The sequence below is a fragment of the Ovis canadensis genome, chromosome 5, assembly GCF_042477335.2.
Source record: "Ovis canadensis isolate MfBH-ARS-UI-01 breed Bighorn chromosome 5, ARS-UI_OviCan_v2, whole genome shotgun sequence".
NCBI lineage: Eukaryota > Metazoa > Chordata > Mammalia > Artiodactyla > Bovidae > Ovis > Ovis canadensis.
The window spans coordinates 109,217,981-109,506,338 of NC_091249.1; the positions used below are offsets into that span (position 1 = coordinate 109,217,981).

A 288,358-nucleotide genomic window follows, 5' to 3' on the forward strand; every position below is an offset into this window, starting at 1 on the left:
ATGGGCAGTGACGAGTAAAATTTCATAGTCTGTCTTTTGGCTTTGCCTGGCAACATTTGTTTCCCTCTTTATCCTTCAAGGCAAATCATTCCCAAGATTGATTTTAATGAATTCTGATATCATTCACTTCTCTTCATGATAACTTTTTATACTAAAAATTCCAGGAGAAGTAAAAATATGTTTCAGAGAATATAGGTGGTTACAAAAACATCTGAAGAAAACAAAGCTGCTTTTTCTATTGAGGTCCTACACTGCTCACAACAATATTAAATAGTCTTTTCACAGGAGACATGTCATAGAATTCCGCTGCAGTACACCAGATATAAAAGAATTGGTTTTACACCAGATATAAAAGAATTGATTTCAGTGGCTGTAACCCATATTAGTTGAAGGATTATTGAGGACTTCTTTACTTTTATTTAAAATATTTTTCCAGGGTAGGCACAAGAGATTGTTTTCCAGTTTCCAGATTCCATAATCATCTTGTACCATATGATTAACTGAATGCAGTCCTTTAAAGACTATATAAAATGTTTTCAATGTGATCAGTTTCTTCAGCTAGTTGGTAGAAGGGGTGGGTTTAATAAAAGGAAACAGAAGGAATGAGGCTAGAATAGTAATTCCTATTATAAGGACTGTCACTTAGTAAATGCCCACAGGAATATGTATATCCCACAAGGCTGCCCCAGAGTGCAAAGACAGTATAAAGAAAATCAATGGAAAGAATCACACTTCACGTGAAGACACAGGTGCACTTTCCATGCGCTGTAACATGAAATCATCATGTCCTTGCCATCTAGTTTATAATTTAAGAGAAACTGGATGGCTTGGAGATTAAAAACGATTATACACTGATTGGACATGAAGTATAAATGAATGCATAATATTTTCAGTGTGATAACTGAATTGGAAACATTCCCATTGGAAGAAGAAGAACAACAACAACAACAAAAAGTACAGCATTCTCAAAGAAGACTGATAATCTAAAAGCAGAAAAATTAGAAATGATTAATGCTGGGATTTTAATCAACAATGGACTTTTTATGGGATTAAATCTAATTCCAGTAGTACTTTAGATGTGTAAGGTGGAAGAAGGAACACTGAGTTTGGTATTAGTATGATCTGGGATTTGATTTTTGTTATCTCTGTAACTTTGAGAAAGTCACTCATCTTCTTGGGACTTGGAATCCTCATCTAAAAAAATTAGGGGTTTGTGCCAGATGCTCTCTTTTAGATCCAACATCTGTGACTCTATGGTTGCATTGCAAATGAGCACAAATATTAACATACATTTTCTAAACTTCTGGAAAGTCATAGATTTATTTCCTAAAAGCTAGATTGTTTTCATAAAGATCACTTTTGTTTCCATAGTCAACTTTGTATCCCTTCATCAATAAAAAGGGACACATATTCATAGGGTGAAATCAAAGGAACCATTAATGCTAACTAGAAGGAAGGGTAAGCCTTTATTAAAACCTGTCTTCAACCTCCAGAGATTTTTCTAAAAAGGTGAACTATGAGAATCTGTTTGCTGCTGTTTCTCAGCTGCTAAGTGTGTCTGAGGCTTTGCCACCCAGTGAGTGTAGGCTGCCAGGCTCCTCTGCCCATGGGATTTCCCAGGCAAAAATACTGGAGTGGGTGGCCACTCCCTTCTTCAGAGGATCTTCCTGACCCAGGGATCCATGGATTCTTCACCACTGAGCCACCTGAGAAGCCCGAACATGTGCTTCAGTTCAGTTCAGTTCAGTTCAGTTCAGTCGCTCAGTCGTGTCCGACTCTGTGACCCCATGAATCGCAGCACACCAGGCCTCCCTGTCCATCACCAACTCCTGGAGTTCACTCAGACTCACATCTATCGAGTCAGTGATGCCATCCAGCCATCTCATCCTCGGTCGTCCCCTTCTCCTCCTGCCCCCAATCCCTCCCAGCATCAGGGTCTTTTCCAATGAGTCAACTCTTCACATGAGGTGGCCAAAGTACTGGAGCTTCAGCTTTAGCATCATTCCTTCTGAAGAAATCCCAGGGCTGATCTCCTTCAGAATGGACTGGTTGGATCTCCTTGCAGTCCAAGGGACTCTCAAGAGTCTTCTCCAACACCACACTTCAAAAGCATCAATTCTTCGGTGCTCAGCCTTCTTCACAGTCCAACTCTCACATCCATACATGCCTACTGGAAAAACCATAGCCTTGACAAGACAGACCTTAGTCGGCAAAGTAATGTCTCTGCTTTTGAATATGCTATCTAGGTTGGTCATAACTTTCCTTCCAAGGAGTAAGCGTCTTTTAATTTCATAGCTGCAGTCACCATCTGCAGTGATTTTGGAGCCCCCCAAAATAAAGTCTGACACTGTTTCCACTGTTTCTCCATCTATTTCCCATGACGTGATGGGACCGGATGCCATGATCTTCGTTTTCTGAATGTTGAGCTTTAAGCCAACGTTTTCACTCTCCACTGCTTAGAGAACCCCAAAACAGCTTTGCAAAGACTATTAAAAAAAAATCATGATCCCTAATGGGTTCTATTTTAAGAAATAATATAAAACAAGGGAATTCTAGAAAGGTGGATATACAACATTCCAGTTGGATAGTATAGTTTCTTCTTTTTTCATTAGGTCCAGTCTGAAGTCTTTGCATATTCCCTTTAAAGACTTCTCACCTTCCTCAAAGCACTATTGTGAAAGTCTAGAAAAACAGCTCGGTTTCTCACCATTCTCTCTCTCTGATGTAGAAAGCACCTGATGAAGATGAAAAAGCCTGAGAAGCCCCTGTGCTGTGTGCCCATGTTAGTACAGATTCTACGGTTCACACATTAGAGCTCACCACCTCTAGTCATACGCCAAAAGCACAATTAGTAAAACAGGGCAGATGACTACAGTTAAAAGACAAAATGATGTTTTTAGAAATCCTGTCAAGAATACCACTTAGAAGTATGAGAAATGGCATCCAACTGATATATTCAGTGTTCAAAACTTATCAGCGAGTGGTAAAAGGGGAAGGCCAAGTGCCACAGCATGTACTAAGCTCCCAGATAGGATGGTTAATAATACAGATGAGCAATCTCTTGTTGTTAACTAGCTCATTACAGGTAAAACTGATAAGGAGGCAAGCCATCAATTAAAATAAACAGAATAAATGCAACAAAGAATCATCTTCAGTTAAAACAGGAAGTATCTCCACTCTCCTGCTGGCGGCGTCACTTCATGCAGTGCCTGGCCCTGGAGGAGGAAGATGGGGTAAGTGAAACAGGAGAGCCGGTCTGTAGATGAGGCTGTAGTGCAACTGGCGGGAATACAGGTCCTGAACGGTGTTAGCACAACGTATGCCAACTCCAAAGAGTCAGTTCAGTTCAGTTGCTCAGTCGTGTCCAACTCTTTGTGACCCCATGGACTGCAGCACGCCAGGCCTCCCTGTCCATCACCAACTCCCAAAGTTTACTCAAATTCATGTCCATTGTGTTGGGTGATGCCACCCAGCCATCTCACCCTCTGTCATCCCCTTCTCCTCCTGCCCTCAATCTTTCCCAGCATCAGGGTCTTTTCCAATGAGTCAGTTCTTTGCATCAGGTGGCCAAAGTATTTGAGTTTCAGCATCAGGATCAGTCCTTCCAAGGAATATTCAGGACTAATTTCCCTTAGGATGGACTGGCTGGATCTCCTTGCAGTAAGTGAGCCTGAGCCAATTCAGGACTATTCAAAACAAAAACAGTGGGGAAAGATTGACAGCACCTCCTTCCAGATTCCAATGGAGATGTGTGGGGGAACTGGAAGGTCCGAAATGCCAGGTTGGCCAAAGAGGGTCAGAGCCCTGTGTAGTGTTGCTGGGGGTATGGGGGACGGGGGAAAAGGGCAAGGCCAGGAAGAAACTGCCTTTGCAGAGGTAATGACTAATGACTGTTCAATGTCAGCTTTGTTTAGCCTCAACTAGGAAGGGGCCAGTAGGAAGAATGAATGGCTGGTTAGCATCAACTTTGTTTACTTGTAGCTGTGAAGGGATAAGTGAAAGGAATGAAACGGCTGCTCAGTGTTAATTTGTTTACTCTCAGCTGGGAAGAGACCAATGAAATGTTTGCATCAAGGAAGGTATTTATGAGAGGGGTCAGTTGGGAGAGGCAGCTTCAGTTTACCAGACAAAAGCAGCTTAAAAACACAGGCCACATGAAAGAACCTTATCTCAGGTTATTTGTTCATTGATATTCTTCTACATTCAGGATATTAAGTATTAATCTGTTAAACTACATGAATAACAAGAAAATTAATTCTCCAATTTATAAAGGAATGTATATTCTCTAATTTTTATAGAAAATTATGAAAAATGCTTTCCTGAAGTAATTTCCCTCCCCACTGGACAGAACCACTCTAGTGAACTGCCCTTTATCTTTGCCAGAGCAGCCAGAGTCAACTCTTAACCAAAAAGCACAGTGAAAGGAAACCCCTCATTTACCTGCACCTTGTTTCAATATATTTGAGGATCCTGAATGAGCTGACGCCATGCTGGTTGTTTTGTGCAACCAAGTACTCAGCCCTATCCTGGTATTTGGTCTCTAAAGAGAAGTACAATTGATTCTTTAAGAAGTACTTTAGAGGACAAAGATATCATTGAGGGGAAGACTTTGTTAGTCCACGGGTTAACAGTTCCAGGATAAATTCAGAGTTTTTTAAAAGGTGGAAGAATCTGGATGTTCAGATTTACAAGACTGGAGATGATGATGCCAAACCTTGGGTCATGAGATACGTGTTCTATGGAAACTGAACTGACTACTGGCTCCCTGTACTTCCAGGATAATACGTACTTTGAAAGAAGAGTTAAAATTTTTCATTTAGCTTGTTAGAGTGGACTTTGCCAGTGGCCTTTATGACAATATTTTATCTTCCAGAAAATTTAATCTGATTATTGGTTCCTCTCCCTCTCCCTGCACTTTCGCACAGGACCACCACCCCTGTTGACTCTGCTTCCTGCTGTCCAGGACAAAACTTTGGGTGGTGGGGAAAAACCTACATAAGCTATGGCTATGAAATGATCAGCTGGATCTTAAAAGTTACCTGAATTCCATTTGAGTCTCTGAGCCACTCTATATAAATGAAGAGATGTGGTCTTCTGTAATGGGCATGCTGGGGGGTGAGACACACCAGTTTACCTTCTTCAGCTACCTTCTTTTTTTTCTTAATGTAATGCCACACTTCTTTGTATGAATTGCATGAAATGCTTAAAACTTTGCAATAGTAAGCAATTTAAAATGAAAATCTAGACTATGAAAAGAATTAGTTATTAGATTAAAACAAACCAAGGGAAATGGTTTTGGCTATGAACCAATGACAAACCTGAGATCAGTTGATGGCAACATGAGGTTCAAGCAAGCCAGTAACTTCACAGCTCCATTTATTTCAGATGCAGCTTCGGTAAAGACTGAATCATTAGTATACTCCCAGTTCACTTCAGGCCACACTTATGGACATGCTTACATTAAGATAAAAGCCCATCCATTTCGCACTGTGAACTGTAATTTCCATTTCACTTCCTATGCAGTCACCGCCGGAGCAATGCACTTAGCGTGCGATCTGCTGACACAGAGGAAACATTATTTCTTTCCAAATTTGTTTAAAGAAGGAGGGATAGAAAGGGGAGCTATTTTTCCACAAATTGAAAACTGGAGAACGACCAAGTTAGAGGGAAATATATCTCAAGGTGCTGCAGCAGACTTGAGCTCAAGGAAAAAGAACTATTTCTTTGGTATTACCCTGCTTCCCTTCCACCTCCTCCAATCAGAGATATTCCACTCAGGGCTTCAGTCTACTGACATGGATTTTCTTGGGCCTGTGAGAAGATGCAAAGGCTTGTTACGGAAAAATAAACAACAACAACAAAAAACCAACCACTTTCTAAAAATGGAGGAACTTTGTGAAAGATAGGACTCAAAGCCGGGTCTGGCTGTAGGACTGTCTTTTCTCATATTTCCATGGCACCAGAAGACAAATCACAGTCTGTGGAGCTTACTCATTTGGAGAATTGAAAAGCTCTAAACCACCTGCTTCTCCTACCGTTTGCCTAGCTGTTAGCATGAATTTTATCTTTTCTCTCAGTTCCAACCTTATCCAGTCAATGTGACTTTGGGGAAGTTAGTTTACACTGAAAGTTTTCTTATCTCTAAAATAGGAATAAGACAATCAAGACTCTAAAACTCTAGGATAGGATTCTAGCTCAACTAGTCTTAGTTGGAATACTTAGGCTGACAACAGGATTAACACTTTAGATTTTGGTTTTCCTTCAGTCCACTGTCTAACTTTGACAAAGTTCCTTTAGTTCCACCCACTTCTTTAAAATCAAATAATTGCACCGCTTAAAAATCTAGACTCATTCATTTTCCTAATACATCGTTAGACTTATTTTTCTTTAAATAAATATACAATGGCTAAACAAGGTGCCTACTGTATAGCGCTATATTCAGTATCCTGTGATAAACCAGAATGGGAAAGAATATGAAAAAGGAAAAAAAAAAACAAAACCAAACTGAGTCATTTTGCCATACAGCAATGAACACAACACTGCAAATCAACTATACTTCAATAAATTTAAAAAAATTTTCAAAATCATCTTTACCACACCACCTTTCTCCACGTACAGTGTAACAAGCTTTCTACTGTCGTCTGAATTTTCTGCATGATTTCCTTAGCAAGCTCTTTCAGTCTACCTATTTAACCTAATCCCCCTTGCCCAAGATAGCTCACCAAAACACTCTGGCATTTCACTTCTTTTGTCCTTAGAAATTCCTCAGCACTAGAATCATGGTATCAGGCTCTTTAGTATAGTCTACTGTGAGACCTTCAGTCAACAAATATTTCATTAAAAAAACCTGTGTACCCCTTCCCCAGATGTCACTTTATACCACACCAAACACTTGGAAAACTGGATGTTTTCTTTTTCCTAATGTAGGACTCTTAGGTAGACACCTCTTCTACCAACAGCACAGTTATAGTTATCAGGGTTTTTTTTTTTTTTTTTTTTGATTCATTTAAGCGGTTATACTTTTTTCTAAAAGGAAGCACACAATACTTGACAAATATCCTAATCAACATATTTATGAGGTATGCTCCTATTTATGAGATTAAAGCGACAATGACTTGATTCCAAGTTATACAGTTACTTAATGTCATCATCATTTACAATATTAAGAGAAAAACTTAAGATCGCTAAATACATCAATATTAGTCTTTTGAGTATTGTTTCCCACTCCTGGTTATTATGCAACTGTGCAGCTCGTGGCTGTTCTGAACCTTACCAATGCCCAGCCTTATACAGTTGAGATAGATGGTTCCAGTACTTCATAAAGCACGTCAAGGTCAAACTAAGATGGCCCCATGCTCTCTCGGGAGTGGTTCTGAGGAGGGATGACGAACAAAGGTGGTGAACCTTAGCCCACCCAGAGCACTCAATTTGCAACATGAAACAAACCTACAGCGCAGGGGAATGCTCCCCAAGACCCTGAACTCGACCCTCTATTCTGCGGAAGCAGCTGATTAAACCTGTGAGGCAGCAGCTTTACCTGCGGAGTTTTTAGATTAGGCAACTCTGTGTTTTGTCAGAAAATTTACTGAGCACTTAACTAAGAGAATGATTATCTTGAGCTACACTAACCTTACAGTTAGTACCTTTTAAAAGATCTTTATGGTTCTGGAGAAAGCTCAGCCAGCCATCTGTGTCCAAAGAGCAGACCAATGGCCATCAACACCACAAACTTAGCCTGGGTTACAAAACTTGTTATTTATAGGAAAAGCCCATTTCGAGGGAACACCAAGTAGACAACTTACGGCTGCAAGCAAAGCATCTGTGCGCCTTGATAAAATCAGCTGAAACACCATGAAAAAAGATTCGTTTGGGCTCTCCCTTTTGGTAACTTTAAGTCATTCTAGTAATACATACTCTACTCAGCTCTCTATATCCTTAGAGGCAGAAACTCTGAGAGGGAGTCCACATGTTTGCACTTTTATGAGGGACTTGAACATGAGAGGATTTTGATACCCACAGGTGGTCGTGGAACCAATCCCCAGAGGATGCTAAGGGATGCTTGTAATGTATCATGTCCTGTGCTAAGCTCCTATAAGGTGTTGCTTCGTTTTGTCTTCAGAACAACCCTGACACGGGCACCATTACATGTCTTCATTTACAGATCAAAAAAGTGAGGTTAGAGAGGGTATGGGAGGTACCTGAGTGAAGTGGCAGAAGCAGGATTTATGTCTCAAACTCCCAGGTTCAACAAGTGTTCTGAATCACAATACTTTCACTACATTTGTAGCAGTAGACTTAAAATTTTTCTTATTTGTTCACTGAGTTGAGTGAGTGAAGTCACTCAGTCGTGTCCGACTCTTTGCCACCCCGTGGACTGTGGCCTACCAGGCTTCTCTGTCCAGTGCATTTTCCAGGCAAGGGTACTGGAGTGGGTTGCCATTTCCTTCTCCAGGGGATCTTCCCGACACAAGGATTGAACCCAGGTCTCCCATCTTGCAGGCAGATGCTTTTACCGTCTGAGCCACCAGGGAAGATTGTTCACTACGGATGCTTTAAAATCTGAGGGTTACATCTTGTCTGATAAGGCAAAGTCTTTAAATTCTAAATGAGGGTCACTTAAAAACATCTTTTAAGAATCATTATTGTGATTGGACCCAGAATTAAATTTGTCTATTTGACTAATGGGAAATCTTAGGCTATTAAACATAAGAACTATGTTTATTTGCCTTCTAAGTTCCTCAAATTGTAGACTGTTAGGTAACAGGCACTCAAAAGTAGACTGATCAACTGAATAAGGCTGAGTAGGGTGAAGCCATATAGTTTCATTCCCAATTTGTTTTTGAAACTTTTTAATGTAAGAAAATGTATTCCAAAATAGTCTGTGGTTCTGTTACATTGTCTTCAACTTTGTTATTAAAATGCTTTAAAGTAGATAAGATTATAAAAAATGAATACCTGCATTTAAAGACACCTAAAATTCAGAGCTATGTAAATACTTTCAAAATTAGTATAATTATCAAGGGACTTGGATTTGACATTTTCTTGCATCTATATTATTATTAAAGTGAATTTATCAGAGAGGTTTACTGGGAATGGGCAGTAGAACTAGTTTTGCAAAGGTTAAAGGGAATCTGCTATCTTTATCAAGCTTGGGAAATAATCTGCTGTTACATCTCCTGGCCAGTGGTATCAAGTATCAGGTAATTCAAGGGCATCCTGGCTGGCGACTGCAGGGTGACACTGCCATCTAGTGGCTATCTCCACTGCAGGGGACACCTCTCTTCCTGGCCATGCTGGTGCTGAAGGGACTGGATTATCATCAGTTACGTGTATCTAAGAACCCATTTTCACATCTTACTGCATAATAAAGTCTTTGAGGGAGAAACCACGCCTTATGTATCCTTTTTTCCTGGGGGAAATGACCCCCAAGGCAGCGAAATATCCACCTGTAACTTTAGTCAGCCCTCCTACACCTGCAGATTCAGCCAACCTCAGACCAAACAGGACTGTAGTATATATTTACTTAAAAAAAAAAAAAGAAATCTGTGTATAAGTGGACCCTCGCAGCTCAAACCCATGTTGTTCAAGGGTCAACCACGTTTGTTAACTTTGATCTGAAGCATGTTCTCGACTCACCCAGCTGAGGGTATGAGGAACTTTTCACTTCCCATCCTTTCCACCCCTCCCCACCCTTACCTCTGCTTCCCGTCCCTTCCACTTCTCCCCACCCTTAGGTCTACCTCTGCTCAGAGGGCATAAAATCTGGAAACAGCAAAAAATCATGGCGGGACTGTCTCAAGTTTCTGGCCCCATTACCATGTTACCAATTTAAGGAATGGAAATAGACAGACATTGCTGGCTTATCCTTAATACTAGAGACTAAAAAAAAATAGATGGCAGTGAATTCTTCCAGTGGCTACATGAAACACAACCAAGTCATTAGCAAATTTTCTGAAAGATAAATATTATTATAATTATCATTCCAATGCCCAGGTACACTTTAAAGTGCTGGGCATTGTTCCAAGTGCTTTCTGTGCATTCTCATACAGTCCTCAAAACAATACTACAAAGTGGTTATAAACCCAATTTTAACAGTATGAAAACTGAGGCGGAGGAGGAAAAAAAAAGAGGGAGAGAGAAATGAGACCTGCTTAAAAGTTCCCACTGGTCAATGGAAAAGCTGGGATATGAAACCAAGCAATGTACTGGGAGAGAACAAAGAAACAACAAGCGCAGTGATATTCAGATTTCAAAAACTACTCAAATATTCCTAACAAAAATAACTTGGAAAACTGTGTTGCTTTAGCAGAGAATTACTCTCATCTATTTTTTAGAAAACATGTATTGAATGAGTCAAGTTTATCAATGAAAGAAAGTTTATTTACCTATTTATATATCTGCCTTGGTCCAAAAAATACTAAAGGTGGCTCAAAAAGGGATCATAGTGCAATACAGTCAAGGTCTTAAATATATTACTCTCCCCAAAAACTAGCTGCTTCCAAACTTGACTTAATATTTTGCATGTTTTCCCGCCGTTGCTTGGTGAATATATTTGCTTCTCCCTTCTGTAATCTTCGTCTCACAGCTGATTTTTGTTGTTTCGTCAGCTGACGTTTCACCTTCTGTTTCACCAATTCCTGGAAAGATGTTATGAATTAGTATCACTGAAAACTGATCATTTTGATAAGGAGTAAACGGTCAATAAAAGAAAAGATTTACATTGCTAATATTTTAAAATTTTCTGTTAAAAGCTTGAGTTTAAAAAGTTCCAAACACTGACAGTGTACTATATTAACCGGCAATAAAACAAAACACTGAACTGCTACTAAGTAGGAGGAATTAAATTCCCAACTGAAATACAGATCACAGCAAAAAGCAGGGTATACAGTCACAATTTTTTGAGTAACAAATCATCATAGTGCCACCTAGTGTCACTAGGAAAACTGGGAAAAACCAAACAATTGGCCAAACAAATCCTCAAAACCCAAACCCAACAAGATGGAAAATAAAACCAACACCACCAACAAAAAAAAAACAAAAAAAACCCAAGACAAAAAAATCTGCTTATTCCTTTGCTTTCTAAGTAAAAGTAGGTATGGTTCTGTAGCAGAAAATTATGTCTGAAAGCACTTAGTACTGGTCAAATACACGCAAGAGCGCTTTCATAACTTTAGGTATAGAAACGACTCGATGGCAGGAATTACTCATGGAAAAGTCCTCATACAGTTTCTGGGAGAAACATATGTTTTCACATGATGAACGATCATAAATTCAAATTATTTCTTTATCACTTAAGACACAGGCTGCCAATGCCAAATGACATGCAAGATGAATATTTTGTTCATAGCAACCTTTTTTCCCCCTCTGGAGTATTCAACCTGTTATTTAATCATATTACATCATCCAACCTCTCCTAAAAAAAGAAGTTGAACGGTGAAAGGATTGAAGCAAGGGGCTCTTACTATGCCTCACCCTGTTAAGCACAAAGAGGCATTTATTAAAAATCTGTCATTAAAAAGTAAAGACTAATGGATGCGAGAGGTAAAAAGGAACTAGGAAAACTAGTCTTCCTAAGGCAGTGTTTCTTGGACCGTATGTGTATCAGTGTAAAAATCTGGATGAGGTGAGTTAAATGCAGACTTTGGATTATTTCACATAGTTAGGCAGACGGGCTTTAACAAGTGATCCTTCTTTATTTCAGTCTGATGATTCTCAATGGGAACAAAAGTAAAAGAAGAGAAAGAGAAACAAGAATCAGAACGCAAGTTCCTACAGAGGCTGATACCCTATGAGATGCAGTCTCAGGAAAGTCACAGTTTCAGAACTACCTGGTTGGTGCTGCAGAAATTTCATGACTGAAAGCATTAGGACTGGCTGAAAGTTTAACATGGGAGTGCCTTTTCTCTATCTCAGGAAACAAGGCAACTGTCACAGTTCCTCACCCCAGGAGACCAGAAACCTGAATCAGATCAGCATCATAAGCCTGGCGTCCTAACATCACCAAGACAACAGAGCAACACCTTCAGACTTCTGAAGTCAGTTATTTCCAAATCACAACTCTAATACTTAAAATTCTCAATCAGGTGTGAGAACAGGATAAAAAGACATATCTAGTAATAAAAAGTCCTCTCCCCGCCCACCCAAATAACTACTCAAGTCCATACTGTCCCATAAGAAAGTAAGCTTGGTATGAAAAAAGAGATAAAACTAGGAAAGAAAGCACTCAACAGATTGGAGACTGGGAAAGTTGGAGAATGTGTACCACATTTAAACAAGAGTTCAGACAGAGGCCTCCAGGATAGCTCTAAGAAAAGAAAAAAATCAATTCATTTTCTAAATATTCTGCTTGAACTTCCCCTTGGTTCTTTACTTCGGCCGAGACCATAAGATAATCATATCAAGCAGCTAAAGAAAATAAGGAGATAATGAATTACTATGCATGCATGCCCTAATTTAGAACAATTTACAAGTCCTACAAATTTAACTTTTATGTTAAAAACAAGTGGGGAAAAAAAGTCCACATTAGTATATTTAAAAAAGAATGATGAAATGGGAAATAAAATACAGTTGACCCTTGAACAGTGAGGCTGTGTTAGGGGCATCGACCCACTTTAAAGTAAAAAATTTGAGTATAACACAAGAGTCAGCCGCCTGCATGAGAGGCGCCTCTGCAACTGCAGAGTCAACCAACTGCAGACCATGTGGTTCTGCGCATGCTCAGTCCTGTCCAACTCTTTGTGACCCTATGGACTGTAGCCCACCAGGCTCCTCTGTCCATGGGGATTCTCCAGGCAAGAATACCAGAGTGGGTTGCCATTTATGTCTCCTGCATCGACAGACAGGTTCTTTACCACTAGCACCACCTGGGAAACCCACAAGAGTGACCCAGTAAACATCCTGGAAATGTTGAATGAATAGTTACCGGAGGAATCGTTGAACAGCTTAAAACACTGCCCACAGAAGTAACACTCAGGGTTCTTGTTCTATGTCGATTAGTATCTTCCATATTTTCTTCATCTCTAAAAATAAAATAAAAATTTACATAGTTAATTCTTAATAGTTAATTACGCTTAATTAATTTATAGAATTTTACTATCAATATTCTGAAATAAAGCCATTTCATTAAACTACCCATATCTGAAAGTTAAATTTTTGATCTTTTGCTATCTAAGCTGAGGCTGATTCATGAATATGTGAAATTTGTCCAAAAAAAAAATCTTACAAGAAAAATAGTGTTAGTTGCTCAGTCGTGCCTGACTCTTTGGGACCCCATGGACTGCAGTCCACCAGGCTCCTCTGTCCGTGAGATTTTCCAGGCAAGGATACTGGAGTGGGTTGCCATTTCCTTCTCCAGGGGATCTTCCCAACCCAGGGATCGAACCCAGGTCTCCTGCACTGCAGGCAGATTCCTTAACTGAGCTATGTAATGGTAATTTTAATTGTGCATTAACAAAATAAATACAGAAGTTTCAAAGTACCAGAGAAAATTCATTTTAAATATGTATATTAAGAGAACACTTACTATATTTTTATTAGACTATACATTAATCAAACATGTTAGATGAATAGTTATTAAAAAATACAAACAATTCATACATTTAAAACCTTATCAATTTATTATCTGAAAGTAATCGTTTGAATTTTAAGGCAGAACTGCTTAAAACTGAATACATGTGGTAGCATCAAGTCAACGGTAGATAGAGTTATTTGAATTTTAACAATAAAAGTGATATTTGCTTTTATTCTGTGCATGAAAGTAAAAGTTGCTCAGCTGTGTCTGACTCTTTGCGACCCCATGGACTATACAGTCCATGGAATTCTCCAGGCCAGAATACTGGAGTGAGTAGCCTTTCCCTTCTCTGGGGGATCTTCCCAACCCAGGGATCAAACCCAGGTCTCCCACATTGCAGGCAGATTCTTTACCAGCTGAGCCACCAAGGAAGCCCAAGAACACTGGAATGGGTAGCCTATCCCTTCTCCAGTGGATCTTCCCGATCCAAAAATTGAACTGGGCTCTCCTGCATTGCAGGCGAATTCTTTACCAGCTGAGCTACCAGGGAAGCCCCAAAGGAATGTTGTGCCCGAACAGGGACTTGAACCCTGCACCCTCAGATTAAAAGGATGCTCTTCTGACTGAGCTATCTGCACATACTGATGCAGAATACAGCTGTCATGCCATTTGAAAAAAGCACTCATTTATCAGAATCAAAGTATAGGTCTCCAGATTAAAGTGAAAAAAACAATCAACAAAAATCTATACCTGAAAGGCCTGAATTCTTTGTTCAATGATGACAAGGCAATCAGATGAGGGCACTCATCTTCAGCCTCCTCAGGGCCCATGAGGATTCCTGTCTCACCATCTTGCCTGGCGTCACGTTCACATCTGCTGTTCTCCCTGGGAAATTCAGTTACAGAACTGCTTTCAACAACCTGCCCTCCTATTTCTTCTAAGGCTTGACTGAATTCAGTCATTTCGAATCTGTGTGCATCAGCATTGTCCTCTGACAAACTCTCTTCCTTTATTTGCTCAAGGTTTTCAAGTGACCCGCAACAGCAATGAACTGATCCACCTACAGAGTTTCGTCCACTTTCACTTTCCGATCTACAATCCTCGGCTCTTTCTGACATCTCCTCATCAGAAAACGGGGACTCAGACCTCTCCTCTGTTTCAGTATTTTTATCATCTGGACCTGCTGGGTGAAGTAGTTCGTCGTCTGCCTGCATCTGCTTTGTGTAGCCGCTGGCAGAAACCTCTACGTCAAGAGAATCCTCCCTCCTAGAAAAAAAGAACGTTATGCATTTAGGAGAGAGAAAAAAATCCACCTGATGTGGACAAGTGTATTTAGTATTCTGATGAACCATGACTCTTAAATGAGTTTAACAGTTTATAGCTTTTAAAGGTTTTTCTCTGCCTAAAAGGTAATACTTAAATCACTTAAGTACACAAATATAAAAAACATATGTTAGTTGTCATTTAAGAATAAAAGGACTGCGAAGAGCAATAGATATTAGAAAAGTTACAGAAATTTCGCTGCATTAACTTTCAGAAGGGGCTAACAATTTTAAGTTAGGTCAATCATCCCAAATTAGAAAATAGCATCTTAATTGAGAATACAGAATGAGAAAATTTGGCTGTGAGAATTATGTTCCATGAATCAATTAAAGATACTTTCTATAGAGAATAAAGGAAAAACACAAATTCTGATAAACACTTGACTTTATTCCTTAAAAATACGTTCTTCACAGAGCATCTGCTATTGAATAAGAGTTTTTGAATTTATAAGAAACTAAGTATGTTCCTCCTCCAAATTCAGTAAGGTTAATGGACCACAGGGAGGCATAATTTTTAACTTTCCTTTGTATATTACCAGCAGTGATACTGAACAACGATTATAATGTACCAAAGGTCACTATTCAAAAAATTTTTAGATGAAAGCATTAACTTCTAAGTAAATAAATCAGGTATTTTAACAGAATTCTATCATCTTATGCAATACAGTGTACAAACCTTATATCACTAAAGGTTGGGAAAAGCTCACTTTCATAGCTGAAACGTTTCATGAAGAAATCTCTAATGCACTTCACATCTCTGTCAAAATACCTGCAAAAGCAAGAATCATTTTTATATACAGACTTTGTTGCTCATCTTTTTCCTTATTAGCCAATGACAACATCCATGCTATTTGTTATGACGCTCTTATCCTTACATGAAAGAGAAAAGGATGTTACTCAAAAGAAAAATAAATCAGTTTCCAGTATCTGAAGAACTAAAACTAAAAGCAGAGGAACTAACAAGGACTATAAGCTGTCAAGGGCCTACAGCTCCTATGGTTGGAATAAACCCAAGGTTTCCCCATACTGTGACACACACACATATGAAACAAGGAAAAGAAGATACGGGCCTGCAGTTTGGGGGCCAATTTCTACTTTTCAGTCTGTCTAGTTATAGTTCCCATCAATTATGTTCACTAGAACCTCTAGTCAACCGGGAAAGTTGAAGACAAAAACAGACTAGTGACTCAGAAGAAAAAGTTTGGGGACTAATCAATGTTACGGTTATATTATCTTTATTACCCATTAGCTAATATGCAGTAAACATCTGTAAGAGATTAATACTGCTATGGCTTATAAATAGTAATCTGAAGACATGCTACTCTGGGAGGAGAAGGACCTCTGAGTATCAGGGTGCTTTTTAGGTAACCATAAAATAGCAGGTACAGATTAAGCTCTCTAGAAGGTGTCCAGTAGGGAGAATTGAGAGACAGGATGACATGGAATTGAAAGAACAGGCGAGAAAAGCACTCAACCTTAATTTGATTATGCTCAATTGCATCATGGAATACAAACACATAAAGGAAAATGTTGTGTCATATTTCACAATTGGGCTTGTTTAGATGGTCAAGTAACAGGGGAAATAAGATTACCACAGTATATAAATTGATTCTGCCCTGTGTCAGGATGAGGTTTTACGTGAATTTCTTTCTCTTAACAAAATAAAAGCTAAAAACGATAGGAGGTGGTATCATTATCTGACTGGTAACTGAGGTTCAGTATAAAACCACAACTTTCATTAAGGCCATAAAAAATTATTAAATTATGCTGGGTGAAATCCTCTTGGAGGCAACTGTGCAACACAGAGAAAAGCAGAAAAAGGCAGAAAAGGATGGTGTCCAGGGTCCCCCCTTCTGTGTCCCTACTTCTGAGCAGGCTTTTGTTTTAAAAATTGGGGTTCTACCCCAAAGTTTGTTTGGATAGATAGTTCCATTGCTAAGAAAGCTTGACTTTTGCAAGTCTGTCCACTTACAAGAGTAATTCAAATTCTTTTGATGATTTATAAAAGTAAAGTTTCCTCAGACTTCTAATAAACACTATTATTATTATTATTTTTTAAACAATATTATTTTAATGAATAAATAAATTTTAAAAACTGGATCAATGTGCATTTTTTTCACCTTTAAAATACTGAGGAGTAAGAAAAGTTCTTAGGTGGAAAGATCCTAGCACTCTGATATCCTTATCAGCCACTTCAAAACAGTTATTAACCCAAATGGCAGTATGACAAGGCTGAAAACTGAAGAATAAATTAAAAAATGACTTCAGCACACATAAACACAGCCATGTCCAGAGTATACCATTCAGCATTGGGATGAGAAGTTGAAACCATCTGTGGAAAATCGATCATGGTAATGTGGTCATCTTTATCCAAAATGAGATTGAATTCATTGAAATCTCCATGAATCAGTCCATGATTTGCAAGTTTAACAATTAGTTCCATAGCTTCATCATATACTGATGCAGGATCTTCAACATGGTGTATTTGACATCTGAAAGTATGGAAATGGTTAATTGGTCCTCATTCATAATTTTAATTAAAACAAGCACGGGTGTATTTACATATCATTTCCACTTCAAGCCTCTCTAGCCTCTCTTCATTCCTATCTGCATATAGACATGATATGATACCTCTTATTTAAAAAAAAAAGCTACAACTCACTCAAATCTGCATTTTCTTTCCACTACTACACACATTCTTTGTTCTGCATTCTTTATAACCAAACTCTTCTAGTTGTGCTTTCTCCAATTTTTCTCCTTCCATTCTAATGAACCCATTTCAAACAGGCTTTCATTCATCCTGCTCCAATAAAACACCTCTTGTCAAAACTACCAATGACTTCCAAATGACTTGCCATATCCAATGGTCAGTTCTTGATTATCATAATCTGGTCTATTAGCTAATCCCTTCCCAGTCCTTGAAGCAGATCCTTTCACTTGACCCTTGGCCCACTATCTCTTAAGGCGGTCCTCTTCCTGCACTGATCATTCCTTCTTAGTCTTTTTAGCTGGTTTTTCAGCTTTTCCCTGACTTATAAATTTTGGAGCTCCTCAAAATCTAATCCTAAAACCTATTGTCTTCACCATTCTTGATCTCATTCACAGACTTCAATCTAGACTTTCCCTGAGATTCTAGGCATCTCTAACTTACCATGTCCCCAAGTGAACCTCTGATTCTGCCCCACTCTCTAACTCCCAACTGTCTTCCTGCAGCCTTCCCCATTTCTAAAAGTGGCAACTTTATCCCTCTAAGTAATTCATTATTCAGGCCCCAGATCTTTACTTGCTACTTCCTTCTTATCAATATCCAATCTCAAACAAATCATGTAGGCCCTGACTGTAAAATTCATCCAGAATCTGGCAACGTTCCCTCACCTTCACATCTACCACTCTGATCTAGACTACCATCATCTCTTTCGAGAATTATAATAATCCTAACTTTTCTTCCTAATCCTGTCCTAGTCTTTCTTTAGTTTATTTTCAATACAGCAGCCAGAGTGATCCCATTACAGCATTAGTCAGATCATGTCTCTTCTCAGCTCAAAAATCCTCCGATGGCAGGGAGTTCCCCGGCAGTCAGTGGTTAGCACTGTCACTGCCACCAAAATAATCCTCCGATTGTTTTCTGTCTCAAACAAAACAGTCCCTGTAACATTGTCTCAATGGCAGTCATGTGAGGAAACAGAAGTGTATCACATCAACCTTAAAGTTACTCAGTGTTGGGCTTCCCTGGTAGCCCTGGAAGATGGTAAAGAATCCACCTGCAATGCAGGAGACCCGGGTTCGATCCCTGTGTCAGGCAGATCCCCTGGAGAAGGGATATGGCAACCCGCTGCAGAATTCTTGCCTGGAGAATTCCATGGACAGAGGAGCCGGGCAGGCTACAGTCCATATGGCTGCGAAGAGTCCCACACAACTGAGCAACTAACACTTCCACTTTCTTTCATATTTAAATATATCCTCTCTACCAAAATAGTTGGCTGCCTCTCTGATCTCATCACTCACAGTTTTCTCCCTGCCTTACTCAGCTCCAGCTCCAGCGGCTCCTCACTGTTCGCTGAACATGAAGGTGTGCTCCCATTTCAGGACTTTTGCTCTTTTCTCTGCCTAGAATGTTCTTAGATATCTGCATCGTTTCTTCTCTCGCTTCTTTCAGGATTCTGCTGAAAAGTCCCTTTACCAATGAGAACTGTTCTGATCTTCCCAGCCTTCCACATCTATCTCAGTATTTCTTGCCCCACTTACCCTACTCTATTTTTATCCACAGCATTTACCACTATCTGATGTATCACATAATTCCTTGTTCAGCTATTTACTGCAAGTTTCCTTCCATCAGAATGTAAGCTCTGTGAGGACAGGGACTTTGTTTATTGCGGTGCCTTGAACAGTGCTTGGCACACACTAGATTGTTAATAAAAATCCACATTGTCAGAATGAAACTGAATTTTCAATTTGCCTTTATGTTAATTTCTACTACTTTATGTTAATTTCTAACCTCCCCAAAGTCATACTCCATTCAATGAAAAAAACTCATTTAAAAAAACCTGAACCTTACAACTATTTATTGGAATTCACGGTTTTAAGAATAATAAATACTTACAAAGGATAGCCATTTATGAGTTCCATGACCACTGCATGGCGATTATAATCAATTGGCTTTGGAACCGGAAATTTCCTTTCATACAATGCCTAAAATATAGCAAAACAGGTAAAAAGTAATGAAGAGGTCATTAATTTTTAGGAAACAATAAAGTTAAATGTACCTGTCCAAAACCAGGGAAAATAAAATTACAACCTTCACAAAATTACAGTTAACACATGACTACGTATGGCTTATTCACAGCACAGGAGGATGAGCTGTACATAAAAATAAAATTGGAAATCAGTTTTGTAATTCACTTTTTTACCAAACATTTACCAAATATACACTGTGCTAGGGTTACAAAAATGAGTGTGAAAATGTCTCTGCCCTCAAGAAGTTTAGTCTCTTAGGACATGTATATCCTCTTCTATTTTGTAAGTTTCTGTCATTTACTGGAGTGTGCTTAAAAAATTCAAATGGAAATAAATTGTGATTTAGGAAATACTGTCTTCTGGTATATCAGAAAATGAAATATTTCAGTATACCGGACATTTTAGTTTATAGAGCACTGATTCTTTTCTTCAGACCACAGTATCAATCTATTGTGTGACAAAGAGTCACTGTAGTCACAAACACCGGTCAGTTTAGTTCAGTCGCTCAGTCGTGTCCGACTCTTTGTGACCCCATGAATTGCAGCACGCCAGGACTCCCTGTCTATCACCAACTCCTGGAGTTCACTGACTCATGCCCATCAAGTCAGTGATGCCATCCAGCCATCGCATCCTCTGTCGTCCCCTTTTCCTCCTGCCCCCAATCCCTCCCAGCATCAGTCTTTTCCAATGAGTCAACTCTTCGCATGAGGTGGCCAAAGTACTGGAGTTTCAGCTTTAGCATCATTCCTTCCAAAGAAATCCCAGGATTGATCTCCTTCAGAATGGACTGATTGGATTTCCTTGCAGTCCAAGGGACTCTCAAGGGTCTTCTCCAACACCACAGTTCAAAAGCATCAATTCTTTGGCGCTCAGCTTTCTTCACAGTCCAACTCTCCACATCCATACATGACCACTGGAAAAACCATAGCCTTGACTAGACGGACCTTTGTTGGCACCGGTAGTCTGAGTCAAATGTTACTACCCACCATCCATAAATTCATTTTTTTGCTATGCTTAACTTTTCTTATCCTACTGCTTTCAAAATCGTGTTGTTATTACTTCCTTCAAAATATCTTGGTTTTCTGCATTCTGCCGCTTGGAATGCTGCCATTTCTAACAGGGCTTTGTCATTGTTACCCCAAACCACATCAGCAATGGTTCTAGCTCTGCACACCAAACCTTTCTTCAGTGTACCAGTACCAACTACGATGCTTGTGTCAATGCTCCATTTTAAAAAAACCTACAATGCTGTAAACGTTGATTTTATCTGAATAATTTTCCCTAGTTTTCAAAACTCTTTAACCCACTTACCCAGTCCTAGCTCTCTTCAATACTCTGCCCAATAAACACTCTAGAGTGCGATCCTAACAGCCACCTCAGTGACTGTTGCCGTTCACACGAGGCTCACGCCCACATTCATGTCTTGGTCATTCTGGCTTCTTTGTCTTCTACTCTACAGAAGTTTCTCTAAACTCAACATGATTTGACATTTAAACTGTTTTTTACTTGATTTTTTAATTGAAGGGTAATTGCTTTACAGAATTTTGTTTTCTGTCAAACATCAAGAATCAGCCAGAGGTTCACCACTGTCCCCCCCTCCCTCTCATCTCCCCCGCCATCCCACCCTTATGGATTGTTACAGAGCCCCTGTTTGAGTTCCTTGAGACGTACAGCAAACTCCCACCTGGCTATCTACTTTACATATGGTAATATAAGTTTCCAAGTTACTCTCTCCATGCATCTCACCCTCTCCTTCCTCCCCTTTCCCTAGTGTGTTCTGTCTGTTTCTCCATTGCTGCCTTGCAAATAAATTCATCAGCACCATCTTTCTAGAGTCCATATACATGCATTAGTATATGACATCTGTATTTCTCTTTCTGACTTACTTCACTGTATAATAGGCTCCAGGTGTGTGTTCATGTTACCTTCCTAATTTTAAGATAGACTGTTATTCCTTTGGTATTCATTGTTCACTTCCACCTCCCACTCCTACTCTGCAAAACATTCAACAGAGTTGGCACATAGCTGACACTCAGTATATGCTTAACAAGGTTACTTTTATGAGGCTGTCTACTCTTTCCTACCTTCCTTACACAGGAACTGAACTACTTCCCACTCTCCAATGACTGTCTGCTTGGTTGTAGATTTTTTATTTTTAAATCCAAATGGTTTTGGATCTGAGCCTTGGTGGCTCAAGAGTATATAACAACTTTAACTAATGTCATAGTGGTTTAGCCCTGTGCCATAACCCTTAAGTTAAAGCTCAATCTTATTTTTACTTAGGAAAAGACATAATGAACTTATGAAACGTATTTATGTACAACCAGACTCTATTCCTGTGTCTTCCTATAAACACACCAAGAGAACATTTAATATAGTTTGGGGGAAATGTGTAACAATTCCTGCCAAACTGCTTACTCACATTACTGATGAGTAATGGTTTGTGGTCACAGGACACAAACCATTGGTATAAGACAAAAAACACGGTATATATGATAGTAGTAGCACTTATTTATACTGCCTTGAGGATTCTTCCCTCATGATTACTAAAAATTTAAGTACATGTGCCAGGAGCCTGTGTGAGGAATCCCGCCTATGACAAAGGTCACAAGGAAGGAAGCCCGACAAAACACAAAGGCGTGATCTAGCTTCAGGGGTTCCCCCTGGGTTTTCCTGAACATCTACCCCCCAAAAACCAGAATCGGCCTGATTTCATTGTTCTGTGCTTTCCACTCTTCTGACATTCTCTGGAAAAAAGTTAGCTCAGGGCTTCAGTCTCCTGCGTATGAAAGGAATGTTTCAGCTCAAACCCCTTTGATGGCTTCTACCTTGCCTGACAGGTTCCCCTGGACATTTTGCAGCTTGTGAATTGCTTACAGCCCCCCAACCATGAGAGGCACAAAGCTGAAAGCATCTTAAAGATACAGAGCCTTTTCTAAAGAGCTAAAAATTATATTGGTGACGGGTTTTCACTGTTGACTCAATGACTGCTGCCAGGCCTCCATATTCTTTATCTTTTAGGCACCTGGGAGGATATCAATCAATGTAATCGGGATGCAGAAATAGGAATATAGTAGTTTTGATGTTAGCAACACTAGACTTTTGAGTTAATTACTCTTCTCTTTATAAATCACTGTACTCCTTTTACTTGTTATAAATTGTTGTATCCTTGCTATGTAAGAATGTAACTTTATTTAGTGCTTTCTGAGAGTGGCACCAGACTTTGGGAAGAACAACACAAATAAGTCTTCTGGTTGACAAACCCTTATCAGAAAAGGGCCGTAAAATGTTAATTGGCCTTCTGGCCAGAAGATGATGTAAATCACCTAAGACTTACATATACAACTAGGTATGCAGAGAGAAAGCCTGGTCTCGATAAGAGTCAGGGCTGCTGATGCTGCATAATTTTATATTATCCATTGATCTCTATGTACAAAAAAAAGGTATAAAAGGCTGTTCTGGACAATAGAGGATGGGCCAGTCACTGGACTGGTTTCCTCCGTGTGGTCTATTCTCCTTCTCTCCTTTTCTGGCTGAATTCTCATCTGGAGCAAGGAGGCTTGCCATGTCTACTTACTTGCCCAGGCTTCTAAGGTCCATGAGAGAGGGAGCCCAAGGCGGGGCACTCTCTGCTATTCAAACGGACGCCGGTGGCCTAACGCAGATGGTGCAAACTTCTTGTCTGAAGTTTTATTGGCTTTCCTCATAAACCAAGTTATTTAGCCTCTTTTTTCCACTAAATTTTCCTACTACACTATTTCTTCCTAATCTCTCTTTATATTTCTAATTAAATAAATAAGTTTTTCCTTGCCATGCCATCCCCACTTTGAACTACCCTGGATCCACTGGGGCTGGACCCCGGTATACATGAAACTCCCAAGAAACAACAGGTCATATAACTCTTAATAATTCACAATTTTAAAAAGTTATAACAAATAAATCCTACTGGAGAGAATAATAAAAATGCAGTTACTTTTTAATTTACTAGTGAAGACAATTAACTTGGTTATTTTTAAAGATATTTAATAAATCTATATGAACTTATTTTGAAAGGTAAAAGGTTAAAAACTAAGATTTTTACCATTTCTAATATACATACAAATTCATAAATTAACATTTCTTCCACTGTGGGGAAAAAAATAATAGTCAACTATCTGAGACACTAAGGTTTCTAAAGAAGGTAACTCTGGTGTTTTTAATCAGAGACAGACATACATATATACACTGAACAGATATACATTCACACACACACATTTACATCATTAATTATTTTAGCCTACTCTACCTTGTTAACATTGCTGCATAAAAGTTGCCTTTATGCATTTGTAACAGCTAAAAACACCTTTGCACAGAAGGAAAACACCAGAAAAACAAATAACAGAAATAGTCAAGAGAGTTAAAAGTGACTGTATGGACTGCGACAGGCAGTAGGGAGATATGGAGGCAACGGACTGATGCATGTCACTACAACCTTTTAACTATACATACTGTTTGGTTAATAGTTTAAAGTTAATTAAAAGTACCTTCATATAAGCAAATTCTTTCATGGCAGAGAGACGAGATAAATAAAGCCAAGACATGTTATGCCTGTGTTTATGGTAATCACGCTTGTTTTTCAGATTTCGAAAGGAGGTTCTTCCCAGTCTGTGAAGCTTTAATGCAAACTGCTGCCCTTCTTCATTTGCAACAATGTAAATATCTAAAATAAAAAAATTTAAAGGATCATTATTATATTTTTATTCCAGTAAGTTTAATCAATCCTAATTTTCTAACTCTGATTTTAGTTGTACCAAATTTTATCTTTCTCAATAACTCGAAATACTCATTTGGCAAACTTTATTTTAGTTACAATTCAAAGTTATGACATGTATTAATATCTACTACAAAGAAAACTGGGGTGCAAAGGTGTCAAAAGTTATTGCTTCCAAAGGTGTTTAATGCTCAATTTAGTGGGAATACATCTAATTGTTCTTTAGTGTCCTACATGTATGAGAAGGGATTAATAACATCTTCCTTTACAACATGGGACTTCCCCAGTGGTCCAGTGGTTAAGACTCTACACTTAGACTGCCTAGGAGCTAGTCCTACATGCTGTGAAGCGAGGCCAAAGGAAAAAAAAAAAAAATTAAAAAACAAAACAAAAAAACCCTTCCTTTTTAGCAATGTGAAGTTCAATTCTTAAACTGTTTCAATGAATAAATACTGTCAGAATATAATCCTAAGTAACCAAATGGAGCAGATTTTCCCATAAATATTCTATTTTATTACTGACATTTAGAACATGTCTTAATTACTCATGAGACAAATAGCCGTTCTCATGTTGGTGAGATTACAAATTGACACAAATTGGAGGAAATTTGGTAATACCAAAATTCTTAATGTACCTAACTTTAGCTCTAATAATTGCTAAGAATGTAATACTCGACAACTATGAGGACGACATCTATGCTGATATGAAATATCATAGATGCACCAAAAGGAAAAAAAATCAAGGTGTAGAATTGTTAAGGACTGCTTGCTTTCACCTACGATTATAAAAGATACATACATCCTTAGAACATTATATACTTGTATTCACATAGAATATTTCTAGGACATATAGGCTATTAAATAAACAGTAATAGCTCTGGGAGGTAATAACAGGAGATGGAGACACGGGTTAGGAGTTAAGATTCACTTTTCATTGTACTCTCTTCTGTACCTCATCATTTTGCAAGTAATGAAGTTCTTGAAAAAAAAAAAAAAGCCATTTTTTTGATTGAAAAAATTGGACATAAAAAACATTAAGAGGAAGTGTATCTCAAAAAAAGTGTTTCATTACAGCATTTTATACATATCTTCTCATATTTAGGAATCTAATATTAACTTGACTGTGTGTGGGCTCAGTCACCTCTGACTCTTTGTAACCCCATGGACTGCAGCCCACCAGGCTCCTTTTCCACGGAATTTTCCAGGCAAGAATACTGGAGTGGGTTGCTATTTCCTATTAGAGGGGATCTTCCCGGCCCAGGAATTGAACCTGAGTCTCTCGCATTGGCAGGCAGTTTTCTTTACTGCTGAGCCACCAGGGAAGTTCGCACCACCTGGGAAGCCTTATTAAATAAATAGTTTGGATAATAATATGCTAGACATCCAAATCATATGAAGTAACCAAAACAACTTCCTTTGAAATGGCTTTTCTAATAGTTCTTTTGCTTCTAATTTTTTTGCTCTCTCAGTTTATGTAACTATTATGCAACTATATTATGTACTAATTATGTTACTATTCAGGATAAACTATGTAGGACAAAAAGCAGCGTATAAGAGAGCATGTCATAACGAAAATCATCCCGTTCTTTATTTTTATCACACATTAAAAAGATCAGTACATAGTATTTAATGCTGTTTCAGAATTTTTTCTGTGTTCTACACATACTTAACTTTGCCTTGTTCATCATATCGCTGTTATGAAAAAATGTGGTTTTTAGAACTTCCTTGTGGTATTTTTAAAAATTATCACAAATGTCCAGTTTTTCAGATATTAAAGTAAGAACGAATAAAGTTTTTGCCAAAGATTTCAGTTAGTATAGAAAAACTAATTCTTGGTGTAACTGAACTTTCAGTGATAGACTTAGGAGAAAACAAGTTACTGAACTAAGGGTAATTTCAAAATCCATATTGCTTCCAAACAACTTTTCAATTTACTTTTAGTTAGAAAAATAGAAAATAAAAAGATGAATCCTTTTCAAAGGGAAATACAAACTAAAGCAAATAATGCACTCAATAGTACTATTAGCACTTACCAGATTCTTTGCCAACACCCATCTGGTTTCCAACAGACTCAACCACCTGTCTAGAAGACAATGTTTTCAAAGCTAGGTAATCGTAGCCTGCGTTTGTCAACCGATAGCCCTGGACAGCTAGACAAAATCAAATGAGAAAGATCATATTTTAGTTATATTGTACCATCAAGTTACATCACGTCAAGAGAAGAATTTAAACCTGGGAAGTCTTAGCTGGAAAAAGACTGGCTACCTAGTCTTATGAGTTTTGGCATTTCTTGTAATTTTTATTTCTTCTCTAGAGCAGTGTTACTCAAATGGTAATCTACAGACTGACACCAGTCTATCAATGCTTGTTACTAGTCTGTGACAAGTTATACAAACTGAAATTAAGTGGTTAAGTTAAAAAATTTTTCTATCAGTTTGTCTCAGTTGCATCTAACTTTTTGCGACCCCATGGACTATACAGTCCATGGAATTCTCCAGGCCAGAATAATGGAGTGGGTAGCCTTTCCCTTTTCCAAGGTATCTTCCCAACCCAGGGATCAAACCCAGGTCTCCCACATTGCAGGCAGATTCTGTACCAGCTGAGCCACCGGGGAGCCCTATACAAACTGAAATTAAATGTTTAAGTTAAAATATTTTTGTATCAATATTACAAAATTATTTTGTCTTTATGTCTAACAAGAAGGAATATGTGCCTGTATTTTGATCTTTCTAGTATTTATACTATTTTATAAAGGTATGGACCCTTTATAAAGGTAGAAAAGAGAACTCATCCCTCAGGTGTGAGAGGTAATGCTCTAGAGTCCTTTGGCAGACTGTACTTTCCCAAGACAGTAGCAATAGGATCTCTATCCTACTTGCTCTTCTGCACCTGGAACTTCCTAATCCCTTATCAGGAAGTGGAAGGTATTTCTCTAACTTCTTTGATCTGGGTGGGCCTGGTGATTGCTCTGAGCAGCAGAACATGGCAAAAGTGTGCTGTGTCAGTTCTAGCTAGGTCTAGTGCTTTCTTAGCCTGACAACTTCTATCTGCCTTTTGGAATACCTGCTCTGGGGGAAGCCAATTACATGGAAAATCACAAATGGTGCCTCAAATACTTACTTTTGGTTCGTTCCCAAGCTATGAGTTTATGTTTTACTAGTTCTCTTAAGACTTTATTACAACCACCATGTTTAAGGCTGGCTATAGAAGCAACCAAACTGCAGGGAACAATTTCATGGTTCTTCATGCCCATTTCAACCTGAAACAGAAATCAAAATGTAATCATAATCAACATAGAGTTGCTGTCTATCAGAACCTTGTTAAAAACTTAACTTTTTCAAACTTGACTATGCAGTTCCAGAACCAATTGTGAGACACAATTATTACCTTCCCTAGTCATATTTTATATCGATGAAAGCAGGAAATTCATTAAGATGTTTAGTCAAGGGAAATTCATGAAAAGGGTTGCTTTAAGGACATTAATTTAGCAGGAATATGCAAAGCAGTTTAGGGAAGGCAAAAACTGGAGGTGGTATACTGGAGAACAAAGACAATAGTCTAAGTCAGAGAAGACAGAAGACAGAATAGGGAGGAGGTGATGGTAATGGAGGGAAAGAATTAAAGAAATTAGTATTGGGAGAGACTGGCACTTGATAGGGAATGGTAGTGAATGAAGAGTGAAAGTTGAAGAAGAGGAAGGCCTAGTTTCAAGACATTAATAATCATTATTTTAATGAAGTTTGGGAAAGGAGAGGAGGTAGACAAAGCTACTTAATTCTATTTGAGCACACTGAGCTTGAGGTGTTGGAAGGTCCTTCATAGAAGATACTTCAAATGAAGATGTTTTAAGGAAAACTGGAAAGGGTGATCTGCACTCGGGAATGAAGTAATAGCTACAGGAAAAAATGGTTAATGATTTGATGAAGAGAGACAGTCATGAAAGGGCATGATCAATAATCAAGAATATAATGGGAGAAAAAGGAGGGATTAGGGACAGAACTTGGGTGGGAATTCACACCAAAAGGTTAAGGGCAGCCTGTCAAAGTATGATTATTGACATAGGAGGTACCAGAGAAATAAAAGGAAGAAGGTCAAGGAAAGGTGGTCACTTATATCAAGACTGGTAAGACTCAAGTGAGACTGACATATTTTAACAAGTAGGCCACTCCTTGGTGAGCTTCAGAAAGAACTTAAGAATTGCAAAAATCAAGTTTTGGAAGAGAAATCTGGCATTCATTCTGATGTCCCAACCAAAACTCACACTTTAAACTTAATTCACCTTTCATGCTTTGTTCTGTTTCTCTAACATTCTCTTGACTCCCCTATTTCTGACAGAAAGGGATGAGTTAATGTGCTGAGCAAGTAGAGAATGAAGGTATCTTTGACAGTAGGTATTTAGAGGAAGTCTACTTGAATTTCAGAATCTATAGAAGGGCAAAAAATTGTCTTCCAAATTTTACAATGAATTTGCATTTCAGTTTAGTCCTTAAGCAATGCCTGCTGCTGCTGCTACTGCTGCTAAGTCACTTCAGTCGTGTCTGACTCTGTGCGACCCAAAAGATGGCAGCCCACCAGGCTCCACTGGAGTGGGTTGCCATTTCCTTCTCCAAAAGCAATGCCTATTTAAGCAAAAGATAACAGCTCCTAAATAAATGTGTTTTATTCTGCAAATGGCTAATCTATGTGTTGATCTTTGTACTATAAGACTATAAAATCAGTTTTTGGTCACTTTCCTGCTTAAAACTTTCAGGGGCTTCCCTATACTTAGAATTTATTCCAAATTGTTTACCAAGCCTGTATGGCTCTTCATCTATAGCATATTATCTGGCTCCCACCTTCTCCAACTCTTCAGCTTCTTACTAGGCTCCAGCCACCCTGGCCTTTCTATTCTTCAAAAATTGTTCTTGCTTCCAGTCTTCGCTCTTAACCACTGCAGTATCCTCTCCCTTCAATTCTTTGCAAGGACTTTACTCTGACGGCTCCTTTCTATTCAGCTATTATGCCTGCCCCTATTCTTTCTCTTACTTAGGAAATACCTATTCAGTACCTACCAAGTGCCAGAAACTTTTTAAAACAAGATTCTTCCAGTCAGGCAGTCTTGACTGACTGATCAGTTTAAAAACAGTATTCAGCCCCCTTGCCCCCATCACACTGTTTCTATTTTATTATCCTCTTATCATCTTCACAGCACTTTTTACCTGATATCCCTCTTATTTATTCATTTACTGGATGACTTGTCTCCTTCCTATCTGTCCGTACCCTCTGCAATTCCCTAAAACGTTACAAAAAATCCGTTAAGTATGTGTTGATTGAATGAAACTGAAGGAATGCTATGTGACTGAGTTTGTGAGTAGGAAATGCAGTTCAGCTCAGTCAATCAGTCCTGTCTGACTCTTTGCGACCCCATGAATCGCAGCACGCCAGGCCTCCCTGTCCATCACCAACTCCCGGAGTTTACTCAAACTCATGTCCATTGAGTCGGTGATGCCATCCAACCATCTCAATCTCTGTCCTCCCCTTCTCCTCCTGCCTTCAATCTTTCCCAGCATCAGAGTCTTTTCAAATGAGTCAGTTCTTCACATCCGGTGACCAAAGCACCGGAGCATCAGCATCAGTCCTTCCAATGAACACCCAGGACTGATCTCCTTTAGGATGGACTGGTTGGATCTCCTTGCAGTCCAAGGGACTCTCAGTAGTGTTCTCCAACACCAGAGTTCAAAAGCATCAATCTTTCCGCGTTCAGCTTTATAGTCCAACTTTCACACCCATATGTGACTACTGGAAAAATCACAGCCTTGACTAGACGGACCTTTATTGGCAAAGTAATGTCTCTGCTTTTTAATATGCTGTCTCGGTTGGTCATAACTTTTCTTCAGCTACCAATTAATCCTCTTCAAGAGTCTTAAACCCTTCTCTGTCGGAAAAAGAAGCCAGGGGGTCAGAGAAGCGTTCCAGGCCACAGAGACCGGAATGTGATTCTGGAGAAGGGGAGCAGAAAGGAAGGACAAGGAGGGGCCCTTTGCTTCAAGTGGGGTAAAATAAAAGCTTGTGGACAAAGGCTTTTGAAAAACCCGACTCTCTGATCTTCTTTTCCTCAGTCCCAACGTCGGCTGCGTTCTTGGAGGCCTAGGTCCCTGCTCAGCTCCCAGCAAACTTGGAGCAAGAGGAAGGGCATGCGCGGCGGAAAAGGACAGAGGGGGCGGGGAAACGGGGTACTTCTTACCGCTGTCAGGACCCTGAAGTCATCCCGGCTCATGTAACGCAACTTGGCCACATTCACCTTCCCCATGTTGGACCGGAATTCAGGCAAACCGGGGAGACCAGGAGCGCAGTTAACTCAGCTCCTCACGCTTCTCACGGCGGCCGGGCGGCTCGCGCACGCGCAGTTTATCCTACAGGTCCTTGTCACTAAATAGATGTTCCGTTCTCACTGACTCGGGGCAGTGAAACATCTTCTGAGTCTGATGAAGCACATAGTATGGAACAAAGAAAAGTACTTTTTGTAAAGCGATTTTGTTATGTCGCTGAATTGGCTGACTCTTTCAGTGTTCTCGAGATCATAAGACTTTTTTTTTTTCTTTATATCTGTCAGGACCGCTGTCGAAAGGCCCCCGACCTGCCTCTTAAGAGCAGAGTGGTAATTTAATGAGAAGACTAAGTTTTATCTCCAAACAGCAACTCCTTCTTTAGATGAAGTGAGTTACATCAAGAAAGGGACAAAAAGAACTTGAGCTGGACTCAGGAAAACCAAGGCTGTTCGGTAAGAGTAATCGCAGTGTCTACCTGAGCATGCTCAGGACGGGCCGCCAAGGTGGACGAGGACTCGGGCGGCACTCGGCGTACTTGGTCGAAGTTGCTCCCCGAGACTCCCCAGTGCGCCTGCGCTGCCTGGGGGTGGCGTCGAGTGACGTGGGAGGACGCGGTTGCAGTCGGCGTCCCTCCTGCGCTTTTCCAGAGAAAGGGCGCACATGGACGGTTCCCAGTGGAGCTATCGAGGTTCCGAGGGCCTAATTTAAAGGCTTTCGGAGAACTGCGGACACAAGCCCAGGAACTTTTCCCTAGGAAAACAAAAATCTAACCTGAGCCGGACCGTTAACAGCTTGCACCCCGACAAAAAGAGTGCCTACTCAGTACTTTGGCCACCTCATGCGAAGATTTGACTCATTGGAAAAGACTCTGATGCTGGGAGGGATTGAGGGCAGGAGGAGAAGGGGATGACAGAGGATGAGATGGCTGGATGGCATCGCCGACTTGATGGACGTGAGTTTGAGTGAGTTCCGGGAGTTGTACAGGGTGGCCTGGCGTGCTGCAATTCATGGGGTCGCAAAGAGTCGGTTACGACTGAGCGACTGAACTGACTGACTGAACTGACTCTGTTTTTTATAAGGATGACAAAACTTGTACGATAATGTTTGCGTTTTTGTTTCATCTCAAGAACTATAGTTTAAGCCTTTCAGTTCAGTTCAGTTGCTCAGTCGTGCGCATGGACTGCAGCACCCCAGGCTTCCCTGTCCATCACCAACTCCCAGAGCCTATTCAGACTCATGTTCATGGAGTTGGTGATGCCATCCAACCATCTCATCCTCTGTCGTCCCCTTCTACTCTCACCTTCAATCTTGCCCAGTATTAGCATCTTTTCCAGTGAGTCAGTTCTTCCCATCAGGTGGCCAAAGTATTGGGAGTTTCAGCTCCACCATCAGTCTCTCCAATGAATATTCAGGACTGATCTCCTTCAGAATGGACTGGTTTGATCTCCTTGCAGTCCAAGGGACTCTCAAAAGTCTTTTCCAGCACCACAGTTCAAAAGCATCAATTCTTCGGTGCTCAGCTTTCTTCACAGTCCAACTCTCACATCCATACGTGTCTACTGGAAAAACCGTAGCTTTGCCTGGACGGACCTTTGTTGGCAAAGTAATGTCTCTGCTTTTGAATATGCTGTCTAGGTTGGGCATAGCTTTTCTTCCAAGTAGAAAGTGCCTTTTAATTTCATGGCTGCAGTCACCATTTGCAGTGATTTTTGGAGCTCAAGAACATGAAGTCTGTCACTGTTTCCTTTGTTTCCCCATGTATTTGCCAGGAAGTAATGGAACCGGATGCCATGATCTTAGTTTTTTTAATGTTGAGCGTTAAGCCAACTTTTTCACTCTCCTCTTTCATTTTCATCAAGAGGCTCTTCAGTTCCTCTTCACTTTCTGCCATAAGGGTGGTGTCATCAGTGTATCTGAGATTATTGATTGATATTTCTCCCAACAATCTTGATTCTAGTTTGTGCTTCATCCAGCCCAGCATTTCACATGATGTACTCTGCATATGTTAAGTAAGCAGGGTGACAATATACAGCCTTGATGTACTCCTTTCCTAATTTGGAACCAGTCTGCTCCATATCTGGTTCTAACTTGCTTCTTGACTTGCATATAGATTTCTTAGGAGGCAGGTAAGGTGGTCTGGTATTCCCATCTCTTGAAGAATTTTCCACAGTTTGTCGTGATCTACACAATCAAAGGCTTTGGTGTAATCAATAAAGGAGAAGTAGATATTTTAAACCTTTAAAAGGCAGTTATTTTTGGTTCACCCCTCATGGGAGGTGAGGGCACTGCATGTATTTGAGGAGGATTGTGGACCATTCCTGGCTTGGCCACATTTCAAACCACTGCTGTTCAGCCTCTCCCTGGGTCCAGGCTCAAAACTTTCAGTGTAAACTGTGGAACTCAGTATTTACAGGTGTCTTCGCCTGCATCCCCACCCCCGCCCCCTCCAGCTTTCATTGACCCAAGTGTTGATTTTCCTCTTTTCCAAGGCGATCTGAGTTTGTTGCTGTGTTGAAACACAGAACTAGCCCTTTCGTAGAACATGCACTGGAATTCTAAGGCACATAGTCAAATCATCCCTATCTTTACAGCCAGAATAGTTAATATCCTGAAATCAGAAAATAAAGAGAGCAGAACAATCCTCTATCCTTTTGACACACCCTTTGCCTTCTTTTTCGTTGCTGAGGGCAAGCTTTTCTCTAGTTGCAGCCAGGGCTTCTTATCATAGTGACTTCTCTTGCTGGGGCCTTCCAGATCTAAGGTGCGAGGCCTTCAGTAATCGCATTGCTTGGGCCCAGTAGTTGCAGCTCTGGGGCTCTAGAGCACAGCCTCAGTAGTTGTGCCACACAGGCTTAGTTGCTCCTTAGCATGTGAGATCGTCCCAGATCAGGGATAGAAACTGTGGTGTCCCCTGCGTTGCAAGGTGGACTCAACCACTGAACCATCAGAGAAGACCTGAATGCAGTAAATCTTTGATTAACTAAGCTCAACTAATGGAAACCTTTATTGAAATGGAATTTTTCTTTCTGTAATTCACCTAAGACATAACATGCAAAGTTTTTAAAGAAACCAAATTACTAATTTATGAAATAAGAATGGGATGGGAAACGTGAGTCGTTTGAGTGTCTACTCCTAATCCAACACTTTAGCAGAGATTGTTAATTTGTTGTGGCACAAACTTTAGTTTACTTCTTAACTCTGCTCCAGACAGTAGCCATTAATTGATTGGATTTGGCTAGAATTGCTGATTCTGGAGTATTCCCTGGGGTTAATCAGGGACTACTTTCCAAATATCTTAAACTTTCAATATTAATATATGTTTTTATAAAATTATTTTACTCAAACTCTAGAAAAGTAAAAGTGATTCAAGTACTGTTCAGTATTCTGCTCTATTCTACTATACCTTGCTTAAAGTGAAAGTGAAGTCGCTTAGTCATGCCCGACTCTTAGCGACCCCATGGACTGCAGCCTACCAGGCTCCTCCGTCCCTGGGATTCTCCAGGTGAGAGTACTGGAGTGGGGTGCCATTTAATAACTAAAATTTAAAAAATGCACAAGTCTTCTTCATTCAACTCATTTCAGTTCAGTTCAGTCCAGTCGCTCAGTTGTGTCCGACTCTTTGTGACCCCATGAATCACAGCACGCCAGGCCTCCCTGTCCATCACCAACTCCTGGAGTTCACTCAGACTCACGTCCAATGAGTCAGTGATGCCATCCAGCCATCTCATCCTCTGTCGTCCCCTTCTCCTCCAGCCCTCAATCCCTCCCAGCATCAGAGTCTTTTCCAGTGAGTCAACTTTTCGCATGAGGTGGCCAAAGTACTGGAGTTTCAGCTTCAGCATCATTCCCTCCAAAGAGATCCCAGGGTTGATCTTCAGAATGGACTGGTTGGATCTCCTTGCAGTCCAAGGGACTCTCAAGAGTCTTCTCCAACACCACAGTTCAAAAGCATCAATTCTTTGGCGCTTAGTTTTCTTCACAGTCCAACTCTCACATCCATACATGACCACTGGAAAAACCATAGCCTTGACTAGATAGACGTTTGTTGACAAAGTAATGTCTCTGCTTTTCAGTATGCTATCTAGGTTAGTCATAGCTTTTCTTCCAAGGAGTAAGCGTCTTTTAATTTCATGGCTGCAGTCGCCATCTGCAGTGATTTTGGAGCCCCCAAAGATAAAGTCTGACACTGTTTCAACTGTTTCCCCATCTATTTCCCATGAAGTGATGGGACCAGATGCCATGATCTTCGTTTTTTGAATGTTGAGCTTTAAGCCAACTTTTTCACTCTCCTCTTTCACTTTCATCAAGAGGCCTTTTAGTTCCTCTTCACTTTCTGCCAAAAGGATGGTGTCATCTGCATATCTGGGGCTATTGATATTTCTCCCAACAATCTTGATTCCAGCTTGTGCTTCTTCCAGTCCAGCATTTCTCATGATGTACTCTGCATATAAGTTAAATAAGCAGGGTGACAATATATAGCCTTGATGTACACCTTTTCCTATTTGGGACCAGTCTGTTGTTCCATGTCCAGTTCTAACTGTTGCTTCCTGACCACACGCTTCGTCAAACGTATGTGTCAGAATTTTTCTCAATCTTGGGGAAACTCAGTCCCAATCGTTAAGCCTTGTGGTGGAAGGATATGAGAACAAAGTTAGAGAATAGTATAATAGAGGTATGCAAAGGATTTATCACATCGCTATTTCTTCCTCCCAGACTCTATCTCCTACCCTTTTCCCCACCACACACAGAGCTTGTCCTCACAAGCTGTAGAGGATCTTGACTGTCTAGAAATTAAAGTTCAGACTTAGATTGAAGTTCAAACTTCTTAGGCTGCCATTTAAGATCTTCAGTAATCTGTGTCATTAATTCTGAGTAGCATGTTCTCTTACCTAATTGAACTACTTTTTTTTTTTACATTGCACAGCTCCCTTGGTTTTCTGACTCACTGCTTTTTCCCTCTGTTTCTAATTCTCACCTTTCTTCCCTTTTTGTTTTTTTCTTTGCAATCATTGTGTATGTAGACCCTACCTGCCATTCTTAAAATGTGGTGCATTCCATAAAGCTTTTGTTTTATATCCTTATGTTGGTTCCCTAGTGCTTGTTAACAAATTACCGCAAACTTGGTGAGTTACAACAATCAAAATTCATTCATTCTGGACCATGCTCCATCTGTAGTCTCTAAAGGAGAATCTGTTTCTTGTTTCTTTCAGTTTCTGCCGGGGTTTGGTGGCTATTTCTTTCCTTGTGGTTTCGTCACAAGGACTTGTGTTTATGTCACTCCAGTCTCTCTGCCTCTGAATCACATTGACTTTCCCACTTCTGTGTGTCTCTCTCTGTCTGTATCTTATAAAAATACATGCTATTGCATTTAGAGCCCTCTCAGATTCTTAACCACATCTGCAAAGTCTTGTTTTGTTTTTTTTCTTTTTTTGCCATAGATGGTAAATTCATAGGTTCCTTTATATTGTGAAAGGGTTGGACTTGGTGTTTCTAAACCTTTGGTTAATGTAAGCCCTAATAATTGGCCCCATAATCTCCATTCTCCTCTGGTTGAGAATCACTCTCTTCTCTGTATGCTTGGGAACCAAGAATATTTGATTAAGATTTATTTTATGGAAATAATATATATTTTTTCATATTGATGACTTTGATAGCACCATTCTCCTTTGGAACTGCTGGAGAGGTGGTCAGTCAGACCAGGTTCAGTCAGAGGAGAGAAACCGTATTCATTATTTAAAAAGAAAATTTAATATTAAGAATAATGAATTTGGCATAAAACTAAATGGAAAGCTATAAGGGAAAAAAAGAACAGTAAGACACCACAACTACCAGGAAGATAAGATAAGGATTGGTTTAGCAGGTGTGGCAGAAACTGCAAACTAGATTCACATGTTGCTATGAAAGGGTGTTGCTGCTGGACTGAAGAAGTATTGGGACAATGCTAACAAGAATGATGTACCTAAAAAGCCTGAAGGAAGTAAATGGGATGCACAAAGTTTATTTTTTATCCTTCTAGGATTGCTTTTCAGCAGAATCCAACGTGGAGACAGCTGGAAAAACAGAAATGTGGTTTACAGGGTCTCAGCTCTACCATCAGAAAGTGTAATGTAGAAGGTGGGTTTGGAGCTAAAAGACAATAGCTTAATAACTGACACAGTCTCTGAGATGTTTTTGAGGTTTAATATGCCATTTGTCTGCCTCTTAGACCTGCACAGGGTAATACCTGAGTAAGAATCTTATGGTTTGTTTTTGTTTTTTTTTTCTTATGTACTTTGATTCAGAGAGTAAATAACTTGTTTCATATTCTTGATCTTCTACTTCATTGCCTTACTTGAATTAATGAGTGTCCTTGCTTTAGTCCTGCTCTTTTGTTCTTGTTGTATTTTTTTTTTGTCTATAAGAGTTAAAAACAACCCCATTATTCTAATAGAGATTTTTATTAAGTAAGGGCTTTTGGTTTACCTAAAATAGTGTAATTATCTTGATTCCAAATTAGAACACTTAATGTATTATTCCAAGTCACTCTTTCAAATGGTGGACTTTTAAATTTTTCCACACATTAAATTTTACATAGTTATATTACTTTTTCTTTGAATAATGAATCTGAGTTTTAAAAATATTCTTCAGACTATGGGTTATTTAACTGGCCCTCTGTTAGAACAGCTTTATTTTTAGTCTAAGCTACTGCTGAACTTCCAAACTTGGTTAAACATTCTTATCATTCCTTTTTTAATACGGCTTAATATGCTAGTCTTTAACATGAAAACATTATTTGCTCACAAGGAGTTCTCATGAAAGTAGACTTTATATAAATTGTGATATTAAACTTTCAGTAGGAAACGGTCAAGTAGAGAATATTAACAATGAGGTGTTCAAAAGAGCAATGGTGGTTTAATTACCTGAAAAGTACTTAAAAATGTCTGTTGACATAAAGTAACATGAAAATGTAATTATTTCGTCACTTGGGTTTGAAACTTTATTATAAAGAATAATCTATGAAAAAGCTTTATTTTTACATTTTGTCTCTAAGTTGTTACATATCTAAAATTTTTATTTTGCTTAAAATTTGATGATCCAAAAATGTACATTCTCTAAGATCCCAGTTGTGAAAATGGGTTCAAGTTAAGCTAATGAAAGGCAGTAACTGTGCCAGACCTCCAAATACTGCAAATTCTTTTCCATAGGTAGATTTATAAATACCTCAATATGCTTTCTCAAAGTCTAGCCTTAACAGGGCAGTTTATACACTGGATTCTTTCATCCTAGCTTTGGGAAAACCACTCTTCTTGAGACATGTTCAAATCATTCTACTGTTATTATTAAAAGTGTCCCTTTTCAAACAGGTTTCCCAAGGATAAGATTGTTTAGTTATCTTGGAATTCACAACTGTCTATAGTCAGAGGACATCTAGAAACTTCGGAGTTAGCTTTTTAAAAAGTGACTAGGGTTACCATAGTCACTAATACTCTGATAGTCCAAACTCATTTATTAACATATGAGGGATTTCCTGTCAAGGAAGTCAGAAGTTGGCTTTAATTGATCTGTGGTTGCCGCCTGATTATTAGTTCATGTTGAACTTATTTGTTTTTCTGAACACATCTTAACATATGTTAATCCTGTATGGAATAAAGCTGACACAGTATAGTTTAGCCAAAAATAACCTGTTAGCTGGTAGTTTTTAAGACTTTCGCTATTTCTATAAATATTAGAGGTGGTACCTTGTAGTACTTAATACATGGTCTCTTTATAGTCACTGGAGGAATTGATTATTTAGTTTGTGAATGAACAGTACCCTTTTCTTGAGTTTTTCCTCATGGCTCCCACTCTAGGCATTTTCCTACCTGTTTAAGTAAGGGTAGGTAGATTGAAAAATGAGGTGAAGTGAAAACTATGCTATTTTTATTGTTTTAATTTTATTGGCTCTGGTAAAATGGTTCAGAGTTTGAAAACATTGCACTGAAGGTCCTGGCTCATCTGAGGATCTTTTTTGTTGTTTTCAGTAGTAGAGCTCAACATTATTTTCTTAAATATCAAGGTAGATTATAATTTATGCAGGTTTAAGATATTTTAGAACTAAATTTTTAAAGAAAACTTTTTAGTTCTAAAAGTATATTCTGAATGTAACATTTCATGTTAAATTTTTTCAGTAATTTCATTTTAATATTATTTGAATTTTGAACTTATTTATAAGTGATCATTAGCAGAATCTGCTAATTATCCCAAATGTCTTTCCTGTCTAGCAATAGAATCTTCTCACTTCTAGCTGGGCACATGGCCCCCGAGCCAGAGATTACATGTCCAAGCCTTGTTAGAGCTAGATGTGACTACATGTCTAAGTTTTTCCTATGCCATGTGAGTGCAAATTATAAACATGCTCTCTGAGTCTTGCCTTTAAAATATTGGGTTCACAGATCCCTGTTTCATTCAGTTCTTCTGAAGGCTGTACTTTGACCATCACAATAGTGAGCCAACTTCAACTATGCAGGTGTGGGCAGTACTCTGAGGGGATGTCTGAAAAAAAGAGGTGGAAGGGTCCTGGTCCTAGGTGACATCATGGAGCAAGCTCTCCTGCCATGAAGTAGAAGTTTATTCTTCCATAAGGTAGAAGCTTATTGCTCTCTTAACAAGAGAGAGCAGTAAAACTCAACCTTATTTGAGTTGCTGCGTTTTGAGGTCTTTTGTTAAAGAAGATTAATTTATACCCTAGCTAATACGGATAGGATTTTAAGTGAAAACTTTTCCTTATGACTTTAGCTTTCAGAGGAGGCTCTAGGGATCAAGACTTATAAATGCTACATACAAAAGGCTGGGGAATATTGAGGATTGAAAGATGAAGGCCTGTATTGAATATTTCTTGGGAGAGAAATGTCAATGTTTAATGATATTTCCTCTCTCACCTTTTCCACAGAGAGGAGAGTGGTACTGGCCTGCACCTCAGGTCAAGAGATGGGGCCTTGAAGAGACCCATTTAGAGAACTTCACATTTGGCACTGAAGATTTAGAGTATACAGTGACTGTCTCACTTGGTGACTGTCTCACTTCTAAGAGTCTTAAGTCAAAAGATTGGTGGGAGAGGTCTTCATGAAAAACAGAAGGAGAGGGTTGTATTGAAGCCATTCTGTGCTTCCAATGTTTAGTTGGGGAGTACTCAAAGGGTTTACAGAATGTTGCCCATTTATAGCTGTTTCATGCCAGGTGGGTCTCTTTGTCGTCACCACTTGCTGAACATGAACTTGGAGATAATGTCATATTCTGTAATGTCATGTTCCTGGGCTCTGCATCAGGTTTTACTGAAGACAGTGATACTTATGAATCAGTCAAAGTCTAGTCAGGAAGCAGGAACAATGAAACCAATTATTTTTAAAGGAGAGTTTTATGTAAATAATTATTAACCAAGTATTAGAGAACAGATAACCTCTCTAAGTCAGGGGGTACAAAAGGGAAGAGGTTGGTATCTTAAAGTCTTAGACAAGGGAGCTTGAGCTGGGAGTCAGACCTCTGAGGTGGGGTCCCTGTGGAACTTTAGGAATGTGGAGACTGGACCAACAACTCAGGTGAGGGGCATTGGCCATCTGGTACTGACCTATCTGAGGGATACAAGGAAGGTGGTTTTGAGAGTGAAACTGCCACCCACTACTGCTTTAAGATCAACTGTTTCTGCTGAGAGTCAAGTGTCATTGCTTGAAGATGCTGACAGAAATAGGGCACACACAGGAAGAGGCCAATTCACTTCCTCTCCTCCTTTCCTCTAGTTTTCTTCAGGTGATCCTATGGACAATAGGGGGCCAAGTGTTGCTTTTAGATAGGATCTTGGTTTGAGTGATTACAAGGCAACATCAGTTCAGCTCAGTTCAGTTCAGTCTCTCAGTCATGTCTGACTTTTTGTGACCCATGAACCATAGCACACCAGGCCTCCCTGTCCATCATCAACTCCCGGAGTTCACCCAAACTCATGTCCACTGAGTCGGTGATGCCATCCAGCCATCTTATCCTCTGTCGTCCCCTTATTTTTCTGCCTTCAATCTTTCCCAGCATCGTGGTCTTATCAAATGAGTCAACTCTTCGCATCAGGTGGCCAAAGTATTGGAGTTTCAGCTTCAACATCAGTCCTTCCAATGAGTACCCAGGACTGATCTCCTTTAGGATGGACTGGTTGGATCTCTTTGGAGTACAAGGGAATCTCAAGAGTCTTTTCCAACACCACAGTTGAAAAGCATCAATTTTTTGGCGCTCAGCTTTCTTTATAGTCCAACTCTTATACCTACCATGAATTCTGTATTTTGTTTTTAGGATTCACACATTTTGGTCATTCATTGGAGGAGAGTGCAGTTACTTCCCAGATGCAGCCCTGTCTATTCTGCTGTCATAATCTGCTTTAGTTTTCTCAGGAACAAGTCAGTCAATAGATAACTTTGTCCCCTGACTTCAGAGAATACCTGAGAAATTCCCAGTTTTTTTTTTTTTTTTTTTTTTCCGAATCTATCTAGGCTTGGGGTAAAGTGAGGATACCACTCACATCTTCTCCAGAATGGGTCAGAATGACAACTTTATTAGTGGAAATCTTCTTTGCAAATACTTCCATAATCCTCATCAACAGAATTCTTTATAAAGGTGAGTTGTCTATCCACGTCTCAGCTACCTATTTTGAAATCTCGTGGTAATAGTGAAGAAGCCGTTGTTGAACGTACATGTGAAGAGTTTGAATAAGATTGTTTCATCAAACTCTAGGTGGAACAAAGCAATATCTCTAGATTACTATGTAATCTTATGCATAATTTAATATATAACTAAATGAACTAATTTGATATTGTTAATAGATATATGGGGATACCACTTACATAAAAGTTTATATATTTATTTTGGAAAAAATCTTTTAAATTGGATTTGCCACTGAAAAAATAGGAGATCACTTATCCTGACATATATGATGGCATATAAATGTGTCATGAATCACAATTTAATTAGGCAAGGAGCCATACATCAGTATTTCATTCTCCACTTGATATTTAAATATACCAAATAATACATTGGTGTCTCTACCACCATTTTCATAGCTCTGATGAGGAATGTATAACACAAATATCTAGTTAACATTTCAACAGTTCTTACCCATTGAATTGCTTCCTACTGGTGAATTTCTAGTAGTTATTATGTATAACATAACTATATCTAGTAGTTATGCTAGCCAGCATTTAAAATTTAATTTTGATGAGGTATTTTTTATTTTTGGATATTATATTTCTGATATTAATTTGTTAGCTTTTAAAATGACCTTTGCATAATGGCATTTATAATTTAATTTGTACTTAGACATTAGCATACTCATTTGAATCTGTCGCTTTTGACTTTGATTCAATCTTTAAGAATTTTAACAATAATTTAAAAATATATTACAGTGTGTAATATTACAGCTATTTTACTGACTTAAATAACTGTGTGTGCATCTATATTTCTAGAACTTTTGGTTGAGTCTTTTTAAGAATAGTTTCCATTTCCCCACAGAACTTCCCCATCTGTTCACTTATTGTGTGTGTCTCTCTCTTTTTTTAAGTATTTGAGTATATTTATAGAGTATTTTCTGCTACTCTCAATATCTGGATATTTTCTGTTGATTCTTTTCTCTCTTGATATGGGCCGGATTTTCTTGTTTTTCAAATATAGTGTCTTTTTATTTGATAGTGGACATTGTCAATGGTAGGGTGTAAGGATTCTGTATTATGTTTTTGTATTACATTATTATCATTTGGGTGTCAAATTTGTTTTTCCTGACACATTAAATTTGCTGGTTGAATCGCTATAAGATTACAAATAATAAATACTGGAGAGGGTGTGGAGAAAAGGAACCCTCCTACACTGTTGGTGGGAATGTAAACTGGATAGCTGCTATGCAGAACAGTATGCAAGTGAAAGTGAAGTCTCTCAGTCATATCCGACTCTTTGCGACCCCATGGATTGCAGCCTACCAGGCTACTCTGTCCTTCAGATTTTCCAGGCAAGAGTACTGGAGTGGGTTGCCGTTTCCTTCTCCAGGAGATCTTCTTGACCCAGGGATCGAACCCAGGTCTCCTGTATTGTGGGCAGACACTTTACCCTCTGAGCCACCAGGGAAGGCACCAGGCAAGGAGAACAGTATAGAGGCGCCTTAAAAAAAAAACTAAAAATAGAGCTGCCATATGATCCTACAAAGCCATTCCTGGATATATATTTGAAGAAAACCATAATTTGAAAAGACACATACACCCCCAATGTTCATTTAAGCACTGTTTACAATATTTAAGACATGGAAGCAACCTAAATGTTTACTGACAGATGAATGGATAAAGAAGATATGTGGTACATATATACAATGTAGTATTACTGAGTCATTAAAAAGAACAAAATAATGCCATCTGCAGTAACATGGATAGGCCTAGAGATAGTCCTACTGAGTGAAGTCAGACAGAGTATGACATCAGTTATATGTGGAATCTAAAAATATGGCTACAAATTAACATATACATAACAGAAATAGATGTAGAAAATATGATTACAGATATAGAAAATATGATTATAGATGTAGTAAATATGATTACCAAGGGTAAGGGGGGAGAGGAAAATTAGGAGTTTGGGGTTAACATATACATACAACTATATGGAACAACAGACTGGTTCCAAATAAGAAAAGGAGTACGTCAAGGCTGTATATTGACACCCTGCTTATTTAACTTATATGCAGAATACATCATGAGAAATGCTGGACTGGAAGAAGCACAAGCTAGAATCAAGATTGCCAGAAGAAATGTCAGTAACCTCAGATATGCAGATGACACCACCCTTATGGCAGAAAGTGAAGAGGAACTAAAAAGCCTCTTGATGAAAGTGAAAGTGGAGAGTGAAAAAGTTGGCTTAAAGCTCAACATTCAGAAAACGAAGATCATGGCATCTGGTCCCATCACTTCATGGGAAATAGATGGGGAAACAGTGGAAACAGTGTCAAACTTAATTTTTTTTGGCTCCAAAATCACTGCAGATGATGACTGCAGCCATGAAATTAAAAGATGCTTACTCCTTGGAAGGAAAGTTATGACCAACCTAGAGAGCATATTCAAAAGTAGAGACATTACTTTGTCAACAAAGGTCTGTCTAGTCAAGGCTATGGTTTTTCCAGTGGTCATGTATGGATGTGAGAGTTGGACTATGAAGAAAGCTGAGTGCAGAAGAATTGATGCTTTTGAAGTGTGGTGTTGGAGAAGACTCTTGAGAGTCCCTTGGACTGCAAGGAGATCCAACCAGTCCATCCTAAAGGAAATCAGTCCTGAATATTCATTGGAAGGACTGATGCTGAAGCTGAAACTCCAATCCTTTGGCCACCTGATGTGAAGAACTGACTCACTGGAAAAGACCCTGATGCTGGGAGGGATTGGGGGCAGGAGGAGAAGGGGACAACAGAGGATGAGATGGCTGGATGGCATCACTGACTTGATGGACGTGAGTCTGAGTGAGCTCCTGGAGTTGGTGATTGACAGGAGACCTGGTGTGCTGCGATTCATGGGGTCACAAAGAGTCGGACATGACTGAGCGACTGAACTGAACAAACTGAGCAACTATATGAAAAATAGGTAAATAACAAGGATCAACTGTATAGCACAGGGAACTCTACTCAGTGCTCTGTAATGTCCTATATGGGAAAAAAATCTAAAAAAAGAGTGGATATATATGTATGCATAAAAGATTCACTTTGCTGTATACCAATAACACGACATTATAAATCAACTGTATCCCAATAAAAGTAATAATAATAAAAGATGCAGTATACTTTTACAATGGAGTATTACTTGGCCACGAAAAATAACAAAATAATGCCATTTGTGCAATATGAATAGACTTAGAGACTGAATGAAATAAGTCAGACAGAGAAAGACAGATATCATATGATATCACTTATAGGTGGAATCTAAAAAAGAAGGCTGCAGATGAACTTATCTACAAAACAGAAATAGACCCATACACATAGCAAACAAGCTTAAGGTTACCAAAGCCAAAGGAAGGGGGAGCGGAAACTTAGAAGTTTGGAATTAACATATGTAAATACACCTATGTATAAAATATAAAAATGTATATATATAGATGAACAACAAGGATCTACTGTATAACACAGGTAACTATACTCAATATTTTGTAATAACCTATAAGGCAAAGGAATCTGAAAAAAATAGATACATATGTATGCATAACCAAATCACTTTATACCTGAATCTAACACAGCATTATAAATTAACTATACTTCCATTAAAAAAAGAAAAAAATGTTTTTCCCATTAAACAAATTGTTGGAAGATCCTTTTGATCTGTCAGAATTAGAATAATGGTTCGTTAGTGTAGGTCCAATTTAGATATGTCTTAAGCCCTACGTTTGTCTCTTCTTTGGGGTTTTGGTTCTTACTGTTAAGGCAGATCCTGTTGGGAATTGCAACCGAGTACCTGAGAAACTATACAAGATCTTTCCATTCCCTTTGCCCTAAACATTTTCTAACTTTGTGTTACTTCTCCCTTTTTCTTTTTCCGTTCAACTCTTGGTAGCTGCTGTCAGCTAGTTCTCAGGGAGTTTTAGCTTGAAATGCACAGTTCTGGCTGTGGCCAAAGCCCTGAAGAAAACTACGGTGCATGCTTCTGTTACCTCCTCACCACAGCTCCCCTCTCTGTGACTCCTGCTCCATAAATTCCAGTTGCTGCAATAAACACCCCAATCTCCAGTCTTTGCCGTGTCAGCTCAGTGAGAATGATACTTTCTACTTGAGCTCCTCCTCACTGTGACATGGTGCAGAAAGAGCCCCAGAGGCTCACCTGACTTAATTCCTTTTGTACTACAGGCTGTCCAGTTTATAAAAGAAGTAGTCATATATTTTGCCCAGTTTTATAATTGATATGTATAATACTTGTTACTGTACAGTGACCCAAAGCAGAAGTCTGTGCTCCTCTAAATCCTTTCAATAGTTATCTTTTTATCTTTTTTCACTCAAAATCTGAATTCTTAATGAGTACATAAAATCTTACAAATCTTTTTTTTTTTATTACTCTGCTCTTACAAAAGCTAGAAAAGGAGGAAAAACTTCTCAGATCATTCTGTGAAATCAGTATTATTCTGATACCAAAACCAGATGAAGACATTACAAGAAAGACAACTACTGACCAATATCTCTGTGAATGTAGAGCCTCAGATTTCACAACAAAATAATAAAAAACAGAATCAAGCAAATTTTTGAAAAGGATTATATACTATGATCAAGTGGGGTTTATCCTAAAAATGCAAAGTTGATTCAACATACAAAACCCAATCAATAAAATGTTGTTGTTCAGTCACTCAGTTGTGTCAGAATCTTTGCGACTCCATGGACTGCAGCACATCATGCTTCCCTGTTCTTTACCATCTCCTGCAGCTTGCTCAAACTCCTGTCCATTGAGTCAGTGATGCCATCCAACCATGTTATCCTCTGTTGTCCCCTTCTCCTGCCTTCAATCTTCCCCAGCATCAGGGTCTTTTCTAATGAGTCAGCTCTTTGCGTCAGGTGGCCAAATTGTTGGCACTTCAGCTTTAGCATCAGTCCTTTCAATGAATATTCAGGACTGATTTCCTTTAGGATGGACTGGTTGGATCTCCTTGCAGTCCAAGGGACTATCAAGAGTCTTTTTCAACACCACAGTTCAAAAGCATCAGTTCTTTTTTTTTTTTTTTGCAATTGAGAAGATGACTGTTTACTTCGATTACATGCTAGTTACAGATTGAGGACTGTTTTGTTTTTAGTTTTTTGAATGTTGAGGTTTTTTTTCTTTTTTTTTAATTTTTATTTTTACTTTATTTTACTTTACAATACTGTATTGGTTTTGCCATACATTGACATGAATCCACCATGGGTGTACATGCGATCCCAAACATGAACCCCCCTCCCACCTCCCTCCCCACAACATCCCTCTGGGTCATCCCCATGCACCAGCCCCAAGCATACTGTATCCTGCATCAGACATAGACTGGTGATTCGATTCTTACATGATAGTATACATGTTTCAATGCCATTCTCCCAAATCATCCCACCCTCTCCCTCTCCCTCTGAGTCCAAAAGTCCGCTATACACATCTGTGTCTTTTTTTGCTGTCTTGCATACAGGGTCATCATTGCCATTTTTCTAAATTCCATATATATGTGTTAGTATACTGTATTGGTGTTTTCTTTCTGGCTTTCAAAAGCATCAGTTCTTCAGGGCTCAGCCTTCTTTGTGGTCCAATTCTCACATCCATCCATGATTGCTGGAGAAACAATAGCTTTGACTAGACGGACTTTTGTCTTCAAAGTAATGTCTCTGCTTTTTAACATGCTCTCTAGGTTTGTCATAGCTTTTCTTCCAAGGAGCAAGCATCTTTTAATTTCTTGGCTGTAGTCACTATCTGCAGTGATTTTGGAGCCCAAGAAAATAGTCTGCCACTGTTTCCATTGTTTTCCCATCTATTTGCCATGAAGTGATGGGACCAAATGGCATGATCTTAGTTTTTTGAATATTGAATTTTAAGCCAGTTTTCCACTCTCCTCTTTCACCTTCATCAAGAACCTGTTTAGTCCTCTTCACTTTCTGCCATAAGGGTAGTGTCATCTGCATATCTGAGGTTATTGATATTTCTCGCGGCAGTCTTGATTCCAGCTTGTGCTTCATCCAGCCTGGCATTTCTCATGATGTACTCTGCATATAAGTTAAATAAGCAGAGTGACGATATACATTCTTGACGCACTCCTTTCCCAATTTGGAACCAGTCTGTTGTTCCCTGTCTGGTTCTAACTGTTGCTTCTTGACCTGCATACAGGTTTCTTAGGAGGCAGGTAAGGTGGTCTGGTATTCCCATCTCTCATTGAACCAATAAAATAGATTGAAACAATAGAGTGGGCTTTGCTGGGTGGCTCAGATGATTAAGAATCTACCCACAATGCAGAAGACCCAAGTTTGATCCCTGGGTTGGGAGGATCTCCTGGAGAAGGGCCTGGCAACTCACTCTAGTATTCTTGCCTTGAGAATTCCATGGACAGAGGAGCCTGCACAATAGAATAAAATCCCATGGTCATCTCAAAACAAACAAAAAAAAATTGAAAAAAATACATATTTATTTATGATAAAAGCATTCAGTGTATTAGGAATACAAGGAAGTTCCTAAACCTGATAAAGAGCATCTATAAAAAATTCAATGTTAATGCTTCACTTAATGGTTAAAGACTGATAGCTTTACCCCCAGAATGTGCCCTCTATTCACATCTATTCAACATTTTACTGAAGGATCAAGCTAGTGCAATTAGACAAGCAAAAGAAATATAAGGCATCCTCAAGTCCTATTTTTGGTGCAGTAAATTTTCAATTCTTAAAGAAATTATACTTAAAATGTGTAACAACTGGCTGGCTGTTACATTGTACAATGACACCTCATTTAGCCTGTATCATAGGATAACTTAGGACTTTTAAAATAACTGAAGCTTAAATTTCAAAGCTTTTACTTTACTTATTTACAATGAAAGTGTTTGCACAATGCTTGACTTCCTTGACTTAAATGGTATTCAAATCTCAAATATTAAACTGTGATGCACTGACACGTTGTTGAATATGTTATTATTCATTAAAACTGAATGCCCGTAGGACTTCCCTGGTGAGTAGTGGCAAGGATTCTGGGTTTTTACTGCAGTGGCTGTGGTTCTCTTCCTGGTCTGGGAAGATCCAGCAAGCTGTGTGCTGTGGCCTCACAAAAAAAGGGAAAAAAAACCAAAACAAAACCAAAGTGAACACCTTTACATTGTATAGAAGAACCCCCAAAAAGACAAGATCTGGTCTATTCTTTCTAGGTTGTCTACTTGCTTTTACTTCTCACTGGCTATTATATCCATGTATCATTTATCATGATATGGATTACTTGACTGCTGGTGTCTGCAATGTGTTAATAACTCTGCTTGTCCTATACTATAGAGTTCATGGGTCTCACAAGAGGCCTTCCAGCTGTTTTTCTTTTTTTTTTTCTTTAAACCAACTTATATAGGGGGCTATACATTGTCAGAGTTGTGACCTAAGTGGAGACATTATTGTATTTTATATTTAAACTATTTTTTAAAAAATGTGACCAAACATTTTAAGACAAGTCTTGCTTGTGATCTAAAAATAAATTTCTTATATTTTTGGCAAGTCTCTTTTGCAGAAGGTTTTAGTTGAAGTATGTGCTGTGCTGTGCTATGCTTAATCGCTTAGTTGTGTCCAACTCTTTGTGACCTTGTGGCTGTAGCCCACCAGGCTCCTCTGCAGTAGGGATTCTCCAGGCAAGGATATTAGAGTGGGTTGCCATGCCCTCCTCCAGGGGATCTTCCCAACCCAGGGATCGAACCCACGTCTCCCACATTGCAGGTGGATTCTTTACTGTCTGAGCCACCAAGGAAGCTCAAGAATACTGGATTGGGTAGCCTATCCCTTCTCCAGGGGATTTTCCTTACCCAGGAATTGAACTGGCATCTCCTGCTTTGTAGGTGGATTCTTTAACAGCTAAGCTATGAAGGAAGCACTTGTTGAGGTGTAGTACCTTTTATTAAGCTCTGTACTTAGCTCTTCCATGGCAAGGCACTTACTCTCTTGTGCAGATGATAGCTACACCTATCCCGCAAGTTTTTGAAGGAATTAAATGAAATGTGTATGTAAAATGCTTAACGCAGTGCCAGGGGCATTACAGGTGTACAATGTTTTTTATCTGAGAGAGGAAAAGGAACTGAAAGAAGGTTAGTATGGATGGAGAAAGGCAGAATGCTGTACCACTGGAGGAGAAAAATTAGGCAAGGGCCAGGTTAGGATGTGTTAGGATTTTGGAATTTATTTTAGGGTAAGGTGGAATCACGGAAAGATTTTAAGCAAGGTGTGACGTAAACAGATTTGTGTTTTGAAAAGGACATAGAGGCCACTGTTTGGAGACTGGAAACTGGAGAAGCCAGGGTAGGTGTTCTTTCCTTTGCACAGTATGTCTGTAAGCTGAGTATCTTTGATTTAAATCTGTGGTTTTAAATCCTTCCCATAAGTATATAGCAGGCATCTTGGCTTCTTTTATTTTGACATATTCATGGTACACTTGCATGTCACGAAGCTCCTATGTTGTTGGTATTTTATGAACAAACTTGTCTGTATAGGGCCACCCACATTTGGCAGAGAATAGGCAGAATGCCAAGGAGCCTGCCAGCCTTTCAGCTGACTACAGGATAATGTATGCTACTTTTGACTTTCCTTTGGTCTCCTGGATTCTCATGTAATGCCTGCCATTTACATGGAAGCTAAGTTTCCTTTCCAGGTTTTATTACTTTGGCAACTCTGTGGCATAGGTGCTACTATTTCCCTATTCCTCACCAATCTTGGATTTTTTTTTTCCTCTTTTGATTGCCAAACTCTTTATAAGATCACTCCAGGTAGCTATCAAATTGTTAGAGCTGGCAAGAACGTTAGGACTTATCAACATTTCTGATACAGATACTTGGCAACTATGTGGCATCATCTCACTGCTGCCTTACTCTGCATGCAGGTCCTAACTATTTTATCTATGTCTGACTGCATCCACCATAAGTGCCTTTGTTTTTTTATTATCTTTTGGTGTGCAGCCCTTGGCTCACTTCTTATAGCCATGAGAGACTTGCCCTATCATATCTAGATCTGGAATGTCTGTTCTGGTCCCTCCCAGTAATTCCTTACTTTATTTAACTTATCTGATTATATTGTTGCCCATTTCCCAGATTGATCGTATCTGGTTCATCCTGAATATCTTTCTTCAGGGGTTAATTACATAGGAAGAAAGTGAAATATTAATTGATGAAGCAATGTGTTGTCTCAGATTTTCTTTTAAATATCCATGCAAAACTACTAAGCAGGAGTGGTAGAACTAAAAATGAAAATGACAAGATCAAAATGTGAAAGTCTGTTGATATTTGTTAAAGCTGGGTGACGATTATATTATTCTATTTAATTTTGTGTATGTATGGATTTTCCATAATAAAAAATCAAAAAGGAAGACACATGGAGAATTCAAACATATTAACTGCCAGCCAAATAGAGGTCCTGGACAGGTGGGGCAGAGGAGTGAGGAATAGCTGAGTGATGGCCACAAAGGAAGTACCCTGTGTTTTCTCAGCAAATTGGACAGGCCAATCGTGTTGTCTTCTAATACAGGGACCTCTTCTGAAGGATTCTTTATAGGGATCACTATTCACTGTTCTATCTGACTTTGCTCTTCTGGGCAGAGCTGACTGACCCAGGGAAGGGTCTTAGACAAAGTCATTATCTCTATAGCAGAGTGTCTCAGTCTGTGCATTGTTGATGGTTTCAGTTCAGTTCAGTCGCTCAGTCGTGTCCCACTCTTTGCGACCCCATGGACTGCAGCACGCCAGGCTTCCCTGTCCATCACTAACTCCCAGAGCCTGCTCAAACTCACGTCCATCGAGTCAGTGATGCCATCCTGCTCTCTCATCCTCTGTCATCCCCTTCTCCTGCCTTCAATTTTTCCCAGCATCAGGGTCTTTTCTAATGAGTCAGCTCTTCGTATCCAGTGGCCGAAGTATTAGAGCTTCAGCTTCAACATCAGTCCTTCCAATGAATATTAGTAGTTTAGACTGGATGGTTTTTTTATATAGAGTTCTGTCCTGTACATTGAAGATGTTTAGCAGCATTCCTGACTACCCACTAACACCAGTAGTGCCTCCTTCCCTCTTTCTCAGTTGTAATAATAAAAAAAATGTTTCAAGACATTGCCACGTGTCCCTGGGGGGCAAAATTACCCCTAGTTGTGAACCACTGAAATATATGAATAATGTGAGTTTTTAGTTAGGCTCTATCCTTGTGGGTGCTGGCTGACTTGGTTTGGGTTTTTAGGTGTTAATAATTTTTCCATGCTGTATTAAAAGGCTGATTGTAAGTAGTATAAATAAATAATAATTTAAAATAGAAAATTTCAGACTCTCCCAACATGTTTGTCTCCCTGTAATAATATAAACTTGTTTTAATCCCGAGCCCCCTTGGTTTTTCATTTTATCATATGCAGTCTTGATTTTTTTGCATAAAATGTTCTTAGGGTCATTATTTCCCCAATCTCTGCGTGCGATATTTTGTTTTACAAAATCATTTGTACGTTATTTTTCATCATTTACAGAATACTATTTTTCTTCTTTTATGATTTTTAGATATAATCATGTAATGCTAATTCTTACTCTTAAAAATATGAATCTACAGTGTCTTTGGAAATGTAGCCTTTACTTGGATGGGAGAGTCTGAAAATTTATTTGATAAATTTTGTGGTTCTGGGCACAGTGTAAATGAAACATTTTCAGGTGCTACAGTATATAAATATATGAATGTTTTTCCTGGCTCAGTTTTGTGCCATAACTAGCCAACAACTCTTGTATTAACTTCTTCAACTGAATGGAAATGTACTAGTACATACTTTTGATTTAATAAAATCCTCAAAATAGGTTTTTGTGCTAATATATTTATAACATGCAGGTGTTTGACACAAGGACATAAATTACATGCATATAAAATTGGTTCAGGGAAATACTGAAATGTGCTGGGAGGATATTAAAATATATATTTGAACATTTATTTTGTAATTTAGGTTGAACATTTTCCAGAACAGTTAGGGAGTTCATAGCTCTATTATATGGTTCATTTTTTTTTTCTGTTAAACATTTCTAATCTTGTATGTTTTTTAGCATTTCTCTGTTTTCTTAAGTGATTTTATTTCATTAGTCTGGTTGTATAATTTCTTCTTTTTTGAGCATACACAAAGATATGAGAGCTAAAAAATTAGTGTAATTATTTCCAAGAATCTTATTTCTCAACTCTTTTTATTATGCTTTCCTGTAGAAATTTGCATAGTTTATAGTTATCTTCTCAAGAAACACAAATCTGCTGGTCTACTTAGAAAGGCAGTCATATTTGTATGTTGTGCTAAAAAATATTGGTCACCTATTTGAGAATTTAGAGAAACAAGGCATTTAATAAAATGAATTATTTTAAAAAGATATTTAAGTTAAGTGAAGGATCATCTCTGAAATTGAAATGTGCTAATTTAATTTGCCTCTTAAATCATATTTATTAAAAATATGTTTATGAATGCTCACTAAATGACAGTGTTCTTTTTCATCAGCAGAATTTTTTGAGTAAGAAGGAGTAAGAAAAATTTGATAGTGATTAACAAGAGACAGAAAATTGATTAGAATTGAGAATCAGTAATTGACAACTTAAGAAAATTATTGATTTTGCATCCATTTTTAGAATGATATTCACATAGCCAAGTTTCCACTCTTTCAAAAGTGAAAGTGAAAGTGAAGTCGCTCAGTCGTGTCTGACTCTTCATGGACTGTAGCCTACCAGGCTCCTCCCTCCATGGGATTCTCCAGGCAAGAGTACTGGAGTGGGTTGCCATTTCCTTCTCCAGGGGATCTTCCCGACCCAGGGATAGAACCCTGGTCTCCTGCGTTCCAGACAGACACTTTAACCTTTGAGCCACCAGGGAAGTCCACTCTCTTTCAAATCCTCCCCTAAATATTCTCTTTCCAATGGGACCTACTCTGACCAACCTATTTGAAATTGTAATCTTATCCCCATCAACTATGTACTAGCAATTTTCCCATAGTCTGTGCTGTCTCTTTTTTAATATTTGTAATTTGCTTACAGTTTATAAAGCACTTCTCTTTGGCTGTGCCAGGTCTAAGTTGTGACACACTGGATCTTTGATCTTCTTTGCAGCATGCAGGATTTTTAGTTACAGCATGTGAACTCTTAGTTGCAACATGTGGAATTTAGTTCCTGACCAGGGATCAAACCCAGGTCCCTTGAATTGAGGGTGTGGAGTCTTAGCCACTGGACCACCAGGGAAGTCCCTGCAGGCAGGCTACAGTCCATAGGGTCTCAAAGAGTCAGGTGGGACTGAAGCGACACATACACACTAATGCAGGGGGGTTAGAACAGTTAGAGGTCCCGTTCAGCCATTGGTCAGCACCGTGGTGGGCTCTGCCCCCAGCAAGCAACTGTCAAAACAGCGGCTGTTAGTGGTCCTGCTCCGGAGAAGGCAATGGCACCCTACCCCAGTACTCTTGCCTGGAAAATCCCATGGACGGAGGAGCCTGGTAGGCTGCTGTCCATGGGGTCGCTAGGAGTCGGGCACGACTGAGCGACTTCACTTTCACTTTTCACTTTCATGCATTGGAGAAGGCAATGGCAACCCACTCCAGTGTTCTTGCCTGGAGAATCCCGGGGACAGGGGAGCCTGGTGGGCTGCCGTCTATGGGGTCGCACAGAGTCGGACACGACTGAAGTGACTTAGTAGTAGTAGCAGTAGTAGTGGTCCTGCTCAGCCATTGGTCAGCTCCGCTCCGGGTGGGTTCCTCCCACAAGCGACAACCGTTAGAGGTCCCATTCAGCCAACAGTCAGTGGAGTGGCGGTCGTCAGGCGGAGAGTGAGGAAAGGGGTGGATCCCAGCCTTCTCCCCAGGGGCTTCCAACTCACGCAGCCTCAGGCCAGCCGGTGAGCTGGGGGAGCCCAGGGAGCAGGATGGGGGCTGTGTCCTGCAGGGCTCCTGAGCCCTCACCGATGACGCCTGCTGGCTGAGCCCGGGCCTTGAAGCGAGGGGGTTGAACTTCTCCCCCATCCCGTCTCCACGACCTAATGGTCGTGGCAGTCTGCATGGGATGCAGTCTGAGGGAACTGGCTCCCGCAGTTTGGGTGGCCTGAGGAACCTGAAGGCCAGCTGGGCTCTGGGTGCCTGGTTCCCTCAGAGATGACAGTTGGGAAGAGTCTGGGGCCCTGGCCCCAAGAAACTGGGAACTAGAGACCTGCCTCCTCCTCAGGCAGGATCTGGACCTCAAAGGGTGAAAGCTGTGTGGTGGAGCCTTGCTCTTGTCATAACAGAGAATCACATTTGTTTGGTGGAGATTTATAGAAACTTGGTTAGGAAACCATGACCTGACCTTAAGAACAAAGGCTCTGACACCAGGAAGTTGGCAATAATCAACCCCGCTACTCCCTCAACTTTCCTAGAAAAGGGTTTTGCTGAAAGTTTTCAGAGAATTTTGGGGGTTTTAAGGCATGAGCCACCCATCTCCTGGCATGGCCCTCAGTAAACCTTGCTCTGTTCTGAATGTCTTGGCATTGTTTAGCTTCACTATGTGTCAGACACAGGGACTTCCATTTCCGTAACAGTATGATATGAATGAACAAAAAACACCTAAAACTTTGTTTGGTGTGGATTTTATAGTTTCATTTTTTTAAAAATTATTATTTCTTTAAGGGGGGGGAAGCAGAGGATAATAACCATCACTTTTGATCAAATGATATTCTATGCACCTCACATGTGTTTTCTCCTAGCCCTCTTGCCCTCTTTAATGAGGTGGGTAGACAGTGTTACTCCCACTTTATCAAAGAGGAAACCTGAGATTCAGAGAGGTTAGGTAATTCTAAATGGCTGATCTAGAAATTAAACTCATCAGCTTGATTTCAAAGTCTGTGTGTTTAAAACTGTCTCTAACTTAAAAGCAACTTTTCTATTAACAGAATTAATCAAAAGTCTCATTACATTACCATACTGAATAAAATATTTAGCTAAGTTTATAGTATAATTGGAGGAGATGGGAACCCACTCCAGTAGTCTTGCCCGGAGAATTCCATGGACAGAGGAGCCGGGTGGGTTACCGCCCTTGGAGTCGCAAAAGAGTTGGACACAAGTGAGCAACTAACTCTTGTATAATTATTGGCTAGCACACAATATGCTTACTTATTCCACTTATGTATTTAAGTAGTTGTGTACTGCTGTGTGCTAAGTGCTGGGTATGTCACAGTGAATAAAATGGGCATGGATCCTGCTATTTATTTGTTTATGGCTGCGCTGGGTCTTTGTTGCTGACCCAGCTTTTCTCCAGTTGCAGAGATGTGGGGCTACTCTTTAGTTGCAGTGTGTATGCTTCTAATTGCAGTGGCCTCTCGTGTTGCAGAGCATAGGCTCTAGGGCTTGGGGGCTTCAGTAGTTGCAGCTTCCAGGCTTTGGGGCACAGGCTTGGTAGTTGTGGCACATGGGCTTAGTTGTTCCGCAGCATGTGGGATCTTCTCGGATCAGGGATGGAACCCGTGTTTTCCTGCATTGGCAAGTGGACTCTACCACTGAACCACCAGGAAAGCCTGGCTCCTGCTCTTGAAGAACTTGTGGTCTTCTGAGTGAGCTAGAGGTATCGCCAGAGATTCAGAACAACAGTCCACCCACCAGCCCCGAGCCTGGCTGCCATCATTGCCTCTTTATCACTGGGAGTAGAAAATACTCTAATTGCATTCAGATTTTATTCTATCTTACCAGCATACATTTATATGTATTATAAACTATACAGCTTATTTAACTTATATGCAGAGTACATCATGGGAAACGCTGGGCTGGAGGAAGCACAAGCTGGAATCAAGATTGCCGGGAGAAATATCAATAACCTCAGATATGCAGATGACACCACCCTTATGGCAGAAAGTGAAAAGGAACTAAAAAGCCTCTTGATGAAAGTGAAAGAGGAGAGTGAAAAAGTTGGCCTAAAACTCAACATTCAGAAAACGAAGATCATGGCCTCCGGTCCCATCACTTCATGGGAAATAGATGGAGAAACAGTGGAAACAGTGTCAGACTTTATTTTTCTGGGCTCCAAAATCACTGCAGATGGTGACTGCAGCCATGAAATTAAAAGACGCTTACTCCTTGAAAGGAAAGTTATGACCAACCTAGATAGCATGTTAAAAAGCAGAGACATTACTTTGCTGAGAAAGGTCCATCTAGTCAAGGGTATGGTTTTTCCAGTAATCATGGGTGGGTATGAGAGTTGGACTATAAAGAAAGCTGAGTGCCAAAGAATTGATGCTTTTGAACTGTGGTGTTGGAGAAGACTCTTGAGAGTCCCTTGAACTGCAAGGAGATCCAACCAGTCCATCCTAAAGGAAATCAGTCCTGAGTGTTCATTGGTAAGACTGATGAAGCTGAAACTCCAATACTTTGTCCACCTCATGCAAAGAGCTGACTCATTTGAAAAGACCCTGATTCTGGGAAAGATTGAGGGAAGGAGGAGAAGGGAACAACAGAGGATGAGATGGCTGGATGGCATCACCGATTCAATGGACATGGTGACTGCAGCCATGAAATTAAAAGACGCTTACTCCTTGGAAGAAAAGTTATGACCAACCTAGATAGCATATTCAAAAGCAGAGACATTACTTTGCCGACTAAGGTCTGTCTAGTCAAGGCTATGGTTTTTCCTGTGGTCATGTATGGATGTGAGAGTTGGACTGTGAAAAAGGCTGAGTGCCAAAGAATTGATGCTTTTGAACTGTGGTGTTGGAGAAGACTCTTGAGAGTCCCTTGAACTGCAAGGAGATCCAACCAGTCCATTCTGAAGGAGATCAGCCCTGGGATTTCTTTGGAAGGAATGATGCTAAAGCTGAAGCTCCAGTACTTTGGCTACCTCATGCGAAAAATTGACTCACTGGAAAAGACTCTGATGCTGGGAGGGATTGTGGGCAGGAGGAGAAGGGGATGACCCAGGATGAGATGGCTGGATGGCATCATGGACTTGATGGACGTGAATCTGAGTGAACTCCGGGAGATGGTGATGGACAGGGAGGCCTGGCATGCTGCGATTCATGAGGTCGCAAAGAGTTGGACACGACTGAGTGACTGAACTGAACTGAACTGGGTTTGGGTGGACTCTGGGAGTTGGTGATGGACAGGGAGGCCTGGTGTGCTGCAATTCATGGGGTTGCAAAGAGTCGGATATAACTGAGAGACTGAACTGAACTGAACCAGCATACATGGGTAAATTTTTGTTTTATCAAGAGATATCATCATGGTCATATGTTTTCATGACCCTGAAACTTCTTACTTTCTTGAGTCTTCCCCCCACTCTACATCTGTAAAGAAAAATCCAAGCAGCAGCAGTGGTAGTTTGTTTTTAATGTTTCTTTTATTCTGTTATGATGAGAGAGAAGTTGGTTATATTGTCATAGTTTGTTTCTGAAAATATTTCAATTCTGAAATACCAAAATATTTCAATTCTGAAATACCAGATTAAGCATAAAATAAGCATAGTGATCATTTTTAGGTCATTCTCATATTGGTCTGTTCAAACTGTGATAAATTAATTTCTTAATAATTCATTTTGAATATGTTTAATTATCATTTAATTTACCTTCATTGAACTTTTTAAGGTCAGTATTTTCATTCTTACTGGATTGTGACCAAGTCATATATGCAGATGAATTCTGAATAATAAGGAATGCTAATCATGAAATGCAGGATTTAATAAAGATTTCTTGATTTTTCATCCAACTGTAGTATCCTAAGTTGCAGTGTACAGAATGATATCCTTCATTTTAGTATGACTTGATTCTTTTAAATTTCATAAATATCCCATCTGTTTATTTTTCTTATGCATGAAAGAGAAGCAGCAGAAGGAAAAACTAAGGCACTCATTATTTGCTCTTAATCGATAACCTTGGCTATTTTTCTCTCTGTGTTTACATTATAATTCTCTCAATATTCAGTTGAGATTATCATTTTTAAAAGGACTTTTAAGTAATCTCATGAATAGAATGTAGATTTTAAAGTAGAGCATTTTGACAATTTGGGCTTTGACATCATCCAAGTATAAATTCTGGTTGGATGTTCTAATAGGGTGTTTATATCTAATAGGGTGTTTATATCTAATAGGGTGTTTATATCTAATAGGGTGTTTATATCTTTACTCTTTTAGTATAGTTTAAGATTGGAAACACTTCTAGATTAATGTTCCTTAAGAAACACATGACATAATAGGGGAAAACCCATATACAGGGCCATGAAATGTATCAAGGTTCCATGTATCAAGATTCTCCAACCTGGGAAAGTCAAGAGTTAAGAAAAAAATACAGTTAAAAACATTTCAATGGTTTTGAGAAGTTTTATTAATGTGAATACTTGGATCCTCAGTTCCTAAATTTCTTGTGTAGGGCTCAGAGAGAAATAAAAAGTGGAGATTTAAAATAGCCGGGTTTTGTGCTGAATCTGGCCTGCAGATGTATTTTGTTTGGCCTGCATGGTGTTTTTTAAAAGTGTGAATTAATGGCAAGTACTTTACAGTTCAGAAAATTTGCACAAAAATGCAAGTTTCCAACCTCTGGAAAATTGGAATATCTGACTATGGTGAACCTGCTCCCCACAAACAACCACTGGCTGAGTTGAGTGACGGGATCCTCTGGACCATGCTCCAGGGTGCCATCGTTCCCGCCACTCCCTCCTCCCTGCACGCTGACTTGTCGCCGTGTGCATGCGCTTGCTGCTTTTTCTTATATTGGGTCTGGAGCCATAAGTTTGCATCCCTTACCACAACTGCTCTTCCTAGAGAGACTCCCCCGGGAACCCGTTTGGCAATCCTTAGTGTTAGGCCCTCTCTTCCCAGTGCCTGTGTAACTCCTGGTCCATACGTCCCTTTAATATTTACCGTTTTTTTTTATTGTTAAGTGTTCATTTGATACCTTTTCTTGCTGGACATGAACTTTCTAAAATAAGGGTTTTGTGTTGTATTCTCAAGGGATTCAGACACTTAAATAGTACTGAATTTTTGCTTGTTTTTTGACAAATGAAGTAAATTTTAAATATTCCTTGGAAAATATAAAGTCTAGGATATAAGTGAGTTTTTAGGAATCTTTAGTTTCTTATGAGGTTCTAATGTATGTCAGTAAATTTTTTTTGCTTCTTTTGAATACTTTTATTTGTTTTTAATTGGTGGAAAATTGCTTTACAATTTTGTGTTGGGTTCTGTCATACAACAATATGAATAAGTCAGTCTATATATATATATACCTGTCCTCTTCCTCTCCTTTCCCTCCCCTCACCCCACCCCACTAGGGCATTACAGAATGCCAGACTGGGCTCCCCGTGTTCTTTAGCAACTTTCCACTAACCATCTGTTTTACACATGATAGTGTATTTATGTCAATGCTGCTTTGTCAGTTTGTCTTACCTCCAACTTTCCCTGGAGAAGGAAATGGCAACCCACTCCAGTGTTCTTGCCTGGAGAATCCCAGGGACGGCGGAGCCTGGTGGGCTGCTGTCTATAGGGTCGCACCGAGTAGGACAGGACTGAGCGACTTAGCAACAGCAGCAGCACCTTTCCCCGCTGTGTCCACAACTTCATTCTCTACTGTTTATCAGTACCATTTTTTTTTTTAAGTTTACTACATTTTGTTTTTGGCTGTGCTGGGTCTTTGTTGCTGTGCACAGGCTTTCTCTAGTTGCAGGAAGTGGGAGCTACTCTCTACTTGCAGAGCATGGGCTCTAGGGCACACAGGCTTAGTTGCCCGGTGGCATGTGGAATCCTCCTGGACCAGGGATTGAACCCGTGTCTCCTGCATTGGCAGGTGGATTTTTAACCACTGGACCAACCACCAGGGAGGTCCCTATCAGTACCATTTTTCTAGATTCCATATATATGTGTTAATATATGATACTTGTTTTTCTGACTTACTTCACTCTGTATAACAGGCTCTAGGTCCATCCAACTTAACTACAACTGACTCAAATTCATTCTTATTTTAGAGCTGAAAAATATTCCATTGTAGAAATGTAACACAACTTCTTTATCCATTTATCTGTCAGTGGACACCTAGGTTGCCTCCATGTCCTGCTATTGTAAATATTGCTGCAGTGAGCATTGGGTTACATGTTTCTTGTAGAATTGTGGTTTTCTTATGGTATATGCTCAGTAGTGGGATTGCTGGGTCATGTGGTAGATTTATTCCTAGTTTTTAAAGGAATCGCCATACTGTTTTCCATAATGGCTGTATCAGTTTACAGTTCCACTAGCAATGTGAGAGGGTTCCCTTGTTCCCACATCCTCTCCAGCATTTATTGTTTGTAGATTTTTTTGATGATGGCCATTCTGGCTGGTGTGAGGTGATACCTCATTGTAGTTTTGATTTGCCTTTCTCTAATCATGAGCGATGTTGAGTATCTTTCTATGTGTTTATTGGCCAATTGTATGTCTTTTTGGAGAAATGTCTGTTTAGGTCTTCTGCCCATTTCTTTTTTTTTTGGATTGGGTTGTTTGTTTTTCTGATATTGAGTTGTAGGAGCTTCTTATATATTTTGGAGATTAACTTTTTGTCAGTTACTTCATTTGCAGTTATTTTCTCCCATTCTGAGAGTTGTCTTTTCATCTTGTTTATACTTTCCTTGGCTGTGCAAAAACTTATAAGTTTTATTAGGTTTCATTTATTTTTTGTTTCTATCAATCTAGGAGGTGGGTCAGAGAGTATCTTGCTGTGGTTTATGTCAAAGTGTACACTGCTTATGTTTTCCTCTAAGAGCTTTATAGTTTCAGGCCTTAAATTTAACTCTTTAATCCATTTTGAGTTTATTTTTGTGTATGGTGTTGCTGCTAAGTCGCTTCAGTCATGTCCAACTCTGTGCAACCCCATAGATGGCAGTCCACCAGGCTCCCCCATCCCTGGGATTCTCCAGGCAAGAAGACTGGAGTGGGTTGCCAATGCCTTCTCCAATGCATGAAAGTGAAAAGTGAAAGGGAAGTCACTCAATCATGTCCAACTCTTCACGACCCCATGGACTGCAGCCTACCAGGCCCCTCCATCCATGGGATTTTCCAGGCAAGAGTACTGGAGTGGGGTGCCATCACCTTCTCTGGTATATGGTGTTAGAAAGTGTTATAATTTCTTTTTCTTTTTCTTTTTTTTAAACACATAACTCCCTAGTTTTCCCAGCACCACTTATTGAAGTGGCTGTCTTTTCTCCATTGTATATTTTTGCCTCCTTTGTCAAAGATAAGGTGACTGTAGGTGTGTGAGTTTATCTCTGGGCTTTTTATCTTTTTCCATTGGTCCATAATTCTATTTTTGTGCCAGTACCATGCTGTCTTAATGGCTGTAGCTTTGTAGTATAATTTGAAGTCATGGAGGTTGATTCCTCAAACTCCATTATTCTTTCTCAAGAGTGCTTTGGCTATACGAGGTCTTTTGTATTTCCATACAAATTGTAAAAATTTTAAATTTTAGTTCTGTGAAAAATGCCATTGGTAATTTGATAGAGATTAAATGGAATCTGTAGATTGCTTTGGGCAGTATAGTGATTTTGACAATATTGATTCTTCCAATCCAAGAACATGGTATTTCTCTCCATCTGCTTGTGTCATCTTTGATTTCTCTCATCAGTATCTTATAGTTTTCTGCATGCACGTCTTTTGTCTATTTAGATAGGTTTGTTCCTAGGTATTTCATTTTTTTTGTTGTGATGGTGAATGGGATTGTTTCCTTCATTTCTCTTTCTGATTTTTCATTTTTAATGTATAGGAATACAAGGGATTTCTGTGTATCAATTTTATATCCTGTGGCTACCAAATTCATTGATTAGCTCTAGTAGGTTTTTTTTTTTGGATGGTGTTTTACGCTTTTCTATGTATAGTATCATGTCATTCTGCAAACAGTTTTACTTCTTCTTTTCCAATCTGGATTCCTTTTATTTCTTTTTCTTCTCTGTTCATCATGGCTAGGACTTCCAAAACTATATTGAATAATAGTGGGGAGAGTGGACACCCTTGTCTTGTTTCCAATCTTAGAGGAAGTGCTTTCAGTTTTTGCTGTTGAGGATAATGATTGCTCTGAGTTTGTTGTATACAGCATTTATTATGTGGAGTTAGGTTTTTTCTATGCTGATTTTCTGGAAAGGTTTTTTTTTTATCAAACAAATGTTTAATTTTGTCAAAATCTTTGTAACTATTGAGATGGTTATCTTTTTTTATCTTTAAATTCATTAATATGGTGTATCACATTGATTGATTTGCATTTATTGAAGAATCCTTACATCCTTGGGGTAAAGCCCTCTTGATCATGCTGCTATGATTCATGTTGTTGGATTCTGTTTGCTAGAATTTTGTTAAGGATTTTTGTATCTGTGTTCATAAGTGATATTGGCCTGTAACTTTCTTTTTGTGTGTGTGATATTTTTGTCTGGTTTTGGTATCAGGGTAATGGGTTTGGTATCAGGATAAGCCTCATAGAATGGGTTTGGAAGTTTTCCTCCCTCTGCAATTTTTTGGAACAGTTTGAGCAAGATAAGTGTTCTCTGAAATTTTGATAGAATTTGCCTGTGAAACCATCTGGCCCTGTGCTTTTGTTTGTTGGGAAGTTTTTTGATTACAGTTTTACTTTCAGTGCTTGTAATTGGTCTGTTTATATTTTATACTTCTTCCTGGTTCAGTCTTGGAAGGCTGTGCTTTTTAAAGAATTTGTCTATTTCTTCCAGGTTGCCCATTTTATTGGAATACAGTTGCTTGTAGTAGAGTAAAACTCTTTAAGAGGGGGTTCTCTGATGATTGCTGTAGAACAAGGCCAGGTCTAAGGAGAAGCAAGAAAGGATCCTAGGTGAAAATATAAGGAACCAGTCCCTTTCAGGGTCAGATAAGTGCCTCCTTTTATTACAGAGGAACTTCTCTTCTCTTGACTCAAAGTATTCCTAGCACTGCTTCTGAATTTTAGATATATGTAATTTACATTATACATATCTATATAATCTATAATTCCATAGATTTTATGTATGTATATGTATATATCATATTCTAGCTTAAAAATAAAATATTGATCCTAACTGCAGAAGTTACAGAATGAGTATAGATTGGTTTTAAAAAAAAATATGACCACAGGAAACCATACTATTGTTAAAAAGTTATACTTGTGGCTGCTTTAAATATGTTTTCGTTGTCATCAGTTTTAAGTAACTTGGTTTTGATGTGCTTCTGTATAATTTCTTCAAGTTTCTTCTGCTTGGGGTTTGTTGAATTTCTTAGGTCTATGAGTTTCTAGTTTTCATCAAATTTGGAAACATTTCAGCCCTTATTTCTTAAAGTATTTTTCTATCTTCCTTTCTCTTCTTTTTTAGCAACTCTAATTACACACATATTGGCTATTTGAAGTTGCCTCATAGCTTACTCATACCCTATGCACTTTTTTTCCAGGCTTTTTTTCTCTTTGTGTTTCATCTTGAATAGTTTCTATTGTATGTCTCCACATTTTTACTTTGCTATTTCCCTCTGCACTTTCCAATCTGGTATTAGTCCTATTCAGTGTATTTTTTCTCGAGATATTTGTAGTTTTCACATCCAGACATTTGATTTGGGATTGGTATTATGTCTTTTACATTTAAACATAATATGCTCAATTTTCCTCTAGTTTCTTTATGAACAGAATATAGTGATAGTAACTGTTGAAATGTGCTTGCCTCTTAAATCTACCATTTGTGTCATTTTGGGGTTGGTTTTGATGATTAATTTTTCCCTGCTTTATGGCTTGTACTTTTCTGCTTATTTTTCTGCCTGGTAATTTTTTATCAACTGCCAGACATTATGATTTTAGTTTGTTGGATGCTTTGTATTTCTGTACCTAAAATAGTTTTGAGCTTTATTCTGGGATTCAAAGAGATGAGATACCTTCATCTTTTCTGGGTGACATGAGCATTTAAGGTGGTAAATGGAAGTGAAAGAAGCATCAGGGAAAACATCAATGGGAAGAGAATCTTAGAAACCAAGAGGATAGTTTTAAGAAATAGAGAAATTAAACATGTCCCATGCTGCTGATGGCTCAAGTGGGATAAGGACAGATAACAAGCTACTGAGTAAGGCTTGATGTAGTGAGTTTATTTGATATAGAGAATATTCTGTGGTCTTGTGAGCAGAAGTCAGATTATAAAGGGCTGAGAAGGAAGTGAGGGAACAGAGAGGCACAGCAAGTTCCTGCTGCTGCTGCTACTTTTCTTCTTCCTCTTTCTCTTCTTGCTTCTGCTCCTTCTGATTCTCTCTCAGATTCTCTTTTTCCATATAGTTTCTCCATATGATGGAATATACTCTTTTAAAAACATACTTTTTAAAGTTCACATATTATCCAGAGGAGGTTGGTTGGTAATTACCAACCTTTATCTAATTGGGTATAATTTTAGGGGCTGGAAGAGTAGATATCTTCAGCTTTAGCTTTCAAACTACAGAGGAAAATCCTAAATAAATTTCTCATTGTTACTGATTTGGCATTACAGTGTACACAATTTCTAGTTCTGGTCCAAAATAGAAGTCTTAGTTCCTTTCTAAATAACACACTGTTATAGCTATATTAGCATCAGCCTTCAATGTTAGCAGTAAAATGGAGCTTCTTGACTGCCAGAGAAGACCAAAGGATTCCTTTATATTAATAGCTTTTCTCATTACAAAACAAAGCAAAGTTAAAAAAAATAGATATGATAGAAGTAACGCAAATGGAATTTCAAAAATTTTAGGGGAATTCATCAGATGGTGCTTCCTTTTACAGAAATGGTAAAAATTTGATCATGGTCTCCAGCATAGTATAAGCACATAATGGGTCCTTTATTGAGAACTTTTTTAATGATACATACTTTGTGAAATTAAATCTAAGGATATGGATTCACTGGAGGTAGAAATAGTCCTGAAAGCATCATTAACAAGTTTGGCATCTATCTCTCTTCTATTACTTGCTAGCTGTGTGACCTTAAGTAAGTTGCTTAAGTTCTCTAATCTTCAGTTTCCTTACTTGTGAAGTGAAAGTGTTAGTTGCTCAGTCATGTCTGACTCTTTGCGACTGCTTGGACTGTAGCCTTTCAGGCTCCTCTCTCCATGGAATTCGCCAGGCAAAAATATTGGAGTGGGTAGCCATTCTCTTCTCCTGGGTCTCAAACCCTGGTCTCCTCCATATCAGGCAGATTCTCTACCATCCGAGCTACCAGGGAAGCCCATCTTTACTTGTAAACTATGGTAAACTTTGACCTCCTAACCTCATAGACTGTTCACAATAAACAAATGAGAGCTAATGATAAACAAAGTATGATATATCATAAAGTATTAGATGTATTCATGGTATTTTGAACATTAAATGTCACTTGTCATCATAGGAGCTCATTGAACTGTTAATTATTTTATTAACTTCTTTTATCTTGATAGTATTTAGTCATTGATTTTCTCCTCTAAAAATATAGGACAGGGTTATTTTAATTATTTTAAGATAACAGTTCTACTTGAAGGAACTGAAGGCACTGCAGGGTTGTTCTTGTATGTAGATATTATCGAGCAAATTATGGGGACAAATTTGAGGCTGTGGACACTTTCTTCAGATCCTTGTGATCAGCCACTTAAAAACAGAGTGATAAATCCTTTACTGTATATGCTCTTTTTTTTTTCTTTTTATTAAAATATTTATTTATTTATTTGACTGTTCTGGGTGTTAGTTGCAGCATGCTAGACCTTTAGTTGTGGCATTTGAACTCTTAGTTGCAGCATGTAGGGTTTAGTTCCTTCAACAAGGATGAAATCTGGGCCCCCTGCCTTGGGGGTTTAGTCTTAGCCACTGGATCACCAGGAAAGTTCCTGAATACACTGTTGAGAATGAATAAGGCTAATGTTATGGGAAAAGAAATATTGGTCATCATTTCTTTGTTGCCTTGTAGACATTTGGGCAAGAAAGGAGAAATAAGGAGGAAAGGAGTGGTGATATTAGAGTGCTTGCAAATACTTTGTTCTTGTGCTACATTTTATAACAGAAGATATTTTTTAAATTTTACTTTATTTTACTTTACAATACTGTATTGGTTTTGCCATACATCAACATGAATCTGCCATGGGTATACATGTGTTCCCAATCCTGAACCCCCCTCCCATTTCCCTCTGCACACCATCTCTCTGGGTCATCCCAGTGCACCAGCCCCAAGCATCCTGTATCCTGCATCAAACCTAGACTGGAGATTCATTTCATATATGATATTATACATGGTTCAATGCCATTCTTCCAAATCATCCCACCCTCTCCCTCTCCCACAGAGTCCAAAAGACTGTTCAATACATCTGTGTCTCTTTTGCTGTCTCGCATACAGGGTTATCGTTACCATCTTTCTAATTTCCATATATATGTGTTAGTATACTGTATTGGTATTTTTCTTTCTGGGTTACTTCACTTTGTATAATCTGCGCCAGTTTCATCCACCTCATTAGAATGGACTCAAATGTATTTTTTTTAATGGCTGGGTAATGCTCCATTGTGTATATGTACCACAGGTTTCTTATCCATTCATCTGCTGATGGACATCTAGGTTGCTTCCATCTCCTGGCTATTATAAACAGTGCTGCGATGAACATTGGGGTACACGTGTCTCTTTCAATTCTGGTTTCTTCGGTGTGTATGCCCAGCAGTGGGATTGCTGGGTCATAAGGCAGTTCTATTTCCAGTTTTTTAAGGAATCTCCACACTGTTCTCCATAGTGACTGTACTAGTTTGCATTCCCACCAATAGTGTAAGAGGGTTCCCTTTTCTCCACACCCTCTCCAGCATTTATTGCTTGTAGAGTTTCGGATTGCAGCCATTGTGACTGGCATGAAATGGTACCTCATTGTGGTTTTGATTTACATTTCTCTGATAATGAGTGATGTTGAGCATTTTCTCATGTGTCTGTTAGCCATCTGTATGTCTTCTTTGGAGAAATGTCTATTTAGTTCTTTGGCCCATTTTTTGATTGGGTCATTTATTTTTTCTGGAATTGAGCTGCAGGAGTTGCTTGTATATTTTTGAGATTAGGTGTTTGTCAGTTGCTTCATTTGCTATTATTTTCTCCCAGTCCGAAGGCTGTCTTTTCACCTTGCTTATAGTTTCCTTTGTTGTGCAGAAGCTTTTAATTTTAATTAGATCCCATTTGTTTATTTTTTCTTTTATTTCCAATATTCTGGGAGGTGGGTCATAGAAGATCCTGCTGTGATTTACGTCGGAGAGTGTTTTGCCTATGTTCTCGTCTAGGAGTTTTATAGTTTCTGGTCTTACATTTCGATCTTTAATCCATTTTGAGTTTATTTTTGTGTATGGTGTTATAAAGTGTTCTAGTTTCATTCTTTTACAAGTGGTTGACCAGTTTTCCCAGCACCACTTGTTAAAGAGATTGTCTTTACTCCATTGTATATTCTTGCTTCCTTTGACAAAGACAAGGTGTCCATAGGTGTGTGGATTTATCTCTGGGCTTTCTGTTTTGTTTTATATTAACCTATATTTCTGTCTTTGTGCCAGTACCGTAATGTCTTGATGACTGTGGCTTTGTAGTAGAGCCTGAAGTCAGGCAGGTTGATTCCTCCAGTTCCATTCTTCTTTCTCAAGATTGCTTTGGCTATTCGAGGTCTTTTGTATTTTCATACAAATCTTGAAATTATTTGTTCTAGCTCTGTGAAAAACACCGCTGGTAGCTTGATAGGGATTGCATTGAATCTGTAGATTGCTTTGGGTAGTATACTCATTTTCACTATATTGATTCTTCTGATCCATGAACATGGTATATTTCTCCATCTATTAGTGTCCTCTTTGATTTCTTTCACCAGTGTTTTATAGTTTTCTATATATAGGTCTTTAGTTTCTTTAGGTAGATATATTCCCAAGTATTTTATTCTTTTCGTTGCAATGGTGAATGGAATTGTTTCCTTAATTTCTTTTTCTACTTTCTCATTAATAGTGTATAGGAATGCAAGGGATTTCTGTGTGTTGATTTTATATCCTGCAACTTTACTATATTCATTGATTAGCTCTAGTAATTTTCTGGTGGAGTCTTTAGGGTTTTCTATGTAGAGGGTCATGTCATCTGCAAACAGTGATAGTTTTACTTCTTCTTTTCCAATTTGGATTCCTTTTATTTCTTTTTCTGCTCTGATTGCTGTGGCCAAAACTTCCAGAACTATGTTGAATAGTAGCGGTGAAAGTGGGCACCCTTGTCTTGTTCCTGACTTTAGGGGAAATGCTTTCAAATTTTCCACCTGGATTCATATATAGCTTTTATTATGTTGAGGTATGTTCCTTCTATTCCTGCTTTCTGGAGAGTTTTTTTTTTTATCATAAATGGATGTTGAATTTTGTCAAAGGCCTTCTCTGCATCTATTGGGATAATCATATGGCTTTTATTTTTCAATTTGTTAATGTGGTGAATTACATTGATTGTTGAAGAATCCTTGCATTCCTGGGATAAAGCCCACTTGGTCTTGGTGTATGATCTTTTTAATGTGTTGTTGGATTCTGATTGCTAGAATTTTGTTAAGGATTTTTGCATCTATGTTCATCAGTGATATTGGCATGTAGTTTTCTTTTTTTGTGACATCTTTGTCAGGTTTTGGTATTAGGGTGATGGTGGCCTCATAGAATGAGTTGGGAAGTCATTCCCAACTTCCTCTGCAATTTTCTGGAAGAGTTTAAGTAGGATAGGTGTTAGCTCTTCTCTAAAATTTTGGTAGAATTCAGCTGTGAAGCCATCATAACAGAGGATATTTACTTTGCTAATTTTCTCTTTTATGATTTGTGCTTTCCAAAGCCCATTCATTTCTAGTGTTTTGCAAGTTGCAAAGAGTATTTATCCTACTCAAATTACAAATAATAAATTCATGTGTTATAAGAAATTGAGAACTTAATGTTACAGGAAAACTGCGGGGTCATAGAATTTTATAAGGATTTGTTTACACTAGAAAATAACATTGGGATCCCATTTATAGAGTAGACCTTATGTGTACTGATTTATAGTGAGTGAAAAAAAGATAGATGCTGTTATAGATAATATAAATAGTCTATTTTTTATTTAGAGTTTTTCTGGGGAAAATATCTATGATGTTTACCAAGAAATCTGTTATTCTGTTGATCTGGCAGCAAAGTGACTGCATTTGATTTTTTATATGATAAGGACAAAAATATCAGGAAAGATTTTACAAGTCGGTATCGTGGTACCGTGAAAGACAGGAATAGCAGAATTTCACAAGTCAGATGAGATGGACATCTAATGTCAATATTTGTGTACTGATGATGTGAGTTGTGAAACTTGCCTCCAATTGCCAGATGCTTTACAGCTCTGCAAATTACATTACTGAAAACTAATGAACACAAAATTTCTACTTAAAAAAAAAAGTCCTACTCAACTTGTACACTTTTTGATAAAAATAACTTTAGATAGTTTTGGCAACTGCTGATTAAATATTTGAATCTGGTTTTGTGCACACAGAGCACATTTTATTCATTACATTAACCACATGGTAAATAAAGGTATACCACAGTCATTTACTTTGCTTAGTATAACTAAAAAGTTAAGTATTGAGTGTGTAATAAATAAGTAGAAATGAAAAAGTAATGAGGAATACTATGTATAAAAACATAACATTCTTGTATCTGACCATTACATTTTTCTTGTAATTAAAACTGAGTAATCCTAATTTTATTTCTTGTATAATTATTTTAAATCTCTTGGTTTCAAATAGAATTTTGATTCATTCCTTCATTTTCTTAAACTTTATTTAATATTCCTTTAATTTCTAAGTTAACACTTGTGCTTAATTGTCCTTGTTGATAAGGACATTTTTAGGTATTGAGAGAAATTTTAACTGTCTATCAGTGACTTCAGATGTCTTTCCTTCTGACATAAAACTCTTCTAGGTATTACAAATGTGAAGGTAAACAGCTAAAGTCACAATTTTAGTTTTTACACAGAAATAATGTATTACCTGAACTTTAATCAAGTGGCACTTATCTCAGAGCTGTTTTCCTGTTATAAAAATGTTTTTTACATATTTTTGGTGGTTACATATTAGAAAGAATGAGAAGTGTACCTTTGATAGACATTTGGGCATGGATAGGTATTTTAGTCTTCCATTAAAACTGAAAAATTATAATTTTAAATGACATTTTCAATGATAATTAAATTTCATATTTTTTGCCTTAAATAAATGTATGTATAATTTTCATTTAAAAAAATGAAGACGTGAGTTATTTGAAGGGAACGTTGGTAGCTGTAGTTACTGAATACAAATAAAATGATGTAAAATTTAATAATATAAACATAAAATAAATCTAAAATTATACTGATGATAACAATGTATTCAAGACCTCTAAACAAATTTGTGTGTGATAATTTATTCTGTCTAATAACTATAGTTGATGAACTTACCTTTAAGCTCAATGCGTAACTTAGATATTTCAGGAAATTGATGTTTACAGAAAAATTAAACTTAGACACATTTCCTCATCTATTTCCATTGGTACCATTATTGGAATATAACACAATATATGATAAATGCCTCTTCTGCAGTAATTATGAAGAGCTGTGATTCAGAGGATTTTTTTGTTTCAAAGATGTATCATACTTTTAAGAAAAGGAGAAGTAAAAAGCTCCACATTTGCTTTACCTTTCAGAATGAGAACTGGAAAATTTAGCCTGGTATGACATCAATAGTCAGAATATATTATGCTTTAAAGTTTCCCGTGGAATGAAAATGGAAATGATTTAGTATGAAAACCTTGAATCTGGAATTGAATTCTTAAGGCAAGAAGAAGTTTGTTTGAAGGACTTGAAGGGAACATCTTAGTTAAAAATCACAACCATAGTAAGAAGGTATGTGTAGTCATTGTTATATTTCAATAAAATGTATATATATTTCAAAACCATTTGACAACTTATGTCCAAAATAGGGGTGAATTTATGGTTAAAATTATGAAGTTTAAACTTTAAGGATCCTCACTTGAGGGAGCTTTTTAAAAGACTAACATGCTGAAATAAAAGACCAAATTAGATTTCCTCTCTTTGTAGGAAATGATGTTCCAAGTGATTGATATTTTAAGAGTGGTTAGAGGGTTTACAGCAAAAAAAAAAAAAAAAGGAAAAGAAAAAGAGTATCATGGCAATAGATATTAAAAATATATTGTCTTCATTGTTTTGAAATTTTTGTTTTATTTTTCACCTTTTTAAAATCTATAATTTGTTGTGATTTACAATTTTAAAAAATTTTGCATTTTTTACTCTTTTAAATAGGGGCCTCATATTGTAAAATTTTATGCCTCTTTAAACCCTCACATCAAAGAAAACTCTTTACTATTGATAGATTTAAGAGTAATGCAAAAAATAAATTAAAACATACCCATTTGAACAACAACAACAAAAAAAGAGTAATGCAATTTCCAAAGTCAAATTCTTATAAAGGATGAGTTATATTTATATTTTTAAATAGTTTATGTGGATTTTAGTCATCCAGTGTAGTACCAGATGGGCCATTTTCAAATCAATCTTTTTGACAGTGCCATGAAACACTTACCTTTTTTTAAGAAAAGTAAACAGAAGAGTTATGTCACATGGCAGCTTCAGATTTTATACTATTTTTCCTATATAGATATGTCATATGTGTTTCCAAAAATTAAGATTTTTGTTTTAATAATTAAAGGTGATATTTTCTGCTTTGATTCCAAGTTAAGTTCCTTCACATTCTTTTGTTCCTTATTTTACTTTTACAATTTGAATTTTTAGAAATTTTCAGGAATGGAAAAACTTACCTTTAGGAATGTAAAAGGTTTCCACAGAATACAGAGGAGCTTAGAGTCATCTTGAAAAGACAGAGTTCTTCAAGTTCCAAGTGTAAGAATCCTTTCTCTGTTTTGAAACTTATATTAAGAATATTCATAGACAGTCTATCAATTTCAAATATTTCTTCTTCTATATTGAGAGAACTTCTGTTTCATTTCACTAGGGTCTCTTTTCACTTATTTAAAATATTTAGTGTCATTCTAAAGAAGAATATTATGGTGCTGTATGATTTTTAGACTAGCTTACCAGGATGGGGAAATCTGTGCAGTATCTTTAGGATCTATGCACACATGTCCTCACTAGAGTTTTGGACACTTCTTGGAGACTTTTCACGGTAGTTGGGGCCCACAGCCAGAGTTGTTGTTGTTTAGTCACTGCTGCTGCTGCTGCTAAGTCACTTCAGTTGTGTCCGACTCTGTGCGGCCCCATAAATGGCAGCCCTAAATGAGTTTAAATCCTGGCTCTGCCACTGGTGAATTTAAGTAAATCATTAACCTGTCTGTGTTTCTCTTCTTTGTCTTTAAACTACTCATAATAATCATCCCCTTAAGATTGGTCAACATATATAAAGAAGTGCTTTTATAGCCTTTACTATGTGGCACACAGTAGCTACACAATAAATGTGACCTCTTATTAAAATGTTTCAGAAATAATAAATAATTTGGTTCTCAGTAGGGGATAGTGGATCATAGAAAAAGAAAGAGAATTCCAGATAAGCATCTACTTCTGCTTCATTGACTACTTCTATCCCAAAGCCTTTGACTGTGTGGAACACAACAAAATGTGGAAAATTCTGTTCAACTCAATTGCTCATTCCTATCTGACTCTTTGCAACCCCATGGACTGCAGCACTGTAGGCATCCATGTCTATTACCAACTTCCGGAGTTTACTCAAACTCATCTCCATTGAGTCAGTGATGCCATCCAACCATCTCATCCTCTGTCTTCCCCTTCTCCTCCCTCCCTCAATCTTTCCCAGCATCGTGTCTTTTCAAATGAGTCAGTTCTTCGCATCAGGTGGCTAAAGTATTGGAGTATCTGCTTCAGCATCAGCCCTTCTAATGAATATTCAGGACTGATCTCCTTTAGGATGAACTGGTTGGATCTGCTTGCTGTCCAAGGGACTCTCAAGAGTTTTCCAGCACCACATTTCAAAGCATCAGTTCTTCGGCACTCAGCTTTCTTTATAGTCCAACTCTCACATCCATGCATGACTACTGGAAAAACCATAGCTTTGACTAGACAGACCTTTGTCCACAAAGTAATGTCTTTGTTTTTTAATATGCTATCTCTGTTGGTCATAACTATTATTCCAAGAAGCAAACGTCTTTTAATTTCATGGCTGAAGCCACCATCTGCAGAGATTTTGGAGCCCCCCAAAATAAAGTCTGTCACTGTTTCCATTGTTTCCCTATCTATTTGCCATGAAGTGATGGGACCAGATGCCATGATGTTAGTTTTCTGTATGTTGAGTTTTAAGCCAACTTTTTCGCTTTTCTCTTTCACTTTCATCAAGAGGCTCTTTGGTTCTTCACTTTCTGCCATTAGGGTGGTGTCATCTGCATCTCTGAGGTTATTGGTATTTCTCCCAGCATCCTGATTCCAGCTGTGCTTCATCCAGTGCAGCATTTCTCATGATGAACTCTGCATATGAGTTAAATAAGCAGGGTGACAGTATACAGCCTTGATGTACCTCTTTCCCAATTTGGAACCAGTCTGTTGTTCCACGTCCAGTTCTAGCTGTTTCCTCTTGACCTGCATACAGATTTCTCAGGAGGCAGGTCAGGTGGTCTGGTATTCCCATCTCTTTCAGAATTTTCCACAGTTTGTTGTGAGCCACACAGTAAAAGGCCTTGGCATAGTCAATAAAGCAGAAATAGATGTTTTTCTGGAACTCGCTCACTTTTTCAATGATCCAGTGGATGTTGGTAGTTTGATCTCTGGTTCTTCTGCTTTTCCTAGATCCAGCTTGAACATCTGGAAGCTCATGGTTCATGTACTTTTGAAGCCTGGCTTGTGGAATTTTGAGCATCACTTTGCTAGCGTATGAGATGAGTGCAACTGTGAAGCAGTTTAAGCATTCTTTGACATTGCCTTTCTTTGGGATTAGAATAAGAACTGACCCTTTCCAGCCCTATGGTCACTGCTGAGTTTTCCAAATTTGCTGGCATATTGAGTGCAGCACTTTCACAGCATCATCTTTTAGGATTTGAAATAGCTCAACTAGAATTCCATCACCTCTACTAGCTTTGTTTGTAGTGATGCTTCCTAAGGCCCACTTGACTTCACATTCCAGGATGTCTGGCTCTAGGTGAGTGATCACACCATCATGATTATGTGGGTTGTGAAGATCTTTTTTTGTATAGTTCTTCTGTGTATTGTTGCCACCTCTTCTTAATATCTTCTGCTTCCGTTGTGTCCATATCATTTCTGTCCTTTATTGTGCCATCTTTGTGTGAAATGTTCCTTTGGTATCTCTAATTTTTTTGAAGAGATCTCTAGTCTTTCCCATTCTGTTGTTTTCCTCTATTTCTCTGTATTGATCACTGAGGAAGGCCTTCTTGTCTCTCCTTGCTATGCTTTGGAACTTTGCATTCAAATGGGTATATCTTTCTTTTCTCCTTTGCCTTTCACTTCTCTTCTTTTCACAGCTCTTTGTAAGGCCTCCTTTACACCCTTTTTGCCTTTTTTTTCTTGGGGATGGTCTTGATCCCTGCCTCCTGTACAGTGTCATGAACCTCCGTCCATAGTTCTTCAGGCACTGTGTCTATTAGATCTAATCCCTTGAATCTATTTGTCACTTCCACTGTTTAAGGGATTTGATTTAAGTCATACCTGAGTGGTCTAGTGGTTTTCCCTACTTTCTTCAATGTAAGTCTGATTTTGGCAATAAGGAGTTCATGATCCGAGGCACAGTCAGCTCTAAGTCTTGTTTTTTCTGACTGTATAGAGCTTCTCCATCTTTGGCTGCAAAGGATATAATCAACCTGATTTCAGTATTGACCATCTGATGATGTCCATGTTCATGCAGAATCTTTTCTGTGTTGTTGGAAGAGGGTGTTTGCTATGACCAGTGTGTTCTCTTGGCAAATTCTATTTACCATTGTCCTACTTCATTCTGTACTCCAAGGCTAAATTTGCCTCTTACTCCGGGTATCTCTTGACTTACTGCTTTTGATTACAGTCCCCATAATGAAAAGGACATATTTTGGGGGTGTTAGTTCTAGAAGGTCTTGTAGGTCTTCACAGAACTGTTCAGCTTCAGCTTTTTCAGCATTACTGGTCGGGGCATTGACTTGGATTACTGCGATACTGAATGGTTTCCCTTGGAAACGAGCAGAGATCATTCTGTCGGTTTTGAGATTGCATCCAAGTACTGCATTTTAGACTCTATGTTGACTATGAGGGCAACTCCATTTCTTCTAAGGGATTCTTGCCCACAGTAGTAGATATAATTGTCGTCTGAGTTAAATTCACCCATTCCAGTCCATTTTAGTTTGCTGATTCCTAGAATGTCAATGTTCACTCTTGCCATCTTCTGTTTGACCACTTCCAATTTGCCTTGATTCATGGACCTAACATTCCAGGTTCTTATGCAATATTGCTCTTTACAGCATTTGACGTTACTTCCATCACCAGTCACATCCACAGCTGGGTGTTGTTTTTGCTTTGGCTCTGTCTCTTCATTCTTTCTAGAGTTATTTCTCCACTGATCTCCAGTAGCATATTGGGCACCTACCGATCTGGGGAGTTCATCTTTCAATGTCCTATCTTTTTACCTTTTCATACCGCAGATGGTGACTGCACCCATGAGATTAAAAGACGCTTACTCCCTGGAAGGAAAGTTATGACCAATATAGACAGCATATTAAAAAGAGACATCACTTTGCTAACAAAAGTCCATCTAGTCAAGGCTTTGGTTTTTCTAGTAGTCATGTATGGATGTGAGAATTGGACTTTAAAGAAAGCTGAGTGCTGAAGAATTGATGCTTTTGAACTGTGGTGTTGGAGAAGACTCTTGAGAGACTTCAAGACTGCAAGGAGATCCAAGCATTCCATCATAAAGGAGATCAGTCCTGAGTGTTCATTGGTGGGACTGATGTTGAAGCTGAAACTCCCAATACTTTGGCCACCTGATGCAAAGAGCTGACTCATTTGAAAAGACCTTGATGCTGGGAAAGATTTAAGGCAGGAGGAGAAACAGACCACAGATAATGAGATGGTTGGATGGCATCATTGACTCAATGGACATGAGTTTGGGTAGACTCCGGGATTTGGTGATGGACAGGGAGGCCTGGCGTGCTGCAGTCCGTGGGGTTGCAATGAGTTGGACACGACTGAGTGACTGAACTGAACTGAACTGTTCTTGGAGTTCTCAAGGTAAGAATACTGAAGTGGTTTGTCATTCCCTTCTCCAGTGGGTCACGTTTTGTCAGAACTCTCCACCAGGACCCATCCATCTTGAGTGACCCTACATGGCATGACTCATAGTTTCGTTGAGTTAGGCAAGGCCGTGGTCCATGTGATCAGATTGGTTAGTTTTCTTGTATTGTGGTTTTCAGTTTTTCAGCCCTCTGATGGAAAAGGATAAGAGGTCTCTAGAAGTTTCCTGATGGGAGAGACTGACTGAGGGGGAAACTGGGTCTTGTTCTGATGGGCAGGGCCATGCTCAGTAAATCTTTAATCCAATTTTCTGTCAGTGAGGGGGCTGTGTTCCCTCTCTGTTGTTTGACATGAGGCCAGACTTCCCTGGTGGCTCGGATGGTAAAGCGTCTGGCTACAATGCAGGAGACCCGGGTTCAATCCCTGGATTGGGAAGATCTCCCGGAGATGGAAATGGCAACCCACTCCAGTATTCTTGCCTGGAAGATCCCATGGACGGAGGAGTCTGATGGGCTATAGTCCAAAGAGGGGCAAAGAGTCAGACATGACTGAGAGACTTCACTTTCACCTTCATGGTGGAGGTAATGAAGATAATGACAACTTCCTTCAAAAGATCCCATGCACACACTGCTACACTCAGTGCCCCCAGCCCTACAGCAGGCACCGGCGACCCACACCTCCACCAGAGACTCCTGGACACTCACGGGGACGTCTCGGTCAGTCTCTTGTGGGGTCACTACTCTTTTTTCCTGGGTCCTGATGTGCACAAGTTTCAGTTTTTGTCCTCCAAGAGTCTGTTTCCCAGTCCTGTGTAAGTTCTGGCAGCTCTATGATGGGGTTAATGGCGACCTCCTCCAAGAGGGCTTATACCACAGCCAGGTCTGCTGCACCCAGAGCCCCTGCCCCTGCAGCAGGCCACTGCTGACCATGCCTCCTCAGGAGACACTCACACACAGTTCTGTCTCAGTCTCTGTGGGGTCTCTGGGTCCTGGTGTTCACAAGGTATGTTTGAGCCCTCTGAGCTTCTCTGGTGGGCATGGGGTTTGATTTTAAATGTGATTTCACCCCTCCTATGGTCTTGTTGGGGCTTCTCCTTTGCCCTTGGACGTGGGATATCTCCTCAAAGTTGCTCCAGCGCTGTACAGCCATTGTTCCAAGACCTACCATCTTTTCCAGTGGAAAATTCTTCAAGAGATGGGAATACCAGATCAACTTACCTGCCTCCTGAGAAAGAAGCAACAGAACTGGAAATGGAATAACAGACTAATTCAAAATTGGGAAAGGAGTGTATCAAGGCTATGTATTGTCACCCTGCTTATTTAACTTATATGCAGAGTACATCATGTGAAATTCCAGGCTGGATGAAGCACAAGCTGGAATCAAGATTTATGGGAGAAATATCAATAACCTCAGATATGCAGATGATAACCACCCTTGCGGCAGAAAATGAAGAGGAACTATGGAGGAACTCTTGATGAAAGTGAAAGAGGAGAGTGAAAAAGCTGGCTTAAAACTCAACATTCAGAAAACTAAAATCATGGCATCTGGCCCCATCAGTTCATGGCAAGGAGATGGGGAAACAATGGAAACAGTGAAAGACTTTATTTTTGGGGGCTCCAAAATCCCTGCAGATGATGACTGCAGCCATGAGATTAAAGATGCTTACTTCTTGGAAGAAAAACTATGACAAACCTAGATAATGTATTAAGAAGCAGAGACTTTAGTTTGCTGACAAAGGTCTGTATAGTCACAGCTATGTTTTTTCCAGTAGTCATGGGTACACATATGAGATTTGGATCATAAAGAAGGCTGAGCACTAGATAATTGATGCTTTTGAACTGTGGTGTTGAAGAAGACTCTTGAGAGTCTCTTGGACTTCAAGGAGATCCTACCAGTTAATCCTAAAGGAAATCAACCCTGAATGATCATTGGAAGGACTGATACTCAAGCTGAAACTCCAATACTTTGGCCACATGATGTGAAGAGCCAGCTCATTGGAAAAGACCCTGATGCTGGGAAATATTGAAGGCAGGAGGAGAAGGGGATGACAGATTACGAGATGGTTGGAGGGCATCACTGACTCAATGGTTGCAAGTTTGAGCAAGTTCTTCGAGATGGTGAAAGACAGGGAAGACTGGCGTGGTGCAATCCATGGGGTAGCAAAGAATTGGACACAACTGAGTGACTGAATAACACTAAGGGGATAGACGGCTTCCCTAGTGGCTTAGTGGTAACGAATCCACCTGCATTGCAGGAGTCACAGGTGATGCAGGTTTGATCCTGGTTTGGGACAATGCCATGGAGGAGGACATCGCAACTCACTCCATTTTTCTTGCCTGGAGAATCCCACAGACAGAAGAGCCTGGCAGGCTGCAGTACATAGGGTAGCACAGTGTTGGACACAACTGAAACAACTTACCTCTCACGCCCAGGCACACTCATATGGAGGGGATAGTACCAGACTTCCTTTCTTTCCAGGATGCTTTGGGTATTTTTGGAACACTAGTATCCACTGGATATTGTTTAACCTGTCATGCAGTCATTCACACATTGAGGAACTGATCATATTTAAGGGGACCTTTAAAGGGCATGATTAATTTTGAAAATGATTCATTGAAGATAGTTAGTGTAACATCTTCTGAGCTTGTGTGAAAAGAAATCATGGATAGGATTTGAATAGACAACTGGGTTGTGACTGGAATCACTGACTAATTTTAAACATCAATACTCCTCAATATTTTTTTGTAGAAATTTCAGATATACAGTCTTATTCTTCTTCAATTCTTTGTCTATTCTAATTGCATTTCTGCTTAGTTATATCAGATATTTTCTTAAGTGTGAGAGTTATTTTTATATCCTGTATGTGAAGACAAATTATTTGGCAGTAGACAAAGATGAGGTGACTGAGTTGTGGGAAAGAAGGGATTTAGGGCTAACCAGGTGGGTTTTGAGGAAAGGATGGGGTAGGTTGAAGATTGAGTAGTGATGGAGTTGGACTCAACTGGTTTGATAAGAAAATAGGACTTGTGAAACGCTTGCTAACTGCAAGTTTAGAATAGTAAGCAACTTCTGCAAATGTCAGGAGAAAGTGGAAGGGATGTTCTAAGACTTATTCAAGAAAGGTTTCATTTCTTCTGTGATGGTACCACCACATCTGATAACTGACTGGTAAAGAGATGATGAAAGCAGACCAGGATTATCATAAGTCTTAGCCAATTTGGATTCCATGATCCCAAGTAATTAGTGTCCTAAGATTCCTTATGCCCTAGTCAAAGAATCTTTGCATTCCAAACAAGTAACTGAAAATTTTACAGTATGGTTGAATTTCAAGATGCAAAAAGGAGACTGTGTTTTTCAGATCCTGTTCTAAAGACTAACTTAATCCTTTGCTGTAGTTTAATCCATTGGATTATAGAAAAAGAAGAGAATTCCAGAAAACATCTACTTCTGCTGTATTGATTATGCCAAAACCTTTAACTGTGTAGATCACAACAAACTGTGGAAAATTCTGAAAGAGATGGGAATACCAGACCACCTTACCTGCCTCCTGAGAAATCTGTATTCTGGTGAAGAAGAAACAGTTAGAAACAAGACATGAACAACAGACTGTTTGCAAACTGGGAAAGGAATGTAATGTATCAGGCTGTATATTGTCAACCTGCTTATTTAACTTATATGCAGAGTACATCCTGCTAAATGCTGGTTGGATGAAGCACAAGCTGGGATCAAGATTGCTGGGAGAAATACCAATAATCTCAGATACGCAGATGACACAACCGTTATAGAGAAAGTGAAGAGCCACTTGATGAAAGTGAAAGAGAAGAGTGAAGAAGTTGGCTTAAAATTTAACATTCGCAAAATGAATATCATGACATCTGGTCCCATCACTTCATGGCAAATAGATGGGGAAACAATGGAAACAGTGACAGACTTTATTTTTTTTTTTTGGCTCCAAAATCACTGCAGATGGTGACTTCAGCCATGAAATTAAAAGATGCTTGTTCCTTGGAAGAAAAGCTATGTCCAACCTAGACAGCATATTTAAAAGCAGAGGCATTACTTTGCCAACAAAGGTCCATCTAGTCAAAGCTATGGTTTTTCCAGTAGCATGGATGTGGCAGTTGGACTATAAAGAAAGCTGAGTGCCAAAGAATTGATGCTTTTGAACTGTGGTGTTGGAGAAGACTCTTGAGAATCCCTTGGACAGCAAGGAGATCCAACCAGTCCATGCTAAAGGAAATCAGTCCTGAATATTCATTGGAATGACTGATGCTGAAGCTGAAACTCCAATACTTTGGCCACCAGTGCGAAGAACTGACTCACTGGAAAAGACCGTGATGCTGGGAAAGACTGAAGGTGGGAGGAGAAGGGGATGACGGAGGATGAGATGGTTGGATGGCATCACTGACTTGATGGACATGAGTTTGAGTAAGCTCTGGGAGTTGGTGATGGACAGGGAGGCCTGGCGTGCTGCAGTACATGGGGTCGCAAAGAGTCGGACTTGACTGAGCGACTGAACTGAATCATTTGCTTGTGAAAAATCCAGACAGAGGAAAACCAGAAACTTCTGTTGGCAGTTCCCTCTATAATTCATTAAAACCTTTCATCCGGCTGTTTTGTGACATATTCGTAGGTCTGTAAATATTAAAGACATTTATAATATGTAAATATACCATGGAACTCTGGAGTAAGACAGAAAGAAGAGCATGCCTGTGTGCTAGATTTCTTCAGTTGTATCTGACTCTGTGTGACCCTATGGACTGTAGCCCGCCAGGCTCCTCTGTCCATGGGATCCTCCAGGCAAGAATACTGGAGTGAGTTGCCATGCCCTCCTCCAGGGGCTCTTCCCAACCCAGGGATCGAATCCTAGTCTCTTGTGTCTCCTGCATTGGCAAGTGGGTTCTTTACCAGCATCACCACGTGGGAAGCCCAGAAGGAAAAGGGACACATATCTAATTATGAAAATTGTGTGAGATAGTTGCCAGGTATTTGTTGAGGAAGAAAAATGCCACGTTACAGTAAGAAGCCTTGTACATTGTATAGTGTGTTTAGACCCCATTGTAAAATGTTCTGTGCATTTTTTGCAAGAGGCTTTTATTAATAAGATGTAGACTATGTCTATAATGCTGTATTTTGCTTTCATCCCTTTGTGTTAGGCTTGGTTTTGTGCAGTCACTGCAGTCGTATCTGAGTCTTTGCGACCCTATGGACCATAGCCCGCCATGCTCCTCTCTTCATAGGATTCTCCAGGCATGAATACTGGGGTGGGTTGCCATTTCCTTCTCCAGGGGATCTTCCCAACCTGGAGACTGAACCCATGTCTCTTAAGTCTCCTACACTGGCAGGCTGTTATCTCTCATTTTAGGAAACAAACTGAAGCAACCTGATCTTCACTGTTGCCAACACTGGAGAGACGAAAGTTAAAAGAAATAGTTATACAACTAAAGAAGGAAATGCAAAGAGCCAACAGTTTTTTAAGCTGCCTTTTCTTCCCTCCTCTCCTTCCCTCTCTCCCTCTTTCTTCTTTTCTTATTTCCCTCCTTTCCTTTCTCTTTCCTTTTTCCCTTCCCTGCTTCATTTTTAAAGCCTGGAATTGTTTAGGTTTGTATGAAACCCTAACAGGAAGATAAGGGAAAGTCTGTTCTTTTTTATTTTTAATTTAAATTTATTTATTTTAATTGGAGGCTAATTACTTTACAATATTATATTGGTTTTGCCACACATCAACATGAATCCACCACGGGTGTACAAGTGTTCCCCATCCTGGACGCCCCTCCCACCTCCCTCCCCGTACCACCCCTCTGGGTCATCCCAGTGCACCAGCCCCGAGCATCCTGTATCCTGCATCGAACCTGGACTGGTGATTCGTTTCATATATGATGTTATACATGTGTCAATGCCATTCTCCCACATCATCCCACCCTCTCCCTCTCCCACAGAGTCCAAAAGACTGTTCTATATATCTGCGTCTCTTTTGCTGTCTCGCATACAGGGTTATCATTGCCATCTTTCTAAATTCCATATATATGCATTAGTATACTGTATTGGTGTTTTTCTTTCTGGGTTACTTCACTCTGTATAATCGGCTCCAGTTTCATCCATGTCATGAGAGCGGATTCAAATGCATTCTTTTTAATGGCTGAGTAATACTCCATTGTGTATATGTACCATAGCTTTCTTATCCATTCATCTGCTGATGGACATCTAGGTTGCTTCCATGTCCTGGCTATTATAAACAGTGCTGCGATGAACACTGGGGTACACGTTCTGGTGGAAACATGGATGAGACATAACCATTTAGGGAGAATAATTTGGGAATTATTGAGAATTATTATTATTGAGAATTATTTGAGAATAACCGATTAATTATGTTAAAGGAAGAGACCCAGATGTTTAAACAACTTTGCTCTGGCTTCTGATTTTGACTCTTGGGGGAATTTGTGATTAGGCTGAAAATGCTCCTGGTAATAGGGAAATTCTTGACATGGATTGTCAAAATGGCCATTGAAATTTTACATTCTCTTCTATTTTTTCACTTGCTTTTAAACTTCCTAAATATTAAGGTTGAATATGGTAGAAAAATTATGTGGCTCAGTTTTGTAGTCACTTTATAATTTAATATAAGATCATATGTATGATACATACACATGGTTCTGTTGCTTTAGTAGCTGGTTAAAAGTCTACCAGACTTTATTAGATTTAGTCTGCACATTTTAAGAAAACTAAAAATTCTCTGTTTTCTAAGACAGACCTTTATTTCATGATTACAGTGCAAATACATTGGTCAAAATTTTATAAAGTAATGTACCAAATATTAGAATTTACCAAACTCTTGAGAAATTCTAAGTTTGTTAAAAAAGTTTTTTAGCACTCCCTACACCAAAGCTATTTTCTATTTCTTTTCTGTGCCCCACAGAAGAACATAAACCTGAAATTAGCAGGACAGTATGTATATAGCAACGTTACATTATTATGAAATAGTTGCCTGGTCTAGAAAGCTCTTTTAATCCTCTAGAGGGCAATGCTTCACTTTTATATCACTAATCCAGAGAAAAATTTTAGAACAGCTTTATTTCTTAAGAGACTAGAAATGGTTCATTTTACTCATTCTCTCTTTTAAAGTATATTGTATAGCTGAGACATTTAACAAGACATACTTTTAACCAGAAAATATCCAAGATAATCAGAACTAATCCGACTAATATCGGAGTTGGATTTTTAGGGAAGATTTCTTTGGCTTTCCTTTTTTATTTTCTAAGAAAGCATAGATAGAGCTTGACCTATACTCTAAATTTAGGTATAATTGAATTCTCTTTTTCAAAAGATAAACTTTCTTTCTTTCAAAAAACATTTTGACTTAAGGCTCCAGATTTGTCGCTTGATTTGCTAGAAAACAAACAAAAAGAAAAATCCAAAATTAAAACTAAAATCTCAGACTCTCCTCTTTGTTTTACTTTTCTATTTCTGTTTTTCATGCTATTTAAAATTTTAGAATATCCCTCTTGTGTTATATCTTTCATTTTTTGTGTGTATGTCCACAAAACAAATGGATTTGTTAAGAAACAGAGTCCTTCGCTATCCCTTTCAACCCACTTTTACTCTATCCTCCTTAAAAAGAAAACCAAAAATATTAGAGTGGTAGACTGAACTCTAAGATGGTCCTTAAGATTTCTGGTCCCTGTGTACATACATACATTCAGCTAGTTATTCGATCAAATCATAGTGAAGGGATTTTGCAGCTGTAATTAAGATAGATTCCAAACAGTTAATCTTAAAACAGGGAGGAGTCATCTGAGTTAGTCTGACTTAGTCATGAGTCCTTTAAATATATGAAGGGATAAAGACTTCAACAAGTGAATTTTTTGAGGTGAGTATGATTCAGCATGTAAAAAACACGTTTAGTTCAAATCTGCTATGAAGCTAGCCTAGTATGGTGGCTGTGGGAGTTGAAGGGAATAGCCTGGCCAATAAAAAGAAGAATCATTAAGATGAGTTATTTAGAATGCAATATAGAGACATTTTTTAAACTTTGGAAAAAATTGGGAAAACCTTGTTTAGAATAGGAAGATGTGTTGAATCTACTGCTTTTTGAGGCAATGGAAGGGCTCAAAGTGTTCTGTAGGTGAAAAGTGTTGGAGGTCTGCAGAAATGGATCTAAGCCAAGTCTAAATCCAGGGTCTCCTGAGATATGCCTGTTGTTTCTTCCAGTCTCACAGTGAATATTCAGGAATGTGTTGTGTTATTTAACACCAGCCTCTAGGTGGGTTCCATCCCTGGGTTGGGAAGATCCCCTGGAGGAGGGAAAGGCTACCCACTCCAGTATCCTGGCCTGGAGAATTCCAAGGACTGCATAGTCAGTCCCACTCAGTCGGGACACGACTGAGTGACTTTCACTTTCACTGTCTAGCCTCAATGGGTAAGTAAGCACAGAAAGAAGAATCATGGGAGGCAGTGGCAAGGATAGCAAGGTTGAACCACTCACATTTGCAACTCCACTGTTTGTTTTTATGGGGGCTTGGGGATGGGAACCCTATTCCCTTAATAGGAAGCATATTAGGTGATTTCTTTGTGTAAATATTTATGTAAGCTTACGTATTCTTTGCTTGTTAAGATTTAATATTTTTTTCTTTTGGCATATTTTTAAGGAGCGTCTTATAATTCCATGCGACAAGCACGACAATTTTGATGATTGCTAGAGTAGGATTCACTCATTCAACAAATGCTCATTGAGCATCAAAATTATAACTTCAAAGAAAACACACTTTCTAGTAGGTGATATAATAATGTGTGAGTTGTCAATGGAAATCAAAAGAACAAAAGAGAAAACTTAGCCCCATTGGCTAACTTCAGTGAGGAGTGCTCTTAGATGTCTCAGATCTTTGTAAAATCAGGAAAATATCGGATTGTGGAAGGTTACCTAAACTAAGGCAATACAAATTATGAAATCCTGGCCAAAGAATCATTGAGATTTGTTAAGTAGGAAGTCATTGATGTCTTCAAGGCAATACTTTCTTTAGTAGTGACACTGAGGCTGTGGGTGGGGGTTGTAGTAAGTATATGTTGAGATGGAGAGGTGTTGTAATTAGGAAAAGAGATTCAATTTTACTCATCACAAAATTCATCACAATCTTTCCTAAGTTGCCTAATATACTCAGTTGTTATCTATAGCTTACCAAACATTTTGACTTGTTCTTGTTTCAGGAAAGTTATAGTTCATGTTTAAATGATATTTAATGATCAAATTGTGATTGAAGCAAAATCTGCAGTTGTACTTTTCAGTGGTTACCTCAAAATTCAAGCTTGAATAAGCAGAGAGAACACAGAAATCTTTATAGTCTCAATCCATGTCTAATTTTTTGGCTCCAACTCTTATTCAAATATCCTTCCAGGACCTTGGGGCTAAACATTTAATCCATGTTTATTCCCTTGAATAAGTGGCAGTATAAATTTTATGGTAGAATCAGTTCAGATGGAAAGTACCAGAGCCAGGTATGGGATTACTACCCTGAGAGTGATGAACTGGAGCCAAGGTCTGCAGGGAGGAGAGACCCCTGTGTTAAGACTTGTCCACCGTGAGGAAGGCTTTCTCCCACTGAGAACGATGCTGGAGACCCTGGTTGTATGGCACTTTTTCTTTAATGAGAACAGATTAACTCTTTCTGCAGATGATTTTTAAAAATTATTATCTGATTTTTTTGTATTTCAACCTGTCTTCAATGGAATTATTTTCCTTCTTTTAATTTTCACTTTTATATTTTAATTATTCATTCCAAAATTTTTGTGGAGTATCCCAGGCACTATTCTACATGCTTGATGAAGAACTATGACTATCTCCACCAGAGTAGAGCTTATATTCTAGCAGAGAAGACAAATAATGATAAAATATGTGATAAAATTATACAAATAAACAAGTTATATTAATTAATATGTACTTAATTAATTTTAAGGTATTGTATATAGTTAATAAACAAAGCAATGCAGGCTGTTGAAGGTAATAACAACTATCATCTTCTTTGGTCACAAAGAGGAGTACTTTATATTTTCCAGATAAACTTGTTGGTGAACAAAATGTACAGTATATAGTTTTAACAGCCAATTTTGTATCTGTGAGCTAATGAAACCTTGTGGTGCTCTTTCACGTTTATATTTACTCCCTATAAGCAGAGGTTGATTTTCAAATTTAGTAACTTTCTTCCAAAAAATGTGACTTGCATCTATCGAAAGTGTGAAAGTGAAAGTGTTAGTCACTCAGTCAGGTCCAACTCTTTGCGACTCCATGGACTGTAGCCAATGAGGCTCCTCTGTCCATGGAATTCTTCAGGCAAGAATACAGGAGTGGGTAGCCATTCCTTACTCCAGTGGATGGGATCGAACCAGCGTTTCCTGCATTGTAAGCAGATTTTATTTTACCATCTGAGCCACCAGGAAAGCCCTCTTTAATGTTTGTATTTACTCCCTACAAGCAATTGATTTTCAATCTTAGTGTAACTTTTAAAATCACCAAGTCATTTCCCCAATATTCTGGTTAAGCTGAACCTCAGTTCCATGAGATCTTTGAACACTGAGGGGTCTGATAGAAGGCTCAGGGTGCTTCTGAACATTCACCAAGTGTAATTCTCCCTTCACCTGACAAGAGATGGGGCGGATAAAGTGCATTTGTTTCTTCTGGAGTCATGGTTCATCAGAGCCTTTACTATGTTGCTGCAAGAGAAAATTGTTCCCTGTCCAGATAGGGAAGGAAAAAGAAACAAGGAGAGCTTTATGCAAGTCTGGCATTTTTCTTGTTCTCTCTGGAGTCTATGTATGCATTCTATTTTAAAATATTTCTATTAGAGAAAACAATAACCCTGATTCTCTGTTTTGACTGGGAAAACAAATGTATAATTTTCAATCCCTTAGTTAAGTTGAAATCCATGGGGACAGATATATTTCAGAATTCACATTTTTTTTGCCCTTTAGAAAGGTAATACAGTCCGATACCACTTATTTGTTTTGCAGTGTTCTTCACTTATAAATTTTAACCCCAATTATTGGACTTTAAGATTAGTATTAGTGGTTTATTACTTTATTTACTTAGGGCTTATAATTCTTAAGAGGCATCTTTTAGTATACCTAATTAGCATTCTACTATTAAGTGGAGAGATTTTATACCTTCTAAACAAATACTGGAAGACAGCTCAGAATTATTAGCACTAGTGAAATGTTAATATACGTATATATTCACACACATATATGCCTTCAATATGTAACTGAAACCTTCTGTTGCCCGCAATGTTAACATTCACTCTCTATGAGCAATTGATTTTCAAATTGAGTAACTTGCTTTCAGATAACATAGACTATACACATATATATTTATGTAGGTGTGTGTAAAAATATATATGTGTGTATGTATGAGTTTTCAAATATATATATCAGTTTATAAAACATCCTAAAAGGCTTAACTATTTTATGTATAGGGCTTCTCATGTGGTGCTAGTGGTAAAGAACCCACCTGCAAATGCAGGGGATGTAAGAGACTCGGGTTTGATCCCTGGGTTGGGAAGATCCCCTGGAGAAGGAAATGGCAACCCATTCCAGTATTGTTACTGGTGAATCCCATGGACAGAGGAGCCTGGTGGACTACAGTGCCTGGGGTTGCAAGAGTCGAACATGACTGAAGCGACTTACCACCTTTTTTTTTTTTTTGACTTACCACCTTTCGGGTATAACATTGAGTGGGTGAAGAAAACAATGATGAATAGTTGTTTACTTAGTTTATCAAAGAAGGCATATTGTTATGGTGAGCAATCAGATATGAGTATTTTCCCCCCAGATTCAGTTACATGAAGTAAAAAGTCAAAGTACTATACTTTTTACTCTTTAAAGAGTTTGTGCAGTTAAGAGTAAAAAATCACATCTGCCTAAGTAAGTCAGAAAGTGCCAAATGTCATATGATATTTCTTATATGTGAAACCTAAAATATGACATAGATGAACTTAGTTATGAAACAGAAAGAGACTCACAAACAGAAAACAAATTTACCATTAGCAACGGAGAAAGGGAGTGAAAGAGGTGTAAGAGTTTGGGATTAGCAGATACAAACTACTATATACAAAAAATAGGAAAACAGCAAGGTCCAGATTATGACACAGGGATATTCAGTATACTGTAATAAACCTTAATGGAAAAGAATTAAAAAAATCATGTGTACAAGAAACTTTTGGGAGCTGTAGTAGTCTTTTAGATTAGAAGACAAGAAGGAAATGTTCTAATTTGCCTAGACTTTGGGTCCTTCACTTGGCCTTCCGTTTAGGTAATTTTATTGATTTATTTTAGAATTCATATGAATTTTATTTTTTAATTAATTTTTTAAAATTTACAATATTGTATTGGTTTTGCCATACATTGTCATGAGTCTGCCATGAGTGTACATGTTTAATTACAGAGTATTTGTGTTTGCTAATGAACTTTTTAGCCTTTAAACTGAGATTTGTCTCTCATCTTCAGAGAAGTTCCCAGATATTTCCTTATCTTAAAAGTTGGTTGTCTAAGAAACATTTGCAGAAAATATATATCCTCCACCATGTCTTCTACTGTCTTTAAAGTGTCTCAACCAAATAATATGGCCTATCAATTTGTTTCATCTTAACTCAGGGACTGAAGAGGAACGCTGCTCTGGAGGACGTAAGCATGTACCAAATATTTTCTTCTTTGCCAAGTGTGCAGTTCATTGTTCGGTCACCTGTGCCTGTCAGTTTAGCACATTTAAGGCAGTTCTCAGCACCCCCATTCTTCTCTAAATCTTACATGGAGGCTTCAAACATTGTCTGACTCATTATTTCCCAACGAAGGTTAAGCCCTTGACTGCCAGACCGGAACCCTTCGCTAATTAGAGCCCTTGCTTTGGCACTGAACGTGTCATGTCTGCGAGCCTTCCCGCTGCGACCAGGGGCGCGTTACTTGCTCGCATTGTGTCCGGTGCCCACAGATCTCTGGGGAGGACTGCCTGCTATTTTCTACTTGACAGATTTTTAGTTCGCTAAAATTCTAGCTCCTCTTTAACAGGCTCCAAGTTGAAACTGGATGAGGTATTCCTCAGTTCACTAAGAAGAGTTTGCTTAACACTACTCTGTTTATCCTCTTCAGTTTGGGTGAAGTTGAGTCCACACTAGAATAATGAAAGTAATACTTTCAAATGTGGGAAAAAATAGTAAAATTTCCCACTATTTAAAATATAAATGTGTCAGGGTATCTATTGCATAGTATTTAACTTCATGTTAGGTTAAAAAAAGCTTGGTTCTTTTTGATTTCATTAAAAAGGATAACTCAAGATTGGTGTAAACTCTTAAAATAGTATCATAAAACTGCATTACTTCCTTTGATCATATCTTTGCTTCCAGAAATATGTAACTTATCATTCCTTTTTCAGTTGATAGGGTTTTACAGAAAGATTGAATTGACTGGCAGGTTTCATGTCTTTGAATTGTCAAAGAATGCTTTTGGGAATAAGTCAGGATTCTCCATTAATATTCATAGGCGTCTCCCATGTCTTCTGTTTGATCACTGCCTCTTTCTTCCATTTCCAGTTTTCTTTAGAGCAGACAGCTGGCGTGATTGATGCAAGTGTCTTGATGTTTGATTCATTTTGGGTTAACTTCTTGAAGAAAATTCTCTGCATGGATATAGACCATACTCCTGTATTTGGCTAGTTGATTCATGGGTTAATTTTAGACAGAAGACTAGCTCTATAAGCTTTAAAAAGAAAATACATTATAGAAGTTAAAAAATTATAGTTCACTTATTCTTGGAGAAATATACTATGTAAAGTTACTTATATTTCATGACGGTAATGAATGTATTGGGTTTTCATTATCCATATTCTATAAACAGATTGACATTTTAATTTTCAAATTTGTGATATTTTTGGTTTTAGTAGCTGATCCCCTTATGTAGAAATTAAGTGAAGGCAAAAAAGCACATAAAGTTTCAAAATAAAAAAAGAAGTAAATTAAATGTCAGAATTATTGAAGGCCAGAGGAAAGAAATTTTCTTTCTCAGTAAGAATCTGTAGGAAATAGTTGATGGAAAAAAGTAACATACTTATTGTTTAACTCAACAACTTTTAAATTTCTTTGTATGTGTTGATATTTCTTATAAGACTCCTGTAATAAAGACTCAGTGACTTTTTTTAGTATAAAATCAATTATAATCTATAAGGTGGGTAGAAGCTTTTTTAAAAAAATTGTCTCTTTGAAAAGGGCTCGTTCTATACTTCTCTTTGTTTATTTCACTAGTATTGAGACTCTTACAAAAAATGTATATTTGGCATATATACACATATATATTTTTTTCTGGTTTGGGTTGGATAAAGTGAGAGGGACTGTTTAAAAAGTTTCTTTTTTTATCCTGATTTTAAAGAGAAAAATATTTATTATAGAAATTTTATAAGAAAAAAGGAGGGAAGAAACCCTACCAATATCTGAGGCAAGCAATAGATATTGGTTAATTTTCAAACTTATACAATTATTTTTCTTCTTTTATGAAGAGTTAACTCATATTTTTTAGCTCATTTAACTATTAGGGTTTTAATTTTTTTAAAAAATCTATTTATATGAGCTAAGCCTGTATACATTTATTTACTTTATATGGTCAAATTATTCATTTTTAAATTTTCTTCATTGATTTTATGGTGACAAAGTTCATTCTGTGATTTATATTCACTGTTACTTTTTTGGCTGTTAATAATTAGTTTATAAATTTTTCATTGCTTTTCATTTATTTTAAATTACACAAATAATATGTGAATATAGTCTTAGTAAAGATTCAGACAGTACCTATGTAAATTCTCTTTTTTTCTGGTTTCCTGTGACAGTCAGTCTGCTACTGGATTTTAACCATGGGCACCAGTTTTGTGTTACATTTTCCTTTGCATTAGTTTATGTATTAGGCGTTTGAGTTTTTTTTTTTTTTCTCTTCCTTTTTTTCTGTTGCTCTGGACTAGGGGACAAAACCAAGGACATATTGGACAGCCAGCATCTCATATTCTAGAGAAGCTGGAGTGAGACAGACCCTCCAGGGCTCAAACCAGATGGGTAATTCCCAACCACATACCAGCCCTTTCTAACTATAGACTCCTCTGGTTTATGTAAGAGAACTCTGTGGATAGAGGAAGGCAGGGAGAGAGAGAAGGTTATATTTGGCTCCCAAGTGAATTGTTTATAGAGAATGGGGATTCTGCAAAAAATAGTTGGCTTGCAGCTGACTGGCTGATTTGCTGAGCTATTTGAACAGGAAAACTGGGGAGACACAATAAGCAGACGGGGCTGCAGTAGTCAGCCTGTATTCCTGTGGTTTACAGGAATGGTGGCCATGTATGAGCATCCTGTTGGGCAACTGGGCACAAAGCCATATGAATGGGATTAAATGTCATATCAGAAGGCATTCTACTGGGTGAGGGGACCCACCTGATATACTAATTCTGTACCCTGCGGGCGGCGAGTGGGGCCAGAGAGGAGGGGAAGCTGGAATAAAGACCCCTAGGTCTTCCAAGGTCTGGATTTACCAGGTTTAGTGAATTACCCTCCTCATGCCACTGATATTTTTGAAGCTTTATTTCAAAACTTTAAATCTACTAAAATGAATACCTATAATATAGACATTTTAATATGATTTAAAATATACTATGATGTATTAAAAATATCCTGATAATCAATTCTTCAAGTCATTTAAAATTTAGAACATTTTAAACTCGACTTACCCATTTGTTCTTGCAGATGACTTTAGATTCTGAAACAAAATTCCTCAGGATTCATTTGCATCTTGGCCCCTTCTGTATTGGTTGCTCTTCCTAGACGGTCAGAAACTTGACTCCGGATCTCATGACTGTGTCTTTGTTCAGGTTTACTTGCTTGTTCAACCCCCCAGTATGTAACCAGTGTCTCTGTTTCTTGTGTGGATGCCTCACTCACCTCACCCATGTTCTGATGCCCCAGGCCAGGTCCTAGTGTCCATCACTAAGGGGACTTGGCCAGCATCCCCTGAACACCCATGCGAGTGCTCTTCTCACGGTGTTTAGGCAGCACCTCCCAACACCTCCCTACCCTCTTGCATGGAAGCATTTCCTCTGTCTGTGCAGGCTAGACTCCTGCACCTGAATGTTACTCCTTTCGTCCTCCTCACTGGCTTAGGTACTCTGATCTCCACACTGGGTTGCCACTCTTGCATAGATGCCCACATCACTCCACTCAGGCTCTGACCCTCTGCGGGATATCCTCCCACAGGATATCCTGTGGGATATCCTGGACTCTGACACCCCATCCAGGGTGCCGCTCCATGTGTCCACCCACTTACCCAACTACAGCTCTGATGCCCAAGTTCAGTGGATGTGCTCATCCCTTCTTCACTCTTTGGGCTCTGACTTCACACTGAGCAGCTACCACAATCCATGGACTCTTCCTTTCCCTGCTGTGGCTTGGATAACCTGTACTTCCTGCAGGTACCCCAACTTCCTGCCCCAAGTCAGTCCCTCACCTGAATGCTTTCCTGACCTCACTCAGGAGCTGACTCTCAGACTGGGAGCCCTTTTACCTGGATACCTTCCTCACCCTGCTTGAGTTTTATACTTTGATGCCTGTCTTGTTCTGCCCCGCATGATAATGGTCTGAATTATCCAGAAAAGAAAGGAACAAGAGGAGAAGGGAAGGGAAGGGAAGGAAAGGAATGTATTTGAATTGTTAAAAATCTTCCTTTCCTCCAAATGTATTTATTAAATGCAATTAAGAGGCAAATAAGATAAGATTCCTGCCTTCCACGGGTTTGCATTCTGTAAGTGAGGGCAAGCGTGTAAAGAGCTTTTCACTAGGATGCTATAACGTCAGGTTGGAAGGACACCTATTCCAACCTAGCAAGAGTTAGCAGAGACCTTTGGGATGTGGTGATAAAGGAGTTCAATTTATAAGGAACAGAAGAATATAAACAGGTGAAAAGGAGGCCGGGGTAGGTTGATGAACTCACACTAACATTGATATCAGATTCTTTAGTGATTGAAATAAGCATCGTATTACAAGTGTCAGGATTACTAGGAAAACACTTAGATTTAATTTATGTAAAAGCCTTTCTTGATGAAAAAATCTCATTACATGAGGAGTTGGGACCTTCTGTGCTTTCCTACTAAACAAGGAAATTGGTTTAAAAATGAATTCATGTTGCTTTGAGGGCCTGGAATCTGCCTGAATATGAATTACTACAACCACAAAAAAGAATTTGAAATGAAGCCCTAAATATTTTATAATGGGAATGCTTAATTTATACTTGGAGTAAGCATAACAAACCTCTGAATAAAAGAGAAAAGGAAGTTATTCTTTATATATAGAATGCTTTTCTGTTTCTTTTTAATTTTAGAAAAATTAGTGAGGAATATTACTGAAGAGAGTTTTCTCCCACTTTGGTGCCTTTGAGATTGCCTCTGTGACACACCCTGTAGGGCCAAGAGGTTTGACCCAGGAAAGATACCGTTCAGTAGGCTTGAGAATCATGATTGGGTAAGAGCTTTTTGTCTGATGGGAATGGAACTAGAGATTCTATCCTGGGTGAATTTGGGGGAGACGCATGTTTAGCTCTCTTAACTTTCCTTTTCTATGTATATGAATAAGGGTATGTATATTTTTTCCTGAAAGGAAACTTATGCTTAAAATAGTTTATTAGAACAAACACTTAGTGAATTATAAAATATTTTTGTAGCCCAAGAAAACATAAATACTTCCAATAATGATTTTGCAAGGCTGAGCATAACTGGTTTATAGAATTTGCTCTGAATTTTTGTTTATTTTTAGAGTACATTGAAATTTGATGTCCATTGTGGAATGAAACAGGAAATTTTGGTGCTGGAAAGGCCCAGGTGGTACTCTTGGCTACTGAAAGTGACTGAGGCCCAATTCTGCTATTCACAAGCTATATGGTCTTGGGCTAGTTTCTTAACATCTCTCAGTTTCAGTTTCCTCATGTGCATGAATGTGAATAATAGCATATTATGTTGTTTGTAAATTACTAGAATGAATGAGCTGTAGAGTTAATCTAATTTCTCTACACAAATTTCATGTCCAAATAACTTTATTTTTAAAGAAACTACTCTTAGTGTACCCAGTTCTTTACAATGAGTAATTTTTTGAATTAAGATAATTTTAATATCTTTATGCAAAAGATAAAAAATAAAACCTCCTTCATTAAACATTAAAAAAAAAAAAACCAGCAGAAAACAAAACTGTACTGAATCCTCAGTACTAAGGATTCATAGGAGGAGGGTTAATATTTTTATCTCTAATGCAAATGTTGATTACATAATTAGAAAAAACTCTTGGTTGTTAAAAGATTTGCCTGAGAGTGTTGCTTAAATTACATAATACTATCGTTTAATTGCTCCTACAAAAAGTGTCAGTGCTCCCTCTTTGTGTGCTGAGATTACTTATGCAATATGACATTACATCTAAAAGATTACTGTAGTGAGAAATATACCTATTAAATCAACAGTTAAAACACTTTCCAAAAATATCTGGTCTAATCTTCATATTAAGGGTCTAGACCACAATATTTTTAGAAAACTAATTTACAGTTGTAAGAATTTAGGGTTCATTCCTGTTATTTCTTTGGGAAGCAATTTCCTTTTTACAAATGGAGCTGCTTGTCTAGCTATTGAAAAATCTTTTGTTTAGGCAAGTTTCTTTTGAAATATTTCAGGTTGCAAAGTACCATTTCAGTTTTCATGGCTACTTTTATGGTAAGTGTTTCTGCTAAAATGCTTTATCAAGTGGAAATACTATCACACTTTAACATTAAGTAAAAATAGACATATTTTTAAACAAAATAAAACCTCTGTAGATTTAGTTTTATTTTTAAAAATCAATTGCTTAACTTTTAAAATAGATCTTTATACTAAGACAGCATATACTAAAATGCTTTTTTTCTCTTTGACATTATTTCTTTGGTCTCAAAATACCTGACCAAATTATGTACTACTCATAAACCTCACAAAACAGGTAAACTAATTCAATGTTTTAAGAAAGCCTGTCCTCCAAAATCATATAAAAAAATAGTAAACCTCCCAGAATACATGACTTAAAAGATTGTCTCACTTTAAGATTTAGAAAAATTACCTTCCCTTTATGTATCTCCATAACTCTAAAATACTATTTTTGGGATCACTAGTAACTTTATATTTGTGGAGAGAGGAATTTAATGCATGAAATTATGGGACAGACACATAGATTAATATTTACCAATGTTAGCTCATTGTTTAGAGAAGACATTCAATAAATATCTGTTGAATGGATGGGTTTTAATGACAAAATGTATTAATTATTGAGATTATATTTAAAGTGTGTTTTGTGAAAATATGAGTAATGTAATGACATCATCTTGATGACCAAAAGACAGATAAGCTCATCTAAGACAATAATGGCTGCCCTCTGCTGGGAAGTTGTTTTCTAAAGGCTAAACTGTGTTATACTAATTTGGGTTTTATGTGTTAGTGGGTGTAGTTGTGGGTGTTTATAGACTTTCCTAAGTTAAAAAAAAGACTTCTTAATTATGTTTTTCTTCCTGGAATATAAACATTTGGTGGATAGCTTTTAAAATTATTGTGAAATAGGGAAGTTTGGTTGATAACTTTCTGTGGAAAAGAAGTTTTTTTATGCTAATTTTTTGGAAAGTTCTCAAAAATAGTATTTTTTAAGCTTCTTTAGGAAAAACAAGAGGATTATAAGTAAGGAAGTTATTCTGGGCCAAAGGCCTATGCAATTCCCAGTAGATGAACTATTATTTGCTTGTTAGATATATGTGGCTATTTTCTATGGTTTTAAAAATAATGACCGTCATTTTTCAGGATGTCATTTATTTTGCCTGAAATATTTTTTCCTTACATTTTTAAACTTTTAGTACTTGGGATGGTGCTGAGGTACTGATTTTGAATCATGTTGTTTTATCTTCTGTACGTTGAGATGGTGAGTAGGGGTGATTTTGGGTGACCTTTCTATTAACTGTGTCAGTTTCATGCCAAATGTTGGCTTCCTGGATGCTGATCCTGTCTTGGCCTCAGGGCCTCAATTTCTGCTTTAATGATTCACCTGACAACTGAGCATTCTTAATTTATCCTTACTTGAGTTAACCTGGCTATGCTAGTTCATCAGTAAGGGCCCAAATCTCCTGCTTGATATCTAGAAACAGGCTTCTTTATCTTGTTATTTGGCTAAAATGAATTCTCAGTTTTCCCATGTACAATTTTTTTTTTTTTTTTACATAGGCTCTTTATTTTTCCCTTTTCACATGATAATCCTCAAAGGAATTGACTGATTTTAGGAAATTTCATATATAACTAGCAAACTATTTTCCAAATGCTATTCTGTAAATGTTCCAGAGAAGAAGGTTTCTGGGTCATAAATATGTGAAAAACACTCTACTGTTTTCCTTCTCTCTTAAAGATACATGGCACTCATTAGCTCTGCAGTGAAGAGATCTGTTGAAATTTTTACTGTAGTATTTATAAGAGACCAAGCTTTGGCTTTTGTTGACAATCTTGTTGACATTCTGTGCCCCTAGAAATCTTGTTCCTTAGGGGTAAGTCTGAAGTTCCTGCAGTGTCCATGTTGGAAATTTGTATTCAACTGAACTTATATTCTTGGCAAATATTTTCCTGTCCATTGTTGGAGAGAATTGTATGGAGGAGGGTGAAATATATTGGGAGAATGAATCACATACTTGGGACGGGGTTAAATAAGGGAGGTAAATGGCTTATGTTTTTCAGTTTGATTGGTGAGTAGTCACTGTGTTTTTCCTCCAAATAAAATCTTGGGCAAGCTCTCATGGATAATGTCAGTGGCAGTGGCAGAGACATTTCAGGAAGCAGCTATGTTATCTGAGAATCTCCTTGCTGAGCAGGCCTGTGCTTGGTGAACAGGGTGTGCATGAACATGAGCTGGAGAGTATGAAATTGTGCACAGGGTTGGTTAGCCAGATTTCGGAAAGCTGGAAGGATACTTTCATTCTGTCATTTAGTACATTTATTCTACCCTTTTGCCTTCATCTTTGACCTGTTCGTGATAGTGGGGTGGTGGTAGATGTGGATCCTTTGAATAACCCAAAAAGTTTCCTGGTAAATCTAGACTCTTGAGATAATTTAAAAAAATGTTTCAATTGTTCTACAATTACATGGTATAGTTTTTTCAAGTTATTTGATTTTAGAAATTTTTTGTGTGTGTGCTTAATACCTTTTAATATCCCATAGAACCAGTGTATTATGAAGCACACTTTGAGAATTGTGATATTCAGAATATTCAAGATATACTTGGGGCTCATTTTGTGGCTTAACTAAAATATAGGAGATATGTATTACAGTGAGCATTATTTCATTTTAAAAATAATTTTTATTGGAGTTTAGTTGATTTACAATGTGTTAAAGTGTACAGCAAAGTGAATCAGTTATACATATGCATATATATCCATGCTTTTTTAGTTTCTTTTCCCTTATAGGTAATTATGTTGAGTAGAGTTCCTTGTGATACCCAGTAAGTCTTTATTAGTTATCTATTTTATATATAGTAATGTGTATATGTCATCCCAGTCTTCCAATTTATCCCCTTGCCCCCCACCTTAAGTTTGTTTTCTACTTCTGTGATTGTACTTCTATTTTAGAAATAAGTTCATTTATACCATTTTTTTTAGGTTCTACATGTACATGATACCATATATTTGTCTTTTTCTGTGAAGACATACTTATATCACTCAGTATGACAATTTCTATGTCCATCCATGTTGCTGAAAATGGCTTATTTTGTTCTATTTATGGCTAATACATTTTTGCTTACTAATAGTATCTAGGTAGAAATTCACGAGATGGATTAGTAATATATTGACTTTGTAGTCACTGAATTAGTTGCCTATTGTTTCCCTAACAAATTGCCACAGATTTGGTGAGCTGAAAACAGCACAAAGTTACTGTCGTATAGTTTTAGAGGTCAGAAGTCCTCAAATGAAGAAATCAGCAGGGCTGCATTCCTTCTGAAAGTTTGGGGGAAGAATTCATTTTCTTTCCCTCTGCAGTGTCTGAAGGTCCCCTCCTTCCCTGGCTTGTGTCACCTTCCTTTATCTCTCCAGCCTCTGCGTCTCTCTAATCCCTCTTCCCCTCTCCAGTTCTGCCCCTCCTCTCTTCCTCTTATAAGGACCCTTGTGATTATAGAAACCAGTCCAGGTAATGCAGAATAATTTCACCATTTCATGTTCCTTAATGACATCTGCATAGTACCTTTTGACATGTAACATTCGTAGGTTTCTGGTATTAAGACATGGACACTTTTGGAGAGCCATTATTCTACCACAGACATTTATAACTCTATGAAATATAAAAGTTCTAGTCTCCCATTTGAAGTATCTAAATGGTAAGTCATTCATCATTGACATCAATGATGTCTTTCTTACAGATTTTCTTAAGGGGCATCAATGACTAAAAATTATACATGGAAATATTATCATGGAATATGTTTACTGGGTGCTCTTTGTTTTAACTAGGTATACTTATTTAATTTTGTTGGTACCATGACGTCCTTCCCTTAAATATGGCAGTAGAAATCTGTGAAATATAAGAACATTCTCTCTCCCCTCTTTAGCCTAAGTAATAAGTGTTCTTGTTTACAAGTAAATGTAAGGAGATTGTTACAAACCCTAGCAGGAGGAATATATTAGATAAAAGTAGTTTTCTTAGGCACATGATTGTTGTTGTTAATCTTATAGATATCAAATAATATAATTCATTACACTTAGCACTGATGTCTTTATTTTTTTCTTACAATTGTTTTTATTATTTTATAGTTTCTCATTTTCTTGATGTCAATATACTGTATGTATTGTTATGCCTTGCCTCAAATCTTTTTTGGAATTAAGCCATGTATACATAAATAAGAAAACATTTCCTCTTAGTACTTTGGAGTAGTCTTTTCTGAGGAAGCATGTAGAAACTTCATCCTTATATGTTTCCTAATTTGGTTAGAATGCCATCATAATACTTTGACTTGGAGTTCCTCTTCGAGAAGATTCAGACATCCATTGGCATTTACCCTGATTTCTCTTACCCTCTTGCTCTCAAGAATAATGGAAATATGAAAAAACTTATTTTGTTATTAGGTTCTATTTTATGTTTTAAATGAAGAGAAGGAATTCTGCAGGATCACTGAAGTCAAATGTCTGTTATTTGACTCAAAATATTCAGATTCACACACACAAAAAAAGATGCAAATGAACTTATTTACAAAACAGAAACAGACTCACAGACATAGAAAACAAACTTGTGGTTACCAGAGGGGAACAGGGAGAGGGAAATTAGGGGTTTGGGATTAATAAATACATACTACTATATATAAAACAGATAAACAGCAAGGACTCGACACAATGCTGAGGGCCTCACCAGCATCCTATAGAATGGAATCTTAAACTCTAAGGCTAATATCTGAATGACAGACAGTCGGCTTCTTAAATATCAGTCATTGTTGTTTAGAAAGACCAATAACTAAGCTTAAAGTTTGTGGGAACTTCTATCCTGCCACTTTTCTTCCTGAGAAGGAAAATGAAACACCTGATCACAGTTGTTCTCAATTTCTATCTTTAAACTATGCAGCTTGGGACGATCTGATGGATACCCCATTAGACAATCCTGACCCAGAAATATTTTTCTGGATGGAAGTGTAAAAGCAGGTTACGCCATGGTGATGGCTGAACAGGTTTTAGAAACAAAATCTCTCCCCCAGGGAGTGAGTGTTCAGTTAGTGGAGCTTTGGCTCTGACCCAAACTCTAAAGTATAGCACAGGGACCTGTATTCAATATTTTATGATCTATAGTGGAAAATAATCTAAAAAGGAAAAAACACATTTATAACTGAATCCCTTTTCTGTACACCTGAATCATTGTAAATCAACTCTACTGCAATAAAAATAAATTAATTAAAAATCCAAATTCACTGCACCTGAGTTAGAGCACTCAAATTAAGAAATGCCAGTATCTTCTAAAAAAAGAGTTCACCAAATATGACAAAAAAAGGTAGAAAGGGAAAGATGATAACCAGCAATTCCTTTTCAATTTATTTTTGATAGCTTAAAAATAAATACTGTCTCAGTTTGTTCCACCCTCTCCTTCCCCTGCTGAGTCCACAAGTCTGTTCTCTGTGTCTGTGTCTCTATTCCTACCCTGCAAATAGGTTCATAGGTACCATTTTTCTAAATTCCATATATATGCGTTAATATATGATGTTTGTGTTTCTTTTGCTGACTTATTTCCAACTGAGAGAATAGCACTGAAACATATATATTACCATACATAAATAGATGACCAGTGGGAATTTGCTGTATGATGCAGGGAGCTCAACCCAGTGCTCTGTGAAAACCTGGAAGGGTGTGATGTGTGGGAGGTGGGCGGGGGGCTCAAGGGGGGTTGGCATATGTATACCTATGGCTGATTCACGTTGGTGTATGGCAGAGACCCACCAACACTGTAAAACAATTTTCCTCCAATTAAAAATTAATGAGTTAAAAAATAAATACTGTAATATTCATGCAAAATTTCTCTCTCTTCTTTAAAATATTTCTCTGGTGCCAAAGAGTCCAAAACTACCTTGAGGAAGGAAGCATATTATTTCCCTTGCCTTCCTCCCAGTTTTCTGTTTAAATTCTTTTGCTGCCAAGTTTGAGTGGAAAATCATTCCATTGCCAGTTGGCAACTTACGTGACTCTTGGCCAAGAAAGGTATTTAAGCAACTTTGAAATCTGCTTAGATTTTCAGAGCTGTGTGTGTGGTGTAACACCAGTGCTCCTGAAAAACAGTGGGAGGCATGCCATCTCCCTGACATGCTCTCAAATATGACATAAGTTCCATGTCATGGATACCAGCATAACAGAAGATCCCAAAGGAGAGTCTCCGCTCCAGCTTGTGAGCTTCCTGCCGTAAATCTGAGGGGTACTATTACTATTATTATTAATACACATTAAGTGAGCACTGACTGTGATGCTAGGAACTGTGCTAAGCCTTTAAGTGCCTTTTTCATTGAATCCTTACAACAAACAGCTCTCTGAGGGAGTTGTGTTATTATCCCCATTTTATGGGTGGAGAAGCTGTAACTTAAGGAGGTAAGTCATTTGCCCAAGATCATGTGGTTTTTCAGAGTGGTGATGAAAATATTTGTGTGTTTGACTTTAAATCCCACAGGGTTAACTTTTATTCTGTGTACTCTATATAAAGGTTTGTATAATATATAAGGAGAACAGACTGTATTGTTGCTCAGACTTAGCTCGTATTTTAAAAATAGTATATTTTTCAGATATAAAAAGTAAAATGTAGGGTAGTTCCCTGGTGGCCTAGTGCTTAGGATTATGGGCCTTCACTGATGTGTCCCACCTTCAATCCCTTGTCAGGGAACTGAGATCCTGCAAAACTCTGTGGCATGGCCAAAAAGGGAAAAGGAAAAGGTAACATGTAAGGATTATCTCTTTAATTAAAAAAAAAAAAAAAAAAAACTCTGTCATTTAATATTGTTTTCCCATCTGCTATAAAGTAGAGATTGCCTTTACATTCTGAAAAGAAATATAACTTTAATATTACCTTGAGATTTATGTGGCATCATTGGTGCATAGCATTAGGGGAAAAAAATAATGACTTTAAATCATTTTGATGGGAAGCAGCATAACCAGCAGATGTAATGATGCTAAGAGGGAGGAAATGGATCTTACACTCTGGTTCAACTTTTACTCATGTTATGACTTTGGAGAGCTTCTCAGCATCTTAATCGTTCTGATATCTTTTCCTTGACAAGAAGATACACCTAAGCATAACATTATGAGTGAGTGTGGGAGATGTGAACTGTCTTTCTGAAGTAGACTGGCCAGCAGCTAAATTTCTAGGCTCATAATATCAAGTAACCCACACTTATCCGTGGATGGGGAAAAGATATTCCTTCTCAGAGAGGAAGGAGGAAAGCCTGATCCTGCCCATACTGTCCACAAGTCCTCAACCGATGCCCCCTTCTCGCCTGACCTGGCCCTCATTCTGACTTGAGACCCTGCTTCGGGTTTGGTATACATTTTGGCTCTTTTTCCAGCTCATTCAGCCCACTTGGCTGTATGCTTCCGCTGTGTTTGCTGCGCTTCTCACCCTTGCCTGTCACTTGGATTTGGGGAATCGCCTTTGACCCCTTACCAGTGCACATCTTGGCATTCCAGCTCTTGTTGCTGTGAGCCACTCTTGGCCAAGGCTAAGTGTTTGTCTTAGTCAAGTGCTAGGTGGCCAAAAGGTCACCATAGTGAAAAATTTTAATCATATTATTCAAGATGAAAAAATCTCTATATTTAATTGTAGAATTATACTCATTTGCACAATTATTTTTAAAGAATTTTAGCCTGATTATTTCCTTATTTATTCCTATTTCCTTTCTTCACTTTCTTCCTTCTAGAAGCTTCAGGAAAGTTTGGATTAGAAGAGTATTGTAATACTTCTACATATCATAGTGGTTAGAGCAGTGTTTATATTAAATTTTTTAAAGGGCTAACTATGGGAATATGTGAAAGATATATCAATTATGGATATTCCAAAATTTCTTTCATTATTTAGGTTTAATCAAAGCTATAAATATTTAAAAGAAAACAATCTCAGTTTGCTAAGATTTTTATTTTATTTTATTCTTATATTTCATACCTATAAATTTTTATAATGATCAAAGAATTCACAGGGTATATTTGTTTAATAATTGCTTAACTGTTTTAAGAACATGGAAGCTGTATATGCAAGCATTAGTTAGGGGCAGAATGGATACATGTATACGTATGAGTGAGTCCCTTCACTCTTCAGCTGAAACTATCACAACGTTGTTAGTCGGCTATGCCTGAATACAAAATAAAAAGTTTTTAAAAAAGAAAACAAAATATTGTAAACAAACAAACAAACACGGTTGAGGGTAAAAGTAGAAAATACTCCTAAACCTGCCAACTCTTTTTATATTGTTTCAAAGTGTATTTTTATAAATTTGACATATATGTTTTTTATCTTTCCTTTAAAAATGATCATGTTAATGACTAGAACATTTCATTAAGTTGGTCTAACTTCAGTTATTTAACTATTCTTTGATTGTAGAATATCTTTTATTTATTAAGTCATTTATATAAAATTATTAGTTGTTTATTAAGTGCCATGGTTATCAGGCAGCGACTCTGACAATAAGGTAAACATAGTTTCTTGCCTGTTTAGAGTTTATAAGTAATTTAATAAACAGTGGAAAGTATTATGACGGGGAAAGTTCAGTGTTTTGTGGCTTCCACAGAAGAGGGGCAGAATCTAAGTGGTGTGGCCGTGGACGGAGCAGAGAGGGTAATAAAATATCACAGAGCAAGTGTTCTTTTAAACTGAGACCCCAAATGTGAATAGAACTTAGCTGAAACAGGTGGATAGGGAAGTGCTCGGTGCAGAGGCAAGAGCCATTTGATGCCTCCAAACTAAGAGAGAACCTGGCATGTTCAGATACGAAGAAAAGCACTACAGGACTGAAGCATGAAGGATAAGAGAGAGATTTGAGCATTGAGAAAGATCAGTAAAGAGAAATAGATAGGATCCATGAAATACTGTCTCCAAACTAAACAAACAAACACACAAAAAAACAACAAAAAAAGAGAATCCCCTGGAATCTGTAGCAGGCCAAGGGAGAAACTAAGCTATACTGAAGCAGGAAATCAGAAAGGTCTGGAGTGAGTGTCCCCTGCAGAAAACGAACCTGTATTGTAACAAACCAAAGAACCCAAAGGAAGGCAAGATAAAAATGAAGATATAATGAAGGTTTGTAACTGCCCGATCCCCTTTTAAAGAAACCCGGAGATATTCAGAAACTCTAGGAAAAAAACCCCAAAAGCTGAAAAATTAAGTCATACTTAATTTGAAGCACTTGATATAATAAAAGAAAATCTATTTTACTGTGATTCTAGAAATGCCTTCCTTTGAGAGTCCCAGAAGTAGTTATATTGGGTCCATTGAATAGCTACCAAGTTTACTAAATGGTGGAAGAGCTAAGAATAACAATATAGTTATCAATATTTGTAACACAGGAGGGAAGAAACTTTGTGTAAGTGAGCCCAAGCCTTACCTTTTATAGCAGAGTCAGTAAATGGCACCTCACCTTCTAAGTAAAGAAAAAGAGAGATGCAGGTATTATTTAGAATAGTGGGATTAACTACCAGAAGAACTCATGCAGAAACAGTTAACAAAGTTTGACTATGAACTTAAGAATGGAAGAGGGGCAGAATCTGAGATTCTCAGATTTCATTCTAAGCACAGAATTTGATTTTTCATTTTATTATTTTCAAGTATTACTTTGTCATAAAGAAATTTTTTTTTTTTCAGATACAATAGTCTTTCTTACTCTCTATTTCTGGAAGCTTTCTCTCTCACTTGTCTACGTTGAGAACTTCAGAGTCATCTCAGAGTTACTCCCCTGAGTCAGCTTCAAATCAATTGTCAAATTCCATTATGTTGCTTCTGGGCTAAATACTGTTTTGACCTCGGATAACACATCTTAAAAACAAGACCTGAAAGAATCAAGTTGCCTTCAAGAAACTTAACTACACTTAGAACAAAGCTTAAGCAGATTTCTAGGCATTCAGAAATACCAAGCACCCAACAAGGCAAAATTCCACAAACTTCCAGATGAGAAGTAAAATCAATGAACTGAAACCAATCCATAATTGATATAGATGCTATAACTAGTAGGACATTAAAATTATTATTGTAACTGCATTTTATATGTTCAAAAAGTTATGTAGATGGAAAGTCAAAGACCCAAATTCTAGAGATTAAAACAGTTATGTGTGAGATAAAGTGGATGGTATATTAACTAGGGCTTTCCAGAGAAACAGAATCAATAGGCTCTGTGCATGTGTGTATGTGTGTGTGTGTAAAATTTATTTTAAGGCACTAGCTCACGTGATTGAGGGGGCTGGCAAGTCTGAAGTCATTATAGCAGGGCATCAGGCTACAAATTTCAGCAGGAGTTGATGTTCAAGGCAGTTTGAAGAGAATTTCTTCTTCTCCCTTGATGAGCCTCAGTTTTTTTTTTTTCTTTTAAAGTTTTCAATTGATTGAATGGTATCCACCTACATTATGGAGGATAATCTGCTTTACTCAGAGTCTAATGATCCAGTAATCATGTATGGATGTGAGAGTTGGACCACAAAGAAGGCTGAGCACTGCAGGTGGAGGGAAAGAGGAGAAGAGGGTGGCAGAGGATGAGATGGTTGGATGGCATCACCAACTCAATGGATGTGAGCTTGAGCGAACTCCAGAAGTTAGTGAAGGACAGGGAAGCCTGGTGTGCTGCAGTTCATGGGGTCACAAAGAGTGGACATGACTTAGTGACTGAACAAAAAAACAACAGTGATTCAAATGTCAATCACATCTAAAAAATACTTTCACAACAATATCCAGACTGGTGTTTCACTAACCAACTGGGTACTGGAGCCTAGCAAAACTGATACATAAAAGTAACCATCACAGATGGGATTAATGACAGATTAGATGTTTCAGAAGAAAAATATTAGTGAGCTTGACATGGCAGTTGAAATGATTAAAACAAAAACACAGAAATAAGAGAATAAACAACACTAGTGAGCTGTGGGACAAGTTCAATCAGACTAAATACCGATATTTACCAGTTCAGTGGATCCTTTTCAATTCTTACTGGTCTTTTAGCAGTGTATGACTATGTTGACTCTTTCTACCTTTCCAAAATACATTTTCTCGGCATCACATTTGATGGCTTTCCTTCTGTTTGGTTGCTTATTCTTTATCTCTTTTTTCCTTCGTTCTGCCTTTTCCTTTCTTTAATGTTCTTAGGTTTCTCTTTCTTCTAACTCTGTATATTCTTTGTGTGTCACCTTATCCATTTCAGTGCCTTCATTACTATCTCCGTGCTTACTCCAAAATTATCTTCAATCCAGAACTCTCCTAAGTATTAGACCCAGATACTGATTACCTACTAGATCTTTCCCTCTGATGTTCCACAGGTATTATAAACCTATATCATCATAACTGAGTCCAGCCTTTCCTTAACTCCCAACCTGCTCCTCTCCTGCATTTCCTATCTTACCAAATGTGTCAGCTCCTCTGGTCAAGCCAGAAATCTAAGCATCGTAATGTCCTCCTTGGACTCCTTCATTTTCCATCAGACACAGTTCAGTTCAGTTCAGTCACTCAGTCGTGTCCGACTCTTTGTGACCTCATGAATCGCAGCACACCAGGCCTCCCTGTCCATCACCAACTCCCGGAGTTCACTCAGACTCATGTCCATCAAGTCAGTGATGCCATCCAGCCATCTCATCCTCTATCGTCCCCTTCTACTCCTGCCCCCAACTCCTCCCTGCATCAGGGTCTTTTCCAATGAGTCAACTCTTCGCATGAGGTGGCCAAAGTACTGGAGTTTCAGCTTTAGCATCATTCCTTCCAAAGAAATCCCAGGGTTGATCTCCTTCAGAATGGACTGGTTGGATCTCCTTGCAGTCCAAGGGACTCTCAAGACTCTTCTCCAACACCACAGTTCAAAAGCATCAATTCTACGGCGCTCAGCTTTCTTCACAGTCCAACTCTCATATCCATACATGACCACTGGAAAAACCATAGCCTTGACTAGATGGACCTTTGTTGGCAAAGTAATGTCTCTGCTTTTCAATATGCTATCTAGGTTGGTCATAACTTTTCTTCCAAGGAGTAAGTGTGTTTTAATTTCATGGCTGCAGTCACCATCTGCAGTGATTTTGGAGCCCCCCCAAAATAAACTCTGACATTAATCACAAATCACCTGCTAATTCTACCTCTTAAATATTTTCTAGAATATGCATATTCTTTTATCTCCATTTCTACTGATTTGGGCTAGAGAGTTGTTGTCTCTCTCCCAGTTTATATTGAAAATATTCTAATTGGTTTTCTGTCTGGTTACCCAGTTCCAATCAGTTTGCTATATAGTGAAATGAAAATCTGACTAGGTCATTCTTAAAACCCTTTAGGAGGGCTCCTACTTCTCTTGGGCCAAAGTCCAAACTCCTTGACATTCATTCCAAACATGTGTCACTGTCTGTCATTCATCTTTTACCACCCCTTTCTCAGGCTATGCTTTAAGTTATAACCATACAGAACTGAGGATATAGCTACTGAATTAAATTTAAATGTGTGGTTGGCTTTTGGGTTTACCTCAAACAGTTTTGCAGGTTTGGGTTTACCTGAAACAGTTTTGAGCATTCCTCTGATTTGCTTCATCAGATTCTCCAAAGAGGCTGATTTGGTGTGATTGGGTCATTTCATGCTCCTTTTTCTTTATATATCTAAATATTTTCTGCATCCTTTCAATTCATGGAGAATAAGGGAGTGGCTACAATGGGTTAGGGCCACAGCAAATTGATGAGGCTCTAATGGGGAACAAACTCCTCCCAAGGCAAATTAAGGCCTTTATGATCTTGCATGATGATTGCAGTAGTTTCCTAACTGATATTTCTGTTTCCCGTCTTCTCCGGTCTATCCTACAATCTGTTGGCAAAGACATTTTGAAAAGAACAGGTCTAATCTTGTTATTTCTTATTTAAAACTTACTAATGGCTCACCTAGATGCTGAGGAGGCAGTGCAAACATTTTCCCTGTGGTTGAGTCACTCCGTGGTCTGGTCTCTGCCTGCTTCTCCATTTGGAGCTCTCATTACGCTCTTATTTCTTGCTTCCATCACCCCAGGTGCTTGCACTTCCCCCAAAAGGCTGGGTTGTTTTTGTGCTTTGTTCATCCCACTTATTCGACCCTTCCTTTCCGTTATCACCTTTTTCTCTATGATTTTTCTAACTTCCATTATAGAGCTGGAAGGCCTTGGGTTCCTGACATATAGAAACTGTTTAATCATGATTTTTGAAAGATTGACTGATGCAACAAATGAAAAGATTAGCATATAGATTCCATTCCCTCCTAGAAAGCAAAACCAAAACCCAAATCGTTTCCTTGACAGTGTTTGTTTTTTGCCCTCACCTTAATTTTCTTATTTTCCATACAGTGACAACCTCTCAAAAGAGTAATTTGCCCTGTTTATTTCTTCTGCTTCTGTTAGGTCCATACCATTTCTGTCCTTTACTGTGCCCATCTTTGCATGAAAAGTGCCTTTGGTACCTCTAATTTTCTTGACGAGATCTCTGGTCTTTCTCATATTATTGTTTTCCTCTATTTCTTTGCATTGATCACTGAGGAAGGCTTTCTTATCTCTCCTTGCTGTTCTTTGGAGCTCTGCATTCAAATGGGTATATCTTTCCTTTTCTCCTTTGCCTTTCACTTTTCTTCTTTTCTCAGCTATTTATAAGGCCTCCTCAGACAACCATTTTGCCTTTTTGCATTTCTTTTTCTTGTGGATGGTTTGATCCCTGTCTACTGTACAATGTCATGAACCTCCATCTGTAGATCATCAGGCACGCTGTCTATCAGATCTAATCCCTTGAATCTATTTGTTACTTCCACTGTATAGTTGAAAGGGATTTGATTTTGGTCATACTTTAATAGTCTAGTGGTTTTCCCTACTTTCTTCAATTCAAGTATGGATTTGGCAATAAGGAGTTCATGATCTGAGCCGCAGTCAGCTCCTGGTCTTGTTTTTGCTGACTGTATAGAGCTTCTCCATCTTTGGCTGCAAAGAATATAATCAATCTGATTTCAGTATTGACTATCTGCTGATATCCATGTGTAGAGTCTTCTCATGTGTTGTTGGAAGAGGGTGTTTGCTATGACCACTGCGTTCTCTTGCCAAATGCAAGAGAACCTAACAAACGAAAGAGAAACTAACCATACCTAGAAATAGTATGGACTGAACAGAAACAGAAGATATTAAGAAGAGGTGACAAGAATACACAGAGGAACTAAACAAAAGAGGTCTTCATGACCCAGATAATCACAATGGTATGATCACTCACCTAGAGCCAGACATCCTGGAATGTGAAGTCTAGGGGGCCTTAGGAAGCATCACTACCAACAAAGCTAGTGGAGTTGATGGAACTCCAGCGGACCTATTGCAAATCCTAAAAGATGGTGCTGTAAAAGTGCTGCACTCAATATGCCAGCATATTTGGAAAACTCAGCAGTAGCCACAGGAGTGGAAAAGGTCTGTTTTCATCCCAATCCCAAAGAAAGGCAATGCCAAAGAATGCTCAGCCTATATGCAATTGCACTCATTTCACACGCTATCAAAGTAATGGTCAAAATTCTCCAAGCCAGGCTTCAACAGTATATGAATCATGATCTTCCATATGTTCAAGCTGGATTTAGAAAAGTCAGAGGAGCCAGATCAAATTGCCAACATCCACTGGATCATCAAAAAAGCAAGAGAGTTCCAGAAAAACATCTACTTCTGCGTTATTGACTAGGCCAAAGCCTTTGACTGGGTGGATCACAATAAACTGTGGAAAATTCTTAAAGAGATGTGGATACCAGAACACCTGACCTACCTCCTGAGGAATTGGTATGCAGGTCAAGGATATCTTTTTTGGGTGTTAGTTCTAAAAGGTCTTGTAGGTCTTCATAGAACCATTCAACTTCACCTTATTCAGCATTACTGGTTGGGGCATAGACTCAGATTACCATGATATTGAATGGTTTGCCTTGGAGATGAACAGAGGTCATTCTGTTGTTTTTGAGATTGCATCCAAGTACTGCATTTCGGACTCTTTTGTTGACCATGGTGGCTACTCCATTTCTTCTAAGGGATTCCTGCCCGCAGTAGTAGATATAATGGTCATCTGAGTTAAATTCACCCATTCCAGTCCATTTTAGTTTGCTGATTCCTAGAATGTCGACGTTCACTCTTGCCATCTCCTGTTGGACCACTTCCAATTTGCCTTGATTCATGGACCTGACATTCCAGGTTCCTATGCAATATTGCTCTTTACAGCATCAGACCTTACTTCTATCACTAGTCACATCCACAGCTGGGTATTGTTTTTGCTTTTGCTCCATCCCTTCATTCTTTCTGGAGTTATTTCTCCAGTGATCTCCGGTAGCATATTGGGCACCTACTGACCTGGGGAGCTCCTCTTTCAGTATCCTATCATTTTGCCTTTTCATACTGTTCATGGGGTTCTCAAGGCAAGAATGCTGAAGTGGTTTGGCATTCCTTTCTCCAGTGGACCACATTCTGTCAGACCTCTCCACCATGACTCATCATCCATCTTGGGTGGCCCCACATGGCATGGCTTGTTTTCATTGAGTTAGACAAGGCTGTGGTCCATGTGATCAGATTGGCTATTCTGTGATTATGGTTTCAGTGTGTCTGCCCTCTGATGCCCTTTCGCAACACCTACCATCTTACTTGGGTTTCTCTTACCTTGAACGTGGGGTAACTCTTCATGGCTGCTCCAGCAAAGTGCAGCCGCTGCTCCTTACCTTGGACAAGGTCACCCCTCCTGACCTTGAGTGTGGAGTAACTCCTCTCAACCCACCTGTGCCCGCGCAGCCTTCTCTCCTTGGACGTGGGGTTGCTCCTCTCAGCTGCCGCTGCCCCTGACCTCGGACGTGGGGTTGTTCTTCTTGCCCATGGCCCCTGACCTCAGACACGGTGTAGCTCCTCTCATTTCATGGCAAATAGATGGGGAAACAGGGACAGACTTTATTTGAGAGGCTCTAAAATCACTGCAGATGGTGACTGCAGCCATGAAATTAAAAGATACTTGGTCCTTGGAAGAAAGGGTAAGGCAGAGACATTACTTTGCCAACAAAGGTCCGTCTAGTCAAGGCAATGGTTTTTGCATAGTCATGTATGAATGTGAGAGTTAGAGTCTAAAGAAAGCTGAGCGCCGAAGAATTGATTCTTTTGAATTGTGGTGTCGTAGAAGCCTCTTGAGAGTCCCTTGAACTGCAAGGAGATACAATCAGTCCATCCTAAAGGAAATCACTCCCAAATATTCACTGGAAGGACTGATGCTGAAGCTGAAACTCCATTACTTTGGCCACCTAATGAGAAGAACTGACTCATTTGAAAAGACCCTGATGCTGGGAAAGATTGAAGGCTGGAGAAGGGGATGACAGAAGATGAGATGGTTGGGTAGCATCACTGACTAATAGGACTTGAGTTGGAGTAAACTCCGGGAGTTGGCATGAACAAGGAGGCCTGGCGTGCTGCAGTCCATGGCATCTCAGAGAGTCAGATGCAACTGAGCGACTGAACAGAACTGAACTGATTTCCTCTTCATTCCTCATCCTTTTACAATCTAGCTTTTATTCTCATAATCTTACTGATATTATTTACTCTGCATATTCACACGCCCTTCTTACAATATTTAGTGATTTTGTACTCTTAGTCTCTTTTTGCATATCCTACCACCATCTGAAAACCCCATCTAAAAATAATTATTCTAGTATTCTTTGCATATTTATTCCCCACCTATGAAATTTCTACCAGTTAAATCTCAAGCTCTTGAGGTTATCACCCCTCTCCTACTTACTAAAATACTGTTTCTTCTTTTGTAATATTTCCTTCCAATCTACTACATGTGTGCAGTTACCACAGTAGTTCTTAATTCTGTCATTTCACAGTAGTCCTCTATCATATCATTTCATTGGTGTATGTTTGAAAACTTCTAGTTTTCTAATAGAAATATATTAATAATATGACCACATGCATGATTTCATATTGTCTAATAGCAACAGTAAAAGCATAAAAAGTAAAATTGATTTTATTTTTATGTTATATCATATCAGTATATCCAAATTATTGGTATGTCAATACTAATGAGATACTTTATATTTTTTCTAGTCTTTGAAATCCAGTTTGTATTTTATGCTCAGAGCATATCTCAAGTCAGACTAGCACATGTCCAGTGCTTGATGACTATATATAACTTTTACAACATTCATTAATATGTTTAGTAAGTAACTTAGAAATATAAGTACATGTTTTATAATTCAGTATTCTAGTAACAGAAATCAGCATAAAAAAGTTGTATGACTTGATATGTTTGATGCTCTCCTAAATTTTCTCTCTCAGTGACTAAAATAAGCCTACAAGTTAACTATAAATTACAATTTATCGTGATATAATTCTTTCAGTAAAATTATGTTACTCGAAGCAGGCCATTTATGAAATACATGGAGAAGAAAAGAAATAGAGCTATGTTATAGGAAGGAAAATTATCAGCTATCCTGTGTTACCTGAATAAAAACTCTCATAGATAAACCTTTAAAAATTTAGTATTGTTCATCACTTATGCTCTTTAGGCCATACACATTTGTAAGATCTTAATTTCACACAGCTTGTAGTCTCCAAATTGATACGCAGAAAATTCCTTAACTCCTTCCTTTACTACAAATGGAAATGTATCTTTAAATTTTAGCATCTTCTCACTTACTTTTCATGCATGTATTCTTTAAAAAACAATATGTAGTTCCATGACACATTTTCTGAACAAATGTCCTGTTAGGTCATTCATCTAATGTGGTTGTTGAATATAATCTTTTGACAATTCATTCCTCACTGAACTGAAACAGCTCTTTTATAAAGCTATCTTCTTAGGTCTCAATTTGTTTGATCTTTTTCATCCCTGTGTCAGAGTGTTCTGCTCAAAACAGAATGCAAGAAAACAACTTGCTTGCTTTTGAAAAGTGGAGTTCTAATCAGTTCTGGACAGACTGAGATAATGACCCCATTTTAGACAGAGTACTCCTAATTGCTAACAGCTTCATGTCGTTTTTCATACTTCACTTATTATTCAGTTCAGTTCAGTTGCTCAGTCGTGTCTGACTGTTTGCGACTGCATGAATTGCAGCATGCCAGGCCTCCCTGTCCATCACCAGATCCCGAAGTTTACCCAGACTCATGTCCATCGAGTTGGTGATGCCATCCAGCCATCTGTCCCCTTCTCCTGCCCCCAATCCCTCCCAGCATCAGAGTCTTTTCCAATGAGTCAACTCTTTGCATGAGATGGCCAAAATACTGGAGTTTCAGCTTTAGCATCATTCCTTTCAAAGAACACCCAGGACTGATCTCCTTTAGAACGGACTGGTTGGATCTCCTTGCAGTCCAAGGGACTCGAAAGAGTCTTCTCCAGCATCACAGTTCAAAAGCATCTATTCTTTGGAGCTCAGCTTTCTTCACAGTCCAACTCTCACATCCATACATGACTACTGGAAAAACCATAGCCTTGACTAGACGGACCTTTGTTGGCAAAGTAATGTCTCTGCTTTTGAATATGTTATCTAGGTTGGCCATAACTTTCCTTCAAAGGAGTGTCTTTTAATTTCATGGCTGCAGTCACCATCTGCAGTGATTTTGGAGTCCCCCCAAAATAAAGTCTGACACTATTTCCCCATCTATTTCCCATGAAGTGATGGAACTGGATGCCATGATCTTAGTTTTCTGAATGTTGAGCTTTAGCCAACTTTTTCACTCTCCTCTTTCACTTTCATGAAGACGCTTTTTAGTTCCTCTTCACTTTCTGCCATAAGGGTGGTGTCATCTTCATATCTGAAGTTATTGGTATTTTTCCCAGCAATCTTGATTCCAGCTTGTGCTTCTTCCAGCCCAGTGTTTCTCATGATGTACTCTGCATAAGTTAAATAAGCAGGGTGACAATATGAAACCTTAACATATTCCTTTTCCTATTTGAAACCAGTCTCTTGTTCCTTTCCAGTTCTAACTGTTGCTTCCTGACCTGCATATGGGTTTCTCAAAAGGCCAGTCTGGTGGTCTGGTATTCCCATCTCTTTCAGAATTTTCCATGGTTTATTGTGATCCACACAGTCAAAGGCTTTGGCATAGTCAATAAAGCAAAATTGATGTTTTTCTGGAACTCTCTTTCCTTTTCCATGATCCAGCGGATGTTGGCAATTTGATCTCTGGTTCCTCTGCCTTTTCTAAAACCAGCTTGAACATCTGGAAGTTCATGGTTCATGTATTGCTAAAGCCTGGCGTGGAGAATTTTAAGCATTACTTTACTACCATGTGAAATGAGTGCAATTGTGTGGTAGTTTGAGCATTCTTTGGCATTGCCTTTCTTTGGGACTGGAATGAAAACTGACCTTTTCCAGTCCTGTGGCCACTGCTGAGATTTCCAAAATTGCTGGCATATTGAGTGCAGCACTTTCACAGCATCATCTTTCAGGATTTGAAACAGCTCAACTGGAATTCCATCACCTCCACTAGCTTTGTTTGTAGTGATGCTTTCTAAGGCCCATTTGACTTCACATTCCAGGATATCTGGCTCTAGGTGAGTGATCACACCATTGTGATTATCTGGGTTGTGAAGATCTTTTTTGTACAGTTCTTCTGTGTATTCTTGGGTGGCCCCACATGGCGTGGCTTAGTTTCATTGAGTTAGACCAGGCTGTGAAGAGATACCCCACATCCAAGGTAAGAGACGTCCAAGTAAGATGGCAAGTTGCTAGAGGGTATCAGAGGGCAGACACAATGAAACCATAGTCACAGAAAACTAGTCAATCTAATGACTTATTATTATAATAGCTAAAATTTTGCTTTGATACTGACCAAGATTCTTCATATATCTCTTTTCCTTTATTATTATTGATTTTCAGATGAAAGTTTTTATAGCATTGTTATAATTTTTCTTCACTAAGAGGGCATTTGCATATTTTAAAATTATTTATTCTAAAATATTTACAGTTTCTGCCACCTTATATAATTTCTGGCTTTAACTAAGACTACATTGAAATGGTAAATTCAAGAGAGAGTTGAGAATTTTTTTTCTCCACACTGTCTCATTTCCTCCAATTTCTGCATTCTTTAAAGATGCTGGCTATTTCTTCATCAATGGAAATAAAATAGATATATCAAATCAATGGAATATCTGGCATTAACTATGTGTGCAAAGTGGATTACAATAATATTAACTTAGTTTTCTACTTTATTTACACTTTAAGTTTAACTGGAGAATCCCATACAAAGATTTTTAGGAATGTAAATCCCGATATTATGAAATGCTTGGGACTTCCTTATATTTTACACAACCAGTCTTAATGGAGAAAATTGTTTAGATCCAGGGATGGAAGCTGTGTCTCTTTTGTCTCCTGCATTGGTAGGCTGATTCTTTACCACTAGCGCCACCTAGGAAGCCCTACATTTGTAAAACATGTTAATTCTTGTTATTTAGTTTTTAATAAGAAGCAATCACTTAATTTAAGTCATCTCAAATAAATTAATTTTTTGAACATAGATTCATCATCAGTATTTTGTTGCTGTCTTTGGAACGATGCAGAAAGGAGCTTGAAAGCTGAGTTTGTCTAAAGCGAAACAAAAGCTTACATGATCATCTTGAAATTTATTATCTTTCTAGTTGAATTGCTTGGAAATGTTAATTTGTGATTAATAGCTGAACCTCTGAAGTTCATGTTATGCCTACAATGGAATCTCTCCACCTATTTTACAAAAAAGAATTCTTACTTGATAGACAAACCCAACTTTTGAAATTCCTGTTGTCTTATTTGAAGTAATAAAGTATTGAATTATATCAGAACCTATAAAGTAAACTACATAGAAACTGTCAGGTACTTCTTTATTTAGCATAATTAGAATTTGTCATGCTTTATGTTTCATAAAAGTTTCTACTACGTAACAAAAGTGAGTTATGAGCCTTCAGATAAAAAACCTAAAAATCTACATTTAAAGTGTGACATTTTCTAAGCTAACCATTGTTGTTGTTCAGTCACCCAGTCGTGTCTGACTCTTTGCCACCCCATGGACGGCAGCATGCCAGGCCTCCTTGTTCCTCACCATCTCCTGACATTTGCCCAAGTTCATGTTTATAGCATTGGTGATGTTGTTCAACCATCTCATCCTCCGACGTCCTCTTTTCCTTCTGCCCTCAAGCCCAGCACCGGGGACTTCCCAATGTGCTAACCATACACACAAACACACATATATCTCAGAGTCTAATATTTCATTATAATTTATGTTTTGAATCTTAATACAAATTCCTAATGGACAATGTCAGAAAATTAATCTTAGAATTATGGTTTTCTGAAAGTAGGAATTAAAAATAATATGTCAGAGACTGATAAACACTGTGTCGGGTAAATAAATATCAATAGTATTCAATGATACACTCTTATCTGATGCTTAATTCTGTTAAACCTTAATTCTGTATCACAATCTTGCTGAGATTGTAATACAAGGCTTTTATTTTTGAAATAAGCTTTTATTGTAAATAAGCTTTTATTGAAAAAAGAATAGGGAAATTTAAAGATACTTCATGCTACTGTATTTGATAAAATCTAAAATGCCTTTGATTTTAAGTCTCACTACTCATTTATGTACTTCCAAGTCAGAAAAAGCATTGCCAGATAAACCATGACATACCCTAGGCTGAAAGACTAATCTCAGTTTTGAGTTGTTAAAATGTGAAAACATTGTCATTGTAGAATTGATGAGATAGTGTTTTTACCTAATCTCCTAATCTGAACTTTGAGACTTGCCCTTTTTCTTAAAATAGTTCAACTTTTGATTAAAGCTTTACTTAACAGAAATGAATGCATGGTGAAATAAGAGATCACTTTAATTTTTTTTTAAACCTAAATTTTGATTTGCTTGGTGATTTTAAAGTAAGAGAAAGTTTAAATGCCCTTATCTGCCTGCCAATGCAGGTTAGAAGAGACATGGGTTTGATCCCTGGGTCAGGAAGGTCCTCTGGAGGAGGTCACAGCAGCCCACTCCAGTATTCTTGCTTGGAGAGTCCCATGGACAGAGGAGCCTGGCAGGCTGCAGTCCATGTGATCACACAGAGTTGAACACTACTGAAGTGACTCAGCATGCACGCATGCAAATGAAGTAGGTGGCAAATGACTGTTGATCATTGTGAGTGAGAAACGTACACTAAAGTTAGGGACAAAGTTGGGACAGATTTAAGAGCATTTAAAAAAAGTAATTTATTTATTTTTAACTGAAGGAAAATTGCTTTACAATATTGTGTTGGCTTCTTCCATAGGTAACGTTTTAAGTGTTAGAACTTAGAGGAAGAAGAGAAAAAGGTGCTCTAGATGGTGGGAAGATAACTAAGACAAAGTGGTATCTTGATTGACTTATTAGGACTCAATGGGAGTAACAGGTGTTAAGCAGGTATTAGCAGCCATATTCTTTGCACAGGCAAATTAAAAGTCACTGATCTAAAATCAAGACGCCTCTGAACTGGTTTGTGTATGAAAAAAGTGAAAGAGACACATATTTTGAATAGCTGAATCGAATGGCATGCTACTTAATTGGGCTATGAGTTTTTGTATCTTTTAAATCTTTTAGCTGAAGTATTTTTAAGATTGGTAGGAAAAGTGACTGATCAGTTGATTTACTGTTGTCTAAATACATATGTTGATATTACTAGGTAGGTTTTAGAAGAAAAGTCTCATTTTATCTAAAGCATAATACCAACTTATCAAATATGATATCCTTTTTTCTCAGTTATCTATTGAAAACTAGATTCTATTCTACCTAGATGAAGAAGCATTTCTCTCCACAGGCACACATGGAACTCTCACCAAAAACTGACGCTGCAGAACATTCATTAGGATGTAATAGCTTTCAGAACTGTGAGAAATAAATTTCTGCAGTTTAAACCACTCAGTCAATGGTATTTTGTTACGGCAGCCTGAGCAGACTAATGCAGTAGATAAGTTTGGACAATTTTCTTGTGATCTCTAAACCTCAGTTTCTCATCTCCAAAATGGGTAGAGTATCTATTTCCTGTAGTTTTGTGAGGATTAAATGAGATGTGTGTATAACGTTTAGCAGAGTTCTAGATCCATAGCATGCACTGAGTTACTGATATCTATTAATGCTTTCCCTGGTGGCTCAGTTGGTAAAGAATCCGCGTGCAATGCAGGAGACCTGGGTTTGATTCCTGGGTTGGGAAGATCCCCTGGAGGAGGGCTGGGCAACCTGCTCTAATATTCTTGCCTGGAGAATCCCCATGAACAGAAGAACCTGGCCAGCTGCAGTCCATGGGGTCACAAGGAGTTGGACACGACTGAGTGACTAAGCATAGCACAGCACATGTGGCAATTTAGTAGATGGAAATTTAGAGTATTGTATTCATCTAGGTCATACAGTTTGTTTAGTAATAGAGTTTGGTTAAATAAGTAAAGCCCCGACTCCCATTGTTACTTCCCTGGATGTTTTCACACAATTATACTCCTTTTGTGTGATCTGTGGATGGTATTTTTGAAATGTGTCATTTTGGAGATGAAGTATGTTGTTACAAAAGATAAAGTTTTAAGAGTCACACAAACCTGACTTTCAATCTGATCTTTGATATCTAAGAGTTATACAATCTCAGGAAAATTACTTAGAATTTCATTTTTTCCATTTATAAATAATCTCAGTTTTCTCATCTGTGAAAGAGAAAAGAATCTATCCTTTGTTGGACACACAAATATACATATAAATACAGATGTAGACATAAATATTGATATAAAGAGGACTAATAGAGTGAATGTCTAATACATAAGCTATTCAATACATGATGTTTAATTGTGATAGTTTTAAGGTGATGTTTTTATTGAATAGCACTTTTTATTTTTTAAACATAACAATATTAAGAAAATTTTAGTTGAATAAAAATTCAAATAATTATGTTTATATCAAAGAGCCATGCTAGGTTTACTGCTTTAAAAAAATTTCCAAAATACACAATTATTAACAAAATATAAGCCTTTTCACATATATGAATATTCTAGAGAGTTTCTTGAAACTAGTCAAACAATTACTCCAAACGTAGATTTAGGATATTTGGTTAGGTAGGCTTACATTAAGTGCTGGTATACTATTATTTTATCACTGAAGAACCACATGTATCTTTTGGAAACATTGGAATAACATTCAGTGAGTAGTTTGTTGATATATATCAAGCACATCTCTTTTCAAGCATTTTATTCATAATGTAATTTCAGAACAGGATTTTATTCCAGAGAACTTTTGTTTTAGGGTGGGTTGCCTGAAAATAGAATCTGAGATGGAGAGTTGCATGTAAAACATTTACTGAGGAGTCCCTTGGAAGTGAGAAAGACAGGCTTGAGCAGGAGGAGAAGCTTATTTGCAATGTGGTTGCATCTGATAGGATCCAACAGGGACTCGGACTGGAGTGTCCTTGGACTGGATTGGCCCTTTAGATTTGCTGCAAACTACTATGAGGGGCTTGGCCTTTATACCTTCATGTCATGGCCCTCACTGAAGGCCTTCCTTCTTGTGGGAGAGGGTTTGAACGTGAGTGGTACAGTTCCCTGCGTCCAAGGGCTGTGTCAGCAGAAGACAGTATCAGCTGGTTTAGGGGATGGCTGGACCTGACACTGAATTGGATGTGCATGGATACATCATATTCACTATAGTTTGTCTCTGTTGCATATTTCTTAGGTGAGACAATAATTTTATGTCATGTCATCAAACTTTGTACCCAAAATAACAACCACTGCTTCACAAACACACAAAAATGTGAATTTAAGGGATGGGAAGATGGTAATGGGAACAACAAATAATCATAGTCATGAGATATATTTCACACAGTATATTTTATAATTAAAAAGGAAGGCTGTACCCAAAGATGTAAAAAGCAGTAGTAGGCCAATTTGTTTCCATATGTAATGTTTTTCTACAAGACATAGGCCTTAAGTATGCACACCTAGGTCCAATGGATTGTATTGATACATTCGTCACCCTTTGATCTGTCTCATGATCATATAATAGTATGGCTATAATATGTATGTGTATATATATGTATATAATATGTATATAGTATGACATATAATATGTATTATATGTGTATAATATAGTATGTCATATAGTAACAATAGTCATGGCTATTTGTTTTTCACATATTGTGTCTGAGTATTTGCACACACTTATTTTTAGAATCATGGAGCCATGAAAACCCCAGCATTTGAATGAGCTTTCAGATTATCTTCCAAATGTTATCACAATACTTTCACTAATATAGTGTTATATGATACACTCTGCTTTTTAATATGTGTTTTGGATTTTCCTGGTGACTAAGATGGTAAAGAATCTGCCTGCAATGTGGGAGATCCTGGATCGATCCCTGGGTCAGGAAGATCCCCTGGAGAAGGAAATGGCAACCCACTCCAGTATTCTTGCCTGGAGAAGTCTGTATCAGGAGCCTGGCAGGCTATAGTCTGTGGGGTTGCAGAGAGTCAGACACGACTGAGCGGAATCTCTGTCTTCTCTTTTAGACAGCTTATTAAAAAGCAGAGACATTACTTTGCTGACAAAGGTCCATATAGTCAAAGCTGTGGTTTTTCTAGTAGTCATGTATGGATGTGAGAGTTGGACCATAAAGAAGGTTGAGTGCTGAAGAACTGTTGCTTTTGAACTGTAGTGTGGAGAAAACTCCTGAGAGTCTCTTGGAGATCAAAAGAGATCAAACCAGTCAATCCTAAAACAAATCAACCTTGAGTATTCATTGGAAGGACTGATACTGAAGCTGAAGCTCCAATACTTTGGCCACCTGATGCAAAGAGCCGATTCATTGCAAAAGACCCTGATGCTAGAAAAGATTGAAGGAAAGAGGAGAAGGGGCGACAGAGGATGAGATTGTTGGATGGCATTACCGACTCAATGCACCTCAGTTTGAGCAAACTCGGAGATGGCGGAAGGATGGGGAAGCCTGGCGTGCTGCTGTCCATGGAGTGGCAAAGAGTTGGATACGACTGACTGATCATCACCGATCACCAATCTACCTTGCTCATTTGACAGTGAGGCTGATTCTGTTTTCTTATATTTTCTAGCTTCAGTTATTTATGAAATCATCCTGGGCTCTATGAACAACTGATTCTGTGACCTCAATATATTTCTGATGCAAAGCTATTAGAAATTTGGCTTTTTATTTTTATGTATTTCAATTCAATTTTTATTAGAAAACATTAGGTCAGATTTTATTTTTGTCATTATTTTTAAAAATTTTAGGGTCAGGTTTTTGTAAATTCATCCTTTAAATTACAGTTTTGTAAGTTTTGATAACAAGTGTAAGTAACCACCATAATCAAGAAATTGAACAGTTCTATCACATCAAAATTATCTCTCTTGGCCCTCCTTTTTTTTTTTTTTTTAAAGCTAATCCCTCCCCTTATGATGAGACCCTGGTAATCACTGATCTATTTTTTTTACCTATAATTTTGTGTTTTTCCAGATTTCATATGAATAGAATCAAATGGGACCTTTTGAGCTGAGTTTTACTTCTTTCGCTTAGCATAATGTATTTGATATTCATTTGATACTCATCTATACCTTTATGTCACTAGCTTTGCTTCTTTCTCAGTCCTCAGTAGCATTCAATTATGCAGGTATACCACTTTGTTCATAAATTTATCAGGTAATAAATATTTGAATTGTTTCCATGTTGTAGTATTTTGAATAAATTTACTATAAATATTCATGTATAGGTTTTGTGTGCACTTATGTAGAAATCTGGGTTTTTAAATTAAAATAGTTTCCTCATTTCAAATATAATAATATATGCTGTTTATTCAGTCCTGAAATATTCATTGAAAGGACTGATAATGAAGCTGAAGCTCCAATAATTTGGCTACCTGATGCAAAGAACTGACTCACTGGAAAAGACCCTGATGCTGGGAAAGATTGAAGGCAGGAGGAGAAGAGGATGACAGAGGATGAGATGGTTGGATGATATTACCGACTCGATGCACATGAGTTTAAGCAAGCTCCGGAGTTGGTGATGGACAGGAAAGCCTGGCATGCTACAGTCCATGGGGTTGCAAAGAGCTGGACATGACTGAGCGACTGAACGGAACTGAATATATACTGTTTATAAAAATAAAGTGAAAAATATAAAAATTGCTTGCAAATTACTCGTAATCCAAGCTAACATGCTTTGGCATCCAAGGCTCACATATGTAATATAATCAGAGAAGATTATAAAATAGTGTCTCTATCAGCTAGATCTCTTTTATTGCAAGTAACAGAAAAGTTAACTCTAATAAAGAATGTTTAATGTCTCATGTAACCAAACAGTCCAGAAGGAGGACAGGTTCCACATGAACCTCAATCCAGTTTGCTCATCTGTTTAAAAAAAAATAAAAAGAGGAATAGTAACTGTATTAGTTTCCTGTGGCTGCTATCATATATTCCCACAAATTTGGTGCTTTTGAACAACAAGAATTTATTCTCTCACGTTTCTGGAAACCAGAAGTCTGAAATCAGCAAATCAAGGCTCTAGAGGCTCTTGAAAGAATCCCTTCCTTGCCTCATCTAGCTTCCAGTGGCTGCTGGCACTTTTTTGGCTTGTGGCCAATCTTCTGCCTCTGCCTTCACATTGCCTTTTCTTATTTGTGTCTCATATCTCCCTCTGCCTCTATCTTATAAGGACGCTTGTGACGGCATGCGGGCCCATTCAGATGATTCAGGATCATCTCCCTATCTGATCAGTTCAGTTGCTCAGCCGTGTCCGACTCTTTGTGACCCCATGAACTGCAGCACGCCAGGCCTCCATGTCCATCACCAACTCCCGGAGTCCACCCAAACTCACGTCCATCGAGTCGGTGATGCCATCCAGCCATATCATCCTCTGTCATCCCCTTCTCCTCCTGCCCCCAATCCCTCCCAGCATCAGAGTCTTTTCCAATGAGTCAAATCTTCACATGAGGTGGCCAAAATATTGGAGTTTCAGCTTTAGCATCAGTCCTTCCAAAGAACACCCAGGACTGATCTCCTTTAGGATGGACTGGTTGGATCTCCTTGCAGTCCAAGGGACTCTCAAGAGTCTTCTCCAACACCACAGTTCAAAAGCATCAACTCTTCAGCACTCAGCCTTCTTCACAGTCCAACTCTCACATCCATACGTGACCACTGGAAAAACCATAGCCTTGACTAGACGGACCTTTGTTGGCAAAGTAATGTCTCTGCTTTTGAATATGCTATCTAGGTTGGTCGTAACTTTCCTTGCAAGGAGTAAGCGTCTTTTAATTTCATGGCTGCAGTCACCATCTGCAATTTAATCACATCTGCAAATCACATCCCTTTTACCTTAAAACATTTACAGGTGCCATGGCCTGACATCTTTGAGTGCCGTTATTCAGTCCACTACAGTAATTTACTTGTTATCATGAAGATTAATTAATGAATACATATAAATATTTATTGTTGTTCAGTCTCCCAGTTGTGTCCAACTCTTTGCGACCCCATGGAGTGCAGGCCTCCCTGTCCCTCACCATCTCCGGAAGTTTGCCCAAGTTCATGTCCATTGCATTGGTGATGCTATCCATCCATCTCATCCTCTGACACCCTCTTCTCCTCCTGCCCTCAATCTTTCCAAGTATCAGGGACTTCTCCAGTGAGTTGAGCTTCAGCTTCAGCATCAGTCCTTGCAACTAATATTCAGGATTGATTTCCCTTAAGATTGACTGGTTTGATCTCCTTGCTGCCCAAGGGACTTTCAGGAGTCTTCTCCAGCACCACAGTTCAAAAGCATCAATTCTTTGGCATTCCACCTTCTTTACGATTCAGCTCTCACAACCATTATGTGACCACTGGGAAGGCAATAGCCTTGACACTACGGACCTTTGTCGGCAGAGTGATGTCTCTGCTTTTCAACACAGTGTCTAGTTTGTCATAGCTTTCCTGCCAAGAGGAATCATCTTCTGATTTCAGGGCTACAGTCACCATCTGCAGTGATTTTAGAGCCAAAGAAGAGGAAGTCTGTCACTACTTCCACCTTTTCCCCCCTCTATTTGCCATGATGTAATGGGGCTGGATGCTATGATCTTAGTTTTTTTTAATATTTAGTTTTAAGTCGGCTCTTTCACTCACTTCTTTTACCCTCATCAAGAGCTTCTTTAGTTCCCCTTGACTTCCTGCCATTAGAGTGGTATCATCTGCATATCTGAGGTTGTTGATGTTTCTTCCGCCTACCTTGATTCCAGCTTGTAACTCATTCAGCCCAGGATTTTTCATAATGTACTCAGCGTATAGGTTAAACAAACAGGCTGACAGCAAACAGACCTGTTGTACTCCTTTCTCAATCTTGAAACAATCAGTTGTTCCATACAGGGAATTGTTGCTTCTTTACCCACATACAGGTTTCTCAGGAGACAGGTAAGATGGTCTGGTATTCCCATCTCTCTAAGAGATTCCCACAGTTTTTTTTTATGATCCACACAGTCAAAGGTTTTAGCGTAGTTGATGAAACAGAGGTAGATGTTTCTCTAGAATTCCCTTGCTTTCTCTATGATCCAGCAAATGTTGGCAATTTGATCTGTTTCCTCTTTTCTAAACCCAGCTTGGACAGCTGCAAGTTCTTGGCTCACATAATGCTGAAGCTTAGCATGCAAGACTTTAAGCATGACATTACTACCGTGGAAGATGAGTGCAACTGTCCGGTTGCACATTCTACCCTTCTTGGAAACTGGGAAGAAGATTGACCTTTTCCACTCCTGTGGCCACTGCTGGGTTTTCCAGATTTGCTGACATATTGAATGCAGCACCTCGATGGCATCGTCCGTTAGCTTTGAATAGCTCTATTGGAATTCCATCACATCCTCTAGCTTTAACAGCAGTGCTTCCTTCTGATCTGGACAGCTCATACTTCGTTGGCATATCTTTTTGTCCTTATATACAGTTCATGATGTTCTTGTGGCAAGTATACTGGTGTGGTTTGCCATTCCCTCCTCAGTGGATCACCTTTTGTCAGAACTCTGATCTGTCCTTGGGTGGCCCTACATGGCATGGCTCAGCTTCATTGAGTTATGCAAGCCCCTTCACCATGACAAAGCAGTGATCTGTGAAGGGGTATAAGTATTTAGAAATGTGCTATTAAATATTGTGTGTAGTTGCTGTTGCTATTATTCTTTTTTAGCCGCAAAACTGTTGCATGGCTTACTATGGTGGTATAGACAGATTCTTACTCCTCTGGGCAACAGGACCCTCCATAGGTCCAGCTGGGATAGGTACAACTGCTGGTGCTGTTTAGTTACTAAGTCTTTGCGACCACATGGACTGTAACCCAACAGATTCCCCATCCATGGGATTTCCCAGGCAATCACACTGGAGTGGGTTGCCATTTCCTTCTCCAGGGATCTTCCCGACATAGGGACTGAATCTGTATCTTCTGCTTGTTATGCAGATTCTTTACCACTGAGCCACCTGGGAAGCCCATAGGTAAAATAGGATTGAGCAGCTGCAAGGCAGGAGACCCCGGTTCGATTCCTGGGTTGGGAAGACTCCCTGGAGAAGGGAAAGGCTACCCACTCCAGTATTCTGGCCTGGAGAATTCCATGGACTGTAGAGACCATGGGGTTGCAAAGAGTTGGACACGACTGAGCAACTTTCACTTTCACTTGACTTTCAAATTTCACCTCACGTAACAAATTATAGGTAAGTCTGTTGCCAACTCTTCTCCTTAATTTGTAGATACTTATTTCCAAAGAACTTGTCACCTCATACTTTGCTGTTCAATGTTTAACCATTTAACATTTATGAACATTGGTGCTGAGTATTATGGGGAAGGCTTGACATTCACCTGTGTTATATTTAAGTTGCTTTTGTATTTATTCATTTGATTTGAGATATATTTATTTCATAATACCATACTATTAATTTGTGTAACCCCTAAATTTTAGGTAGATTAATTGATTTCATGGGATAAAGTATTTATTTAGTTTTCTGGGATTATACATCTTTTAGTCATGTCTACAATGGCTTGCCATTTCCTTCTTCAGGGGATCTTCCCAAGCCCGGAATCAAACCCAGGTCTCCTGCATAATAGGTGGATTTTTTACTGTCTGAGCTACCAGGGAAGCCCAACAGTATTTGAGTAGTTGCTGTTTAGTTGCTAAGTAGTGTCTGACTCTTTGCCACCTCATGAATTGAGGTGGAAGACCAGGCTTCCCTGTCCTTCACCATATCCCTGAGTTTGCTCAAACTCATGTCCATTGAGTCAGTGATGCGCCCAACCATCTCATCCTCTATTGCCCCCTTTTCTTACCCTCAATCTTGCTCAACATCAGGGTCTTTTCCAATGAGTTGACTCTTTGCATCAGGTGGCCACAGTATTGGAGCCTCAGCTTCAGTATCAGTCCTTCCAATGAATATTCAGGGTTGATTTCCTTTAGGACTGACTAGTTTGATCTCCTTGCAGTCCAAGGGACTCTTAAGAGTCTTCTCCAACACCACAGTTTGAAAACATCAGTTCTTCGGCTCTCAGCCTTCTTTATGGTCCAACTTTCACGTTCATACATGACAACTGGAAAAAACGATAGCTTTGACTTTATGACCTTTGTTGGCAAAGTGATGTCTCTGCTTTTTAAAAACTGTCTAGGTTTCTTAAAGCTTTTCTTCCAAAGAACCAGTGTCTTTTAATTTTGTGGCTGCAGTCAACATCCACATTGATTTTGGAGTGCAAGAAAATCTGACACTGTTTCTACTTTTTCCCCATCTATTTGCCATGAAGTGATAGGACTGGATGCCGTGATCTTTATTTTTTGAATGTTGAGTTTTAAGCTAGTTTTTTTTTCACTCTCCTCCTTCACCTTTATCAAGAGGCTTTTTAGTTCCTCCTCACTTTCTGCCATTAGGGTGTTATCATCTGCATATCTGAGATGCATGGCCAGGAGAATATCAAGACGTTGTTGATATTCTCCTGGTCATCTTGATTCCAGTTTGTGAGTTATCCAGCCCAGAATTTCATTTGATGTACTCTGCACATAAGTTAAATAAGCAGGTGACAGCTTACAGACTTGATGTACTCCATTCCCAATTTTGAACAAGTCCATTTTTCCATGTCCAGTTCCAATTGTTGCTTTTTGTCCTGCATACAAGTTTTCTCAGGGGGTGTGAAATGTGGTCTGGCATTCCAGTCTCTTTAAGAATATTCCGCAGTTGGTTGTGATCCATCCAGTCATAGGCTTTAGCGTAGTCAAAGGAGCAGAAGTAGATTTTTTTTTTTGTAATTCCCTTGCTTTTTCTATGATCCAGTGTATGTTGGCAATTGCTCTCTGGTTCTTCTGCCTTTTCTAAATCCAGCTTGTACATCTGGAAGTTCTCAGTTCATGTACTGCTAAAGCCTAGCTTGAAGGATTTTGAGGATAATCTTGCGAGCATGTGAAATGAGTACCATTGTACGGTAATTTGAACGTTCTCTGGCATTGCTGTTCTTTGGGATTAGAATGAATATTGACCTCTTCCAGTCCTGTGGCCACTGCTGAGTTTTCCAAATTTACTGGCATAATGAGTGCAGTGCTTTAACAGCATGTCTTTTAGGATTTGAAATAGCTCAGCTGGAATTCCATCATCTTCACCTACTTTGTTGGTAATAATGCTGCCTAAGGCCCACTTGACTTCACACTCCAGGATGTCTGGCTCTAGGTGAGTGACCACACCTTTGTGGTTATTTGGGTCATTAAGAATTTTTATACAGTTCTGTTTATTCTTGCCACCTGTTAATCTCTTCTGCTTCTGTGAGGTCCTTGCTGTTTTTGTCCTTTATCGTGCCTGTATTTTCATGAATAGTTCCCTTGGTATCTACAAATTTTTAAAGATACCTCTAGTCTTTCCCATTCTATTATTTTCCTCTATTTCTTTGCATTGTTCACTTAATAAGGCTTTCCTATTTCTCCTTGCTATTCTCTGGAACTGTGTGTTCAGTTGGGTATATTTTCCATATCTCCTTTGCATTTTGCTTCTTTCTTTTCTCAGCTATTTGTAAGACCTTCTCAGACAACCACTTTACCTTCTTGAATTTCTTAAGGATGGTTTTGGTCACCACCTCCTGGACAATGTTATCAACCTCTGTCCATAGTTCTCCAGGCACTCTGTCTCCCAGATCTAGTCCCTTGAATCTATTCGTCACCTGCACTGTATAAGGGATTTGATTTAGGTCATATCTGAATGGCCTAGTGGATTTGGGAAGTAATTTTGAGTTTTTATGATGCAATGCTAAGCTTTCTCCACTTGGTGGCTACAGTGAATAAAGTTCTGATCAATTTAATTTTGAATATTTTATTTAAAATTAAGATTTAATTACCAGAACTTCATTATACTTCCTTACTATTTATTCTTATTAATGTTTTTCTGAACATATTATTGCCCTTGCTATTGGTCCTTATATCACGTTCTTGGAACCACCTTTTAGGGATCTTTTTTGAATCTTTGCTTTTTAAATATTATGACAACCTTCCCCATTCCTCTACCCATGTAGTCTGAGAGTTGAATCACATTTAATTGCTGAACGTAGCTAATTTATAGTTTTGCTTTTGAAGAATTTATGAATTTTCAATTTAATTTTTTGAGCAAAAATATTCTACCTAATATTTTAACTTGGAAAGTGTATGGGACCATTATTTGAGTGCCCTGAAGTTGTAATATTATCATCTCTTTTGGTTTATTCCTTTTAATAAGTGCAAATTTACTTGGGAGCAAAAACTAATTTTATAGAATAAACTCTGAAGGAAAAGCCTTAACGTTAATCTGTGTGTGTATGTTAATTCACTTCAGTCATATCTGACTCTTTGCAATCCTATCTCATGGACAGTTAATTCTTTCTCAATCTAGTTTTTACGCATTTTCCCGTACATCATCACTATGCATGTCATCGTCAGTATGTGACACAATTTTCTGCTCTGTGGCATATTTTTCCATAGTCACATGTTATTGTTGTTTAGTCACAAAGTTGCTGTTTAGTCACTAAGTTGTGTCTGACACTTTTGCGACCCTATGGACTGTGACCTGCCAGGCTCCTCAGTCTACGGGATTTCCCAGGGGAGAATACTGGAGTAGTTTGCTGTTTGCTTCTCCAGGTGATCTTCCCAACCCAGGGATAGAAGCCGAGTCTCCTGCATTGGCAGGCAGATTCTTTACCACTGAGCTACAGGGAAGGTCCATAGTCACATACTGCTCTAAGTTAAAAAAAAAAAAGTTTGATTTTTAAGTTGCTAAGTTTATAACAGCTTTCTTTTCCTGGAAATACATATTAAGACTGTTTTAAAGATAATAGGATTGATTGTTCTTAATAACTATTTATTTTCATATGAAATTCAACTAGGTTTTAGCAATGAAAACAATTGAAACAAAGACTCTGTCTCCCGTGAACTCAAAATAAGAGAAATAAATATATATTTTTATACAATTAAGATTTCTTTAAAAAATTACTCTTCACTCAATTTTTTTCCATTAACAATCTAATGACAAAAATTTTGTAAAAATTTATTATTATTGGAAGACTCAAGCTCAGAAGTACCAGCTGCAATTTAAAATTCACTAATTCTAATCTGAAGTACATATAGTTCACTTTTTATCTTGTATGTTTCATAACTAAAGTCTCTTACTTAACTTTAAAGGGGATGGCATAGTTCAAAAGTGAAAATTTTATCTTAGTGAATTTGATTCAGTTGTTACGCTGGAATATGTAGAATTAAACTTTTCAAGTGAAGTAAGTTTATATAAACAATTGGAGTGAACAATGATAAAGTGATTATGGTCATGCATGTTTTCTTGTATCTTCTGTGGCAGTTTTCCTAGTTTGTAAAACTAGAATTGAAATTCATGAGTTGTAGTGAGATGAGCATATTTAACTTAACTAGATGATACCAAATTTCCTTCTAAAGTAGTTTTTACAATTTATACTACCTTCAGACTGGATGCTCCTGATGCTTTCCATCCTGGCCAGCATTTGGTATTGAGAGATACTTAAATTTTGTTGTTGTTGCCCATCTGATGAGTTATTTTCTTTTATGTTCCTCTGACTACCAGTGAATATGAGCATGTTTTCTTATGTTTATTGGACAAAAGAAAAAATGTTTCATATTTCTTTTGTGAATTCTCTGTTTACTTTATTTGCTTTGAGAATAGGATTGTTTATTATGTTGATTTGTAAGAGTGCTTTAAGTATGCTACATGCTAATTATGTAAAGGTTGTATGCATTTTAAATGGTTTTTCTCTCAGCAGGTGGGCTTATTTTTTTTTAATTTTTTATAACTTCTGTTGGTATGCACAAATAAACTTATAATTTTAATAAATTTTAAAATATCAAGAATTTCCTTTTCATTGTTTGTGCTTATTTAGCATCTTTTGTAAGAAACCATTCTATAAGGGTAAAAAGTTGACCTTTATAGACTTTTCCCCCCATATATTAAGTCTGTTTCACCCAGATTCATTTTTTGAATAGCAAATCCTTCTGTCATTGATTTTTTTTAAAAATTGAAACATAGTTGATCCACAATATTGTGTTAGTCTTTGATGTGCAGCAAAATGATTGTTTTACATATATAATGTATATATTTCATATAGATAATTATATAAAAAGAATATATATATAAATTATTTTTCATTGTACATTGTAAGATATTGAATAAAGTACCCTGCATTATACAGTAGGACCTTGTTATCTGTTTTACATATAGTAGCTTGTATCTGCTAATGCCAAATTTCTAATTCATCCCTCCTCCACTTTTCCCGTTGGTAATCCTAAGTTTGTTTTCTGCCTTAGTAGGTCTGTTTGTTTTATGAATAAGTTCGTTTGTACTGTACTTTAGATTCCACATGTAAGTGACATCATATGTTATTTGTCTTTTATTGTCTGAGTTACTTCACTTAGCATAATAATCTCTAGGTCTGTCCATGTTGCTGCAAATGGCATTATTTCATTCTTTTATATGACTGAGTAGTATTCCATTATGTATATATTAACTACATAAGAGCTTATTCCTGGGCTTTTTATTCTACTTCATTTGTTTATTATTCTATCCATGACCAATGTAACACTTTATGTCTGTGTGACCAAATATTCTGATTTTTGGAGGTCAACTTCCTCTCTTGTTCTTAAAAATAGATGTATTTTTGGCCATTTCAAATCTTCTACATAAATTAAAATTTTTTTCTGAAGCATTATTGCATTTTTATTGAAGTTGTATTTAACATATTTATTTACAGAGCAACTGGCCTCTTTATGATACTGCTTCAACCACAAACATAGTATATTCCTCTATTTTACTTACATTTTCCAATAATATTTCATAATTTTCTCCATGGAGTTCTCATAAACTTTTTATTTGGTCTCTTGTTAGGTACCTTATAGTTTTTGTTGCTATAGTGAATCAGATATTTTTTCCCTATTATTACTGTTATTTTTATTTTTGACTAGAATATAAGTTTCAAGAAGGCAGATATTTTTGCCTCTCTTGCTCATTCTTATATCCCAGTACCTAGAACAGAACCTAATACATAGTGTTTTCAAAATGTGTGGACATGCTAATATTGCATTTTCTAATGCACTATTTCTGCTTCACAGCGTGTCTGATGACTTTTGCACCAACCTGGATGAACTCAAATTGTATTTATGACACTATCCACTGAGTCTCTTGAGTTTTATATGGAAAAATGAAAAATTCTGAAGACATCCAGCTTATTTTGTTATTTATTTACTATTATTTATTAAAATTTAGGTATTTTATTATTAGAATTACTCATAGTTATGAAATATACATATAGATTTATATGTATAATTCAAAAATATATAAAATTCACTTTCATAATGAGATACTGTAGTAGATGTTTAAAAATTCTTCTTTAGTGCTATGAAAATTACCTTAAAGTATATAATATTTGGTTAAAAGAAAATTAAATTTCTGACTTTAAAGTTCTAATCTCATTGTATCAAAATGATGAAATAAAATGAGCATTGGAGAGGAATAATGTGCTTTGGTGCATTAACTTTGCCTTCTCTATATAATATTTTAAAATTTGTTTTTAAATGGAGGGCAATTGCATTACAATGCTGTGTTGGTTTCTGCAGTGCAGCAGTGTGAATCAGCCCTAAGCGTGCATATGGCTCCTCCCTCTGACTCTTCCTCCCCCTCTTCCAGGGTGTCACAGAGCGCTGAGCTGGGCTCCTTGTGTTGTACGGTGGTTTCCCACTAGCTATCTATTTTACATACGGTGATGTATGTGTTTAGTGCTATTTCCTCTATTTGCTTTACCCTCTCCTTCCCCTGCTGTGTCTGCAAGTCTGTTCTCTGTGTCTGCATCTCTGTTCCTGTCAGATAGCTTCATCAGTACCATTTCCCTAGATTCCATATACATGCATTAATGTTCAGTATTTCTTTTTCTCTTTCTGACTTAGATCACTTTTTTAACAGCTGCTGGGTTCATCTACCGCACTATGACTCACTATTCCTTTTTATGGAGGGGGTGATGGTTTAGTCGCTAAGTCGTGTCCGACTCTTGCGACCCCATAGACTGTAGCCTGCCAGGCGCCTCTGTCCATGGGATTCTCCAGGGAAGAGTACTGGAGTGAGTTGCCATTTCCTGCTCCAGGGGATCTTCCTGACCAAGGAATTTAACCCGGGTCACCTGCATTGCAGGCAGATTTTTTACCAACTCAGCTACAAGCAAAGCCCAGTTTTTATGGCTGAGTGTTATTCCACTGTATATATGCACCACAACTTTATCCATTCATCTGTTGATGGACATCTAGGTTCCTTCCAGGCCCTGATTATTGTAAATAGTGCTATAGTAAACTTTGGGATACATGAGTCTCTTTGAATTATGTTTTTCTCAGGTTATATCCCTCTAGTGGTATTGCTGGTCATATGGTAATTTTATTCCTAGTTTTTAAAGGCATCTCCATGCTGTTCTCCATGGAGGCTGTATCAATCTACATTCCCACCAACAGTGCAAGAGGGTTCCCTTTTCTCCACGTTCTTTCTAGTGATTACTGTTTGCAGATTTTTTGATGATGGCCATTCTGACTGGTGTGAGGTGATACCTCATTTTAGTTTTGATTGCCATTTCTTTAATAATGGGTGATATTGTATATTTTTTCATGCGTATATTGGTCTTCTATGGCAAAATGTCTCCTTAGGTTTTCTAAACATTTTTGTTGATTTTATAGTAAATCTAATTTACAATTTCTGTTCTTTGTTTGAAAACTTTTACCGGGTTGTTTTCATCCTACTTTCCAGCTATTCATGCAAACAAAGTTTTAAAAGTAGCTGTTTCTATCTTTTTTTTCTTTTAATCTTATTTATTCATTTTGATTTTTGTTACCTCTAATATCTGGATCTGTGCACCTCACTTTTTATCATACTACCTCCAGTTGGATTTGATCACTGGGAGTTCAGTCCCTGATTTTTTCTCTTCTAGACCTATTTACACAGAACATGATGTGATGATGCTCTAGCAGTCGTGGAGCAGAGGCTCTTGCTGATCCTCAGAGAAAGCAGTTTCACCACTTTTGCAATTTCTTGTGACCTTTGCTTTCATATATTTAAAGAATATATTTGTACCTTTATTTATTGTTATTGTCTAATCCCCTTATGGAAGATGAGGATTTAACTCATACAGAATTCTCTCCAGTTTAATTCTACCCTAAATTTTGGTATATTCAATATTTAGAAATATATTACTATGATTAATAATTATTATTCAGAGCTCAGTCAGATAGAAATTTATTACATTCCCCTTCTTATACAGATTTCAATTTATCCTGGAAGCAACAGTAACCTCATTTTGGGGGGAATATTTCTAGATATCTATCACTAGCTCACGAAGTCACATTTAGAATCAAACCCCTTACCTGCCAGAAACGCTCAGAGGACTCAAACAAACCTTGGGCACACTGGGACCCAGGGATCCACAGAGACTGAGCCAGAGCTGTGTTTGAGTGTCTCCTGCAAAGGTACGGGTCTGCAGTGGACTGCTGCAGGGGCAGCAGCTCTGGTGCAGCAGACCTGGGTATGGCATAAGCTCTCTTGGAGGAGGTCACCATTAACCCAGCTGCCAGAACTTACACAGGACTGGGAAATAGATTCTTGAAGGAAACAAACAGCATTTTGTGTGGACCAGGTACCAAGAGAAAGGAGCAGTGACCCCGCAAGACACTGACCCAGTGAGTGTCCAGGAGTCTTCAGCAGAGGCGTGGGTCAATGGTGGCCTGCTGCTGGGTCGGGGGCACTGAGTGCAGCAGTGAGCATGGGACCTTTTGAAGGAGGTCGCCATTATCTTGGAATGAAAACTGACCTTTTCCAGTCCTGTGGCCACTGCTGAGTTTTCCAAATTTGCTGATATATGAGTGCAGCACTTTCACAGCATCATCTTTTAGGATTTGAAATAGCTCAAATGGAATTCCATCACCTTCACTAGCTTTGTTCATAGTGATGCTTCCTAAGGCTCACTTGACTTTGCATTCCAGCATGACTGGCTCTAGGTGAGTGATCACACCATCGTGGTTATTTGGGTCATGAAGATCTTTTCTGTATACTTCCTCTGTGTATTCTTGCCACCTCTTAATATTTTCTGCTTCTGTTATGTCCACACCAATTCTTTCCTTTAATCTGCTCATCTTTGCATGAAATGTTCCCTTGGTCTCTGTAATTTTCTTGAAGAGATCTTTCCCATTCTATTGTTTTCCTCCATTTCTTTGCATTGATCACTGAGGAAGGCTTTCTTATCTCTCCTTGCTATTCTTTGGAGCTCTGCATTCAAATGGGTATATCTTTCCTTTTCTCTTTTGCCTTTCACTTCTTTTCTTTTCACAGCTATTTGTAAGGCCTCCTTGGACAATCTTTTTGCCTTTTTTTTTTCTTGGTGATAGTCTTGATCCCTGCCTCTTATAAAAAGTCATGAACCTCTGTCTATAGTTCTTCAGGCACTCTGTCTATCAGATCTAATCCCTTGAATATATTTGTCATTTCAACTGTATAATTATATGGAATTTGATTTAGGTCCTACTTGAATGGTCTGGTGGTTTTCCCTACTTTTTTCCATTTAAGTCTGAATTTGGCAATAAGGAGTTCATGATCTGAGCCACAGTCAGCTCTTGGTCTTGTTTTTGCTGACTGTGTAGAGCTTCTCCATCTCTGGCTGCAAAGAATATAACCAACCTGATTTTGGTGTTGACCATCTGGTGATGTCCATGTGTAGAGTCTTGTGCTGCTGGGAGAGGGTGTTTGCTATGATCAGTGCATTCTCAAGGCAAAATTCTGTTCGCCTTTGCCCTGCTTTGTTTTGTACTCCAAGGCCAAATTCGCCTGTTATTCCACGCATCTCTTGACTTCCTGGTTTTGCATTCCCCTATAATGAAAAAGGCATCTCTTTTTGGTATTAGTTCTAGGTCTTGTAGGTCTTCATAGAATGATTCAACTTCAGCTTCTTCAGCATTACTGGTTGGGGCATAGACTTGGAGTACTGTGATATTGAATGGTTTGCCTTGGAAACAAATAGAGATCGTTCTGTCATTTTTGAGATTGCATCCAAGTACTGCATTTCAGACTCTTTTGTTGACCATGATGGCTACTCTATTTCTTTCCCAAAGAAAGCAATGCCATAGAATGTTCAAGCTACCGCACAAGTGCACTCATTTCACATGCTAACAAAGTAATGCTCAAAATTCTCCATGTCAGGCTTCAACAGTACAGGAACTGTGAGCTTCCAGATGTTCAAGCTGGATTTAGAAAAGGCAGAGGCACAGAGATCAAATTGCCAATGTCCACTGGGTCATCAAAAAAGCAAGAGATTTCTGGAAAAACATCTACTTCTGCTTTATTGACTAGGCCAAAGCCTTTGACTATGTGGATCACAAAAAACTGTGGAAAATTCTTCAAGAGATGAGAATATTGGACCTCCTGATCTGCCTCCTGAGAAATCTGTATGCTGGTCAAGAAGCAACAGTTAGAATTGGACATGGAGCAACAGACTGGTTCCGAGTCGGGAAAGGTGTACCTCAAGGCTGTATATAGTCACCCTGCTTATTTAACTTACATGCAGAGTACATCATGAAAAATGCCAGGCTGGATGAAGCACACTCTGAAATCAAGATTGCTGGGAGAAATATCAATAACCTCAGATATGCAGATGACACCACCTTTATGGCAGAAAGTAAAGAAAACCTAAAGAGCCTCTTGATGAAAGTGAAAGAGGAGAGTGTAAAAGTTGGCTTAAAACTCAGCATTCAGAAAACTAAGATCATGGCATCCAGTCCCAAAACTTCATGGCAAATAGATGAGGAAGCAATTGAAACAGTGAGAGACTTTATTTTTGGGGGCTCCAAAATCACTTCAGATGGTACTTCAGCCATGAATTTAAAAGACACTTGCTCCTTGGAAGAAAAGTTATGACCAACCTAGACAGCATATTAAAAATCAGACACATTACTTTGCCAACAAAGTAATGTCTTTGCCAACAAAGGTCTGTCTCGTCAAGGCTATGGTTTTTCCTGTAGTCATGTATGGTTGTGATAGTTGGACTATAAAAAGATGAGTGGTGAAGAATTGATGCTTTTGAACTGTGGTGTTGGAGAAAACTCTTGAGAGTCCCTTGGACAGCAAGAAGATCCAACCAGTCAATCCTAAAGGAAACCAGTCCTGAATATTCATTGGACGGACTGATGCTGAATCTGAAACTCCAATATTTTTTCCAGCTGACTCAAAGAACTGAATCATTTGAAAAGACCCTGATGCTGGGAAAGATTGATGGTGGGAGGAGAAGGGGATGACAGAGGATGAGATGGTTGGATGGTATCACTGACTCAATGAACAAGTGTTTGAGTAAGCTCCGGGAGTTGGTGATGGACAGGGAACCCTGGCATGCTGCAGTCCATGGGGTCGCAAAGAGTCGGACATGACTGAGCGACTGAATTGATCACCATCTCTCTTGTGAACTCTCCCAAAACACTCTAGAATTCTCCTCAGTAGGTCAAAGCACCTGGAAATTTATCCAGACCATGCTTTCTCCTTTGCCTCCTGGCAATGTCTATTTCTTGCTTTGTTTTGATTGTCCTCCTTCCTTGCTACACCGTTGTCTTTTAGGAAATTCCTGTCATCATTTTCCTAGAAATCCCCTTTGTCTCTCTTGGGTTTTCAACCTCTTTTCTCCAGAATCTTACGGCTTCCTTTTTTCATGGTGGATTTCCCAGATTCAGTGGGATCTCAGTAAAAGAAAGAGTGTCTGTCCCACTCTGGAGGAACTGAACAAGATTTCTCAGAAAAAATGAACATTGACTTGGGTTTTAAGAAAGTGTAGGGATTTTCCAGAAAGGACTTTTCCATTTAGATAAAATAGTATATGTAATAACTCAAATATATATGTAAAGAATTTGAAAGTGAATCAGTGAGAAATTCAATAGATTTATTAGGTTCAAGGGCTTGGGAGGTAGAAATTGATTCTGTAGGGTTTGACTAAATTTTGAAGAGTAATATATAACATGCTAAAGATTTTGAGACTTCTTCTTAGAGATCATAGTGATCTGAAATAAGTTTTTAAGAGAAAGGACATATAATAAATACTTTCTAATGCATGTAATTCTGGGAGCACTAAGGAGAGTGGACCAGAGTAGAAGCAGGTGAGGCTATGGATAGCTAATAACCTTTCCCAGTTGAAGCCGTCTCATAACCCTATATAACTACAACACAGTATTAATGATATGAAGAGATTATTATCATCAATATCATGTTGTGTTTATGTAGGGTAATGAGACTAGTCAGGAAGATTATTAGCATCACCAGGAGTATATTGTCAAAGTATTCCCCATTTTTCCTCTTTTGGAGATTCCGATATATCTTCTCATAGGTGAAATTCAAGTATAAGGAATTTTATTCTTGTGATTTAGTTTTTCACTCTTCTTTTAGTAAGGTGTGTTATCTCCTTTCCGATAACAATTTTGGATGTGTGTTGTTTTATAATGACCCTCAGATGATTACATTCGCTTTGTACATTTGTTTTTCTCTTACAATAGATGTAGCAACACTAGTTCCAGAGAAGGGACACGCTCTTCAACTTCAAAGTATCTGTTTTACAGGCCATATTTATCACTCTGTAATGTAAATTATGATAGATTACCTGTATGAAATGGATTTGACCTGATTAAAGCCATCCAAAATATGTTTGAAGAAAAAAGTAAACTTGATTTTTTTCATTTAATTAAACCTAAAATCTCCAGTTAGATTTTAAATGTCTTTCAGTTGCTTGCTAATGTATTCTTGCAGTTAGATTGTACATACTTCCATCGTCATGTTCTGAGGATTGCTAAGCTTTGATATGTCACTGACATAAGCAAGTGTTATACTTATTTTAGTTGTAGAAAACAGCACCCTAGATTTCAACTGAATTTTCCAAGTGGGTAAAAGAGTTTGGAATAAAACTTTAAATTTTACCATCTGTTTTATCGTCTGAAAAACACCTTTGTAAGAAAGTAGCATTTTCCCCCAAACTCCTAAAATCTCTCTTCCTTGGGTGGCATACAAATAGAGAAGTGAATGAAAGCAATCTTTTTCACTAGTTATGTTTTTATAGGGTGGTGTCTTGTTTGTGAAGTAGTTTTCAGGATTAATTATTTAACCATGTCACCTTTTCTGGAAGCAAAGATGTAAAAATTTCCACAATACGAAAAAGTGAACTTGGTGACAGCATGAATTAAGACTTGATTTGAAGGGAGAGGGAAGTGAGCCAAGGGTGTTCTCATACAGAGTTTTGGGAAGCTGTTTTGATTCTGCTTATATCGCAAAATAAATCAGACCTAAATACCTTGATTCCTCAAGGTTAGTGTCTTTTATAAACTGTGTTAGGAACTCGTCCTTGATTGGTTTTACAGTTTTTAAGTTTAAATAGAACTATTCCTTTCAAAAAGAATACATTTACTGATCATTGGCAAATGCAACTATATTATTCCACCAAATTCATTCATTCGTTTAACAAATAGTGACTGAGCAGTTACTCTGTAGTAGGCAAGCCACTGTTTCGTTAGAGTAACATTAAAAGTACCTGTTGCTCTGGTGACTTAGAAGGATCAAACTACTGCTTTCAAGGATGTCTGCGAGACTCTACTTCTTTGAGGTTAAGAACATGATGGAATTGCTGAATACATAAAAATTATTTTTCAGTGTTAGTTTCTGGGTTGAATGAAGTGGAAATTTGGAGCATGTAACATCATATGTGTGTGTGTGTGTGTGTGTGTGTGTGTGTGTGTGTATTTTAGAGGGCTTCCTAGGTGGCCTAGTGGTAAAGAACCCACCTGCCAATGCAGGAGACATGAGAGACCTGGGTTTGATCCCTGGGTTGGGAAGCTCCCTTGGATGAAGGCATGGCAACCCACTCCAGTATTCTTGCTTGGAGAATCCCATGGACAGAGGAGCTTGGTGGGCTACAGTCCATGGGTAGCAAAGAGTTGGACATGACTGAAGCAACTTAGCACACACTCACACATGTATGTTAGAATTAAAATGTACATATTACATGAATATATCACTTAATATTTGGTTATCTGGTAAAAGCCTATAATTCTTTTTTAATATAAATTTATTTATTTTAATTGGAGGTTAATTACTTTACAATATTGTATTGGTTTTGCCATACATCAACATGAATTTGCCACAGGTATACACGTGTTTCCCATCCTGAACCCCCCTCCCTCCTCCCTCCCCGTACCATCCCTCTGGGTGGTCTCAGTGCACCAGCCCCAAGCATCCAGTATCATGCATAGTAAAAGTTTCCAGGTTATTTCTAGTTTAATTGTGCCTGGTAATAAATACATATGGTATTATTCTAGTCTTATTGTGTGTCCTCTTCCCCTTCCCTTTCAGCAAGAGAACACTGAAGACAGTGTTTCAATAAGGAAAAGTCTTTTCTTCTCTGAGTGTTGTTCCTTATAATGCTTTATCAAGAATATTTACTTTGCAGGTCTTCCTTTGCTAGAAATCTGTCACAATAATACAAATGATAATAATAACAATTGTTCTTTATTACCTACTTAATATGCACTGGACACCATGTAAAATCTTTGTGTATGTCATCCCAGGCAAATAGGCAAATAAATCAAAGCCCCAGGTGGCTCCGTTCTTTTCAGGTACACTCACCTGAGGACTTTTATTTTCTGTTGGCAATCTAGTTGTTGATTATTGTTTAATATAACATTTCAAGTCCTCCTTAGATTTTTTTCCCTCTTTTTCTATGTGAAGTAGGAGATTAAAGACAAACAAAAGATTCTAATATTGTTCTTTATTCCCTTAGATGACAGCTGCTTGTGAGCTCAGAGAGGATGTTCATGGGTATAAGTCAATTTAGTGTTTTCCTCTTCAGCGCCGTGACAGTGGGCCGGAGCGATGGTCCCCGTCCTCAGTAGGCAGAGCAGTGACCACACTGCTGCTGTGCCTCCCCTTTCCTGCCCTTGCTCTTTTGAGAGGTCTGGTTCCTTCAGGGCCCTGTTATTAGATTCGGTGCTGCATCCAGACTCGGAGGTCCTTTGCTTATTTCAGGTTTGAAAAGAGATGTTTGAATGGGGCTGCCTCTCTTCTTTCTATGAAAAGAAACAGGGCTAAAAGTTTTACAGAATCTGCTGTTTGAATGAATTTCATGATAAATGCATGTAACCAAGACCAGTATTGACATTGCCTTCTAGTTTTGGGACCTAATAAAATTTTAATCCTTCTCAGAAAATATGAAATTGCCATGTCAATAAATCTTGTCAAATGCCTAAGCAAGAAGTCAATATTTATTAAATAGACCCAAGAATAGAGCTTAGCCTTCTGTTATGTTCACTTTAAGACCTAATATGCTTACGTTACTCAGCCAGTATAAATGTTATTCATTAAATGTTCTTAAATAGGCATAATAGATTATATAGGAACATTAATATTATTAAATATAGCTGAGAGTTTTTCAGTTCATCCTAGAATTATACCCTCTTCAAAAAACTTTCTATCAGTATTAAAATTGTACCAAAATTCAGCATTCTCCAATAGTGCTCCTTCAACCTGGTGAATTGTAATCTTCTCTCTATTCACAGTTATTCTTTGTGTGTTTGTATGTGTGTGTGATGAGATATTTAAACTGAAGGGAATTAAAATGAAAGTTTTAATTACGTATCAAGATGCAATAGATGTGAAATTAGAAGCATGATGAAATAGTGTGCAATACTGGAAAGAAATGTGTCATGACCCTTGAAGTATACTTCACTCAAGTTTACCTGTGAGGGAGCAGAAGAGAAATAATTAGTGAAGAGATTTTTAGTTTAGCGATAGCTGCTGCCTTGTTCTGAGTCCCTTTCCCTGGAAAGCGGGTGGAATTCTAACTCCTTTGCTTCTTAAGAAGAGTATCTTGGCACAGGGCTAGATGAAGAGTTAAAGATGTCTGACCTAGAGCTGGTATTCTGGGCTTTGAGTCTGCCTGAAAGACAAGATTGGTTTGATGAACTGCAATGGGAGTTGATCCTGGAGAGTGCTGCTATGTTGGGATCAGCCCGTACTATGAGAATTTGTCCCATCAAGTTATACCGGAATGCTTCTCATGGATCTGGGGGCTTCCCAGGTGACACAGTGGTAAAGAGCCTACCTACCAGCGCAAGAGATGCAGGCGATGTGGGTTTGATCCCTGGGCTGGGAAGATTCTCTGGAGTGGGAAATGACAACCTGCTCTAGTCTCTTGCCTAAAAAATTCCATGGACAGAAGATCTTGGCAGATTACAGTCCATGGGGTCGCAAAAAGCTGGACATGACTGAACAGCATGCATGCTGTCTCATGGATCTGACTTGGGTCACTCAGGGGAGCAGACATGCAGTTTGTCTGGGGTCTTATCCAGGACCTCCTGGAGTGGTAGAGGGACCATTTCAGTAGGAAAGAACTAAAAGGTGACTGCCTAGAAGCTGAGGAAACAGTGGCAAGTAACCACATAGCATAGAGGTGCATCTGCCTGGTTGCAGGTTACATAGGAGAGAAGGGTCCTGCAAGATATCTTGGGCAAATTTTATGAAAGCATCACATGACACACAAAGGTTAATGTCCACCAGTCTCAGGGAGTGCAAAGTCAGCCTAAGATGGTGTTAGTTTCTTCACCCATCTGCTGACCAGAGGAGGGCTGCAAAAGGCGTTGCCCAGTTGGAAAAGCAGATTGTGAAAAAGGAGGAAAGCACCATCCCATTCTCTTCTTCTGGCTCTGAATCTGAACAGAGCAGAGGAAGGGGCGATCTTAGGTACCACTGATTATCATTGTTGCTGTTCAGTCACTAAGTCATGTCCGACTCTTTGCAACCCCATGAACTGCAGCAGGCCAGGCTTCTGTGTCCTGCACTATCTCCTGGACTTTTCTCAAATTCGTGTCCATTGAGTCGGTGATGCCATCCAACCATCTCATCCTCTGCCACCCCCTTTTCTTCTTGCCTTCAATCTTTCCCAGCATCAGGGTTTTTTCCAGGGGCTTGACTCTTTGCATCAGGTGGCCAAAGTATTGGAGCTTCAGCTTCAGCATCAGTCCTTCCAATGAATATTCATGGTTGATTTCCTTTAAGATTGGCTGGTTTGATCTCCTTACAGCCCAAGAGACTCTGAAGAGTCTTCTCTAGCCTGAGAATTTGAAAGCATCAATTCCTTGGTGCTCAGCCTTCTTTATGGTCTCACATCCATACATGACTACTGGAAAAATGATAGCTTTAACTATATGGACCTTTGTTGGCAAAGTGATATCTCTGCTTTTTAATACACTGTCCAAGTTTGTCATATCTTTCATTCCAAGGAGCAAGTGTCTTATAATTTTGTGACTGCAGTCACCATCCACAGTGATTTTGGACACCAAGAAAATAAAATCTGTCACTACTTCCACTTTTCCCAGTTCTCTTTGCCATGAAGTGATGGAGCTGGATGCCATGATCTTAGTTTTTTGAATGTTGAGTTTTAAGTCAGCTTTTTCACTCTCCTTTCATCGTCATCAAGAGACTCTTTAGTTCCTTTTCACTTTCTGCCACTAGGGTGGTATTATCTGCATATCTGAGGTTTTGATATTTCTCCTGGCAATATTTTTTTTTTAGTTTCTTTTTAATCAAATGAAAGATTTTTTTAAATTTACAGTGCTTTGCAATGTAAAGCACTGTAGTTTCACACACATGATTTCATGTAATCCCATAATAACCCTTTCCTCCTCCTACCCATACATTGCCCTTCCCCCTTTCCCCTCCCCCAAAATCAAATAGTTGAAAAGGAAAAGGAGGAATCAGGACACTGCACATCATAAAGGGTTCTGAAGAGCTGCCTCTTCTCTTCATAAACCGTGTTCACAGTCTCATCTCTTACGGATCCCTGTTTAACTTGGCCCCAGCTCTGGCCAGACAGCAGGACTCTTAAAGGGGTCATTAAAATGGCATATCTGCATCGTGAAAGGATTGACTTATAAACCATTGTCTAATATCTGTCTTTCCAGCCAGACTTGAACTCCAGTGGATCCGAGCTTGCCTTCAGGGAGCAAGTGAATAGTTGAGCATGGTGCCCGGCTCACTATAGCCTCTTCATGAAGAACAAAGAGCACAGTGGTTGGTATTTGTGTCTTCATATTTCCCCAGAGTGTTTTTCCACTACTGCCACTGAACCATTTGTTAATTACTAAGCAGTAACCTTGCATCTGAAGCTGTCTCCTGGCAATCTTGATTCCAGCTTGTGATTCATCCAGCCTGGCATTTCACATGATGTACTCTGCATATAAGTTAAATAAGCAGGATGACAATGGCACCCCACTCCAGTACTCTTGCCTGGAAAATGCCATGGACGGAGGAGCCTGATAGGCTGCAGTCCATGGGGTCGCTAAGAGTCAGACACAACTGAGCAACTTCATTTCACTTTTCACTTTCACGCATTGGAGAAGGAAATGGCAAGCCACTCCAGTGTTCTTGCCTGGAGAATCCCAGGGATGGGGGAGCCTGGTGGGCTGCCGTCTATGGGGTCGCACAGAGTCGGACACGACTGAAGTGACTTAGTGGTAGCAGCAGCAAGCAGGGTGACAATATACACCTTGACGTACTCCTTTCCCAATTTTGAACCAATCTGTTGTTCCATGTCCAGTTCTAAATATTGTTTCTTGTCCTGCATTCAGGTTTCTCGAGAGACAGGTAATATGGTCTGGTACTCCCATCTCTTTAAGAATTTTCCAATTTGTTGTGATCCACACAGTCAAAAGCTCCAGCATAGTTGCAGCAGAAGTAGATTTTTTTTTTTTGGAATTATCTTCCTTTTTCTTTTATCCAGTGGATGTGGGCAGTTGGATCTCTGATTCCTCTGCTTTTTCTAAATCCAGTTTGTATATCTGTAAGTTCTTGGTTCATATACTAATGAAGCCTAGCTTGAAGAATTTTGAGCATTACCTTTCCAGCATGTGAAATGAGTACATTTGTGCTCATTTAAATGAGTTTGAACATTCTTTGGCATTGCCCTTTGGGATTGAAATGAAAACTGACCTTTTCTAGTACAGTGGTCACTGCTGAGTTTTCCAAATCTGCTGGCATATTGAGTGCAGTACTTTAACAGCACAATTATTTAGGATTTTGAAATAGTTCAGCTGGAATTCCATTACCTCCACTTACTTTTTTGGTAGTGATTCTTCCTAGGGCCCACTTGACTTCACACTCCAGAATGTCTGGCTGTAGGTGAATGACCACACTATTGTGGTTATCTGGGTCATTAAGAGCTTTTTTGTATAGTTCTTCTGTGCATTCTTGCACCTCTTATTAATCTCTTCTGCCTTTATTAGGTCTTTGCCTTTTTTTGTCCTTTATTGCTGTCATCTTTGCATGAAATTTTCCCTTGAAGAGATGTCTAGTCTTTCTCATTTTGTCTTTCCCTCTATTTCTTTGCATTGTTCACTTAAGAAGGCTTTCTCATTTCTCCTCCATGTTCTGTGAAACTCTGCGTTCAGTTGGGTATACCTTTTCCTTTCTCCTTTGCCTTTATTTCTCTTGTTTTCTCAGCTATTTGTAATACCTCCTCAGGCAACCACTTTGCCTTTATGCATTTCTTTTCCTTGGGGATGGTTTTGGTCACCACCTCCTGGACAAAGTTACAAACCTCTTTCCATAGTTCTTCAGGCACTCTATCTATCAGATCTAATCCCTTGAATCTATTTGTCACCTCCACTGTAAGGGATTTGATTTAGGTCATACCTGAATGGTCTACTGGTTTTCCCTACTTTATTCAGTTTACACCTGAATTTTTCATTAAAGACCTCATGATCTGACAATTGATGAATACCTTGGAACTGACCTTCTGTTTTCTGAACTGAGACTCATTGAGATTGTTTGCAACTGTAGAACTGTTCATTACTTAAAGGAGAGCTGAAAACTCAAGGAGTCTGCTATAGTTACATCCAAGAACAGGCAACATTACCTACCTTGAGTATATCTTAAAAGGGAAGAAGAAGGAATAGATAAAGTAAGCATGGCAAAAGATAACTACTGAATTTTAGTGATATGGGGGTTCACTGTACTTCTTTCCCTACTTTTATGTGTATTCAAAATGTTTAAAAATATTTTAAAAAATAAAATGCTGATAGGAAACAAAATGATAGATTGCACTTTTATTTTTACCTATATGTTCAATATAGTTCCCTGGTAGCCCAGACAGTAAATCGTCTGCCTACAATGCGGGAGACCTGGGTTCGATCCCTGGATCAGGAAGATCCTCTGGAGAAGGAAATGGCAACCCACTCCAGTACTCTTGCCTGGAAAATCCAGTGGATGGAGGAGCATGGTGGGCTACAGCAAAGAGTCAGGCATGACTGAGCGACTTCACTTCCACTTTTCACTTTTTCGTATGTTCAATATGTACATATGATAAAATTTATATGTATTTTTATATATCATAAATCCAATTTAAATTAAACTTGCAGTAGAATCAAATAATTAACTTTCTACTAGCAAAATGCTGGTAGAAATGTGAAGAAATGAGGAGTAAGAGCTGTATATTTATTAGAATCATCAAGCTTTCCTTTATCAGAATTTTAGTTGGGTACTTTGTTTTCTTTACAGTCTATGAGTCATTATCAAAGTGTGTAATTAATTCACACTTATTAAGAGTCTATTTTATGAAAAACACTTAACTACTCTTTCCACAAAACAAAATTTGAATATGACATGGATTTTAAAAAACATGTGATTAAGTGTTTTGGTAACACTGAAGAAGGAAAGGCTAATTCAGATTGGATTATCCTTCTTTGTCAAGGAAAGGGAACATTTGAGTTTGGCCATGAAAGATGGATAGCTTCTCCAAGGTCTCAAATGGGCCAGAGTGTATGGTGTTACAGCCAGACACTTTAGACAAATATATAGACACTTTATTCAAAATTGCCAAGATAGAAATAGTCAAAGGAAGATGTGTTGGGTAAATGATATATCTGGCCTGATTGGAGTTCAGAGATTTAGATTTAGAGGCTATTGCTAGAAACTAAGTTGGAATAAATTTCCAAGGGATTTGTATGCCTTGATATGAAGTTTAGGCTTTTATTTTGAGGATGGGCTTCTCAGGTGGCTCAGTGGTAAAGAATCTGTCTGCCAGTGCAGGAGACAGGAGGCATAGGTTAGGTTCTTTGGTCTGTGAAGATCCCCTGAAGTAGGAAATGGCAACCCACTCCAATATTCTTGCTTGAAAAATCCCATGGTATAGGATCCTGGTGGGCTACAGTCCAGGGGGTCGCAGAGAGTCGGACATGACTTAAAGACTGAATACACACACACTCACATTTGAGGAGACTGAGGGACATAGATGTTGATTTGAACATAAAAATGATATTATATCTTAGTTCATTGTGGCAGCTAAAATGGAATACCATAGACTGGGTGGTTTATAAACAATAGAAATGTATTTCTCACAGTTCTAAAAGCTGGAAGTCCAAGATCAGGAAGGCAGTAGATTTGATGTCTGGTGAGAGCCCACTTCCTAGTTCACAGATGGCCATCTTTTTGCCGTGTCCTCACATGATGGAAAAGGAAAAGAGTTTTCTAGGCCTCTTTTCTAAGGGCACCAATCCCATTTGTGAGGTGGATCTCCCCCAAACCCTACCTCCAGATACCATCACCTTATGAAATAGTTTTTAATGTGAATTTAGGAGGGACATAATCTGTAGCAGATGCATTCAATACAAAGCATTCTCAAACTTTAATCAAGCCTCAGTGGTAAAGTGTACTAGAAAGGAGAGAGATTTTTACGAGGATAGTTGAGGGGTTCTTTTATATCTCAACCGAGAAATACCAAATGTGGTTGCTTTAAGAATAAATGGAGAAGATAGAAGAGACATAAAAACCACACTACCATTGTCATTTTGGGGGTAGTTAATGATTGGATATTATTTGGAGAGAACCAGCTCATTTAAAAATAACTCCACTTTTTAGGCGGAGTAATTTCTACTCAGATTGATGGTTGAAAATATATACAAAAACACTCCAGTAGCACCATAAAGCACCAGTTCTAACAAGATGGAAAAATTGAAAATTTCTGTTGAACCACATAGACAATTTTTATCTTTCATTATTTTTGAAATTACTGTGATCTAGAAAGAGGAAAAAAATGCACATTAAATTATTTCAGTAAGAAGCATAGCTAAGATGGTAGTTGTGAGTTTGTACTCCTTCCTGATTGAAAATAAAAGTTGCAGTAAGTAGAAATTGCTGTGTGAAGTTTAGGTATACACTGGCAGATACAGCAGTGCTGTGTGGGCTGTGCTCAGTCACTTCAGTCTGACCCTTTGTGATGTTAGTGACTATAGCCCTCCAGGCTCCTCAGTCCATGGGATTCTCCAGGCAAGAATATTGGAGTGAGCTGCCATGCCCTCCTCCAGGGGCTCTTGCAGACCCAGGGACTGAACCCATTGTCTCCTGCAACTCTTGCATTGCAGGCAAATTCTTTACCACTGAGTCACCAGGGAAGCTCTGATATAATGGTATTATATTATAAAATAAATAATAAAATGGGAAGTATAATACTTAGGAGTAAATTGTAAGAATGGGTAGAACTACACATTTAAGTGTTGGCAATTTTATTACGTTATCTTGATGATATTATTAAGGATTAATAAGCTACTTCAGGATAAAACTTATTTCTGTAAGAAAAAAACCCCATACTAACATAGATTTGGATAATGACACTTTTCTTTAATAGTTTCCTTTTAATTGGAGGTAAACTTGTTAAAGATTGATTAGCTCTGGAAATGCTTGATATTGATGTTTTCTTCTGGGATATATACATCATGTATTTTGTGAGATGTATATGAATAGTAATTGATGACCCAGAAAGATTTGTTTTAATTTATATCTTTCATTCATATATAAATTAAAAAAATTCTATAGAACTTCTTCTTATTTTTCTTTTCTCCCATGAGCTCATTTTGCACTAATCCCAGGGCTATGATAATGATTTTCATTTTTCCCCAACATTCGCAATGCAATCAAATTCCAAAGTCATTCCAAATGAGATTCAGTGAACCTGGCATCAGTGGGAACATAGTTTTAATATATTTTGGTTACTATGAGTGAACTGGTATAAAAGGATAATATGGAATATTGATTGGCAGGATAAGAGATCTTTTTTTTTTTTTCCAGTCGGTTTATGTTCCAAATGTGATGGGTTTATTTTACTCTGATGTGAAACCAAAGATTCTACTACCGTACAGAGACCAATATATTACAAGGTCATGAAACAGTGGTGTGGGACATGCAGGATGCGACGGATAAGAGATCAAAATCAGAGGGGTCATTTGTAATGTCCAGATAAGAAACGGAGAGGACCGCATTTTCTCCTAGGGTGGGGCATGTTTAGTTGTGATCCTGGATGTGGAAATGTGTGACCTAATACTGTCTCTCTTTTGAAAGTGCATCTTCCCTTTGCCAGAAAATCTGTTACCTGTATCTGTGTAAACAAGCACACAAATACAAAGCCACAAAAAATAAGCACAGGGTAGAGTTCTATATTGTTCATAAGGTTTTAGATTAGACCCCTTCTAACCTCTGTAAGTTTAAATAGGAACTCCTTATTATATGCAGAAATTCTATTTGCATGGTTTAAAACAATGAAAAGATACCTTGATAGCATTTTGATTCATTTTAAACTAATTTTATTAAAAAATGCCATTAGCATCCACATCTGTATAAATTATTGCAGAAAATGACTAGTGTAAATTTTTCAGTATTTTCCTAGTATGTATGATGTGCATAAGGGCTATTTTAAAAATAGAAATTAATCTTAATCTTCTAACATTATTCTGATTTTACCTTAAATTTTGTTTATCCAAATTGCATCTCCTCTGTGGAGTGCTTTCTTTACAGCAGACTCTCATCAACCTCTTCTTCCCGTGCTCTGCCTGCTTTGCTCAGGTGATTTAGACACATGTCTGTTTGCCAGCTGAATAGCATAGCTGCACTGGGAGTGTTTTATTATTCTCCTTGTGTTTGTAGCTTGAAAGTTACTTGCATGTCTAAAGATCATGCAGGGTTTTTATTTTCAGACTGCATGTGTCCCTAGGGCTGTTTCCACCTTTGTGTTTCCTCTTGCCATTGGTTTTGACTATAGGTCAGCGAAGCAAATAAACAAGCAAAAATACACAATAGCGTGTGAAACCCTCCACTTCCTCCCCCAACTCTGTGGAAACCTTTTGATACTGAAACCATAGAAGAATAATTCAAATTCCCTGTGTACATAGTATTCCTTACCACAATTTTAAAATGACCAATTATAAAAGAAATGATACTTATGATTTTAAATGATACTAATAATTTTATGTTAGAATAGTTACAAATGTTAAAATACATTTTTGAAAAACTATTCCAGTTTGCAATCTGAGCAATAGTTAAAAAAAAACTTCTGTTTCTGCATTGAAGGCTTTTCTTTTCATTTTAAAGATAAGCTTTTGCAAAAGGTGGGATAATTTCATTTTTAAAAAAGCTTCTCATATTAGAATTTTAATTTTTAGTATTAAAACTAACTTCTAAAGCAGCCATAAGATAACTGTAAAAAATACTAACTCATTTCTTTTAAGAGAGTAGATTCATTCACTGTTTTATAAAATAAAATGTAATATGCTTTGTCCTAATTCCCATATTTTCAACAATTTAAAAACTGGAAAATTTTAGATCATTTCATTAAGTGGATAGTTATTTCTTCTTCTCAGATGAAGATTGGCACATGAGCATGGACTAGGCCACCAGTATGAATATGAGAAAATCTTTTGTCATCAGTGACTATGAGAATAATATGGAGTTACACATTTTTAGTTGTATGTGTCTGAACTCATTTACTTTCTGTTGACAAATATACAGAGGATTGTATTTGAGGTCACAGTTCAGTTCAGTTCAGTTCAGTCGCTCAGTCTTGTCTGACTCTTTATGACCCCATGAATCGCAGCACGCCAGGCCTCCCTGTCCATCACCATCTCCCGGAGTTCACTCATCACTCCATCGAGTCCGTGATGCCATCCAGCCATCTCATCCTCGATTGTCCCCTTCTCCTCCTGCTCCCAATCCCTCGCAGCATCAGAGTCTTTTCCAATGAGTCAACTCTTTGCATGAGGTGGCCAAAGTACTGGAGCTTCAGCTTTAACATCATTCCTTCCAAAGAAATCCCAGGGCTGATCTCCTTCAGAATGGACTGGTTGGATCTCCTTGCAGTCCAAGGGACTCTCAAGAGTCTTCTCCAGCACCACAGTTGAAAAGCATCAATTCTTTGTTGCTCAGCCTTCTTCACAGTCCAACTCTCACATCCATACATGACCACAGGAAAAACCATAGCCTTGACTAGATGGACCTTAGTCGGCAAAGTAATGTCTCTGCTTTTCAATATGCTATCTAGGTTGGTCATAACTTTTCTTCCAAGGAGTAAGCATCTTTTAATTTCATGGCTGCAGTCACCATCTGCAGTGATTTTGGAGCCCCCCAAAATAAAGTCTGACACTGTTTTTACTGTTTCCCCATCTATTTCCCATGAAGAGATGGGACCGGATGCCATGATCTTCGTTTTCTGAATGTTGAGCTTTAAGCCAACTTTTTCACCCTCCTCTTTTACTTTCCTCAAGAGGCCTTTTAGCTCCTCTTCACTTTCTGCCATAAGGGTGGTGTCATCTGCATATCTGAGGTGATTGATATTTCTCCTGGCAATCTTGATTCCAGCTTGTGTTTCTTCCAGTCCAGCGTTTCTCACATGTCCATTTATAATGAACAAGGGTCAAATGCAAGTATTTGTTGTTCAGTCGCTCAGTCATGTCTGACTCTGCAACTCCATGAATGCAAGTATTATTGTCATTATTAAAGACAGTTAGAAGTTTTGCATAATAATGAATATCAGTAAACCTGCTAGTCACATTTTTTGTGACCTATCTTTTTTTCAGTGTATTTTCTAAATGATCTTTTGGTTTTATGTAGCATGTAATTCCAGAGAAGGCAATGGCACCCCACTCCAGTACTCTTGCCTGGAAAATTCCATGGATGGAGGAGCCTGGTAGGCTGCAGTCCATGAGGTAGCTAAGAGTCGGACAAGACTGAACGACTTCACTTTCACTTTTCACTTTCATGCATTGGAGAAGGCAATGGCAACCCACTCCAGTGTTCTTGCCTGGAGAATCCCAGGGACGGGGGATCCTGGTGGGTTGCTGTCTATGGGATCGCACAGAGTTGGACATGACTGAAACGACTTAGCAGCACCAGCATGTAATTCTGCTACCTATTTAAAAATAGTTTCTCAACTTCATCTTCCTCTCCTAGGCTTCCTAGAATCTCATCTCTATAAATAATTGGGAGTAATCTATTTAAAACTTAGGTTAGCTCCTGTCATACTGTTATTTGAAACACTAGCAGTTTCTCATCACATTTAAAATAAAAATTCAAACTCCTTGCCATTTTAGTTTGTAGGTGGAATAATCCAGTAAAGGAACTGATATTGTAGGAGAGTGAGGGAATAGTTTTTTCACTAAATGCATTCACTCAACAAATAATTGAGTGAGTATTATATGTCAGGCACTGTTTTAGGTACTTGAGTGAACAAAAGACACAAGAATGCCTGCCTGTATGGAGCTTACTTTCTAGTAATGCAAGGCAGACAATCAATTTTCTTATAAAGAGGTAGTTAAAAGGTGGTAAATGCTATGGGGGAAAAGGGTAAAAAAGGGTAGGGTAAGGGAATAAGGAGAAATGGCAACCCACTCCAGTACTCTTGCCTGGAAAATCCCATGGACGGAAGAGCCTGGTAGGCTACAGTCTGTGGGGTTGCAAAGAGTTGGACACGGCTGAGCGACTTCACCTTTCATCTTTCAAGGGAATAAGGAGTGCAAAAAGTGGATATGTGCGGCAGTTTTACACAGGTTACTCAGGACCTCTTTAAGAAGCTATCATTTGAGCAAATACTTGAAAGAGATGATATCAGTCCTACTGTCATTTGGGGGAAGAGCATTCCAGGCACAGGATATAAAGTGCAAACAATGGAAGGTGGAGGCAAAGCTGCCACACTTGAGGATGGCTTAGAAGACTAACATGGAGGGATGTGGATAGTTGTGAGCAAAGGTGTGACTTGGCTTAGGTTTTAAGTGATCTCTTTGCTGTAGACAGAGGAGGGTAATGGTAGAAGCAGAGAGAGAGGATAGCTTGAAATAAAGAGGTAGCGGTGGAAGTGGTGAGAAATGATTATTTTTGGATTTGTTTTAAAGGTAGAGAAGACAGTGCTGCTGCTAAGTTGCTTCAGTCGTGTCTGACTCTATGTGAACCCATAGACGGCAGCCCACCAGGCTCCTCCATCCCTGGGATTCTCTAGGCAAGAACACTGGAGTGGGGTGCCATTTCCTTCTCCAATGCATGAAAGTGAAAAGTGAAAGTGAAGCTGCTCAGCTGTGTCCGACTCTTAGCGACCCCATGGACTGCAGCCCACCAGGCTTCTCCATCCAGGATTTTCCAGGCAAGAGTAGTGGAGTGGGGTGCCATTGCCTTCTCCGAGAGAAGAGAGTATTTCCTGACAAACTGTGTATTGGGAGTGAGAGACAGAGAGATATCAAGGATGCCAAGATTTTTGCACTGATGAATGGAGTTTCAGATTTGAGAGGGATGGTAAGATATTTGTTTTTGTTCTTGTCAAGTAAGGGATGTCCACTAGACACATGAGGATGTTAAATAGTTAGATATATTGATCTGGAGTTCAAAAAGAATAATAAGTCTGAGGTATAAGTATTGGGGTCACAAGACTAGCTGGGAAAATCAAGAAACTGAGTGTGGTTAAAGAAGAAATAGATCCAAAGACTCCATCATGGGATATTCCAAATTCAAGAGGAATAAAATACATGAATGTGAAGGAAGGTGACAGGATCCAGCTTATACCTGTATATTTATAAATTGCTTATTTAACACTCCTGCTAAAGTAAGAAAACGGCTCCTTGTCTGTTTAGAGTATTCTTGGCACAGAATAGTTGCTCAATAAATATTTGTTAAACAAATAAAAGCCAAATAAGTGAGACTGTCATGGATTTATGAAAATAGTTTGGGTAATATTTTTGATGCAAAATTGAAAGCTGAGTCCATAAGGCATCTATTTTGAGTTCATAGTGGGAAGTACAGACTTCCCTTACTGACACCAGCCTGGCGGCTTACAGATTAAGTTCTGATCTTGGTATTTGACTTAGTCCTTTTTTTTTTTTTTTTTTTTTACTAGATACTGGGTTGATTTTTTTTCCTTATAGTTATTTTGAAAGCAAAAATAAAACTCTCAGCCATTTATCACTCCAAAATATGACCTACATACACGTTCTCTTCAAACTGGTTTAATGTAGAATCCAAGCTATAACCCTATAAATTGGCCTACTCAGTCATTCTCTCTTATTTCTCTGGACTGCTGTCATCATGGGTTAGCTGTCTGACCCAAAAAAGGGAAATTAAATACTGGTCCCTGGTTGATGGGATCATGTATAAGTTTAGTTTTTGAACTGGCGATTCCAATCAGTTTCTTTATGAAGGGCCATGGAAATAATTTCTGCAGAGCTGAAAGACTCAAAATGGCCCTCACAATCATAAAGAAGGAGGTTGCAAGAAGTAAACGATCTCAAGTGTTTGACTAGACTTCAGGCAGCAGTGAATGCTTAGGTTTGGTGCTAACATCACAACTCTTGTCAGTTCCCCAGTGGACTAGAGAATAGGCATCAGGATTCCATACGTCAAAGTTCTTTACCTTCTGCTAAAGTCACTTCCTCACTAGTTCTTGTAAGTTGAGAACCAGTTTTCTTCTTCATAAAGGCTTATTAAGTTGTTATGCCAACCTGTGCATGCAGAATTGCAATGCCAAGGTGATGTGCGTGTGTGTGGATATCAATGTTTGTATGACGTGCAGAACACAAAACATAGGAAATGAGACTTACATCAGAATTCCTTGTGAAAGTAAATTTTATCCCGAAGCATTGATTGTAACATGAAATTGCCTTTTCCTCATCTTTTCTTTTGTGGCAAAATCTTAGACTGTTAATTTTCAGAACTCTGTGAATTTAAATATATTCATGTTCTTTGTTTAAAAAATAATGAAGGTATACATTGACTTATGTGATCTGAGGTTGAGGGTCACATATTAGTACTCATAACAAACCTCAGGCATCACTTATCTTGTTTATTGTTGTATTCCCACCACGTGTCTGGCAAATGGTAGGTGGTCACTAAATATTTGTTATTTAATTGAAAGATATAGCAAAGCTGGAAAACTTCCATATGTCATGACTATTTTGTTCACAGTGAAACAGGAATTCTAAAAGGCAAGGGAAGTCTTGGTTTTTTTCTAGGCTAGGGTATAAAGCAACAAGAAAATTCAATAAATACTTGAGGATTTAATTAACCCATGCTCTTTATATGTGTTATTGCCTAATGATACTTCCTCTTTAGCTGAAATGCTTCCAGCTTGAATTCTCAAACCATCTAGGATCCACAATAAAACCTGTAGTTCTGTTACATCTTCTAGTCACCTGCCCTCTTGTGAGCTTAGCTTGCCCAGAAGAGCAGTGCCCATTGAGTAACACATGGATGGACCAGGTAAAGCTTGTGGACTTCAGCAGCTATAAGTGATTCTATTTCTTCCATCACTGTTGAGCCTGAGGGCTATGTTTATTTCAGTCATGTCAGCAAGAGCCCAAAGCTCGTCTTCGTGGTATGTACTTTAGATATTTCTGCCAAAAGTTGACAGATGAAAATGTGGTTTGTGTCATCACTTTTCTTTTTAAATGATGACAAAAAGCAACCAAATAACAAACAAGTGAACAACTCTTGCCCTCTGGAGGTATGGGGAAGTTAATTTATTTTCTTTTTATTTCTTCCGATTAGGCATTCATGAGAGTGTAAACATTCTTTTTCATTCCTTTAAGTCAAGCTGAAGCTATCAGGCACACTTGTTGCGATTAGCAATGAATTTTAAGCTTTTAAAGCATATGTTAAGTATATATAGCGTTGCAACACATTTTAAAAGCAAATTTAGGCTAGCTGTTGCTTTTATCTCTATATGGTTATGGAGAAATTATGTTTGGGGGCCATTTTAGAAATTTATTTCAAAATGCATATGATTATTTCCATGTCCATGTAATTTTAAACTATTTCATCAAAGTTTAGAATTGCAATATTCAAATGTAATTATACAGGTACTCTCATCTCCACCTACATCTTTGAACAATACAAAATATATTCATTATACTGTTTTCGGTATTATAAAAATCTTATGCTCCTAAACTTTGAGTTTCTATTTATGACTTGACAGTAACTAGTAGAGAAAATGGAAAGTAGTTTTATGTGCAAGTATAAAATAACACAGCAGGCAAGTATAAAATCTTGCTGCTAAAATCGTTTGTTTCTTTGCTCCTGTAAACCAGAGGTTAGCTTTAGCCCTTAAGCCAAAATCTCTTAAAATCTGTTTAAAGCCTTTTCACAAACCTAGAGTCTATTTACTAGTTAAGAAGCAGATTGTATGTTTATAGCCTTTAGGGTCATGGGAAGTGATTCAAACTACTTTTGGAAATGACTCAGTGAGCAAGAAAATGCCTATAACAATTTTAGCATTAGATTTCCAACAGGTTTTAGTTTACAGAATAGAATCACAGATATGATTAAAGAACTTTGAACTTTTTCAGATCCATAACACACAGTGTAGCTTTCAGAGCCAGTTATCACGTTGTCATATATCTTAAGATCAAGGGAGAAAGTACGAAGCCGTTTGACAATTTTTACAGTTTGAGACAGCCATGGAGTTGTCCATTAGTAAAACATTTTTTGAGTACCTATGCGGTGTTAAGCATTCTTCTAGAGGCTTGGGATCCATCAGTGAATAAAATAGACAAAAGTCCCTTCTTTATAAAGCATAAATCTTACTTACTTTTGGCTTCCCTTGTGGCTCAGCTAATAAAGAATCCGTCTGCAATGAGGGAGACTGGGTTCAATCCCTGGGTTGGGAAGATCCCCTGGAGAAGGGAAAAGCTACCCACTCTAGTATTTTGGCTTGGAGAATCCCATGGACCATATAGTCCATGGGGTCTCAAAGAGTCGGACACGACTGAGCGATGTTCACTTTCCTTTTACTTACCTTTATGTTTATAAAATAAGTAAATGATATAATACGGAAGCCGATAAGTACTTAGGAAAAAAAGAGAAAGTAGAGCCAGGGTAAAGGGAAGTGGGAATGTTAGGTTAGAAAGGCTGGTGGATAAAGAGGAAATTTGGATTTGAAGTAGTATAATCAGGACAGGGCTTATGAAGAAGGTGCTATTTGATTAGAGGCTTGAATGGAGTAAGAGATAGCTGTACAGATAGTAGGGACAGACCATTCTAACCACTGGGACAGTTCATACAAAGGGAAGGAAGTGGGAGTTTTCCTGGCGTGTTCAAGGAATAACCAGGAGGCAAATGAAGCTGAAATAGAGTCAGAGAGATAATTGCTAAAATGATGTTCGAAGGAGGAACAGATCAATAGGCCACCACAGGGACTTTGGCTTTTACTGTGAATGAGGTGGGAAGCAGGGTTTTGAGCAAAGGAGTGACATGAATGATGTGTCCCTGGGGCTGCTACTTTGAGAGTAGACAGCAGGGAGAGAGACTGGCAGCAGGGAAGAGCAGGGAAGAGCTGTTGGGGGCTTGGTTCAGGGCAGTAACTGACAGAGCGGGAAGTAGCTGGATTTTGGAGGTATTTTGAAAGTAGCATCTACTGAATTTCCTGGTAAATGTGATAAAGGGGCATGAGATAAAGAGAGGGGTGAGTCTAAGGGGGTTTTTTTTTTTTTTTGCCTGAGCATCCAGAAAGTTGGAGATGTCATTAAATAAGATAGTGAACTGGTCAAGAGCAGCAGCCATGGGCAACAAACACAAAAATAAGTCACCAAACATGTTTCTAACACGGGATCTACTTCATATTCCTATCACTTCTTAGTATGTCATTACTTACATTATTTTACCACTTTAATAAGAGCCATCTGGGCAGATCTCACCATGGCCTAATTCATGTTACCAATAATATGATGTCACTGAAAGTGATGTTGGGAAGAGATGTGTATAAAACGCTCTGGAGAGACAGCTCTGAGTGTCCAAGTTATGTATATCAGAACCCATCCTTACAGTATTAACATTTCTGGGACCTCCTGAGACTTAGGACCCATTAGTTTGTTACATATGTGTTAAATCTTTTGCCTGTATATGAGCTAGACTTTAGATGATAATTTATCTGTTACAGTTTGTATAGCTGGGACTACTTTATTTATGGTAAATGCTGTCTTGATAGGAAATAAACTGTAAATAGACTAAATGAAGTGTAAATAAATTAACTGTAGAATAATCCAGGTGCCAGTGTCATTTTTTCATTTTCTTGGTTGGATATTTGGAATAAATTTATATATTAATATAAGTTGAATACCTACTGACTGATGATGACTACTAATAACTTTGTTTCTACTACTAAGACATTTTGGTCTAAACCAGTGGCATTTGAAATCTGTGAATTCTCCTAAATTTTAATGCCTTAAAATACTAATTTTCAAATTCATCTTAGAATTCAATTAACAGTGCCTTGTGGCTTTATAATATGAAGTCTGACTTTATGAAAGATGCTCATATGTTTAATTAATATAGAGTATCTTTTATTATATGTGGAGGTAGTGATGTTTGTCACCAACTGTACTGAACTCCGGGAGATGGTGATGGACAGGGAGGCCTGACGTGCTGTGATTCATGGGGTCGCAAAGAGTCAGACATGACTGAGCGACTGAACTGAACTGTACTGTGTTAAATTCTGTCTTGAATATTAGCATTTAGTCCACGTATTGTTGGAATACACCCTGGTCCTGTAATCCTTTAAAGACAAATTGGATGATATAAATGTGGTATAAATCTGAGTAGCCCTGAGGGTATTGAATATGTTTTACAATGAACTCAAGCTGAGATATACATTTCCAAATTGCCATTTTCATGGAACTTGATTCCACAAGGTTGCTAATTACATGAGATACTATAGGTTATTAGGGACTTCCCTGATGGTTTGGTGGTAAAGAATCTGCCCGCCAATGCAAGAGATGTGAGTTTGATCCCTGGATTGGGCAGATCCCCTGAAGAAGGAAATGGAAACCCACTCCTGTATTTTTGCCTGTAAAATCTCATGGACAGAGGAATCTGGCAGGCTGTATTTCGTGGTGTTGCAAAAGAATTGGATGTGACTTAGCGACTAAACAACTGTAGTTTATTAGATTTGTTGTATTATGAAAATTACTGAAGAAAATAGAGTTTATTTTTCCATGTTTCACGAAACATATCACATACTATCATTAGACCTTAAAACCTTATTCTTGTATAATTTAAAACTGTACTTGTATAAAAATTTTTAAGTAGAGGCAAAGTTGACATACAGTTAGTTGTCCAGATATTAAGTGTATATTTTAGTAAGTCTTGACAAGAACCCAAGTAGCTATCACTCAAAAACACACTGACACTACAATAGACTTTCTATAATGGTGGCAATGTTCTATATCTGTGTTGGCTAATATTATAGTCACTACCCACATGTGATTTTTGAGCATTTGAAATGTGGCTAGTCTGATTAAGTAACTGAAGTCTTGATTTTACTTAATTTTAAAAAATTTAAATTTAATTCAAATGGGCACATGTGTTAGTGACTACAATATGGGACAGTGCAGCCCTCGGTAGTCCTCAACTGGGATTCTAAGAGAGAATTAAACCTTAATGCTGATGGCGTATTAACTTAGCTCCTGTCCATCTATCATTATCAGGATAATTAGGAAAATGTCACTCAAATTATGCTTTGCAGTGTTTCATTCTCTTACAGCACTCACTTGAAAAAGGACTGCCCTAGGATATTTCCTCATTTCTGTTTTTGGTCAGTATTGCCCTATGCCCTAATGTCAAACACAGTCCTTTTGTTATCTCCATAGATTGTTCTTGCCTGTTCTTTGACTTCATGTAGATGGAAATATGTAGTGCATTTTCTTTTGTGACTGTCTTTTGTCACTCAACACAATGTATGTGTCAATATATATTCCTTTATATGACTGTGTATCATGCAATACGTCCATTGTATCAGCTTATCAGAGTTTATTTACCTGTTCTCCAAGTGTGTCCATTTCGTTTAAGTCCTCAAATTGATTGGCATAAATTTTTCATAACACCTATTTGTTATCTTTTTAATGTCTTTAGTGTTTATAGTGTTGCCGGTTTTTTTCATTTTTTACGTGTTTAGTCTTTTTTTTAATGAAATAAAGCTGAATATTTTTAATTATAAAAAGTACAATTCACTTGATTGGTCTTGCTATTATCATTTTTATTACAGAAACAACTTTGGTGTTTTCCATTTTTCGTATTTTACTTATTTCTGCTTTTATTTTTTATTATTCTCATTTATTTTTAAATGAAAATCCATTAAAACTAAGCCTAGTTTTCCTCCTGCCTTTTCATTTTTGTGTAAATTTTTAGCATTTTAGAAATTGATTCTGCAGACACTCATTGAGCATCTGTCTATTCCATGGAAGGTACTGGGATAAGCAACAGTGAACAAGACAGACATATTTCTAGCCTTTTTACATTCACGATTCTGTTGAGCAGGTAGATATTGGGAAATAAATGGCAAGAGTGATAAGTATTGTAACAGAGAATTTCAAGGAAATCTGGAAGTTTATAATAGGGGCCTTACACAGAGTAGAGGCTTGGGAAAAGCATCTTGATCTCAGACAAGCTAGCTAGGAGTTAGCTAGAGAAAGGAGGAGGAGAGAGCAGAAGACTCCAGACAAGAGTAACAGCTGTGCAAGATACTAAAGTGAAAAGGACCATGTTGAGCAACTAAGGAAAGCCAGTGTAGATGGAATGTGGAAATGGAAAGGAGTACAGACTAGGGTGGAGCTTTAGGAGGCAGGGCCAAATCATGTAGTGTTGTAGGCCATGTGGATGATTTTAGCTTTATCTTCACCAAGGATGGTTGAAGACCTCTAAGCTGAGGAAATGCGCCCAGTTTGCATGTCACAGATGTCACTCTGGTTACCGTGGATGTGTGTTGTGTGTGTGCTGTGTGCTCAGTCGCTCGGTTGTGTCTGACTCTTTCCAACCTCGTGGACTGGGGCCTGCCAGACTCCTCTGTCTACGGAATTTTCCAGGCAAGAATACTGGAGTGGATTGCCATTTCTTTCTTCAGGGGATCTTCCCGACCCAGGAATCAAAACTGCATCTCTTGTGTCTCCTGCATTGGCAGGCAGATTCTTTACCACTGTGCCACCTGGGAAGCCCATGAAGTGTATAGACAGAAGGCAAATATTGATTAATAAGGACTAAATGGGAAGCAATTGCAGGTGAGACATGATGTGATAAGGATTATAGTAGATTCAAAATTTCATTCTGGGATTCCAGCTTTGCCCCAGTAGCTAGTTCCTGTTAAAACTCAAAATGATGTAATACCATGCCTATTATAAAATATTTGCTTTGAGTCAACACCCCTTTTGAGCAGGATGTACTTGGCAGTCTATTTCTTTCATCTTTTAAGTGTTGAGTATAATGTAAGAAAATATGACTTTTATTCTATATTGTGACAAGTTAGACTGAGGTGACTGTAGAACATAGATCAACTATAAAACTCAACTTTACAAGTTTGACTTTTATGTGAAGAATACTTCTGAAGTATTCATAAAAACTATTCAGAAGTATAATACTTCTGTGTATGAAGAAATACAAAGAAGAAGAACAAATGCTATTCTGTGATGACAGTCTCTACTGTATAATTTTTCTGATAGATTAACTTTTATATGAAGTTTTCATATTTAAAGTTGAAAAGGAAGGTTTTTCAGTGTTTTAAGTTGTAAATAAAAATAACTTTTTCAAATAAGTTTTGAATGTGAATTTAAGCATTAATTTTTAAACTATCAAAACTTAATCACTATACTGGCATAAAATTCAATTATTCATATATATATCTTATCTGTCTCATTCTCTATGTACCTACTCATCTACTTGTTTACCATCTATCATAAAAAGTTGCCAAAAAGTTTGTCATTAATGATTATTTAATAATTATACTGGGAAGAAATAAAGTTTCAGCAGTATATTTACATTTTAAAGTTGTTTAAATCTGATGGTGATTGTAGCCATGAAATTAAAAGACGCTTACTCCTTGGAAGGAAAGTTATGACCAACCTAGATAACATATTAAAGAGCAGAGACATTACTTTGCCAACAAAGGTCCTTCTAGTCAAGGCTATGGTTTTTCCTGTGGTCATGTATGGATGTGAGAGTTGGACTGTGAAGAAAGCTGAGCACCGAGGAATTGATGCTTTTGAAGTGTGGTGTTGGAGAAGACTCTTGAGAGTCCCTTGGACTGCAAGGAGATCCAACCCGTCCATTCTAAAGGAGATCAACCCTGGGTGTTCTTTGGAAGGACTGATGCTAAAGCTGAAACTCCAATACTTTGGCCACCTCATGCAAAGAGTTGACTCACTGGAAAAGACTGATGCTGGGAGGGATTTGGGACAGGAGGAAAAGGGGACAACAGAGGATGAGATGGCTGGATGGTGTCACCGACTTGATGGACGTGAGTTTGAGTGAACTCTGGGACTTAGTGATGGACAGGGAGGCCTGGCGTGCTGCGATTCATGGGGTTGCAAAGAGTCGGACACAACTGAGCGACTGAACTGAGCTGAAATGAAATCTGATTATTTGTGACTTTAACAATTTTTACTGATTCTTTTAATTAGAAAACTTATAAGTATCATTTGAATGACTGTTTTTCCTTTTTGAATATGAATTGGGAATATCTAGCTCAGTTTTATTTAGAAAACGTGGAAGTTAAGTCAATTAATTTCTAGTGGGATTTATCATCAGAAATAAATTAAAGCATAGAATGAATGGTCAATTTAGATTGTCCTCTGTACTGAGGTAATTTTGATCAGACTTCCAGATTTCATTTATATGGTCAACTTCTAAAAAATTTAGAAGCAGTTAATGAGACTAATTATATTTTTCAGTCCATGGCTTATTCGTCTCATTAATTCTTAAAGAGCGTCCTATCCTTCTTTCTTTCTCTTTTTATCTCTCATACTGAAAAATTTTCACTTTTCTGTCTTTGGAAACCATTTTAATATTTTAAATCTGTATGTTTTAATTTAGATATGTCCCCCCAAAGCACATTGTTTTGTATACATATATCCTTAATTTGTGCTTCCCCAATAGCTCAGCTAATAAAGAATCTGCCTGCAATGCAGAAGACCCCAGTTCAATTCCTGGATTGGAAAGATCCCTTGGAGAAAGGATATACCCACTCCAGGACTGCGAGGAGAACCAACCAGTCTATCCTAAAGGAACTCAGTTCTGAATATTCATTGGAAGGACTGATGCTCAAGCTGAAACTCCAATATTTTGGTTACCTGATGCAAAGAACTGACTGACTAGAAAAGACCCTAATGCTGGGAAAGATTGAAGGCAGGAGGAGAAGGGGATGACAGAGAATGAAATGGTTGGGTGGCATCACTGACTCAACGGACATGAGTTTGAGTAAGTTCAGGAAGTTGGTGATGGATAGGAAAGCCTGGTGTGTGCAGTCCATGGGTCGCAAAGAGTCGGATATGACCGAGCAACTGAACTGAACCCACACCAGTATTCTTGGGTTTCCCTGGTGGCTCAGATGGTAAAGAATCTGCCTGCAATGTGGGAGACCTGGTTTCAACCTGTGAGTTGGGAAGATCCCCTGGAGAAGGTCATGGAAATCCACTCTAGTGTTCTTGCCTGGAGAATCCCCATGGACAGGGGAGCTTGGCATGCTACTGTCCATGGGTTTGCAAAGAGTTGAACACGACTCAGTGACTAAGCCCAGCACAGTTCATTCTTACTTTGATAAGTAATATTATGTTCCATATATTTTCTATTTTATTTCTTTTACAACTGAACCCTCTTTTTTTGATATTATTCGTGCTGTTACTTGTACATCTAATGTAGCTTCTAACTGCTGAACGCTATAGCATGGTGTGTGCTAAGAAATTTGGAAGGATTTCTTAAAAAGCAAGAATAATAACATTACCTCAGTTCAACATTCTATTCAATGAAGAACTTTTTGGAAAACATTAAGTAACTTGAAGTGGAAAGATATTTGCAAAATCCAATAACAACATGCAAGCAACTCTTGCAAATCAACTAGAAAAATTCACCCCAGGGAAAAGATCAAAATAGATAAACATGACATTTAGAGAGGAGCAAACTTATAATACTAATATGCATGTAACAAGGTGGTAAAAATAAAGAGTATTATAAAAAATGTAAATTAAAGCAACAGTGAGCTATGGCTTTAAATCCTTAGGTAGGCAAACATTAGAAAGATGGGCAATAGCAGCTGAGATATGAAGGCATAAAATCTCTATCACACTCCTGGTGGTAGTGGAGAACAATGTAGCGTGGCTTATTCAGAGGAAGTACAAATGTACCCTATGAATGCATTACGTTACTTCTTGGTACAAATCTCAGGAGAAACGAGAAGAAATGTATGGAGGTTTTCTTTGTAGAAATGTTGATGGAGGCAAGAGTTGGAAGCAGTCTGAATGTCTGTCACCTGCCCAGGGATGGATGAACCTGTATGCCCATCACTGGACCGGTGGGCATGTGGAGCATATAGGTGTTTAAATGACAGCCATCATAAAGGAGTGCTGTGATTCCTAAAATCGTTTGTATTTTTTTTTTAATTTTAAATTTTAAGTCATTAGAAATGCTCGTGAGCCACTTAAGAAAATGAAAGTGCTAAATGTAGAATTAAAAAAAAGTGAACTAAAAAAACCAAATTCATAGCCATACCCTGTATGTAATTTAGGAAACATAGGAGTATAGTGTTTTGAGTTAACTATAGCTCTGGGAAGTAGATTCTGTCCACTCTGATGATGGGGCAGGACTGGGGCTCTCATTCTAGGCTTTTATTGTCTTAAGTCATAGCATTGAATCTTTTTGATATGGTACAACCCATCTCCGTTTTTTCCTTTTTATTTTCCTGTGCCTCTTCTTTCCCTGGTCCTCTATTTTTGACTTTTTATTTCTGACAGAATGACTTTTTGTTGTCAATAAATCATTAAGGCATTCACAACCCACCTCCTGCCCCCCAAATTCATAGATAGAACAGATTAGCCATTACCAGAGGTGGTAGGTGGGGGATTGGACAAAATACGTGAAGGGGATCAAAAAGTATAAACTTCCAGTTATAAAATACTTAAGTCATGGGGCTGTAACATACAGGATCGTGCCTATAGTTGATAATACTGAATGTTGCTGCTGCTGCTGCTGCTAAGTCGCTTCAGTCGGGTCTGACTCTGTGTGGCCCCATAGACGGCCACCTACCAGGCTCCCCCGTCCCTGAGAGTCTCCAGGCAAGAACACTGGAGTGGGTTGCCATTTCCTTCTCCAGTGCATGAAAGTGAAAAGTGAAAGTGAAGTCGCTCAGTCATGTCCGACTCTTAGCGACCTCATGGACTACAGCCTACCAGGCTTCTCCGTCCATGGGATTTTCCAGGCAAGAGTACTGGAGTGGGGTGCCATTGCCTTCTCTGTTGAACGTTGCTAAACCTTAAAGAAAAGAACTGTGAGGGATGTCACCTAGACTTATTGTGAGGATCATTTTGCAATATGTACAAATATTAAATCATTATGCTGTACATCTAAAACTAATATAACTAATGCTATGTCAATTATATGTCCATTAAAAAAAGAAAATGCAATTTTATCAAATTTTTAGTCTGAAGACTAGAGGATACAGGCATGGTTAAGGACTCCAGGAATCTGCCCCTTATTTTCATATAATTTCTAAATTAAGAAAAATATATGTAGAACCCTTAATAAAGTCTACTAGTGTTAAAATAATTACAACTAAAAATACACTCTCCTGTTATATATCTTTTTTCTATCAAAACATCTCTCCCTGTGGCAACCACTTTCAACTCTTTTATCTCTTTTAAATATTCCCCTCTATATTTTAAAATTATGTACTTACACTGCTCTCTCTTAATGCATTAATTTCATATATTTATTTAAACTTGACAGTGCTATTTCAGCTTTTATATTTCAAGGATTTGTGCTATACTGCAATCCCTTTTTCCAGTATGTAATATGATTATTTATTGCAATTTCTGGTTATATTAATATTTAGTTTACATTCTTATGATTTACACGGTGTTCTCTGCTGAGTCCATTAGTGTACTATGATAATGAAATTGGATTCATTTGGCTAATTATAGAGAACTTGTCTACACTGTGCCTTAAAAAGTAGTTCAGTTTTACTCAGATAGTAAGAAGTCTGTGCGTGTGCTTAGTCACTCAGTCATGTCCGACTCTTTGCGACCCCATGAACTGTAGCCCACCAGGCTCCTCTGTCCACAGTGATTCTCCAGGGAATAGTACTGGAGTGGATTGCCATGTCCTCCTCCAGGGGATCTTCCCAACCCAGGGACTGAACCCAGGTCTCACACACTGCAGGCAGATTCTCTACTGAATGAGCCACCAGGGAAGCCCGATAAGACATCTAGTGATAGAATATTAAGTGCTGGCGTGTAGGTTCCAGTGTGCCGTTAGAGACATAAGTTTCATTCTGGCCTTCCAGTTCTTCCTACATGGCTTCTGCATCATGCAGGTCACCTCTGAGTTGCAAGATGGATGCTCTATTTCTAGGGTCTCATCTATATTCAGACAGAAAGAAAAGGAAGGAAATAGGGCAGAAGCCCTGTGCTTGCTACATCCTCTTTCTTATGTTTTTCAAAAGTTCCACTTAATTGACTTACAAAATGTAAGTTCCACAAAAGTGACTTACATTTATATCGGATTGGCCAGAGCATCATCAAATGGTCTCCCTTTCTGTTGGACATGGACCTTCAGCAATTGGCCCTTTCATTTTCTCTTCTCTCCTTTTGTTCATCTCTCGCTCTCTCTTTTGTTTTTGTTCTAATTTCCAAGGAATCTTCTGAATTTTATTTTGTGAACATGTTAATTTTTCTAACTTTTCTTTCATTTTTAATTTATAAGAACTTGTTCAGTGCTTTCTTTTTGTTTTAAAATAGCGATCCATAACTTATTATATTGATAGTTTTTTTCTCTCGTCTCTCTGAAGATATTAAAGATGATTTATTTGAATCTTGCTGCTGCACTTTGTATTGTTTGCATTTCCTTAGGATTCCCCTGTTTTAATGGCTTCTTTGGGTTTTCTGAAATATCCTTAACTATGAGGTACTGGGGCTTTCCAGGTGGTGCAGTGGTAAAGAATTCATCTGCCAGTGCAGGAGACCTAGGAGATGCAAGTTCAATCCCTGGAGTCAGGAAAATCCCCTGGAAAAGGAAATGGCAACCCACCTCAGTGTTCTTGCCCAGAAAATTCCACGGATAGGGGAGCCTGGTGGGCTACAGTCCGCAGGTCACAAAAGAGTTGGACATGACTGACCATGACACTTTTTTCTATTGGAGGGCTCTAAGATGTCAGTAATTTAGATGTCTGTAGGTCTAGTTAGATTCTCCAGAGGAGGATTCTTCAGTATCCTGCTCGGTAGTATGAGCCTGTTTGCTGACTTTCAGGGAGCTGGTAAGACAAGATGGCTGTAGGTTACCGTGTTCACTAAGCATACTTTCATTTACTATCTGGTTTTCAGTCTTGCACTTCACATATGAACACTATAAATCTCCAGGAGGTAGAAATTATACATAGGATTCCCCAAACATCGGTCTAAAAGACTATAGATCCTTTTTCAGTCTCAGCAATCTTCCAGGACTAGGATTCTTCAGAAAATACTTACTGTAAATTCTACTGTAGGGCATCATCATATCCTACATACCTACTTCCTTAGTTCCTCTTCACCACATCTATGTGAATTAAATACCACTGCGTTCCCAATTTAACAAATGAAATTAGCCTAAGATCACAAAGCCTCTAAGAGGCAGCACTAGCATTTGAACTGCTAGCTCGAGTCCAGCCTTAGCCTCAAGTGTTTGTAAGAACAAGGACATTTGGTGACCTCTCCCATTTGCAAAAACAGGATTGCTGGGTAGATTCAGTGAGATAAGAGATATGAAGTATGTAGCTCTCAAAAAAGGTTGGCTCCATCCACCTTCATCTTTATTCTTGCCATTTAATGTGGTATTTAATTATTATTTTTAAAAAGTGTATCTCCTTTCCTTAAATAGATATCCTCGATTGAGAAGATTTTATGTTCCTTTTCAATTCTTTACATTGAATAAAACCAAATCCAGTGCTTCTTAGTTGAATATAGAATTTTTTAAATAGTTTTTTTTGTTTGTTTGCTTTTTGGTTTTTTAATTTTAAAATCTTTAATTCTTACATGCGTTCCCAAACATGAACCCCCCTCCCACCTCCCTCCCCATAACATCTCTCTGGGTCATCCCCATGCACCAACCACAAGCATGCTGTATCCTGCGTCAGACATAGATTGGCAATTCAATTCTTACGTGATAGTATATATGTTAGAATGCCATTCTCCCAAATCATCCCACCCTCTCCCTCTCCCTCTGAGTCCAAAAGTCCGTTATACACATCTGTGTCTTTTTTGCTTTCTTGCATACAGGGTCGTCATTGCCATCTTTCTAAATTCCATATATATGTGTTAGTATTGTTTTACTTTCTGGCTTACTTCACTCTGTACAATCAGCTCCAGTTTCATCCATCTCATCAGAACTGATTCAAATGAATTCTTTTTAACGGCTGAGTAATACTCCATTGTGTATATGTACCACAGCTTTCTTATCCATTCATCTGCTGATGGACATCTAGGTTGCTTCCATCTCCTGGCTATTATAAACAGTGCTGCGATGAACATTGGGGTACACGTGTCTCTTTCAATTCTGGTTTCCTCGGTGTGCATGCCCAGCAGGGGGATTGCTGGGTCATAAGGTAGTTCTATTTGCAATTTTTTAAGGAATCTCCACACTGTTCTCCATATTGGCTGTACTAGTTTGCATTCCCACCAACAGTGTAAGAGGGTTCCCTTTTCTCCACACCCTCTCCAGCATTTATTGCTTGCAGATTTTTGGATCGCAGCCATTCTGACTGGTGTGAAGTGGTACCTCATTGTGGTTTTGATTTGCATTTCTCTAATAATGAGTGATGTTGAGCATCTTTTCATGTGTTTGTTAGCCATCCGTATGTCTTCTTTGGAGAAATGTCTATTTAGTTCTTTGGCCCATTTTTTGATGGGGTCGTTTATTTTTCTGGAATTGAGTTGCATAAGTTTCTTGTATATTTTTGAGATTAGTTGTTTGTCAGTTGCTTCATTTGCTATTATTTTCTCCCATTCCGAAGGCTGTCTTTTCACCTTGCTTATAGTTTCCTTTGTTGTGCAGAAGCTTTTAATTTTAATTAGATCCCATTTGTTTATTTTTGCTTTTATTTCCAGAATTCTGGGAGGTGGATCATAGAGGATCCTGCTGTGATTTATGTCAGAGAGTGTTTTGCCTATGTTCTCCTCTAGGAGTTTTATAGTTTCTGGTCTTATATTTAGATCTTTAATCCATTTTGAGTTTATTTTTGTGTGCAGTGTTAGAAAGTGATCTAGTTTCATTCTTTTACAAGTGGTTGACCAGTTTTCCCAGCACCACTTGTTAAAGAGATTGTCTTTACTCCATTGTATATTCTTGCCTCCTTTGTCAAAGATAAGGTGTCCATATGTGTGTGGATTTTTCTCTGGGCTTTCTATTTTGTTCCATTGATCTATATGTCTGTGCCAGTACCATACTGTTTTGATGACTGTGGCTTTGTAGTAGAGCCTGAAGTCAGGCAAGTTGATTCCTCCAGTTCCATTCTTATTTGTCAAGATTGCTTTGGCTATTCGAGGTTTTTTGTATTTCCATACAAATCTTGAAATTATTTGTTCTAGTTCTGTGAAAAATGTGGCTGGTAGCTTGATAGGGATTGCATTGAATTTGTAAATTGCTTTGGATAGTATACTCATTTTCACTATATTGATTCTTCTGATCCATGAACATGGTATATTTCTCCATCTATTAGTGTCCTCTTTGATTTCTTTCATCAGTGTTTTATAGTTTTCTATATATAGGTCTTTAGTTTCTTTAGGTAGATATATTCCTAAGTATTTTATTCTTTTCGTTGCAATGGTGAATGGAATTGTTTCCTTAATTTCTTTTTCTACTTTCTCATTATTAGTGTAGAGGAATGCAAGGGATTTCTGTGTGTTGATTTTATATCCTGCAACTTTACTATATTCATTGATTAGCTCTAGTAATTTTCTGGTGGAGTCTTTAGGGTTTTCCATGTAGAGGATCATGTCATCTGCAAACAGTGAGAGTTTTGCTTCTTCTTTTCCAATTTGGATTCCTTTTATTTCTTTTTCTGCTCTGATTGCTGTGGCCAAAACTTCCAGAACTATGTTGAATAGTAGCGGTGAAAGTGGGCACCCTTGTCTTGTTCCTGACTTTAGGGGAAATGCTTTCAATTTTTCACCATTGAGGATAATGTTTGCTGTGGGTTTGTCATATATAGCTTTTATTATGTTGAGGTATGTTCCTTCTATTCCTGCTTTCTGGAGAGTTTTTATCATAAACGGATGTTGAATTTTGTCAAAGGCCTTCTCTGCATCTATTGAGATAATCATATGGTTTTTATTTTTCAATTTGTTAATGTGGTGAATTACATTGATTGATTTGCGGATAGTGAAGAATCCTTGCATCCCTGGGATAAAGCCCACTTGGTCATGGTGTATGATCTTTTTAATATGTTGTTGGATTCTGATTGCTAGAATTTTGTTGAGGATTTTTGCATCTATGTTCATCAGTGATATTGGCCTGTAGTTTTCTTTTTTTGTGACATCTTTGTCAGGTTTTGGTATTAGGGTGATGGTGGCCTCATAGAATGAGTTTGGAAGTTTACCTTCCTCTGCAATTTTCTGGAAGAGTTTGAGGAGGATAGGTGTTAGCTCTTCTCGAAATTTTTGGTAGAATTCAGCTGTGAAGCCATCTGGACCTGGGCTTTTGTTTGCTGGAAGATTTCTGATTACAGTTTCAATTTCCTTGCTTGTGATGGGTCTGTTAAGATTTTCTGTTTCTTCCTGGTTCAGTTTTGGAAAATTGTACTTTTCTAAGAATTTGTCCATTTCTTCCACATTGTCCATTTTATTGGCATACAACTGCTGATAGTAGTCTCTTATGATCCTTTGTATTTCTGTGTTGTCTGTTGTGATCTCTCCATTTTCATTTCTAATTTTATTGATTTGATTTTTCTCTCTTTGCTTCTTGATGAGTCTGGCTAATGGTTTGTTAATTTTATTTATCCTTTCAAAGAACCAGCTTTTGGCTTTGTTGATTTTTGCTATGGTCTCTTTTGTTTCTTTTGCATTTATTTCTGCCCTAATTTTTAAGATTTCTTTCCTTCTACTAACTCTGGGGCTCTCCAATTCTTCCTTTTCTAGTTGCTTTAGTTGTAGAGTTAGGTTATTTATTTGACTTTTTTCTTGTTTCTTGAGGTATGCCTGTATTGCTATGAACTTTCCTCTTAGCACTGCTTTCATAGTGTCCCACAGGTTTTGGGTTGTTGTGTTTTCATTTTCATTCATTTCAATGCATATTTTGATTTCTTTTTTGATTTCTTCTGTGATTTGTTGGTTATTCAGAAGTGTGTTGTTCAACCTCCATATGTTGGAATTTTTAATAGTTTTTCTCCTATAATTGAGATCTAATCTTAATGCATTATGGTCAGAAAAGATGCTTGGAATGATTTTGATTTTTTTGAATTTATCAAGTTTAGATTTATGGCCCAGGATGTGATCTATCCTGGAGAAGGTTCCATGAGCATTTGAAAAAAAGGTGAAATTCATTGTTTTGGGGTGAAATATCCTATAGATATCAATTAGGTCTAACTGATCTAATGTATCATTTAAAGTTTGTGTTTCTTTGTTAATTTTCTGTTTAGTTGATCTGTCCATAGGTGTGAGTGGGGTATTAAAGTCTCCCACTATTATTGTGTTATTGTTGATTTCCCCTTTCATACTTGTTAGCATTTGTCTTACATATTGTGGTGCTCCTATATTGGATGCATATATATTTATAATTGTTATATTTTCTTCTTGGATTGATCCTTTGATCATTATGTAGTGGCCTTCTTTGTCTCTTTTCACAGCCTTTGTTTTAAAGTCTATTTTATCGGATATGGGTATTGCCACTCCTGCTTTCTTTTGGTCTTTATTTGCGTGGTATATCTTTTTCCAGCCCTTCACTTTCAGTCTCTATGTGTCCCTTGTTTTGAGGTGGGTCTCTTGTAAGCAGCATATAGAAGGGTCTTGTTTTTGTATCCATTTGGCCAGTCTTTGCCTTTTGGTTAGGGCGTTCAACCCATTTACATTTAAGGTAATTATTGATAAGTATGATCCCGTTACCATTTACTTTATTGTTTGGGTTCAGGTTTATACACCCTTTTCGTGTTTCCTGTCTAGAGAATATCCTTTAGAATTTGTTGGAGAGCTGGTTTGGTGGTGCTGACTTCTCTCAGCTTTTGCTTGTCTGTAAAGCTTTTGATTTCTCCTTTGTATTTGAATGAGATCCTTGCTGGGTACAGTAATCTGGGCTGTAGGTTATTGTCTTTCATCACTTTAAGTATGTCTTGCCATTCCCTCCTGGCCTGAAGAGTTTCTATTGAAAGATCAGCTGTTATCCTTATGGGAATCCCCTTGTGTGTTATTTGTTGTTTTTCCCTTGCTGCTTTTAATATTTGTTCTTTGTGTTTGATCTTTGTTAATTTGATTAATATATGTCTTGGGGTGTTTCGCCTTGGGTTTATCCTATTTGGAACTCTCTGTGTTTCTTGGACTTGGGTGATTATTTCCTTCCCCATTTTAGGGAAGTTTTCAACTATTATCTCCTCAAGGATTTTCTCATGATCTTTCTTTCTGTCTTCTTCTTCTGGGACTCCTATAATTCAAATGTTGGAGCGTTTCATATTGTCCTGAAGGTCTCTGAGATTGTCCTCATTTCTTTTAATTTGGTTTTCTTGGTTCCTCTCTGATTCATTTATTTCTACCATTCTATCTTCTATTTCACTAATTCTATCTTCTGCCTCCGTTATTCTACTATTTGTTGCCTCCAGAGTGTTTCTGATCTCATTTATTGCGTTATTCATTATATTTTGACTCTTTTTTTATTTCTTCTAGGTCCTTGTTAAACCTTTCTTGCATCTTCTCAATCTTTGTCGCTTGGCTATTTATCTGTGATTCCATTTTGATATCAAGATTTTGGATCATTTTCACTATCAATATTTGGAATTCCTTCTCAGGTAGATCCCCTACTTCTTCCTCTTTTGTTTGGTTTGGTGGGCAACTCTCCTGTTCCTTTACCTGCTGAGTATTCCTCTGTCTCTTCATCTTGGTTGTATTGCTGCATTTGGGGTGGCCTTTTTATATTCTGGTAATTTGTGGAGTTCTCTTTATTATGGAGCTTCCTCACTTTGGGTGGGGTTCTATCAGTGGCTTGTCAAGGTTTCCTGGTTAGGGAGGCTTGTGTTGGAGTTCTGGTGGGTGGAGCTGGGTTTCTTCTCTCTGGAGTGCAGTGGAGTGACCAGTAATGGGTTATGAGACATCAAAGGTTTTGGGATAATTTTGAGCTGCCTGTATATTGAAGCTCAGGGGAGTGTTCCTGTGTTGCTGGAGAATTTGTGGGGTATGTCTTGTTTTGGAACTTGTTGGCCCTTGGGTGGAGCTTGGTTTTGGTGTAGGTATGAAGGCATTTGATGAGCTCCTATTGCTTAATGTTCCTTGAATTCAAGAGTTCTCTAATGCTTTCAGGCTTTGGATTTAAACCTCCTGCTTCTGGTTTTCAGTTTTATTTTTACAGTAGCCTCTAGACTTCTCCATCTATACAGCACCGATGATAAAACATCTAGGTTAAAGATGAAAAGTTTCTCCACATTGAGGGACACTCAGAGAGGTTCACTGAGTTACAAGGAGAAGAGAAGATGGAGGGGGTAGTTAGAAGTAACTGGAATGAGATGCAGTGAGATCAAAAGAGGAGAGAGAAAGCTAGCCAGTAGTCACTTCCTTATGTGGGCTCTATAGTCTGGACTTCTCAGAGGTATTTACGGAGTTATACAGGGGAGAGGAGAGGGAGGAAGTAGACAGAGGTGGCCAGGAGGATAGGAGAGAGGAATGAGAAGGAGAGAGACAAATCCTGCCAGTAACCAGTTCCTTAGGTGTTCTCCACCGTCTGGAACACAAGAGATTCACAGAGTTGGATAGAGAAGAGATGGGGGAGAAAAGAGACAGAGGCCACCTGGTGGAGAAAAAGGAGAGTCCAAAGGAGGAGAGAGTGGTCAAGCCAGTAATCTCGCTCTCAGGTAAACTTGGGTAGTGAAGTTTGGGTTTTTAAATGTACAAAATTGACAACAAAAACCTAAGAGCAAAGATTAAAAATCTAGAGTAGAGGTTGGATTTTCAAAAATACAATATTAAGGAAAAGAAGCAGAAGGAAAAAGGAAGAAAGAAAAAAACAAAACAAGAATTATTAAAAAAAGAAGAAAAACCACCAACAACCATCCAAAGACTATATATGGTGTTTGCCTTAAAAAAAAAAGTCTTTTTTTAAAAAATAGTAATAGTAGGTTATAGAAATAAAAATTAGAGGAGAAATAGAAGACTTAACAATTTAAAAAAGTTAGAAAAAAATAAGGAATGGTTTTAAAAATAGTAAAAATATTTCTGGCCCTTCTCTGATGTTGTGGGCATTGTGGGGTCACTTCCAAGGCAGTTCCCTCTGTTTAACTTCTTCTGTTTTTTAGGCTCACTAGTTCAGTCGCGCTGTGGGGAGGGGGGATGCTGCAAACAAATAGCGCTGTCGTGTGTACACAGTGTCTCAGCCCCGCTTGACCTGTCCTTTCTCGCGGCGCACAAACCGCTCCGGCTCTACGATGCTCAGCCGGGAACCGTCTGGGGCCGGCCCTAGGCTGCGTGCACTTCCCCGGTCCAAGCCGCTCAGGTTCGGCCCTCAGGCAGCCCTCAGAGGCTCAGATTCGGCTGGGACTGCGCTTTGTGCCCTTCCCAGGTCCGAGTAGCGCAGGAGTTTGGCGAGCGCGATCGCCGCGGCTTGTCGCCTTTTCTGCCGCTGCTGCTCAGCTTTCTGAGTGGACCGCTGGCGCCCCCCGTGAGGCAGATTGTGACTGTCCAGCACCCCCAGAAGTCTTAGCAAAGGAGCCTGCTTGCAGTTAGGTAAGTAAAGTCTCTCCGGGTCTGCAATTGCCCCTTTCCAGTCCTTACGGCTCTGGCTGCCTGTCCCCGGCTGGGGATGGTCTGCAGTCGGCTTTTTCCGTTCCGTCGTTTGTTCTGTGCTCGGTCCTGGCGGTGTCTTATGTTCGAGCTTTTCGCGTGGTAGCTATCCCACAGTCTGGTTTGCTAGCCCAAGTTAGATCATTCTGGTTGCGCGTGGGGCATTCCTGCCCGATTCTTAGAAAGCTCTGCAGCCCGCGCCTCCTGCGCGTCCCTGCCCTGCCCCCACTTCCCAGTGGCGGATGCAGGCGTCTGTGCTGCTTTTCCGCTGGGGGAGTTACTGTTGGGCTTGTAATCTCTTGGTTTTAATTATTTATTTATTTTTCCTTCCTGTTATGTTGCCCTCTGTGTTTCCAAGGCTCGCCACAGACTCGGCAGGGAGAGTGTTTCCTGGTGTTTGGAAACCTCTCTTCTTAAAATTCCCTTCCCGGGACGGGCTTCCCTTCCCAGGACGGAGCTCCCTCCCCACCTCCTTTGTCTCCTTTTTCATCTTTTATATTTTTTCCTACCTGTTTTTGAAGACAATGGTCTGCTTTTCTGGTTGCCTGATGTCCTCTGCCAGCCTACAGAAGTTGTTTTGTGGAGTTTGCTCAGCGTTGAAATGTTCTTTTGAGGAATTTGTGAGGGAGAAAGTGGTCTTCCCGTCCTATTCCTCTGCCATCTTTCCTAAAATCCCTGAATATAGAATTTAAAGCTCATTAAACACTTGTTATAATAAGTGGATATTTGAAGACTGTTGAATTTGAAGATGTTGATATTAATATAGGTTACTATTTGAGTATTATGAATATGTTTGAAAACATCAACTTAGCAATTTGTTTTTACATGACCTGTATTTATTGTTTATGATTTGAGAGAGTAAAACACTGATTAGAGTATCATTATACAAATTTTGAGATAAATTATACTTTGCAAATTTTCTTCTAATTCTAAAATATTAATTTAAAATAGTATCTACTGTACTTTAGAATAAAAGAATAATAAGGCACACTTGACTTTCCTCCCAGCTTTTGACTGTAAGGTTATCATTGACTCATAAAATGAAAGGACTATGCTTTATTATTATAAACAGATTTATAGGTCCAGATTACATGTTGAGTCTCTAACTTAATTTTACTCAAGTTCAGTCTTTCAGTACAGCATTCTTGGCCCTTCAAAATAGGGTTCAGTGTGCCTTTTAAATTATGTTTTCACACTCTTTACTCAGTGCTGTAACCTCTCGCTCATTATTCTCCAAACATGTCCTCTCCTTTCTTTCTAGCTCTACTCATGTTGATTCTTTTCTCTGAAATCATGTGTGTTTGCCCAGAACTTTCTTAATTTTTTTCTTCTCAATGAAGACTTCTTTAATTCTTTCACCTGTTTTGTGAATCATAATAATTCAAGTTGAATTCATATAACATTTTTGTCAGTGTACCAATATTATTCTTTTATATATTAGAACAGTATTATTCTGTGATATATATTCTATTTCTTTCTTCCATCTCCCACTCTCCACCTAGTATCTTCTTGCTCCCAGACTCTTGAAGCAGGAGATGAGAATAATAAATGAATCATATTCCTCTTTGTGTAATAATAACAATTATTATAATAATAACAGCAACAATAATAATTATATCTGAATGTTTAAGTGTTTACTAGAGGTAGATACTGTTATATGTGCTGCAGTATAACATTTGTTTAACCTATACAGGTTACAGTGACGTTGCTGCTGTCTTTCAGTTGCTAAGTTGTGTCTGACTCTGCAACCCCGTGGACTGCAACATGCCAGGCTCCTCTGTCCTTCACTATCTCTCAGACTTTGCTCAAATTCTGTCCATTGAGTCAGTGGTGCATTCTAACCACCTCCTACTCTGCCTTCCCATTCAACTTTTGCCTCCACAGTGATTTTGGAGCCCAACAAAACAAAGTCTGTCACTGCTTCCACTTTCCCCGCTTCTCTTTGCCTTAAAGAGATGGTACCAGATGCCATGATATTACGATTTTAATGTTGAGTTTCAAGACAGCTTTTTCACTTTGCTCTTTCACCCTCATCAAAAGGCTCTTTAGTTCCTCTTCGATATCTGCCATTAGAGTGGTATCATCCGCATATCTGAGGTTGTTGATCTTTCTCCCAGAAGTCTTAATTTCAGCTTGTGATTCATCCAGCCCAGCATTTTGCATGATGTGCTTTGCATAGAAGTTAAATAAGCACGGTGACAATATACAACTTGGTCATTCTTTTCAAATTTGGAACCAGTCAGTTGTTCCACGTCTGGTTCTGATTGTTGCTTCTTGATCTCCATACAGGTTTCTCAGGAAACCGTGAGAAGTAAGGTGGTCTGATATTCCCATCTCTTTAAGAATTTTCAACAGTTTGTTGTGGAAACTGTTGTGGTAGTCAGTGAAACAGAAAGAGATGTTCTTCTGGAATTCTCTTGCTTTCTCTATGATCCAATGAATGTTTGCAATTTGATCTCTGGTTCCTCTTCCTTTTCTAAACCCAGATTGTACATCTGGAAGTTCTCAGTTCACATACTGCTGAAGTGTAGCTTGAAGGATTTTTGAGCATTACCTTGCTGGCTTGTGAAATGAGTACAACTGTGAGGTAGTTTGAACATTCCTTGGCATTGCCCTTCTTTGGGATTGGAATGAAAACTAACCCTTCCAGTCCTGTGGCCCCTGCTGAGTTGTCCAAATTTGTTGGCATATTGAGTGCAGCATTTAACAGCATCATCTTTTAGGATTTTAAATAGCTCAGGTCATTTTCCAGTGTCATATCTTTTTGCCCTTTCACACTTGGATTACTGTGATGTTGAATGGTTTACTTTGGAAATGAACCGAGTTCATTCTGTCATTTTTGAGATTTCACCCAAGTAATGTGTTTCAGACTCTTTTGTTCAATATGAGGGCTACTTCATTTCTTCTAAGGAAATCTTGCCTGTAGTAGTAGATATAATGGTCATCTGAATTAAATTCACCCATTCTCATCCATTTTACTTTACTGATTTCTGAGGTGTTGATGCTTACTCTTGCCATCTCCTGCTTGACCATGTCCAATTTACCTTGATTCATGGTTCCAGATTGGGAAAGGAGTACGTCCAGGTTGTATATTGTTACCCTGATTGTTTAACTTATACGCAGAGTACATCATGAGAAATGCTGGGCTGGATGAAGCACAAGCTGGAATCAAGATTGCTGGGAGAATATCAATAACCTCAGATATGCAGATAACACCAATCTTATGGCAGAAAGCAATGAAAAACTAAAGAGCCTCTTGATGAAAGTGAAAGAGGAGAGTGAAAAAGTTGGCTTAAAGCTCAACATTCAGAAAACTAAGATCATGGCATCTGATCCCATCACTTCATGGCAAGAAGATGGGGAAACAATGGAAACAGTGACAGACTATTATTTTAGGCTCCAAAATCACTGCAGATGGTGACTGCAGCCATGAATTTAAAAGATGCTTGTTCCTTGGAAGAAAAGTTATGACCAACCTAGACAGTATATTAAAAAGCAGAGACATTACTTTGATGACAAATGTCCGTCTAGTTAAAACTATGGTTTTTCCGGTAGTCATGTATATATGTGAGAGTTGGACTATAAAGAAAGCTGAGCACCAAAGAATTGATGCTTTGGAAATGTGATGTTGAAGACTCTTGAGTGTCCCTTGGACAGCAAGGAAATCCAACCAGTCAATCCTCAAGGAAATCAGTCCTGAATATTCACTGGAAGGATTGATGCTGAAGCTGAAGCTCCAATACTTTAGCCACCTGATGTGAAGAACTGACTCATTTGAAAAGACCCTGATGCTGAGAAAGAATGAAGGTGAGAGGAGAAGGGGACAACAGAGGATGCGATGGTTGGATGGCAATCACTGACTCAATGCACATGAGTTTGAGCAGGGTTCGGGAGTTGGTGATGGACAGGGAAGCCTGGCATGCTGCAGTCCATGGGGTGGCAAAGAGTCTGACAAGCCTAAGCAACTGAACTGAACTGAACTGATGGACCAACATGCCAGGTTCCTATGCAATATTGTTCTTTAAAAGCACAATAAAAACACTGGACTTTACTTTCACCAGCAGATACATCCCAACTGAGCATCATTTCTGCTTTGGTCCGGCCACTTTATTCTTTCTGGAGCTGTTATTCATTGCCCTCTACTCTTCCACAGTAGCATACCGGACCTGGAAGGCTCATCTTCTGGTGTCATCTCTTTTGCCTTTCCATACTGTTCATGGGATTCTAATGGAAAGAATACTAGAGTGGTTTGCCATTTCATCCTCTACAATGACGTAAGTAATACTTTTAAACATTTTATAGATGAAGAAACTCACACTAGAGATATTTCTTGCCCCAAGATTTTATGGTGTTAAGCCCGGGATTCCAGAGCATATATTCTAAATCACTACATAGTAATATACTGTGCTGATGATAGTAAAAGCTCAATATTGTTTTAAACTGAATTTACATTTTCAAAGAAATATACTTTTATATATCAAAGTTTGATACATCATGGCTAGTCTATTTCACATATGCTTTCTTAAAAAAGATGCATTTACAGGATGTTCACAGTGTCTTACTTTTTACAAAATATGAGTTATGAGAATGAACATAAAACACTCTATGTAATATAGAAGACTGGACAATATGATTTTAAAAATAAAAGATGTAAATCAGTCGACAATCATACCACTTGAAGAAATGACTTTTCAAGTCTAAGTTAATAGCTTCCCATTATGAAGCACTATTCTGTATGGAAATTATTGGTAATGCATATTCTTACTGATTATTACTTCCTACTTTTGGGCTTATCTTTTGCCAAATAATATGAGGTTATCCTCTTGTCCGGGAAAATAGATTTCATCCCAAGGATCGACTGTGTTTGTTCAATTAGTAGTATCTGTCTGGAGCACTGAGTTGAGAAATGTTGTATATTTTTGTCCAGGTCTTCAAGAAAGAGTGCTATGATCAGTTAGGAATATCTACATAAACATACGCTGGGGAGGACAGCAGAATGTCTGCCGCGCTTGCCACTACTGCTGCAGTCTGTTACCTTTTCATGTTCTATAGATATATGTTGGGGTATAAATGAATTTTGGTATCAAGTAAAATATAACTGAATGAGGAAATGCCTGGAATACAAAGAGTGCTTTGTTCCTACCTAGATATTTTGGAATAGGTCGCTCTTTATATTACCTTATAATATATGTAATGTGCAGATTTTTAGCATTATCTCTGTTAATGTTTCTGTCATCATGATATTATGACCTACATATTCCTATTCTACATTGTATAACTTGGCACCATTTTCTTACACTTTTATTAGGTACTACTATTGAAGAACTTTCAACCACTCTGAGTGATGCCAAGGATACTTTTTGCTATAACAGTAATAATGCTTCTGGACTCTTGCCTGGTAAAATGGAAAGCATATAAAACATGTGGTAAGTTTATTATTTTATTATCCAGTCTTTCCCTCAGTTCTTATTGTTTTATCTACAGAATAGGGTAGTCAATAAAGGTGTTAGATGAGAATGATGACATTCTGTTTGTCCATAATCTTATGTGCTATTTCCTGGCTTCCCTCAGGTAATACTTCTGCATCTTCATGGTCTTTTCTACCTTAAATCTAATAGTAATTACTTCTAAGTCACTTCACACTTACAAGACTTTGCTTTTTGTTAAGGATGCTGTCCGTGTTTTGAGTCTTTTATCTATGGTTTTATTGATGTTGGACAATTCAACTTGAGTATACAGACAAATAATCACCTTTATTTTGGAAGTATCATATTGTGTATGCTTATTATACACTAAATTATCTTTTATTTTCAAATTATACAGCTAATTTTGGTTTTGTTGGAGATATTACAAACCTAAAATTTGCCGTAGATCTCTCATTATGTGTTTCTCTGCATGAAGATTTCATCCACATCAACTCATGTCTTTACCTATCAACCCATTGACAGAGATCTCCATATGAATCTCTAGCAAGTGATAAACTGCTTTAGAAAGGTTTGAGGCTTTACTGTCTAAATCACTTTAAGAACGAAGCTGTAACACTGCTGTCCGTGATATATTTTTGCTTTTCACCTAGGGTAATAAAAATTCAAATAAGTGTTCTGTAGCATGAGGACGTTCCTCATCCTACATTCCGCTTCATTTATATATGCATAAATATAATTATGTATGTGAAGTTAGCTTTATAATAAAAAGTTATTTTGTATCAGGATTTTTAGTTGCAGGCACCTGGGCTCACCTAAGCTAGTTTAAGCATGAAAGGATTTATTCAGGTTATTAGTGACCTCACAGGATCACTGGAAGCACTGAAGTAACAGACTCAACTTAACTGCTAAAGGAACCTGCTGGAATATTCAGCCAATCAAATGCCAGGTCCTTTAACAGATATGTTATAAGGAGAAGAAAGGGATGAAGGAGGAACCTATAGATTCAAAGAGATTAAAAAAAATAAAAAATAAAAGACACAATTTTAAAAGGGGCTGAGATTAAACTATGTGTGTAGGGATGCTTGGATAAAAAAACAAATACATATATTCTGATCAGGGTGTGAAACATTAAATACCAATGAACTGAAATTTTAAATATCAATGACTATAGAGGTTATTAATATTCAAGAGCAAGAAATCTTGACTCAGGTAAGTGAGTGAAGTTGCTCAATCGTGCCTGACTCTTTGCGACTCCATGAATAGTAGCCTGCACCAAGCTCCAACATCCATGGGATTTTCAAGGCCAGAAGTACTGGAGTGGGTTGCCATTTCCTTCTCCAGGGAATCTTCCGAACCCAAGGATCGAACCCAGGTCTCTCACATTGTAGACAGACGCTTACCGTCTGAGCCACCAGGGAAGCCCTTGGTAAAGTGACCTGAACCCATGTTTGTTTCTTTGTACCTTTTAGGTGTGGCTAGATGACTCACATCGGAGAAGGCGATGGCACCCCCACTCCAGTACTCTTGCCTGGAAAATCCCATGGACGGAGGAGTCTGGTAGACTGCGGGCCATGGGGTCGCGAAGAGTCGGACATGACTGAGCGACTTCACTTTCACTTTTCACTTTCCTGCATTGGAGAAGGAAATGGCAACCCACTCCAGTGTTCCTGCCTGGAGAATCCCAGGGATGGGGGAGCCTGGGCTGCCGTCTATGGGGTTGCACAGAGTCGGACACGACTGAAGCGACTTAGCAGCAGATAGCTCACATAATAATTGATTTACATTTAAAATAAACATTATAGTAAAACTGTTTTTTCTGACTGTCTCAGTTTCTTTCCTTCCTCCTCTGGTAACCACTGTACATCCTTCAGGGGACTAGCCCTCTTTTGCTCCCGTTCTCATGAGTTTGCAGTGTCTATTGATTAAGGATTAGCCTAGCAATAGGCACATGACCCCTAGTAGGTGTTTTCTGGAATTTTATGTATTGACTTTCAAAAGGAGGTTATCGCTCTCTTTCTGCACTGCAGCCATTTTATGGGTTGATACATGCCTAGGGAGAAGAATTTGCTAACACTCTAACATTTATTTCGAAATGTGCTGGCCAGATTTTTGTGAAATGCCCATTAGTTAGGATTTGTAATATATTTTTCTTATGATTAGCTTTGGGTTATGTGTTTTGGGGAATAAGAGCACAGAAGTAAAGTGCTATTTTCATTAAATCATAATTGGGTACATATTATCTACATAGCATGCTAATAATGTGTCTGCTGTCAATGTGGACCTTGATATCGGGCTGAGGTATTATTTCTTGAATTCCTCCATTGTAAAGTGACTCTCTCTTCCTCTCTCCATATTGTATTCCTTGGTAAGAAGTTACTATGTACAGTCTGTAATTGAGAGGGGAATTATGCTTCACCTCTTGGAGGTTGGAGTATCTACATAAATTATTTGGAATTCTGCATGTGTGTTATGTTTATTTTTCCCCCACTTATTTTTTTATTCAATCATTTACTTAGTTATGGAAACATGAATATTTATCTTGTGCTTTGATTATAATGCAATACTACTTTATTGTTCCAGTTGTTTCAGCTTTATTTTATTCCCACAGTTTTGGTCATTGGGACCTCAAGTTGACTCCTGTGTCCCTCTGACATTGCTGTGTGTGTATGTGTATGAGAATATTTCCATACTTTTCTGGTACTACTGCAAGAAACTTTGGGCTCATCTTGTGTAGTCTTGCTCGTGTGCTGGAACTAGCCATGACCTCCCAGCAGCCCTGGTTCTTTTTATTGGAGAATGGTATTAGAAACCAATATCTGTGGCCAGATGTACCATTACAACTCGGGTATCATTGATTCTAAGCCATGTCAGCTTAGAGCAAAGATACATGAGCAAAGGTACATGTGTATATACTAACTTGTGTTTGTACACATATCTATAAGAGATTTCTTTGTATTATCACTATATTTATATTAAACTAAATATCCGTTCATGATGATGTCTTAGACTGTAATCCATTACCACATGGCTGTTCTAGATCCCTCCTCTTGCTTATCTGTTACCTACCACTCTAACAATGAGATACCTGGTTTCAGCTTTTCACAATCCATATACTTAATTGTTCTAATCAAGTACACATGCATAGCAGTCTTAGTATTATTATCCTGTATCCTCTTGGGATATCACTCATCAACTGGAGCACAAATGCTTGTATACAATTTCTTTTGCTCCTAAGTTTTTAGACTCTACTGTTTTTCAAAGCTGTTTAGGTTAGCACTATCCCCTCGGCTTACTTCAGTGAAGCTGTTTCACATATTTGTAATATAAGTCAGTTCTTCTGTCAAGATTGACTCTGCATGAATAGTTCAAATGGGTTTGACAAGTGTTTGATGTCTTGTATTCATCATTGCAGTATCGTATAGAATAGTTTCACCTATTTAAACTCCTTCACCCACTTGTATCCCTAGAAGCCACTGATACTCTTATCATTTCTGTAGTTTTGTCTTTTTCATGTTGTCATATAAATAGAGTCATAAGGTATGTGATCTTTTCATACCAACTTCTTTCAGTCAGCCATATACATTTCCAGTTCACCCATGATTTTTCACTGCTTACTAGTTCATCTGTCTTTATCGCTAAATTACATTTAATTGTATACATGTACCAGGACTTTTTATATACATTCACTTATTGAAAAACATCTTGGTTGCTTAAAGTTTTGGGTGATTATGAATTAAACTGATATAAATATTTTTGCTTGAATGTGTTTTCAACTCAGTTGGAGAAAAACCTAGGGGTGTAATTGCTGGATTGTATAGTAATACTAGGTTTAGCTTTTAAAAACTTAGACATATAATTTCCAACATAACAATTTTATATTTGTAAAATGAGCACCACAATAAGTCCAGTTAACGTCTATCACCATATGTAGTTACAAATTTTTTTCTTATGATGAAAACTTTTAAGATTTACTCTCTTAGCAACTTTCAAATATACAAAAATACAGTGCTATTAACCATAGTCACCATGCTGTACATTACATCCCTATGATTTACTTATTTTATAGTTGAAAGTTTGTGCTTTTAAAGTCCTTCACCCATTTTACCCACCCCTTTATTGTACCTCTTCCGGCAACCGCAAGTCTGTTTTCTGTATCCATGAGCTCTTTTTTGGTTTGTTTTAGATTTCACATGTAAATGAGATCACAGTATTTTTCTTTCTCTGTTCAACTTATTTCCTTTAGCATAATGTTTTCAAGGTCCATCCATGTTGCCCCAAATGGTGCAATTTCCTTCTTTTTCATGGCAGAATAATAATAATTATATATATAAATATATATAGTTTTTTATCTATTCATCCATCAATGCACATTAGATTGCTTCCTTATCTTGACTATTGTAAATGCCGAGCAAAGTGATTCTGTTGTACATATATATATATATATATTTTTTTTTTTCCATTTCATCATAGGCTATTGAATTTGCTTCCCTGTGCTACAAAGTAGGCCCTTGTTTTTTACCCATTCTATACACAGGAGTTTGCATCTGCTAACCCCACACTCCTACTCCTTCCCTCCCTTACCCCCTAAACCATGACATTTTAAATGACAGCCTATAGAGGAGCATGATTTGAATTACTGACTTTCAAGTCCATGGTAGAGTAAAATGGCATTTTATATAAATGTTCCCAACTATTTTATAACAAGGCATTCTAGGATAATTTCTACCTTCTTAGACAATTCTCTTAGAATTAATTTATTGGAATTTTAAATAAAATTTTATTTTTTCTAAGTGATTTTTATAGGTTAGCGTAACATTCTTACTCATAAGCTTCAAAAACATTGAAGAAAATATGGAGCATAACATGTTGACATGAAAAAAGAAAAGGATGTTTCTAGTTTCCATTGTGTCATGTGGGTGACCTTTTGGATCTGAGCTCGAACAAATTGGCAATGACAGCTTTGAATTTTCACTGGTCTCTCCTGAAAAACATTATTGCAAATTGTATCTTAGCAGAAGTGTTTTTTTAAAATAATGAATTATTCATGAAAAACTGCTTTATCTCATAGTACACCTGCTGGGAAGGTTTTGCATTGCCTATTAAAGTCTATGCAAAGCTGTGCAATTAAACCTTCAAAACCAGATTCATTTTGCTTTGCTAATGCCACAAAACGCATCAAAGGAAGGGTAATGACAAACAAGTATTTGTATTCATAGAACATTTAAAAAATAATTAGTACTTGGAAAGGTCATAGAAAAGATTAAAGAATGACCTGCTGTGGTATTTAACCAGAGGTTGAGGTGGTGAGGGACACACCTCTTTCTCTCTCTCTTTTTAATTTTTTGAGTAATGCTCTTGTCCATTGCATTTGTACTCTTAATATTGTTTAGAATAGTTTATACGCACAACTTTTACAGTGATTGCACTGATAATAGCCTATAGCCTCAATCATAGAAGACAGGCTCTCACACTGTCTGTTTATGAGATGTCTGTTCTAATGGATATCTCATCAGTGGATCAAAAAGGTGGAAGTGGGATTTCATGGCCAGGAATTTAAAAACTGAACAATTTTAAGGACTCCAGTACCCTCAAAAGACCTTAGTTTAAAGATCAAAGCAGTTAAATACAGGTGAAATTCTACTATAAAATATGTTCCTACAAAAATTCTCGTTCATAAATATATTTCAGTTTTCTTGTGGGTAATATGTCGATTCAAAACCTTACATGTTTCTTTCATCTATTGGGCATGTGTAGCAAATCATTTCTCTGGTGTCTGTCCATATAATAGTTATATTTTAATTCATGGGCTTCTGTTTTATTTACATTATAGATCTTCATTCATCAATTCTTTATTCATTTTCAATCATTCCTTCATTTATTCAATAGTAATTATGAATAATGAAGTGGATCTCTACCTTTAAGAAGTTCAGGGCTGGTAGAAAAGATACACATGTGAATTTAGAGTTACATTGCAGTTGGATAAGTGCTATGATAGATTTATGCCCCGAGTGCTTTGGAATCTTAAATGTGAGACACCTAACAAAGCCAGGTTTCAGAGGATTGTCAGTAAAGACTCTCCAGGGAAAGCTTCATTGGAGGATGTCTTGAAAAAATAAGTTAGGTACATGATAAGGAGAAGGGGGATATGACAAGGAGAAAGGGGGTATTCTAATATGCATAAAGGCAGGAAGCAACAGGTCATGTTCAGGACTGCTAGCAGCATGTGAGTGGGGTTATGGTGGGAAATATGATCACAGGTGCTGTGAAAGTGCTGCACTCAACATGCCAGCAAATTTGGAAAACTCAGCAGTGGCCACAGGACTGGAAAAGGTCAGTTTTCATTCCAGTTCCAAAGAAAGGCAATGCCAAAGAATGCTCAAACTACCGCACAATTGCACTCATCTCACATCTAGTAAAGTCATGCTCAAAATTCTCCAAGCCAGGCTTCAGCAATACGTGAACCGTGAACTCCCTGATGTTCAAGCTGGTTTTAGAAAAGGCAGAGGAACCAGAGATCAAATTGCCAACATCCGCTGGATCATGGAAAAAGCAAGAGAGTTCCAGAAAAACATCTATTTCTGCTTTATTGACTATGCCAAAGCCTTTGACTGTGTGGATCACAATCAACTGTGGAAAATTCTGAAAGGGATGGGAATACCAGACCACCTAACCTGCCTCTTGAGAAATCTGTATGTAGGCCAGGAAGCAACAGTTAGAACTGGACATGGAAAAACAGACTGGTTCCAAATAGGGAGAGGAGTACGTCAAGGCTGTATATTGTCACCCTGCTTATTTAACTTATATGCAGAGTACATCATGAGAAACGCTGGACTGGAAGAAACACAAGCTGGAATCAAGATTGCCAGGAGAAATATCAGTAACCTCAGATATGCAGACGACACCACCCTTATGGCAGAAAGTGAAGAGGAGCTAAAAAGCCTCTTGATGAAAGTGAAAGAGGACAGCAAAAAAGTTGGCTTAAAGCTCAACATTCAGAAACCGAAGATCATTGCATCCGGTCCCATCACTTCATGGGAAATAGTTGGGGAAACAGTAGAAACAGTGTCACACTTTGTTTTTTTTGGGCTCCAAAATCACTGCAGATGGTGACTGCAGCCATGAAATTAAAGGACACTTACTCCTTGGAAGAAAAGTTATGACCAACCTAGATAGCATATTCAAAAGCAGAGACATTACTTTGCCAACTAATGTCCGTCTAGTCGAGGCTATGGTTTTTCCAGTGATCATGTATGGATGTGAGAGTTGGACTCTGAAGAAGGCTGAGTGCCGAAGAATTGATGCTTTTGAAGTGTGGTGTTGGAGAAGACTCTTGAAGAGTCCCTTGAGAGTCCCTGCAAGGAGATCCAACCAGTCCATTCTGAAGGAGATCAACCCTGGGATTTCTTTGGAAGGAATGATGCTAAAGCTGAAACTCCAGTACTTTGGCCACCTCATGCGAAGAGTTGACTCATTGGAAAAGACTCTGATGCTGGGAGGGATTGGGGGCAGGAGGAGAAGGGGGCGACAGAGGATGAGATGGCTGGATGGCATCACTGACTCGATGGACATGAGTCTGAGTGAACTCTGGGAGTTGGTGACGGACAGGGAGGCCTGGCATGCTTCTATTCATGGGGTCGCAAAGAGTCGGACACGACTGACTGTCTGAACTGAACTGATGATCACAGGTCAGATTATATAGACCCAGGTACATGGGAACTCTTGTCTTTGATGCACTGGTCAGCCATTGGAGGACTCTAAGCTGGCAGATTATGGTCAGAATTGTAATCTTAAAAGGTCATTCTAGAGTCAGTCAGAGGTTAGATTGGAGGAGAGATTTAAAGTAGGAAATTATTATAGTAATCAAAATTGGATACCATAATTCCCCAAATCAGACCAACAGCAGGAAGGAAAATGAGGAGGGGACAGATTTGAAACTTATTTGGAAGCAGAACTAACAGGACATAATGACAAATTGGATTTATGAGATAAAGGATCTTAGAATGACTTACAACTGTTTAGCAAGGTAGACAGTAATTTCTTTCAAGATGAGATGTACAGAAGGAGGAATAGACAATAGCTTTTTTTGGTCAAGCAGTTGGCTTGTACCATAAAATAACAGTTAAATTATCAACAAATTACAAGAGTGGAAAGAATGTTGCATTTTGAAAAGACCTGGAAATTTTTCCTAGCTCTTGAAAATCCTGAATCCATGAACTTGTACCCCATTTAAATGCTCTGGACCTGAATTTACCTTCAACAGCAAAAAAAAAAAAAAAAAAAAAGAAAGAAAGAAAAGGGGCAGGGAGAGATTAAAGTTATGTGGTATCTAAAAATATTTCAGTACTAGAATTTTGTTTATGGAAAATTTTCATATCAATAGTCTCAATTAAATTTACATCTAGGAAGACGCTAGACATGAAAATTTTAGGAACCAAGAGGAAAAGGCAAGGGAGTATGTGCCTCTCTGTAAGTTAGTCTTTTCTGTTAGTGGTTTTAAGCAATTTTTTAAACTTACCAATACACTATAGAGAAAAATGATGATTTCATTTTTATCTTTCAAGAATGCAGTGTTATAATGGTGATTAATTTTACCCAAATTTTAATTAACAATAAATTAAGGCATCTAGAAATAAGAACTAGACAAATTTTTAAATATAATACTGAAAGAAAAATTAAAATTTCTCATTATATACCTTTAATAAACTTTTAGAGAAATCAGGTCCAAATATCAATATAAGAAGCATGATGTCCTAATATTTAAATAAAGTATATTTTACTATTCTTTGGGCTTCCCTGGTGGTTCAGATGGTAAAGAATCTGCCTGTAAATCCGGAGACCCGGGTTCGATCCCTGGGAGGAAGATGTGCTGGAGAAGGGAATGTCAACCCCCTCCAGTATTCTTGCCTGGAGAATTCCATGGACAGAGGAGCCTGGCGGGCTGCTGTCCATGGGGTCGCAAAGAGTCAGACAGGACTGAGTGACTTATATATTTTATCACTTCCCATTAATGAATACTTAGATTTACCACCCCCCTCCCCCACCCCGCCCCCAGGGAAACTTTTCTGACCATCCCATCCCTTCCATTCTTTTTTGACATCAATGTGCCCTACATTCTGGTTTAACACACGATCAGTTGCTTTAGGCTTTCTGGGCTATTGCTCTTACGAGATTATGGGCTTTCCTGATGACTCAGGTCCTAAAAGCGTCCGCCTACAATGAGGGAGACCCAGTTTTGATCCCTGGGTCAGGAAGATCCTCTGGAGCAGGAAATGGTAATCCACTCCAGTACTCTTGCCTGGAAAATCCCATGGACCGAGGAGCCTGGTAGGCTACAGTCCATGGGGTCGCCAAGAGTGGGACAAGACTGAGCAACTTCATTTTCACTTGAACCAGCAACTTTGTCTTCTTTCATCTCTGTTTACCTAACTGTGGCTCAGATAATGAACTCCTTATTGCCAAATACAGACTTAAATTGAAGAAACTGGGGAAAACCACTAGACCATTCAGGTATTGCCTAAATCAAATCCCTTGTGATTATACAGTGGAAGTGAGAAATAGATTTAAGGGCCTAGATCTGATGGACAGAGTGCCTGATGAACTATGGTCGGAGGTTTGTGACATTGTACAGGAGACATGGATCAACACAATCCCCATGGAAAAGAAATGCAAATTAGCAAAATGGCTGTCTGAGGAGGCCTTACATATAGCTGAAAAGAAGAGAAGTGAAAAGCAAAGGAGAAAAGGAAAGATATAAGCATATGAATGCAGAGTTCCAAAGAATACCAAGGAGAGATAAGAAAGCCTTTCTCAGTGATCAGTGCAAGAAATAGAGGAAAACAACAGAATGGTAAAGACTAGAGATCTTTTCAAGAAAATCAGAGATACCAGAAGAACATTTCATGCAAAGATGGGCTTGATAAAGCACAGAAATGGTATGGACCTAACAGAAGCAGAAGATATTAAGAAGAGGTGGTAAGAATACACAGAAGAACTGTACAAAAAAGACCTTCACAACCCAGATAATCACGATGGTGTGATCACTCACCTAGCGCCAGACATCCTGGAATGTGAAGTCAAGAGGGCCATAGGAATCATCACTAAGAACAAAGCTAATGGAAGTGATGGAATTCCACTTGAGCTATTTCAAATCCTGAAAGATGATGCTGTGAAAGTGCTGCATTCAATATGCCAGCAAATTTGGAAAACTCAGCAGTGGCCACAGGACTAGAAAAGGTCAGTTTTCATTCCAATTCCAAAGAAAGGCAATGCCAAAGAATGCTCAAACTACTGCACAATTGCACTCATCTCACATGGTAGTAAAGTAATGCTCAAAATTCTCCAAGCCAGCCTTCAGCAATACATGAACTGTGAACTTCCAGATGTTCAAGCTGGTTTTAGAAAAGGCAGAGAAACCAGAGATCAAATTGCCAACATCTGCTAGATCATTGAAAAAGCAAGAGAGTTCCAGAAAAACATCTATTTCTGTTTATTGACAATGCCAAAGCCTTTGACTGTGTGAATCACAATCAACTGTGGAAAATTCTGAAAGGGATGGGAATACCAGACCACCTGACCTGCCTCTTGAGAAACCTATATGCAGGTCAGGAAGCAACAGTTAGAACTGGACATGGAAAAACAGACCGGTTCCAAATAGGAAAAGGAGTACAGCAAGACTGTATATTGTCACCCTGCTTATTTAACTTATATGCAGAGTACATCATGAGAGATACTGGGCTGGAAGAAGCACATGGAATCAAGATTGCCGGGAGAAATATCAATAACCTCAGATATGCAGATGACACCACCCTTATGGCAGAAAGTGAAGAGGAATTAAAAAGCCTCTTGATGAAAGTGAAAGAGGAGAGTGAAAAAGTTGGCTTAAAGCTCAACACTCAGAAAAGAAAGATCATGGCATCTGGTCCCATCACTTCATGAGAAATAGATAGGGAAACAGTGGAAACAGTGTCACACTATATATTTTTGGGGGGCTTCAAAATCACTGCAGATGGTGACTGCAGCCATGAAATTAAAAGACATTTACTCCTTGGAAGGAAAGTTATGACCAACCTAGATAGCATATTCAAAGGTAGAGACATTACTTTGCCGACTAAGGTCCATCTAGTCAAGGCTATAGTTTTTCCAGTGGTCATGTATGGATGTGAGGGTTGGACTGTGAAGAAAGCTGAGCACCAAAGAATTGATACTTTTGAAGTGTGGTGTTGGAGAAGACTCTTGAGAGTCCCTTGGACTGCAAGGAGATCCAACCACTCCATTCTAAAGGCGATCAGTCCTGGGTGTTCATTGGGAGGACTGTTGCTAAAGCTGAAACTCCAGTACTTTGGCCACCTCATGTGAAGAGTTGACCCATTGGAAAAGACTCTGATGCTGGGAGTGATTGCAGGCAGGAGGAGAAAGGGACGACCCAAGATGAGGTGGCTTGATAGCATCACTGACTCGATGGATGTGAGTCTGAGTGAACTCCGGGAAATGGTGATGGACAAGGAGGACTGGTGTGCTTTGATTCATGGGGTAGCAGGAGTTGGACACGATTGAGCGACTGAACTGAACTGAAAGCCTAATATCTTATTGGCATCGAGCAAGTGCTCACTAAGTACTGGCTGAATGAGTGAATAGATAACCTTATGATTGGATTTTCCTAAGAAGATTCTGTGCATATGTTCTTATATCAACTCCTTTGGCAAAGATTCTTCAACAATCCTCGGAAGGCAACTTAGAATGATGGTGAAACAGTGTGACCAACAGTTCAGTTCAGTTGCTCCATCGTGTCTGACTCTGAGTGACCCCATGGTATTTTTTGTACAGTTTTTCTGTGTATTCTTGCCACCTCTTCTTAATATCTTCTGCTTCTGTTAAGGTCCAGACCATTTCTGTCCTTTATGAAGCCCATCTTTGCATGAAATGTTCCCTTAGTATCTCTAATTTTCTTGAAGAGATCTCTGGTCTTTCTAGTCTTTCCCATTCTTTTGCTTTCTTCTATTTCTTTGCATTGATCACTGAGAAAGGCTTTCTTATCTCTCCTTGCTATTCTTTGGAACTCTGCATTCATATGCTTATATCTTTCCTTTTTCACTTCTCTTCTTTTCAGCTGTTTGTAAGGCCTCCTCAGACAGCCATTTTGCTATTTTGCATTTCTTTTCCATGGGGATGGTCTTGACCCCTGTCTCCTGTACAATGTCACGAACCTCAGTCCATAGTTCATCAGGCACCCTATCTATCAGATTAAGGCCCTTAAATCTATTTCTCACTTCCACTGTATAATCATAAGGGATTTGATTTAGGTCATACCTGAATGGTTTAGTGGTTTTCCCTACTTTCAATTTAAGTCTGAATTTGGTAATAAGGAGTTCATGATCTGAGCCACAGTCAGCTCCTGGTCTTATTTTTCCTGACTGTATAGAGCTTCTCCATCTTTGGCTACAAAGAATATAATCAATCTGATTTTGGTTTTGACTATCTGGTCATGTCCATGGTTAGAGTCTTCTCTTGTGTTGTTGGAAGAGGGGGTTTGCTATGACCAGTGTGTTCTCCTAGCAAAACTCTCTTAGCCTTTGCCCTGCTTCATTCCATATTCCAAGACCAAATTTGCCTGTTACTCAAGGTGTTTCTTGACTTCCTACTTTTGCATTCCAGTCCCCTATAAGGAAAAGGACATCTTTTTTGGGTGTTAGTTTTAAAAGGTCTTGTAGGTCTTCATAGAACCCTTCAACTTCAGCTTCTTCAGCATTACTGGTTGGGGCATAGACTTAGATTACCATGATATTGAATGGTTTGCCTTGGAAACAAATAGAGATCATTCTGTCATTTTTGAGATTGCATTTCAAGTACTGCGTTTCGGACTCTTTTGTTGACCATGATGGCTACTCCATCTCTTCTAAGGGATTTCTACCCGCAGTAGTAGATATAATGGTCATTGAGTTAAATTCACCCATTCCAGTCCATTTTAGTTTGCTGATTCCTAGAATGTCGACTTGCACTCTTACCATCTCCTGTTTGACCACTTCCAATTTGCTTTAATTCATGGACCTGACATTCCAGGTTCCTATGCAATATTGCCCTTACAGCATCGGATCTTGCTTCTATCACCAGTGGCAGCCACAACTGGGCACTGCTTTTGCTTTGGCTCCATCCCTTCATTCTTTCTGGAGTTATTTCTCTACTGGTCTCCAGTAGCATGTTGGGCACTTACCGACATGCGGAGTTCATCTTTCAGTATCCTATTATTTTGCCTTTTCATACTGTTCACGGGGTTTTCAAGACAAGAGCACCATCTTTATATTGATTACATTTATCACTTCCTTTTCCTCAGTTCCAGATGACTAGGAATTTTGATTCTGTCAGTAACTTTCTCATTTGAGAGAGGGAATCAGATTGATTAACCCACTCCAGTGTTCTTGCCTGGAGAATCCCAGGGATGGGGGAGCCTGGTGGGCTGCCGTCTATGGGGTCACACAGAGTCAGACTCGACTGAAGTGACTTAGCAACAGCAGCAGCAAGTTAATCTTTGTAAAGCAGATAATATTACTGACCTGTTACATACCCATAATGGCAGATTTTTCTTTTATTTCTGAGGTTCACAATAGATTATAGGCATATACAGTATCAAATTTTAGATTGATATTCTCTTCTAGTTTTTGGTAACTGAAGGCTTCAGTGTTGTAATTTAATATCAAGATTTAGGTACATAAGGCACATCAATAAATGAGTCGTCAACTAAATTGAATAATTCTGTCTCTTGCCATTTTAATATTATTACCACTCTGCTAGTTCAGAGCAGAACTTATTAACATATAACTCTCATTTCAATAATCACAATAGCTTCCCCGCTGAATCCACGGTTTCTTGTCTTGTCTGTAGGAAATCTGTCCTTACTTACCGCCAGAGTGATCTGAGCCTAGACAAGATGAAGCAGTATACTCAGAGTATCTCTGCTTATAAATATTCCTCTTATAGGGTCTTATCAAGTTAAGTTGAGATTCCTTAGCTTGGTACAAAGAAGATCAGGTCTAGACTAGGATTGAAACCCAGCTTACCTATAAAATCTGTTCTACTATTATATATTGTAAAATCAGTCAAATTAGAGAAAATCTCTGGATGACTTAAATATAGGCAACGCTTGACTTGTATTCTTTTTATTTTATTTTGGCAATTCCTTTTTTCTACTATTAAAATGCAAATCCTAGTTCAGTGCCATAGTATCGTGAAAAATATTTTTTGGCTTATTGGCTGATTTATCTATTAAACTTCTCTTGTTCCTTCAGTAAAATGTATCATCTCCTCACTGGTATATTTATGATACTTGAATATCTATGATAAGGTAACCATTCTGTTACAAGAAAAATAATTATACACACTTAACTCTTTTCCTAGGCTTTAAGCTCTCTGGGAGTTGACCTCTGTCTTGATGACTTTTAGGTGCCCAATGGCATTAAGAGTGGAAACATACATATAGTTCCTGTGGCCAGGGCAACGCCTGTTGGCCTACCTTTTGTGATGTGAGATTCAAATTTCAGAAAATATTGTTGTTTGTTTTTCTATGGGCCTGGCTTATGCAATTCAGTTTGGTATAATTCGTAATACCCAAACTCACCAGAGAAAGTTTTATAAGTTGTAGAGCTAGCTTATTAATTTGTACGGAGATATACTTATGACCTATATATGGGACATCACTTTGAGATATGAAGGGCATTGGAAACCAAATTAGTAACCAGAAGAATACTCTAAGAGATAGGAGCAAGGCATTTGAAATAGCTTGAGGGAATATTTCATTCAGCCTATGGGAAAGCATGAACAAGTGATTTACTCTGGTCTCCAATATAGCTATCTAGTGGCTGAACAGTATTTTTTTCCAGAAGCAAGGTCTATATCCCTTGTTATTATATGGACCATGATAGACATAAACTTTTCTTCTTTGCTCACACTGTGTTATTTTTTTTCTAGTTTTTAAAGTTCTCTTATTTTAATAAAATAATAAGTATCTCAGATATGTTAGGGTAAAATTAGTAGCTGCTTCTTTCTCTTTTTAGATTAGTGAATTAACTTGTACTGGAGTTGAGGGGCCAGACCTCTTCCTGGAGATCTGGGGTTCCTGTTGTGTCATTTGCAAATATATTCTCAGAAAATAAAAATTTGTTGCTTCTGGGGATGACTACATTCATCTATTTCATATTGGATCCGCTTTTGCATCTCAGAACATTATCCCTGATTCTTGACTGTACATACTGTCTATGAGGCTTCTAGACAATGGGTTCCTTTTCATACCCTCATGGCTTATGGCCCATGAATTATGTCTTATACACCATGTTTATTTGAGTCATAAATATACACTAGTAGTTGGTTTATATTTTGAAACAAGGAAATTATTACATATATTAAAAATATAAAAACAAAAAGTGTTTGTATAAAGCTCAAACTAACGTTATATGATTTTTTTCTTAAAGGAGGAGGAGCTCTAGGGCAGACCCAAGAATATCTTTGAGCACTTTTCTTTTTTGCTGAATGTTGTTGTTGTTCAGTTGCTAACTCATGTCTGACTCTTTGCAACACCATGAACTGGGGCATGCCAGACTTCCCTGTCCTTTATATCTCCCTGAGTTTGCTCAAACTCATGCCCATTGAGTCAGTGATGCCATCCAACCATCTCATCCTCTGTCACCTCCTTCTCTTTTTGCCTTCAATCTCTCCCAGCATCAGGATCTTTTCCAAAAAGTCAACTCTTCACATCCGCTGGCAGTATAATACAACATTCTGACTATTGAAAGGTTCCTTTAACCTTCTCCTACTGAATTAGGAGACCAAGATTCGATCCCTGGATCAGTAAGATCTGGAATAGAAAGGGCAACCCACTCCAGTCTTCTTGCCTGGAGAATCCCATGGACAGAGGAGCCTGGCAGGCTACAGTCCACGAGGCTGCAGAGCCAAACATGACCGAGTGACTAACACTCCTTCACTGAATTAGTCGGCATGAAACTAGAAGATGCTTGTTCCTTGGAAGGAAAGCTATGACAAACCTAGACAGTATATTAAAAAGGAGAGACATCACTTGGCCAACAAAGATCTGTAGAGTCAAAGCTATGGTTTTTCCAGTAGTCACGTATGGATTCGAGAGTTGGACCATGAAGAAAGCTGAGCACCAGAGAACTGATGCTTTCATCTTGTGGTACTGAAGAAGACTCTTGAGAGTCCCTTGAACAGCAAGGAGATCAAACCAGTCAATCCTAAAGGAAATCAGTCCTGAATATTCATTGGAAGGACTGATGCTGAAGCTGAAGCAGCTCCAATACTTTGGCCATCTGATGTGAAGAGCTGGCTCACTGGAAAAGACCCTGATGCTGGGACAGATTGAGGGCAGGAGAAGGGGACGACAGAGGATGAGATGGTTGGATGGCATCACCGACTCAATGGACACGAATCTGAGCAAATTCCAGGAGACAGTGAAGGACAGAGGAGCCTGGCGTGCTACAGTCCTTGGGGTTACAAAGAGTCGGCATGACTTAGCAACTGAACAACAGCAACAAGAACTGAATCAGCACGAATTTGTTTTGCTTATTTGTAGCATCTTTATTGTATGTAGTTATTATACTTTCGAGCTTTTTAAAACTCTGTTAAAGGATTTTTGAAGTTGAAGACAGCACTTTTCTTTCATAGCTTTAAAAGGATGTGAGTATTGCTGATTTGCTTGAAACTAGTTAACATATACTAAGTAGGACTTCATTTTTACTCGTAGCTTTATCAGAAATATCAGCAGTAACCCATAAAACTGAGAAATCCCCTTGAAGCATTTAATAATATATCCACATTATAAAACACAGCCTAATGAAAGAACAACAAACAAACAAACTTAAGGTCCCATCTGTTAAAACCTCAAGTTTATTTACATAGAATGAAAGAAAAACATCCTGTCTTACTTGACACATGTCACAGTTGTATGTTGATTCATTCAGAATGGTCAACATTTCTGAGGCTTAGACTCTTGATAGAGAATGCTCTTCTGCTCCCCTTAATAAGAAACCACAAGCTGCAATTCTAAAGGACTCAGAATTGTCATGACAGGGCATGGAACAACAGATGGTCCCTTAGGCAGACTAATCCTATGTTATTTAATACCAAAAGCAAAACTGTCAACTGTTTCAGGGAAAGCATAGAGCCCGGAACCAAAGAATTGATGAGTAAACATGAAAGAAATTGATTCTGAAATATTTAGTTTGAAATGTATTTTAATTTTTCAGTCTAAACACACATTGTGACTGATTTGGAATCCTAAACCGCTGTTTGGATTTAAAAAGTAAGTTCTTTGAAAACTTCTGGGAAGAAAATTCTCTCAGGAGATCTTTTACTAACAATTTTTAAATGAACCAAAACAATTATAATAGATTACCTTGGGTTATTGACTGTATGAGCAACAGGTCACAAGAAGCAACCTCTTCAGAAATTTAATAAGTGCGCCTGAACCCTGTGGCATTTTTGGAGTTTGAATATATATAGTATACATAGTAGGTTTGAATATATATGTAGTAGGCTCATCCTGGACCTTCTCTCAGGGAGTTTAATTTCATATTTAAGAGGGGAATCACATCATACACATAATGCTATGGTGAGCTTCGACTATGAAACACTTTTGTTCTGTACAAACTGAAGTTCTGCTTTTCATTAAGACTTCTTAATCACAATATTTAAAATAAAAGGAATACATGTTCCTTATAGAAAATACAAGTGCTGTTTATATCTTCCAATGTCTTCCAATCCTACTCCCCAGAAGTCATTACTATTGCAGTAATATGAATAGAGGGAGATCTATATAGTTTGAGAGTCATCAGCATTTACATATCAGATGAAACTATAGGTGTGATTGAAATCAACCACATGAAATTATAAGAAGAGTATGAAGGCCTAGGCTAAAGGGAGGACGCACTGTTACAGAGGTGTAGGTGAAGGAGATGGAACCTAGAAAAACACTGCTGAAGAGTGGCCTTAAAGGGAGGCTGAAAAATCAATAAGTAGTTGGATTCATGTAAATCAAGGATGAAGAGAGTTTCAACAATGGTTTACTGATGTCAGATATGACAGAAGTGCAAAACTGTGTATAGTCAGCAACAATTCAATTTAATTTGGAAACCAGGAGGTCGTTAGGAAAAAAATGCTATTGGAAATGGATTGGAAGCAGATGGTCATGGGTTGGGAATGGAAAAAACAGAGAAAGCTACTGGTAGAATGATCTGAGAATCTTGACTGTAGAAAGTAAGAGGAACGGAGGGCAGCTGGAAGTCAAGGATAAGTTTTGTAGGATGTTAGAGACTTGTGCATGAGGAAAAGAGGATGGAGGAGAGTATGAAATTAGTGAAGCACAATCTGAGAGGAGGAGGGTAAAGATTTATTTTTTTCTCGAGCAAAGAAGATGGGTTGAAATATAGGTAAAGATGAAAAAGCACAGTTGGCCCTCTGTACTGGTTCCTACTGGCCCTCCAGGTTCTGGATCCTCTAATACAGAGTGTTTGAGCAGTCACAGGCGTTGATATCCGAGGCGGGTCCTGGAACAAATTCCTTGCACATACTGAGTAATGACTGCAGAAGCTAAGGACGCTTCTGTTGCACAGGTTAAAAAAAATATTTTAAATGGTAAAGACCTTGCATTTTAAGACATTCATAAAGATTTCAGTCTAAGGAACATGAAAGAAGTGTATGACCAAGGACAGTTGGGAAATGTGTTATCCCTGATCGGTGACCCAGATGACTTTGGAGACCCTGACTTTGTTGTGAAACAAATCATTAGGGTTGTGTGGTTTTGTCCTGTTGTACTTAGGAGCCTAACTATAGGCACTGAAACACAAGCCTTTGAATTTGTTCAGGCTTAGGATAGAGTGGAATGCAGTAATGGGGAATGATGGATCATCCCGCAGACTATATGGGAAAGGAAATGAGAAAAGTAGAATGAGAGTGTAGGAAAAAAAAGAAAAAAAAGGGAAATTAAGAGACTGGACGATGTGGATGATGGGGAAAGACTTCTGTAATGAAACTAAGGCACTGAGAGAGTAAAATAATGAGATATTTGGCTCAGAAGAAGATAAATAAGTTTGTGATTCCAGAAGTAGGAACATTCTGGGTGTTGGTAACCTGAGTAAAGCCTGCTGAAGGGGGAGAAAGTCAGAGTTCTGTAAATTGGCATGAACTTTAACTTCTAATAGGAAAAGTCCATGAAAGAAGAGGATTTATTTACAAAACTCTGTACTGCCCACTGCTTTTTGGCCTTTTGGCTAGGATCAAGTGTACGCTGGGGGCTTCCGACATGACACAACGGTAAAGAATCTGCCTGCCAATGGAGGAGATGCAAGAGGTGCAGATTCAATCCTTGGGTCAGGAAGATCCCCTGGAGTAGGAAATAGCAACCCATTCCAGTCTGCTTGCCTAAAAAATTCCATGGACAGAGGAGCTGCTGGGCTACAGTCCACGGGGCTGCAAAGAGTTAGACACAACTGAGCACATACATTGTCTTTTGCATTTCAGATTAGGGTACTTCCTTTAAAGAAAATGAAAATAAATCCACATTTTGGTGATTGCTTAAGGGGAGGCACTTACTTACTACTGTATTTTGTGTTATTAGCACCCAGTCCAAGGGCTGCCAATAGAAGAAACTTGAACATTTGTTGAATAAATGAGCAAATTAGTCAGTAAAATAAAGGCTAGAACTAAAAGTCATTAATACCAGTTCATGATCTAAGAATTCTCTTATATTGCTAACATTTCTTTTGGCTTGTTATCATGGTTGGGAATTCAGAAGCTATTTGGAATTGTAAAATATTATTTTTCATTTAAGCTAAAATTTTCTAAAATATAGACTTACTGAAACCAATAACCATTTATGTTAATCAATTGTAAAAACAAAATTACCTATAATCCTGCATGTGCTTGGGTTAGACAGTCTTCTAAAACACACAGATGTGTCATGTAAATGTCGCATCCCATTCCAAAGAAATAAACACTCTCATAATGTTTGACATCACTGCCTTGAATCTAAACAGAAGGATTCAGGAGTAAAGAGTAATTAGAGCAGTATTTATAAAGGTTTGAAAATGTTGCACCCAACTGCTTATTTTACTTGAGACAGAATTTACAAATGCAGAATACAAGTGAGATAGAAGAAATTTTATGGATATTTTAGAATGTGCCAGGGCTTGTTGTTGCTATGCTTAGTTGCTCAGTCTCGTCCACCTCTTTGTGACCCCACAACTGTAGCCCGCCAGGTTCCGTCATGGGGGTTCTCTAGGCAAGAATACTGGAAGGGGTTGCCATGCCCTCTTCCAAGGGATCCTCCCAACCCTGGGATTAAACCAGGTCTCCCACACTGCAGGCAGATTCTTTACTAGCTGAGCCACGAGGGAAGCCTGTGCCAGAGCTTATATGGCTATAAAATGGGAAAGTCCTTAGAATACAGTTTAGTAGTAAATATATGGCTAACTCCTCTCTCTTTTTTTTCTTTCCTTCTTTATAAAAAATTTTTATTATTTCCAAAATATATCATTAAACATTCCAGAACTTTGAAGGAAAAATCCCAGGCTTGGAATACTAACATGAATAATTATATTTTTCTTCTATTGAAAGGTAGCACACATTAACCCTTTCTAGACGCTTCTAAACATCCAGAGCTTTTGCTTCAGTGGTTTCTTCTTCCAGTGTTCTTTGCTCTCTCAGGCAAGTCAGGGTTTTCTTTTTCATTTTCTTTTCTTTCTTTTTCTTCAGAGAGAGGAATCAGGGTTAAGTTCTTCCCCGAAGTTGCTGAGAAAAGAGTTACTAGAAACTGTGCACATATACACGTGTGAGTAAATGCTGAATTAATAGAATTGCTAAAGCGAAATTGTTAGTTGCCCAGTCGTGTCTGACTCTCTGAAACCCCATGGACTGTAGCCCACCAGGCTCCTCTATCCCTGGAATTCTCCAGGCAAGAATATTGGAGTGGATTGCCATTCCGTTCTCCAGGAGATCTTTCAGGGCTTGAACCTGGGTCTTCTCCATTGCAGGCAATGTCTTTACCATCCGGGCCTCTAGGGGAGCCCAGTAGATTTGCCAACTATATCTTAAATCATTCTTTAAAAAGTTAAAAAATCATTTAATGTACACTTTTGTCCAGGAATCTTTAAGAAGCAAAATACTTCTTTAAGTCAAAACTGAATCGACAGTAATTTTCTACTGAGCTTTTCAGCAAAATAGCTAATATTCTGTCATCATTGAGTTGATTTCCCATTTGACCCAATACATATCAGCTCTTAATAGTGCTTATAGAACATTTTGTTCAATGGGATAAAACACCATATCCAAATACTTTGAAGAATTCCTCCCATTTTTGGAGGATTCATCAGTTGGGCTGGCTTAATGATTGTTATATAGCAATACTTTCTGTGTCTGCTCTGTAGACACTGAAGTTCTTGTTTTAATGGTTTATATTCTATCTGCTTCCAGAAAGTTTGGAAGCAAACTGTGAAATCTGGAGGAAGGAACAATAACACTCAAATATACAGTAGCCAAGGTTCTTATTTGTAAGTAACACAAGCAAAAAACCTGTTTCATATTTTTGGATGGTTTTCATGGATAAACTTCACAAAGGTGAATTTTTATTTATGTTTAAAATTTTCTTTAAAATATTAAGTACAAATCCAGTTATAATTTTTAGACTTAAAATTCATTTATATTTTTAATAATGACATATTTAGGCATTTAGAACATGATGCTAATATTTTATGATACAATTTAGTATTTTTACTAGTTAGTTTGGCACTATGATGCTTTTACAATTGATTTTTGAAAGTAACCCTGATCATCCTCATAGTAATTTATAAGCAACTAAAGCTCTTATTTAGATTTCATGAATTTGGATTAAATGTAAAGTGTCCTATTGAAATTAGGCACAGAAATGATGAAATATGTTTATTTCAATCAACATTTTGACTCTAAAATTAAATATAAATAGGCTATATACTAAATCTGGAAAACTCAGATTAATTATTCCAAAATCTTTTTATGAAGCAGTTGTATTTTCTTTGAAAATACCCTGGGTCCAAATGCCTTTTTGGATTTCCTTAACTCTATGATCTAAATTCTCATGTTTAAATTCTATGAATTAAATTCTCTAAGCACTAGTTTCTTTTGCAAAATGACTAACAATAGCTATCTCTTAGTGCTGTGAAATTAAATAAAGTAGAACTTTTTCAGTGACTGATGCCCTGTTGGTCTTTGGGCAGTGTTAGTGTAGCTAAAGTTTAAGGGATAGATTGATAGGAAGGGAGGACCATAAGCCGTCATTCCCTGCTATTGCCTACCATGCCACAAAGGCAATAAGATACTAGACTTGAGCCTTCTGAGCATTTATTTAACAAGGGCCTCACACAGTACTTTCCAACTATCTTCCAACTGTTGGTGACTGTGTTTCTGTGCCTGAGAGTTTTTCTGCACTAAGGGGAAAACTGTTCTATGTCTAAAGCTGGCCAGAAGTTCAGGGGAATTAACACCTCTGGGTGCAGCCATTAGGTACTACCAAAGGAGTTAGTGTACTTCAGCTGCCTCACTCTAATGCTCTAAATTCTGATTGCCCAAAGCATTATCTGGCTCTATGATACAACATTATTGGCTCTTTTCCTTCCCTTGTCTCACTTCCACACTTTGTATCAGTAATTTCTGTGCTTCTCAAATGAACCATTTGCACACAAATCCCTGTCTCAGAATATATCTGAGGATGTCCAAACTAAAAGCAATTAATATAAGTTGAACAATCACTTCTTTTTCCATTCAGTTAAGCTCAATATGAATTTGAGAAATTCTTCAAGAAAGTCAGACATAAAAGTCAATCAGGACACAGATGAGGGAGAAATCAAATTATTACTTTTGTCCAGGACTCAAAGAGATCTATAGGGAGGTGAAGATATTTGAACTGAGTTTGAAGGATGAGAAAGATAAACATTAAAACTAGAGAAAGGCATCCCAGGTGGAAGAAATAGCATGAGCAGAGAATAACAACTGAAAAAACATGCAACATTTTGGGAATGATTAGCAGCTTCATGTGGCTGAAGAGAAGGGTAAGGTGGGCACAGGGAAGAATGGCTGTTGCTGAGGCCGGGACCACACTGGAAAAAAGCTATGTGTGCTAACTAAACTCATGTGCTAGTTTGATTCTTTTGGCAGTGAAGAGGCATGAAAGCTTTTTATAATGATGACTTGACTATAGTTGTGCTTTAATAAGAGTAAGAATGAATTGGGCTATGACATGACATGGATAGGAAAACCATTTAAGAGGCTATTGCTGTAATGCAAAAAAAAATTAATGAGGCTTTATCTAGTACAGTGGAAATTTGAATGGAAAATAGCTTAATGATTACTAAAGGATATAGAGGATTAGAAAATAGTGATGAGGGATGAGAAGGGCTTAAGATGACCCTAAAGTTTCTAGTTTAAATGAATATTTGGATTGTGATATCTTTATGGTTGTGTTAGGGAGTTAAGAAGAAAGTGAATATGTAATCCCGATTTGATAATGAACATTGTTATGGGTATAACATTTACATGTAGAGTGAATTAAAGGTGGCAAAGGGTGTGTGTGGGGAATCCCATGTCATTGATAGATCAGGGCAAAGAAGTCCCCTGCCCTGGGCCCTGTGTTTACACAGGCCCCCTTTAAACTGTTCTCAGCCTATGCTCTCTCCATGGGGAAAGGAGTTGGACCCACTACAGTGTATATCCCCTGCTCCTGGGTGCCTGGAACACTGGGATTTTCAGTTCAGAGGGCCCCAAACACACTTCCAGGCCTTTAATCCATGTCTCTCCTCTCAAGGACAGACTCTTGCCTTGCTACACATACCTGTGCCCAACTGGTGGCCAATGGATAGCTAATTACTGTGGGCAAAAGAGATAGGGTTGGGGCATGCTGGCTGCAGTGTCCATACAGGGGACCTCAATGTGCGTATTGGAGCTGATGGTGGGAGGGAAAGGAGGGTGGACCGCCAGGCTCTATGCCAGAGAGCCGGGGTTAGGAACAAGCTTTTCCTGTGCTATCAAGTTCTGTACAAAACTTCAAGGAATCCAAAAATTCTAAATTCAAACTTGGTTATCTGATGATTATGAAATGTGTTTTTCAAAGAAAGAGGACAGTACACATTTTACATAATAATTTGTTAGCTAGATTTATGACCTTTAAATATTTAGACAAATGGTATATAGGTTTCCATTTGCACTCTTGGCTCAGGCCCCACCAATATAAAGAGCAGACTAAGTGAAATCATCAGATTTGTGTGATGATACCAGCTCAGGTTAGATTTCAGCAACTGGAAAAGAGCTGAAAAGAACCTAAAGGGCACTTTTTAAGGTGCATTTAACCGTCAGTCTCAGATTTATTCAAAGATTAATTTGGCTACTTTTCTGGTGGTACAGTGGATAAGAATCTGCCTTCCAGTTCAGGGGTCACAGGTTCGAGCCCTGGTCCCGGAGGATTCCACATGCTGTGGGTCAGCTAAGCTCATACACCACAACTCCTGAGCCCAAGGGCTATAACTACTGAAGCCCATGAACCTGGAGCCTCTGCCCTACAAGAGAAGCCACTGCAACGATAAGCCCACACGTTGTAGAAACAGTAGCCCCCGCTTGCCACAACTAGAGAAGGCCTGCAGGCAGCAACAAAGATCCAGCGCAACCAAAAGTGAATGAATTAAAGATTCAGTTGGGCTTCAAAAGGATCCTTTGTTCATGGCCAGCAACAAAACAACTACAATGATTATAGAATTTAAAAGCAATATATATTAATTTCAGTTCACTTTTTCTGTCCTTAAGTTGCATAGTATGTTTTCTGTTTCAGTTTTCTGTTAATCAATATGAAACAGTATTGAGCACTATGGCGAATATGATAAAGATGCTGCGTCATTCACTTTAGGCTCATTTCTCTCTATACCAAGGGAACATTTAAAAGCTCCTATTATCAAATTCATTAATGGAAAAGAGACTTTATCCAGCTAGATTCATAAATTGGATCTAAGAATATAAAATAAAAATATTACCTTCTTTACCTTTGTAGGATATGCCTGGCTAAGAACAACTGAGGACACTACCTTTCTAGTCAGAAAAACACGTATACCATATCTGATTCACATTTAGTTCATGGGAGAAAAAGCACAGCAATACCACAAAAGTGTCCTTAAATAGAGTGAAGTTTCTCTCTTAAAAAGTTGCAAGTTATTTATCATCATTAGAATCTGTCTTGCTTGGAAAATTTTTTGGTGTTTCATGGAACTCATTTTCATCATATTGTATGTCTAGTTTTTGTAGATTTGCACATTTACACATCTGAGTTTGTTTTCTTGGATTTGACTTCATAGAAAGTACCACTAGACCTTCAAAAAAAAAAACTCTCATTCTGAGTAAATTAAAGCAGGCTGCCCAGCTTACTGTGTGTCCAGCTGGCTAAAGGCTTAAACAGGAAAAGGACGCAAGGAGATTCTGTGGTAGGTATAAGATAAACATGTTCTTGTTTATGTTTTGCTGATACTCTGGTTGTTTAGAAGTTGGGGAATTTTTTTCCTTGCTTTGGGCTGTTCTTTTAAAAAACCAAACAATCATCTAGTGCGCCTTGTGGCTTTGATCTTTGTTTTTATATTTTGCTATACAAGGCTCAAAGTCTTACAGTTTGTTGTGTTTCATACTTTGTCAGATCATCCCCTCTCTACACATATTACCCACAGATGGCTGGAAGTAAAAAAATAGAGGAAAGGTAGAGGGTCTCAAAAACTGACATCTCCCATAAATCCTGGGAGATCATTGTATAAATACTGGCATACTTTTGCAGGTGCTAAAATAGAAATCTGTGGCCTCTCACCTAATAGAATCAACCTTCTTTTATTCCTCAGTGTTTACCATATCCTTTCTTAACCTTTGTTTTTCACAAGAGTGCCCTTGGGACCAAAGTGAGTAAGTCATCCGGACACCTGCATGCCACAAGGCAAACACCAACTTCATTCTAGCCCAGGACAAAGGTCCCCCAAGCCGGCTCTGCAGATTCCCTCTGATGTTTTTTATGCTAGAGAGATAAATCATGTGAGTATATGAAATCAGTCTCCAGAGGAATGCTACAGCAACTTGCTAATTATGACACTCACAGAAACATTGGTACATTGAATGGCTTAAAAATGCAAACTTATATTTTTAAATTCAGTTATAAAATACTGTGTGTATGTATTTGTGTGTGTGTCTACTCCGTACACAGTTTTAGTAGTCATTGGAACACTGTAGTTCCTCAGTAGAATGTGTTACTTGGAACATGGATAGGAGCACTATACACTAATATGTTACATGAAAGTGAAAGTGAAAGTCGCTCAGTCGTGTCCTACTCTTTGAGACCCAATGGACTATATAGTCCATGGAATTCTCCAGGCCAGAATACTGGAGTGGGTTGCCTTTCCCTTCTCCAGAGGATCTTCCCAACTCAGAGATTGAACCCAGCTCTCCTGCGTTGCAGGCTGATTCTTTACCAGCTGAGCCACCAGGGAAGCCCAAGAATACTGGAGTGGGTAGCCTTTCCCTTCTCCAGGGGATCTTTCTGACCCAGGAATCGAACTGGGATCTCCTGCATTACAGGCGGATTCTTTACCAACTGAGCTATCAGGGAAGCCCGTAATATGTTACATGGTGTTTTAAAGTCAAATGAAGACGGGCAGATCCTCATGACTCTTTTGAGACAATAACTGGTGCAAGGTGCAACAGCTGGTCTTTTACTTTAGAAAGATTTCCAAACATGCTCCAGACTACTGAACCTCTAGGAGCCTCATGTTAAGTCTCTGAATTTTCGTGGGCTTATTTTCCAACTTGTAGCATGCTTGTGTCTTTCATCTATACTTGGTAATTTTTGCTTATCTGATTCACTAGGTATGATGTCATCAATGTAATGGACCTGGTTTTCTGTGAGATGCCAAGATGATTAAGATCTCTGCAGAATAAATTAGGGATTGAGACGTCCCTGAGATGAGGCAGGGTAGGTGTGCTTTTGCCCATCCCAGGTGAGAATGAAGTATGTCATATCATATTTTCAGATTGGTATCGAGAAAATCATTTGCCATGTCAATACTGTCTACCAGGTGCTAGGATATGTGTTCCTTTGTCTCAGTAAGATACTCCAGTAGAATTTTACAGCTGCAACTCACTAACTGATAAAATTTTATTCTGCTAGATCCATCCACCACCTGCACAAACCAAAAAGGAAAGTTAAATGTGGATGTAATACATATCACCACCTTGCATTTTTCAAGTCTTTGGTGGTAGCACTAATACATTTGGCTTTCTCAGATATAGGGGCTATTATTAGGTTTTCTAATCTGATGGGGAAAAAGAGTTTCAAGAGCTTCTACCTGGCTCTTTCTACCACAGTAACTCTCCAACCAGTATCCACAAACGTGGTGATTTCAGTTGACAGGGATGTGTATTTCAATAAGGTATTAGAAATAAGAAATAATTGGGGAAAAATATACATGGGGCAAAGCTTATCAAACCACCATTCTATTAGCTCTGTTTTCATGAACACAGTAGCATTTTGGGTGTTTTAGCTCATCCCACAGTAGTGAGATAGACATTCCACTCTTCCCTCAGTAACTGGTTTAAGTATTGAGATTGATGACATTTCCCACCCCAAACCCCAAGCATAAAAATTGCTTTGAAAGGATTATTACTCACAGTTAAAGGTTTCTGGGGGAGAGCATAGCAGGTTCCTTACACTAGTATGGAAATAACTTGAAAGGGTAAAAAAAGGAGATTGGCTTGAGTTTTCCTGGAGGCTAGGGGATGGGATCAAAGTAAATGTTCCAACCCGTGGTTCGAACTTCCTGCTCGTGCCAAAGGAAAGAGCACCTTGAGATTGTTTAGCTTGCACAGATTCAGGGAAGAAGGGGGTAAAGGCAGGAGTGAGGCATAAAAGCTGCAGAAATCAAACATGGAAAAATGGAGTTAACCATAATGGAAAAAGAATATTTAAAAAGGAATGTGTGTGTATATATATATATATATATATATATATATATGTATATGTATATATATATATGTATATGTATATATATATATACAAATCAATTTACTGTACAGCAGTAATTAACAACATTGTAAACCAACTGTACTTAAAATAAGTGGAGTTAGAGAATTGGACTGTTTATTTTATTGAGTCTCTGGGAATTAGCTTCCCCAGTGGTTCATATGGTAAAGCATCTGCCTGCAGTGTTGGAGACCCAGGTTCATTTCTTGGCTTGGGAAGATCCCCTGAAGGAAGGCATGGCAACCCACTCCAGTATTCTTGCCTGTAGAATCCCCATGGACAGAGGAGCCTGGTGGGCTACAGTTCACGGGGTGGCAAAGAGCTGGACATGACTGAAGTACTGAAAAAAAAAAAAAGAAAAAAAAATAGGGTATAACAATTCTTATTATTTTCAGTCAATCAGCCAAGAAAATTGTAGAGCCATTTGTCAGCTACTTGAGCTAGCACATTAATCTCTAACTGTATCCATGTGAGAAGATTTAACCAAATCCGATGTCTTTAAGGGCTTCCCTAGTGGCTCAGCTGGTAAAGAATCCACTTGAAATACGGGAGACTGGGTTCACTCCCTGGGTTGGGGAGATCCCCTGGAGAAGGGAAAGGCTACCCACTCTAGTATTCTGGCCTGGAGAACTGCATGGACAATATAGTCCATGGGGTCACAAAGAGTCGGACACAACTGAGTGACTTTCAATTTAATCCAAAATAACTTTTTAAAGTTATTTTTAATAGCTTAAAAGTAACTTTATAATTTACAAAAAATAAAAATAACTTTATAGTTTACAAAAAATAAAATTTAAAAGTTTCAGTCTATGGATAAATGATTTCTGAGGAATATCTGATGACTGTGTAACCACCACTCCAATCAAAAAATTTTCCTGGTGCCCTTTGCAGCTAATCTTTCCAACTCCCTGCCCTAGGTGACTACTGATATGATTTCTATCATTAGAGTTTATTTTTGTCTGTTCTAGAACTTTATTTAAATTAAATCGTATAGTATGTACTGTTTTTTCTCATCCTTCTCTCACTCAACACTTAAGTTTGTGTTTTTAATTCCTTTGTTCCTTCTTACTATTGAGTAGTATTCCATTGCATGGGTATAGCCATTCACTTGTTAGTTGACACTTGAATTATTTCTAGCTTTTGGATATTCCAAATAATTTTATAAATATTCTTTTGTAAGTGTTCATGGATTTAAGTTTTCATTTCTTTTGACAAAATACCTACACATGGAACTTCTTCATTATATGTTTAAATATATGAGAAACTCAAACTTAATCTGATGTTATATTCTATTTTTCTTCACTTAAAGTACATTTTCAACAATTTTCTTTAGGTTTCTACCCAAGTATGTTAGCAGAATTTTACAAATCTTTGGCATATATTCAGTTTTCTTCTGGGTCAGACTTTCTCTGAAGTTTACTGAGGTCTACTCTAATTATAGGTATAGAGCTAATAATAATTAATAAGAGAATTGACAATTTTCTTAGAAAGCAACTTCCCAATGTGAGGTTAATACAGAGTATTTCACGTGGGAAAAATAGTTTTTTCAAGTTCAGGAGGAGATGCTGATTTTCTTGGTAAGAAAGGTACCTGGAGACTGTTTAAGCTCATCCCATGCTCTGCAGCTGTGATTCCATCAAACTCTTCACCAAGTAATCATCTCTGGAGACTCTCATGAGCTTGTGTGCATGCACAGTCACGTCTACCTCTTTGCAGCCCCATGGACTGGAGCCCGCCAGGCTCCTCTGTCCATGGGATTTCCCAGGCAAGAATCCTGGAGTGGGTTGCCATTTCCTCCTCCAGGAGGTCTTCCTGACCATAGTATTAAACCTGTGTCTCCTGTATTGGCAGATGGATTCTTCACCACTTTGAGCCACCTTGGAAGACTCTCATGACAAATGCTATTGCATAGCTTAAATTAAAAGTTTCTCTCAAGGTCTTAATTTTTATTTACTGTTTACTAGCTTAATTCAACATTTAGGCAATAAAAAAATTACTGAGTTCCCTCTAATGCGTGTATCAGGTAGTGTCCCAAACACTGGGGAAAAGGCAGTGAATAGAATTAATATAGTCCCTGACCATAAAGAATTTAGTTATAATTGACATGAATATCCAAATAAATGTGCAGATATGAACTGAGGTAAGTCCCATAAAGGAAAATTAAAGAGTATAATGAAAGATTATCTCTGGGGAAATTTGAAGAGTTGAGGCCGAGCAGGCTCGTTTGAAGAGGTATGGATTCATCCAGAAGCCTAAGTGCTAGATTGAAATTTAATAGGTGAAGAGGGGAGAGGAACACTTCACCAAGCTGAAGAGCAAGTGGGAAGGCGCTAAGGCATGAATTGTTCATCAGTCGCTCACTTGTGTCCGACCCTTTGTGACTCCATGAACTACAGCATGCCAAGCTTCCCTATCCTTCACCATCTCCCAGAGGTTGCTGAGAATGAAACCTTGTCATTTCAAAGGAACTGAGAGGATGCCAGTTTTTCTAGAATAAAAGAAAAAAGCAAAAGGAATTTAGTTGGGAGAGGTAGGCAGGAGTCAGAGTCTTCGTGGGCCATAGATATGTTAAAGGATTTGGATTTTATCCCTAGTGCAGTTTGAGGTTAATAAATGGTTCCATTCAGAGGAATGATTTCAAATTTAATACTTTAAAATATCATCTGACTGTGGTATGGAGAAAGGACTGAAGAGAGCCCAGGCAAAAAATGGATCCAGGTAGATAAGTTAGATAAGAGTGACAGTAATGGGATAGATACACAGCTGAGTTTGAGTTGCCCCTTGGAGGTAAAATCCACAGGAACTGGCAACTGATTGGATGTGGCGGATGCTGGAGGGGCAGCTTTGAAGATCACTCTGGGTTTCTGACATGAGCATCTAGAAGGATGCAGATGCCAGTCACTGCCATGGGGGGAGGACTATAAAGGAAGCATATCTGAAGCTTGGTGTATGAATTTTCTCTTCAGATGAGATATCTGGGTTGGAAATGTAAGTCTCTAAATAGGTCAGATTATTTAGCCTGGAGATAGGAGCACAGATGGAATGGAAGACTAAGTGCTGAGTGTATGGACTGTTTGATTTCACTACAAATGCATCAACAAGAGATCCCCTTCTGGTATGCACCCTATTACATCACCTCTCAAAGATGACCTGGTCCTCTGCTTCTCTGAGGAGCAACCTTCTTATATCAGATCTTTTTTCTAGTCTTAACTCCAGACAACACCTTCATAGAATCAAAACACATCTGATGCTTTCCCCCTCAAAGCTCTTTCTACTCTTTGCATTTCATGGAGTTTATCTCACCATATCAATGAGGTTGTTTGCTTTGTGTCCAGTAGAGTAGAACACCAGGATATAATATAACTAAACATTAGGTACCATGTTTATTAAAGACTACAGTGTTACATGGCTTCCCTTGTAGCTCAGTCGGTAAAGAATCTGCCTGCAGTGTAGGAGATCTGGGTTTGATCCCTGGGTTGGGAAGATCCCCTGGAGAAGAAAATGGCAACCCACTCCAGTATCCTTGCCTGGAAAATCTCATGGACAGAGGAGCCTGGTGGGCTGCAGTCCATGGGATCTCAAAGAGTTGGGCACAGCTGAGCAACTAACACTTACTTACTTACCGTGGTAAAAGTAGGAAAGTATTATATATGTTGAAGGTGGCTACATTTATAATGTGGCTCAGCTAGTAAAGAATCTGCCTGCAAAGTGGGAGACCTGGGTTTGATCTTTGGGTTGGGAAGATACCCTGGAGAAGGGAATGGCTACCCACTCCAATATTCTTGGGCTTCCCTTGTGGCTCAGCTGGTACAGAATCCACCTGCAATGTGGGAGACCTGGGTTCTATCCCTGGATTGGGAAGATGCCCTGGAGAAAGGAACGGCTGCCCACTCCAGTGTTCTTGCCTGGAGAATTCCATGGGCTGTATAGTTGCAAAGAGTTGGACACACATGAGTGACTTTCTCTTTCACTTTCAGAAAGGCTAAAATAGCTTGCCCTTCTGTGTTTTTTTTTTTTTTTAAGAGCACGACATTTTCCATTGTGCTGTCTGGCATGCTTGGTATAATTCATTAGGTTGGTGTACAAATTAGCATTTTCAATAACTCATTGTTGTGCCATTTTCAGTAACTCATTGTTTATAGATGTTTTGCTCTTGATTTTTATTTAGTATGAATAATGTTGAAGTGAAATGATTGGTTTTTTATATTTTCCTATTTGCCTGTTCCTTGGAATGCAGATCTGTAGCTTCATCTTACTACTGTAAATGGAGCTATTTATATTTACTACCTGGAAATGCTTTGTGTAACAATGAAGGTTTAAAATGCAACATTCTTTAGGCACAGAGACATCAGTGGCAAGCCTGAAGTCTCCCTCCCTCTAAGAATTTATGGACAGTTTTTAAGCTGCCAGTTTTAAAAAAGGACACATAGGTTTATTTTCTTTTTCGGTGAATGTTGAAAATTATTTTAGTGTTTTATATTACAAAGTATTTTAGATTGATTGCTATGGAATCACATTAACCTACAATGACATAGTGGTTGCCATAGTCCTCACATAGCCTGACCCTGTCTTTTATCATCTGCCTGGAACCTACAGACATTTGATATTTTGGCCCCTATGAATACCTCACTCTGAATATGACATAAATCTTCCTTGAACACAAAACTACTAGTACTTTCAAGTTTTGTGTTTTTTTTTAAGCCATTTTCCCTCCTCAGAAATTTGTATGTTTGTTTGCTTCTAATAGAAAATTCTTTTTGACTTTAGTGTCATTTTTCCTTTATTGTAATTCATTGATGGATTTAAAATATTTCCTCATGAAAAATACTACGTGAAATTCAAGAGATGGTTCTTTGAGTGTATGTCAAATATAGAGGATAAGAAAAACGTGTTTTTATTTAGTGCAAAGTGAATGAATGCACAGAAAAATGACAAGAACAACGGAGGGTCTATATTCATTATATACACTATGTGCAATGACAGCTGTACCGGGGTACTACTTAGAATTCTAGGCATTTGAAGGATATTAATTGGGTAAATCTAATTCTTATTCAATATATTTGTATATATAATTTAAGTGTTATAAATATATTTTAGAATCTATTATAACTGGATTAAATTGCACTAGTATCATCAGTTCAGTCAGTTCAGTCACTCAGTCGTGTCCAACTCTTTGTGACCCCATGAATCGCAGCACGCCAGGCCTCCCTGTCCATCACCAACTCCCGGAGTTCACTCAGACTCACGTCCATCGAGTCAGTGATGCCATCCAGCCATCTCATCCCCGGTCGTCCCCTTCTCCTCCTGCCCCCAATCCCTCCCGGCATCAGAGTCTTTTCCAAGGAGTCAACTCTTTGCATGAGGTGGCCAAAGTACTGGAGTTTCAGCTTTAGCATCATTCCTTCCAAAGAAATCCCAGGGCTGATCTCCTTCAGAATGGACTGGTTGGATCTCCTTGCAGTCCAAGGGACTCTCAAGAGTCTTCTCCAACACCTCACTTCAAAAGCATCAATTCTTCAGCACTCAGCCTTCTTCACAGTCCAACTCTCACATCCATACATGACCACAGGAAAAACCATAGCATGCTATAGTAATTATTTCAAATATTTAAATCAAAATTGGATCGATTGATTTCTATACTTGCCCTGAAAATGCAGATGGTTTTCTAATCATACTCTAACCTCAGTGAATTTTCCCCCAATTTCAAAACAATATAATTTTTTTCTTTTAATATTTATGATCCTTAATTTGCTCCTTGCCTTTCTGGAAGCAAAGATGGTTTGTTTAAGCATGATATCTATGTAAGCTTTTAAACCACTATACTATATCATAAAATTATTTTTAAGCATATGCAGTTTCTGTAAGAGGAAATCATCTCCCTCTAAATCATGTAAATTGCTTCACTGAATATTGTTGTCAAATATAGAGCATTAAATCATGTTTGGTTTTTTTCTTTCAGAAAGTACAGGAAGTATTCTTTAGACAGGGTGGGTGGAATAGAGATGATAGAGCGATGTGCAGGGCCTGCAGTTTCTTGCTTGTCAACCCAAGCTAAAAGTAACCAAAGGAGACATTCCCCTGAAGACCCTATTGCTTGGTTAGGTCTTCTCTCACGGAAAACTCCTGCCTCGTTTCTTACGTGCATGCATGCTCAATCATGTCCGACTCTTTGTGACCTCCATGGACCGTAGCCTGCCAAGCTCCTCTGTCCATGGGATCTTCCAGGCAAGAATTCTGGATCAGGTTGCCATTTCCTCCTCCAAGAAATCTTGCCTATCCAGGGATTATACCCACATCTCCTGTGTCCCATGCATTGGCAGGCAGATTCTTTACCACTGAGCCACCTGGGAAGCCCACCTTATATGTTACCCTTTATCTTTTTTAGAGTAAAGGTTGCAAATGACTGCATTTATTTGGCAATATGACATCAAAGTTCAATTTACACTCCAAGTTTTTGTTTCTTACTAACTTATTGGTAATTAAAGCATGTATTTCCATATTCTGGACTCTATGCTTTCTTAAAACAGAAACCATGTCCTCATAGGCAACATAACACAGTAGTTAAGAGCAGATTTGGGGACAGATTGCTAGAGTTTGAATCTTTGTGCACCACTACCCAGCTGGAAGACCTTGGGAAAGTTACTTAAACACACTAGCTCAACCTCAAAGGATGGTTGTACAAAGTTACTTATATAAGTTCCTGGCTAAGTGGTAAATGTGTGGGTCTTTGTGACTCTCTCAGTGACTTTTGTGATTTCTCAGCCCACAGTTGTCTCTAGCACTGTTCAGTTCAGTTCAGTTGCTCAGTCATGTTGAACTCTTTGTGAACTCAGCATGCCAGGCCTCACTGTCCATCACCAACTCCTGGAGCCTACTCAAACTCATGTCCATTGTGTTGGTGATGCCAACCAACCATCTCATTCTCTGTCGTCCCTTTCTCCTCCCGCCTTCAGTCTTTCCCAGCATCAGGTGGCCAAAGTACTGGAGCTTCAGCATCAGTCCTTCCAGTGATTATTCAGGACTGGTTTCCTTTAGGATGGACTGGATCTCCTTGCAGTTCAAGGGACTCTCAAGAGTCTTCTCCAACACCACAGTTCAAAAGCATCAATTCTTTGGTGCTCAGCTTTGTTTATAGTCCAGTTCTCATATCCATGCATGACTACTGGAAAAACCACAGCTTTGACTAGATGGAACTTTGTTGGCAAAGTAATGTCTCTGCTTATTAATATTCTGTCTATCTTGGTCACAGCTTTTCTTCCAAGGAGCAAGTGTCTTTTAATTTCATAGCTGCCATCACCATCTGCAGTGATTTTGGAGCCCAAAATAAAGTCTTTCACTGTTTCCGTTGTTTCCCCATCTATTTGCCATGAAGTGATGGGACCAGATGCCATCATCTTTGTTTTCTGAATGTTGAATTTTAAGCCAACTTTTTCACTCTTCCCTTTCACTTTCATCAAGAGGTTCTTCGCTTTCTGCCATAAGGGTGGTATTACCTGCGTATCTGGGGTTATTGAGATCTCTCTAGCACTGAGTAGGTGCTAAAAAAAATGGTCATTAAAACAAAAGGAAGAATTGAAAGCAGATCTGCTCTGTGAGAAGGAAAAATCAAAATTAGACCATTCCATTTCCCATGGCTTCCTCTCCTGGATCCTCTGACTCACACTTGCCTTACTGAGAGGCACTTTCCAAAGCCCAGGCACTGCTGCCTCAGACATTCTCTGTACAGCTTCTTCCCTGGAAATGTTACTGAAGCTCATGACATTGAAATTGGAACCAACTGTCTGAAATATCTGCCTTTGTCCTAGTTTCAGCAGCTAAAATAGAGGTGGAGAAGGGAACTAGCTGATATCTGATTCTAAGAATTCTGTGAATTTTTATGTTTTCTGATACCCAGACACATATTCCCAATAGCTTATTGTATCTTTCATACCCCATATTTTTATTGAATTCATCATTTTATCACTCAAATAGCCTGTTTTGCTGTTTCCTTCTAACATTGTCTTAATTCAGCCCATATCTTCCTCACTTGTGATGGTTTCATAACAGATTTACTTGCCACTTGTTGCTCTTCCCTGCTCTTTGTCTCCCATATCAGACATTGTCAGAGTCCACTACCAGAATTGGTCTTGAATCATAGATTTGATCATGTAAAGTTTTTAATCAGTTTCTACTGTTGAAAAATGTAAACTTTCAAGTCAGAATTTTAATTCTTCCAGTTCTATGCTGTTTGTATGTATTTCAGTTATTCATGAATTTTTTCATTGAATAAGAAAATGTATATTCAGCATCTGGAATATAACATAAATTGTGCTAGAAATAAAAAAGTGAATGAATGAAAAATACAGCTCAAATCCTGAAAAGGCACATAATTCCTGGTGATCCAGTGAGTACAGTGCTGTGATGCATGCTATGCAATGTGTGAGCTAAGAGTGTAGCAAAGACATCTGCAGGGACACACAGAACCAGACAAGATCATACAAGCAGTGGCCAGGTTGGACATAGAAATGTTCTAAGTAAATACCATAAAAGATATGAAAAAGGATACTAAGAAGCATTGGGTACTCAGGCAGGGATACAAATCTGGGGACTGATTTTTGGCAGCCTAGGTATAAAAAGAGCTGACTTATGGTTGGATAAGAATTTTGACTTTGAAAGGTATGTAGAATGGAAAACGGAGTGTGACATTCTTTGAAAGAGAGGGATTGAAGTGATGTCTTGATATCTGTGCTAGTGAGGAAGGTAGTGAAATGGAAGGGAATGGTATCATGAACTGAGTAAAGGATGTGGTTAAGACATGTGACATGTTCTTAGTTTACTCTGTGCTCATTCTTAGTTTTCCTTATTTCTCATGTACCAGCCGGCTATTTCCCAAATGTAACCCTTGCCTTTTTTAAGGTTTTGGCCAAATTATTACCTTTCCTAGCATGTTTCTTTCCTCTGGAACCTTTGTTAAAGCCAAAGGCTACCCCAGTTTAAAAAAAAAATCACCTCCTCCAAGAAACCTCTGGCTTTATAATGATTTACTTTGTCCTTTTCTTCACATGGTGTATATGCTATTTTTATCCTGATTTTTATTCGGTTCTGCTGTTTGAAAGGCTTTTTATGCAAGTGGTTGCTCCTTCCATCATTGCTTCCTGGTAAGTAGAAACCTGGCTCGTTCGTCTTTATTTCTGCCATGGCAGACTACACCATACAGTGTGGAAAAATAAATAGTTATGATCTCTGCCTCATGGAACTTATCAGTGATTGAACAAGCAAATAAAAAAGATGATTTTAGATTATGGTAGCTGTATGCTGGGTTACCCAGGTGGCACAGTGGTAAAGAATTGCCTGCCAATGCATGAGATGGGTTGATGCCATCAGGTTTGATGCCTGGGTTGGAAAGATCCCCTACATTAGGAAATGGCAACTGTTCCAGTATTCTCATTTGGAAAATTCCATGGACAGAGGGGCCTGGTGGGATGTACATAGTCCATGGGGGTCACAAAGAGGTGGACACGACTTTGTGTCTGAGCACAGCTGTATGCTAGGAGAAAGGGGTGGGTAATTTTAGTTAGAGTGGTCTGGTAAGGTGTCTCTGGAGAATATCTGAATTGAGAAGGAACTTTAGGGAGAACCAGGAGCAGGAAAAGGAATGGTGGGATTAAAGGTCCAAAAAAACATGGCAGAAAAGAATGTGGCAGATTGCAGACTGCCAGCTGGGCACGGGCAGATCACTGCCCCAGAAATACAGATGGTGCTTCACGGTGCCAGTGGGGCAAAAACACGAGAAGACCAGATTGGACTGGGAACTGAGAGATCTTGAACCCTTAACTTTATAGCTTTGAGTTTAAATTTTCTTACCTAAAATTGAAGCACTGGATCCAGCCTTAAGACCGTCTTGGTATCGATTCCTCTTTGTTCTGGCAGATGTAGTAGGTTTAGGATTGTTGGTAGTGCCTGGGCAGGACAGAGCTTAGATTGTTCTCCCTCTCTTGAGAGTAACTTTGACTTGCTTGTGTTTGAACATGCTGACACTCTGTGCCCCTGCAGAGCATGGAGAGAGGCAGAGGGAAAGGGAAGCCAGGAGGACTTTTCTTAGTCTCAAATAAAGCTTCCTTTTGCCCCACAGAGAGTTTGGCTGTCCCACAAAGGCACGGATTTCTTCAGAACAAAAACAAAGTGACTTCAAAGAATTTGAGGGTAAAGAAGAAGAAGGGGGAGACATGATCCTCACCTTCATGTTACTGTAGACAGCTTGCTAACTGCAGAGATGAATTGGGGTAGGGGGCAAACTGTGAGGCCGACTGTTTAAATTTTTAAGTTTTCCATATCTTTCTTTCCCTGACACACCAGACTGAACTCCTCATAAGGTGTCCTGCCACTACGTTGACAAAATTTTATCACACCTTACCTTTAATGGCAAAAAATATTGTCCCAGGACAGGTAACACCATATTTAGTTCCTTCTCACAGACTTTTTAAAAATTAGATCTGAAATGGTACGTTTGCTCAAGAGGATAAACATGACTGATTGCATTGTTTTATAATTTTGAAGTCTGCAATGGATTTTTTTTTCCTTCTGAAATTCAAATTGCAAGGGGACAGAGAGGCTAAATTCTGATTAAAGATTAATATAAATTCAACCATAAATTGAGTTTGGACATTTTTTTTCCCAGAGAATGGTTACTTTACCCAGTCAGTATTTTAACTGTTACTTATGCTAAAGTTGACTAAATGACAGTAATAGATTGTGTGAAAATGATTTATGAGATGTGAATACAGATTGACTTTATTTTCAGACATAAAGAAAAACAGTTTGTGTTTGAAGTGAAAGTGATGAATTGGGATTTTTATACTATTATGGTTAAAAAGATGAGATATAAAATGATTTTATTTAGCTTTAATTTTCAAAGTGAGGTTAACACTCTAGACTGTAAATTATCATAGCAATCGTAGACCTCTTACTTTAATTTGTGTGTCATTTTCATGCAAACCAGTTAACTATGGGGTAACAAGAGGACACCTTGAACATAATTCAATGTTAAGGAAGGTATTTTGCAAGAAGGAATTTTTTCACTCATTTACACAGCCCTTTGTGAGCAGTAAAGATATTACAAGATTTTAACCTATTTTTCAACAAACAAAACTTTCCTCTTACCCATTTGATCATAAGATATGTATGTTCAAATATATTGCACTAAATTCTTTTTATGGTTAATATGACATTTTGTGGAAAGGTGATTTACAAGGAGATTTAAAATTTCCCTGTTGCAACCCTAGCACCTTAGTTATCCAGCGTATGGGTGTTTTGTGAAAAATTTTTTTTTTTTCATTTCTTAACCTTTGAATTTAAGTTAAGCAATGAAATTGCCCAAATATTGTAACTTTTAAAACTTAGGTCTCAGTGAGTTATTTTCTGAAAGAGATGTTGTCAATCCTAAGCTTGCCATCAGAACTAGCTGGACAGTGGTGGTGCCAGTGTAGTCTGAGCAAGACTTCATAGACAAACAAGTTGAAGGCTATCATTGATGTTAGCCAAGCAGAAAAACATCTATGAGGGAAAAACCAATTTCATTCCTCAATTACTGAACAATGAAAACGTTAGCAGGCTATGAAAAATAGTGTTTAAAATTTTAAACTAAACACAATTATTGAAATCAATGAGAAAAATAGAAATTACTTAATAATGCAGAGTTCTCTGTCTTAATAAGAGATCTTATTATGTATGGCAAAACCAATACAGTATTGTAAAGTAAAAATAAACTAAAAATAAAAATTAAAAAAAGAGATCTTATTAATACAATTATTAACACAATTTATCTTCACTTTGATATAGAAAGTTGACAAGCCACTGAATTATATAAGACACATGGTTATCTTAATGAGAACAGCCCCAAATGAATGATTTGCCTGTCTTTCAATACGTTTCCAATTCTGTCTCCTCTTCCTTCATGACTCTTCAACGCATGTGACCTCTGTCAAAAGTGGTATATCTAAGGCTTTTAGAAAAGCAGCTTTAGAGGTCAGATTATCTTCTCAGTATCTAGAATGAACTGCTCGGTTCAGCAGCAGTGGTTGCTTCATGACACCACTTAATTAGCATGCTAGGAGGCTTTTAATCTAATACTGTTAGTCGCTCAGTCGTGTCCGACTCTTTGTGACCCCATCGACTGTGGCACACCGGTCTCCTCTGTCCATGGAATTCTCCAGGCAAGAATACTGGAGTGGGTTGCCATTTCCTTCTCCATTAATCTAATATAACATGGCACTCTTGTGTCTTGTGCCCACTTTAACTTGAGGTTAATATTGACGAAGGATATCCCTACTTATCAGATTTAAAGAAATCTCTTTTAGTTATGTGATTTTCCCCAATGATTATATTAAAAATATAATGATTTTAGAAATTTGGTTTTATTAAACTCCAAGTTGACAGGAGTCAACCATATCTAATCTATTACTCATTCCCTCACCAATTTCCTAATGAATAAACAATATTTGGAAGGGAAATGCCATTTCTGCCTCATCTTGATAAGAGTGAACTTTGATTTTATGTATTTTGTGAGGACATGTGTTTTATATGTGGAATCGGTTTCTGTTTTTCAAAGGAATATTTTGAGATGGTATTAGGGTATATGATGGGACATTCAGGCTTTGGGAATGGGAGGGCGAGGCTGCCCTGGGACCCTTAGCAAAGAAAATTTGCAAACTTTGCCTTAGTGCTCCTGGTTACTATGCTCACCTGGTCCAGGTCCGCTTCCTTCAGTTCTGTTTCTCCAGGTGACTGAAATTCCTGGATCAGTGATCCACACCTGGTCCAATTAGCACTGTGTAAGAAGACAGGCTGGGAACAATAATGTAGCAAAAGAAGGTCAGGAGGGGCTGTTTCCAAAGAAGAGGTAGGCTGAAGGCAACATATGTACCTACTACAGGCACATGATCAACTTTTAAGACCTCATCCCTTATCCCTTATATTTGCTTCAGGTGTAGGCTTGAAATAAAACTGTAAAATACTGTACATTACTTGCAATCATTAGCTATTACTGCTACTTGTTAAAATAGTATTTTTCTGTTTACAGCCACAGATTTGAGAAAAAATATTTAAATTAATTCTTCAAAAGAATGCATATGTAAACACTTAAATTGGCTCTATGAGAATATACAACTCTATCTTTTGAAGTCAATTAAAATAGCACATTAAAATATTGGATTAACTGTATTCCATTATTAGTACTGATGCAATTTTTGTTTTATACCTAACTATCTTGTGGCATGTAAGATAAAAGATGAGATTTCAAGATAAATTGTCTTTAAGTGTGAATAGCTAACTTGTCATTTAAGCTAGCTTTACCTATTTCTGAGATGTTACGTTCTGCTACTCCTCTGCCATATACGGAATTAGACATGAGCTTACTCTGTACTGTAGTGCTCACTCTGTCTGTTTGCTATGTGACCTTGGGCAAGACACTTAACCTCTGTGAGTCTTGGCTTTTTCAGTAGTATGAGAAAGTTAACGTCTGCCTTCCTCGTATCACAAGATTATTATGAGGATAAACAGAATTGCTGTATATGAATGGAGTTTGTGAGCCATGAAATACTGTGTGATTTGTATGTCTGTGTCTCTAAAGTATAAGCTCTTTGAGAGGAAGCACTGTAATTTGTATTTCTCTGTTATCCAATAAGTAGTGCAGTTCTCAAGCTATGGCAGATGTTCAGCCATTTTTGGTATTGATGATGAGGCTAAAAATAAAAGTATGGAGGTCTTGCTAATAATTTTCTTCTGCTTGTAGTCATTTATTCATTCATTCACTATAGTGCCTAAAGTGCCTCCCATGTGCCTGACACTGAGTCATTGCAGATAAAATAAGATGTAAGACTCAGTGCTCTCAAGAAATTTGTAGAAAAGGAAAGAAGGGAGACTCATGAGCAGAAAACTATAAACATTATGGGGGACCATGGACAAAGAGAGTTACAGTGCTCTAGAAAGGTATATCTGATTCAGACTTGGTTCTCTTGAGCATGAGAACTGTAAATTTCCCAGTACAATAAAATAGTTTTGCAATTAGAATTTTGAATGCAAATTAACTCTTAAATTAAGATCAACATTGAATATTCAATATGAAATATAGCTCTTTGAGTATTTTAAGGACATAAATTTAGTACATAGAAAGTTTATGACTTGACAATAATAATATGTCATGGCATTTTAAATTTGAATTCACAGTATTTATTCCTAGTTGGCGATTATTTATTTATTTCCATGTGATTTAGTTTAATGCCCTTATCTCCCATTATGCTGTACACTCTGTGAGATGAAGAGCTGTGTTAATCTTGTTTTTCACAGTATGTCCTTGTCCTGCCATGCTGGGTATTTACGTATTTGCAGAATGTTGTTTGAATAAATAATCTATGGACAATTGGAAGAAATTTGTGGCATAGACTATTTTATATTGCATGTTATTGAACCTATATATAATTTTTCATTTTAATAATATTGTTACTAGAACTTTGTATAATTTCTCTCACTAAACATTGCTTTTAGTCCCTTGGAACACTCATTCATATTTGTAGTTGCAAATATCAATTCTGTCTCAAGTTTTAGAGCAACATATTTGGTTAACTCTTAAAGGCTTTTTATCACCTAAACTTGAAATATTTAAAATCTAATTTATTATTTCTTCTCAAATGTCCTCCAATAATGATGTCACACATTTCCTATGCTCTAGATCAGAAAACTGGATGCATCTTACATTTTTCTTACTGCCCCTCATGTGTCAAGCTGCTGCGGCTGCTAAGTCGCTTCAGTCGTGTCTAACTCTGTGCGACCCCACAGACGGCAGCCCGCCAGGCTCTTCTGTCCCTGGGATTCTCCAGGCAAGAACACTGGAGTGGGCTGTCATTTCCTTCTCCAGTGCATGCATGCATGCATGCTAAGTCACTTCAGTCTTGTCTGGCTCTGTGCAACCCCATGGACAGCAGCCCACCAGGCTCCTCCGTCCACGGAATTCTACCATTTCCTTCCCCCATGTGTCAATAAGTATGTCTAATTAGCCATAAAATTGTTTTGTTCTGTCCCTTACTATATGGATTTCCCAAGTGGCGCTAGTGGTAAGGAACCTTCCTGCCAAAGCAGGAAACATAAGAGATGTGGGTTCAATCCCTGGGTCAGGAAGATCCCCTGGAGAGGAAATGGCAGCCCACTCCAGTACCCATGCCTGGGAAATCCCACGGACAGAGGTGCCTGGCAGGCCACAGTCCATGGGGCTGCAGAGTCGGACACGACTGAGCAGGCACATACTTCTTTCTCATTACTGTCTTTGAAGCCCTTACTTTCTCACATCCACCACACCCCAGTTTCCTTGGCTTCACTTTATCTCCTTTCGAACCTCGAGATATTTCACTGCTGGATTAAATTCTCTGAAGTACCACAAATCATTGACTTCCTGCTCCTCCTGTATTTTAGTGAACAGTTCTTCACTGAATGAACAATTTAGGTAACTCACTTACTCCCCCATGAAAAACGAAAAAACAAATTTGGGACTGAACCATCTTTTTAATATCTTCCAAAATTGTCTTGAAATTTTCTAGACTTATGTTTGTTTCTTTTAAACTATTACCCCTTACTCAGATTTTTCTTTGCTTCTATAGGTTGATGTTTAAATTTGACCTGGTAGTGAAATCTATCTTCTGGTTTAATCATTTGTTTGAGCTTTATTGTTGGTATAATTTGGTTCAATCATTGAACATAGATCCTTGCGTATGATGGATAGTCAACAAATATTTATTAATTTTGTTTGACCTGTGAAAGTTAACGTGTATTGACTTGGGATATTGTTACAGAACACATTTCTATTTTCAGTTGGTTAGGATAGAGATGTCTAATCTCTATATTCAAGATTTCTTTATTTATCGACTGGAGTACTTATCTCCTCAGCCCTGGGGCAGCCCATGGAGGTTGGAGTTGTGGAGTCAATTAGCTTTCTGTGCTGTACAAGTAGCATCATTTTCTATGTGTGCCATGCTGTGACAAAGATTGAGAAATGCTGCATAGGAATGCTCTGATGTATTCAGCTTATAATGATTCAAGTGTTAATTAACATTTCCTTTTGATTTTATTACTAAGGTAAAGCGGAATAGAAATTTAATAAAGACTGTAAACTTGCTGACAAATGTGCCAATTCTGGTCTTTTTCCCCAGAGACATAATTTTGGCTACTTGCATTTGTAGCCTTGGGGATTGTTGCTGTCACTAGGTTAGCACTTTCTCATTTTTCTGACAAAATATTTCACATGATTTCATGCTCAGTGAGAGATCTTGTGGAAAACATGTCCATGGCTCTTAAAAGTGAGGTAATATCAGGAGAAGTTTATCTTTTTTTCTAAAAACATTTTATGGTTTTTTTGAATATTAGCAGTTTCACCTTGGAGAAGGCACTGGCCACCCACTCCAGTACTCTTGCTTGGAAAATCCCATGGATGGAGGAGCCTGGTAGGCTGCAGTCCATGGGGTCGCTGAGTCAGACACGACTGAGCGACTTCACTTTCCCTTTTCCCTTTCATGCATTGGAGAAGGAAATCGCAACCCACTCCAGTACTCTTGCCTGGAGAATCCCAGGGACGGGGGACCCTGGTGGGCTGTCATCTATGAGGTCTACAGAGTCGGACACGACTGAAGCGACTTAGCAGCAGCAGCAGTTTCACCTACATATACCTAAGATTATTCTGAGGAAGGAAAATATACTCCCTATATTTTGAAACAATCTGGTCTGTTTATACATTAAAAAAATAATAGTTTAAATAGTATCATTTTTTGATATTCTGTTTATTTAGATCCATTAGTTTATAAATTACTATTGCAGCCCCAACACAATTGCTGGGAGATATTGGCAGTACATAGAAAGAGCTGTCACGTCCAGGTTTCCAGTAAAACCCTAGAAACTACCACTGTTAGTCAGTTGTGATATGAGGAAAAAGTTTCTTTGATTTTTACAGGCTCAATATTTGTTGACCTGATTGCTACAGTTTTAAAATGCATGTATTGAAATATATTCATTTTAGAAAAATGCATGCACATTTGTTATAAAAAGCAAGCATCAAGTATTCTAATCCTTTTCCTATTTCTGTATAACTTGGTATGTATCAGGCTATAATAGTTTTTATACGGTGAAGAAGACTTAAAATATTCACTATTTGTGGAATAAAAATAGCCTACAAATATCCCTTAATATAATGTTTCCAATTTCAGCTAGGTGAATCTTCATAGAACCAAAAAGTCCCTTTAAGATGAAGTAGTTTGAGAAAATGTTTTTTAAAGGACAAAGAGGTGTGTGAGAGAGATACACACAAACCCAGTGGAAAATTGTTTATTTCCTCTTGGGTTCGCATACATATTTCTTACTTTTTATCTACTTTGGAACCTATGATGAGTGGTCTGTGTAAGGTCTGCAATCCAAGTGGATGAATATTAATCACATGAATGAAACACTGCATAAATTCTTCATGAACATGAGCTGCAGATATTATGTAAACCATTTGTGAAATAGAATTCTGTTCTTCATTGAAATATGGTTAATAAGCCAGATGGGTCCTTAATGGGCAGCATGATCATTAGTATCTGAATCTCTCCAAGTCCGAGGATTTAGTCCTGACTCCACACTTTACGTAGTTAGTTAGTTAGTTCAATCACTCAGTCACATCTGGCATTTTGCAACCCCATGGATTGCAGCATGCCAGCCTTCCCTGTCCATCACCAATTCCTGGAGCTTGCTCAAACTCATGTCCATTGAATCAATGATGCTCTCCAACCATCTTATTCTCTGCTGTCCCCTTCTCCTCTTGCCTTCAATCATTCCCAGCATCAAGGTCTTTTCTAATGAGTCAGTTCTTCCCATCAGGTGGCCAAAGTATTGGAGTTTCAGCATCAACATCAGTCCTACCAATGAACACCCAGGACTGATCTCCTTTAGGATGGACTGGTTTAATCTCCTTGCAGTCCAAGGGACTCTCAAGAGTCTTCTCCAACACCACAGATCAAAAGCATCAATTCGTCAGTGCTCAGCTTTATTTATGGTGCAACTCTCACATCCATACATGACTACTGGAAAAACCATAGCTTTGACTAGACAGAACTTTGTTGGCAAAGTAATGTCTCAGCTTTTTAATATGTTGTCTATGTTGGTCATAGTTTTTCTTCCAAGGAGCAAGTTTCTTTTAATTTCATGGCTGCAGTCACCATCTGCAGTGATTTTGGAGCCCAAGAAAATAAAATCTGTCACTGTTTCTATTGCTTCCCCATCCTTTTCCCATGAAGTGATAGGACCAGATGCCATGATCTTAGGTTTCTGAATGTTGAGTTTTAAGCCATCTTTTAAACTCTCCTCTTTCACTTTTATCAAGAGGCTCTTTAGTTCTTCACTTTCTGCCATAAGGGTGGTGTCATCTGCATATCTGAGGTTATTGATATTTCTCCTGGCGACCTTGATTCAGCTTGTGCTTCATCCAGCATGGCATTTTGCATGATATACTCTGCATATAAGTTAAATAAATAGGGTGACAATATACAGCCTTGACTTACTCCTTTCTCAATTTGGAACCAGTCTGTTGTTCCACAGCCAGTTCTAACTGTTGCTTCTTGACCTTCATGCAGATTTCTCAGGAGGCAGGTCAGGTGGTCTGGTATTCCCATCTCTTTCAGAATTTTCCACAGTTTATTGTGATCCACATAGCCAAAGGCTTTGGCATAGTCAATAAAGCAGAAATAGATGTTTTTCTGGAACTCTCTTGCTTTTTCCATGATCCAACAGATGTTGGCAATGTGATCTCCACCTTTTCTAAATCCAGCTTGAACATCTGGAAGTTCATGGTTCATGTACTGCTGAAGTCTGGCTTGGAGAATTTTGAGCATACTTTGCTAGCTTGTGAGATGAGTGAAATTGTGCAGTAGTTTGAGCATTCTTTGGCATTTCCTTTCTTTGAGATTGGACCGAAAACTGACCTTTTCCAGTCCTGTGGCCACTGCTGAGTTTTCCAAATTTGCTGGCATATTGAGTGCAGCACTTTAACAGCATCATCTTTTTGGACTTGAAATAGCTCAACTGGAATTCCATCACCTCCACTAGCTTTGTTTGTAGTGATGCTTCATAAGGCCCACTTGACTTCGCATTCCAGGATGTCTGGCTCTTGGTGAGTGATCACACCATCATGGTTTTCTGGGTTATGAAGATCTCTTTTGTATAGTTCTTCTGTGTATTCTTGCCACTTCTTTTTTTTCCCCCTCCACCTTCATCTTTTAAAAAAAAATTTTTATTTATTTTTTGGAAGCTAATTACTTTTCAATATTGTATTGGTTTTGCCATACATTGACATGAATCTGTCACGGGTGTCTTGCCACTTCTTAATATTTTCTGCTTCTGTTTGGTCCATACCATTTTTGTCCTTTATTGTCCCTATCTTTACATGAAATATTTCCTTGGTATCTCTAATTTTCTTGAAGAGATCTTTCCCATTCTATTGTTTTCCTCTATTTCTTTGCATTGATCACTGAGGAAGACTTTCTTATCTCTCCTGGCTATTCTTCGGAACTCTGCATTCAAATGAGTATATCTTTCCTTTTCTCCTTTGCCTTTAGCTTCTCTTCTTTTCTAAGCTATTTGTAAGGTCTCCTCAGACAACCATTTTGCCTTTTTTTCATTTATTTTTGTTTGGAGTATGTATTTACTGTAGGGTTTTGGCTCAGTAAAATAGTAAAATTCTAAGCATTTTGTTGTAAACTGCATAGAATCATATTTTCTTTGTGCCATTCACAAAATTATGTTTGCCATTGATATTTTCCTTTAAATCAGTTTATCAAACAAAGAATAATATATAAAATTTAACCAACCATTTCATGAAAAGTTTATCCATTTACACATTTCTGACTTAAGGAGCTCATACTCTTGAGACATTGTTTTCAACTAATAACTTCTGAATCACCTTAGGTAATAAATATAAAATGTCATTATTGCTCTCAAATTGGTTACAATGAAGACACAAAAGTGAAATATTGGATTGACCAGAAAGATTGTTCATGAAATTTTTGGCCAACCTACAGTATTTGATGGAATGGTGGCAGTAAAATTCTGCTACAAAGAACTTTTGGGCAAAGGTTTTTCAATTGGACAAAAGTAACAAGATATTTAACTTTTAACCCCTTCGATATCACAGATTCTAAAACTCTTAGCCATTTCTTGCTGTAAATGGATATACCGAACACAATTCACTATATTTGAAGATTCAAGGTCTTCATTATGAGCATTTACTCTTTGGTTAATACACTCATGTCCTGTTGAAATGTTTTTCATCTGTTTGCTCATACTTGAAATAACTCCAAACTATTCTATTGTGATCTTTGTGCTCTTAAGTGTGTGCATGTGTGTGTGTGTGAGAGAGAGAGAGAGAGAGAGAGGGAGAGAACTTGTCACTGATGCCCACTTCACCATGGTGCTATATCACCTTACTTGCCTCACTTTTATCTCCCAGCATTGCATTTTACTTTTGCTTGGACCTAGAAACCTAACTTTCCCTTCCTTTGCCTTCTTTTCCTTTCTTTTTCCTTCCTCTTCCCTCCCTCCTGTCTCCTTCTTTCCCTCCTTCCTTGCTCTCATCCTCAAGGGTCCCTTCTCTTTATCTTCCTCCTCCTTCTTCTTCCCTCTTCTCTCTTTTCTTTTTTATCTCTTTTATCTATTCACTTATTCAACAATTATTTATTGACTTTTTAGTGTACTTAGAAAGTATGTTTATTATATTATGAATAAAGCAGAAAAAATGAGCTTCAGACAAGATCCTAGAGAAATTTCCTATAAGTAAAATGCACTGATTTTAGTGTGTGGGATTTGTGATTTCTCTTTAGGCTACTTGGATGACTTTTATCCCTACATAGTTTTGAAGTGTGTTTCATCTGGGTGAGGTGTCACAGTAATGTGAAGAACTATTGGAAGTTACGTGTCAAATGAGTTCATTAAAAGGAGAGTAATCGGTGTGAATTATAGTAATTGGAGGAAACCTCATGAAAGAAGTGGCAACTGACTGACTCAACATGAGCTAATAAAATTGCAATGATATAAAAAGATTCATGATGAAAAACTGCCACATTGGGAGGTTTCTCATTTGGAGCACTGGTAAGATTTCAGATGAGATGGTGAATACTTGTGATTAAATAAATGATTGTACAGATTACTTGCCCTAACTAAAAATTTAATGGCCATATGTGATGCAGTAAATAATGAAATCACTTCATAACATAAGATGCCTACTGTGTAGTGATTCATCATGGAGGCCCCATAATACCAGTTATATGGGAATGGATTTCTCAGATTGTTGTAGGAGGGTTTGCATATAACTGTTGGTTCTGGAGAATGAAAAGTTTATAAAGGACAAAGTTTCTTCAAACATTTTCGTATCATGACCTACATTCACACACCATGCACACAAACACACATATGCCTCATAAGTATCTAATAAACAGACATTTCACAAACTTCCTATTTTCTGTGTGTCCTGTTAGTTTCTGCTCCATTTAATTTTTCTTGTAAATAGATATGATCCACAAAATTGATTTAATGATTCATTAGTATGTTGTGATCTTCAGCTTGAAAAAGGATAACCTTAGAGTTAGGGTATAAGGCAAGGGAGGAAGGCATAATAGGCACCAAATGTAGTCAGTTGCAGTGAATATTTCATTGTTGGTTGCTCAAAAGCTATTCCCACTTGTAATTGTGCCCTGATTTTCTTTTGGAGATGGACCTTCTTGCACTATTAGTGTTCATGGTGGGTGCATTTTCTAGATACCAACCTCTGCCCCTGATAGCCAAGGAACAATCACATGACATAATTTTGGCCCACAGGACTCTGTCCCTCTAGAGACTTTAAATCTTGAGAGAGTTATGAGGGAGGACATGGTCAGAAATGACTGATCTCAGGTGCAATGTCGGTTGGGATCATTCTTGGTAAGGCTGTGCCAGGGTTCTCTGTATTCCTGTTTCTTGCAGCTCCCTGGGTTCTGACCAACCACGTCTGCCCCTCCATTCTTTGCCCCTAGTAAGTGTCCTATTGATCACTGATTGGCCCTATTTACCACACACTTGGAATAACAACTCTTGTGCTTTAGTTTAATAATATCTATTTTGCTTAATTTAGCTAGAATTAAAGCTCTTACTGGAAAAAAAGGAATTCTAATTACTTCATCAGTTAAACAGGAAAAGCTATTGGTTAGGTTGGTATTAGGAAATCAGTCTTGAATATTCATTGGAAGGACTGATATTGAAGCTGAAACTCCAATACTTTGGCCACCTCATGCGAAGAGTTGACTCATTGGAAAAGACTCTGGTGCTGGGAGGGATAAGGAGCAGGAGGAGAAGGGGATGACAGAAGATGAGATGGCTGGATGGCATCACTAATTTGACGGACATGAGTTTGGGTGAACTCCAGGAATTGGTGATGGACAGGGAAGGCTGGCATGCTGCAAATCATGGGGTCACAAAGATCGAAGATGACTGAGCAACTTAACTGAACTGAACTGAACCAGTAGACTAATACATGTGTTATGGAGAGGGATAAGAGAGTAAAGGAGAACTTGAAAATGAAACATTTGATATGACTGTGCTAGTTAACAGATAGCACTAATATACAGCACCATTTCACAATGCACTGTATTTTAACAGTAATCTAAATAGAAATGCCAAATGATAAACTGGCCAGTTGAAATTGGGTACCTTATTGAAAGGAAAAAGGACAAAGAGGTATTTGTTTCACTTATATAAATATCCTCTCCTGAATAAATAGCTGTTTCAATTAATTCTGCTTCTTTATCTTGTCTTTCAAGAGTAGAGTTGGATCAGGTTTGCATATGTAGATAAATTTTGTGCTTAGGGGAAGTTCTTAGAAATTGTAGAAACTGTTAGTTTGATTATAGCTAAGAAGAAAATGAGCTGATGCTTTTAACTAAATGCTAGTCAATAAAACTATAGCTTCTATTATTACTGTGATTGCTATAATTATTGTCAACATATTGTTATTTTAATTTATGGTTCCATATGATGGGTAATATTTTCAATGACAAATTTAAAAATCTGCTACATATTTTTTATAAATAATTTTGAAAAGTAATAAGGAAATTGCAAATAGAAAAGTAAAAACTTACTCAAAATGTCTACCACCTAGAAATAGTCATCATTAAAATTCAATGAACATGTTTTCAGATATCTTTTTGTGCAAATACTGGAAACCTAGCTGAAGATGACCTCTTATGAATAACACATCATACATGTTATCATCTTAATAAAAATATTTTTACCTGTTAGAATGATTTGATATAATTATAAGTTGTTTGAGATCTTCTTAAACAGTAGCAAGTAACAGTTTTTTTGAGTATGCAACCATCTAACATAATTTTCTACAATACACTCGAAAGTCCTAAAAACATTCATGACTTCTAGATAAAAATCAAAGGAACAAATTATTTGGTCCATTAAAAAAATCAGTGAAAGTGAAGTCGCCCAGTCGTGACTGACTCTTTGAGACCCCATGGACAGTAGCCTGCACCAAGCTCCTCCGACCATGGGATTTTCAAGGCAAGAGTACTGGAGTGGGTTGCCATTTCCTTCTCCAGGGAATCTTCCCAATCCAGGGATTGAACCCAGGTCTCTTACATTGTAGACAGACACTTTACCTTCTGAGGCACCAGGGAAGTAGTTAGTGTAAGAATATTTACTTCTGTGCTATTCATAATAGTAAAAATTACATTTCACATGCCCCAGCTGGAGTATAATAAAATAAATTATCTTATTAGTCATTCCATGTAGTACTATGCAGCCTTGCCAAACAGTGTTGAATAAGAATCACTAATAATCTAAAAGTTCATACACTGTGAAGTGAAAAAACACAGGTTACAAACAGGTATATACATAATAAACTGTGGAAAATTATAAAAGAGATGGAAATACTAGACCACCTGACCTGCCTCTTGAGAAATCTGTATGCAGGTCAGGAAGCAACAGTTAGAACTGGACATGTAACAACAGACTGGTTTCAAATAAGAAAAGGAGTACGTCAAGGCTGTATATTGTCACCCTGCTTATTTAACTTCTGTGCAGAGTACATCATGAGGAACGCTGGGGTGGAAGAAGCACAAGCTGGAATCAAGATTGCCGGGAGAAATATCAAGAACATCAGATATGCAGATGACACCACCCTAATGGCAGAAAGTGAAGAGGAACTCAAAGCCTCTTGATGAAAGTGAAAGAGGAGAGTGAAAAAGTTGGCTTAAAGCTCAACATTCAGAAAACGAAGATCATGGCATCTGGTCCCATCACTTGATGGGAAATAGATGGGGAAACAGTGGAGACAGCGTCAGACTATTTTTCTGGGCTCCAAAATCACTGCAGATGGTGATTGCAGCCATGAAATTAAAAGACGCTTACTCCTTGGAAGGGAAGTTATGACCGACCTAGATAGCCTGTTCAAAAGCAGAGACATTACTTTGCCAACTAAGGTCCGTCTAGTCAAGGCTATGGTTTTTCCAGCGGTCATGTATGGATGCGAGAGTTGGGCTGTGAAGAAGGCTGAGTGCCGAAGAATTGATGCTTTTCAACTGTGGTGTTGGAGAAGACTCTTGAGAGTCCCTTGGACTGCAAGGAGATCCAACCAGTCCATTCTGAAGGAGATCAACCCTGGGATTTCTTTGGAAGGAATGATGCTGAAGCTGAAACTCCAGTACTTTGGCCACCTCATGTGAAGAGTTGACTTACTGGAAAAGACTCTGATGCTGGGAGGGATTGGGGGCAGGAGGAAAAGGGGACGACAGAGGAAGAGATGGCTGGATGGCATCACCAACTCGACGGACTTGAGTTTGGGTGAACTCCAGGAGTTGGTGATGGACAAGGAGGCCTGGTGTGCTGCGATTCATGGGGTCGCAAAGAGTCGGACATGACTGAGCGACTGAACTGAACTGAACGGATATACATATATGATTGTACACATATGTACATACACACACATATTTTTTCATATTAATATATTTACTTGGGGTTCACTGGTGGCTTAGCTGGTAAAGAATGTCCCTGCAATGTGGGAGACTTTGGTTCAATCCTGGGTTTGGAAGATCCCCTGGAGAAGGGCATGGCTACCCACTCCAGTATTCTTGCCTGGAGAATCCGCATGGACAGAGGAGCCTGGAGTCCATGGGGTTGTGAAGAGTTGGACACTACTGAGCAACTAAGCACAGCACATATATATTTACACATATATGTACTAAAGGGTATGAACTGAAGTGTTTGTTATAATTTTTATTTTCTTTAGTTAAAAACTATCTTATAGGTATTTTATGTATTTTACTTGCAAATTAATAAAACAGTGTTATTTTACATCTTTCTATATCTTACTGTGTCCAGAATTGGGTTTATAAACACGAATGCATTAATTCTGTTTCAGGTGTGCTAGTTTATAGACCAATTTTCAAGCATCAAATTTTTAAGCAAATCACCTCTGTACTTGGTTTCTTTATATTCTTCCTCAGGTAATTTAAGACAAATCAAAATCTATTGACTAGTTCTTAATTTTCTGAAGCATAGAAATCAATAAGGCAGAGTATCTACTATGTTTTTTTTTTTAAATACTATCTAGAAGAAAACAAAGGTCATATGCAATCCCTCTGTGCTGTGCTAAGTCGCTTCAGTCATGTCCAACTCTTTGTGACTACAGGACTGTAGCTTGCCAGGCTCTTCCATCCATGGGGTTCTCCAGGCAAGAGTTCTCCAGGGCATGGGTTGCGATGCCCTCCTCCAGATCTTCATGACCCAGTGACTGAACCACCTCCTGTCTCTTATGTCTCCTGCATTGGCAAGGGGAGTTCTTTACCACTAGTGCCACCTGGGAAGCCCCATACAATCCCTCTACCCTTAATTAAACATGTATTACTATTATGAATAACACACACACATGCGCGCGCACACATGCACACACACACACACACACATATATATACACACACACTTTGTGTTCATAAATGGGATTGTATCATATCCTATCATCCAGTTTTTACCAATGGACACTTCTCTTCTCCCTTCACCCCATTTCCTAAGCACCCCATGCTCCACATTTGTCATGCTAATATTCCACTTTTTTTCCTGTGCTTATATGGTGATATCCCACTAAACAATTTGTTCCTATAACAATTGTACCATGTAGAATTGACGACTGTTATCTGTCTTATGTGTCATACATATAAATGAACACTCACTCCTTCATTCCTTTTCATGTTTCTCTTAGCAGATGTTGGGCATTTTCTCGTACTAATTGCTAGATTTATCTAAATTTAAGAAAATTATTGATAAGGTGCTCCATTTAGTTGGATTGGATTTTTATATGAAAGATCAGTACTTTTAAATTTCTTTATCATCTATTATCAAGAAATTCTTCAGGATTACTTTTTATTATGAAAAATACTCTCAAAAAATGGGAGGACTGATTAAGAGGGAGGTTCTTATTAAGGTTGATTTACAAACTCCCATCTCTCTAAACTGGTAATCTGCTTACTAGTAACATAAGTATTGAGGAAAGTAATTTCTAAGGTCTGTTTTAGTTATTAGGCTCTAAAATTTATATTAAAATGATTTATTACAATCTACACACACATATATATGAAAGTCTATTTTTTCTGGATTCTCCAGAAATCCAAATCATAGCTACCTCATGACTGACAGTAAAAATGACATAATAATGTACTGGTGGAGTGATGTACCTGTCCTGTTTCAGTTCCTGAACTGAGTGAGCTTGTAGGATTGGGGGTATTAAGTGTCAAAAGCTAGATGGATCTAGGCAAATGAGGATGGTTAGTTATTCTAAGTGGTCTTGTGGTTTCTTTAAAAATACTTGGACAGTGTCCATATTCTTATGCATAAACTCATTGAAATTTCTGCTTTGGTCTTTAAAATTTACTTTGAAGGTGATTTCTCTCGTAAATTTTACAAAGATTTTTGGCTCAAATAAACTTTAATGTTAAAGATAAATTATTTCATATGTGATTACTATTTCTATTTATTTAAAAAATGTTATTGCAGTATAGCTGATTTACACTGTTGTGTTAGTTTCAAGTATACAGCAAAGTGAATCTATTATATATATATACACACACACACACACACACACACACACACATATATATATATATATATATGTTAGATAGTTAGAATAGGAAATAGGAGTCCAGAACGGTGGTGGCTAAAAAGTAAAGAAGGGAAAAGCCTGTGAAAATAGAACAAAGGACAGTCTGAGGACAGGAGTGAGAACCCTGGGTAAAACAAACAGCCCTCCTGGCTAGCCCAATTTGCATAGGGCAGGCTCAGGGGGAGGAGAAAAAACATATAAAAAGAGGAGCCAAAATTGAGCAGGGAGCTCTCTTCTCTTTGTGTCTTTTGGATCGGCTGCCCTCACACCTCAAGGATGTCTTTTCCTTTACTTGCCAAATAAAAATGAACTGTTAAAAAAAAAAAACAAAGAACTGTAACACTGGGTCCATCCATTGCTTCTAATTTTTGCTATGGTGAGACAGAATCGAGGAAATTACACACTCCCCATGACATATATGGAGATATACATACATACATACATACATATATCTATATATATCTCCACATTTTTAGATTTTTTTCCCATATAGGCCATTGCAGAGTACTGAGTAGACCTCCCTGTGCTATGTGGTAGGTCCTTACTAGTTTTTTTTTTTTTGTAATATATTTTTCTGGGCTCCAAAATCCCTGGAGATGGTGATTGCAGTCATGAAATTAAAAGATGCTTACTCTTTGGAAGGAAAGTTATGACCAATCTAGACAGCATATTAAAAAGCAGAGACATTATTTTGTCAACAAAGGTCTGTCTAGTCAAGGCTATGGATTTTCCAGTGGTCATGTATGGATGTGCGAGTTGGACTATGAAGGAAGCTGAGCACCGAAGAATTGATGCTTTTGAACTGTGGTGTTGGAGAAGACTCTTGAGAGTCCCTTGGACTGCAAAGAGATCCAACCAGTGCATCCTAAAGGAGGTCAGTCCTGGGTGTTCTTTGATAAGACTGATGCTGAGGCTGACACTCCAATACTTCGGCCACCTGATGCGAAGAGCTGACTCATTGGAAAAGACCCTGATGCTGGGAAAGATTGAGGGCAGGAGGAGAAGGGGATGGCAGAGAATGAGATGGTTGGATGGCATCACCAATTCAATGGACATGGGTTTGAGTAAACTCCGGGAGTTGGTGACGGACAGGGAGGCCTGGCATGCTGCGGTTCATGGGGTCGCAAAGAGTCGGACACGACTGAGCGACTGAACTGAATATATAGTAGTGTCTGTGTCAATCCCAGTCTCCCCCCTTACCCTCAGTAACTATAAGTTTATTTTCTACATTTGTAAGTCTATTTCTGTTTTGTTGACGAGTTCATTTGTAGCCTTGTTTTAGCTTTCACATGTAAGTGATATCATATGATATTTGTCTCTGACTTACTTCACTCAGTATGACAGTCTCTAGGTCCATCTGTGTTGCTGCAAATGGCATTATTTTGTCCCTTTATATCTGAGTAATATTCCATTGTATTCCATTGTACCACATCTTCATCTGTTCCTCTGTTGATGGACATTTAGGTTACTTCCATGTCCTGGCTATTTTTAATAGTGCTGCAGGGAACATGCAAGCAATTTATATAGCTCAATATAAAAAAAAATCCATTGAAAAATGGGAAGAAGAATTAAATAGACATTTCTTCAAAGAAGACATACAGATGGTTAGAAAGCACATGAAAAGATGCTTAACATCCCTAATTATTAGGGAAATGCAAATCAAAACTACAATGAGGTATAACCTCACACAGGTTAGAACAACCATCATCAAAAAACCTTCAAGCAATAAATGATGAAGAGGGGTGGAGAAAAGGGAACCCTCCTAAACTGGTACTGCCACTGTGGAGAACAGTGTGTAGTTTCCTTCAAAAACTAAAAATAGAGATACTGTATGATCCAGCAATTCCATTCTTGGGCATATATCTGGAGACGTAATTGGAAAAGATGCATGATTAATATTTATGAATGGTGGTCTATCGCTGGGTTGGGAAGATCTCCTGGAGAAGGAAATGGCAACCCGCTCCAGTACTCTTGCCTGGAGAATCCCACAGACGGAGGAGCCTGGTAGGCTACAGTCCATGGGGTCGCAAAGAGTCGGACACGACTGAGCGACTTCACTCACTCACTCACTCACTCATAAACAATATAATTATGCAAAAGTTTTTCTCACATGTCAAATCTTATAAAAGTAAAGTGAAAGTGAAAGTGAAATGAAAGTTGCTCAGTCGTGTCCAACTCTTTGCGACCCCATGGACTATAGTCCATGGAATTCTCCAGGACAGAATAAAATATATGTGTAGAAGATGATATTAATATCAGTCTTAAAGATCATGACTGTGTCAGAAGAATGGTTGAAAATGAGCATGAGGGGAAGCCAGTGATTATTTTGATATACTCCTATATATTCTGCAAAAGTTATGTTCTTTTAGGGATCTTTCATTAGTCTTCTTGGGCCACTGTGACAAATATACCACAGGCTGCCTAGCTTAAACAATAAAAGCCATTTTTTAAAGTTCTAGAAGCCAGAAATCTGAGGTCAGTGTGCCAGCATAGTTGGCTTCTAGTGAGGGCCCTCTTCCTCATTTGAAATGACTGCCTTCTCATTCTGTCTTCTGATGTTGGAAACAGAGAGAGAGATAGTGGGCTCCTTCATGTCTCCTTCGCAAGGGCACTAATCCGTTCATGAGGACCCCGCTCTTGTAACTGTCAAATTATCTCTCAAAGACTGAGCTCCCTATATCAACACATTGAGGGTTAGGTCTTCAACATATAAATTTTGGGGGCACACAGTTCGTAGCGGCTTTCATGAAAACATACAAACCATGAGAAATAGTGATTTCTTGCAGTTAGTTCAGCATAGTTAATGCTTGAGGGCCTCAAGTCTGATTAATCACTGAAAAACTATTGCCTTCATGAAGTACATTTTAGCACGTTATTATATAAGCATTTTGGGGAATCACAATTTTGACAGAACAAAACGCACAATGGTGGCTATGTATAAAAGAATGTACAACAGTTGGACAATAAAAGGCTCCCTAGTCATCAGAATTTTTTTATAGTGCATTTGCATTTTTATCGGCTTAGGAAAATTTTTGATGCACTTTAGTAGAGTGTATTAAACAGATGAATATTTGGCCTTTATAATATCATTTATTTTATGCAAGTTTTTATTCTCTCTTGCTCTCCTCAAACCACTTATACACTGCTGTGTTATTTGTGATATGGGGGGGTTGCTGGTAGTGTCACAATTTGGCACCAAGCCGCTGAGTTGTGACAATGCCAGCCTTTGTATTAGGTCCCCACTCCTCTCAAAGATGAGTCTAAGGCAGATAACATGCTTTAAGCATACAGGGGGTTGTATACCTTTGGACGATATCACTAAAACATGATTATTTGGTAATTTATATGCATATAAATATTGGCAAATGAAAATAACTGAGTCTCTTGCTCTTCCGAGATAATGTAATCTAGATCCTTGCTTTTAGATTTGAGTTTTTTCTTTAGTCTGTTAATATTATTTTGATCTTGCTTTGCATCATTTTGTCAGCCTACATTGTATAGGTCTGTTTTAACAGCTTATTTTATGTTGATCTATTCTGGAGGCCTTTAAAAATTGTTTGGATGGTGATAGATCTGTTTGTTTATTTGCTTGTTTGTGGTAATAAGCTGATTGAATAAATACTAACATTTTCAGGGCTTAGAATGTTTTTGTGATTTCAGTTATTTCCCTGTGGCTGTTTTTCAGCTATTAATATTTCTGGCATACATAGCTATTTGGATGATGGAGATCTAAGTGGGGACAGAACTAATTGGGGGTGGAGACTAGTGGTTATTGTAGAGAGAGAAAAATCACTTAAACTATGTGGGTAATTCTGTGAAATATATGGCTACATTAGTATTCAGATTGCATCTGATGTTCTTATAAATAATGTGTTTATAGAAAAACAACCATTTGCTCTAAGTAAATGGTGGTACATACAACATTTTTTGTAGATGATTTGTGAGGCATATAGGGGTAATATTGCTTCTTCTACTGAGCATATATTGCTTTAACTATGTATTCAGGAAAATGTATAAATCACAAATGCAAATTAAGCAAAATATAGTGACTAACACTTGCTTTAAATATGTGGTATTGAAATGTGTACTCTTTAATATTTTTCATAATGGATGGCTTGCAGAGGTAACACAAAAAATAAGGTTAAGCTTAAATATCATATAATCATGCTCCTTCAGCCTTGCCTGCACGTATAAGGCAATAAAGTATATTTGCATTACTTTTGATCTCATTTTATTCTTTTGTGATTGTTAGCTTTTCTTCTGAAATTTGTCCTAAACTGAATTTCGACTGCATTCTGCAGTGTCAGGAAAATTGATAATGTTTATTTCTTAACACTGTGCAGTATATGATTTTACTAACTCTGTATTAATATTGCCAAAGAAGAGTAACAAAAGGGGCTTTTAGCATTCACCCTTTGTTCAATAAATCAAGCATAAACATAGTCTGCACATGGCTTTTTCAGCATACTCTGCCATTTTATTTGTCTTTTATCTTAAGGTTTATTGCTTTCCATTGCTTAAAATGATTCAGGGTCTGAACTGTTTAACTTGGGATGTTTAGGTTATTGATGTCTCAGCCAGAGTGTGTGAGAAAGTCAGACGCTAAAACTCCTTGACCATGTACAGTAGATGAAGTGTATGTGTTTGAATGATTCATTCCTTGGCACATGATCCTTGCTCTGCCCTCTTATTTTTGAAATTCATTGGCATTTCTGAATAATTACCTGAAATTTGGACTCTTTTCTGTAGGCAATTCTGTCTTCCTCATGCTCAGAACTTGCCATAGAGCATGTGCTAGCTCGTTTCCAGATTTTCCTATAGAAACTTCCAGAGAAGAAACAAAGCAGTACCTAGTAAAGTTAAAATCTAGTAAAATTGAAATCTACTAAAAATGAAAAAGGACCAATCCTTTCAAGTTGATTATGCAACAAAAAATTTTGTTTTTATTGAGTATCTTTGTCATTTGCTTTTTTCCTTTTAGCATTGCCAACTTAAAATTTTCTATTGTTTAAGTATATGCACAATTCTTTCGGGAATTACTGATTAAAACCTATTTTTTTCTCCACTAGGTTAGACCTGGGGTAGATTCTTAGGGAAGGGAGAATGGGAACAATACTAGTATGAGCATGAAATTGGACCCTAGAGAAAGAAACAAATTTCATATTTATTAAGCACTTATTTTGAGTTCAGTTCAGTCGCTCAGTAATGTCCGACTCTTTGCGACCCCATGAATCGCAGCACTCCAGGCCTCCCTCCCCATCACCAACTCCCGGAGTTCACTCAGACTCGGGTCCATCGAGTCAGTGATGCCATCCAGCTATCTCATCCTCGGTCGTCCCCTTCTCCTCCTGCCCCCAATCCCTCCCAGCATCAGAGTCTTTTCCAATGAGTCAACTTTTCTCATGAGGTGGCCAAAGTATTGGAGTTTCAGCTTTAGCATCATTCCTTCCAAAGAAATCCCAGGGCTGCTCTCCTTCAGAATGGACTGGTTGGATCTCCTTGCAGTCCAAGGGACTCTCAAGAGTCTTCCCCAACACCACAGTTCAAACGCATCAATTCTTCAGCGCTCAGCCTTCTTCAGATTCCAACTCTCACATCCATACATGACCACAGGAAAAACCATAGCCTTGACTAGACGGACCTTAGTCGGTAAAGTAATGTCTCTGCTTTTGAATATGCTGTCTAGGTTGGACATTGTTTAAGAAAGTGCGATCTATGCCTTGTACTTAAAATCTGGGTGAAGACACACGTGTGCCACATAATTGGTATGTGCCACATATTGGTACATGTGTATACTACCCTTCACTGTTATAATTATAAAATTTAAGACTAGAATTATTTTTATGTGAACGAAACATGAGAGTTCAGAGGGAAGAGTAGTCAGTATAGAGCTGGTCTGGACAGATAAGGCTGAGAAGCCACCTTGAGTGAGACTCAAGGAGGCCTAGTGCATTTGTTATCATTTGTTTAACACAGAACTTGAAAGTCCTTTTAGACATTTTTCATTTACAACTTAAAACAGCCCTTTGAAACAAGCAGTTGAATCACTTCCCCTTTGAAACACAGTAAGTGGAATTTAGAAAGATGAAGTAAATTTGCCCCCAAGTGACCCAGTGATGCAGCATTATCCTCTGCTCCCAGCACAAACACAACTTATCTCACGTCGCAGCCCCGTCACACTACTCCTCTGTTTAAAACATTCTGACAGCGTTCAATCACCCTTTAAATAAAATCTATCCTCCTCATCTTGACCCATGAACATTTACAAGAGTTCACCTTTGTCTACCCTATGACATCACTTGATGTCACTTTCCCTTCCCCAGTAACACCTTAGCCACTTAGAACCTCCTTTCTCTCCTTTAACTGATACAAAAGTTTGCATGAACTGTTGGTACTGGACGTTGTTGATTACCTGTGTAGCTTCTATTCAGTATCAGCTTTTTCCCTGACAGCATCCCAGCTTTTGTTTGGGTGTCCCATCTCCCTGGTTGCATTGCAGACACATGATTTCTAGGACAGACGACTGCTTGAGGTATAATTCTAGTAGTCAAAGCCAATCATGGTGTTCCCAACCCTTTGTTGGGATCAAACCCAAACCCTTTGACTGAGGGATCAGTGCCCATGCCGATCAATACAAAAACATTTCCTCAGTAACAGGAATTGAGTGGAGAATGAGCAGATGACCATATTCAGGCCAGTGACACACAGGAAAAGCTTGGCAAAGGTTTCTGGGAAATATTTTATTGCTCTTAAAATAGAACAAAATCAAGACAAAGTATCTTTGTTGGCTATCTGTGTGAAACCTGGAACTTTGACATCTCTCTTGCCAGCATCTCTGGACTGAGGCTGACACACAGAAGGTTGAGTTGAGAAGATCTCGGAGGCACTGGATTGAGCATCCCTGAACTATGCTAATATTTGAATTTCTACTTATCTTAACCAAGATCTACCCATCTTTTTAAAAAAACTCATTTCCATCCCTTGTGAACCTCTTTCCCCTAGTTGCTAGCTGTTGACTTACTGCAGCGTTTATCTGACGTTCAGATCTCAGTTCAGTTGTTTCCTCTATGGAGAATTCTTTCCTGGTATACAATTGAAAATACTCTTCTCTGTCAATCACTGTTTGTCTCACTACTCTTGTTTTCATTTCTTCATAGCACTGATTCCTACTCTCTTATTAGTGTATTTGTTTAATGCCTGAGTCTTTACATGTAATCTCCGTAAGAACAGGAAGCTTATCATCTCAATTACAGTTGCATCTTTAGCGGTTTGAACAGCGGGGTCTTCCTTACCCAGGGATTGAAACTGGGTCTCTTATATCTCTGGCTTTAGCAGGTGGGTTCTTTACCACATAGTGCCACCTGGGAAGACCTTGTCATTAATAGCAGCTCAGTATCTGCTGGATGGATGGATAGGTGGAAGAATCAGATCGCAACTTTGGCTTCAAATGCCATGCTCTATTCACTTCACTTTGCTGGCTGATAAGGAGGAGGATGATTATATCCGTCGAAGGAACAGCAAAAGCAAAGGACAAATGGAGGGCATTCCAGAGAGGCTCAATCTCTTTTCTATTGATTGAGAATAAATTGATGCAAATTATAAACCAGTAAGTAAATATGTCGGTTAAAGAGTTTTAAAAATCCAAATCAAATGAATTAAAATTTTGGATTGTAAAAATTTGATATGGTATATGCTTACTCCTTGGAAGGAAAGTTATGACCAACCTAGATAGCATATTGAAAAGCAGAGACATTACTTTGCCAACAAAGGTCCATCTAGTCAAGGCTATGGTTTTTCCAGTGGTCATGTATGGATGTGAGAGTTGGACTGTGAAGAAGGCTGAGCACCAGAGAATTGATGCTTTTGAACTGTGGTGTTGGAGAAGACTCTTGAGAGTCCCTTGGACTGCAAGGTGATCCAACCAGTCCATTCTGAAGGAGATCAATCCTGAGTGTTCATTGGAAGGACTGATGCTAAAGCTGAAACTCCAATACTTTGGCCACCTCATGCAAAGAGTTGACTCATTGGAAAAGACCCTGATGCTGGGAGGGATTGGGGGCAGGAGGAGAAGGGGATGAGAAAGGATGAGATGGCTGGATGGCATCACCGACTCAATGGACATGAGTTTGAGTGAACTGTGGGAGTTGGTGATGGACAAGGAGGCCTGGCATGCTGCGATTCATGGGGTCGCAGGAGTCGGACATGACTGAGTGACTGAACTGACTGAGCTGATGCATATAAAAAATTCAGGTCATTGCACAGAGTTGGGCATTCAGTACATAAATGTTTGCTCCATGACTGCCAGTGACTTAAGTCATCACAAGATTTTATCTGTAACAAGTGGCTTGTGAGTTGATGAGTTTTATAAACTCAGACTCCAAATACTCCAACCAGAGGGAGACTGCCAAGTCCAGAAGAGCCTTGGCAATGGGAAGAAACCAGTGAGTGGAAGCTTCTCAGGAGCTTTAGTGATGGAGCAGGAATGATGTCAAGGATCACGCTCTACTCTGTCCTCAGCATTGATTTACACTGGCAATGGAATGGGGGTGGCTGGACATCAGGGAAGTAAAAGGATCATCCTGACACCTTTGTTCTCTACTTAAGACCCTAAGTCAAAAAAATTTTTTTTTTGCTCTGCTTTTCAGATACCCACCTAAGATAGTCTTAGAATTTACTATAGTGGTTAAAAGCATGTCTTGATACTAGTTAGAATCCTTGAGATTGAATTTCTGCTCTGTCAACCTGCTGAGTAACTTTGCTTAACCTCTATGTGCCTTCGTATCTACATCTCCACATGCAGCTAATAATAATAGCACTTCATAGAGTCATTGTAAAAATTAAATGAGTCGATATACACAAAGGCATGCCTTCCATTCTATCTGTGGTGATATAGCTTATTCTCTTTTTTAAAAAAATATTCCAATGTTACTGATAATTTTTTTAAAAAATAATACAATGGATTACTAGAAAAATGAAGTGAAGACACAAAACACTGGTATCAATTTTATAAAACAGATTAAACAGAAAAAAAAATACTGTTATAGTTTACCATAGCAGTTTCTGAATGTTCGTTCTCAATTTCTGTATATCATAGTAAACGGCTAATCAGCACCCAATCAGTAGTTGGTGTGTAAAGAGCTTAAAACAATACTTGGCATATATTATGCATAGCACAACATTGCCCAATATTGCAGAACTCACTTTATTTTAAGAAACAGATCTAGGAATGTTTGTCTACTATAGCTATATTCTAAGTCACTTCAGTCGTGTCCGACTCTTTGGGACCCTGTGCCAGGCTCCTCTGTCCATGGGATTCTCCAGGCAAGAATACTGGAGTGGGTTGCCGTTTCCTCCTCCAGGGGATCTTCCTGAGCAGAGATCAAACCCATGTCTCATGTCTCCTGCTTTGGCAGGCAGGTTCTTTACCACTAGCGCCACCTGGGATTTCCTCCCAATTTGTCTACTACCCACTTTACTGTAAGAAGGGGATCTAGGAAAGTTTATCTACTACCCATAGAGAAAACTTGGTAAAGGTTTCTGGGAAATATTATATTGCTTTTAAGTGTTGAAGGCACAAGTGGGTGACTGTGAGAAAGGGAAGGGGTGACTAGAACCCTCTTCTCTCTTGCAGCAGAAAAGTTTAACTTTCATGATTTCCTTTCATAGCTCAATGAGTTGGCAGACTTTTTCAAATAGATGTATTAACCAGTAAATATACATACTTTTGGGACAGGGAGACAATTCTCATGGATATTTTGCAGGCATTACATATCTCCTCTCCTTAGTGTAATATGTATAGTTTATACCCAGGGAAAGCTATATCCACTCTGTGAGACTTACATAAAACCGAAACTGTCTTTGACCCCTTTCTAACTTTGTTACTTGACTACACTACCTCTATACCTCCCTTATCTCATCTGTAATATTATCCCATAGGATTATGATCAAGGTTAAACAAGCTGATATATCTCAGCTAATATCTATCAGAACAATACCTGCTATAGAGTAAGCAGTAGGAGGATACCAAATTCATGAATAATGGAAATCCAAACACAGGCCATTTCTGATCAAATATTTTTATATTGAGAAAAAGCATTATATCCAAGTAACAAATTAATCTTACATTACTAAACGTCATTGGAAATGCTAAAATTGTTATTCACAACCAATGAATAGCATCATCTTTTTGATGGGGCAATTACCCCGAGTGATCTGGTGGTGCAAAGTCATGTGATTCAAAAGTGGAATAAATCAGACATGTAGCAGAGAGCCATCAGTGAGAGCTTAAACATGTTACAGGCTTACAGGTCATCACAAGGAGCTATGTAATAGTTGTCTGAAAGTGAAAAAAGGCATGAAAATATTTTATTTTTGAACTGTGGGCATCTTTTAGAAACTATCTGATTGAAAGCCAATTCTCTATTTTTATTGAACCAGTCGTCCTATATGTATTGAATGCATATGTGGTGCTAATTCAAAGATTATATCACTTAACTTCAAAGAACATACAATATGACAGGAAGAGATGTACTGAATTAAATTATTAATAAAATACTGGGTTAGATTTCAGTAGCAATTCAGACATCTGGATGTAGCAAGCATTTGTAAAACAATCCAAATGATTCCACAGTTCTGAAGCAGCAGTCTAATCCCTTTCTTACTTTTGGGAGATAACTTGTCAGCTTAATGTATGTTGCCTTCTCCATAGAGGATGGCAAAGATATGGGCCTGCCTTGTTGAGAACCAAACAATTCAGAGAGACTCCTTTATAGGAAACTTCATTGCTCTGTAAAAAGTACCTGCCAAACCAGAAAGGTGATTCCAGGAAGAGTTAGCAGCTTTATAATGTCTTTGGACAACTTTATTTTTTTCATCAGGAGTGACCAAACAAGATGGTGCACCTCTGAGACCAAATTATTGTCCCATATCTATCCCATTCCCAACTACTCACAGAATGGACTATGTGCCCCTTATGTTGAGGTGATCACTAATTTGCTCTCCTGCCTCCTTGAAAGAAAGTACAGAAAATTGTTTTGCCACTGATTTAGCTGAATGAAACTCATCTCATCATCCTGTTTTTTGGACCTGGATGCTCTCTCTAAACATGCCATCTCATTGTGCTTTGTCATCAGATAGTGCTGGAGAAATCTTGGATAGCTTATGGACAAAACTCTTTTAAAATTTTGTTATTTTGAGATTTTGCTTCTTTGGGGTTGGGGTACGCTGGTCACCCCATCTGGCTGTGAGAGCTCTCTACAGTCTGTGGGCTGGCAGGGTGCTAATCTTTTAAAATTTCTTTCCCTACCCAAAGCTCCGTTTTTGGTGAGGTTTCAGTGAGGTCTGTTAGGTGTACATCTGGCAGCTTAGTTGGCTTAAAATGTTCTCTCCTTTGGTGTGATCTCTTTGGGGACCAATTGAGAGGAAGAAAAACCAGGAGCATAACTGTTTTGATTCTGAAAATTGATGTGTCTTTTTGAAATAAAGGACCAGTCTCTCCAGGGGGGAAAAAAAAAAGAAAGAAATGAGAACAGCAAAAAAAAAAAAAAAGCAAAAACAAAAAACAGAGACATACGTAGCTGATATAAGATGGTAAATAATTGCTTGGTTGCTCAGTGATGTCCATCTTTGTGACCCCATGGACTGTCACCCACCCATGTCCTCTGTCCATGAGGATTCTCCAGGCAAGAATCCTGGAGTGGGTTGCCATGCCCTTCTCCAGGTGAATGATTAATTGCCATTAAAAGGTATAGCTTTTAGGAAATATATAGATCATTTTAGACAGTGGTGATGGAATGGATGTTATATTCTGATGATTAAGTAGCCTATGTATTTTGTTTCATTCAGTAAAAATAAAATCCTACCAACAGTCACACACATATATGTGTGTACCTGTTCCTCTCCACACATACCCCAAACTAAAGAGGAACCATATGTAAATCTATTACATTTTGATCAAATTCTTCTGGCAGGTATTTTATGACCTTTCTGAAGCGTTGCAGTAGAATTGTCAAGCAACCTAAACTTGTCCTTCTTTTAAACGCCTCGATGCAAAATTTGAAGCTAACTCATGGAGCTACATGTACAGTTTTGAAAGACAGTCTAATTTTTCTGGGAACATTGAACATAGTATGATTGACCTCAAAATTGACATTCAACAATTTAGGTGTGCAATTTAACTTTACATTAAAGGAGAGAAATTTTGAAAAGTTTAGTTAACTTTAAAAATTAGTACCTTTTCAGATTTGAAGGCTATCAGGATGTCAACATATGCTGGCTGCCAACTCTCTTTAACCTAATGTCTGAAAAGTGTGGCACTAATTAAACCTTTATTGTTTATCCAGTCAGTCTGTGGACTTCTCAGTTTGAGACTCCTAATTAGTCAGATGTCTTTTGGTGGTTCCATGACAAGCATTAAGAACATGTTATTCAGTTCAACTTATGACTTATTACCACCCTGTGATTAGAATGTTAGTCCGTTTACCATTTGGGGAGAAAAGGTGCTAAACAATTTATATAAACTGTTGTTCTAAGAACTTGATTGAAAAATCTGTGGTGTTTTCAAGCCATATTTTGAAGTAGCACATTCTGTCTCTAACAATGATTTCTCAGCAGGACCTGGTTTCCACTGCAGCTATATAAGGGGGAAGTTAGCCACGTCTTCTGACAGTAACACATTAAATTAAATACATTTTTTCATAAGGTGTATTTATCCAGAGGACCAAAAGTACCATGAACAAATATATTCTTTGGTTAGCCACTTACACTTGACCTCACTGGAATGCTCAAAACCTGATTGTCATTCTAAGAATGTTTCAATTAAAGAGGTTGGAAGAGTCAATACAGTCTTTCAAAGGAAATAATAGCCAGAAGCTATGCAAACAATCCCAAATCGTCCTAGATCATTTAAATTTCATTTTGAGAAAGCAGAAAATATGACTCAGTGTTAACCAAAGGTATCCGTGCCTTTACAAATTAGTTAGCAGTGAAAGCAATTTACTTAAGATCTGTACGTATGTCAGACTACTGCCTACTACCTTGTTCAGATCAAGCGCAGGAATATAAATAAGTAAATCTGAAAATCAGCTATTTTAGCTATGATTCATATCTTTCAATTTTTCTCTTTAATAAATTAAGTATTGTGTTTTGGAGTGAAGCTGTTCAATTCAGTCTAGTAATATCATTCAACACAAAAAATGAAGACTTTTACTAAGCTGCTAAAATACAGAAAAAACAAAAAACCTGAAAAAACAAAAACCAAAACTATAGACCCTATATTCAAAGAACAAGCAGTAGTTCTTACATCTTTTGATTATTTTAATTATGGACGTAGCTTCTCAAATGGAGATCAGCTAACCTATTTCTTAATTTCTTTGGCTATCAGTTTATACACTGATTGGTGATACTCTATTTATGCTTACAGTTGTGAAAATAAAATGGCTTGAAAACCTATAATGGAAATAGCTTAAAACAAAGTTTATCAACAGTGGCATTATTGATGTTTCCAGATGAGTAATTCTTTGTTGTGGGGATGCTCTGTCCTGTGCATTGTAGAATATTCAGCAGCATTACTGGTCTCTTCTCTGCTAGATGCCTGTAGCATCCTCCCAGGTGTGGTAATAAACAATGTCTCCAAACATTGTCGAATGTTCTCTCGGGAGCAAAACTCCTGGGTGAGACGCACAGTCTTAAGAGTACCACATATTGGGATGAATGGAACTGTCTTTCTTCCCTCTTGTCGTATTGTGCTTTTCTCTCTCTTTTATGTGTGTGCATGTTTTATATTCTGCATTAGATTATTAATTCTCTGCCTGGGAAGGATTTAACAAAAACATAACGTTTATATTTGTTTAAAATGACAATAAAATTGTTACCAAGGCAGGAATGTTACACATAAGAACTAGCTCTGAGGGTGAACATTCAGGCTGCCCATCAGAAAGCGGGAAATAAACCAATTATCCAAGAGAGACTGAAGTTTTTTCTTGACAGTAAATTCTAAAACGGATATTTCATCTGGGATATTTTTCCCTACTTGGTTGTTGAAAGGCGCTAATTGCAAAAGTCAAAGTGTATAGCTTATTTATATTACCTGATTCTTTTTTTTTTTTTTTTTTTAGCAATCTTAGCTTAACTCTGAAAGTGTATAGATGATATGCAATTGAATTCACGTGTTCTTGTGAGGTGTTAACTATGGTCAGTTATCTCTTTTATTTCAGCTAGGAGTTTTAGTTACAGTTTTAGTTAGCACTAAATGACTGGCTACTAAAGATAATAACCTCTGAAGATTTAACCTCTGTTGATTTTTTGTTTTTCTAACTGAGATTATAGCCACAGGTTTGAAACTATATAAATAGGATCAAGCAAATAAGATCACACCTAACACATTATAAAAAACTGCTGAAAGTGAAAAACAAAAAAACAAAAGAGAAAAATATTTTCCCTCTCCAATTTATTTAGATATAATTGACATATTACATTGTATAAATTTAAGCTGTACAGTGTGATGATTTATGAGAAAAATCTTACCACTTAGAAGAAAAGACACATACAGTTTATTTTATTGAAGTATAGCTGATTTAAAATGTGTTGGTTCTGATGTACACCAAAGTGATTCTCTCTCTCTCTCTGACACACTCACACACACACACACACACACACACACACACACACACATATACTCTTTCATTGTGATTTATTACAAGATATTGGATATCCCTATGCTACATGCTGTTGTTCAGTTGCTCAGTTGTGTCTGACTCTTTGTGACCCCATGGACTGCATCACACCAGGTTTTCCTGCCCTTCATCATCTCCTGGAGCTTGCTCAAACTCATGTCCATTGAGTTGGTTATGCCATCCAACCATCTCATCTTCTGTCATCCCCTTCTCTTCCTGCCTTCAATCTTTCCCAGCATCAGGGTCTTTTCCAATGAGTCAGCTCTTTGCATCAGGTAGCAAAATTATGGGAGCTTCAGCTTCAGCATCAGTCCTTCCAACATATATTCTGGACTGACTTCCTTTAGGATGGACTGATTGGATCTCCTTGTAGTCCAAGGGACTCTCAGGAGTCTTCTACAACACCACAGCTCAAAAAGCATCAATTCTTTGGCGCTCAGCTTTCTTTATGGTCCAACTCTCACATCCACACATGACTACTGGAAAAACCGTAGCTTTGACTAGACGGACCTTTGTCAGCAAAGTGGTGTTTCTGCTTTTTAATATGCTGTCTAGGTTTGTCACAGCTTTTCTTCCAAGGAGCAAGTGTTTTTTAATTGCATGGGTGTGGTCACCATCTGCAGTGATTTTGGAGCCCAAGAAAATAAATTCTTTCAGTATTTCCATTTTCCCCCCATCTATTTCCCATGAAATGATGGGACCAGATGTCATGATCTAAGTCTTTTGAATGCTGAGCTTTAAGCCAACTATTTCACTATTATTTTTCACCTTCATCAAGAGGCTCTTTAGTTCCTCTTCAGTTTCTGCCATAAGGGTGGTGTTATCTGCATATCTGAGGTTATTGATATTTCTCCCAGCAATCTTGATTCCAACTTGGGCTTCATCAGTCTCAGCATTTTGCACGATGTACTCTGCATATAAGTTAAATAAGCAGGGTGACAAAATACAGCCTTGATATACTCCTTTCCTGATTTGGAACCAGTCCATTGTCCCATGTCTGGATCTAACTTGTTTCTTGACCTGCATACAGATTTATCAGGAGAAAGGTAGGTGGTCTGATATTCCCATCTCTTGAAGAATTTCCACAGTTTGTTGTGATGCACACAGTCAAAATGTTTAGCACAGTCAATGAAGCAGAAATAGATATCTTACTGGAATCCCCTTGTGTTTTCTAGGATCCAATGGATGTTGGCAATTGTTTATCTGTTGTACATATAGCAGTGTATATCTGATGATCTGTAACTCCTAATTTATTCCTCCCTATCCCTTTCATCCTTCGGTATCCATGAGTTTATTTTCTGTGTCTGTGAGTCTGTTTCTGTTTCATAATTAATTTGTCTCATACTTTAGATCCCACATGTAAGCTATATCATCTAAGATTTGTCCTCCTTTGTCCAAATATTTCACTTAGTCTGTTGATCTCTAGTTCCATGCACATTATTACAAGTAGCATTATATCATTTTTAATGGACAAGTAGTATTCCATTCTTTTGTTGATGGGCATTTAGATTACTTCCATGTCTTGGTGGTTGTAAATAATGCTGCTGTGAACATTGGGGTGCATGTATCTTTTTGAACTAGAGTTAAGAAAAGACAGATTAATCACATGAAGGATCACAAAAAAAGAATAGCATCTGACTTCTCATTGGGAACAATGGAGGCAAGAACAAATATAACGCCATCTTCAAAGTGCTGAGAAGAAAATAAGAATTGTTGTCTTAGAATACTTTACGTATTGAAAATATTCTCCAAAAAGAGTGGTAAAATAGTAACATTTTTGATGAATGTAAGCTGAGAGAAATCATCACCAACAGATCTGGTGATATAATTTTTAAAAATGCTCAAGGAAGTTTTTTAAGATAAATGATACCAGAAACTTTAATGTACAGAAAAAAATGAGAATAACCAGAAATGGTAACTATATAGTTAAATACAAAAGACTTTTGATGTAAAAGGTTTTTTTCTTAAAAGTCAATTTATTTTTAAAGAAGAAACATTATGACATTAATAATATGGGAGCTATAGTGGAATGAAATATATAGAGTTATATAATGTATAAAAAGAGAAGGTGATCAAATGGAATTATTCTGTTGTAGGGGTTTTACATTTTACTTGAAGTGATAAAATATTCTTAATTCCAAGGAAATTTGTTAAGTTTGGGATATATTTTGTGATTCTGAAAGCAACCACTGATGGAGTATTATGAAACATAGCTAAAAACCCGATTGTAAAGCTAAAATGGAAAACTAAAATAATTTTTGCTTAGCCTAAAAAAAAAATCAGAGGAGGAACAGAAAACACAGGTGATAATGGAAAACAAATAGGAAAACGTGTTAATAATTACATCAAATGTAAATGGGCTCGAAACTCCAATTAAAATCAGAGATTATAAGACTACATAAACAAGCAATTGTATGCTGTCTTTTAAGTGCCTTGACACACAAAGATTCAAACATATCAAAAGTAAAAGAATGGAAAAAATATGGTATGCAAAGAGTAAAGAAGAGCAGGCTAGTGTGGTTGTATTAAAACTGACAAAGTATATTTCAGCCAGGAGGTCTACCAGAGGTAAAGGGAGGCACATGATAATTAACTTGTTTTAAAATTCTTGAAATAATTTAAGGGACAAATAGATAAAGAGAACCATATAATAAAATGATTAAATAATCAGGAAGACAACTCTACATGTCTACTTAATAACAGAGTTTCAAAATAATATGTCCAAAAAAAAAAAGGGAGAAATGCAAAAAATAGTTGGAGATTTTAATAACTTTCTCTCAGTAATTAATTGAACAAATAGGTTAAAAAGTCAAATAAGATATGATGGATTTGAGCAACACTATGAACTACCTTCCCTGGGGAAGGAAAGTGCAACCCACTCCAGTTTTTCGTCTGGGAAATCCCATGGACAGAGGAACATGGCAGGCTACAGTCCATAGGGTGGCAGAGAGTCAAACATGACTTAGCTACTAAGCAACAAATAACAACAACAATCAACTACCTTAATTCTCATTTATGTAACATTATACTCAACAACTACAGAATAAATATTCTTTTTACATATGTATTGAATATTCAACAATAAGGCAATATATTGGGCCATAAAGTAAGTATCCGTGTATTTCAAAAGACTGAAATCATGTGGAGTATATTTTCTGACTAACTAATTAACTTAGAGATAAAAATAAAATAGAAAAACCTCAATTATTTGTCAATTAAACAAAATACTTATTCCTAATCAACGTCTGAGTCAAAAAAGAAATCACCAGGCAAATTTGTAGTATATCAAACTGTATGATAATAAAGAGATAAATGTCAAAATTTGTACAATGCAGCTAAAATAGTTTATAGAGAGAAATAAATAACTTTAAAACTTGTATTCAAATAAAAACATTTGAAAACAGTGGTCTAAATTTTTACTTTTAAAAGCTAGAGAAATAAAAAGAAATTAAACCCTAAGGAAGTAAAAGAAAATAAGAAAGATAAGAGCATGAATCAGTGAAACAGAAAGCAAACAGAATTAACAAAGTCCATCTAAAAATTTCATTGCATGCTCTGCACATTCAGGCTATCAGAATGAATTGGTCTTTGTGTGGTATATTGTGAGGTTACATATACCCAGAATTACAGGAATGAATTATTCATACTACTTTTGAAAGATAACATTGTATTAAATAATGATAATGATTTCAGTTATAGTTTACTGAATCCCTACAATGAGCAGATATATTTGAACACATTTATTCTTAATAGAAATACTGTAAAGCATATATATTTTCATTTTCCAAATGAGGAAGCCACATTTTGGAGACCTGAAGTAGTTTTCTCAAAGTCACCCAATAAGTGACAGAAATAAGATTCAAAATAGACACCTTTGGTCCCCAAACCAGCACCACATTTTCTATAAAGCTAAGTTATATTATCTATTGATCTGTTTGTCTGTCTTTTTTATTAAAATTCTTTTTATAGTTCTTTTCTCATATGATAGTTTAGACTCTCTTGGACATTTTATTTCCATTCTATAGTTCAGTTCTTTTTTTCAGTTTATTAATTTTTGGTGATATCACTGAAGTTATATATACTTAATATGAACTACTTTGGAAATATCTACAGAATTTCATTATTGTACAGTTAATGTTTACTTTCTTATCTCCATACCTTCAAAATGTCAAAACTTACCTTGACTTTTCTGAGTCACTGTAAGGTGAGATTTACTGTGATATCATATCCTTATAAAGAGGATAGTTTAAAAATTCTGATAAAAGTGGTTTGAAAAATAAAATTTTATTAATGAAAACATTTGGAATACTTTATTTTAGTAAAGGTAATTATTTGACTAAAATTGCTGATCTCTAACCTTGTTTTCTTATTTTTCTATACTGAAAAAAAGATGCAGTCTTACTTGTCTTCCTGTTTTCTAGCAACTTACACCCACTCTCTAAAATATGATGCCTGCTACTACTAATACTTCCAAAATATCTGAATGTTTATGTGTTATTTTCTGTGATAAACGCTTTGTAATCATTACATCCTTAAATCCTTATTGAGTGAGTGAGTGAAGTGGCTCAGTCGTGTTCCAACTTTTTGCGACCCCATGGGCTATAGCCTACCAGGCTCCTCCATCCATGGGATTCTCCAGGCAAGAGTACTGGAGTGGGTTGCCATTTCCTTATGATTTGTTAAAATAGATAGAATCATCCCTATTTTACATGCAAGGAAACAGGCCCAGGTTGCATCAAAGGAAAGCCAAAAATCACTATTCAATTGAGATCTTGTTGGCTCAAATCTTGTTCTTTTGGCTTCTGTAAGCCACTATATATATATATATATATATATATATATATATATATATATATATATTCACAATAGTAAGAGATGTTTGTCAGTTTTCACAATCAATAGCAGACAAAAAATAAAAGATAATTATCGTTGCAAGCCATAATGGGAACATGATTAACTTAACACTGTAAAATAATCACATACAATTTGGGGGGGCGTCAAGCAGAGTGATGTGATAAGTGGAAGTGGATACATGCACATGTTTTCATCCACCCAACTGTGTCTTTTGGTTGGTGCATTTAATCCATTCACATTTAAGGTAATTATTGACATGTATGATCCTATTACCATTTTCTTAATTGTTTTGGGTTTATTTACTGCAGGTCTTTTCCTCCTCTTGTGTTTCCTGCCTAGAGAAGTTCCCTTAGCAATTGTAAAGCTGGTTTGGTGGTGCTGAATTCTCTTAACTTTTGCTCATCTGGAAGGCTTTTGATTTCTCCATCAAATCTGAAACAGTCTTGCTGGGTAGAGTATTCTTGATTGTAGGTTCTTCCCTTTCATCATATTTAATATATCATGTCATTCATTACCTTCTGGCTTGTAGAGTTTCTGTTGAAAAATCAGCTGATAGCCAGATGGGAGTTCCTTTGTATGTTATTTGCCATTTTCCCCTTCTTGCTTTTAATATTTTATCTTAGTCTTTAATTTTTGTCAGTTTGATGACTATGTGTCTTGGTGTGTTCCTCCTTGGGTTTATCCTTCCTGGGACTCTCTGTACTTCCTAGACTTGGCTATTTCCTTTCCCAAGCTTGGGAAGTTTTTAGCTATTATCTCTTCAAATACTTTCTCAAGTCCTTTCTTTCTCTCTTCTCCCTCTGAAACCCTAGAATGTGAATGTTGGTGGGTTTAATGTTGTCCCAGAGGTCTCTTAGACTGTTTTAATTTCTTTTAATTCTTTTTTTCTATATTCTGTTTTGCAGCAGTGAGTTCCACCATTCTGTTCTCCAGGTCATTTATCCAAGCTTCTGCCTCAGTTATTCTGCTATGAATTCCTTCTAGTGTCATATTCATCTCTGTTTGTTTTTTTAGTTCTTCTAGGTCTTCGGTAAACATTTTTTGCATCTTCTTGATCTTTGCCTCCATTCTGTTTCTGAGGTCCTGAATCATATTCACTATCATTATTCTGAATTCTTTTTTCTGGAAGGTTGATGATCTCCACTTCATTTAGTTGTTTTTCTGGGATTTATATCTTGTCCCTTCAACTGGGACATAACTTTCTTTTTCATCTTGATTCAGTTCAGTTCAGTTCAGTTGCTCAGTCATGTCCAATTCTTTGCAACCCCATGAATCGCAGCACACCAGGCCTCCCTTTCCATCATTAACTCCCAGAGTTCACCCAAACTCATATGCATTGAGTCGGTGATGCCATCCAGCCATCTCATTCTCTGTCATCCCCTTCTCCTCCTGCCACCAATCCCTCCAGCATCACGGTCTTTTCAAATGAGTCAACTCTTCGCATCAAGTGGCCAGAGTATTGGAGTTTCAGCCTCAGCATCAGTCCTTCCAATGAACTCTCAGGACTGATTTCCTTTAGGATGGACTGGTTGGATCTCTTTGCAGTCCAAGGGACGCTCAAGAGTCTTCTCCACCACCACAGTTCAAAAGCATCAATTCTTTGGTGCTCAGCTTTCTTCACAGTCAACTCTCACATCCATACATGACCACAGGAAAAACCATAACCTTGACTAGATGGACTTTGTTGGCAAAGTAATGTCTCTGCTTTTGAATATGCTATCTAGGTTGGTCATAACTTTCCTTCCAAGGAGTAAGCGTCTTTTAATTTCATGGCTGCAGTCACCATCTGCAGTGATTTTGGAGCCCCCCAAAATAAAGTGTGACACTGTTTCCACTGATTCCCCATCTATTTCCCATGAAGTGATGGGACCAGATGCCATGACCTTAGTTTTCTGAATGTTGAACTTTAAGCCAATTTTTTCGCTCTCCTCTTTCACTTTCATCAAGAGGCTTTTTAGTTCCTCTTCACTTTCTTCCATAAGGGTGGTGTCATCTGCATATCTGAGGTTATCATCAGATATGATTTTATCTGAGGCATATCATCTTGATTAACTTCCAATAATTTGGTTTTTGTTTTAGCTGCTGTGAGACTGTGCTTCTTCTTGTTTCTTCTGTCTGCCCTCTGACGGATGAGGCTAAGAGGCTTATGTAAGCTTCTTGATGAGAAGGACTGGCAATGGGAGAAACTGGGTCTTGCTCTGGTGGGCAGAGCCTTCTTCAGTAAAGATTTAATCCAATTATCTGCTGATGGGTGGGGTTGCACTCCCACCCCTCTCCCCAGTAGTTGTTTGGCCTGAGGCAACCCAGCCCCAGGGGCTATGTCAATGAGGACCTTCCAGTGACCCGGTCCCTGTGGTGAGCCCCTGTCAATGCTCACATCCACAGGAGCTTCTCTAACACTAGCAGGTAGTTTAGGTTCAGCATCGTGTGGGGGCAGCATCGCTCTCCTCTGGGTCTTGGTGTGTGCAAAATTTTGTTTATGCCCTCCAAGACTGCAGTCTGTTTTCCTCAGTCCTCTGGAAGGCGTATAATTAAGATCTGCCGGCCCTTGAGGCCAGATTCTTGGGGATCCTCGGTCCCTTTGACAGATCCCCAGGCTGGGAAGTCTGATGTGGGCTTCAGAACCTTCACAATAGTGTGAGAACTTCTTTGGTATTATTGTTCCCCAGTCTGTGGGTCACCCACCTGGTGGTTATGGGGTCTGATTTTATCATGATTATGCCCCTCCTACCATCTCACTGCAGCTTCTTCTTTGTCTTTGGATGTGGGTGTCTCTTTCAGGTGGGTTCCAGCATCCTGCTATCGATGGTTGTTCAACAGCTAGTTCCAATTTTGGTGCTCTCACAGGAGGAGATGGGCACACATCCTTCTTCTACACCATCTCGAACCAGACTTGAATGTTGAGTTTTCTGTATTTTTTATTAAGACAATTTTTTGGAGCAGTTTTAAGTTCACAGCAAAATTGAGAGGAAGGTACAGCTATTTCTTATACATTCCCTGTCTCCGGACATGCATAGCCTCACCCATTATCAACATCTCCTGCCTAAGTGGTATATTTGATGGAATTGATTAATCTATATTGACACAAAATCACCACCCCAAGTACATCATTTACATTGGGGTTCACTCTTAATGTTATACATTCTATTGGTTTGGACAGATGTGTAAAGACATGTATCCATCATTATAGTATCATGAAAGTATTTTCACCACCTTAAAAATCTTCTCTGTTCCACCTAGTCATCCTTCTGTATCTATCTGCAACCCATGGCAACCACTGATTTTTTTTACTGTCTTCACAGCTTTCCCTTTTCCAGAATGTCATATAGTTAAAATCAGATTGTATATAGCCTTTTCAGGTTGACTCTTTTCCTTTAGTAAAATGCAGTTAAATTCCCTCCATATCTTTTCATGGCTTGATGGGTAATTACATTTTAGTCCTGAATAATATTCTGTTGTCTCTGTGTGCTGTGCTTAGTCACTCAGTCATTTTTAAAAAAATTTATTTGTTTTAATTGGAGGCTAATTACTTTACAATAGCCACTCAGTCATGTCCGACTCTTTGCGACCCCAGGGAGTCTAGCCCGCTGGGCTCCTCTGTCCATGGGGATTCTCCAGGCAAGAATACTGCGGTGGGTTGCCATGCTCTTCTTCAGGGGATTTTTCCCAACTCAGGGATCGAACCCAGGTTTCCCACATTGCAGGTGGATTCTCTACCATATGAGCCAACAGTCTCTATGTACCAGAGTTTATTTATCCATATTTACCTATTGAAGGGCATTTCAGTTGCTTCTAAATTTTAACACTATGAATAAAGTTGCTAAAACCATCCATGTACAGGTTTTCGTGTGGACATAGGTTTTCACCTCCTTTGGGTAAATATCAAAAAGCATGATTGCTGGACCCTACAGTAAGTGTATAGTCTATTTTGTAAGAAAGAAACTACCAAATTGCCCTCTGCATCACTGAATTTTAACACACCACACACAAGGAATTATTGACGATTTCACGCCATTTAAATGTATCATTGTATTTCCCAGGAATAGTTTAAGAAATGAAAATAAGATTGTGAACTTATTATTTTAGTGAAAATTATAGCAGTTTTTTTCCCCCTTAAATTCTGATGATGAGCATTTGTGATAGTACCGTATTATTGTGATTGTGAACCAGAATGTAGTTTGAGTGTAAAATACCAATAGTGTTTCTCAAATACTTACCCAAAATTGAATCAGTAGATACTGTGCAGTTTGCTGCACTTGCTGACTCTGAATGACAAGATAACTCCTATATAAATTAAGCAATTTGCTGAAAGTTTTCACAATTTTTAGGCCTGAAATTTAGAAATATAATCTCACTCTCTGTATATGTTTGTCACTCAATCACGTCTGATACTCTTTGCAACCCTGTGGGCTGTTGCCTGCCAGGTTCTTCTGTCCAAGGAATTCTCCAGGCAAGGATACTGGCTTGGATTGCCATTTCTTTCGCCAGGGGATCTTCCCACCCCAGGGATTGAACCGGGGTCTCTAGTCTTGCAGGCAGATTCTTTACCATTTAAGCTCTAGTTGAATTTTAAACTTTGATAAAAATCATACCACTTCCTTTTCATATTTTGCAGAAGGTTAAACTCCCTGAGGCTAGAGAGAATTTGAGAGATTTTTTTAAAAACTGAAACTCTCTTGTTACATGTAAGTGTGTAAATATTTTTGTCAAAAGGCTGATTATCGTGCATGTATTAAAGCACTTTAAAATATTTTTCTTTCAGCATAATAAACTTACCATGTGTATTTTATCATGAAAGTAAAAGGAAGTGAAGTTTGCTCAGTCATGTCTGACTCTTTGCGACCCATGGACTGTAGCCTGCATCAAGCTTCTCCGTCAATGGGATTTTCCAGTCAAGAGTACTGGAATGGGTTGCCATTTCCTTCTCCAGGGGATCTTCCTGACCCAGGGATTGAACCCAGTTCTGCCGCTTTGCAGACAGACACTTACCCTCTGAGCCACCAGGGAAGCTTATCATGAAGTTGTATATGATTGGGTTGAATTTTTGAAATTCTTTTAAAATCATGAAGTAAAACACATAGAGAAAACCATGAAAAATTAATTTATAGCTTAGTGAACTTTTTGAAAGCAAACATTCCAGTAACTGTTATCCACATTAAGAAATCAATTCTTGTTTAGACAACCTGTAAGTCCTCTGTGTGCTTTATCCCATTCATATCTGCCATCAATATTAACCTGTATCTTGGCTTTTTTTTTTAAATTGGGGATATAGTTGCTTTACAATGTTGTGTTAGTTTCTCCTGTACAATGAAAGGAATCAGTTGTATGTATATGTATATCCCTTTCTTCCTGGACCTCCCTCTCAGCTGCCCCCATCCCATCCATCTAGATCAGCACAGAGCACCTAACTGAGCCCCATGTGCTATACAGCAGGTTCCCACTAGCTATCTATTTTCACATGGTAGTGTATATACATCCATCCCAAGCTCCCAATATTTCTTTGCTTTACAGATTGGCTTACCTCCAGATCTTGCTAGTCCATGGATTCACAGTATCAGAGCTGATCAGGCTCCTAGAGAGCATTGACTCAAACTTCTCCTACCTGCCCACCACAAAGGAGAAGAAATTGAGTTGCAGAGGGGAGAGACTTTCTCAGGTGCCTTACCCTTCTCTCTGCTTGCTGGATTTTCCCTCTCTTCTTTCCTCATGTATACTCAGCCTCAACAGATAAAAGTCCTTCAGGGACCTGGCCCTGTTTACCTGCATACTCCTCCAGTTTTATTTTTTTCACTACCAACTCTCCAAAGTCTAGGTTCTATTCAGGCAAAAAATACTTTCAAATTCGAGGAAATGCCATATTCTTTTATCTTAGGCCCTTGGCATTTTTTTGTTTTCTCAGTCTCAAAAACTGTTTTTAATTATTCTCACCTGACTTCTCTGTGAACCCTAGTGATCAGCTTACTTTCCTGGGGGAGGGGGAGGGCGCTTTGCTGGAACATCTCACACCCAGTTTGAGTGCTGCTCCCAATTGCTGCCTTAGGACCCAAACACACCACTTGGAGGCACTTATTAGTTGATGCTGCAATTTTTTTTTTTTTTAACTTGGTATTGTTCTTGACTGGACTGAAAGCTCCAAGAAATCGGAAACCATGGCTGGTTCATTAATGTTTAAGTAGCTTGTGTCCACCTATCATAGTGTGTAAAGAGGGGGCTTCAGTAAATATTCACTGAATAATTGAGTTTTCATATTTTTATTATCTCATATCTGTATGTAGGTGTACAAACACACATACACAGCAAGTCTCTAAGTTTTTTTCCATGACTCTTTACTTTCAGACATAATTATCTTTAATTTTGGAATCAAAGAAGGTTTCCTCTTTCTATCATCATTCAGAGTGGTATACTAATGGATCTTCATCATCCTAATTGCTTAATAAACACTGTTACTTGACAAGTCATTTAGAGGATTATTGCAATAATGACTATTATTTACAATTTCATGGGAAGAAGTTTAATGTGCAAATGCATAACTGTTTGGTGGTTCAAGCATCAACAGAATCAATATTTAGGTTATTCTAAGATTGCTATATTTGTTCCATGTGTGCATGAATGCTAAGTTGCTTCAGTCGTGTCCAACTCTTTGATACCCTATTGACTATAGTCTGCCAGACTCCCCTGTCCATGGGATTCCCCCATCAAGAATACTGCAGTGGACTGCCCTGACTTCCTCCAGGGGATCTTCCTGATACAGGTGTTGAACCCATCTCTGTAGCCCCTGAATTGCTGGTGGATTCTTTACTGCTGAGCCACCAGGGAAGCCCATATTTATCCCATTTTTTCTGTCAAATATATTTGATTCTCAGGAGGTAGTTTCATTCATGAAAACAGCATGGACTTCAGGGGATTTCTGTGGTAAAAGCTGTTGTTTATAGAAAGGTCAAGCATCACAATAGTATTAAACTAACCCATACCAACATGATATATTTTGGAGGGGAGCATACTCTGCATTAAGAATTTGTAAAATTAATGTAGAACTCAAGGTCCTATGAATCTCTGCTCTCTATTATTCTGATCTTGGAGCCTTGAAAGCACTTAGTTTAAGGACTTGTGAAAGATAATAGATCAATAGGACTGTTTATAATTTTTTCATACTTTTCTATTCAGTTAATTTTAGGTGTCAACAACTAAGAGAAAAAATGCTGTTTGGTAAACACTGAATCTTACTGCTTACATTTCTATATTCTGCCTAGTGTGTGGAGGGATTAACAAAAGAAAGATTGATGGTGTCTGAGGAGAATTTGCTATTCATTTCCTTGATCTTCGGTAATATACATTTATTGTTACACCTTATTTTAGTCGCCAGATTTCTATTTTGTTTGCTCTTTACCTCTTTCAGTGAAGTTGAAACTGAAATACTTTCATAAGGCATCCTCCTGATGTTAGCAGAACTGGATATAATATATAGGCTATTTCTGAGAATCAAAAGTGGCTCCCTTACATCAGTTGTGTTTTGGAAAAATGGGCTAGATTATTGATTACATTGTTTTAAATATAAAGTAACTCATTGAATATGCTTTTCTATGTAGAGCTATGTTTAACATTCTGTCTTATTGTTGGCGTTCAGTTGCTAAGTTGTGTCTGACTCTCCAACTCCGTGGACTGTCACAGGTCAGGCTCCTCTGTCCTCCACCATCTCCTGGAGTTTGCTCAACTTCATGTCCATTGAGTCAGAGAGGCTATCTAACCATCTCATCCTCTGCCACCCCGTTCTCCTTTTGTCTTCAGTCTTTTCCAGCATTAGGGTCTTTTCCAGTGAGTCATCTCTTCGCACCAGGTGGCCAAAGTATTGGAGCTACAGCTTCAGCATTTACTTTCATTGTATACTCAGGGTTGATTTCTTTCAGGGTTGACTGGTTTGAGTCTTATTTACATCAAAAATACTGATTTTACTGTAAATATTTTATTACTGAATCAGTTCAGTTCAGTCGCTCAGTCATATCCGACTCTTTGTGACCCCATGAATCGCAGCACGCCAGGCCTCCCTGTCCATCACCAACTCCCGGAGTTATATAGATAGTTAAATATGTATATGAGTAGAGTAGATTAAACATATTTAGATGATTAATTTGTGGTCTGTTGCTGTTTTATGTTTATAAGCTTAACAAACATCTTAAAATGTACAAATTTTATTCTTTTTATTTTTACTTTATGTGTATATGATGTTTACAGAAATATAAAGCAATGTTTTATATTTTTTGTGTCTTCCTAGTAGTAAATTAAACTTTGTTAGATCAGTAATTATTCTGGCCTTTTCTCTCTAGCTTTGCCAATTGTTGATTGATAATTAGTTTGGTTATTTATGAAATACTGTGTATTATTTAAATATGACCAACTTTTTTTTTCAGAATTAAGCCAAAATATTATTCTGGTTGGACAGAAAAAGGTGCTACAGATTGAAGTATACAAATTAGTTTAGGTAGAAATCACCATAATTCAAGTGGATTTTAAGAACTTAAACATGGAATGCTTTATCTTCTCCATCTGTTCTCACATTTGACGTCTTGTACCCTGCTGGTCTTCTGTTGAAACAGCAAGCTGCTTGGGAGGAGGGACCCCACATCATTCATTTTTGCATTACGGATACAATGCATTTTCCTGCACACATTTAAAGTTTACGAAATAGTTGACAAATGGATAAGACTTTAATATGAATGAATTGTGGTTTACATGTTTGTTGTACTGTATTCACGTGGAAGAACAAAATAAATTACGTTGTCTTTTTTGAATTTCTCTTGGGAACTTTGTACACTGTACTATACTGAATGTTTTCTTTTAGCCCTCCAGGTCCACTTTCTACCCTTCTCCGCCTTGTTCCCTGCCCTGGAAGGCTGAACTGAGTGGACACATCAACAGAGCTCCTAGCCTTCTGCTTTCTGGCTGGGTTTGGCCCATGGAGAGCCGTGGCAGATCAGAGTGGGGCTGGATATTTATTCCCTTGGCCTCTCCTTGAGGGTTTCCTAATGCCGGCTATGCCATGCAATTGTAAGTCAATGCTTCTCTCCGAGTATGTCATTTTATGTGACTCTCACTTGGCCCTAGATACCTCTCTCTCCTCTGGTCATCTGTTTGGACCTATATGTGGTGGCAGCTTGGCTGCTGGTATCCCTGCGTTCCCCTTCTATCCCCTTAGTGAGCAGCCCTTTTGTAAACAAGCTCTCCTTGTACAGTGCTAATTTGTGCCATCTGGTTCCCACTACAGCTATAGCTGACACTTGCATCTGATTGTGATTTGTTTTAAAATTTTATTCTTCGGTTAAATACGTTATTAGCAGAATTTAATTTTCATAAAAGCAATGACAATCTATAAATTTGACGCCACTGAAGTACTTTTGTGACAGCATAAAGCAAGTGTATCAATCTTTTGAAGAAAGTGATGTCCATTAATCTGTATATTCCACCACAAAGTAAATGATAGACTGTTTAACATATTCATTAATTAAATAAACAACTGAGTATATGGTATATGATATGCCAGGAACAATAGATACAAAGATGGAGAAAACCAAACATCTAATCATTTATATTACCAAAACATTTAAAATATGTGCCTGCAAGATAATATGCATCTTTATATAGTTTTTATCCCCTTTATATATCAGTCTCTCATAGTAAATTATGAGTATTTTGAAGTTTCACTATGAGAGACTGATATATAAAGGAATAAAAACTATATAAAGATGCATATTATCTTGCAGGCACATATTTTAAATGCTTTGGTAATATAAATGATTCTTCTTAGGAAACTGGATTTCCCAGCTTTAAAATGTTCAACATTTTACTATATACTGGGCATTATTCTAAATAATCTATAAATACTGACTCTTTTCATCCTCCTTTAGCTCTTACGAACTTAATGCCATTAATTACCCATGTCAAATATGAAGAAATTGAAGCACAGGAAAATTAAGGATGTGCCTAGACCTGCCTCTTGAGAAATCTGTATGCAGGTCAGGAAACAACAGTTAGAACTGGACATGGAAAAACAAACTGGTTCCAAATAGGAAAAGGAGTACAGCAAGGCTGTTTATTTAACTTCTATGCAGAGTACATCATGAGAAATGCTGAACTGGAAGAAACACAAGTTGGAATGAAGATTGCCAGGAGAAATATCAATAACCTCAGATATGAAGATGACACTACCCTTATGGCTGAAAGTGAAGAGGAACTAAAAAGCCTCTTGATGAAAGTAAAAAAGGAGAGTGAAAAAGTTGGCTTAAAACTCAAGATTCAGAAAACGAAGATCATGGCATCCGGTCCCATCACTTCATGGGAAATAGATGGAGAAACAGTGGAAACAGTGGCTGACTTTATTTTTGGGGGCTCCAAAATCACTGCAGATGGTGACTGCAGCCATGAAATTAAAAGACGCTTACTCCTTGGAAGAATAGTCATGACCAACCTAGATAGCATATTGGAAAGCAGAGACATTACTTTGCGGACTAATGTCCGTCTAGTCAAGGCTATGGTTTTTCCAGTGGTCATGTATGGATGTGAGAGTTGGACCGTGAAGAAGGCTGAGCACCGAAGAATTGATGCTTTTGAACTGTGGTGTTGGAGAGGACTCTTGAGAGTCCCTTGGACTGCAAGGAGATTCAATCAGTCCATTCTGAAGGAGATTGGCCCTGGGATTTCTTTGGAGGGAATGATGCTGAAGCTGAAACTCCAGTACTTTGGCCACCTCATGAGAAGAGTTGACTCATTGGAAAAGACTCTGATGCTGGGAGGGATTGGGGGCAGGAGGAGAAGGGGACGACAGAGGATGAGATGGCTGGATGGCATCACGGACGCGATGGACGTGAGTCTGAGTGAACTCCGGGAGTTGGTGACGGACAGGGAGGCCTGGCATGCTGCGATTCATGGGGTCGCAAAGAGTCAGACACGACTGAGCGACTGAACTGAACTTAACTGAAACTAAAATTTTTGCCGATTAGTATAGCTGAGATTCAAACTCGGGCTTTGAATGAAAATCCACCTGTTTCCCAGGTGGCACTAGTAGTAAAGAACCTGCCTGCCAATGCAGGAGCTGCAGAGATGAGGGTTCAGTGTTTGCATCAGGAAGATCCCCTGGAGGAGGGCATGAAACCCACTCCAGTATTCTTACCAGGAGAATCCCATGGACAGAAGATCCTGGTGGGCAGCAGTCCACGGGATCACAAAGAGTTGGACGTGACTGAATTGACTTAACATGCTTGCACAATATAGCTGAGCTTCAGATCCAGACAACCCTCTTCTAGAGCACAAGCTCTTAATCACCATGATGTGCTAAGACTTTAATATACTCCAAACCACTCCTTTCTACATATCCTTGTTCACTCCATCTCTGCAAGAAGAAATGAATAGCTGATTGGTGAGTTTGACAGAAGGACCGGAATTTGTGTGAGCCACTCTCTTCCCTTTGGTTGTCTGCCTACCAGGAAGAAGAATATCATTTCATTTTCTGTTTGCTGTGAGGCAGGCTTTGTAGATCAGGTGCCTTTCCTGAGACTGTGGGCTGAAACTATCCTCCTGTACCAGCGGCATAACTAATTCAGGGGAAGCAAGCCTGCTGTTGCTGTTGACCTAAGCCATATGTCTAGAACAGCATTATCAGGAATAACATATTTGTTCACCTGCCTGGTTATTGCATCTGTCTCTGATATTGTTTCCCAATTAAGACAAGGGAGTGAGGGAGGCTGTACATTTACCTTCCTAAACATCAACAACTGACAAGTGAAGAAGAGCATTCCAGGAAGAGATATGAAGTAGCTTGGCACATTTGGATATTATGCCAGTTGAACTGTCCGTCCCTTAGTCGTTCACTACAGACTGATGAACAAACGGATATCAGGTTTGTATTTTTAACCTCACTGTTGCATTTTATAAATATAATCTTGTAGGGGAGTCACTGGTAGGAGCCACTTTTAGGATGCATAATGTTAGAGAAAGAATGTAAGAAAAATGAGTAGCTATAAAAAGGAACAAAATCGAGTCAGTTGCAGTGAGACGGATGAACCGAGAGTCTGTCATACAGAGCATAGTAAGTCAGAAAGAGAAAAACAAATGTTGTATATTAACAGATATATATGGAATCTAGAGAAATGGTACTCATGAACCTATCTGCAGGGCAGGAATAGAGACACAAATGTAAAGGATGGATTTGTGGACCCAGTCAGGGAAGGAGACGGTGGGACGGATTGAGAGGGTAACGTTGACAGATATATGCCACCAAGTGTAAAACAGGGAACTAGTGGGCAGCTGCTGTCTAACCCAGGGAGCTAAGCCCAGGGCCCTCCAGTGACCCAGCGGGGCTCTGTGATGACATGCTTTGACTGGGGTGGGTGGAGGGAGGCCCAGGAGGAAGGGGATCTCACAGCTGACACTGTTTTACAGCAGAGACCAACACAACATTGCAAAGTAGTTATCCTCCAATTTAGAAATTAATTAATTAAATACCATCAAAAAGTGAGACATCATCTCATCCTCTGTGGTACCCTTCTCCTGCCTTAAATCTTTCCTTGCATTGGGATATTTTCTAATGAGTTCTTCGCATCAGGCAGCCAAAGTATTGGAGCTCCAGCTTCAGCATCAGTCCTTCCAATGAATATTCAGGACTGATTTCCTTTAGAATTGAATTATTTGATCTCCTTGCAGTCCAAGGGACTTTTCAAGAGTCTTCTCCAACATCACAGCTCAAAAGCATCTTCTGCACTCAACTTTCTTTATGGTCCAGCTCTCACATCCATACATGACTCCTGGAAAGACCAAAGCTTTCACAGACAGAGAATTTGCCGGCCAAGTTGGAGCATAGCTGGTGGGTTTATTTTTATCATCTAATAGAAACATAGAGTAGGACTCTGGTCAAGGAATTCTTTGGAGGCTTAATTTTCTCTTACCTCTGTATGTGTTAACTTCTAGGAAAGGGATGTATGTGGCTGTATAGTGAAGGACAATAGAAAACGGCTGAGGACTGTTAATTCTATCTCCTTCCCAGAAGCAGCGACACTGAAGGGACCTGCGGGGGTTTCATATCATCTTGTCTGTAGATGTGTTCACAGACCCTTACTGAACAGATCATCTTGTTATTCCGCTTAGCAAGCCATCCCTTGGTCATGGCTTTGCAACTAGCCCATCTGTATGTTATTCCCATGCACACATAATGGGAAAATACTGTCCATGCAAACTCTCATGAGATCAGGAAGAAGGGATCTGCTTTGTCCTTTGTCTTTATTGTAGTGCCTTATTTAAGAAACAGTTATTTGACCAGTTTACGGTTATCTTACTTTTAGAGTTAGGGTTGTTTCTTCATCTGAAAATCAGTGGGGCTGAGTCCTCTATTTTCCAGCCTTTCTTATCTCTACCTGTCTTCCTCTTTTATAATCTCTAACCAAGCTGCCAGCATCAAAAACTCAAATATGTGGCAGATGGATAAAGTACACCTGATTTATCTGTTATGTGTATCTTTATTTCAGTCACGTTAATATATGATGGCTGTTATTTGTAGGCTACACATGCTTAAGAATTTCAGCACCTGGTGCATGGGGATGACCCAGAGAGATGTTATGGGGAGGGAGGTGGAAGGGGGGTTCATGTTTGGGAACGCATGTAAGAATTAAAGATTTTAAAATTAAAAAAAAAGAAAATACTAAAAAAAAAAAAAAGAATTTCAGCACCTTGATTTCTTTTATGAATTCTACAAGAGGAGTCTATACAGGATTTTAATTTTTGTCTCTACCTCTCTTCAGTGATTGGAAGTACATATACTGTCATATTTGAGCCATTAAGACTTTCTTTAAAAAGCCTGGCACGTATGAGAGGCATACTTAAATTGAGAAAAAGTAAATAAAATTTAATCTACAGAATTAAAATATTGGTAGTAATATGTTGTCTTTTTCCTTCCTCCTTTTTTTTTCTTTTTTTTTTGCCACACCATGCTGCTTGTGGGTTCTTAGTTCCCTGACCAGGGATTGAAGTGGGCCCTCAGTAGTGAAAGTACAGAGTCTTAATTGCTGCACTGCCAGGGAACCACCCCCTCCCCATTTGCCCTTTTTTGTTATTTTATTGAATTTTGAAAACTTGGGTGCTTATTACGTGCCAGACATTTCACTCAGGGTTGCCAAATGAAGATACTGAAATATCAAATAGAATACTGATAGTAAATTATTATTATAGAAAGCTATATCTTATTTTCTCACAGCTGACTGATCTCTCCTTGTTTGTTTGTTTCTAAAGCAAGAATACCAAACCAGATAAAGCCATGCTTCATACTTATTCACATAAGCATATGCAAGCTCATTTACATCTGAACTCTCTCAAAAGAAGCTTACAGAAAAGCTAAACGTTTTTTGTTTTGGTAGTATTCCGCTGTCGGTCACAGACATACTTCCCAGAGAATGTTTTTCTCTGCCTTCTTCAGATGCTCTTTTTTCTTATGTAGACTTTAAAGTGGAAGCTTCAGATGGTACTTTTAAAAACATTTTTAATGTTGTTGTTTTTTCTTTATAAATCACTGTTGGACAGATTCAAGATGCTTTTGACACTTTGCTCCATCAGAGAATCAACCTCACAAAGATAGCAATTTCATTTGTTCAATCTGAGACTCTGTAACTGGAAAAATCACCTTTCCAGATTCACTGTGACTCTGTAAACATGAAGTGGCTGTCAGAGGAGGAAGTCTACTTGTCTTCACTTAACAAACTGAGGTCTCACTGTTATATAAATTTGTATTTCTGCTAGAAATCAGTTTTCAAAATAATCTCTGTAGTAGGAAGTTGGTTTCAGAAATTCTCCTTTATTGTCCTTTGTCTTTAGTTGAAAGAAGACATACTTAATGATTTCAATGGCAGTGTAGCAAGAGCCTGTGAATAATGTGGCTCTATACACATTTTCCTTACTTAACCTTCATTTACTTCAACAGTAACCTGCTTAACCTTAAAAAAGCTATTTTCTTTTTCTAAGAACACAGATTCTTGTCCATTTTGACGGTAGGCCACTGTTTGCTAATTGGGCATTTCTCCACCTGGTTGCCAGATCATGTTGCCTAATTTCAAAATGACTCGGAGGGGTAAGAACTTCACCAAAGCTGGTCCAGATCCATGATTTCTGGGTTTTTGGATGCCCTATCGAAACATTCTTAAATCAGGAAGCATTTAGTATTCCCTTACTTGCTAAAAATAATTTATGTATCTTAAAAGTTATTTTTACTGTTTTTTATTTCAGGGGATAAAAATATCTTCTCCTAATAAAGTACCTTTCATTGTTATTCCATTAACATCACAACTATCTTAATGTTACTTGCTTACAAACATTGATTTTTTAATTTTTTTGTTGTGTTTTGTATTAGCAAAATGCAAATTCTTTGCGTTCTAGAAGTCTTGTTGCCTCAAGGTTAGTTTTACAGTTCACTCTTAATTGGGTTTTGGCAGTTACAGACTCTTAAAAGGCCAGAGATAATATTTGGACAGTTAACTATGCTTTTTAGAAAGTTCATGTTTTCATAAATGTTTAGACCATGCTTTTGAGAATTCAGCAAAGGACTGGATACCATGATCTTTGTTTTTGAATGCTGAGTTTTAAGAGAAAAAATCCCTAGTTAAAACCTAAGTATATTGTTTCATGTGAGGATAGGAGTTGAGTAGACCGGAGGTTACAAGAGAGATTTCACTTTATACTTTCAAAAGTTTGATTTATAAAATATGTTTCCTACTCAAACAGTAAATTGAACACACCCCCACAGGTACATTCTCAGAAATAGAAACAGTATGTTCAACTTGTAAACACCTCTTATATTTGATTTAGTTCCTTGTTTGTAACATGTAACAAATGTCTTGAGATTCAGGTGACTATGAAGTTTAGAAAATCCTGTGAATATAGTTAATCCTTCATCAAAAGTAAACATTGTGGACATGGTAAGTGGAGAGGGGAGGAGAGGATGGGATGGATGGAGAGAGTAGCTTGGAAACATATATGCTACTGTATGTAAAGCAGATAGCCAGTGGGAATTTGCTGTATGACTCACACTGGGGCTCTGTGACAGCCTAAAGGGATAGGATAGGGTGAGAGGTGGAAGGGAGGTTCAGGAGAGAGGGAACGTATGTATACCTGTGGCTGGCTCATGCTGATGTACGGCAGAAGCCAACACAATATCGTAAAACAATTATCCTTCAGCTAAAAATAAATAATTAAACACAAACAAAACACACAGAATGTTTCTGAGAAAATCTTTCTATGTTCTTACATATGTTGAAATAGTCTTAATAAATACTACAGTATTTACTTAACACGAAGTTTTAAACTGGACATTCCTCACTGACAGAAATCTAAGGAAGATTTAAGAAAGGAGGAGGAATAAGGAGCTGGACAATGTGGTTCAAGATGGCATTTGGAGGAAGGTTATATGCTCAGGTATATCTCAGACCCCAGATGGATAAGACAGACTGCTATTCAGAAAATGAGAATTCTATTGTTGACTTTGTTTTTAACTGAATACAGAATCTTGGCCTTTTCATTTCACCTCTCTGGACCTCACTTAAAGAAAGTATTATGGGTGATAATCTTGAAGATTTTTTTCAAGAAATTAATATGCTGTTATTCTGATCTCAATAATTGATAGTCTTATCACTTTATATAATGCAGGTGTTATGATTCAAGTATCTTTATATTGTTTAAAATTGTTCAAACATTATAAACAGCATAAAAATTAATAGAGCTTTACTTCAACCATCAATAGACCATAAAATTTACTCTAATTAGTGACAGCCTAGTAATAATATGTTGTTTTACATTTAAATATAAGACTACATATAAATTCTGTGTACAAAATGAAATTTAACATATATAGTATGTTCTATAGGTTATAACCTAGACAGCATATTAAAAAGAAGAGACATTACTTCTCCAACAAAGTTCTGTCTAGTCAAAGCTATGGTTTTTATAGTAGTCATATATGGATGTGAAAGTTGGACCATAAAGAAAGCTGAGTGCCAAAGAATTGAAGCTTTTGAGCTGTGGTGTTGGAGAAGACTCTTGAGAGTCCCTTGGTTTGCAAGGAGATCCAACCAGTCAATGCTAAAGGAAATCATTCTTGAATATTCACTGGAAGGACTGATGCTGAAGCTGAAACTCTACCTGATGTGAAGAGCTGACTCATTGGAAAAGACCCTGATGCTGGGAAAGATTGAAGGCAGGAGGAGAAGGGGACCTCAGAGGATGAGATGGTTGGATGGCATCACTGACTTAATGGACATGAGTTTGAGCAAGCTCCGGGAGTTGGTTTTGGACAGGGAGGCCTGGTGTGCTGCAGTCCATAGGGTCTCAAAGAGTTGGACATGATTGAACGACTGAACTGATAGGTTACGAAGGCGGTAAATGTTAGTGGTTTCATTTTCTGTCTGAGAGATGCTTAAGTCTTTCAGGATTTGCTAAAGAAGGTGTCAGAGGTACTGTGACACATATATGAATTCTGAAGTATCTATAGAAGCATCCAAAAATTTTCCAGGAAGTTAGGATCAAATTTTGAGTAGGCATGGCCAGCAATGTTAAGTGGCATAAATGATGGTCAAACGTGGAGACTTGCACTTATTTTGGAATTTATGAAATATTAAGTGTGACCAAGGAGTGGTAAGAAATGAAGCTGAAGAAGTAGTAAGCGAAGATAACAGAGAATGTGGTATTACATTCTAAAGGGATTAGCAATGAAAATCATTGCAGTTTAAAAGTAAGTGAGTGACATGCATTGTAGATAGAACATCTGAGTATACTATAGAGATGGACTTGGAAAATGGAAGACCAGAGGCAGCCAGACTAATTGGGAAACTTTGTAATAGTCGGTAGACAAAAGATTAAAATTGCATGATTTAAGATCAGGGCTTCCGTGGTGGCTCAGATGGTAAAGAATCTGCCTGCAATGCAGGAGACCTGGGTTTGATCCCTGGGTTGGGAAGATCCCCTGGAGAAGGGAATGGCTACCCACTCCAGTATTCTTTCCTGGAGGATCCCATGGACAGAGAAACCTGGAGGGCTACAGTCCATGGGGTGGCAAAGAGTCGGATACGATTGAGTGACCAACACTTTCAGATAAGATCAGACACTTGAAACGGCATATGGGGATGTCTGGCTGTTCAGTGATGGTGTTAGCTTATTTTTACTGAATCTGAGCATTAGGGAAAAACTAGTGACATCTCAGAAGTGAAGTGAAGTCGTTCAGTCGTGTCCGACTCTTTGCGATCCGTGGACTGTAGACCACCAAGCTCCTCCGTCCATGGGATTCTCCAGGCAAGAATACTGGAGTGGGGTGCCAGTGACATCTCAGAACAGGAGCATCATTTCCTTCCTTTTTTTTGACTCTTCCAAAAGCTAAACAACTTACACAGATATTTCTTTCAGGTTTTGTGATCTCCTTCAAATTTTTGTCAGCATGCTTGTCTAAGTTATTTGATTATTCTAATTTTATTTTCTGCTTATTGTCTGATAGGAAAATATAGTATTTAGTATTTCTTGTACTCTCTAAAACTAGTTGTAGACAACGTTTACCTTAACGTATGTAGCTGAAAAAGAAACACAGAGCAGGGGCAAGCTGAAGATGTGTCTTTCAGGTTAGGGATTTGGATTAAATAAATAATAAACTCACTCAGCCTTCAGGAACCCCATGCTGATGACCTCGATATCAATATTGCTCTTCACACTTTCTCTCACGTATCCTGGATGACATACATACATAAAGCTGCTTCAAAATAAGGAAAAGAAGTACTTCTGATCTAAGCTGAAAGGATACATTTTAAACAATATTTTGCATTCTTATTTTCAAGTTTATGTGATAAGCTTTCTTTTATTTTCATAAAGTCTCCATCTAAGAAGACTCTATTAGATAGCCCAGCAATCAAAATATTAAACAAGTCATTTGCCTAGACTTCTAAGACCTATACAACTGAATTATGTTTAAAATGTTATCCCAATTAGAAGCTGGTTCTTTAGCTTGATTTCAGGTGCAAGCAACATTCTTGTAATAAAATAGTTCAAGCATTTAAAATCACTTCTAGTTTAGGGTTCATATTCATCACACTATTTCTTTTTAAGGGAATTATTAGTATATGAATTTGAATTTTAGCTAAACTTTTTTTTTTGCACTTGATGCCAAAAATAGTGTTTTAGAAACATGTTTTCTTTGTTCTCATTCCATCTACTTGTAAAGGGTCATTGTGTTTCTGAGTGGAACATTTTCTTCTCAACACTGATGCTCCCCTAAGTAAGAGAAAGAATAACATTTGAACATCAGAGACAGTTTTGCTTCCTGTTTCCCACCCTTTCCCCATCTGTGCAATGTTTTCCTTCTTGCTTGACTGACATTAAAATAAAACACACACATACACACATGATTAAAGATCTTTCTCTGTTGCTTACTCTTTGATATTTTAGCTTGTAGCAACTGAGTCATTCAATAGCCTGGCCCAGGTGAACGTAGGTGGCTTTTTTGCCCATGGGGAACTCGAATCCATTGGCACCATCAGAGCTAAACATTTGCTTAGAATATCAAACATTATTTCCTTTCAATACCAACTACATCTTCTTTAAAAATTAAGTTACTGAAACTATGGGTTAAAAAATAAAGTCTAAAAATTGCATTCCATAAAAAAAATTGATTAGTCTTGGTTGTTTTAGGATTTATTCTATGTCAGGGTCACTGTGGATATTATTGTTTACATTGTGGCTAGGTAGGTGAGGAAAGAACACTGAATCTCTGCTTAGCCTATAAGAAAACCATTGTTGCTCCTTATATCCACTGTGGTTGGTATATCATTTATAAAGTTGAGGTGGAAAGTGAGTGAAAGTTACAACTCAAAGTGATTAAAAATGAGTAGTTTTTTTTTTTTTTTCTCAGTTTAACTGAAAGTCCAGAGAAGGTTCCAAACATAATGTCATGATGTGATAAAAAGTTAAAGTATGTCATTTCAAATATCCAGGTTCATCTTCTTCTCCTACTCTGTTACCTTCAGGATCAATTTCATGTTAGGGTGGGTTCCCCTCCATGTGATTGCAAGAAGGCTACCAGTGGCCAAAAAGTTTAGATGCTCCCTTAGTAATGTTTAGCAAAAGAGAGAGTGAAGTGAAAGTGTTAGTCTCTTGGTCGTGTCTGACTCTTTGCGACCCCATGGACCATAGTTCACCAGGCTCCTTTGTCTATGGAATTCTCCAAGCAAGAATACTGGAATGGGTAGCCATTCCCTTCTCCGGGGATCAAAGCCAGGTCTCCCACGCTGCAGACCCAGGGATCGAACCCAGGTCTCCCACATTGCAGGCAGATTCTTTGCCGTCTCAGCCACCAGGGAAGCCCCAAGACAGAGAGTAGCTTCTCTTTTCTAGGAGGTCTGTGAAACTCTCTTCATGCAGTTCCAAACTGGTTTGGAACTGCTCGGCTCTGAGTCAACAGAATGGATGCTGGTGAGTCTATTTGCTATAGTCAAAGAGTCTTAGTTTTAGAAAGGTAGCTAGAACATTTCAACAGGAGCTCATTAAAGATATAGGAATAAGGAGGGAAACATTTATACCCAATTAGATATTTTTGTTTTATAATTTGCTTTTTGGAGGCTTCCCTGGTGGCTGAGACAGTAAAGAATCTGCCTGCAATGTGGGAGACCCGGATTCAATTCCTGGGTCGGGAAGATCTCCTAGAGAAGGGAATGGCAAACCACTCCAGTATTCTTGCCTGGAGAATGCCATGCAGAGGAGCCTGGCCAGCTATGGTCCATAGGGTCACAAAGAGTCACACAAAACTGATTAACACTTTCACGGTAGCTCAGAGGTTAAATCATCTGCCTGCAATGTGGGAGACCATGGTTCGATCCCTGGGTTGGGAAGATTCCCCTGGAGAAGGAAATGGAAACCCACTCCAGTATTCTTGCCTGGAGAATCCCATGGACGGAAGAGACTGGTGGGCTACAGTTCATGGGGTTGCAAAGAGTCAGACACGACTGAGTGACTTCACTGTTTATAATTTGCTTTAATCATCTTTAGCTTGGGGTACCTGAAAGGATTCTTGCCGGAATGGATCCTACTTCTGCCATCATACACAGGGAAATCTGTACATTCTGAATAAAACCAAACCAATATCCTTTGGGATTGGAATAGGTAATCTCAGCAGACCAGCAGTCTGAACTACAACCTTAGTTGCCCCTCTTCATGTGGTATCGGATTTGATTTTATTAAGGGAGCAGCAAGTATCCTTTCAAAGCCCAGGTTTATCTGGACACTGGTGTGAAATGTGTGCACACACGTGTGTGTGTGTGCATGTGTGTGTGTATGCACAGAGGAAGAATTTAGGGGTGAGGGAAATCATTGGTATCCTGTAATTTGTCATTTTTCACACTGACATTGAAATGTGTGGTTTGGGATTGAAATAGGTGATCTCAGCAGATCAGCCATTTTAACTATAAACCCTAGTTGCCTGTTTTCATGTGATATCAGATTTGATTTTATTAAGGTAGCTGCAAGTATCCTTTCAAAGCCCAGGAATATCTGGACACTGGTGTGTATGTGTGTGTGTGTGTGTGTGCACAGAAAAAATTTAAGGAGGGCAAGGGAACTCCCTGGCATCCTGTAATCTCTCACTCATCACACTGACATTGAAGTGTGTATTTTGACACATAGTATTTTGTAACAAATGTGTATAATGTCACGTACTAGTCTCATTTCATAACTCTGAAAAGTATCAGGTGTATTGGATACATAATAACGGTGGTTCCAAAGAATTTAATCGCAATAAATAACCTGCAGTAAACTGATTATATATAATATTTTTCCACCAGATGAAAATCTGAGATTGAATCTTAGCCATTAAACACTGCATTTGTTTTATATGAATAAACATATAATACTTTAGGTATAATGAAATAGAGTTCTATAAGAGAAAAATACACATTTCAAATGACTCACTGGTAAAACCACATAACAATTTCACAAAATAGCCTTAGCTTTGGAGGATATTAATGCACAAATATACTTATTAGTCTGTATAACAGTCTTATTTGGACAAGTGCTATTTCCAAATAAAAATACAATTTTTAATCAATAGTAATTTAAAAAAATACCAAAATGTCCAGTCAAAAAATGAGCCATTCATTGTCATAAGCCATCCACACACTAAAAATAGTAAGATAAATATAAATGCTTTATTTGACTTACTGAGAAATTTCTCCCCTCACCTCTATCTTAGCGCATTTGAGCCACTGTAACAAAATACGTCAGATTGGATGGTTTTAGAAAGAACAGAAATTTCTTTCTCATAGTTCTGGAGGCAGGAAAGTCCAAGATGAAGGCCCTGACAGATTCAGCATCTGGTGAGGACCTGCTTCCTGATTCGTGTGAGGTGTAGTTTTGCTCTGATCTCACATGGAGGCAGGAGCTAGGGAGTTGTGGGGTCTCTTTAATAAGAGCCTGGCTTCCCGAGTAGTGCCAGTGGTAGAGGCCTGCCTACCAATGAGGAGACTTAACAGGTGTGGGTTTGATCCCTGGGCTGGGAAGATCCCCTGGAGGAGGGCATGACAACCCACTCCTGTGTTCTTGCCTGGAGAATCCCTTGGACAGAGGAGCCTGGTGGGATGCAGTCCATGGGGTTGCAAAGAGTCAGACATGACTGATGCTCCTTAGCACACACACAATGCCATTTATGAGGACAGGGGCATTCAAATATAGCACTATTCTACCTATTTATGAGGCCCCCCCAGAACTGAGTTGGAGAAGGCAACGGCACCCCACTCCAGTACTCTTGCCTGGAAAATCCATGGACGGAGGAGCCTGGTGAGCTGTAGTCCATGGGGTCGTTAAGAGTCGGACACGACTGAATGACTTCACTTTCACTTTTCATTTTCATGCATTGGAGAAGGAAATGGCAACCCACTCCAGTGTTCTTGCCTGGAGAATCCCAGGGACGGGGAGCCTGGTGGGCTGCCGACTATGGGGTTGCACAGAGTCAGACACGACTGAAGCGACTTAGCAGCAGCAGCAGCAGCCGCAGCAGCCAGAACTGAGTTATTCCAGTAGTTATTATAAGAAAGAATATAAGGAAAGCAAAATAAGAGCTTAGAAATACTCTTCTGGAAATATGCATATGACATAAATGAAGAAACATAATTTGGTAATTATGACCGAATTTTTTTTATAAGAGTTACATAAGTTTTCAATATTTATAATGTGCTAGACACTATTTTTCTGTCTAGAAGATAGTACAGTCAGTTATGGTCTTCTCATGAAGGTAAAATTGTAATTTCAGGAGGGGAACACAGATAATAAAAATTATTCATTAACTAGCCAAGATAATTTCATACAGTAGTGAGGGCAATGAAAGAAATACAATGTAATCAGAGAGAGAATTGGGCAGGGGCTGGATGATTAGACTCGCAGCAGGGCTTCACTGAGGAGCTGGTGCTGGTGCTGAGGCTGAGATGTAGAGATCTCAGGAGTAAGTAGCGCAGGGCCTGATGAGGCATTTCAGGCACGTAGTAAAGAGAACAGTGGCAAACTGTGCAATGTCACTAATATTCAAAGAAGAATAAATCAGAATTTTAGGTGCAGACTTTATGTCTTAAATCAGGAACAAATGAGTAATAAAATATATTTAGCCCCATTAAGATTACAGTAAAATTAGTGGTCTCAATCACCGCAGAGGTCAAGGAAAAAAAAAATCAGATTTCTTATACATTAGTTCTTCTATGAGTACCTATATTGACAAATTCAGTTCCGTTCAGTCGCTCAATCGTGTCCGACTCTGCGACCCCATGAATCGCAGCACACCAGGCCTCCCTGTCCATCACCAGCTCCCGGAGTTCACTCAGACTCATGTCCATCGAGTCCGTGATGCCATCCAGCCATCTCATCCTCTGTCGTCCCCTTCTCCTCCTGCTCCCGATCTCTCCCAGCATCAGAGTCTTTTCCAATAAGTCAACTCTCCGCATGAGGTGGCCAAAGTACTGGAGTTTCAGCTCTAGCATCATTCCTTCCAAAGAAATCCCAGGGCTGATCTCCTTCAGAATGGACTGGTTGGATCTCTTTGCAGTCCAAGGGACTCTCAAGAGTCTTCTCCAACACCACAGTTCAAAAGAATCAATACTTCGGTGCTCAGCCTTCTTCACAGTCCAACTCTCACATCCATACATGACCACTGGAAAAAACATAGCCTTGACTAGATGGACCTTAGTCGGCAAAGTAATGTCTCTGCTTTTGAATATACTATCTAGGTTGATCATAAATTTTCTTCCAAGGAATAAGCATCTTTTAATTTCATGGCTTCAGTCACCATCTGCAGTGATTTTGGAGTCCCCAAAAATAAAGTCTGATACTGTTTCCACTGTTTCCTCATCTATTTCCCAAGAAGTGATGGGACTGGATGCCATGATCTTTGTTTTCTGAATGTTGAGCTTTAGGCCAACTTTTTCACTTTCCACTTTTACTTTCTTCAAGAGGCTTTTTAGTTCCTCTTCAATTTCTGCCATAAGGGTGGTGTCATCTGCATATCTGAGGTTATTGATATTTCTCCTGGCAATCTTGATTCCAGCTTGTATTTCTTCCAGTCCAGTGTTTCTCATGATGTATTCTGCATATAAGTTAAATAAGCAGGGTGACAATATATAGCCTTGATGTACTCCTTTTCCTATTTGGAACCAGTTTGTTGTGTTCCATGTCCAGTTCTAACTGCTGCTTCCTGACCTGCATACAGATTTCTCAGGAGGCAGGTCAGGTGGTCTGGTATTCCCATCTCTTTCAGAATTTTCCACAGTTTATTGTGATCCACACAGTCAAAGGCTTTGGCATAGTCAATAAAGCAGAAATAGATGTTTTTCTGGAACTCTCTTGCTTTTTCCATGATCCAGAGGATGTTGACAATTTGATCTCTGGTTCCTCTGCCTTTTCTAAAACTAGCTTGAACATCAGGATGTTCACGGTTCATGTATTGCTGAAGCCTGGCTTGGAGAAATTTGAGCATTACTTTACCAGCATGTGAGATGAGTGCAATTGTGCAGTAGTTTGAGCACTCTTTGGCATTGCCTTTCTTTGGAACTGGAATGAAAATTGACCTTTTCCAGTCCTGTGGCCACTGCTGAGTTTTCCAAATTTGCTGGCATATTGAGTGCAGTACTTTCACAGCATCATCTTTCAGGATTTGAAACAGCTCAACTGGAATTCCATCACCTCCATTAGCTTTGTTCATAGTGATGCTTTCTAAGGCCCACTTGATTTCACTTTCCAAGATGTCTGGCTCTAGATGAGTGATCACATCATCATGATTATCTGGGTCGTGAAGATCTTTTTTGTACAGTTCTTCCGTGTATTCTTGCCACCTCTTCCTAATATCTTCTGCTTCTGTTAGGTCCAGACCGTTTCTGTCCTTTATCAAGCCCATCTTTGCATGAAATGTTCCCTTGGTATCTCTAATTTTCTTGAAGAGATCTCTAGTCTTTCCCATTCTGTTGTTTTCCTCTATTTCTTTGCATTGATTGCTGAAGAAGGCTTTCTTATCTCTTCTTGCTTTTCTTTGGAACTCTGCATTCAGATGCTTATATCTTTCCTTTTCTCCTTTGCTTTTTGCTTCTCTTCTTTTCGCAGCTATTTGTAAGGCCTCCCCAGACAGCCATTTTGCTTTTTTGCATTTCTTTTCCATGGGAATGGTTTTGATCCCTGTCTCCTGTACAATGTCACAAACCTCAGTCCATAGTTCATCAGGCACTCTATCTATCAGATCTAGGCCCTTAAATCTATTTCTCACTTCCACTGTATAATTATAAGGGATTTGATTGAGGTCATACCTGAATGGTCTAGCGGTTTTCCCTACTTTCTTCAATTTAAGTCTGAATTTGGTAATAAGGAGTTCATGATCTGAGCCACAGTCAGCTCCTGGTCTTGTTTTTGTTGACTGTATAGAGCTTCTCCATCTTTGGCTGCAAAAAATATAATCCATCTGATTTTGGTGTTGACCATCTGGTGATGTCTATGTGTCGAGTCTTCTCTTGTGTTGTTGCAAGAGAGTATTTGCTATGACCAGTGCATTTTCTTGGCAAAACTCTATTAGTCTTTGCCCTGATTCATTCCGCATTCCAAGGCCAAATTTGCCTGGTATTCCAGGTATTTCTTGACTTCCTACTTTTGCATTTGGGGACTGGAATGCAAAAGTAGGAAGTCAAGAAACACCTGGAGTCATCTGCATATCTGAGGTTATTGATATTTCTCCCAGCAATCTTGATTCCAGCTTGTGTTTCTTCCAGTCCAGCGTTTCTCATGATGTACTCTGCATATAAGTTAAATAAGCAGGGTGACAATATACAGCCTTGATATATTCCTTTTCCTATTTGGAACCAGTCTGTTATTCCATGTCCAGTTCTAACTGTTGCTTCCTGACCTGAAATTAAAGTAAAGGAAAATGTATTTTAACAGGCAGATGTTTATTTTAGTATTATTTATATCTTTGGAAAATGAAAACAATTTAATCATTCAATTTTAGTGGGTTGTCAAGTAAATTTTGAAGAATCCAGTGTAATATGCATCACTGTAAATGGTCATTGTAGAAAGTGAAAGTGAAAGTGAAGTCGCTCAGTCGTGTCCGACTCTTTGTGACCCCGTGGACTGTAGCCTACCAGCTTCTCTGTCCATGGGAGTTTCCAGGCAAGAATACTGGAGTGGGTTACCCTTTCCTTCTCCAGGGGATCTTCCCGACCTAGGGATCGAACCAGGTCTCCCACATTGGAGGCAGACGCTTTAACCTCTGAGCCACCAGGGAAGCTATAAATGTTATGTAAAAACACTGAGCCAAAGTGGAAAAAGAGAAAATGAAATTAAAATGCAAATGACAAATTATTCATGCTGTAAGTATATATTACAAGTAGGAATTTGTATCTCAGTTTATTACTTGACTATCAAGTTACAGTAGGCATCAAACATTCTCTAGTTTTCTGTCCTAGAACCTAGTTTAGTTGATAATAAATCAATTTTCATGTGATAAGTGTTATCTTTCTAAATCACTCTCTATATCACTGTATTAAGCAGAATTTTGGTGCCTGCGATTTTCACATCCCAGTTTTATTATTGTGGTTATATTAGTTACATGGCAAAAGGGGCTTTGTAGATATAATTAAGATTATGAATCAGCAGACCTTAAAATAGGGAAATTATCCTGGACTCTCTAAGTGAATTCAGTATCCTTTAAAACACTTTAAAATCTACTGATTAAGTGCAGGGGAGGAATGTCGAGAGATTTGAAGCATGAGAGGATTTAATATACATACTGTTGCTGGAGGGGCAACAGGTTGAAGAATGGGGCAACTTTCAGAAGCTGGAGCAACTCCTAGCTGACCAGGAGAGAGAAGGCCTGGTTCTCTTTCCAAAAATGGCACAGGATTGAATTCTGCCAAGAACCTGAATAAGTATGGAAGCTTGTTCTCCCCCAGAGCCTCCAGATACCATCCCAGGCTGGCGCACACCTTGACTTCAGCCTTCTGAGACCCTATATAGGGAACACAATTGAGGCACACTGGGCTCGGATTTCAGGCAGTACATGGGTTTTGTTTTAAGCTGTTGGATTTGTGGGAATTTGCTCTGACATCGATAGTGTCTCCTTCAATACCAAACAGATATGCTTTCTACCTGCTGGGCGGTCAGCTATAGGCAGGAGCCTCTGTCTTGGTCTTTACATAATAGGCTATTCTACTCATATATGAGTTCTCTATGATGTACTATCTACATTTCTGCAGCCGTAGTGTTCATTGTTGTCACTTCCCTAAAAATATTCTCTAACAGACCAAGCCCTTGAAAATGTAACCATCTCTCTCCACGAAACACTACCTAGCATCTAGCACTAGCCAGCAGCAGCCTTTCTATTCTTGATATCTGCCAAAATACAAATGTAGGGGTAATTCCCCAATAAAATGGAAAAATTACAAAAGATATAAAATTTCATAAAGTTGGTGAAAGCGATATTGAGACATCTCAAATAACAGCCTTACAGAATGAGACCATTTAACAGTGGAGGAAGAAAGAATTCAGCAAAGCTGATGGTAGAATATCAGATTCACTCTAAGTGATATTTTTTCCTTGGTACTAATGTGAATTATGTGCAATTAACCAGCACTGGCTGTGGTGTGGCCGCTTCCCCTGAATTAAATTTTTGACTTGTACTGTATCCAGTCATTATCTCACTTTCCTGGGAACAGAATTTTGTCCGTCAAGCTTAGTCCCTTGAATGGATTCCTCCTACCATTTCAGCTCAGAAGTTTTTCCATCACTACGTTCCACCAGTTACTATTGGGTGCCTGCTGCTAAATTGGATCTCCAAATAGCAGTGATCCACTGAATCCAGCATGATCTTGCCACATCCTTTAGACGCTGGTGCAGACTCCATTGGAGAAGGAAATGGCAGCCCATGCCAGTGTTCTTGCCAGGAGACTGGGGAGCCTGGTGGGCTGCCGTCTATGGAGTCGCACAGAGTCGGACACGACTGAAGCTACTTAGCAGCAGCAGCAGCAGCAGCAGCAGCAGCAGCAGCAGCAGCAGCAGCAGCAGCAGCAGCAGACTCCATTGTCTCTCCTTGTCAGACCAGCTTCTGTTCCTGGGATAACTGCACACACAGATTCCACTGTGAGCCTTGAGAAACAGAGTTTTGCTGAGTTTCAGCTTCCCTTCACTTTTCCCAACTATTCCTAAGTTATCATGGTCCCAGAATGTCTTACACAAAGTGAAGTTATTACCAGTGTGATCTTTTGAAAGTGTTTTCCTTTTTTATTTTCCAAAGCTTACATTCCCTTGTAGATAATTTTTGTTTTGATGTACTTAGAATGCTTTCTAAAGATACAAGCAATTCCTGTTGTGGTGAAGACTGAGTTGTGTCTTATCTGTTCTTCCCTTCTCTCTGTGAAATAGAGCTTACCCATCCTTAGTGTTAGCTGGTCACATGTCCACCCAGAAATGGATGGTTGGCCTCCCTTGTGATTTGGTGGGACTATTGACTAAAATCCAGACAATGGGAAAGAAATACCTGTTCATCTTGCATAAAGTGTCCTTTAATGAGATTGGTCTCCCTTCTCTCTCCTCTTTCTCATTGAGTGAAATATGGACGTGAAGAATGTACTTGAACCACATCTTGGACCACGAGATAGAAAAAACAGGACAGGAAGATCCTGCAGTTCCTTATTATTTGGGGACTGTAAATCTAGCCCTAGATTTCCTAAATTTTTGTGAGATAAATTTCCATTTTGTTTATCCTGGGTATTTTGGGTAATATACTCAACTGTTCATTTTCTTAAGGTCTAAATGATCCTAAATTGAGTAATAAATAAGATATATTAACATCTGTATTTTAAGAGTAAAATATTTCCCAGAATCTTATCATTTGGAGACCTCTATCTACTAATAGTGCCAATGTTGTATTAGTCAGACATTTATATTTCTTGGATTCCAGGTTTTTTTTTTCAAAAAAATTATATTCCAGCTTTGGAACTAGAAGGGCTATTGTGCATTGTTTTATAACTTATTTAGAGCTTCTAAATTCTAATATCTTTTCAAGTTACTCACAGATTCCTTTCCTCCTTCCTTTGATGCTGCTGCTACTTTCTTATTTCCCTTCCTCCTCCTCCTTTTCTTCTTGCTTCTTCTCTATGTATTGAGGAAAGTCTTTTTGTCCCTTTTAAGATAATCTCTTTAGAAAACAGAAAAAATAAACTGGTTTGTGGTAAATACCTGTACAACTGCTATTTTGGTATTCTCACACACCCTTTTGAGGACCCCTTCTCTGCAATGGCAGAAATCCTGGCCACAAGCAGAAGAGCATATGAAGCCAGGCTATTTATAAGTGAAGGGTTGTTGTTATCCATTCACTCTTTATTCTGGAGGATTAAGTCCTGAGAAGCTTAATGGATATTCCTTGTGGGTATTATTATTTTGTTTAGTAAACACTTTCATATGTCTTAGGAATACCAGCTGAACTTTGAAGAAGGATCTCCGCCATCCATATTTTTGAACACCTCAAAGAATGGTTCATTTGTTCTTTTAAGAAGAGCATATTGGCTGAGAGAAGTAGCCGCTGAGCATGAGCCAGACTCTGCCCTCTTCTATTTTTCCCATCCTTCAGCTGCCAAGGCCCAGGGAAGAGCTGCTCTACATGGTATACAGTGTGTTTGGGTCACTTTTAGCACGTTGTCTGAGACTTTAGGAAAAGCCAAGAACAGCACGACTAGTTCTTCTCTAGGGAACAGCATATTCCTTCGTGTATCCATGTGTGTGACCTTGTTCTAAAAACACTGATAAATGCAATGGACAGTGTTTTCAACAGTGATGTTGTAGAAATCACAAAATGTTCTTCATTTAGATGGCTATTTCCAACAGCAACATTTGATTTAAAATTGAAAACATAACATTAAGTCATAAGTGAAGAAAGGATTTCTAAACTAACTTTGTGAGACATAGACTTTCAACTTTCTGGCCATCCGCCTTGATCTAGGGGGAAAATGTTTAGAGAACCTTGTAGAGATACTGACTGTGTGTCCTGCACCACCCACATTCTTTGGGTGGACCCACCCATTCTTTGCTAGACCCACCAGGATAAGTTAAATCTCAGGTGAGATCCTGAAACACAAGAATTTTGTTTGGTTAGACTGCCAGAGCAAAGGGTGAAAAGTTATAATAAAAGAGGAAGTTGTTCAATGGGAATAAAAATTTGCTTTCACAAAGAAAAGGTAAAGAAACTCAACTGTCTACTGGTCTGCCCCTACAATCAGACCTGGTTTCTAGTAGAGAGAGTGGAGGAAGTGATGTGAGACTAGTGACTCTGGTTAATCTTTTTTTTTTTTCTTTAATCCATTCATCCATTTCGTTATTTCTTTCTTATTATGCCTAGTATAAGATCTACCCTTCTGACAAAATTTTAAGTGTGTAATACAGTATTGTTAGCTATATATATAGTGCTGCAGAGAAAATCTCTAGAACCTACTCATCTTGCATAACTAAAACTATATACCCATAGTATGTAGTTATATAGCTGCACACATAAATAACTCCTGTTTCCCTTCCCCTGCTCTGGAAGTCCCCATTCTACCCTCTGTTCTGTGCTGCTGCTGCTGCTAAGTCACTTCAGTCGTGTCCGACTCTGTGCGACCCCATAGATGGCAGCCCACCAGGCTCCCCCGTCCCTGGGATTCTCCAGGCAAGAACACTGGAGTGGGTTGCCATTTCCTTCTCCAGTGCATGAAAGAGAAAAGAGAAAGTGAAGTCGCTCAGTCATGTCCAATTCTTGGCGACCCCATAGACTGTAGCCCACTAGACTCCTCTGTCTATGGGATTTTCCAGGCAAGGGTACTGGAGTGGGCTGCCAGTGCCTTCTTTGCCTCTGTTCTCTGAGAGTGACTGTTTTAGATACCTCATATAAATGTAATCTGTTTTATGTCTAGTTTATTTCACTTAGCATAATGTCCTCTAGGTCTATCCATGGTGCCACAAATAGGATTTCCTTCTGTTTAAGGCTGCATGATATTCCATTGTGTATATACAGCTTGTTTTCTTTAGTAATTCATATGTTGATAAATGTTTAGGTTGTTTGCATATCTTGGCTATTATAAACAGTGCTACCATCAACATGGAAGTGCAGATATCTCTTTGAGACTCTGATTCCAGTTCTTTTGGTTACATATAGTTAATCTTTTACTTCCTAAATTCTACTGTTATGTGACTCATCAGATAACATTGCTCCCGAGTGTCCTATTTTCTTCTGCTTTTCTGTAGGTAGCAAGCTGGAGTGGAAAGAGACAACTGCAGTCCTTTTCCCCACTGTTCTTCAGTCTCACGCTTGTCGTGGCCGTGGGTGCGTCACTCCGGTCATTTGGATCTATTACCTTCATTCTCTAAAAGAGAAATGATACTATTTTGGGAACAGTGTTAACAATCTGCCTTAGATTTCTCAAATGAGGAAGAAAGTATTGTGTCTACACTTTGTTCAGGGGACTTGGCCAAAGAAAGATTTTTAGAGCTAAAGATTCTCGGTTCTGCATGGCAACTTTCATCAAGAAATGGTTATCTGCATGTGGAAATAGGCAGATACCAGACATAACTCAAAAGTTAGAAGGTTACCATTTTTCATGTCCCACCTTGAAAGGCACTTGATAGTTCTGGGGCTGAAGAGGAACCTCTCAGTTGTGATCTCAGTCCTGACTGTGGTGGCAGGCATGGACCTCCCAGAGAATGTCCTAAAAATGTATTTATTTAATTGATACCTATTTTCACCAGAAAATGTAAGCTCCTTGAAATCAGGGATTGCATCTGCCTTAACGCAGTTGCCCTCATTGCCTAGCACTGTGCTGGCACATAGTAGGTGCTGAATCTTTTTTTTTTTTTATGAATGAGCTATTTTTATAGCAAATTGTAGGAGGTTCCTTGAAAATAGTGATTTGTAATATAGCTTGAGACAGGAATGTCAGACTAAAGACAACTACAGCATACAGGCTGTTGTATATTGTCATTAAAATTTTTTTTTTTCACTTCAGTTTGCAGATAAATTAGATTTGCTTCCTTTCAGAAATGATCAACCAGGAAAATCAAATGAGCAGTATTTAGAATACTGTTGGCTCGGTGGTAAAGAATCCGCCCGCTAATGTAGGAAATGTGGGTTCGGTCCCTGGGTCAGGAAGATCCCCTGGAGGTGGAAATAACAACACACACAGTATTCTTGCCAGGGGATGTTCCATGGACAGAGGAGCCCGGAGGCTACAATCTGTGGGGTCACAAAAAGAGTCAGACACGACTCAGAGCCTAAACAACAACAACAGAATAAAACACACTAGATGTATTTGGATTCATTTTAACTTTTTGCATTAAACTCAATCAAACATCTGGTGAGATATATGACTGCAAAACATTCTTAGAATAACCAAACTCTTGTTTAATTATGTTGTTGTTTACTTTAAGGCTATTATTCCTTTTCATATAAGGTTTTAACTATTAGATGCATTAGTTGTGCTAAGCTTTTTCTTCAAGCTGCTAAAGGAAATAGAATGAGACAAAACAAAGCAAAATCTGCCTTTACTGGCAGGTTTGTCTGAAAGAAACTCAGACTAATATAATCACCTGCAATAGCATCTATGAAATAGCTACTCTCTAATTTTCAAACTCCCTTTGCTTAAAAATCTCTAATTATTTTTCTGTTTCTCACAGTTTGACTAAGTACTTTTGC

At 38.2% G+C, this 288,358-nt stretch overlaps 1 protein-coding gene and 2 long non-coding RNA genes across 6 annotated transcripts; 1 reads left to right on the forward strand and 2 right to left on the reverse strand.

Moving 5' to 3' along the window:
* Positions 1 to 1,447: 1,447 nt before the first annotated feature.
* Positions 1,448 to 8,454, reverse strand: LOC138441537 (uncharacterized). The gene is made up of 5 exons (XR_011257392.1): positions 8,199 to 8,454; positions 7,274 to 7,372; positions 5,735 to 5,811; positions 5,319 to 5,555; positions 1,448 to 3,215 (listed from the first exon to the last, which is right to left on the reverse strand). It is a non-coding gene; the product is annotated as an uncharacterized lncRNA (long non-coding RNA).
* Positions 8,455 to 10,358: 1,904 nt separating this feature from the next.
* RIOK2 (RIO kinase 2) lies at positions 10,359 to 31,198 on the reverse strand. The gene is made up of 11 exons (XM_069592647.1): positions 31,099 to 31,198; positions 30,539 to 30,776; positions 27,436 to 27,574; positions 26,349 to 26,465; positions 24,090 to 24,265; positions 19,433 to 19,521; positions 17,133 to 17,324; positions 15,509 to 15,601; positions 14,261 to 14,776; positions 12,923 to 13,019; positions 10,359 to 10,637 (listed from the first exon to the last, which is right to left on the reverse strand). Exons 2-11 carry the CDS (start codon positions 30,602 to 30,604, stop codon positions 10,473 to 10,475), a joined length of 1,650 nt encoding a protein of 549 aa, XP_069448748.1. The 5' UTR covers positions 30,605 to 30,776; positions 31,099 to 31,198; the 3' UTR covers positions 10,359 to 10,472.
* LOC138441536 (uncharacterized) lies at positions 30,915 to 182,180 on the forward strand. 4 transcript variants are annotated; one of them, XR_011257387.1, is made up of 7 exons: positions 30,947 to 31,075; positions 41,111 to 41,234; positions 70,901 to 71,099; positions 143,635 to 143,743; positions 179,096 to 179,216; positions 180,251 to 180,368; positions 181,838 to 182,180. It is a non-coding gene; the product is annotated as an uncharacterized lncRNA (long non-coding RNA). The 4 variants fall into 4 exon arrangements; XR_011257389.1 differs by lacking the exon at positions 70,901 to 71,099 and having other exon boundaries at positions 30,921 to 31,075; XR_011257390.1 differs by lacking the exons at positions 41,111 to 41,234; positions 70,901 to 71,099 and having other exon boundaries at positions 30,918 to 31,075.
* The last annotated feature ends 106,178 nt before the right edge of the window (positions 182,181 to 288,358 follow it).

What these genes read in the sequence shown, in the direction of transcription:
- RIOK2 (XM_069592647.1), bottom strand. Translation starts at nt 30,604, where the DNA reads ATGGGGAAGGTGAATGTGGCCAAGTTGCGTTACATGAGCCGGGATGAC. An exon ending in AAGAATTTGCTTATATGAAG is followed by an intron (nt 19,522 to 24,089) that starts GTACTTTTAATT and finishes GCTATATTTTAG; the next exon opens with GCATTGTATGAAAGGAAATT. An exon ending in AAAGAATTCAGGCCTTTCAG is followed by an intron (nt 13,020 to 14,260) that starts GTATAGATTTTT and finishes TTTTATTTTTAG; the next exon opens with AGATGAAGAAAATATGGAAG.